The sequence below is a fragment of the Bombyx mandarina genome, chromosome 25 (genome assembly GCF_030267445.1).
Source record: "Bombyx mandarina strain Sakado chromosome 25, ASM3026744v2".
Lineage (NCBI taxonomy): Eukaryota > Metazoa > Arthropoda > Insecta > Lepidoptera > Bombycidae > Bombyx > Bombyx mandarina.
The window spans coordinates 6651382-6901817 of NC_143231.1; the positions used below are offsets into that span (position 1 = coordinate 6651382).

General features: G+C 37.8%; 10 protein-coding genes, 1 long non-coding RNA gene and 1 pseudogene across 12 annotated transcripts; 7 read left to right on the forward strand and 5 right to left on the reverse strand.

Annotated features, from left to right (window-relative positions):
- Positions 1–308: 308 nt before the first annotated feature.
- spn-E (tudor domain containing 9 protein spindle E) lies at positions 309–28333 on the forward strand. Its single transcript, XM_028180904.2, has 27 exons — positions 309–654; positions 929–1123; positions 3374–3595; positions 3916–3991; positions 4123–4415; positions 4716–4933; positions 5034–5212; positions 5790–5953; positions 6150–6317; positions 6588–6750; positions 7309–7436; positions 8440–8646; positions 9475–9585; positions 10782–10900; positions 11383–11446; positions 12219–12310; positions 13069–13192; positions 13833–14048; positions 14720–14935; positions 15656–15781; positions 18126–18286; positions 21836–21955; positions 22450–22572; positions 23552–23699; positions 24405–24526; positions 26217–26441; positions 26891–28333. The coding sequence occupies exons 1-27, from the start codon at positions 442–444 to the stop codon at positions 27027–27029; spliced, it is 4332 nt and encodes a 1443-aa protein (XP_028036705.2). The 5' UTR covers positions 309–441; the 3' UTR covers positions 27030–28333.
- A 2211-nt stretch (positions 28334–30544) lies between these two features.
- On the forward strand, positions 30545–56226 carry pug (pug C-1-tetrahydrofolate synthase, cytoplasmic). Of its 2 annotated transcripts, none has more exons than XM_028180893.2 (15): positions 30545–30710; positions 42227–42425; positions 44766–44902; positions 45453–45687; positions 45959–46070; positions 47117–47342; positions 48480–48653; positions 49251–49416; positions 50294–50597; positions 50773–50990; positions 51573–51783; positions 52557–52705; positions 53197–53300; positions 54946–55231; positions 55718–56226. In XM_028180893.2, exons 1-15 carry the CDS (start codon positions 30673–30675, stop codon positions 55958–55960), a joined length of 2802 nt encoding a protein of 933 aa, XP_028036694.2. In that variant the 5' UTR covers positions 30545–30672; the 3' UTR covers positions 55961–56226. The 2 variants fall into 2 exon arrangements, with proteins under 2 accessions (XP_028036694.2, XP_028036695.2); XM_028180894.2 differs by lacking the exon at positions 30545–30710 and adding an exon at positions 41338–41479.
- A 3446-nt stretch (positions 56227–59672) lies between these two features.
- On the forward strand, positions 59673–71385 carry LOC114247834 (G protein-coupled receptor Mth2). The gene is made up of 8 exons (XM_028180891.2): positions 59673–60068; positions 65746–65925; positions 66001–66116; positions 67126–67204; positions 67285–67442; positions 68274–68412; positions 69622–69711; positions 70310–71385. The coding sequence occupies exons 1-8, from the start codon at positions 59806–59808 to the stop codon at positions 70512–70514; spliced, it is 1230 nt and encodes a 409-aa protein (XP_028036692.2). The 5' UTR covers positions 59673–59805; the 3' UTR covers positions 70515–71385.
- Positions 71386–75765: 4380 nt separating this feature from the next.
- On the reverse strand, positions 75766–151136 carry LOC114247839 (RNA helicase aquarius). The gene is made up of 27 exons (XM_028180899.2): positions 150953–151136; positions 149484–149584; positions 148780–148936; positions 147890–148100; positions 146794–146986; positions 145614–145767; positions 116935–117048; positions 116081–116184; positions 114651–114762; positions 113048–113261; positions 112270–112318; positions 107552–107787; positions 106093–106310; positions 104864–105033; positions 103326–103457; positions 100431–100568; positions 99791–99882; positions 98907–99105; positions 93668–93848; positions 88576–88700; positions 86885–87045; positions 86051–86318; positions 85371–85542; positions 79196–79366; positions 78699–78896; positions 77953–78132; positions 75766–75977 (listed from the first exon to the last, which is right to left on the reverse strand). The coding sequence occupies exons 1-27, from the start codon at positions 151037–151039 to the stop codon at positions 75807–75809; spliced, it is 4308 nt and encodes a 1435-aa protein (XP_028036700.2). The 5' UTR covers positions 151040–151136; the 3' UTR covers positions 75766–75806.
- On the forward strand, positions 120544–137453 carry LOC114247841 (putative G protein-coupled receptor Mth-like 2). Its single transcript, XM_028180903.2, has 9 exons — positions 120544–120767; positions 130642–130865; positions 131217–131402; positions 131707–131822; positions 132629–132707; positions 133533–133696; positions 134517–134661; positions 136421–136513; positions 136685–137453. The coding sequence occupies exons 1-9, from the start codon at positions 120762–120764 to the stop codon at positions 136893–136895; spliced, it is 1224 nt and encodes a 407-aa protein (XP_028036704.2). The 5' UTR covers positions 120544–120761; the 3' UTR covers positions 136896–137453.
- On the forward strand, positions 138417–143966 carry mthl5 (G-protein coupled receptor Mth-like 5). The gene is made up of 8 exons (XM_089738292.1): positions 138417–138854; positions 139141–139276; positions 140316–140496; positions 141164–141467; positions 141555–141633; positions 141715–141914; positions 142188–142323; positions 142749–143966. Exons 1-8 carry the CDS (start codon positions 138671–138673, stop codon positions 143014–143016), a joined length of 1488 nt encoding a protein of 495 aa, XP_089594418.1. The 5' UTR covers positions 138417–138670; the 3' UTR covers positions 143017–143966.
- Positions 151137–152167: 1031 nt separating the features above from the next.
- On the forward strand, positions 152168–166654 carry LOC114247838 (uncharacterized). Its single transcript, XM_028180897.2, has 10 exons — positions 152168–152593; positions 152661–152823; positions 152894–152983; positions 154097–154260; positions 155315–155511; positions 155997–156138; positions 157352–157477; positions 158352–158476; positions 165134–165253; positions 165879–166654. Exons 1-10 carry the CDS (start codon positions 152258–152260, stop codon positions 165961–165963), a joined length of 1548 nt encoding a protein of 515 aa, XP_028036698.2. The 5' UTR covers positions 152168–152257; the 3' UTR covers positions 165964–166654.
- A 1162-nt stretch (positions 166655–167816) lies between these two features.
- tara (SERTA domain-containing protein 2 taranis) lies at positions 167817–196717 on the reverse strand. Its single transcript, XM_028180905.2, has 2 exons — positions 196527–196717; positions 167817–171728 (listed from the first exon to the last, which is right to left on the reverse strand). Exons 1-2 carry the CDS (start codon positions 196548–196550, stop codon positions 170988–170990), a joined length of 765 nt encoding a protein of 254 aa, XP_028036706.1. The 5' UTR covers positions 196551–196717; the 3' UTR covers positions 167817–170987.
- A 15512-nt stretch (positions 196718–212229) lies between these two features.
- Positions 212230–212850, reverse strand: LOC149499851 (uncharacterized). Its single transcript, XM_089738560.1, has one exon. The coding sequence runs from the start codon at positions 212848–212850 to the stop codon at positions 212230–212232; it is 621 nt and encodes a 206-aa protein (XP_089594686.1).
- Positions 212554–215150, reverse strand: LOC149499852 (uncharacterized; annotated as a pseudogene).
- A 653-nt stretch (positions 215151–215803) lies between these two features.
- LOC149499853 (uncharacterized) lies at positions 215804–217946 on the reverse strand. The gene has a single exon (XM_089738730.1). The coding sequence runs from the start codon at positions 216491–216493 to the stop codon at positions 215804–215806; it is 690 nt and encodes a 229-aa protein (XP_089594856.1). The 5' UTR covers positions 216494–217946.
- A 1013-nt stretch (positions 217947–218959) lies between these two features.
- Positions 218960–220201, forward strand: LOC149499854 (uncharacterized). The gene is made up of 2 exons (XR_016325471.1): positions 218960–219384; positions 219473–220201. It is a non-coding gene; the product is annotated as an uncharacterized LOC149499854 (long non-coding RNA).
- Positions 220202–250436: the final 30235 nt, after the last annotated feature.

Sequence of the window (250436 nt, forward strand, 5' to 3'; positions counted from 1 at the left end):
CCTATAATTAAATAATAAATTCATGAACAGAGTAATTGGAGTTTTCATCTAAATTTCGAACCCCACATTCGCCACAGTAAGATTTTCAAACATTATCTTTGATCATTGCATAATTTTTTATATTTGCATGTATCACACACAGAATCAGCCGCTCTAAGGAAAAAAAGTATCTAAACATTTTACTCCAAATTCCCCAGTATTGCTAGCGTCAATTTCTTTTTTCCCTTTTTGCCATCAGATCCTGGTAGACCTATAGTTTTCCAACTATTTTATTTTTTTTCTTTGCAACACCACATCTTCATGTTACGTTTTTTGAAAAGCCAAAGAGTAAAGTGATTGAATGAAAAGCAATACAATACTCAGTAAATATTTTGATTACAACAAAATTAACAAAAGAACGTGAAAATATTACGTATCTAGTAAAGATCTTCCTCAAATAAAATGGATGAATTAAAAGCATTCTTCAATTCCCCATGTCCATCGGGTAATCAAGTTACAAAATTGCGCGGTCCCTTAACAGGTGGTTTTCGTATTCCCAAAGAAGATACAATGAACGATATGAATAGAAAAGAGGCACATCGGCATATGGTGGTGCCTACTGGTACGGATTACGCTCGAGAAGTGAAAGATCGAGAAACAGAACTGTATTTAAAGGTATAAATAAAAATTGAATAAGGTTGCAATTTCTGACCACCGGGAAAAAAGTTCGGCTTTTAATGGTATTTATACTGCATGACCTCGGCAATATCAACGACACAGCTAAACCGGAAATAATCGTGCCTACATATAGAATCTGTTGAACAAAATTAATGGGCTGGCTATTTGCTAGTGTTAAAGTTTAAAGTTACCCAAGAATTTAATTTGTATGAATATTGTTTATCAAATAAGTAAAGGATATCACAGCTAAAAAGTATGTTTTTTTTCACAGAATGAAATTGAGCGGAAACAATATGAAAGCATGTCGGCCGGCTTGGAGTCTTTGGAGCAACTCTCATTAATTGGTGCGTCGGTACAGAACATTGGGGAGCTCAATGATGAAGCAATGACAGAAGTGTATAGTAAATATTCTTTCCAAAAGAAAGAAGATGCTAATAATCTAGCAATCAATTCATATAAACAACAGGTAAATCTGATGAATAACATTGCTTTAAAAACATTTTAGTATTCCAATGTAAATTGTTAAGTGATAAGTTTATCAAGAACTATATCTGAATTATCTGGGGAGTAAGGGGAGATCGGAATGCTACCTTCACCGGCCCTATTGTCAACCCCACCTGCACGCGCCGGATGGCGGCGGCGACCAACAGGTTGCCGTGGTGCTTCCTGCTAGAGAACGAACGGAGCAATGACGACCGAGCAATGGTGGTATAACCATACACACCCGTCAGGACAACCTGTACGGAAGAGGCGTCAGAAACCTTTGGGATCAAATACCCCCTAAAATGCTGGTGCAGAAGGCAACGGGAAACCACTGCACTAATTTCCCACGAGAGTCATGAGCAGGTCGTATCCGACTGATGCATGACCACGACCACTCTGTCAAGAGTGTACGAATAGGAAGAAGAAGAATATCTGAATTTAAAGGTAAGGTTTTAGATTTTAGAACACCAACTTGAAGATGAATGCTTTACTTTTTCTATCAAACAACCTCAACCTGAAAACTGTTTCTGCAGAAAGAGTTAATAAAATTACTTAGTACTTCTTCTTCGTCGCTTTCTTCATTGCTGAAGGTCGTGTGCCTGAAACTCGACCGTTGCCTGTCTCGTGAGCTGTTTCCATCTCGTCCGGTTCTCAGCTGCTTGAATGGCCGTTGCGACTGGCAACCCAGTTAGAGCGGTTACTTGATCACACCAACGGCTAGGTAATCGGCCGCGGGGTCTCTTTTCTTCTACTTTGCCCGTCACAATCACTTTGTCCAAGTTATCTGACTGTCGGTGGGCAATATGTCCGAAGTAGCTGAGGATCCTCTGGTAACAGGTTGTTGAGAGCCTGACTCGGATGCGAAGCTGATCCAGGATAGATTTATTTGTCCTCTTGGCCGTCCACGGAATTCGGAGCATTCGTCTCCAGCACCACATTTCAAATGCGTTTATTTTCTTGCGCTCGGATACTTAGTACATTGACAGTAAAAGCAAAATATTTACTATAACTCTATCTGTACTAATTTTTTTTTTTATTGCTACCGTTTCAATTTGTATTGTATATCTGTTACCCCATTCTTCTAATTGGAGTACATGACTGCTTAGAGGGTAGTTCCTGTGTGTGCGGGCTCAGAATACACCCTACGATAAGTTAATGCTGTTGGCCATCATAGTGTACTGGAAATACTGAGAATCCTACAGACCATTCTCTGGTAAATGCTTGAGTTGCCTTTACCATGTTCATGGGAAGAGATGGGGTAATGTTATTCTAGGTATATTGAGATCATAGTAAATACATCAGGCTTAAAAAGAATGTCAACCACTATATATAAATTCAGACTTAAAACTGATTTTAAACATGAGAAAAGAGTGTCAACCACTGTATATAAATCTTGGTATGGACAATTTCCAGAGTATTTTTTTGCTCATATAGGCAGACGTCCACCTATTGGTAAGTGTTTGCTATTGTTCATGGATATCAGTAAGGTCAGGCAAGCTGCTGTCTACCACTGAGTATTCTCTGTAAACCTTGTTTGAAGAAGGATATGTCATCATTCACTCAGTGTTCATTGTAAAGTCAGATGCTGTACAGTAGATCTCTAGAAACACATTGTGGATGAACCTAGTGGTTGTAGGTAGTATGGATTAACACTACTCTGGTGGTGGGTGGTTGAATGGAAAAAAACGAAATGATGGGATCATCGGAAACAATTCCTTAGAGCACTCCCCATAGAACATACATTACAAACACTGTGAAAACCAAAGTCACTCTGTAGACCCAGATATTAAAAAAAATTTATTTGAACTACTCAATTCAAGTTACTCCACATATGAGAAATACTGTGCTATATAAGGTGTGGATGCTTTGGCTTAAGGACAATATTATAGCTAGTTTGAGGGTAATCATGGACCCTACTGTCCATTCTGTTCATGTTCATATCCTGCAGATGCTGTGCTCTCTTCAAACAGACTTATCTACAAAATTTGGTGTTCTTAAATTATTCAATAGATGTAGAAACACTTTTGGTCCATAAGCATGTGTTTCATTGAACATTTTATAATTTATCTGTTAAAAATGGCTACATCCACAACACAACAAACCTACAAAAGAAAGAACATAACTTCAAAAAACTTATTAAATAGATTTAAGTCTTGCTTAAAACAATACTACCTGGCCTTGTCTAGGTCAAGAATAATGTACTTTTATTATACCGTATGCTGTCATGTTTCAGATATTAGATCGAATTAGAGGCTTCCCAGTTGTCATCATTGAAGGTCCAACAGGTTGCGGAAAAACAACTCAAGTCCCACAATGGTTATTAGATGATTGTTACCATAACCGAAGACCGTGTAAAATTATTGTGACACAGCCAAGGAGGATTGCAGCTATATCTATAACAAGGCGAGTTGCTCAGGAGAGGGGCTGGGATGTTGGAGGATTAGTTGGATATCAGGTGTTTAATTATGTTCTTTAATGTTTTATTTCTACTTGGTTGTTTTTAATAGGATTGTAAATCTTTAAAATAATGTCCCCTAAAACTACAATAATCTAGCTTGACGAAGGTTAATAAGCCATTTATACATAAACATTACAGAGTATTTTTTTGTGTTTTTTCTTCTCTGTGAAGCTGCAGAATAGGTACAGTCATTCATAGATTATAAAATAATGTTTCCTCATATATAGATATATATCCCCAATATCCACTATATGAATATTACATGTGTAAACCATATTTTATAGACATTGCATATTTAATTTTTTATCTAATTTTAGGTCGGCCTAGACAATCGGACATCAACAGACACTCGTATACATTATGTCACCACAGGAGTTCTGCTTCAGAAACTAGGTGATTTGATGGATCTTTATTAATGAATGACAAAGAGTTTCTGAATAGATATTATCTAAAAATATTTAATATATTTAATGTTTTAAAATATTGGTATTAGTTGTGGTAAAAAAAATATTTTTATTTTTTAGTTTCTGCCAAAACAATGAATGAATACACCCATGTTATTCTTGATGAAGTTCACGAAAGAGGACAAGAGATGGATTTTCTACTCTTAGTTGTGAAAAAACTTTTATACACCATGTCCCCAGCTGTAAAAGTTGTCTTGATGTCAGCTACATTTAATAGTAAAGCTTTTGCTGATTATTTCATGATACCCACGCCTCGTGGACTGCAGATGTCAACTTGCATCAAAGTCGAGAAGAGGGAACATATGTTCACTGTCAAAACATTTTATCTGAATCATTTAAATAAGTTTGGTTCGGTAAGTTTCATTTGGTTGAAATGTAATGTAACGAAAATTGATAAATTTACCTTCTTGAATTACAGGAATGTAGAGGCTCAGAAATTGAAAGAAATTAGGATTACTAATAATAGTAATTCTTTCTTCCTGATTTGTAGATAAACTTAATTAAAAGTAAATAATTATGTTAATTATTTCTGTAATAAAATTTTCTTTTTACATAAATGTTACGGCCTATCAGGTTATTGTTTAGTTTTATGGCAAAATGTAGGAAAATATAACAAATACGTATAATATGTGCGTTAATTCCAAATTCTCTAGGTTCTTCAAAACTCAATGCCAAAAAACGGAGAACCCGGAATAAATCCAGAAATGCATCACCTAGTCATCAAACTGTTGAATGCGTTTGAGCAAATTGACAAGCAAGAAGACAATTACAGGGACAGATCAGAAGCTGACTTGCCGTCTGTGTTAATATTTTTGCCTGGTATCAATGAGATTGAAGATTTGTATTCCAGTCTTACTGATCATGATTTAAGGTACATTTTGAAAACTCGCATCAAATAAGCTTTAATGGATAAAAATATATATTACAGTTCTAAAAATTTTATTGATTGATCACAAGATTATTTATTTCAGGACAAAAGTAGCAGATGTGGAATGCGCAAACTATAAATGGTGGGTGCTTCCTCTGCACTCTACCATCACAGCTGATGAACAAGTACGTGTGTTCCAACGCGCGCCGCTCGGGCACCGCAAGATCATTCTTTCCACTAACATCGCCGAGAGTTCCATCACTGTACCCGACATCAAATATGGTTCGTACTCTATTATAAATATGATATGAAACAAAGACTGGTGCCATCAGAAAGGTTCACTCCGTTCAGTTGATCAAGTTGGAATGTATGGTGTGATAATAGTCACTCGGTATCTATAGTAGAACAGTGGGGGTGGTTTTGTTCGTTAATTTTCCTGAATACCCTATTAAACAATTGTTTACAAGGGTTGGACACAGCCTACTGAGTTTCTCGCCGGATCTTCTCAGTAGGTCGCGTTTCCGATCCGGTGGTAGATTCTGCGAAGCACTGCTCTTGATAGGGCCAGTGGTAGCAACGCTCCGATTTGAGCCCCGTGAGCTCACCTACATGTCAAGGCGAAGCTGAAATAGCCGCTCAAGGCTATCAGCATGAGTAAAAAAAGGCTTGAACTTATAACATTCATCTTTAACGCATCTTAGTTAAGTAAACAGCAGTGCTGCGCCGACAGGCATTTAGCTTGCAACTATCGTAAAAATTCTTTAGACATAAAAACCTGTTATCATAATGCGAAACATAAACTAACATTAAACACTCAAAAACGAATATTTCAAATAAATTCTCTCCTGACCTTTTATAGTGGTGGACTTCTGTCTAATGAAAGTATTAGAAGCAGACGCGATCACAAACTTCACATCACTGAAGTTATGTTGGGCCTCGAAGACAAACTGCGAGCAGCGGGCCGGTCGCGCGGGCCGCGTGCGTGACGGACGCGTATATCGCTTAGTCACAGATAAGTTTTACGTAAGTATTTTAATTTAAATTTCGAATTAGGCACAGACGACACAAATGGTTACATTTCAAATTAGCATTCGAATTAACCGCAGACAACTATATAGTTACATTTAAAAAAGAAAAAATATTTATGAATATGTATGAATTTACATATTATTTATTTCACTAGCAATTTTTGTAAATTGAGCTCTTGTTTTGTTAACAGGATAGCCTGAGAGATGAATGTCCTCCTGAGATAGTGCGGTGTCCACTAGAAAGGCTAGCATTACTCGCTAAGATGCTGGATATGGGTCCGCCCAGTGATATCCTGGCGTTGGCCATGGACCCACCTGATATGTCTAACATACATCGAACTGTACTTGTATTAAAAGAAGTAAGTGGTTTAAATATCATGGCCTAAATTTAATGTGTTTGAGTTGGTAGCTTTAAGAAAAATCTTTTACATATTAACATAAACACCCCCTACCATTTTTGTCTATTATCAGAGACGTCATAATGTACATCAGTACGCTCTTATGCGTTTCCAAATTGATGTGTACTTTACAATAAGTATAACAAAATTTAATTTGCTATGTGATAGTATAATTTGTTTCCATAATTTCAATGTTAATACCATAATGCATATAATATTTATGTTCTTTAGATTGGAGCTTTAAAAAAGACTTTAGACAATGAGTGGAGTTCCTCGGATGGTGACCTCACTTATATGGGGCGTATTATGGCAAAATTGCCCATCGATGTACGAGCATCCAAGCTGATAGTGCTCGGCTATGTCTACGGATGTCTGGACGAGTGTGTCATAATGGGTACATAAATTATTATTAAATGCGTATTAAGCTGCGTATATAGGTGCACTTTTCAAAAACGAAAATAGGGTTAGTGATGTTGATTTTTAACACTGAAACTGAAATGTGTCAAGTTATTGCGCTGCATTTAGTTTTAAAATTTATATTTAGTAAGTGGGTAATCGATTAAAATTCGATCCATTGACGGAAAAAAAAGTATACACGATAATGTTGGAATCGAATTTGTTGTGATCTAAACGATTAGATACCCGAAGTACTTGTATCGATTGATATATCGATTAATTAACAAGTATTTCACTACTACAACAGACTCGCAATGCGAATGCAAAATTTACAATTAAAGTGGAACTAGATTATGTTTAAAATCTAATTAAAATATTTATATTCAACATTTACTTATGATGAATATAGGTTCTCTATGCTTATGTCTGGTTATGATCACTGAATGTTTAGAGCGCTATTAAATGGCATTTTGAACCGTCTCTACTCTTTAATACAACTCTGATTCTAATATAAGACCAAGGTATTTAGATAACTGTTTAATGTGTTTTGCAACAGCGGCTGCAATGTCTGTGAAGAACGTGTTCAACAGTCCGTTCCGTGAGCGTCTAAATGCGTACAACTCTAAGTTGACTTGGGCGGACGGTTCAACCAGTGATTGTATTGCTCTACTTAATGTCTATAAGGTTGGTATTCACTAAAATTTATTACATAAACTACTATTTGAAATTTACTTACTACTTGCAGTAACATGTGGTATGGTTGTGGTCTCCGGTCCCCGAAGTGCTATCTCAACTCTCCAGGCGACTGTATTCAGTCAGGTCTGACGCAACTCCGCATATCAATACACTTATAAATATATATCTGTCTAGCAACCCGCCCTCGCTTCGCTTCGGAAACATAAAATTTTATTATTGATAGCTGAGTCCCGCGATTTTACCCGCGGTTATTGTCGTACCGCCGGTGACACCGCAGGGCGAAGATAGTCTAAAAAAAGCCTAAGTTACTCCTTATATCATCAGCTACCTATCAGTGAAAATCTCGTCAAAATCGGTTTAGCCGTTCCAGAGATTAGCCGGAACAGACAACAGACAATAATTGTAAAAAATGTTTTTTGGTGTATGTACTATATAATATATTCATATGCATGTAGTAAAAAGCGGTTATTTCAATATTACATACAGACACTCCAATTTTATTTATATGTATAGATTAGTGTAGTATAGATAGGCAATTGTTGCCTCTATTAAAACAATCAATGACAACTTATTGAAGATTAACTAAAGTCGTCGTGGCCTAAAGGATAAGACATCAGGTGCATTCGTGTTGAGCGATGTACCGGTGTTCGAATCCCAGGCGGGTACCAATTTTTCCAATGAAATACGTGCTTAACAAATGTTCACGATTGACTTCCACGGTAAAGGAATAACATCGTGTAATAAAAATCAAACTCGCAAAATTATAATTTGCGTAATTACTGGTGGTAGGACCTCTTGTGAGTCCGTACGGTTACAACTCATGTCTAAAGGTGGGTGGCGGCATTTACATAGATGTCTATGGGCTCCGGTAACCATTTAACACCAGATGGACCGTGAGTTCGTCTATCCATCTAAGCAATAAAAATAAATTACTTACGTATTTTTAACAAGGGGCAAGTTCAATTTCTTCAGCTATTTTAACGTTACACAGGTGTGGAACCACTTGAGACAGCAGCAGCAGTTCAAGCAGCAAGGCAGTGAGGTGCAGTGGTCGCGCCGGTTCTTCGTGCAGGTCCGAGCGCTGCGGGAGCTCGATGACATGGTCCGCGAGCTGCGGCTGCGGCTATCCCGAGAGGGATTGGAATCGAAGGGAAACGCATCGCCCTGGGCCAGGAACGAACTCCCTCTCGCTTTGAAGGTTTGTCACATTAAATAAATTTATGAAAAAAAACTGTTAATTTATTTAAAAAAAAATATACGTGATTCCAGTACATTGGTGTATCTATACTAATATTATAAAGAGGAAAGATTTGTTTGTTTGTTTCGAATAGTATCTGAAACTACTGAACTTATATGGCTATAATCTTTTTTGAAAAAAATTAAGGATCTTTACTAAAACTCCATTAATGTAACCCAAGGTGTAAAAAAATTACCTAAAATATTCTTTACATGGCGTGCCCTGCGAAAACTATTGATGATAGAATAAAAGAATGTACTACGACTTTGTAGAACACATTATCAATTACAAAAAGTGTCGCGACAGCATATTATTATGCAGCATATTATTATACTAACTATTGCAGTAATACCGCAATAAGTGTTCTTTTAATTAAAAAATAAAACAACGTCAAATATCGTTGAAATGTTGGTTAAGGACCCGAGCGGAGCCGGAGCGGGCCGTTAGTTGTCAATATTCTTATTTGTAAAATAGTACCATATCATTCTAAGCAGCTCCTGAAATGTCTTCAGCAAAATTTGACGACTTGGGTAGGTGTATACCTTTGGAGATGTTGTAACTACCTACCTTTTGTGACTTGTACTTGAGACCTTAGAACTTATATCTCAAGGTGGGTGGCGCATTTACGTTGTAGATGTCTATGGGCTCCAGTAACCACTTAACACCAGGTGGGCTGTGAGCTCGTCCACTCATCTAAGCAATGAAAAAAATGAGCGGCAAACTTCCTGGACGAGCTAGCTCCTGACTTTAAGGTTCACATTCAATAGAATAATGCTATTTTTGAATTAGGTAATAATGGCGGGCGCATTCTACCCACAATACTTCATACAAGTGTCACAAGACGAAGAACGAGAACGTGAAGCTTTGCGGACGCTCAGCGGGTTCGACCCCAGGAACACGGTACGCTAGTTTATCAGCACCTCACCACGTGGTTTTTTTAAGGGATTTTATGACCTGGTAACTAAGACCTTTAGGTCAATTCTTATTTTAATTTATATTCTTAGGTACTTTTGTATGAAAAATGATAATATGGATGCGCTGCTGACTACTCACCGAATCCTGATCATGCAGGAGCCAGTCACCGTCGACGCCCTAGACACATCCTTACGGATCCATCAGATCCAATAACCTTTGCATTAGATGCCTTCAGCTCTAATACTAGGAGCAGGCTTAGGGACCCCAGTAACCGTACTCGTCGAACTCGACAAAGAGGTCGACGTGCAACCTAGCCCATGCATCAGCCCGCTGAGTTTCTCGCCGGACCTTCTCAGCGGGTCGCGATTCCGATCCGGTAGTAGATTCATTCGCGAAGCAATTGCTCTTGAGTTGTTAGGTCTCCTTCGAAGGCGCTCGGGCAGCTGTTAGCAAATCCCACCCCTCCTGGCTGAGCCTTTGCTCGCCCACCTGTCCTGGTGAAACTGGAAAGGCCTTCGGGCCACCAGTAATATCTCAATCATAAAAAAAAAGAAAGATAATATGGAGTGACATGAAATGAAAAGAAGATGATTAATTTGAGACATTAATTAACTGGGATGAAATTAAATGAAATGGGATGAGATGATATGAAATGAGATCAGATGATATGAGATGAACTATAATCTCAGTAAAACGGTGGTCATTTACTGAGATTTTTTCAGTGGGCTTTTGGATGATCCCGAGAAGTTACGTTCAGTGGCTTTGTTTCATTTTCCCACATTTGTACACTTTCACAAATACTAAACAGTTAATAAACCACGGTTATTACACATTTAAACCTGAAGAAACACTAAATAGACAAAATAAAACAAATCACACAACTTCACTCCTCGCGTTCCCGCCAAAAAGTCCTCACCACGTGAATGTTGATAGTGTTGCCGTTGGTAAATTAATTCACAAGCTTGAGTTGAAGTATTATTCGGAAAATTTAAATATCAATTCTTTTCGTTTTAAGTCTAGTCTTAAGAAAAATCGCTTAATGATTATATCATTTATCCAATATATTGGATGTGTCCGAATTTTTTTTTGTATTCATCAATTGGAACAAATTATCGCCACTTACAATGAGATGCTTACGTAACTCTAGCGATGTGAATATTTCAAAACTTTTTTTTTTCTAGGTTTATTTGAGGAACTTTCCGGATCACCAGCCCGGGGAGGTGTATGCGTCTCTCATCAAAAAAGTAGTAAAACAACAAATAGGAGACGAACCCTGCGTCTCATTTGATAAAAACGGGAGGTAACTATAGTAGTAGTAGTATTTTATTGCCTTGTTAGGAGACGACCATATTGCCCGGCCCACCTGACGGTGAATGGTTACCGTCACTCATGGACGTCAGCAATGCCAAGGGCAGAGGCAAGTTGCTGACTACCATTGAAATGAATGTAAATGCACAGTGCTTACAGAAAGATTTGTGAAAAATCATAATCGACATTATCACCCTAAATTGTTTCAGTCAATTAGAGAGAAATTTTCCAGTAGAGGCAAATCAGACTAGATAATAGTGAACGGGAGAGTAGAAAAAATATAAAACTAAATCATAAAATTAGATGATGAAGAATCAACTATATCATACCGCGCACTACACATCAGCACATATCAATTAGTCCCCAATACAGACTGGATTAATTGCCCACCAAGTGTTTCAAATTAAAGATTCCTCCTATCTGGAATTTCATCATGATCCAACCTTAATATGTTACCTATCTATTGTTTTGCAGAAAGGTGTTCCTGACCTTCAATGACGGGAGCTACCTGTCGAGAAGTGAAAAAGAAAATAGTGGCGTAAGTATGACTTTAAAAGAATAAAAATTGACACATCACACACAAATTAGGGGCCATCCATAAAGTACGTCACACGTTAATGGGGAGGGAGGGTATCACCGAAGTATGACATCGTGTGACAAGGGGCATGGGGGGGTCAATACTTTTGTGACGTCACATGTTAAAATTTTAAATACTAAAACGCAAAGTTTGTATGTGAATTAAAAATTTTAAAAATTTACAAACTTGATCTATATTTATTAATAATTTAGCATTCTCGCTATGCGATAATCTCTCATGCAACGTCATTTAACTTCTAGAGCGGCGTTGTAATGCAAGTGAGACACTCAAATTAGGATGTTCCTGACGTTCAAATTCAGAACGAAAATGAAGTGCCTAATTTACCAGTAATAGCTGATATAAAAGAGTGGATCCAAAGTCCATGGACACTCGATAATTAAGTTTTTTATCTTTAATTAATATAATTAATCGTTTATTATTTTCTAACTAGTCGTTTGTTTTTTCGGTTTTATGAAATGTTGGACTTTATGTTGATTTTATTAGATTATTATTTAATAAAAATAAGTAAAAAATGAAAATAGCTGTTTTCTCTCGATTATTTTTAAATACATACATAAATTTAAAAAATGTGTGACGTCACATCAGGAGGGGGGGGTTATAAAAATGTGACAACCTGTGACAAGGAGGGGGGGAGGGGTTCAAAAGTCCTAAAATTCGTGTGACGTACTTTATGGATGGCCCCTTATTAACATTGTTACTTTTTCTTAATCAGGATCCAACGATTCCCGGTCAAGTGGCACTACCTGTTTACAAATGTATCAAAGCTCGGCAGCTTCGGTTGGATATCAGGATACCTTTACTACCGTAAGTGACAACACGAGATTTTCTAAATATCAAGAATAAAATCTTACCATGTCCACATAATTTTTAAATCTACAATAAATAAATAAATGTATATCTTACATTTAACTGATTTAATAAAAGGAGGATGTTCTCAATTTGATTATTTTATTTTTAGTGCCTTAGTTCGCTGATTTAGAAACGGAATTGAAAACATTTTTATCAGTCATATAGACATGCAATCAAAATCAGTTCAGTTTTTTTGTTTTACATCAAAATAATTAGAAAAAATGCCTACCAATAAATTTATGAGACTATGACTTTTTAATATTTTGGTCTGAATTTAATTTCTACTTATATTCATTATTTATTTATTTATTTATTTATTTAAGGATTACCAACAGGGCGTACAGTAAGACATAAAATAACATTGACATGTATAGAGCAATTGATAACTGCAACTCTAATTAGAGGCAATCACAGCATGCATTACATTAATATATCAACAGAGATTTAACAATACTAATAATAATTTAAAAAAAATCAAAAGAAAGACAGCAAGGACAGTAATACCCGAGTACTCAGACCAAGGCTGAGGCTGAGGTTCAACAACAACTTTTTATAATTTTGTTTTATATAATTATTTTATAATAATTTTATAACTTTTACATCTAGAATAATGTCCGATGTATTTCGTTATACCTGAATTGCAATTATAATGCGGGTGAAACCGCGGGGTACTGTTGTGAGTACTACATAAATGTAGCCTTTTATTATTGCAGCCTGGAAAAAGCAAATGCTTTGGCAAGCGCCATGCAGATAAACAACAAAGACATCAGCATGGAGAGAACAGTGCCGCGCCTTCCGGAGATCGATGATACTCATTTCCCACTCAAAATTACCCATGTACGTTCTTAAAGCTTTATAGTAATTGAACATTAATACAAAACAACAGTAAAAACACTGGAAGTAATTTGCAAATTCTTGATAAATTATCGTAGGATTTATGTGTCGATAAACGTTAACTACACATTGTGACATCCCTATCGACAGCAGAGCACAGCTCCCGGGTAGGCAAGACAGTAATCTGCTGATATCGATGCTTGTAATTATATTAAAATAATTAACAAGTTAAGAAAAACAACTTCAACTACAAAATGAGAAAATGATTAATGTCGCTTTGCATTATTTAGTATAACTGAAAAACGAAACTAAAATATTTATCAAAACCGTTTCACCTAGAAAAAAGTTCTGAATTAACCCACAAAAAAAAATACAGCCATGGCCAATTTTATTGGCCAAATCAATGGGCCATATGCCTACGAGAGCAATTAAAAAAAGGTGAAGTCGTCTCTAACAATTCGAGAACTCCCCATGGAATATACTGTACCAGAGAACCGAATTCTCTCCGTAGACCCAATGTAATTAATTCCTCCCGCTCCTATAATTGAATACTCTAGATTTTTTTCATCAGATCAATTGGTAATACATTATGTACATTAGGATATTTTCAATAAATTATAATTTATGTTAAATCACTTTTCAGGAGGTGAACGTTGGGAAGTTTTGGGTGCAATATGACGATGAATCAACCGCAGCCGAACTCCGCCTTATCCAGTACGCGCTGAACCACGGGCCCCTGCTGACGCACACCGGGGACGTGTCCGCGGACGAGATATACGCCGCCCCCTACGCGGACGCCTCGGGGACCGTCATGTGCCGAGTGCGGGTGCTTAAATTGTTGCCCATGGACATGGTCGAGGTGAGACAACGCCACGCCACGTGTTTCGCGGCCGAGAGGTGCAGAACAAATCTTCACTCTCAGCAATGTGTTCATACAATCATAGAGTTGCTTATTTACTGTGTTTGGGATGTTATACTGTTCTGTGATCTCAATCACTTAGAGCGTGCTTTATTGCGTGATTCGACGCGAGACTTCCTCTGTTACACCAGATTGTATAATCAAGAATTCAAGTTCCCAGTACTAAATAATATGCTTAGTGTGCAAGCTTACCCGATCCTGTAGACCAAATGGTAAACAGTCGACGTCGCCCAAAGCACGTCATTACGGATCCTCCCGACGCATTAACGGTGCTTTTAGGCACCACAAGCACCGGTCACCGTCCTCGTCGAACTCGTTTGCGAAGAAGGGCTCGACGATCGAATTAACCCATCGACATAGCCCACTGAGTTTCTCGCCAGATCTTCTCAGTGGGTCGCGTTTCCGATCCGGTGGTACATTCTGAGAAGCACTGCTCTTGCTAGGGTCAGTGTTAGCAACACTCCGGTTTGAGCCCCGTGAGCTCATCTACACACGTTAGAGTGAAGCTGAAATAGCCTCTCAAGGCTATCAGCATAGGTAGGAAAAAAAAAGTGTGCAAGTACCACGTTTTGTCATGTCTGTGTGACCCGTACAATCGTCGGCTGTCGCAGGTGGCGTACATGGACTACGGCGGCACGGGGCGCGTGAGCACGTGCAACCTGCACGCGCTGCCGGCGGGCGCGAGCCGCACGTGCCCGCCGCTGGGCGTGCCGTGCACGCTGGCCGGTGTAGCGCCCGCGCGGCGCCTGCACGACCGGCCCGCCTGGTCGCCGCAGGCCTACAGCTGCTTCCGGGAGCTCATCTCGCGTCCGCGTCTCATAGCCAAGGTGTTACATTGATAAGCACAAATCAATCTACAATAGCGTTCTGTTGCACATTTAACATCACACCTTTAAATTAAAAAAAAATAATCGATCTAATCACTACATAGTATAAAACAAAATCGCTTTCTCTGTCCCTATGTATGCTTAAATCTTTAAAACTACGCAACGGATTTTGATGCGTTTTTTTAATAGATAGTGATTGAAGAGGAAGGTTTGTATGTATAATAACATCCATTAAATAGTGGAGAAATTAATAATAAATTAAAATTTCCGAAGCGAAGGGAGGGCGGGTCGCTAGTAATCGATAAAGAAATAATAAAGTTATTTATTGCAACAGAAATAATAAACATTTTTATTTTATTATTTTATTGCATATATGGGTGGACGAGCTCACAGCCCACCTGGTCTTAAGTGGTTACCTGAGCACATAGACATCTACAACGTAAATTCCGCCACCCACCCTAAGATATGAGTTCTAAGCTCGCAGTATAGTTACAACGGCTGCCCCACCCTTCAACACCAGGTAGGCTGTGAGCTCGTCCACCAATCTACGCAATAAAAAACAAACAGAACTGAAATGAATGAGTGATTAAACTAATTGATAATAAGGACGATTACAGACTTCAATGACGTTATTGACATAAACATAGACAGAATCAATATATCCTCACGATCTCTTGATTTTCTTAAAATGTAACTCATTAAACTAAAATTGTTACTCAGGTTTATTCTGTAGTACACGGCGTCGTAGCTATCGAACTGCTCACAGATGGCGGCCATGTAAGCGTTAATGAAATACTAATTAAAAAAGGATTTGCTGTTCCGTGTGAAGAGAGTTACGAATCTAAGGTGAGTAAATTGATAGTTGAATAACAGTTTTAAAATAAATAAAGCAAGTTTCTATATTAAATGCCACCACGCCAACACTTTCTCAATTATCTAGAAGGGTAAACGAACTCGTGGTCCATATGAAGTAAAGAGATTGATGGAGCCCATTAGTCATCACAACTTTAGTACCTCCAACCGACTTCAGACGTGAGGTTATCTTAACTTTATTTTACGACTGCTGTCGCGCCTTTCAAGCAAGAATGCATGCCTGCTTCGTGACAGAAATACTCAAGATTGTGTTGTCTATTCGTGCTTACTTTTTTTTAGAGATTTTATGACCTGGTAACTATGACCTTATGTCAAGACTTAATTTTAATGAAAACTTTTTTATATGAAGAATGATGTTATGAAATGAAACGAAGTCGATTAATATGAAACATGGCACGAAATGAAAACGAAATGAAATGAAACAAAATGAAATGAGATGACATGATATGGGATGAAATATAATCTCAGTAAAATAGTGGTCATTTACTGAGACTTTTCAGTGGTCTTTTGGAGGATCTCGAGAGGATACGTTCAGATACTAAACAGTTAATAAACCACCGTTATTATTCAAACCCGAAAAAACACTAAATAGACAAAATAAAACAAATCACACAACTTCACTCCTCGCGTTCCCGCCAAAAAGTCTATTCGTGCTTACATTCGCATTACTTACCCAGACTGTAGTTCTTGATAGATGCTAAATAAATTTTGAAGTCGTCGTGGCCTAAAGGATAAGACGTCCGGTGCATGCGTGTTGAGCGATGCACCGGTGTTCGAATCCCGCAGGCGGGTACCAATTTTTCTAAAGAAATACGTACTCAACAAATGTTTACGATTGACTTCCACGGTGAAGGAATAACATCGTGTAATAGAAAGCAAACCCGCAAAATTATAATTTGCGTAATTACTGGTGGTAGGACCTCTTGTGAGTCCGCGCGGGTAGGTACCACCGCCCTGCCTATTTCTGCCGTGAAGCAGTAATGAGTTTCGGTCTGAAGGGTGGGGCAGCCGTTGTAACTATACTGAGATCTTAGAACTTATATCTCAAGGTGGGTGACGCATTTATGTTGTAGATGTCTATGGACTCCAGTAACCACTTAACACCAGGTGGGCTGTGAGTTCGTTCACCCATCTAAGCAATAAAAAAATAATTACATTGATCATTCGCACACCTGTCTGTGAAATGTTGTACTTACTGTGTGCGGGCGAGTTCATGTCCATCGGGGCCAGAGGGTACGCGCGGGGGGCAGCTCACCCCGCCGCATTTTTCTGACGTCGAGTGTTGTCCTTGACGGTTGTGACGCGCGCTTATCGATATCGAAATTTACGCTGACGCTTTTGTGTTATTTAATTGTGAATAAACCATGACTCCGCATCCAACAAGTTCAGGTAGAAATAAAATCTACTGAAAAAATACAGTGATTCCGACTCTGATCTGTCGGTCGTTTTTTCATCTGAGTGATTGGATTGGAATTTAAATAAGATTTTTCTGTATTTTTTTTATTGCCCTTGTAAGCAGACGAGCATACGGCCCACCCGATGGTGAGTGGTTACCGTCGCCCATGGACTTCAGCAATACCAGGGGCAGAGCCAAGTCGCTGCCTACCGGCTTTAGAAATTCAATTTAATTTAAATTAGAAATAAATAAGCTATTACTTATTTTATTTTATTTCATTATTTGCAAAATTACCTTAAGTTACAATAAACCCCGCCGCCGCCGAGCAGGGGGTCGGGACCGGGGTCGTATCCGTGACCTGGCCCCCTAAGAGCTAGGGGTCCCACCCGTTTTGTGCGGGGAGAGACCCAGACGTGGGGTGGCGTGCTTGGCACGCTCACCCGCAATAGGAAGCCGGGTGATGGTAGACCGCGTTCCCCCGACCGCTCTGGGGGAAGGTGTAACGCGGCGCCTTCAAAGCGGGCTCTCGGCCCGCTGAACGAGGGAACCGGTGGTCGTGTCGCTGGCGGCCACCGGTCCGGCGTCCGTGGGACGGTGGGATGGATGTAATGTGCTCTGCGTCAACCCTGTCGCCGGTTGTGAGCGCCGGTTGTGAGCGGCAGGAGTTTTTAGTGGGTTCAACTCCCACATACCCCACCTGCCGCGCGGGTGGGGATCCGGCGATTTTCTCCTGTGGGAAAAAAAAAAAAAAAGTTACAATAAACCAAATTGACAGCTGTTGACTAAATCGGTAGTTATTATCGACATTACCATAATTAGTTAGGTCACAGCACTATCGCATTCCTCATGGATGTACGTGAACTCGCGCGCCTACAGTAGAAACTTTGTGTACTAAAAGACTGTATTGTGTTAATTCGTTAGCTGAACCATGACCTGAGACAGACTGCGAACGAACTGAACCTCGCGCAGAAGCGAGCCTACAACAAGGAGCAGACGGAAGCCGCGTTCTACCAGCTGGGGGACGCAGCGCCGCCTAATTACAGGGAATGTGTTACGGATGTTTGCCTAAAAGGACCCTACAGGTAAGTAATTTTTTTATTTAGAATATTCTATACCCAAGTTAATCGTATTTTAATTCTATATTGTGTCTTGTAACAAAAAAGAATTAGAAAATAAATCAAATCAACTGCATAGTCTTACTCTGTAATATCTAGGAATCTGTAAACTAGGACGTTCCGCACCTCCCCTCGCTTTAAATTTCGATTATGCAATACGCTTGTCCTTGAAAACCTACAATGCTGATAATTACTACACAAAAAAAAAAAAACGATAAACATATCGAAATTTGTTTAACGGACGCACGTGCTCTGGAAAATATTAGCGTTCATCAAAACGATTCCGGGAATCATAGATTAATCGATGTCGCGGATTTCTTCAAGCGCTTAGGGTCCGTTTACACTGATCAGTTCGGAGAGCATCGGTTCGCTTTTTTCTTTTCACACAGACCGGATCGTATATATTTGGAATTGGCCGGAGCGGAGCCGTCTACTATTTCACATAGACCGGCTCGAAGAGATCTGAAAGCCGATCGGCTACGCGAGCGAGAAAGAGCGCGCTATAGGAGCCGGTCGGCTCCTCTTGTCATTTTTAATGACAAAAAAGTGCACATCGTCATTGTCAAACCAAAATCTGCTTTATGCACTTTTTGAGATTTTGACTTTTTGACCTTTTCGTATAGTTCACAGCCCTATCTACCGTATAAAAAAACTGTTATGTGTCTATAGCTTTAATATTTATCTACAGCTTTCGTTTGATGTAATTTTTAAAAATTCACCTTGATATAAAATTTTATACCATAACGTTTTTACTCGTTAATTCAAAATAGAGTTTTTGCACATAGCAGATTTTGGTTTGACAGCGACGACATGCAAAAATAAACTTTACTATAGTAACCGACAAACTTCTTGAGCAAATGACCTTGACTGCGCAGAACCGAATTTTAGATCACTTTGGTGGTGAGGGTGAGGCGCGACGGCAGGGGAAATCGTATTGAGCGCGTTATTGGTAGATCAGTCGAACCTTGCGTCCCGCACCGCGCCCTCGTTCCGCTTGCTCCCAAAAGTACGCTTGCATACAGTGAAAAGTCTATCGTTATTAATCGTTAAGTTATTTGTTATAATTGCTTGTTGACTTTGTTGCCATTGCTATTTGTTGAGTGTTTGTTGATTTTTTATAAAAAATACACTATGCAGTGACAAACTGGTGTAGTATTCAAAAGAAAAGGTAGAAAAATTGTGTACGACGTATAGTGCTTCATTATAAAACAGGGGAAGAATGATATGGAAAAAGTAAAACAAACTTCGGAAGCAACAAAAACATCAGTACTGTGAGGTGCATTATTAACGAAGCTAAAGGCTCTGGCTTGCTCGCCGTTTTTCGGACTCCGGGTAAGAAAAGATCAGGGAAGAAGAAAGTTACCGGAATGGATAGTTTCATTCAATCTGTAATAAAAAGATGTAATCATAATAACTACATAACAAGCAGCGAAACTCCGTACCGTAGAAAGGCTTCGAACAATTTAAAGAAGATATAAATTTTAATGGCTCGGAATGAAGCTTACGACGAATTATGAAAGAGCTAGGCTTCAGATGGAAAATAATCGGAAGCTGCTAATTGAAAAAAGTTACATTCGATTACTACGAATCGAATATCTTCAAAAAATAATTAATTATAGACAAAAAAGAAGACCGAACCGACCGAGTTATAAACTACACCGATGAGCCCTATGTCGACTCATCACGATGATAGCGACTCGGGTGATGAAAACAGTGATGATGATGATGGTCAAGATTATGATAACGAAAAAAAAATTACAAATACCAGCTTCGCTTCAACTGAACCAAGACCTGGCAACAGCTCTAGTTTTGACTTAATAGAAGGAATATCTATTTTACCCCAAGATTAAATTATTACAATTATTAACCTAAATTTTTTGTTGATGTTCTAATAAATATATAAATAAATACATATGTTGATTTTAATAATTTAATTGCATTATGACGCAGAGTAAATAATGTTTTTGCACGTGAGTGTACCATGCGCGAACTTACCCCCACTACGTCAACAAATGCTCAAGAAGTTTGCCGGCTATTAACTAGTCAGGTCATAAGTATTGTCACACAGTAAAAACTTTTCTTTTAGAATGCTGGCCACAAAAAAGTTTATTGAATTCGAATCTCGAATTGTTCATGAAAATAAAAATGTATACTTTTAGAATTTTATTCATTTTTAAATAAGGAGTGGACGCTTAAAGAAGACCATGTTGCAGTTATTGCGTTGCATCGTTGCGGTTACGCGCCAATTCAAATTTTTAACATACTGAAAAATTTGAATATAACCAAAAGATTCGTTTATCGTACCATCAAACGATACAATGAAGACTCTAGTGTAGATGACAGGTCAAGAAGTGGTCGCCCTCGGTCTGTTAGGACTCCAGCAGTGATAAAAGCTGTGAAGGCGCGAATTCAAAGAAATCCCAAACGTAAGCAGAAACTGTTGGCCCTTCAGATGGGGTTAAGCAGAACCACGGTGAAAAGGGTGTTAAATGAAGACTTAGGGCTTCGGGCATATCGAAGAAAAACAGGACATCGTTTGAATGCTCGTCTAATGGACCTGAGACTGAAGAGATGCCGCGCTTTGTTGAAGCGGTACGCGGGAAAAAATATGGGGAAATTCTTTTTTCGGATGAAAAACTTTTTACCGTAGAAGAGAGCTACAACAAACAAAATGATAAGGTGTACGCACACAGTAGTGAAGAAGCGAGCAACCGTATTCCGCGTGTCCAACGAGGTCATTTTCCATCCTCGCTCATGGTATGGTTGGGAGTTTCTTATTGGGGCTTAACAGAGGTATATTTTTGTGAGAAAGGTGTAAAAACGAATGCAGTTGTGTCTCAAAATACAGTCCTGACGAACCTTGTGGAACCTGTTTCTCATACCATGTTCAATAACAGGCACTGGGTATTCCAACAAGATTCGGCGCCAGCTCATAGAGCGAAGAGCACACAAGACTGGCTGGCGCGCGTAAAATCGACTTCATCCGGCACGAAGACTGGCCCTCCTCCAGTCCAGATTTGAATCCGTTAGATTACAAGATATAGCAACACTTGGAGGAAAAGGCGTGCTCAAAGCCACATCCCAATTTGGAGTCACTCCAGACATCCTTGATTAAGGCAGCCGCCGATATTGACATGGACATCGTTCGTGCTGCGATAGACGACTGTCCGCGCAGATTGAAGGCCTGTATTCAAAATCACGGAGGTCATTTTGAATAAACTTTAGTGTCATAAGAATCTATGTTTTGTTAAGTTCAATTTGGTATATGAATGGTTACATAATGAATAAACTTGTTTCAATTATTTTACATTAAACATGTGACAGAATTTATGACCTGACTAGGTATACAATTATTCAAAACTCTGTTTCCAATGTACTAAAAGTCTGCTGTCCTCTCCGAGCCGGTCTGTGTGAACCTCTTAGCTGTTGTCCAAAAAATGAGAAAGTCATATAGTGTTGTCTCTGTCGAATACACTGCGGGCCGTTGCCGAGCGTAACGTGCGTGTGCACTTGCAGCCCGCTGGAGTCGTCGTTGCACAACTTGATGTACTCGAGCCGCGACAAGCCCGTGCAGATCGACAGCAGCTCCGTCAACTCGGTCCTGCTCGACACCGAGCCCCAGATTACGTACGAAAGGTAACTAAACTGTAACTAACTTAACTAAACTGTAACTAACTACTTAACTGTAACTTCATTACACTATATTTTTATTGCTTAGATGGGTGGACAAGCTTAGAGCCCACCTATTTGTTAAGTGGTTACTGGAGCCCATAGACATCTACAACGTAAATGCGCCACCCATCTTGAGATATAAGTTCTAAGGTCTCAGTATAGTTACAACGACTTGATGACGGAAATAGGCAGGGCGGTGGTACCTACCCGTCACAAGAGGTCCTACCACCAGTAATTACGCAAATTATAATTTTACGGGTTTGATTTTTTTTTTATTACACGACGTTATTCCTTCACCGTGGAAGTCAATCGTGAACATATGTTAAGTACGTATTTCATTACAAATATTGGTATCTTCCAGCGGGATTCGAACACCGGTGCATCGCTAGATACGAATTCACTAGACGTCTTATCCTTTAGGACACGACGACTTCACATATTGTAACATCTGTTTTCAGGTTGCTGGTCGCGGCAGAGGTCGGACAGAATGAGAGCTTTAGCAAGTTGACCCTGCGACTGTCGACGTTGATGCCGAACATTCCGGCTCTGCCCGCCATCATCGCGCTGCTGTTCTGTCCCACGTACGTTACACGCTCAAGAAGCTATCGTTTAATTCGATATGTGGAGGTCAAACACGTTCCCATATTATGCTCTCTGCTACATTGTAATAGTGGTTAGATGTTACGTACAAGAGATCCCGGTCTCGTGGAAATAGTAGGCATGTTGAGGTAACTTTTTTTTTTTTTTGTTACTGGCACAAGGTAAATGCGCCACCCACCTTGTGATATAAGTTCTAAGGTCTCAGTATAGTTACAACGGTGACTATTCATTTAACTTGAACTGTGCGCGTGAAATGTGTTAAGAGTAGTAGGCTTTCCACCCTAAAATATTTATACATAATCGAATTTTATTGAATTTTCGGAATGACTTAGACAGATGGCTATCGAACATTGAACAAAACAGGTAACATAGTATACTGTAATAGCTTCTTAATTGATTAATAATTTAGTCAAAGATTTAATAATTAGAGAATATGCATGTGACTAGGACATGTATGGAAATAGTAGTGTAAGTTAGAGGGAGAAGAGGTCGACCGAAAAAGACATGGATGGAGTGTGTGAATGATGATATGAGAGAGAGGAGTGAGTGTTGAGATGACGGCTGATAGAAGAGAATGGAAGAGAAAAATTTGAAGATAAAGTGGAGAAAAAGAAGAAGAATTTAGTCGAAAGATTTAAATACCACATTTCCTCTTTGTAGGACACCCGTATACAAGTGCCGAGCAATAACATTTAGACCGTCGGTTTGCCGAGCTACTTCGCCTGTTCGACGGAAGATCTTTTCTTTGCCATTTACCCCCCCCAGAAATATTTGGTACTTTTTATTCCATTACCATGGTCACGGGTCACGGAAACGATATAAAGTGTAGACCACATGAGTGAAGCCGAACGTTAATAATGAATAAGAAAAATTACAATAGAGCTTAGTAATGTTTGTGGTCGGTTCGGACGATTTGTCGATTAACATATTTCTAAATTATGGAATGCGACCGCGACGCAGGGCGGAGCTCCGGCGGGACAGCGCGGCCACCCGCTACGTGAGCGCGCTGTGCGGGCTGGGGGCCGCGCCCGACGCCGCGCCGCGCTTCCCCGAGCACGACCTGCTCGTCAACATCGACGCCGACCTCGACGTCGAGGACATCGGATGGGTAACTACACGCCCCGGACCTCACTCGCACGACACTCACTCGACATACACTCGCACGACACTCATTCGAAGCTCTCTCGACACAAACTCGACCCCTTCTCGACACTCACGCGAAACACACTCGACTCCCTCTCGACACTAACTCGACACTCTCTCGAAACTCTCTCGCCACTCGCTCGACACAAACACTTGTCTAAACACATAATCGGAACGATTCGGTCAATGAAACGTTCGTTTAGAGTTTAGTTGAACATTGGAACATAATTATTTAATAAAACAAAAAAAAAAAAACACGCTTTTATAGTTAACCAAACTGTGTGCTTAATGCGAGTTTTTAACGTTCTCGATAGCGTAAAAGCTAACTGATATTTGTATGCAGTTAGAACAGCGCCCCCTAGCGGCACGCCTAGGTAAACGTTCCAACTCCATACAAATTGGAGTTAACTTTTACGCTATCGTGAACGTTAAAAAACTCGCACTATGCATACTGGAACACTCGATGTAAGACTACGTAGATTATAATTATTATTAGGTAGACGAGCGTACGGCTCATCCGAGTGTGAGTGGCTACCTTCGCTCATGGACGTCAGCAAGGCCTACCTAAAATAGTAAAAAAATATAAAATAATAATTTAATTTATTAATAAAGTATAGAATTATTTTTATTGTAAAAACTGCGGTTTAATTATATTTTTTTCTTTAAACAGATAAATCACAATCGTTACCTGACGGACTACATGCTGTACTGCGGCGAGGGACAGGACATGCCGACTGCGGACGACGAATTCCGACCTCAGATTCCCGGCATCATTCGAAAGAATCTCATGCAGTACGTATTATCTATATATATAAAAATGAATTGCTGTTCGTTAGTCTCGCTAAAACTCGACAACGGCTGGACCAATTTGGCTAATTTTGGTCTTGAATTATTTGTGGAAGTCCGGAGAAGATTTAAAAGCTAGATAAATATGAAAATGCTCGGAATTAAATAAAAATAACAGTTTTGTTTTTCCTTTGATGTGTCGCATTCCTTTTGTTTGTTTTACGTTTATTTAATACGAAAGTTTAGGTCTTTTATTTATCGATTGAGGCGCTACGAAGTCTGCCGAGTTAGCTAGTACACGATCATATTTCGGCTGGTTAGTGGTGCTATCTACTTTAATACAGGCCTCGATTCCCACTTAGAGACATTTCGTTAACCTATTGACTGCTATGTAGGTCACTGGTACCCTATGTGGCGTGTTGAAGTAATTGAAGACATGAGTGCATGAAGGGGCTATTAAATATATACAATTTTTAAGATTTTTGATTTTTTACATTGAATGAATGTGCTGATTTTTGAATTTTTACATTGAGTGTTATGTGCCTATAAACCATATTAAAACTTAAAACTACGGGTTAAAAGGCTATTTTTAGAAATTGCACGTGATGAAGGAGCTATATACGAATAAAAAGTACAAGTACTTAACAAAAGTTTGTTGCCCGTTTTCTCAAAATTATCAAATTATATCATATCCACTTCATCCACTCATCTTTTCAATTATGTCGATGCTTTGGAAACGGATAAACTCCATGACGGCTTGCATCGATTTGTAATTGTTGCAAGAAGCTACTTAAGCTATCATTAGTATCACAAATGTTTTGTTTCAACTGCTAGTTTGTAAGATTGAAATAAATAAATACACTGAAGTGAGCTACATGAAAGCTTAATTTTCAAATAGTTTGATTATCGATGTCCGGTTCAAAACCAATGTAAATTTTAAGCTCATCTCTAAGGTTTATTGCTCGAACTATCTCACCCATTTCTGTGCCGGAACATTTGCGTGTCCCATGTGAAGGATACAATAACAGCTGTGTAACGATTACTATTAGGTATTCTGGCGTATTATATTGAATCCGTCAACAATTTTTTTTTATTGCTTAGATGAGTGGACGAGCTGACAGTTCACCTGGTGTTAAGTGGTTACTGGAGCCCATAGACATCTACAACGTAAACTCGCCACCCACCTTTAGATATAAATTCTAAGGTCTCAGTATAGTTACAACGGTTCCCCCGCTCTTCAAACCGGAGCGCATTACTGCTTCACGGCATAAATAGGCAGGGTGGTGGTGCGAACTCAAAACGTCTTTTCACCAGTAATTGCGAAAATTATAATTTTGCGGGTTTGATTTTTATTACACAATGTTATTCTTTCACCGTGGTGGTCAATTGTGAACATTTGTCAAGTACGTATTTCATTTGAAAAAAATATATACTTGCCAGCGGGATTCGAACACCGATGCATCACTAGATACGAATGCACCGGACGTCTTATCCTTTAGGCCACGAGGACTTCAAGTTTTAGTTTTTTCGGTAGGCAGCGGCTTGGCTCTGCCCTTGGCATTGCTGAAGTCCATGGGCGACGGTAACCACTCACCATCAGGTGGGCCGTATGCTCGTCTGCCTAGAAAGGCAATAAAAAAAAAAAAGTTGTCGTTTTTATGCGCTGGTGCACTAAAAAGTATGTATGTATTGATAGGTTGATAAAGAAACGTCGCAAGCTCCGCCCGACCGAGGCGGTGCCGACCGCGTGGGAGTGGAAGAGCGTGCCCGAGGACGAGCTCATGGAGATCACCGTGCCCGACATGGTGGAGCGCGCCGTGCTGTACGAGCTGCACGTGCCGCTAGAGCTGCACCCCGTCTCGCGCGACCACCTGCTGGCCCTCAAGCGGGACAACGACCAACTCAAGCTGCTCGTCAGCAGGCTAGTTGCCCTCTATGCTACCATTTCATTACTTTTCATTAGACGCCTTCAGCTCTAATACTAGAAGCAGGCCTAGGGACCCCGGTAACCGTACTCGTTGAACTCGACAAAGAGGTCGACGTGCAACCTAACCCATGCATCAATCAACCCGCTGAGTTTCTCGCCGGATATTTTTAATGGGTCGCGATTCCGATCCGGTAGTAGATTAAAATACCCTTAAATTTTATAATAAGTATCTAAAAATGAAAATTTGTTTTCTATAGATATTTCATTAATGTCCTTGAGAGCACGAGTAGTTGGGCCGAAAATGGCCCATGTACTTTGAGTTTATTTTTAGGCGATCGAGAACGTTAAAAAACTCGCGCTAAGCACACAGATATCCCGCGAATCTGCACACCCATACAAGGTGTTATTGTCTGTACTTATTATACTGTTTGTTTTCCGTTTAGGACTCCGATATCGTCAAGCGCCGAATTGTCGTGTAAGCTGTGCGGCACCGGACCGATGCCGCCTCACGCCATGAGGTTGCATCTCTACTCCAACATTCACAAAGAAAAGGAAGAAGATTTTCAGATGTTCCAAACATAACATTTAAAAAAAACATTTTAATCTTCACACCAAGACCACCGTTTATTTTTAACATAACTGTTTGATAACAAAAATGTGTTAATTGTTGAGAATAAAACCTTGTATAAACATATTGATTTATACAAATTATCTTCGGACGTAAGCGATAAGTATTGTTTGTTAGTCTTTATTTTATTGTTTTGTTTTTTTCTTCAAGTTTCGCGATAAAGTAATAATGTCGACGAACATAAAAATAAATTTGTGTTTTGAAATTTTTGATGAGATTTTCTCTCAGGGCAAATTTTATGCGTTTAGAATTATGATACCTTGAAAGAAGTGAAATTGAAAATATGGCCTATTTGTTCCTAATGATACGATGCTATATATTACTCCTAGATAACGATATCATCAAATTGTCATTAATGTGGAAAACAAAAAAAATAGTTTTCTTTGAAAATAAACCAGATCTGTGGCTTAAGAAAGATGGGCTTTGTAATATGGCATATTTGTTTTGTCTACGTTACTAAAGTAATTTGTGATATTTTTTATTGTGACATTAAAATGTGTCTTTGACACATTCTGTTACGTAACATTTTGTTATTTCCGAAGTTGATCTCGTTTAGTGCTAATAGGGAAGAATACAAACTTTTAGAATGTTTATATTGTTCTTACGCCGAATAACACTGTTCTAATTAAAGACAGTGTAAATATAGGTTTTATTTTTAAAATTTCCGCTAAATTAAAACGTTCTAAGAAATCTCTAGTGATATCACTGTCGTCATTATAATCTATTTTAAAGTTTGAGAATATGTGTACACACTATATGTATATAAAAATAGTTTTAATATAATTTGGTTCGCATTAAAGGAAACTACAATGTTGATATAAACAAAAGAAAATTATACATATTACATTTTGGGGGTATATTTGTAAAATATCTTGTACGAACAAAATAATTAAATTATTTCACTTTGATATTGAATTAGTATCTGTATTGAAGCAATATTTTATACCAGTATTTCAATCATAATATTTCTAGACTTCTGACAGGTTTTCCGTTTTGCCGGGAATTTGATGTCTGCCACAGACTACATCACTGTAGGTATACCTGCAACCCGCCACAAAACGTTTAGCTGAATATTTAAAAAAAGAATCTGTCCATACGGAAATTAGGTGCAGCTTCTAAAAGTTTGTCGTCTACCCAATTGAATCATAAGTTAGATTAACTCGATAAAGAGTTTGTGTAAAGTGTATAAGTATAATTAATTAGTTTATCACATAACTAAGCAGCTGTAATGTTGATGTGAATAAATGATTGACCTATCTTTTTGATTGTTTTGGTTCAAAAGTATTTTCTTTTCAATCCTATTATTGATTGGTGTCTTTTTTAGTAATAGGTGTTTAGTATGAAATTGCCGTTTTATTGTAATAGGTACTTCAAATTGACATAGTCCTTCATGGTTTGAGATTTTTGTGTGATACTTTTTTCAAATGGTACCTATGAGGTTCTTTTTTAAAAAAATGTGCTGCGTTTGGAATGGGGTCTGCTAATGAACGCACCGTGCGATTTTAGTTTAAACGCTTTCGTGATGGAAAGTTTGATTTGAAGAACGAACCACGTGGAAGACCGCCCACACATATGAATAATAATCAATTGAAAGAGATGGTGGAAGCCGATCCGAGCCAAACTGCCCAGGAGTTAGCGGCATGGTTTAACGTTACCTTACCAACAATATTGATGCATTTGCATCAAATCAATAAAATAAAAAAATATGAAAAATGGGTGCCTCATGATTAGACTGATCTGCAGAAAGAAACGCGTGTTGAAACTTGTGTTGCCTTATTGAATCGATACAGAAATGAAGGAATATTGGATCGAATTGTGACATGTGATGAAAAGTGGATTCTGTACGATAAGCGTAAGTGAAAAATTTAATGGCTTACTCTAGGTCAAACGCCGCAACAGTAAAGCTTACCAATAAAAAGGTAATGGTAACTGCTTGGTGGTCTCAGCATGTGTTATTCACTATAGCTTTCTCCGAACTGGTCAAGCAATAACGGCAGATGTTTACTGTGCCGAACTCCGAACAATGATAGCAAAGCAAAACTTGCAGTGAAACAGCCCCGACTCATGAATCGATCTTCACCATTATTGCTCCATGATACCGCGAGATCTCATACAGCACGAGAAGCCGTTTTAACTCTACAGGAACTTCGATTAGAAACCATTCGTCGCCCTTCGTATTCGCCGGACCTTGCTCCAACGGGCTACCATTTTTTCGTGATCTGGACAATTTTCACGTGATAAAAAGTTTTCTTTCCAGGAGGCAGTACAAAATGCTTTTACACAGTTTGTAAAATGCTTTTACACAGTTTGTAGAATCTAGATCACCAGAACTCTATCGCAAAGGCATAAATGACCTTCCTATTAGATGGCAGCAATGTATAGATAATATGTATAAAAAAATAAAAAAAAACAATTTAAAATTTTCAGTAAAAATCGGTAATTATTTTTCATACTTTAACCCCTAATATGTTTGTAGATTGTGTCGTTTCCGTTTGAGTTTAAAAAAAATATCTACGGCGCCAAAGTTAGTATCAATTTAGGAAAAATAAAAACGATTCACATTGAACAGTTCCGAGGTAGGATGCCCTCCTTTTTTTCAATGCGTGGATGGATGAATGTATTCACAGCCAATTCTGTTTATAATAATAACCTCAGCCCATAAACATCTACAACGTTAAAGCCTACCATCCAGCTTGAGACTAGAGCTCTAAGTCTTGGTGTTAAGTACGACTGCCCGCCTTTTCAAACCGAAACGCCCCACGACCAAAAAAACGGGGTTGTGGTACCGTACGGGCGCCCCATCATTATCCATAAGAGTCCTTTTTGCAGGTAAATCGTTAATTTTTATGTTTCATTAACAGGAATTTTAAAAATAATACAAATTTAAAACTGGAGCCGAGTACTTTGATATAAGTCAGTAGTCGTTCTATACTTTAGTACTAGTAATGTAACATAATCTACGCTTATTACGTTACTGTGCATTTTCTATTCTTCAGAAATATTTACATGGATAGGACACAAATTTTCCAGTCTCGTAAATACGAGTGTAGTCAGGTAACAAAAAAAATGTTGAGTGCTTTTATTTAGGAAGTTAATTCCACCTTTTCTTTCATTTTCAGCAAAGACCATCCGTGTTTATAATATTTTTTAGAATTTGTTTATATGATTGCTTATGTACTGCCTGTTATGTAATATTAGTAGGTATTGTCTCTCTCACTCTTTATAGAATACACGACATACCATACATCCAGTAAAATCCACGCTGATAATTTATCTATTTTACCGCTTGGAGATTCAACAAAATTCAAATCATTGTTCGATTCTATGAAAGAAAAATATCTAATTTAAATACAAGATCGGACAATAGACCTCCATGAAACAAAACGTTACCAGCGGAAATTTGTAAAATTAATGTATTAAAATATAAAACCGGTATGTCCATGTTTATTCAAATGTTTAAAACCAGTTTTGTTGGTTTGTCAAACCTAGCTGGACGTATTCGTCTGCAGTGCATTTTAGTGTAAAATAAGTTGCTCACGGAACCGGCGAATTTGTTTTTACTGTTGTATCGTGATAAAGATACTGAGAATCACGATTATGTGGAAGAATTCTGAAGAATTGGAAGCTGTACAAGAGTAAGTGATCTTTTATAATATTATTTTAATTTGTAGAGCATCAAAACGTTTATCATAGTTTGAAGAATTATCCTTTTTCGTCTTATCAGTAGCTATTAATTGAATTCTACTTCGATTTTTATTAAAGATATATCTGTACCTATCTGGTAAGTACCTAATCTCAATTTCATTACGGCACGTTAATGCTGTGTAAACATGCTATGATATAACTATGACAATGTCTGAAGTCTTATCAAACAGAGCGTATGTTGTAAAAATGTACAATTACACAAACGATATTTTGGAATTAGTTTAATTAGTATTTAAGTATGCTAAGTATGTCTTAATGTAATTAGTTTTAAAATTTGAACTACCATTATGTCGGAATTGTTTTTCGTAAGATTAAATATTGATGTATAACACCTAATAATCTTTTTTTACCCTGCAAAAGGCCATGATTTTAAATACGTGCCGGATTGTTCGGAAGTTGTTGCAGGACGAAACATCAGACGAAATTAAAACTGAAAATGAACTCCACTCGGCTTAGGCCCGTGGTTTTTAGTATTTACCGAAATTCATTAAAATTCGAGAATAAAGACTTTGTACATAAAAATAATAATGCTAATTCATGTATTTATCAGATAATAATAATCCATATATTCAGATATACATTTAAGTCAAAATTAAATTACAAATAGATACATATTTAAATGAAAATAAAATAAAGAATAATAATAAACAAGTAGGTCTTCTCAACTAAGATTATTCAACGTGTAGATAAATATCTTCTGTACCCAATATTCTATTGTAATAAACACAATGCACACATGCGGTCTTAGAAACTGAGATAATATGAACGTGAACTGTGTATGCACTGATAAGCTTATTCCATAGGTATCCTCAATATGACTGTCTACATTCACTCAGGCTATTTTTTTTGTCACATCAAGATTTAAAAAAAATGTATTAACCCGGCGTCATGGGGGTTGGGTCAAAATGACCCGAGACGTTTTTGTTAGCTTACAGATTCGTAATTACGCAAGTGACGATGCCGCGCCGTACTTCTCAATAGCTGGAATTTATGACTTCCTCTAAGCATTGTTTACAATTATTAATTTAGTAGTGCTGCGACCGTGCTTGGAACTAACTGTGACCAAAGTTAAAAAAGGGTAAATATGACCCATCCCCGTACTCGGTGTAACAGTTTTGCGCCATTATTTCCAAATATGGCTTTTATGTTTTTTCATTGTTTTAAGTGCTGTTATTTTACAATTTATGTTTGAACTATCGTTTCTTACTATTTTACTATCTTTTTATTGGTATATCGAAAAAAATTGGATCCAGAGGAAGGAGAACGAAAACATAATTTATCAATTCTTGAGGCATATGACTCGGATGGCATGTCCTCTGATCAGGAGTCTGCTGATGTCAAGTCCGTGCCATAACAACAGTATTGATAATTCAACTGGAGAAAAGCAAAAGCCGGAAATCAATACGTATTACAATTCAATAAAATATGGAGTGGATATGGCTGATGAGTTGTACGCTACATAATAATATGACATGTGTCGCAATTCAAAAAACTTTTGAACAAAATTTGAGTTTTCTACGCCTTTTTGAACATGTTTGCTGTCAGTGGACTTACATACATACATAGAATCAATAATGAGTCGAACCAAAAGCGATGTCAATATCTGAAGAAACTAGGCCTTGCCCTTGTGAGTGAGCATCTGAGAGTCCGCCAGAATGTGACACGTTTGCCTCGAGAAATGCGAAAAAAATCGGATTATTTGTTAGCGAAGATTCGGAGGAGCCTCCAGCTAAAAGACCCAATACTCATAAGAGATGTTAGGTATGTCCTGCGAAAAAATACTGCAAAACAACCCATACATGTTATGGTTGCAAACAAAAATTTATTTGACCTGAACATGTCGTACTTTTCTGCAGTGATTGTATTCACAACGATGACTCTGATTAGTTATATGTAAGTTTTATCTAATGATATCGCAGTTAAGTTTATAAAAGTGCTATAAATAATTAAAGACTGTCAATTAGTGCAAATAAATATGAGATTAGGCTAGGGACATTCCGATTTGAGCAACCGACGCGCGTGGACGTGCTCATTGTTTTGTCGGAAGTGACTACCGGTGATAATAGATCATTGTTCGTGGCACATCTGTGGCCCAAGTGTTTCTCGGAATTTGTACCTGCGCCTAATTGCAAGGCATTGCCGCCCGGAAACTGTGCGGTGGTTCTATTCACTCTAATTCTATTCTATTTATTCTATTCACTAAAATTTCTAAAATTCCTAGAATCGCTTCGGCCAATTTAGTGTTACCGACGCAGGGGCCTCGCCGCAAGGCGAGCGCGTGTTTAAGTCCCGGGGCCGCCCCCCCCAGGCGAAAATCACGTAAAGATGGAGGAAAAACTTTTCATCGACTTCATTCGGGAAAAATACCCGTCAATCGCGCCCGAATTCGAAGCCTATAGGGCCTCATTTGGTAACTATTCTCCCCCCGCATCTCTCGCCGCCGTCGCCAAACATGCCTCGCAGGCATGCCTCGCGTGCCCCGCCGCCGGTCCGTGTTCAAGCGCACGTACGCACGCCGCCGCCGTAGCGTCTAACGCCCCCGCCCCCGCTACCCCCGCGCCCGCGTCAATCACGTCAGTTTCGTCCGTCGCGACCTCAATAGCGTCTAGTTCAGGCTCCGATACCGAATCGGAGATGGACTTCGAGTCCGCGACTAGCCCTCAACCCGGAACCTCGGATGGGTTCCAAACTGTAACGCGCGGTAAAAAGCGTACTCGCGTCGTGGAGTCCCGGAGCTCCATGACGAAGCAAACCAAGTCCGCGACCGCCTCCCGACCGCAGGTAGTCGTGACGCCGGAGTCGGACTCCGCCCGCCGCGTAACCCCACCGCCGCGCCCAAAAACCGCGCCCGCGCCTAAAACAGTTGTCCCGCCCCCGCTGATACTCCAGGAGAAGTCAGCGTGGAATCGCGTATCCCAGGCCCTTCAGGCCAACAAAATTAATTATACCCATGCGCGTAACGTCGCGCATGGGATTCAGATTAAGGTCGCAACGCCGGGCGACCATAGGGCCCTCTCTGCTTACCTCCGAAAGGAGAACATAGGTTATCACACCTATGCTCTTCAGGAGGACCGCGAACTCCGCGTAGTGATACGCGGAGTCCCCAAGGAACTCGACATAGACTACGTAAAGGAGGATCTGATCGGTCAGTCCCTCCCAATAATTAGTGTGCACCGGATGCACAGCGGACGCGGCAGACAGCCGTACAATATGATTCTCGTCGCGCTAGAATCAACCCCGGAGGCAAAGAAAAGAATCTCATGTCTCAAAACGATATGCGGCCTCTCCGGGGTCACCATCGAAGCCCCCCATAAACGTGGTACTCCCGGGCAGTGCCACAGGTGCCAGCTCTATGGCCACTCAGCGCGTAATTGCCACGCGCGCCCCCGCTGCGTGAAATGCCTCGGCGATCACGCAACCACAGAATGTTCGCGTGTTAGGGAAACCGCGACGGAACCCCCAAGCTGTGTCCTATGCCTTAAGCAAGGGCACCCGGCAAACTACCGCGGATGTCCTAGGGCTCCGCGTAAACGCCCGAACCACCCAGCCCCCCGAACCGTCGACCCAAAGACTTCGGCGCCTTCAGTGCCGAAACCAGCCTTCGTACCGGCTGCGGTTCCCACCGTCTCGGCGTGGAAAAAACCGCTGCCGTATACGAAGGAGGGAACACAAAACGTACCCCAGCTCCCGCCTGCGACACGTCACGCGCCTCAGCCCCTGCTCGCACCTCGCCCCGCGCCCGCGTACCGCCCCCCGCAACCCTCAGTCGTCAACGACTTCGCGCTCGTGCGCGACTTCGTCACCGCGGTAAACTTTGACCGTCTGCGATCGTTCGCAGATGCTATCCGTAGGTCGGTAACCCCCGAACAGCGGCTCGCGGCCGCTTTCGATCACATGGACGTCTACGAGTCCGTGTCTCGCACGTTATAAAGATTCTTTACCGGTATTCAATGGCGCAAAAAGGTAGAGAAAAACCGTATTCCCTTACGTTAGCATTCTACAATGCTAACGGACTCGCGCGGCAACGCGATCAAATTTTCGAATTCCTCCGCGACAATCTTGTAGATATTTTGTTAGTGCAGGAGACCTGTCTGAAGCCCTCGCGTCGTGACCCGAAAGTCGCGAATTACGTCATGGTTAGGAATGACAGACTCACCGCCTCCAAAGGCGGGACTGCCATTTACTATAGGCGGGCCCTGCACGTTGTCCCTCTCGATACTCCCTCGCTCTTACATATCGAGGCGTCAGTGTGCCGTATCTCGCTGACGGGACACCAGCCGATCGTCATCACATCCGTTTATCTCCCCCCGGACAAGCCCCTCCTGAGCAGTGACATCGAGTCACTGTTCGGCATGGGAGACTCCGTCATCCTGGCAGGCGATTTAAATTGCCACCACACTAGGTGGAACTGCCATCGTACGAACGTTAACGGTAGGCGTCTCGACGCGTTTATAGACGACCTCACTTTTGAAGTAGTCGGTCCCCCAACTCCAACATGTTATCCGTATAACATCGCGCTCCGTCCGAGCACTATAGACCTGGCATTGCTTAGGAACGTAACTCTGCGCTTACGTTCCATCGAAGCACTGTCAGAGCTCGACTCAGACCACCGACCTGTTCTTATGCAGCTCGGTCGCCCTCACAACCCAGTCACTGTTACGAGGACCATGGTGGATTGGAATAAGCTGGGCACGTGCCTAGCCGAAGCCGCTCCGCCAATCCTCCCTTACGGCCCGAATTCGAATCTATCCCCCGAGGACACCGTCGAATCCATAAACATCATTACCGATCACATCTCTTCCGCGATCATTAGATCTTCAAAAGAAGTCGATGTGGAGGACAGCTTTCACCGCATCAGACTATCCTCCGAACTTAGGAATCTCTTAAGAGTTAGGAACGCGGCAATCCGGGCCTACGATCGGCTTCCCACGCATTCAAACCGGATTCGGATGCGTCGTCTACAACGCGAAGTCCACTCCCGCCTAAGCGACGCGCGTAACGATAATTGGCATAGTTATTTAGAACAACTCGCGCCCTCCCACCAAGCATACTGGCGACTAGCTAGGACTCTCAAATCCGAAACTACCGCTACTATGCCTCCCCTCGTACGCCCTTCAGGCCAACCACCGGCATTCGATGACGATGACAAGGCTGAGCTGCTGGCCGATGCACTGCAAGAGCAGTGCACCACCAGCACTCAACACGCGGACCCCGAACACACCGAGTTAGTCGACAGGGAGGTCGAGCGCAGAGCTTCCCTGCCGCCCTCTGACGCGTTACCCCCCATTACCACTGACGAAGTTAGAGACGCGATCCACAATCTCCAACCTAGGAAGGCATCCGGCTCCGACGGCATCCGCAACCGCGCGCTAAAACTCTTGCCAGTCCAACTGATAGCAATGTTGGTTACAATTTTAAATGCCGCTATGACGCACTGCATCTTTCCCGCGGTGTGGAAAGAAGCGGACGTTATCGGTATACATAAGCCGGGCAAACCGACAAACGAAACATCTAGTTACCGTCCGATTAGTCTCCTCTCGACGATAGGAAAAATTTACGAACGGCTCCTTAGGAAACGCCTCTGGGATTTTGTTACCGCGAACAAAATTCTCATAGACGAACAGTTCGGATTCCGCTCTAAACACTCGTGCGTACAACAAGTGCACCGCCTCACGGAGCACATCCTGATAGGACTAAATAGGCGTAAACAAATCCCGACCGGCGCCCTCTTCTTCGACATCGCGAAGGCGTTCGACAAAGTCTGGCACAACGGTTTAATTTACAAACTGTACAACATGGGAGTGCCAGACAGACTCGTGCTCATCATACGAGACTTCTTGTCGAACCGTTCGTTTCGATATCGAGTAGAGGGAACTCGTTCTCGTCCCCGTCAACTGACTGCCGGAGTCCCGCAAGGCTCCGCGCTCTCCCCGTTATTATTTAGTTTGTATATCAATGATATACCCCGGTCTCCGGAGACCCATCTAGCGCTCTTCGCCGATGACACGGCTATCTACTACTCGTGTAGGAAGATGTCGCTGCTTCATCGGCGACTCCAGATCGCAGTAGCCACCATGGGACAGTGGTTCCGGAAGTGGCGAATTGACATCAACCCCACGAAAAGCGCAGCGGTGCTCTTCAAAAGGGGTCGCCCTCCGAACATCACTTCGAGCATCCCACTCCGTAGTAGGCGCGCAAACACCTCCGCCGTTAGTCCCATCACTCTCTTTGGCCAGCCCATACCGTGGGTCTCGAAGGTCAAATATCTAGGCGTCACCCTCGACAGAGGGATGACATTCCGTCCCCATATAAAAACGGTACGCGACCGCGCCGCGTTTATTCTAGGACGACTCTATCCAATGCTTTGTAGTCGAAGCAAACTGTCCCTCCGCAATAAGGTAACTCTCTACAAAACTTGTATACGCCCCGTCATGACGTATGCAAGCGTAGTGTTCGCTCACGCAGCCCGCACCCACTTGAAATCCCTTCAGGTTATTCAATCAAAATTCTGCAGGATAGCCGTCGGAGCGCCATGGTTCCTTAGGAATGTGGATCTCCACGATGACCTGGAGCTCGACTCATTTAGTAAGTATCTACAGTCGGCATCGCTGCGCCATTTTGAGAAGGCGGCACGACATGAGAACCCTCTCATCGTAGCCGCTGGAAATTACATACCCGACCCAGTAGACCGAATGGTAAACCGTCGACGTCGCCCAAAGCACGTCATTACGGATCCTCCTGATCCATTAACGGTGCTCTTAGGCACCACAAGCACCGGTCACCGTCCTCGTCGAACCCGTCGCTTGCGACGAAGGGCTCGACGAGCGAACTAACCCATAGACACAGCCCACTGAGTTTCTCGCCGGATCTTCTCAGTGGGTCGCGTTTCCGATCCGGTGGTAGATTCTGCGAAGCACTGCTCTTGCTAGGGTCAGTGTTAGCAACTCTCCGGTTGAGCCCCGCGAGCTCACCTACAAACGTTAGGGTGAAGCTGAAATAGCCTCTCAAGGCTATCAGCATAGGTAGGATTAAAAAAAAAAAAGGCTAGGGAACGCCAATTTTGTTGATTTTTACGTGTTTATGTTTTGGAAGGTTTAAAGATTTAATTACGATATTCTGCAATACAAATTCTTATTTTATTTACTAAACCATAAGACAATAAAGTCATTACAAAAAAAAAAAAATATTTATTTTAATATTATTGAAATAAGTTAAGTGAAAATATTGGGTAGATATGACCCACCCCCACGTCCGTGTTTTTTTTTTTTTTTTTTTCCACAGGAGAATATCGAGTCATTTCCACCCCTATGACGCCGGGTTAATGAAATATTTACGGTCTCAAGTTGTGGTCTAAAGGATACGACTCCTGAAGGAAAACTTGTAAATTTGCGTAATTGTATATGTATAGTCAATACCGTCTTTACCATAAGGGCACACGGGGCCCGTGCCCAGGGCCCCCATTCTCAGGGGGCCCCGAAAGACCGACAATTTCTCTCACACGTTTATTCTCAAAACATTTTTGTCGGGCATATTACACTTTTTTCACAAATCAGTAATCAGAAGGTATTAACAAGGCATATACTATGACTATAATAGAAGATTTTGCTCAACAGAAATCCCGAAAGAAACCGTTATCGAAATCGTAACCAAAAAACCAGCAGCATTCTAATATCATTAATGACATATTATATCATACTGTATTTGATTACCTATAATAAATGGTCTCAAACTCAGTAATTTTTTTTATTATAATTCGCTTTTTTTACTTTCCAAAAGGGCCTCAAATTCTTGTGTGCCCAAGAGCCCCATCCTAGTTTAAGACGTCCCTGTGTATGGTGTTAGATGTGTATGTCCACACGCGCTGGTACCATCATACTGTCAATTTCTACCGCGTAGTAAATTATACTTAAATACAAATCGGAAAATATAGCGTGTTCTTGTTACGATCCAAATTGATATTGCATAACAAATACAGAGCAAATGTATTGTACGAATGAAGTACGTAAATATATTGGTGTGAGAAAATGCAAAATATGTATCAGATACAGGATTCAGGAATATTTTAATGTGTAACCTAACAAAGCAAGTTCCTGCATACCGCTAGCAATTATATATTTTTTTATTTATTTATTTTATTAGGCTCACAATACACATCACAAGCTAAAGATACATAAAAAACACAAATAAAAAGAAACAAAATCTGGCTTGCAACATAGGTTATGTGCGCACGACAAAACAATACATATAGTGCTGAATTTGTATAACAAATTCTGTTAGAATAATCTAAAAAGTACGACAGTTGACATCAATATTAACTAATTGCATATAATTTCTTATCTCTACTCAATTAACGTATAAAACTAATTGTCTGTTTGTGATAAAAACATTGTGATTTTTAACGATTTTGTGATTTGCGATTCTGGTCATATCCACCATTGTTAGTTTTTCGTCCATATTAATAGGTTATATATACAAAAATTGGTTTCATCTGTTAATGCCGATCCGGATTGTCCAATGCCAAACAGGGATAACGTATTCCTTAATCAGAACTATGAGTTCAATTCAAGTTGGTCCGTGTTATGCTGAATCGAATTTTTTTTTATTGCTTAGATGCTATTGCTTAGAGCTCACAGACCACCCGGTGTTAAGTGGTTACTGGAGTCCATAGAGATCTACAACGTAAATGCAGCACCCACCTTGAGATATAAGTTCTAAGGTCTCAGTATAGTTACAACGGCTGCCCCACCCTTCAAACCGAAACGCATTACTGCTTCACGGCAGAAATAGGCGGGGTGGTGGTACCTAGCCGTGCGGATTCACAAGAGGTCCTACCACCAGTAATTGAAGACGGAATATATGTTATTGATGACAGAGTACTGCAAGGTTATGTATTTTAGTTTTATCCCTTTTGCTTGTTAATAGAGAACAACAACGTGTTTGTTCGTAGCTCGATTAGCTTGCGTTTATTTTGACGTTCCTACGAATAGTCTAGTAGCCGAGGTATTTATCTCTTTTGCGAATGTTTTTAGGAATAAATTTGAACTCCTGTCAGGGCTTAAGAATAGAGAGGCTACGAAATCATTTCAAAATAAACTTTTGGTATAAACGTATAGATCGAAGGTAAAGCGAGAGCGTATATTATCTATTGTTGACGCTAAAACTTCAAACCGAACGGGCAGTAACATCTAATAACTGGAACTACAATCTCATATATGATTGTTAGTATTTTCGGTGCTATTTACCTAAGTGTGTTTTTTGTTTATGTAATGTCTGATAAATGTGTTTATGATATTATATTTATTATATATGGCGTTTTACGCTATGTATGTATATATATGATGTTTCTGTTTATCTGTATATGCGTATAATATTTAATTTTCAATAAAGCGGTTTATTTACCACAGCACTGCTCTACCACATCCTTGGTTGATTGACAGAAAATGTGTTAGCCATTAAGCTCGCCGCTGTAGAATTTGGGTATAAAGCTAAAATAATAGCCTTTGGGGATAAAGTTAAATGAAAATATGAATAAGAAAATATAATATCATTTCTTGCAAGCCCAACGATGAGGATTCAATCATTCCTCAATTGTCCCTAATTGATTGATCAATATGTTCAACGTACAAAACAATTTATTGCAACTATCTAACTCATAAATACGTACGCATTTGTTTACATATTTGCAACTCTAGATTGATAGATTCCTTCCTTCACTGTGCTTAAAGAATTGAAGAGTTGCAGCAGCTACGCTTTGTTGCAATTGTCGCAAAATATGGTACAGGAATGAGTGAACTGTTTGTTGAAAGATCAGGGATGAGCGAACGCGCATAAATTTTCCCGCAAATTTCAATTTACTGTAATTATTGAACTCTATAAATATTTCAATTTAAACAGCGCTTGATTAAAATATGTTCACATTCTATCAATTATTTATTTTTATTTTATCTGAATGATTGAGATGGACACGATTGATGATAAAAAATATATTATACACATTATATAATATAATAATTTATATAATAAATAATAATATATATATAAATTGGAATTTGAATAATTAGAATCGGAATTGGATATATTACATCCGTTTAAATTTCACAAAATCAATGTTTGATAGCGCATGTGTTCAAACTAATAACACTATCTGTGAGACAACAATTCCAGTTCCTTTAATTTATAATCTTCAGTTTGAATATAGGAGAAGGATAGAAGTGAGGTACGGCTTCGTTCAAACGAGAATAAATATGATATTATTTTATCCTAAACAAATCTTCGGTTTGATTACAAGGTTTTTCAGTCATCGATGTCTAAGGTACGAAATAACATGAAATACTCACGAGCTTGTAATAAATAAGTTTCAATTTATATATAATATATGGTACGTTATTTATTTGATATTTTAAGGTAAATTTGAATAATTTGCTTGATTATTATTATATGTACTATTTATTTCCTGTGTAAACACACTTTTAAAGAAGACTACAGTGATTGTGATATTAAAAAAATACGGAATATTAAGATTTTTTTTGTTTAAATTCAATATAACCCGATGATATTTTGTTGGTTATGGGGTTATCATAAGGGTCACTTGCATCTTCGATCCATCTCAGTCCGAGAGAGCAGTCGGGATTGGATCGACCAACGAGACAGTTCTCTGGGCTAAGATGGCACAAATTATATCTGGGATTGAAGTTGCAGGGTAAATATTAAAAACTATGTTCAATTATAAGCGTTTTTTTACTTGTTGTTAAGCACATTTATTTATTTATTTCAACCGTGTGGTAAAGTTAATTGGTTCAAAAAGAGATATTACGAGTATTACAGTGACCTTAGTTTTTCAGTGTGTCAATTTTCTGTTATGAAGGAAATTATTAGCAATCTTTAGCTTATATAACTTAAGCGAACATTACATAGAGGACAAAATCGGAGTTTTACAGCTTAGTGTACCCCGTAAAAAAGGGAGCGGAGAATTAATCAACGACAATAAAAACTCTGAGTATTTGAAGAGTCCAAAGTTTTTTTTTTTTATTTATTTATAAAAATGAAACTATTTTCGTTAATGTTTGGCATAAAATCGAATGAAACAAACTATAGATACGGTCGTGAAATAACATCGTTTTTTAGTTTCCATTTCATTGCGTCAATGGCGCTTTCGCTAAAGAAACAGATTTAGATTTTGATGTGTTTTAAAATTAGAATGTCTTTTTTCTTTTTTCTTTTCGCCTGTTTATTATTTATTAAAATTACAAATTGTCAATGTATCTACTTATTGGACATAGGTACGCACAGGTCCAATGTACCTGTACGTACCGTACTATGTAATATGTAATGTTAAAAAATAATAAACAGGCGTCCGTACTGTTTGCCTGTCCGTCCGTGGCAGACTGCCCATACGTACGTATATAATAAACATAATAAATTAAAAGCACCAAAAATTTACATACAGATCCATAGAAAATGACCTGCGTCAACAAGTGACTAGGCTCCGTTCAAAATGGTCTGGCTTCGAGCCCAGGCTTGCCATCGTGCAGGTGGGCGGGCGCGAGGACTCCAACGTCTACATCAGGATGAAGCTGAAGGCAGCTGAGAAAATTGGTATCGCCGCCGAACATATCCGCTTACCAAGGGACATCACTGAAACAGAGGTATCTTATAGAATACTAGCCGTACTCACCCGCTTCGCTGGGCATTTAAAACTAACATTATTGTTTATTGTCATTATTATTAGGGAGTCCAAGACTCATATAAATATTAGCCTATCCATTAAGTACATGTATTTTCTACATGGATACCAAGTTTCGAGTCAATCGGATGCACGGTTCAGTAGTTATAACGGAACATCCGTAAAAACAGTTGTAGATTTATATATTAGTATAGACTGTGATAAAACTAAATCTAGAATCACAACTACTTTTGCCTAAATAAGAATTGCCCCTAACTCGAAGATTTATAATTATGTTGGATGTTTGCAGCAGTATTAAAAAAATAAAGAAGTAATCCGGGATAACTCACACACTATCACTATCATATACAGTCAAACCTGGGTAAGTGAGAACTGGATAAGTGAGAGTAATAGCCAGGACCCGTCATTTTAAGCTCCCAAAACCTCTATTAGCGAGAAACAGAAACCTCTGTAAGAGAGAGTCGTTTTTCCCTCATGGACCTCCATAAGTGAGACAGCTACCTAACTATACCTCTATAAGCGACAGTCGAGCTTTATTTATTTATATTATTTAGGAGGAACAAATGAAAAAACAAATTACAAATTGAACATCTGCTATTTTATGACTCATTCTTAGCTTTCGTGGAACTTCCTACCATTGTTTTTGTATTGTTTTCTCGTCAATATTGAATATTCTATTTCGTGGAACTAAATAACGTTGTTATTTTATCGTATGCTTTTCGAATGGACACGTGTGCTTGTGTACCGTCCTGTTTGTCGAACTTACTCAGTTTATCGTTAATCAATTGCGAAGGAAAGTTCTGTTCTGCATCATGTCAAAACGGAAAATTAAAGTACTGTCATTAAGTGATAAACTTAAAATAGTTAATGCGTTTGAATCCGGAAAATCGCGAAATGAAGTTCAGAGGGTGCATTAAGGAGAAACTCGGGTTAGTGAGAAACCTCTATAAGGGAGAATAAGATTGTGCTCCCTTGAACTCTCGCTTATCCAGGTTTGACTGTACTGTTAAATAAATGGATATATCGATATTTGACAGCCAGGCAAAAAACTTTGTGCATCATATGAATCTTTGCCCGATGTGGAAATCAAAACCAGCAGTCAGGTTCGCTAACTACTGTGTCTCTTGAAAAATTTTAATGTTTATTGGGTTAATGTTTGAGTTCATCACTAAATACTGTATATATAAAGGAATTTTCACCCGATAGGCTGTACTGAAATAATCTACCTTACACAAATCTAACCTTACATCTACCACCATTGTGGCGTCGCGTCGCCTAGAATTAAATAATTAAAGCAAAACGTAAAACAAAAACAAAAATAACAACAATTTGAAAAAAAACCCAGAAAAACGTAGTAAATAGAAAATAATCAATTAAATATTTGCATTTAACAACCATCGACTGACTAATGTTCTCCTAATACTCTTAGTATTTTTATTTTTATTTTTAGCTATGTGGTATTCCCTGGTTCAAAAATCTAATTTCAGATGGTACGAATATGTGTACTAAAGTGTAATATTTTGGAAGAATTTAATAAAATGGCACAAAAACTGTGTGCGAATACTACAAAGCTGTAAGAAAAAGAATGCATGGACATTTTAATTTATGATATTTTCTTTACTTTTTATTTATTTTTAAGACGAGTCGTAAACATAGTCACTTATTATTTTATCTGTTATATACTAATAATAAAATATATTTTGGGAGCAAATACGTTTGTTTCTAATTCGAATAAGACTTCAAGAAAAAACAATTGAAGCAGCGCGGTTTCAAGTGCTCTACACCCTTGATCTTATGACATTTGATAAGACAGTCTCTCTTGTTTTGTTGTACACTTTCGTACGTAATTAATCTGATGTAACATTACGTAACAAACCATAAATTATTGCATAACAAATGTTGTTTTTTTCTGCGAAAACAATAAGCGTCTACTAATTAATAGAAAGGCCATTTAATGAAATCTTTATGCTAATCTGAAACACGTAAAAATATGTAGAGGATAGCAGCTATTAATATACAACACAAGATATTTGACAGATGCCTGCATTTCGCTAACGATATTTAAAAAAAAAAGATTGCTTAAATACCATATATTAATATTGGAACCGTTCGCTTAACCCGTTCGGTGAAGTTAGTATAACCCCTCGCAGTTACTAGTGATAGCTATGCAAAAATAAATTAAGTCGGTCTAATGTGCAACGTTTCTTTCCCTTATCTTTACCTACTCCCTAAAACCGGCAAGGCGCAGACAGACTTAACGAAGGTCACACGTAATAATGAAACTTAACACGTTTGATTGCAGCTGTTAGCAAAAATCACGAGTCTGAACGAATCTCCTTCGGTTCACGGCATCATTGTTCAAATGCCCCTTGATTCGGACCACGCGATCGACGCTCATCGAGTCACTGATGCTGTTTCGCCTGATAAAGATGTTGACGGGTAAAAAGAGTCTCTCTTTTCAAATCTAATAACTCATTTGCATATTGCTTCTTAAGCCTAAGTGACCACGACGAATCGTATTTCTTCTTAGACCGAAGATTCCCAACGAATTTTGGACAAGAGACTCATTTTCCAAAATGAACTGGTAATTCAGATCATCATAGCCAACACGTCCTTTAGATCCAATAACCTTTGCATTAGACGCCTCCAGCTCTAACGCTACGAGCAATCCTTCATTCATAAAAAAACAACATAGCCAAATTACTTTAATATCCTATGTCTACTCTAACTTAAAAACTGCGGTTTTCGTTTATGATTATGAACTGATATCGACCATTTTGGGAATCCCTGACCTATCAGATACTAAAAATAACAGAACGTGAATTAGGATTCTTTGAAATTTGATTTCGAAGTGTCTATTGATCTGCGATATGTTTTCTTACACTGATATTTTTTGTTAAGGTCAGGTTGAAAGTTATCACTATCTCATAATGTATCCTACAATCAAGGCCACCATACTTCTAAACAACAATCATACTCTCATCTACAGCTTAAACACAATTAACGAGGGTCGAGTAGCAGTAGGTGATCTGTCCGGATTCATTCCTTGCACTCCAGCCGGGTGCGTGGAACTGATTAAGAAGACCGGCGTCACTATAGCTGGCAAAAATGTGGTAGTGCTCGGGCGGAGTCGCATTGTGGGTACTCCGGTGTCAGAGTTGCTGAAATGGGAACACGCTACTGTCACAGTGTGCCATTCAAAGACTAAGAATTTGAGTGAAATTGTGAGTATTATCCAAATAAAATTTACACTTAGATAGGTTTTTTTTAATGCTTAGGTGGATGGGCGATCTCACGGCCCACCTGATGTTAAGTGTTACCGAAGCCCATAGACACCTACGACGTAAATGCCGCCACCTACCTCGAGACATAAGTTTTAAGTTTCAGTTTTATCAGTACAACGGCTGCCCTACCTTTCAAACCGAATCGCATTACTGCTTCACGAAAGGTGAAAGGTTAAAGTGTGAATCTAATGGATATTGTTTTAATATTTAGACTAAGACAGCAGAAATACTGGTGGTGGCGATCGGTAGTCCAGAGATGGTCCGAGGCTCTTGGATCAAGCCTGGAGCCGTCGTTATAGACTGTGGTATCAACGCTATTGAGGGTATGAATTTAGAAGTTCTTCATTCGATATCTTGAATTCTTTTTTTCTTTTTTTGCATTGATGAGTGGATGAGCTCTTAGCCCACTTGGTGTTAAGTGGTTACCGGAGCCCACAAACATTTATAACGTAAATGCCGCCACCCATCTTGAAATATAAGTTCTAAGGTCTCAGTATAGTTACAACGGCTGCCCTACCCTTCAAACCGAAACGCATTACTGCTTCACGGCAGAAATAGGTAGGGTGGTGGTGCCTACCCGTACGGACTCACAGGAGGTCCTACCACCAGTAAAAAATGATAATGATTTCGGGCTGTTGTAGAGCTCACAACACTGATGGAACTGTATAATTTAATTGGTAAATATCACCAAAATCAATTATTGTTTAGGAAAAGCTTTTTTTGGTTTGAATGATTAGGCCTAAGTGGTCACTGGAAACCATAGACATCAAAAACGTAAATGTCACCACTCACCTTGAGAAATGAATTCTAATTTTCAGTCTGTAATGTAGAATATATATAAGATACTGACTGTCTCAAGATCTGGTAATGTTTTTTTATTGCTTAGTGGGTTACGAGCTCACGGAGCATCAGCAACGTAAATGTCGCCACTTACCATGAGAAATGAATTCTAAGTTTCAGTTTTATAGCAAAGATTGTGTTTTTACTGACTAAGAAGGACTACCACTTACCATTTGTTTGTCGGCCTATACGCAAAAAACTGTATATTATCGTTCTCATGATGGTAAAACGACATTAAGATCCTCATATTACAATTCCACACCTGACGTTTCAGGGTATTGATAAAACACACACATCTTCATTGTTTTTGAAAACATTTACAGTTAGTTGGCTTTTGAACGCGTAATCCAACGGATGGAGACATTTTTTATGATAATTATCCGTGTAGCTGAGTTCACGTAAAAATCCGGTATTTCATGTATCATTCTTTTTGCTTAAGCCTCGAAGAATTTGTTTTTACCAGAACAGATTATTGAAATTTTGAGGGAGCTCTAAGTGTCGTTTTTTAAATAGACTGCTTCTGTAATAGATCCTACAAAGAAAAGCGGGCAACGTTTAGTGGGCGACGTGGCTTACCAGGAGGCGCTCAAAGTAGCTTCGGCTGTGACTCCTGTGCCGGGAGGTGTGGGGCCCATGACCGTCGCGATGCTCATGCGGAACACCGTGCAGGCAGCGCGCCGACAGCTCGATCGCTTGCTTGCCCCCTCCTGGCCTCTGAAACCGCTTCGCCTCACCCCGATTACGCCACCACCCAGGTATTCAAAGAACAAAAATAATTGCCTCAGTATAAGCGTACATTTCGTCTTTTCGCATTAAAAGTGTACACTTGTTGGTAGGCAGCGGCTTGACTCTGCCCCTGGCATTGCTAACGTCCATGAGCGACGGTGACCACTTACCATCAGGTGGGTCGTATGCTCGTCTGCCTACAGAGGCAATAAAAAAAAACTTTCCAAAAATATTCGAAATTGAGTTAATATGCGGAATCATTTGGTCTCACCAGTATTTGGCTAATAAATACTGTCAAAAGAGCGTAGCTTAGTTTTAGTTTTTTTTTTTTAGTTTACCTATGTTTTGACTACTATGAACAAAATTAATACATAATTTTATCTTACTTTAAAAGACAGATAGTGTAGCTAGTACAAAATAAAAAATAAATGTTGCAAAGATAATTATTATATAAATATCACATGTTAAACCTTCAAAACACTCTCCTGTGAAATTAGTAAGTTTTGAGATTATACAGTTTTAATGCGAGAAGACGATTTGTCAACAGTTTGTACTTTTCGTCCAAAACAATGGCATGTTTTCGGTGTCATTTGTTGTGTACGAGTCACGGGCAATACCGTCTTTACCATAAGGGCACACGGGGCCCGTGCCCAGGGCCCCCATTCTCAGGGGGGCCCGAAAGACCGACAATTTCTCTCACACGTTTATTCTCAAAACATTTTTGTCGAGCACATTACACTTTTTTCAGAAATCAGTAATCAGAAGGTATTTACAAGAAATATAATATGCCTATAATAGAAGATTTTGCTCAACAGAAATCCCGAAAGAAACCGTTATCGAAATCGTAACCAAAAAACATTAATATCATTAAAGACATATTATATCATTGTCACTGTATTTGATTACCTATAATAAATGGTCATACTCAGTAAAAAAATGTTATTATAATTCGCTTTTTTACTTTCCAAAAGGGCCTCAAATTCTTGTGTGCCCAAGGGCCCCATCCTAGTTTAAGACGTCCCTGGTCACGGGTGACCATCTTTTATCAAAATAATGAGGGGGAAATTGATAAAACAAAGGAAAAACATTGTTATTTCCTATCGCATTGGTCATCATTGTTTGTGGTATAGCTAATTTGAGAATAATAATTAAAAAAAACGTTTCAGTGACATCGTGATAGCTCGTTCTCAGAAGCCTAAAGACATCGGAGAGCTGGCAGCAGAGATCGGTCTGTGTCCGAGCGAGGTGTCTCAATATGGACGTACTAAGGCCAAGATTGCACTGTCCGTTCTCGACAGACTACGCAACCAACGCACAGGGAAATACATCGTAGTTGCTGGGTGAGGAAAGATATACTACTATACGTTTTTATTAAAATTTAAGTCACTACTATTAGTGGCTACAAATAAAAAAATGTAGAATGATGTCTTATTTCCACGCAATTGCACGTTGTGAAAGTAATTTAAAAAAAAACACGTGTGGCATTCGGGGACTGCCGCGGTAGAGCTATTGCATAGCATTTTTTTAACAACTTATGCAATTATAATTAGACAATAATAATTTGATATTAAAACAATAATAAAATAAGACCACACTATATTTATAAACATTAACAAAAGCAAAACAGTAACTGTCCCCTTCACACTGATAAGCTAGACTGCGCAAGAGAGAGATGGGCAGACTTTTCATGATGCGCCATGCAGTGCGACGTCACGCCGCGCGCTTATATACAAACACTACACAAGCGCAACGTGTGAATGTGTTGCACCCGAGCTACATGGTTATCGGAGTGGGGGTGTTAGGTTTTATTTTCGTTACGAAATTTCTTAATTCGCCGCCCTCAAAGCTCGCGATAAAAGTTAGATGTAATAGCTTAAAAGCTCAAAATGTTCGATTAATGAAAATTCGCAAGAACTTATCACTTCCTATGTTTTCAGTATAACTCCGACACCACTTGGTGAAGGCAAAAGCACCACTCTAATAGGTCTGGTGCAAGCGTTGACAGCACATCGCGGGAAGAACGCATTTGCATGCATGCGGCAACCGAGTCAGGGACCGACCTTCGGCGTTAAAGGGGGTGCTGCTGGAGGGGGCTACTCTCAGGTAAACTCTAATACTATCCTTAAGATGCCTATTTTTAATACGCTTTTATTAGCTTCAGACGTATGTATGTTTGTAACGGAATCTTTGAACATGATTTTGACCCCCTTCAAAACGTCGGATTAACTCGAAATTTGGTATACTTGTTGGAGTATTTCCACTTTCGGGTAGCGACATGGTAAGCGGGCGGTCTTCGTAAGTCAATAAAACCAGAAATGAACTCAGAGCGTATATTACGCAGGAGCGCTCCGTCCGACACGGCGACTCGCTCGCTTCTGAGCTCGAGAGTTTTTTTTTTTTTTTTTCCTACCTAAGCTGAGAGCCTTGAGAGGCTATGTCAGCGTAACCCTAACTTTGAGCTCGAGAGATAACAACGGAGCGTTTTTATAGCAAGGTATCGTGGTGGGACGATGTTGTTTACGATTCTTATCTTGCACGTGTTGTTTTCGATGAATGCTTGCACCTGTTGTTTGTCGTCCCATCTTTATTAGTCATGAACTAATGGTTTATAAAAACACGCGCCGACATACTTATAAGGATCGACGACAATGCAATACTAAAAAAAAAAATTGAAAAAAAATGAATAAGTTGAAATTCAACTAAAAATTGAAAAGTAAATAATAGTTTAAAAAAACTAACAAAATACGCTTTTATAGAAAATCCAACTAAAAAATAGAAAATTTGAATTTTTTTCCTCGCTTTTTTTATAATAACATCATTTTGTTCTTACACTAATTTTAATACAAATTTATTAAAAGTTATTTTCTATTTTTTAGTTGGATTTTCTATAAAAGCGTATTTTGTTAGTTTTTTTAAACTATTATTTTTCTTTGTAACACTTTGACCAAACAATAGACTAATGAACTTTCCTATAATTCAGGTAATTCCAATGGAGGAGTTCAACCTGCACATGACTGGCGACATTCATGCCGTAACCGCTGCCAACAATCTTCTTGCTGCACAAATGGACGCGCGCATCTTCCACGAGCTGACACAGAAGGACGGACCTCTGTATGACCGTCTCGTCCCCAAGATCAAGGGCGTCAGGAAGTTCTCCCCTATCCAGCTACGCAGACTGAAGAGATTGGGAATCGATAAAACGGACCCTGACTCTTTAACTGCCGAAGAGAGGGTTCAGTTTGCTCGACTCAATATAGACCCAACAAAGATTATGTGGAACAGAGGTAAAATATTTAGGTTATAAAATGTTCATTATTGTTAATTTGCATTATACACATTAATGCTGAAATTGAATCTTGTGATTAAATAACTGTTTAGAGCACCAGTAAATTGTTTTTTCGGTACATGCATTTTTCCGTTCTTCTGTAAATCGGACAACACTCACGTTTCTTGTTTCAGTTGTAGATCTAAACGACAGATATCTTCGAAAGATTACAATAGGTCAGTCACCTACGGAAAAAGGCTTCACTCGGGAGACTGCATTCGATATTTCCGTCGCTTCGGAGATCATGGCTATTCTGGCGTTAGGTAATGACGTGGACGACATCAAAGAACGTCTCGCCAGCATGGTGGTCGCCCTCGATAAGGACGGCAACGCTGTTACCGCAGACGACTTGGTAAAAACAAAACATTTGTTATAAATATCCTCGATATTTCCTTGAAACTGTTCTTCTTTTCCTAGCGAAACTGGAGGTCTTTGAAATATGCAATATGGTTGATTTTGATTACAATTTTGCGCATTGAACACAACTGAACCAACCTTGAACTGGTTACACAGGTAACAAGGGTCTTTGATCTGATGATAGTATAGTAATACTATAAGCCATTACTTAATTAATTATTAATTAATTAATTATTAATTAATTAATTATTAATTAATTAATTATTAATTAAGTAATAGCTCGGCGAAGCTAAGTAGCACTTGCAAGCAAGATTTAGTGTTATCAATAAAAAATAATGATAAACACAGTTTTTTCAAAATATTAGACCAGAAGAGAAATTATAATCCACATAAACGACCCTATGTTTTATGATGTCGATGATTACGATAGATTTTCGATCACAAAGTGAAACGCATTACTGTTTCACGGTAGAAATAGGCAGGGCGGTGGTACCTACCCGTGTGGACTCACAAGAGGTCCTACCACCAGTAAAAAATGTAGCTAGTTTTGTATGTGATTCGTGAATGCGGGACGCAGGGCATGACGGGAGCGTTGCTGGTGTTGTTACGTGACGCGTTCGAGCCGACGCTGATGCAGAGTCTGGAGGGCACGCCAGTGCTGGTGCACGCGGGACCCTTCGCCAACATCGCGCACGGCTGCTCCTCCATACTCGCCGACAAGATCGCCATGAAGTTGGCCGGTCCTGCTGGATACGTCGCCACTGAAGCTGGTTTTGGATCTGATATTGGTAAATTCGTTTTCTTGTTATACATTCATACAGTTCATATTTTCAAAAGGACTTGTGAAATGTATTATTTCTAATTTAAAGCATTTTTTTAATACCTATCGGCAAATATTATTTAAGATATCGCGTAGCAAGGAAGAGTAGGTGCGTGAAATTGGAGATATGTTATTTCATTCGCACACTCGTAACGTCAAATGATTATACGAATTAAATTACGTTCCTAACTTAGTCAATTCTGAGCGGGCTTAGATAAAATTAGAATATAATTTTAATAATTTAGTTAACATGTTTATTAGACTAACGCGGTGATATCGATGATAAACAACTTTGTAATATTTCAGTCAACATACTTATTACAGTACCGTGGTGATATGATAAATAACTGTGGCGGTTGCAATTAACATAGAACATAAGATATTTGACAGACGCCTGAATCTCGCAATTCTACCGGCACGCTATGATGGCCAATTTGACGTTTGTCCACTACCACTACTTGCAATAAAAACTTTTAGATTTCATTATATTTTTTTCGAGAATACTAGTATTGAAATTTCACAGCACCATAGTAGTATGTCAAAACGGCCATCGATAGTTTAGTGAACTGTAGTGACATTTTCATGATAATCTTGCATATCTTGCACAAAGTTCTGGAGAATAACAATTGAATCGTCGGTCTACCGAACAGTTTCACCCGCTTGGTGGAAAATCTGATAAATATGTTATGTTCTATGATGATGGCTACCACTGCAGAACTGTAACTGACTTTGCGTGTTCAGGAATGGAGAAGTTCTTCGACATAAAGTGTCGCGCAAGCGGCGACCGGCCTCACTGCGCGGTCATCGTTGCGACCGTGCGCGCGCTCAAGATGCACGGCGGCGGCCCGCCCGTCTCACCCGGCCTGCCTCTGCATGACGTCTACCTGCAGGTACCTCCGCTACTGGTAGTAAGGCGTAAGAGATCACAGCCCACCAGGTGGTTACCAAAGGCCATAGACAAAACTACATAAATGTAGGATTGGTAAGAACGGAACGTATGAAAATAGTGTGGAACGGAGCGTTAAGATATGAGTGAGAGAAAACGGAAAGAAAGAGAGAAGAGAATGACAGACAGAATGATAGAAAAAAGGGAGATGGCGAAGACGGTTGAAAAATGAGCAAGACGTAATAAAAGTGTTAATTATTAATTATTATTATAACAGAAGATTTTGGAACAGTGTAATTTTTATTTTATGTGCTGCGATCCCTATTCTACATAAATGTCGCCACTCATCTTGAGTAACGATGTCTAAGTATATCCCTTCAAACCGGAACGCATTACTGCTTCGCAACAAAAGCCACCAGTAATTACGTAAATTAAATTTTGATTACACGATTTTACGTGGAAGTAATTGTAACCATTTGTCGTCGATCCTTGCAGGAGAACCTAGATCTGCTACACAAAGGTTTATGTAACTTGGGCAAACACATCAGTAACGGCAACAAATTTGGTATTCCGGTCGTCGTAGCTGTTAACAAGCACGGGTAAGGCGCCACAAATAGTCGAAATTGATAGTTTAATTCCCTATCTCGAATTCCCGATCTCGCGGTTACCCTTTGATCTACGGAGGGATCTTTGTTCTCTTTGTGTGTTTGTACCGTATTTAATGATATCGATATCCCCTTTATACCATCGCCTAGCCCAGCATAGCGTTTATCCAAAACGCGTTTGGAAAGATCACTTGCCGTGTACCATCTGGCGATTAAACAGACTCTTAAATGAACTCTACCAGCTACTCAGATCAGCTCCTCAGGAGTACGTAAGGTTTATATTGATCTCAGGTCATTTCGTATTAGGTTTCTCGGAATCTCACCTCACTCTTTCTTCCACTGCAGACAGACAGTCTCCAGATTTACCCGCGTTTTCTCCAAGAATGTTGTGATTTCCTAACTAATAATGCCAGTATTATGTTTTTTTTTTATTGCCTTTGTAGGCAGACGGGCATACGGCCCACCTGATGGTGAGTGGTTACCGTCGCCCATGGACTTCAGCAATGCCAGGGGCAAAGCCAAGCCGCTGCCTACCGCTTAATACTCTCCACAAGCCTCGTTTGAAGAAGGAAATGTCATAGCGCTCGGGAAACACCATGGAGGGGAGCTCATTCCATAGCCGGATGGTACGTGGCAAAAAAGATCTCTGGAAACGCACTGTGGATGACCGCAGCGGCTCCAGGTAGTATGGATGAACTCTACTCCGGTGGCGGGCGGTGCGATGGTAAAAACGAAATGCTGGTATCATCTCGAACAATTCCTCAGAGCACTCCCCATGGAACATACGGTATAAAATACAGAGGGAACCGAAGTCCCTCCGCAGACCCAGAGGCTCCAAACGATCCGAGAGAATGGGATTAATTATTAATTAATTAATAAATAAATAATAAAATAAAATTAATTATGTCTTAAATTCATCAAATAACCCTTCGGGTTTCTTTTAATAGTACTATATTTTATAACTGTTTTAATAACCTAGCGGTTTCTGTTTGAAATATACTGAGCTTCTCTGTAAAGCGCACACCGACCATTTTAAAGTAATAACAAAAATTCACTATTATATTGGCTGTGTCTGCTGCCACCATTATTTTGTTTTATTACATATTTTTATTTATTTGGTTTGAGATGTTTCTAATTAAACATAAGATCCTATCTTCATAATTTAAGTAAGTTATTTTTAAGTAAACCTTTCCACTTCAGACTGTCTGATAGAAATCATAATTTCTGATTAGCGTCATATGTAACGATAGTCAAGAAAATTTGTAGAGCAATGTAAAAGAGAGTTTAGAGAACAATTTTCTTTCAATATTCATTATTTAACGTTTTCTTTTGTATTTTTTATTTATTGTTTAGATGAGTGGATGAGCTCACAGTCCACCTGGTGTTAAGTGGTTACTGGAGCCCATAGACATCTATAACGTAAATGCGCCACCCACCTTGAGATATAATTAGTTCTAACGTCTCAAATATAGTTACAACGACTACCCCACCCTTCAAACCGAAACGCATTACTGCTTCACGGCAGAAATAGGCAGGGTGGTGGTACCTACCTGCGCGGACTCACAAGAGGTCCTACCACCAGTAAGCCAGTATTTGATTACAATTAATCCCGGCTAATTGACATATTCCGGTTGTTTAGTAATGATAGCGCCGCGGAATTGAGTTTGGTGCAAGACTTCGCTCTGCACAACGGCGCGTTCAGGGCGGTGGTGTGTAGCCACTTCACCCACGGTGGGGCGGGCGCTATCGAGCTTGCCGACGCCGTCATCGACGCCTGCAACCGACCCACGCATTTCCAGTACCTATACCCCCTGAGCTTCTCCATCCAGGACAAGATTCACACAATCGCCAGTCAGATGTACGGCGCTTCCGAAATCGAATACACTGAAGAGGTTTTAGAAAAAATTAAAATCTTCACCGAAAAGGTAGTCGAGTTAATAAAATGTTACGATATCTATACTAATGTATGAATCTACAGTTTTACAGATGTTCGTTTTTACCAATTGAACCATGCATCCGATTGACTTAAAACTTGGTATTCATGTAGAATGTACATGTACTTAATGAATAGCCTAATATTTATATGAGTGTTGGACTCGCTAATAATAATGACAATAAATAATAATGTAGATTTTAAATCCGCAGCGAAGCGGGCGAGTAAACCTATAAAATAGGCATTTTTATGTGACATTCATCAATAATTCAATCACCAAACAATTACCTTAAAAAAACAAAGTTCAAGGTCAAAACAATCAACAACAGTCTTCATTGACGAATCTCTAAATATGTACAAAATTAATGCAAAAATATTCTTAGCTAGTCGTTTTATTTTTCATCTGTATTTCACGATGTATATACTTACTCAGTTAAACACATAATTCAACTAAATAAACATTTGTAAATATTTTCAGGGATACGACAAATTTCCGATTTGCATGGCCAAGACTTCGAACTCCCTAACCGGTGATCCCTCCATCAAGGGAGCTCCCACTGACTTCACGCTAAAGATCAACGGAATATTCGTATCGGTAGGCGCCGGCTTCGTGGTGCCCATGGTTGGGGAGATCTCGAAGATGCCCGGACTGCCGACGCGACCTAGCATCTACGATATTGACCTCAACACAAAAACAGGGGAAATCGAAGGCCTTTTCTAAGTGTTCACGGAATTCAATAATCTTGAATTTATACCTATTTTCGAATTATTGAATTCGCTACGTATAACTGCACGAATTACGCATAGGTACACCAAAATTAGTCCACGCGAGGCTTAATAGATAATTATTTCAATATTTTACTATACAAAATTAGAGTTATATCTGATTATGGTACAATTTGCCTTTTTTGTCTTAATACGTATTTACTCTGACCGTGAATTCATGTATTTTATTTGATGTATACACAATTATAATGAAGAAACTAATTTGAAAATCTTTTATTTAAAACCTGGTGAGTGCTTGTTTGACAACGCACGCAGTAACCTTAAATCTTGAAATCATACCATAAATATTACCTTGTAATGTATATCATAAATAATAGCTATTACCGAGTTTACGAGTTTATGTTAAAATTATTGTTCTGATATTGTTACTGAAAGATTTTAAGGTTAACCTTTCTTATTTTTTTTTAATATATACGCCTGACCAAAAATACAATATATGGCACAGAATACAACATTGTTCAAGGGGCTTGAAAAATGAAATAAAATTTTTTTTTGGAAAATACGACGATATCTTCTCAAAAAGTAAGCATTGTGGAAGGGTTAATTCCAAAGCCGTGGTGCAAGAGGTGATCAAAGTTTGTGCCTGAAGTGGAGAACTCTCTGGAGCGGGTCTTCAAATGGGGTGAATAGAATTCAGTTCAACCCATTGAAGACACAGGTTTGCGCGTTCACTAAGACCCTAAGAAGAAGGACCTTTTTGCATAGCGTCACAATTTCAAGGAGTATATCTGCAGTTTTCCGCCAGTATAGAGATTCTGGGGATCCATATTTTGAGTGGTGTTCAGTATCGGAGTCATTTGGAAGGTAAAGCCTAATTAGCCAAAGTGGGATTTGGGAGTTGAAAAAAAAAAGCCGGATAGTACGAGACAAGAAACCTTTGTATTTGGAAACGCTACGTACCTACCTGAACACAGCGCATCAAGTCAATATGGATAAATTGTATTCCGGTGTGATTCGAAAAAGGAGATAACGGGTTTCTCTTGAACAATTTCTTGGAGCACTACACATTCCATTATCACATATCTTTATTTTTGGTCCGCATTAAAACGCATATTCGCCAAAATTTATTAATTCTTAGATTATTATTATGATACGATAGCATCGAGTCTTCATCAAATCCTTATGCAACTTCACTCGGAAAAATTGTTCAAAAAAGAGTTTTAAATAAATTACAAGTTGTTGATATATTTATTTTCGACCTTGAACGAAGTACTATATATAATATATAAATATATCAACAACTTGTAATTTATATATATAGTACTTCGTTCAAGGTCCAAAATGCTTAACAGTTTATTAAACTGATTGACGTCATTTCACGTTCCTCAATTCAACAATTGGAATTGTTTTCACAGACGATCAATCGATAACGATTCCAAGTTTTCCTTATATTCCTGCACATAAATAAACTCCCTATTTTACTTTATACAAATATATATTAAATATTTTGTACTTCTTTTTGTATTACATTGGTTTTCAATAAAGCATAGTCTTCGTTATTTTCAGACAGAATTTTGGGGCATTTGAAAACTTTCTAAAGGATTTTGTCCATTTCAATCAATGGCATACAATTAAAAAAAACAGCTTACAGATTAAAATTACATAATGTAAAATTCTTTTTTAGCTATGGCCTACTCACTAAGCCCGTTACAAAGCTTAAAGACATCAAAACGTGCAGACACTCGCCTTAAGTTATTAATTAATCGAAGTCTCAGTTTTAACATAATAGGGTGGGGAAAAAGTTTCTTCGCATTATAGGTAGTTTTCCAATTACAGCACAAGAGCGCATTATGCGGCATAATGCTCAACGTTGAATGTTCCAACTACAGCAACCCTTCGCACAATCGAGCACTCTCAAAAGTACTGCTCTCGCGTGATACTAGCAATCGATACCGACTCAGTGACAGAAAATTGACATGTGTTTTTTCTTTAAGTTGGCATTGATCGAAATTTTGTTTATATTATCGTTAGTAATATTATTTAATGTTGAAAAAAATTGTAAGGCTTTTGTTTCGTCGTAGTTTCTTAGAAATAATCAATGTTAATTAAAACTGTGCTAGCGCACTCTGCTGATGCATTTGAAAACGAATTCACGTTCCACGAGGGCGGCACTGAAAATTTCGGGAATTAACGAAGTGACACAACATTACTATTTAAAAATGTATTTATTGCTTTTCGAAGTATTCTCCGCGAAATTTGACACATTTTTCCATACGATGGAACCAATCATTGAAGCAACCATTCCATTCGGAAGTTGGGGTCTCCAAAATGGCCGTTTTGTAGGCGTCCACAGCGTCTTCAGGTGATGAAAATCTCTGTCCACGCAATTTATTCTTTATTTTAGGGAAAGTATAGAAATCATTAGGGCTTAGGTCGGGGCTGTACGGCGGATGGTCTAATAATTCTATGTTTTTTTGCTCTAAAAACTCTTTTGTTCTGTGCGCGGTGTGAGAACTCGCATTGTCGTGATGGAGGATGATGCGGCGGTTGCAGTTCTCTTTACGGAGTTCAGAAACGACCTGTGGCAAACAAATGATAGCATACCATTGTGCATTAACCGTTCTTTGTCCCTCAAGAGGAATAGTCGTAACATGGCCGGTTTTGGAGACAAACGTGCCCACCATTTTTTTTGCAACACTCCGTGAACGAACAATTTTTGTTGGCTTTAACTCATTTTCGAACACCCAAACTCGTGACTGGTTTTTTGTTTCGGGTTCGTACGCGTATATCCAGGATTCGTCACCTGATACAATGTTGTATACAGCATTTGAGGATCCTGCGTGGAATCTTTCGAGAGTTCTGACGCACCAAGTAACGCGAGCCGCTTTTTGCTCTTCACAGAGCGAATGCGGTATCCATCGGGAAAACAACTTTTTTACACCTAATTGTTCATGCAAGATTATTTGTATTTGACTCATGCCAATATCTAAAGTTGCCTGAATTTCGCGGTATGTCACATGTCGATCTTCCTCTATCAGCTTACGCACAGCATCAACGTTTTCTTGGGTGATTGCAGTTTATGGACCCTTTTGGCAGCCTAGTAAGCTTCAGCATAATTCGCCATTGTGCGTCACTGAGTCGCATTATGCTCTGTAATTGGAAAACTACCATAGTATGTATGAACTTGTAATAAAATCTCTTTGGCTATACTATTTGTATTTGGCTGGTTTTAGCATCATTAAAAGTTTAAATTTTAAAGAATTAGTTAAATGTGTGATTTTTATTTATTTTTCGTACAGTCAAGATGAGTGAATCTAATGAAGAAATTCGATACATTTTAAAATTCGGACCATAATTATTTTGCAGCACAAATACCCAAAATGTTGAGGCAGAAGAAAAAGAAGAAGAAAACTACGGTAATGCGTTTCTTGAATCCAAGAAAAATAATGCTTTTTGTAGGTAACTCTTAGTACAAATTGCTACAAGGTTATAACGTATTTTAGATGGTATCTTTTTTTCGGTAGTTAGGAAGTCCTAGTTCACAAACATTTTCTATTTTTTCATTTTCATTGACTTCGATCCCGCTAAGCAAAAGATGTATCATAAAACCGTTTAATAATAATAACTGTAAACTGGCGCGACGCCTGCTAACAATGAACATAAACTATATATTTTTTTTCTGTAAATATCATCAGTTAAGAATTAAAACCACGCCGCGTCGGTCCGCCACGTACAGGTCTGAAGGCTGTCAGATTCTCAGTATTGCGCAAACGCCGGTTCTTGTAGTGCGCGCGCGTTCGCTCTGACGCTTAGACGAATACAATATAGCACAAACAAAAAATGAATTTAATTCAATTAAAAAGTGTTCTTGGCTATTTATTTTTGCATTTCTTTATGGAAGCAGTGAACAGTAAAAGATGTTGCCCCCCAGACCAATACCTCCTCAAAAACGAAACAGTTTGCTGGGATTCGCAAACGAATGAAACTTCACAGATTAATATGCCTTGTAAAAAATACGTGTTCATAAGAAAGTTTATAGAAAGAGATGGAAAATTGGTGCTTATTAGCTTGGGGAAAGAAATAGGGCCACTGAATGTTAGTTTGTAAGTAGTAGCTTTATTCTATTACATTATCTATACTATTATAATGAATAAAATAACATCAAAATCAGAAAATGGAAAGTACAATAAAAATTTACACAAAATCAGTGATAATGTATTAAATAGGTCTTCAAATCAGGCAATTAACAAAGTAGTAAATTTTAAATAAAAGCTAAAACCTAAAATCATAGTTAAACTCATCTCCAAAATTCGCTTAGGATTTTTTCATGAAAGTAATCTTAATTTTTTGGCGAACAACCCGGCAAATAATGTCCTATTGGTTGAAACTGAAAATATGCTATTCGTTAAATTTGTGTGACACGTAAAAATATTTTTTATTGACCGGGGTCATTTTTACTATTGAGACCGGCAGACCAATGAAGTAGTCATTGGTCTGGGCGGTCGGAGGTTTTATTGGTTCTTTTTTTTTTTTATTGCTTCGATGGGTGGACGAGCTCTCAGCCCACCTGGTGTAAAGTGGTTACTGGAGCCCATAGACATCCACAACGTAAATGCGCCACCCACCTTGAGATATAAGTTCTGAGGTCTCAAGTATAGTTACAACGGCTGCCCCACCCTTCAAACCGAAACGCATTACTGCTTCACGGTAGAAATAGGCAGGGTGGTGGTACCCAACCGCGCGGACTCACAAGAGGTCCTACCACCAGTAAAATATGAATATGAATATGTTCTATCATGACTAGGCCACGATCACGAGTTGACGCATGCGTCCGCACATCACAACGCGCGGCTCGTTGTCACCGCGTCCAGAGATACGACCTTTCGTTGGAAGTTGGAATATATATATATATTTTTTTATTCTTTTTTAGAATCAATGATTAAATGAAACGAATTTGATAATTAGAACAAGTGCTCTGAATAGTGCCAATATGAACAACAATTATGAAAATGTGACTTTTTAAATTCACTATCAAGATAAATAAATGAGTGAATTTTGTTTACGAAACTTCAACAAATAGGCCTTGAACAAATATTAGTTTTGCAGATCATAACATTTTTTTGTAAATTCTAAATATTTGCAGCTAGCCATTCGTTTACGCCATTTTTCAACCAGTTCGGTTTGGTTATAGTCGCTATCGTAAAGTGATATAAACATTGATACATACAAAATGTTTACATTTACAATACTAATTAATCTTGATAGTCGTTTACAAATTTACAGCGATTCGCCGTTGCATAAAAATAAACGACCACTTAAAATTTATTAATTATATTTATAATATGTATTGTTAATAATGTTTTTTTATATTTATTTGTCTTTTCCATAGTTTCTAAAGTTTATTTTTCTAATAAATTAATTCAATGCTAGACAAAACTGAATTTAATCACAACTTTAACCGAATTTTCGTAAGAAAACCACCTCGAGTTTCTATTACATTAAGATATTAAGCGCTAATGTTTTACTATACTTTACGTATATCTATATATTAATAGGTGAAGCAAAAACTTTGTACCCCTTTTTACGAAAATTGCGCGGACGGAGGAGTATGAAATTTCCCACACTTATAGAGAATATAGAGAAGAAGTGCACAATGCCAATATATTTTTTAAATAATGCATAAAAGATACATTAAATCAATAAAGAAAACATTACACACACTACATACCATGTATTTGACGCACACACGCATACATACTATTTATTGTCAAACTTTTGTTCTTTACGTCTGTTGTCAAATTGAGAATAGATTAAACATACTGAAATTAAATTACATTTATATCCGTTATCTGGTACCTGTAACACAAGTTCTTTACGAACTTATCACGGGACCAGTTAACGTGGCGTGATTGTTTAAAAAAAAAAAAAACTGAAATTAAATATTGTTAATATTTTTTATAGTGTAGTCTTGGCGAAATTTTTGATTATAGAAGTATAAAATACAATCATAATAGTGTACAAACTTACAATTCCAATTAATTATAGTCGAATTTCGACTACTGGGGGACCACTAGTACGTAATATTACGTAAATACGTATGTATTACTTCTGTTATGTTTCATAATTCTAGTGCATACTTTAACCGAAACGATTGTAGTTAAAAACATTTTTTTTAACACTTCTTTAGATATCGTGTAAACTTCAAAGTATGGCATCAATATTTGTAGCCCTAAAACTGTTTTATGTTAAACGTTTAATGTCGTTAATACGATTTATGTATATGAAAAACTAGTCTGGCCATAAATACTGATAGATAAAAACTTTTTTTTTTTCAACCTTTTAATTATTTTGAATATGGAACATGTATATTATTTTAAAAACTTCTTTCGATTTTACTCCATTTCACATATTCTTTATCATATACTCATTCTTTATCTTGTCCATTGTTGTCACTCCACACATCCATCTCAATATTCGCATCTCTGCCGCATGCACTCCTCTTTCGTGGTTTACTTTCGTCGCCCAACATTCAGATCCATACAGCACGACAGGCTTAATTAGCTCAAGCTAAAGAGGCATTCTACGATTGCATGCTGTAGCAGAGACCAACGAGAACAATGTCGTCGGCGAACAGCATACACCTAGGCGCCTACTCCTGTATGTCCGATGTTAGGGCATCCATTATTAGGATGAACAGGTATGGGCTTAAAAGTGATCCCTGGTGTAAGCCTACCGTCACCCTGAACTCGTCGGTATCGCCATCTGCGAAGCGTACGTACGTACTAGCTAGAGCTAGTATTCTCGGTAGACCGTACGTAGCTCGAATAAGCTATTAAAGCCAGAATTCGTCGAAACTCCATTAAGAAACAAATATCATATCGCGAAATGAAGATTCATGTTAGGACTCTGTCGCATATTATAAAACAAGACCTGAAGCTCGGTGCTTATCGTCGATTTACAGGACATACCTAAAATCAATCTTTACAATTAAAGAGAGTGGATAAATCAAAACGCCTTCTGTCGCAATACGCAGATGAAAGGCACAGAAATATCCTCTTTATCGACGAAAAAATGTTCACGTTTGAAGAACACTACAATAAGCAAAACGATAAAGTGTACGCTCACAGGTCTAAAGAAGCTGCTCAAGTGGTCGGAAAGATACGACGTGGTCATCATCCTGCGTCAGTGATGGTTTGGTGGGGCGTGTCTTATCAAGGAGTCACAAAACTACATTTTTGTGAAAAAGGAGTGAAAACTTCAGACAAAGTATATCAAGATACAGTCTTGGATCATTGATGCCTCTCAGTAATACAGTTTTTTAAAATATACCGTGGACTTCGCAGCAGGACTTTGCACCTGGTCACAAGGCACGAACTACCCAAGCCTAGCTTCCGACGCTCCGGACTTTATAAGAGCTGAAGACTGGCTCTCCTCTAGCCCAGACCTCAACGCTTTAGACTTCAAATTATGGTCAGTTTTAGAGGACATGACCTGCTCTAAAGGACATAGGGACATTTAGTCTCTTAAAAACTCTTTGAAACAAGCAGTGGCGAAATTTCGCTTGGAAACAGTGCGTAAATCTATAGATTCGTGGCCAAACAGATTAAAGGCCTATATAAAAGCCAAAGGTGGCCATTATGAATAAAATATTTTAATTTTTATTTTTTGTTGTTGATAAATATGTAGGAATAATTTTTAATAATATTATTACATTACTTCATTAAAAAAAATGCATTCTCATTTGTAACAGAACTTATGGCTGGACTAGGTATTTCCCGCTATGATTATGAAACGTTTGATAACTACCTAGTCTTGCCATAAATACTGAGACAAAGGAAAAAAAATCTATTGCAAATAACATTTATTACTTTTACAGTGTGTTAGTTTAATACATAAATATAAAACAATTTAAAGTATAAAAAGCTTATTCGAAGTGGTCTCCATTGGCTGTAATACAGTCCTTTAAACGTTGAGGCCAGTTATCAATAGAAGCACGCACTCTTTCCATGGGAAAATTTTTCACTGCCAATCGTACGGATTGTTTTAGGGACTCCAAATTATCATGGCGTTTAGAGCAAGCTGTACTCTCTAAAACTGACCATAAATCATAATCCAGCGGATTAAGATCGGGACTAGACGACGGCCAGTCTTCAGCTCTGATGAAGTCCGAAACGTTCGTTTCCAACCAAGACTGCGTAGACCGAGTTTTATGACCTGGCGCCGAGTCTTACTGGGAGGACCATTCTTGATTATTGAACATGGTGTTGTTAAGGGGCTTCACTACCTTCTCAAGAATGGTATCTTGATACACTTGTGCCGATGTTTTGATACATTTTTCTCAAAAGTATGGCTCAGTCACTCCTTCATAGCTAATACCCTACCAAACCATCACTGAAGTCGGATAGTGCCCACGTTGCACTCTGTCGACTAATTGGGAAGCTTCCTTAGAGCTTTGAGCATAAATACGATCATTTTGTTTGTAAAAATGTTCTCATCCGTAAACAAAATTTTTCTATGACCTCCCTTTGCGTACCGCTTCAGTAGTTGTTTCGATTTTTTTATTAATAACTTCTTATACTAGAAAGTATAAATGCGGACTTAATGCCATAGGCATTCTCTAACAGTCTACCTTAGGGGAGTGCAGAGGGGAGTGCAGATATATAACATACATAATATTTATAGATACAAATACTCGTACTTAAATAAATACATATACATAAATTTTACTACCCTATTCTCTTTTAAATTATCAGTGAAGAAATGACCAGTACGTCTCTTATAGACTGCAAGTCCTAAGTCAATTTTTTAAAATACGCGACATGGTTCTAGGTGCTATCTTCATCTCCCGAGATAAAATCTTTTGCTTTCGGACAGTTTCTGCGAATTCTTTCCCTTACTGCTTTGACCACCTTTTTCGTACGAACACTACGTGGACGGCCAGATCTTTTTCTGTCACAAACAGAGGAGGTCTCATTGCACCTATTAATAGCCCGGTACACAAACCTTTTACTAATACCAAGCGTATGGAGAGTTTTAAAAATTGCATGTGGCTCCATACCTACTTTGTGTAATGCAATCACAGCGATTCGGTTCTCTTTATCACCCCACTCCATTTTAATATCGCAAAATATTGTACAATGTATTGGCACCAAAATGAGAAAACTCAATGAGCAATCATATAAAAATGACAGATTCCAAATTCAAATGTAATATTTTGTTTATTTTTAATTGTATCAGTATTTATGGCCAGACTAAGTATATTATATCGTAGATTAAAGCTATTTCGTGCTTAAGATCCCCGTCGCTTGCGACGTAGGGCTCGATGAGTAGATTGACCCTCAGATACAGCCCACTGAGTTTCTCGCCGGATCTTCTCAGTGGGTCGCGTTTCCGATCCGGTGGTAGATTCTGTGAAGCACGGTTTTTGCTAGGGTTCGTGTTAGCAACGTCGTCAGGTTTGAGCCCCGTGAGCTCACCTACTAGTTAAGGTTTCAAGGCTTTCAGCTTAAGTAGGAAAAAAATGGGAGTCCACACGGGTAGGTACCACCACTCTGCCTATTTCCGCCGTGAAGCAGTAATGCGTTTCGTTTCGAAGGGTGGGGTAGCCGTTGTAGCTATACTGAGATCTTAGAACTTATATCTCGAGGTGGGTGGCGCATTTACGTTGTAGATGTCTATGGGCTCCAGTAACCACTTAACACCAGGTGGACTGTGAGCTCGTCCATCCATCTAAACAAAGAAAAAAAAAATCTTAAGATACAGCGACTATTTTTGTTTCAGTTGTATTAACGACGTGGCAATTGGCGAAAGACGTCTCAACTTGTCAATAATCCAAAACGTTGCCGTCACATGTGCAACCGAAACAGATCCGAAAGAAGCTGTTTTTGGATATTGTATGATTGTGTCCGTTATTTTTCTGGTAATAACGGTTGTCATATACAGTAGTTTTTCGAACTTGCGGTCAGTTGAGGTCTTAAGTATATTTTAGGAATCGATCACATTCAGAGTATTATATATTTGTTCATTATTTTACAGGGATCTTTTTGGTAAAAGCATCATAAGTTATTGTGGTAGCATGGCAATAGCTTTAGCCTTACTGGCAATAATAAAGCTAATGTCATATTCGGATATGAGTTGGTGTGCTGTTCGAGGTGAGTTGGGAGAACAAGAATGCAGTTTTCGAATAATAATAATAATAAAAGTGAGCCTCAATAGATTATTGTGTTTAACTTATTGTGGTTATTGGGAATTGCATTGTCGCTGTGGTGTTGTGTGATTCTAGTTTAAAGGTTACGACTACCGCTATCCTAATGTAATTATTGAGATTTCAACCTCATAACTCAAGATTTTTTATAGAAGCAGTAATGCGTTTCGGTTTGAAGGGTGGGGCAGCCGTTGTAACTATACTTGAGACCTTAGAACTTATATCTCAAGGTGGGTGGCGCATTTACGTCGTAGATGTCTATGGGCTCCAGTAACCACTTGACACCAGGTGGGCTGTGAGCTCGTCCAGCCATCTAGCAATAAAAAAAAAGGTAATCGGCGAAATTTATGGATGCGGTGTTTTTGAGCTCTGTAGCATCAGGATTGTAAACTTGTCCGCCCAACTGTGCCATTATAAAAGACTTAGACCTTAAAGTGGGCATCAGTGATCACTGTGAGAGCCATGAGTTTGTTCCCGCATTTATACAATACTAGCGGACCCGGCGAACTTTGTTCCGCTACACGGTTTGTTTCAAACACATCAACCAGTCAACTTCAAAATTCTACTATAATTAACACAATTAACCATAGAATATATTACGTTTAGCTGTCAGTTGCGTTTTGTTATAGTTACCACGTTTTATGTCAAGTCCCACGGGAATGTGATAATAAGTATCCTATGTCCTTCTCCTGGATCTAAGCTACCTCCTCACCAATTTTCAGCCAAATCAGTTCAGTCGTTCTTGAGTTATAAATAGTATAACTAACACGACTTTCTTTTATATATATAGATTAATATTAATTAAAAGGGTTCTCTAACTGATTTTAAAGTACTATTTGAAATTTAAAGTTTGGATGTATTTGTTCTCATCGCTTCGACCCTAAATTCATTTAGCTTAGAGTTAGAATGTAATGCGTTTATGTATAATATATAAATCTAACGTGATTGCTTTTCAGGATTTCTTGCGTACTTCTTTCTGATAAGTAGCTTTTTCTGGTCAAATGCTATTTCAATACAAATTCTTCTCTGTTCTAGGTAAGTTTAAATATATAAGGTTCAAATAAAAAAAAATCGATTTGTGTTATTTTTTTAATTCAACTCCCTAATTTTTACAGAGCACCGGCACTATTTAGTGCCAAAAGTAGCTTCTTATGGTATTCCTTATATGCTTGGGGGTGTCCTGCTGTTCTCACAATATGCATGGCAATTGTAAATTTTCATCCTGGGGACCATGCTAAGCCGGGACTCGGTTTAAATCACTGTTGGTTTGCAAGTAAGACCCATTGTAATATTTTTAAATGCATTACGATAAATAGTTTCAAGAAAGAACGCGCGAATAGCGTACGAATAGTGACTTTCACGTAATGTATTCATAGTATTGCAATAATGAAGTATATCTTTCAACCTAAGCCGTATTCGATATAATTTTTGGGTACTTACGTATTAACGCCACCGCGGCAAAAATTCGGTTAAACTTTCCTTTATGGTCCGTCGATTTTGGGTCGGGGTGGGGGGAGGAAGGGGGGTAAGGGTTTACTCCCTGCACCATTCCGCCCCTGCGGAATCCCATGGTTATGAAGATATCCACAGTTAATTTTTTTTAATTAAAATTGCATTATTTAGTCAAGGGAGCTCCGCCTCGCACTGTTTCCGTGCTCAGTCACAGCGGGCGAGGACTGCTCTCCCTCCGCGCCTCCGGTTTTTTATATACACTCTAGGTGTAGGGCAGACAAGACCAGGTGGAAAGTGGGGTGCTCTGATTCGCTTTTCCATATTTTTCAAGTTGTCCACACTTGCTAACCATTAAATTTTTGCCGCGGTGGCGTTAATACGTAAGTACCAATTTTTGTTTTTAAATATATATATATATTTTATACGCAGGAAAACTTTGCTTAATTATTTTCAATGAGTATGTGGTATTTATAGCTAAACTCATAGTAGCGATTAGAGATTATTCTGTTATTCTTATAGGGTTATGCTTCTAACGACCGATCGTGTCAAAAACAATGTCTCGAGAATTGAACTCTTTACAGCTTTGTAATACCTCGTAATAGGTATATAATAATATAATAGCTTTGTTTTTAGATTTCCTACGTTGTTTCAGGTGAATCGCAAAGATGGTATTACATGTATAGCGTTATGTCGGTGCTAATAATTTTAAATATGTGCATTTATGTATATTGCGCAACACTTGTATGTCGGAAGCCGTTTTCGTCGGCGCATATCAAAGAAATGCGTTACAAGTAAGTTGTTACTGTTTTAAGGCTCACCTATTATTCACTTCATACTGTTTCTGGCGAGAACATTAGAATATATACTATTATATAGCGGTTTGTTAACACGATTCGCACATATAATGGGCTCCCGCTATTTCGACGTTGTTGCAAGGTCATTACCTAACATACACGTGTTACTATCAAATAAAAGTGTTGACAATGTGGATCGCCGCGAACGAACCGTGTTTAAAATGTTCTGATAAACATTTTCGTTTCATAAATATGTTAATGAAAATTATATAATAAATATTCATTAACTATGTAATTTTTTACAAGTAGTATTATGAAGCATTAGCTGTGTAGTGTGGGCCTACAATGGTACCACTATCCGTACGCGTGAATGTTGTAAAGACGACTAAAAAATCATCTGGAGAATGGGCAGTGTTTTTTAAGTATTTAAGCTGCAACCGTCAATCGACTTTTAATAGTGGCCAGGCATTTTCTAGGCTCTCATGAATGAGTACCACTATAATCCCTCCCGCTGAGCATTCACGTGTTCTGTTTTGACACGTGGTATGGTAATCATGAAATTGAGCCTTGTTGAGCCGAAATTCAGCGTGAATTTCTAGCCACGTGTACCTATACCTATTCACTGAATAACAGGCGGGAACGTTAAAACTACAAAGATTTTTTATTCTTTACTAGCTGACCCGGCAGACTTCGTAGTGCCTCAATCGATAAATAAAAGACAAAAGGAATCCGTCTGATGGGGGACACATCAAAGGACAAACAAAATTGTTATTTTTATTTAATTCCGAGAATTTTCATATATAAATACCTTTTAAACTTTCTCTGGACTTCCACAAATAATTTAAGACCAAGATTAGCCAAATCGGTCCAGTCGTTCTCGAGTTTTAGCGAGACTAACGAACAGCAATTCATTTTTATATTTAAAGATTACCAATGTTGAAATTAATCAAACGTAAAATTATGAGTTTGTCAGTTTTGGTGGGCATCAATCAAATTTTATTGTCTGTACTAGAAAAGAGCTTTCATTTATGTTTCTTGCAAATTATTCTCGGTAGTGAAGCTGTATTCCAAATCGATAGCAAATTAACAATCATTTAAAAGCGTACTTGAATAAAAAACACTATTTTAATTCAACGAAAAAATTGCCCCCACCAGAGACAGTCCGGTGTTTTCTTTTTTTTATTGTTAACAAATCTTTTTTATTAGATTGTGGCTGATGATACGTCTTTTAGTGCTGATGGGATTGTTTTGGATCTTCGAAATGATCAGTACATTCACTGAAGCACATATTGTGTGGTAAGTTTTACTAATAAAGTTATTGGAAGAAAAAGTTAAAGTTTAATTGATAGGCATCATCATGTTTTTAATACGCTTTTATTAGCTTCAGACGTATGTATGTTAGTATGTTAGTTAATATGTAACGGAATCTTTGAACATGATTTTGACCTCGTTCAAAACGTCGGATTAATTAGAAATTTGGTATACTTATTAAGGATTGATGACAATTCAATATTTAAAAAAAATAAAAAAACTTCAAATTCAACTAATAAATTAAAAATAAATAATAGTTTAAAAAACATTAATAAAATACGTGCATAGTATCAGTAGTTATAAATATTTTATGAACAGATATGAGAAGAAGGGTTATTTTGATAATATTCTGAAAAGCGCCCCACGCTTTTTTACAATAAAATCATTTTTACTTACACTATTTTTAATTCTAATTTTTTTTTTTTTTTTCCTTTTTTTCAGTTGAATTTTCTATAAAAGCGTATTTTCTTAGTTTTTTTTAAACTTATGAAGTATTTATTTTAGCACAAAATTCATAAACGAGTTGCTTTTAAAGTAAATTCGAATAATTTTTGATCATCACTATTTGTATTTTCCGTCACAGGACTATATTGGACGTCTTCAACACTTTACAAGGCTTCCTAATGTTTGTGGTACTTGTGGTTCTGCGTCCGCGCGTTATCAAAACCATCCACCAGCGCGGCCTCTTCTTTTGTATGTCCGGAATGGTTGAAAAATGTTTGGCCGTGGTCGATGATGCAGAGGACGAATGTATCGTGCACACGGAGGTCGCTATGACCGATAAATAGTCGGCCATAGGCTAGATGCAGTATACCACCGGCATAGAACTAAGTTATTGAATAGTATTTATGTGTAATGTACGAGATTAAGGATGATGAGCCTTTAGCGGCAGCTGTAACATCCGGTTTTCGGATGCTATTAATACTTCTGTGGGTGACGTCATCTCATATTGACTCGTTGACTCACGACAGTGTCTAGACTGCACTCACATCCAAGTAGACAGTAACTGGTCGTTTAATAATGTTATCAATAGCGTTTCTTGTTATAAAGATTTATAATAAGAGATAAAAATATATTTTTATAAGGATCCCTAGTAAAAAGCGCTGGGTCTCGTTGGATGCAGGTGGCAATGGACCGGTCGCACTGGAAATCTATTGGAGAGGCCTATGTTCAGCAGTGGACATCGATAAGCTGAAATGATGATGATGATGATGAAGGATCCCTAACCATAATTTCGCTATGTGGTAATTGATGTGGTAATGATTTGATCCGACAATCAGCCAAATTTTTGAGTGCTATTAATTCTACATTACTTATGTTATTACGGTAATGATAATTAAATTATTTCGTATCGTGTATGTCCGTATCTACGAGTGTAGACCATAATAAATGTAAGCATAATAAAATCATAATAATAATATGTATTATATAAAGGATCAAAATAAAAAAGTCAAACTACTAGTCTATAGTAATTATGTATTTGATTGTTAAAAAATTGCGTATTGGGTCATGATTGCATTGGGTAAAGAGAACTTCTCTAAAATATGAGAGGGCAGTAATGCATTTTGATTATTTATCTATAAACTTAAGAACAAATAGCGTATTATATTAAGTAGCTTCTCTAGATAATGTTATACAACATTTTAATAAAAAAGAAAACGGATTTCAAATAAAATCAGACTATCACCAATGTAGTCGATGTGAATATATGCATTATTATGGATAACTTAAAACTACTAATTAAATCTTGATGAAAAGGGACTACAGAAGCATTAGCTTTCAAATAATAATAAAAAAACACAAAAATCGGTCAACGTAGAAAGAAGTTCTGAGGGAACAGACTTATAAATAGAGCCGAATTAATACGTAACCTCCTCCTTTTTTGAAATCCTTTAAAAAAGGATTTGACCGTTAACAAGATTCCGTGATATAATTAGTTATACAAGTAATCTTTACAACATTATTTGTTAATACATAAACAGCTTGGCTAACTTATTTGGAATATGTAATAGCTTTTTATTATTCATTATAACAATTTAGTTTTTAAGGCAAGAATATGTGACAAAAAACTTATTTTGAATTAGGAGTATATTGTAATTTAATGTCTGATAAAAGAAAAGAAAAAAAAACACACATAAAAAATAAAATATTTTTGTTTTAATTTTACCAAACCACAATATATAGTAAACCACATAGATAAAGACTTTTTTGATAATATGTTAGTGATACAGTTTCAACATGTGATATTGATAAATTATTCATATTAAATCGCGTTGGCTTCATGGATGACCCCCGTATAAATAGGATTTACATCAAGTTTTATAAAGGCTTCGTCAAACAGAACGCGTACTTAGCGCTGTGTTATAACGTCGTGCTCTTTTCATGTAACAAATTGACTATATAGATAAGCCTAACTTTCCCTGCCGCAACGTAACATTCGCCAAATCATAGTGCCTTTCGATAGCAGTGCGAAAATTTTAAAGTATTAAGATGTCGAGTGGTTCAGATGTGGCATTATATAAGCATGGGTATTTTCTAACTAATTTATAAATATTTCGGGCATTACAGTATCTTTATACACACTCGGACGCTAAAATATATATTTTTTTAAATTACTACGCCTGACGTCAAAACGTCCTAACGTTGCGTACTGCTAGCGCTGGTGCTCTGTTTGACCGTACATTACCATAGTAGTACAAACGTCGTGGCGTAAAGGATAAGACGTCCGGTGCGTTCGTATCTAGCGATGCACCGGTGTTCGAATCCCGCAGGCGGGTACCAATTTTTCTAATGAAATACGTACTTAACAAGTGATCAGGATTGACTTCCACGGTGAAAGAATAACATCGTGTAATAAAAATTAAACCCGCAAAATTATAATTTGCGCAATTACTGGTGGTAGGACCTCTTGTGAGTCCGCACGGGTAGGTACCACCGCCCTGCCTATTTCTGCCGTGAAGCAGTAATGTGTTTCAGTTTGAAGGGTGGGGCAGCCGTTGTAACTATACTGAGACCTTACAACTTATATCTCAAGGTGGATGGCGCAATTTACCTCATAGATGTCTATGGGCTCCAGTAACCACTTAACACTAGGTGGTCTGTGACCTCGTCCACCCACCTAACCAATAAAAAAAAAAGTGCGCGTTCTGTTTGACGAAGCTTTAAGTTAACCCGTTGCCGTCGTATATTTTCTATCAGCAACTACTCTCATTACTTCACTACTTTATTCGACCATGTCAGTTTACGCCGAATTTAACGACCGAGAATGATCCCTAAATAACCCATTCGCGAAGTATTACATAGTCCGGTCAATTTAGACATTCGAAGTTACATAAAGTCCCAACAAGCTGAATTTCTGTGAAATTGTTCAAAACATAATTATAAACAATGTCTAGAAGTTCCCCATCATTCCCCTGTAAGGAAAATTTTTTATTCAAGGTCAAAGGTCAAAAAAATGATTTTCAGCAAAACGGTAAGTTTTATCATAAAAGTACCTCAGACAAAAATTTTAGATCATAAAATTATCTATAAAAAATGTATCAATACTTTTTTCTTACGAGCCACCGTTTCTGAGATATAATGATTCAAAAAGTTATAAAAGTTGTTATCGTCATAATATGCACACGTTTCCACGACACCTATGAGGTAGTGTACTTAGCGCGTTTTTTTAACGTGGTTTCCCCAGTAGGCCTACTCCACGGGTCAGTTGTGATCCTGTTTAATGTAAAACTATTGCATAATAACGGAAATTTTCAAAGATTGGGAAAGATAAAAGCGATGTAAATTAAAAAAAAGTGTTGAAGTTTATTCGTCTTATTCGTAAGTTTCAAATTCTTGTTCTTCTTCTTGATCTTCTTCTTGTTCTTCTTCTCCTGCTTCTTCTTCATCTTCATTTTGGATGCAAGTAAATTGCGTCAATAGCGATGTATCGCATGATACTTCGTCGGAGTCAAACGAATCCTTCATTGTTTGTGATTCAATATTAGAGCACGACCGGCCTTGACAATTTGTGCATGCCAAAGAACAAGACAGTCCGACTTTTTTTCCAACCACATTTAGCAGTGCATCCCTTTTTGCGGTTGCAAAAAATAGTGTTCCGCAGTTTTTCCGGCGCAGGTGGAAGTAAAGTTTGAACTGGCTCTAATATATTGTTGACCAACTTCCAACCCCAGTCTGTAGGGTCTAGCTGATAACCAAGCCACACTTGAACTTGGTAATATACTCGAAAAAGATGTTGGTGAGCAGCAACTGAGATTGGAGGAAGACAAGCTAATTGAACTTGTTTTTTATTTTTAGTATTTTTAACGAAACATGCATATCGATGCTTATCTAAACAGGTAGTTTTTTTAGGAGCTTATTATATATAGCTATTATATATATTATATAAAATATAACAACTCTAGATATACGTGGCGTACTCATGCATATTATGACGATAACAACTTTTATAACTTTTTGAATCGCTATATCTCAGAAACGGTGGCTCGTAAGAAAAAAAGTATTGATACATTTTTTATAGATAATTTTATGGCCTACAATTTTTGTCTGAGGTACTTTTATGATAAAATTTACCGTTTTGCTGAAAATCGCAAAAAAATATTGTTTTTTACCTTTGACCTTGTAAAAAAAATGTTCCTTACAGGGGAATGATGGGGAACTTCTAGACATTGTTTATAATTATATTTTGAACAATTTCACTGAAATTCAGCTTGTTGGGACTTTATGTAACTTCACTCTCATTTTTTGGTCTAAATTGACCGGACTAACAGCGCTTTGTTATTTCAACGGAAATGAATTTCGACCAGTACGAAAATCACGTCCAAAATTGATACGACCGCAAAGGGTTTATACGTACCACGTGTTCACGAAGGATTTCCGCAATGAAGGAATAACATCGTGTATAATAAATTTAAAATCGCGTTTAATTTTCGAAATAGCTACTGTATAATAGGGCCCAATCTCTCGGTCGGTATTAGTATTGTTACCCAAAGGGTGCCATTTATATAACGTCATCATCAAATCTTGGTGCTTTATCACAACTAATTTCAGATTAACACAGTGTCGGCATCCATGCCAATCAGTAGAGCCAAATATAGATGATACATAATTGACATTTATTCAAAGAGCCATTTTTTAACATATATTTTTATAGTCAAAGTAAAAAATTGCTTACTCTTTTCGTACAAGGCAAGATGATACGTAATATTCCGTATTTGGACTAAAGATTTCGCGAGGAAGCAAAGAGCTGCATGAGGATCGCAAGCCGCGGGTTGCCGACCACTGAATTAACGTATTATTTTTAAGACTATATTCTTGTAGATTTCGTATGTAAATCACTCAATAATTAAACATGTACAATACACAATAGAAACTATTGTAATTTTTATTATTGTAACAAATAAAAATGACTTCATTAATTAATTTTATTTTTTCATTCCTTAACCACAATGTCTTAACCTTGTAGTTGTAACACAATAGTTTTCGATATCAAATGAGACAAAGATCAAGACCTTAATGGTCACATTAGTAATTAGACTATTATTTAGCAGCATTCATTACATTTTTTATTGTCGTTTCGATCGATCGGCTATGTGGTTCGAACACAAACAAAAGTAGTTGACGTCATTCATAGTTATCTATAAATTTTTATGATATATAAAACGTTTTCTACGGTTTTCACGAGCCGTAGAGGTCATTGAAACTACTGTTACGGTTTAACTTTTAAACTTTTTTAAACTGGGACTAAATCACGCGCAGTCATCCGGTCCGAAATTAGGATTCCCTGTGTTTTGGGCACTAAAGACTGACATACATACTTATTATACGTTTACGTAATTTTCTATTCATTTTAGACGCGAGGTATTGTCGGCATTTATATTTCAGCGGAACAAAAAATTCTTGGAAACGTTTTTCTATATTATGTCTTGAAGACGCTCAAAAGAGTTATAATAACTATAATACATTCACTACTAAGCCTCAGCGTGTTTGAAAAGAAATACGATGCGAGTCAATTAATGGATTGCAAAATAAAAATACATGTTTAAGGTAATTGAATGATTTATTTAATGGAATCAATGAGGTTATGAGTTCGCGGCGTTCGGTTCATCGACTTCGTTGAGTATGTCGGTGGGGGTGAAGGCGTCCGGCTCGTCGTCGCTGTCGGGCGCGGCGCCGGGGTGCGCGGGAACGTGCCCCCCCGCGCCCCTCGCCCGCGCCGCCTCCCGCCCGCCTGGCGCCCGCCAGCCACTCTCCTGCAATACGTCACTCACTTTACAGACGAGTTTCAAAGTATCTCTAAAGGTAGACAATAGGGTTTCGCATCGATGCTTTTAAGCATAATTCTATCACCGATATATCAGTTATATTATATCAGGCCGTCAGCGCAAAAGTGGCCTAAGCTTACCATAGCTAGTATGGAGGCAATTAAGTTTGAATTTTCATGAATTTGAATTTGAGTAGGCAAAAAACAATACACGCAAAAAGAATGTTTACAAAACTATCTGTTATCTATGGGTGAAACTATGGATAGGCCGGTTTTGCATCAAAATTTATTATATTTTAAATAAATTCCAATATACGTCATATAAGCTTGAATATAAAAAATTGTGGGTTAGGCCACTTTTGCGCTGATGGCCTCATACACTAGTGTATTTTTTTAGGCTATTTATTAACATTGACATTGATCACGCGTTTCCCACACATCAATGCGCGGGATGATATCAACGGTGAGACAACATTTAAAATTGAGATCGTAAGCGCCAACAACGGCGACCTGTCATTTTATAACCTATGACTCATGCACAAAAAACGTATGTAACCATAAAATTATTTAAAAAATAATCAGATGCGAGTGATCACATCGTCAAATTTAACGGGCGAAGCACGCGATTATATTTAACACAAGGTCTCGCTTAATTTATTGTTCCTAATAAATTTGTTATGTATTCATTTTTAATAGGGTCACCACGTCTGTGACTCGATCTACTGTTTCTGCTAAAGTAATGAAATTAAAATTCGACTCATCCACGCTAGCTAGGAGCGATACGTGACTGACATATTATTTTGAATATTTATAACGGGTTTCGTATAGAAAAAATATAGTGTCTGCTTACTTGAGTGCTTCAATGGTAACAATATACATTTTATTGTGAAAATAAATGAAACCGTACTGTTATATTTTTATTGTACTAGATACACTAGTTTGTGGTCACCCTACTGAAAATTTTTTTCTTCCTATTCACTGTAGCGATGTAGCCTAAGGAGTTCTTCCAATGAACTCACGAGCTCATATTGAGGGAACTTACTAATACTAGCCCTAACAAGAGCAGCGCTTCGCAGAATCTACCACCGGATCGGAATCGCGACCCACTGAGAAGAGTTCATCGAGAACGGCAACAAATTGATTGTGGAGGTCTATAGACATTGAAAGGAGACGCCGCCAGCCTCTTTGAGACATGAGGTCAATTCTGTTGCATAACGACTGTCTCACGCTTCAAACTGGAACGCAGGACTGTATTGCAGATAATTTTAATCAGTTTAATGATCTATATATTAATACGTGAACTTTGTACCCCTTTTTACGAAAATTGCGCTGAGGGTGGAGTATGAAATCTCCCACACTTATAAAGAATATAGAGAAGGAGTACAGAATGCTATTTTTTTTTAAATCTTCCCCACTTATAGGGAATATAGAGAAGAAGCGCAGAATGCTAATTAAAAAAAAATATAATAAATAAATAAATAAAACATTACACATATTACCATGTATTAGACATACACACACGCATATATACTCTTTTGTCTATTGTTAAAGTCTTTGGTCAAATTGAGAATAGATTAATATTGTTTGTTTTTAATAATATTTGTCTATAGTGTTAGCAACATCGTCAGGTTTGAGCCCCGTGAGCTCACCTACTTGTTGAAATAGCCTCTCAAGACTATCAGCTTAGGTAGGGAAAAAAACAAAAAGAAAAAGAAAATATGTAAATAGTTTTTTTTTAGTTTCTGTTTTGGATGAATATGAATATGTTCTATCATGACTAGGCCACGATCACAAGTTGACGCATGCGTGCGCACATCACAACGCGCGGCTCGTTGTCACCGCGTCCAGAGATACGACCTTCCGACTCTGGGACTTCCGTGAGCCTATTCACTCTGTTTCCGTGTTCCACCAGCTTAGGAAAAAAAAAATAAAAAAAAATGGCGTTCCATATTTAGGTACCGTACCTTTCGAGCGTCGGGTGCGTCGTTGACAATGTGCAGGTACATGTCGTAGACGTAGCGCGCCATGTGCGGCATGTCCCGGACGGACAGCAGCAGCTCCGGCGGCACGGCCACGCCCGCTGCGCGCTGCGCCGGGTACCGCTCGCCCGGGACCAGCTCAAGCTGCAGCGGACGCTCCACGAGCTGCCATACAAACACATTGCCATTTCAAATAGATATAAATGCCCAGTAGTTGGATAACAAGGGATTCGGGGTTCAATAAGGGCTCAACCTTCATATCTGGTCCAGTTGATACGTCTGCCCCAATCCAGTCGGGTCGTCGTGGCTCAAAGGATAAGATGTTCGAATCCCGCAGCCAGGTACCAATTTTTCTAATGAAATACGTACTTAACAAATGTTCACGATTGACTTCCACGGTGAAGGAGTAATATGGTGTAATAAAAATCAACACCCGCAAAATTATAATTTGCGTAATTACTGATGGTAGGACCTCTCGTGAGTCCGCGTGAGTAGGTACCACCACCCTGCCTACCACTGAGTTTCTCGTCGAATCTTCTGAGTGGTCGCGTTTCCGATCCGGTGGTAGATTCTGCGAAGCCCTACTCTTGCTAGGGCCAGTGTTAGCAACACACCTGGTCTGAGCCCCGTGAGCTCACCGTTACGTATAATATTTTAGGTCTGAGGCTGTATAGTCTGTATATCCCTGAGCTTAATTTAGGGGTTGATTAAAAAAAAATGTACATCCGAACCTGATTGAAGGTAGGCTGTAGCTCGTAGCAGTTCCTGAAGAGGTTGGCCCTCGCGAATATGTATAGGCCGAGACGGGCTCTTGAGGCGGCGACGATGAGTCTCCGCAGGTCGCGCACGTGACCCACCGCCTTCGTACGGACCAGCGACACTAGAGCTATGTCGTTCTGCTGACCCTGGTACTTGTCTACCGTCGTCACCTAGCGATTTTAAAACTCGTCACGTAATTATCTTCGTGTTAAACTAAATCATGATCGTATGATAAATTAATTTCTAGTGTGACGAAGAAAAATAGTGTGATAGGCAAATATGAAAATTTTAAACACAAAAAACCCGTCTTCGACAAAATCAAAATCAAATGAAAATATGATTAATAGTCATGACACATGAGAAGCATCAAATAAAAAAATAAAAATATACATTCGAATTGATAACCTCCTCTTTTTTTAAAGTTTATTAATAAGTAAACAACAACATAGAAACAGATCATAAGACTCACCTTGTGAGGTCGACCGATGAGAGGATTATCGGCACACCGCTTATCTATGACGTCCCTGATGAGATGTTTCTGCCCGTTATATGTGGTCAGTATGGAAATGCGCTCTGCCGGCCATCCGATCAGACGCATGTACATGAAAACCGCTACAACGTATTCAGCTTCCGCTAAATTCTGCAAACATGAAGCGCTCCGTAAGGCTCCGTTATCGGATGCGCCGAGGTATCGATGAAGGGAGGATACACAAGCGAATGAGATTCCTTTTTTTGGCTACCTATTCTGGTAACCTCGAGGGGTTGCATTAGATTCATCGAGCGAGTACGAGACTTTTTGGCGGGAACGCGAGGAGTGAAGTTGTGTGATTTGTTTCATTTGTCTATTTAGTGTTTCTTCAGGTTTAAATGTGTAATAACGATGGTTTATTGGCTGTTTAATATCTGTAAAAGTGTATAAATGTGAGAAATTGAAACAAAGCCGCTGGACATAGCTTCTCGGGATCCTCCAAAAAGCTCACTGAAAAAGTCTCAGTAAATAACCTGAAATTCACTGAGATTATATTTCGTCCCATATCATCTAATCTCATCTCATTTCATTTAATTTCATCCCAGCTGATTAATGTCTCTCTCAAATTAATCATCTTCATTTCATCCCACTCCATGTTATCATTTTTCATAAAAATAAGAATATAAATTAAAATAAGACTTTACCTAGATCTTAGTTACCAGGTTATAAAATCCCTTAAAAATCGAGTGAGTTGGCGAGCTTACGGGGCTCAGCCTGGCGAATATGCTAATACTAGCCGTAGCAAGAGTAGTGTTTCGCAGAATATACCACCGGATCGGAAACGCGACCCACTGAGAAGATCCGGCGAGAGACTCAGTGAGCTGTCTGAGGATTTATTTGATCGCCGAACCCTTCATCGCATTCGCATTCGCATATCGCAGAACGATAACCGGTGCTTGAGGTACCTAAAAGTACCGTTAGTGGATTGTGAGGATTCGAAATGACGTGTTTGGGGTGACGTCGACTGCTTTCCATTCTCTCCGCAGGATCGGGAATGTAGTTACCGGCGGCCACGATGAGAGAGGGTTCTCGTGTCGTGCCGCTTTATCGAAATGTCATACTACCGGTATAAACAGCAGCGCCTCAAAATGGCCTATATACCCTTTCACTCAAATACCTTTTCCCTAGCATCGACTCTTAGCATACCGTATTTCTCTGCATAACATTCTTACGTACCAGTTCCAACTGTTATTGACACTTTTTCGATGATACAATAAAGACTGCTGATATAACAAGAACAAGTTGGATGCATTTGGCCAAGGACAGGGAATGGTGAAAAAGCATGGAGGAGGCTTTTACCCAAGAAGGGGCAACATAACAAAGAAAAAAGAAGAAATAACTAGTTTATAATCTCATATATATAGTTGTACTGTTAAGTGGAAATAAAGCTATAATAATAATTGACACTTCCGTCAAATATCGCAGCAGTATGATGTTCACGGACTCAGGTAATCAAATGACATCAAGAGAGTCGTGATCTCATCTGTTCGTCGATTTAAAAATATGTACATTTTTTAAACGACACAGACAATGATTGCATCGCGCACAAATAAAACAGAATGTACATTAAATTATTCCCTATTTGAAATAGCTTCGCGACAGAATTACGAATAATTTACGAATAGTAATTACGCGAATCTATTAAATGGTTTTGTTAAGTCTTTAATTCGCGACCACCTGCGTGTTCGTTTATGAGACGGGTGCCTTTATAAGAATTAAATTAACACGCGACCATGGATATACGAATGAGCTTTAAACTTTCAATTTCGTTCATATAAAAACGAGTTACACGGTAGTATGGTGTGACGTGAGTATTCTGTGGCTATTTTTATTGTGTACAAAACAACGGAGGCAGCGTTATATTCGGAATAAATAACACGAATTTATTTGAAACGGGAGTTCTTATTAAAGACGCTATTATTTACCGGGTTCTTACCACGACATTTTTTTTTAATTGCTAATATGTTTGAACGAGCTCACGGCCCCCCTGATGTTAAATGGTCACCGGGTCCCAGAGACATCGACACATCGACATCGTAAAACTCACATTGAGACATGAGTTCTAAGGTTTTTAGCCCCATTCTTCAGACCGCAACGCATTACTGCTTCAGGGCAGATATAGGCAGGGTGGTGGTACCTACCCGTGCGGGCTCACAAGACGCCCTACAACCAAACCGGCTTTCGCATTTTACGATTAATTTTATTAACTGATAGAAGTTCCTATAAGCCGTTCGAAGTATTTAATTAATTTTCTTAAAAAAATTTAATTGACTTCCACTTTAGTTGTTAGCCACTTCAATTCTAAAGGTGCGATATTACAAACTAGTTCAGTTGATCGAATGGTAATTGCGTAATGTTTGAATAACCGCAATATGTAGACAAGCAGATAAAAATAATTTGGTGTCAATTATCGTCGTCCTTTTCTCGCGTCATTCATACAGTATAAATAAAGAATTAATGAAACATAACTGTATGAAATGTAAATGTTTCCATTTCAACAATATTGAACTGACTGTTTATTGAACTGTTCTTTAAAAACACAGTTAGCTTATTGTTTTTTTTTACTGTTAACTTATGCTTTACGCCAGACAAAACGTTAGTATGTCTGTCTCAACAGTTTCCTATTCAATTTGAAAGTATATTCCATATTTAGAGGTTACACAAATACATAAATGTTTAGAAGAATTATTTTCAGCCAGACTCGGCCGCGAGTAGGAAGAGTTTAAAGCAATCAATGTTGTTCTGCGTTCAATGTCAAGGAGGTATGCGTTCATTGACCCGTTTGTACAGTACACATACATTTATTACAATATGAGTTCATTGCGTTCTAAGTTTCAATAAAAAAGTCGATTGTATAACACGCATAATTTCTGATATTACGGCAATGTTTTTATATCATCAATTAAAAACTGCCAAAAAAAAGAGCGTTATCTATTTAGAATTAAACTTTTAACCCATAGAGCGGGAACAGTCGATAGATAGACTCTCTATTAAGGCGTAAAAACTGCGGAGCGCCGGAATACCGTCTATTGCGCAGTTTGATTATCTATATATTAATACGTGAAGCAAAAACTTTGTATCCCTTTTTACGAAAATTGAGCGGACGGAGGAGTATGAAATCTTCCACACTTATAAAGAATATAGAGAAGAAGTGCACAATGTTAATATTTTTTTTAAATAATGCATGAAAGATACATTAAATCAATAAAGAAAACATTACACACACTACATATCACGTATTGGACGCACACACGCATGCATACTATTTATTGTCAAACTTTTGTTCTTGACGTCTGTTGTCAAATTGAGAATAGATTAAGGTTTGTCTTTGTTAATATTTTTTATAGTGTAGTCTTGGCGAAATTTGTGATTATAGAAGTATAAATTACAATCATAATAGTGTACAAACCTACAATTCCAATTAATTATAGTCGAATTTCGACTGCTGCGGGACCTCTAGTAATAGGTTATTTAGCAATTATAATTAGGTGTGGACCTGTACGGACGTGCTTTAGTGCCCCATTTGGATAACGTTTTAATAGGTTATTAACATTTATATATAACCATAAAAAAATATTTTGCTGTGAATTTAGCATTGATTTTTGTATTTATTTTTAAGTTAAAATTTTGTATATGGTACTTTGTTTCAAATATTCTATTGTAATTTTTGCAAAATATGTAAAAATAAGCTCAGCATTAAAAAGGTTAAGTTATTGTGACGTAGTTTATAAAATATAATATACTATTTTAGATACGAAAGGTAATTAGACAATTGCGAAATAGCGATATTAATTGAACCCAGAGAATGATCACCGAGCCCCTTTAGTCCGCCACTATACAGAAGACATACCCGACGTCAGTATAGAGGAGATAAGGGCTGCTTTGGAACAGCTTAGAAATAACAGAGCTACAGGGGATGACGGAATCAGTACAGAATTGTTGAAAGCAAGTGGTACACCAGTTCTCAACCAATTATGCACAACGTTCAACACCGTCATCCAAAAAACTACTACACCGGAAGCCTGGAGCAAGGGTACTGTTATTCTTTTCTTTAAGAAGGGAGACCGTGCTCTGCTCAAGAACTACAGGCCTATTTCACTTCTTAGCCATATTTATAAGCTGTTCTCGAGAGTCCTTACAAATCGCTTGGCCTCTAGACTTGACGAGTTCCAACCTCCGGAGCAGGCTGGGTTTCGCAAAGGCTACAGTACGGTAGACCACATCCACACGCTGAGACAGGTTATTCAGAAGACTGAAGAATACAATCGTCCTCTGTGTCTCGCGTTTGTGGACTACGAAAAAGCCTTCGACTCCATCGAAACTTGGGCTGTTCTGGAATCCTTACAGCGATGCCTAGTCGATTATCGGTACGTTGAGGTGTTGAGGAGTTTATATAAAGCCGCCAAAATGACAGTCCAGATCCAAAACCAGCAGACAAACCCGATTGAGCTTCAGAGAGGGGTGCGACAGGGTGATGTTATATCGCCGAAGCTGTTCACTGCTGCTCTCGAGGATGTCTTCAAGACTCTGGACTGGAGTAAACTGGGCATCAATGTCAATGGCGAGTATCTTTCACACCTCCGATTTGCGGACGATATCGTTATAATGGCAGAGTCGCTGGAGGATCTCAGCTGTATGCTAGGTGAGCTCAATGCCGCGTCACGACGTGTTGGCCTGGGAATGAATCTGGACAAAACTAAGGTCATGTTCAACGACCATATCATTCCTGGACCGGTAATAGTCGAATCTGCGGTACTCGAAGTTGTGTCTGAATACACCTATCTAGGCCAAATTATTCAGCTGGGCAGGGCCAACTTTGAGAAGGAAGCTGATAGGCGCATACAGTTGGGCTGGGCTGCGTATGGAAAACTCCGTCACATCTTGAACTCAGCAATCCCGCAATGCTTAAAGACAAAAGTTTTCAACGCTTGTGTGCTGCCGGTCATGACATATGGCGCTGAAACGTGGACATTAACCGTAGGTTTGGTCCGTAAGCTCAAAGTCGCTCAGCGTGCTATGGAAAGGTGTATGCTCGGAGTTTCTTTGATGGATCGAGTCAGAAATGATGAAATTCGTCAAAGAACCAAAGTAACCGACATAGTCCTAAAGGTTAGCAAGCTGAAGTGGCAATGGGCCGGACATATGTGTCGCAGAACCGATGGCCGATGGAGCAGACGTGTTCTGGATTGGAGACCGCGTACCGGTAAACGCAGCGTTGGGCGTCCCCCTGCCCGTTGGACCGATGACTTGCGGCGATATGCTGGGAGAGATTGGATGCGGAAGGCGGAGGATCGTTCATTGTGGCGGACTATGGGAGAGGCCTACATCCAGCAGTGGAGAGATACAGGCTGATGATGATATTAATTGCGACATGTGTTTAACATGAAAGATTGTCAACAAATATTGAGAATGGTTTAGAATTGGTGGCGTCGTGTAGTAAAAAGTGAGGCATTTTTGTATTTATTTTTAAGTTAAAGTTTATTAAAAGTACTTTGTTTCAAATATTCTGTTTTAATTTTTGCAATATGTGAAAATAAGCTCATCACTAAAAGGGTTAAACTTTTGTTTGTGACATTTTTTTTAATGGATTTTATGACCTGGTAACTAAGACCTTTAGGTCATGTCTTATTTTAATTTACTTTCTTATTTTTATCAAAAATGACAATATATAATGAAATAAAATGAATATGATTAATTTGAGACATTATTCAACTGGGATAAAATAAAATGAAATGAGATATGAGATGAAATATAATCTCAGTAAAGTGGTGGTCGTTTACTGAGATTTTTTCAGTGGACTTTTTGGAGGATCTCGAGAAGTTACGTTCAGCGACTTTGTTTCATTTTCCCCCATTTGTGCACTTTGACAGATATTAAATAGTTAATAAGCCACCATTATTACACATTTGAACCTGAAGAAACACTAAATGGACAAAATAAAACAAATCACACAACTTCACTTCTCGCGTTTCCGCCAAAAAGTCCTGTTTGCGAGACGTGTTTAACATTAAGGGTTGTCAAGAAATATCGAGAACGGTTTAGAAGTTAGTAGCGTCGTGTAGTAAAAAGTGAGGTGGTCGGTCGATGCAAAGAACCTCGCTGCCTCCTAGAGTACCTGATAGAAGTAAGGGCTGGGCTCGGTCTCGCCGACGCCGTTGAAGTCGTCCACGTTGACGAGCTGGAAGTCGTGTCGCAGGCCCGCGTTGGCGGCGCGGTACTCCGGGAGCTGCGTCACGTGGCACAGGTCGCCCAGCGCCCGGTAGCGCCAGCGGTACAGGTTGCAGATGCTGCGACGTACGGACAGAAACCCACGTTGTATATATTGAGAATGGCAGAGCTGTGGTCGTTAGAGCAACACCGCAAAATCAAGACCGTAACGCCCCTACAGACATTATTAGGTGGCAGCTTCAAATATATCATAATAAAGTTGAGCTACCTTTCAGGCCTAAACGTATGCGCGTCAGTTTTTTTTATTGCTTAGATGGGTGGACGAGCTCACAGCCCACCTGGTGTTAAGTGGTTACTGGAGCCCATGTACAATGGGCCACCCACCTTGAGATATAAGTTCAAAGGTCTCAGTATAGTTACAACAGCTGCCCCACCCTTCAAACCGCAACGCATTACTGCTTTACGGCAGAAATAGGCAGGATGATGGTACCTACCCGCGCGAACTGACAAGAGGTTCTATCACCCTTTGATATTAACCATCTGAGGTCAAAAAATAGCATTGTTACCAGAGAATCTGAAACTTTGAATGATTGAAATGATTTTGTTTTTATTTTGTTCAATAAATACCTAGGTCTAGCTCGACCTTGTGCGTCCAGTTCCACGTACGGAACACCCAGTCTGACCATTCTGGTGAACAGGCTCTGTTCCATGTTGCAGTACTTCTGGAACGCCATGTTCTTGACGACCGGGGGCAGCTGGTGGTGGTCGCCGATCATGATCCAACGCTTCAACCGGGACCTGCCGTCCTGCGGGTTCTGCAGCAGCAGCGGTATGAACGTCTCGATCTCGAGGATTTGAGCAGACTCTTCCATCAGTATGTTGTCGTATTTGAAACCTAACGCGATAAAATTAAAAGTCACAACAACTGCCGGATGCCACTTCTAATCTATTTGTAAATCTGTGACGCTTCACAGAACTTAACGACTGTCTTCGGACTTTTTCGCGAGAACGCGAGAAGTGAAGTTGTGTGATTTGTTTTATTTTGTCTATTTAGTGTTTCTTCAGGTTTATATGTATAATAACGGTGGTTTATTGACTGTTTAATATCTGTGAAAGAGCAAAAATGTGTGAAAATGAAACAAAGCCACTGGACGTAACTTCTCGGGATCCTTCAAAAAGTCCACTGAAAAAATCTCAGTAAATAACCTGAGATTTACTGAGATTATATTTCATCCCATATCATCTCATCTCATTTCATTTCATTTCACTCCATATTATCATTATTCATAAAAATAAGAATATAAATTAAAATAAGACATGACCTAAAGGTCTTAGTTACCAGGTCATAAAATCCCATAAAAAAAATCGACTGTCTTCAGCGATTTCGTGTGCTGTAAAAGGTCAAAAACAAGGTTATGTTTTCGTCGAAAATTTTATGTTGTATTATATAAATAAACTCACCCATTTGCACTAATTCGGAACGTTTGAGGGCGGCGTGCGTGCACGTCATCGCGATTATTTTCGCTTCTTTGACCAACAAGTACTTGGACCGATCCAGTCCGGACCTCAGTAGTTCGAAGGCTCGGAACTCTTCCAATTCCTCGAATATGTGATCAATATACCTGAATAGATAAAGTGAGTCGACTATTATCAAAGCCGGCAATCTGACTTTTGAACAATTATTGGTAAATCAGAAAAACGAATTATTGACTTTGTATTCCATTGGCATCTTAGATAAATAACAGGTTAACTATTAACCTTTATTTAATGCAGGTTTTGAACCGTATTCTTTGAAGGAGACGATTATATTCAAATCAATCTGTATTGACATATCAATAACATTTTTTTGTCCAAATGCACAGATATGCCACCTTTGATAATAGACGACTCAAGTATATTCGTTTTCGTTGCAAATTAATCGCACGCATCACGATCATCAATTGTTACGTGACATCCGGTCATGAATAATAATAATTGGAAACCACTCACTCACGGTCATCCGTTCCCGATTTAGGATTCCCAGCAAGACGACCAGCACGCTAAATAGCAACTAATTAAAAAAATTTAGAACCCGATCCTTATTGATCAACCGAATATCTCTTAACAGAATACCTACGTGAGTTAAGGGTAAAACTGTTTACGAATGAAACATAAAAACAAACAGCGTACAAGTTTTGTTTATTTAACTTTAAAATTCCACGAGAGAACTTGGAAAATGTACATTTTTAACCTTGTCGACTCATACTTCCAGACTGACGCACGCGTTATGTTCTGATCTACATTAAATTCTCAGAACACAAGTCTCGGGGTAATCAACGTTGTTAGCGGACCGATTGTAATTTACGTTCCACAGTTCATATCTTTGTTTGGCCACTGAGTTTCTCGCCGGATCATCTCAGTGCACGACATGTATGCCAGTCTACGGCATATGTGTACTAATCACCACCTCATTTAAGTCCAACCGTGAACTCGTGCCATGGAAAATAAAGACTTTTTTCCCTCCTACATATGATGAAGGCCTTGAGAGGCTATATCAGCTTTACTCTAGCGTGTTTTTTTTTATTTGCTTAGTTGAGTGGACGGGCTCACAGCCCACCTCGTGTTAAATAGTCACTGGAGCCCATAGACATCTACAGCGTAAATGTCGCCACACACCTTGAGATATGAGTTTTAAGGTCCCATTATAGTTACAACGGCTGCCCCACCCTTCAAACTGAAACGCATTACTGCTTCACGGCAGACATAGGTGGGGTGGTGGTACCTACCCGCGCGGACTCACAAGACGTCCTACCACCAGTGATTACGCAAATTATAATTTTGCGGGTTTGATTTTTATTACACGATGCTATTCCTTCGCCGTGGAAGTAGATCGTGAAAATTTGTCAAGTACGTATTTCATTGGAAAAATTGGTTCCCGCCTGCGGGATTCGAACACCGCTGCATCGCTACATACGAATGCACCGGACGTCTTATCCTTTAGGCCACCACGACTTCAACATACTGCTCAGTTATTCATTTAGCAAGTTTATTTATATCTGTACTCTTTATTGGCTGTATTAGTCACACAATAGTTCCTTCAGAGCTCCATTAACAAAGAGTCAGAAGTCAGCGTCACTGAAATCGTTACGGTCGATGGTTACAATTCAGCGTACCTGTAACAGCTTTTGGCTATTTCCATGTCCTCTTCGTGAGACTTCCTCAGGAACAAGGGTTTCGGGGCATCATCGAAGAATTCGTGGAACGGAAACTCCTTGCTGACTATCTCAATCGAGTTTGTCTGTAATTAAACTCATTTGTAGATTGACGAACATTTTAATATTAAGTAACAAAAGAAACAATTTTAAGTATCTTCGAATTTTGATCTTAATGCACTCTGATTGGTCTTTTATGCATACACGGGTGAATCTATATGAGCCCATGGAAATTACAAAGTGGATGGCACCATCTACATTGAGACATGAGGTCTAAGCCACAATTGTATATTACAACAGCTGTCCCACCCTTCAAAACGAAACGCCTTGTGTGATATCTATGAGCTTCGGTAACCATTTAACACCAGGGGTGCTGTGAGCTCGTCCACCCATCTATGCAATAAAAATAATAATTGAAATTCAATTAAGTTTACTCCATTCAAATAGCTGAAAATTTTTATGATTATGATTTATTTATTTATACTTTAATTGGCTCTCCTGTAAAGTTGCAATATCACTAAACCACAACATATTTTTATGAAGCTGTAAAAATATACCTAGTCAGGTCATAAATTCTGTCACATGTTTAATGTAAAATAATTGAAACAAGTTTATTCATTATGTAACCATTCTTATACCAAAATGAACTTAACAAAACATAGATTCTTATGATACTAAAGTTTATTCAAAATGACCTCCGTGATTTTGAATAAAGGCCTTTAATCTGCGCGGCCAGTCGTCTATCGCAGCACGAACGAGGTCCATGACAATATCGGCGGCTGCCTTAATCAAGGATGTCTTGAGTGACTCCAAATTGGGATGAGGCTTTGAGCACGCCTTTTTCTCCAAGTGTTGCCATATCTTGTAATCTAACGGATTCAAATCTGGACTGGAGGAGGGTCAGTCTTCGTGCCGGATGAAGTCGATTTCACGCGCCGCCAGCCAGTCTTGTGTGCTCTTCGCTCTATGAGCTGGCGCCGAATCTTGTTGGAATGTTGAACATGGTATGAGAAACAGGTTCCACAAGGTTCGTCAGGACTGTATTTTGATACACAACTGCATTCGTTTTTACACCTTTCTCACAAAAATGTACCTCTGTTAAGCCCCAATAAGAAACTCCCAACCATACCATGAGCGAGGATGGAAAATGACCTCGTTGGACACGCGGAATACGGTTGCTCGCTTCTTCACTACTGTGTGCGTACACCTTATCATTTTGTTTGTTGTAGCTCTCTTTCTTCTACGGTAAAAAATTTTTCATCCGAAAAAAGAATTTCCCGATATTTTTTTCCCGCGTACCGCTTCAACAAAGCGCGGCATCTCTTCAGTCTCAGGTCCATTAGACGAGCATTCAAACGATGTCCTGTTTTTCTTCGATATGCCCGAAGCCCTAAGTCTTCATTTAACACCCTTTTCACCGTGGTTCTGCTTAACCCCATCTGAAGGGCCAACAGTTTCTGCTTACGTTTGGGATTTCTTTGAATTCGCGCCTTCACAGCTTTTATCACTGCTGGAGTCCTAACAGACCGAGGGCGACCACTTCTTGAACTGTCATCTACACTAGAGTCTTCATTGTATCGTTTGATGGCACGATAACCGAGGCACGATAACCGAATCTTTTGGTTATATTCAAATTTTTCAGTATGTTAAAAATTTGAATTGGCCCGTAATCGCAACGATGCAACGCAATAACTGCAACACGGTCTTCTTTAAGCGTCCACTCCATATTTAAAAATGAGTAAAATTCTAAAAATATACATCTTCGATCAATAATACTACTAGATTCGCGATTAGCGCTTCAAAAGCGGCCCGAAAAATAAGACCACAAATAAATTTGTGGTCTTATTTCAAATTAGTATGGTCCAATCATAGCCAACACTAAGACGTCAAAACGCTGCAATGCGCGTTCAAAAACTGAGTAAAAAACCACCGTAACACCAAGGTTTTGGAAGGAATATCTTTTTTTGGTAAATTTATATTATTAAGTGTTTTTCATAAAATAATAAACACAATTATATTGTAAATAAAACACAATTTACGAATATTGTAATTGTTTGGCCAATGTTTGCGACAAGGCACCAACTATTGTAACAAACATCACTATTCTTGGACAGGGAATGCATAGAGTAGTTTTGTTATTTTATAATGTTATTTTTGTTTGTAGATTTCCTAGTAGCCCCTTGTCGCTGTGCACAATAGATATATATTGTCGCGAAAGAAAGAGGAGAAGAAATATAGAACTCTTATAAAAATTCTAGAATTGTTCAATGGTGGTGGCAAATCAATGCAAAAAAGTATTAAAAAAACTTTATATGTATGTGTAAATATTTTAAGCGTATATGCTGAAAAGGATTTGTTTTCTGGGGGAAACGAACACAGCCATAAAATAAGCCTAAATTAAACTGATTATAGAAAAATTCATTGATATAAGATTACATTATATTTGTAAAAAGAAACCGCTCATATAAAAATGACTTCTAAAAGACAGCTTCATAACCCATACAAAACAAACCTAAAACAAATATGTATATTCTGCAACTCTATGTCTTTCAATACTTACTGTGTTCTGAGCATTGAAATGTAATACCAAGAACTACATCTAGTTCCACAATACAACAAGCACGAAATTTTAAACAAATATTTTTAACCTTATAAATTAGGCTTTAAGTATCATTTTAGAATAAATATTTTTGTACTGATGACTTTTTATGTTCAAGTGACATTTTAAATTTATTCCATAATATTCTTTTTCTGACGAAAGGACCTAAATACATATATTTTGCAATGGTAATTAAACTTTATGTTTAAGTATTAAGGTTTATAATAAACTGAAGTCGTTAACATTATTAAACTTTTTTCTAAGAAATGAAGATGTTTTCGTGTCTGCAAACGTGGCCACTGGAGCGTCTTATTTTTGTTCCTGATCCGTAATCTAGTACCGGTAAAATGGGGCGATTAGGGATTGAAAGGCGAATCGGGAAAAAACCGGGAAAATCTTTCGACGCTCAATATAAGTTTTATATTCGTTGCAAAATCTGAAATTTTTTTGTAGTTTAATAGTAGAATGTTGAAAGTTCACAAAACAACTCTGAATATGCATGATAATAGCTGCTAACTTATAAAAAATCGCGTTTCAAATTAACTTCCTGTGGTGGTAATTATTTTAGTGCTAGAAACTTTGCTCTCTTTTATTTATTTGATAATAATAGAAGACGACTATGATTTATAAACGTTATTTAGTGTTTGAACCAGCATATATATTAAAGGTAAGTCTCAGTTGTTATTGGTTTTAATGTATTTGATTAAATAAAAATACATGTAAAAATCTATTGTTTTTGGGGATATTGGGGACGTGTTAGGTACAAATAACAACGAAAAAGGGGTCAATTGGGATGAGAATACGTGAAATGGAAACGACCTAAGTATAAATAGATACAGGTTTGTAGGGTTGTCTATGTGGTTATAACAATATTTTTTAAATTTGTTGGTAAAAATCTGGTTTATCGAAGCGAAATTGGGAATAAGTCTTTAGTTGAAATAGATAAGCAATTTAATATAAGTAAGTCGATTTTGCAGAGACATGTAACAAGATCAATGAAATCTCAAGGTGGACAAAAATGTCTAAGTAATACATAATAAAATATTTAATATCTGTTCAGAGTGGGGGTATTCATCTGATTAATCCATGGAATAACCGACACACCTAATCTCTTAACCCAGATAGAAATATCAGCCCCTAAGTACTTACCAAGAACGGAGAAATATAAACCGTTTCTAAGAAAGCCCACTATATATATATAGTATATATATTGTTGTTATTGCACTGTCGATTGCACCTATAATTGAGGTGATGTCTGCCATATACTTTTGTCAGTTTTTCAATTTTTTTTATTGATCATGACTTTTTTGGTGCAACTAAATAAATAAATAAATTAAAACTATATATAAAAATAAAAGTAGTGCCAACCCTAGCAAATTTCTCATTTCGTCCCAATTAACCGCAATTTTCGGGTAAATAGGGATTACACCTATTTTTGCATTTTTTGCTTAAACTGGAATGCTAGTTGCATAATTTTAAATTAGATAACAAAGATGCCCCCAAGACTCAATCATTTTGATCCTGATATAGCATTATATACATCAACAACTACCTTAAAATTGCTCATAAAGTTGGAATTTGTCCCTAATCGCCCCATTTTACGGTACTATTATTGATCGAAGATATACATTTTTATTTTCATGAACAATTCTAAATTCGAATTCAATAAAAAAATTTGCGGCCAGCATTCTAAAAGAAAAGTTTTTATGTGACAATACTTATGACCTGACTAGTTATGTATAAAATTTCATGATATAGTCAATCATCATGTAGTATTGTGGTCTTTTGGTGTGGTTATAATATGCGATATGGCTATGCCAAAACAATCAAACTACAAACTATCATATCGCATGCACTGTAATCTTCGAACCGTCTAGAGCAGTGGTGGGTAAAAATTTTTAATGGCGGGCCACAAAGTTTAAGAAATTCTAGAAGAGGGCCAGAATTATAGAAAAAATGTATTTTGTATTAGAGCTTTTTAATAAACAAAATACCTTTTACTTTTACATAGATAGGTGAAAAGAATGTTTTTTTTTTCAATAAATAAACTAACACCTGCGGCAGACTGCCGAGATAATTATAATGATGGCAAGTTAATTATGAGATAACGAAAACACCCCTCATGAATTGGAGAAGATTTTCAATTAATCAATTCAAAGATTAGCGGTAGGCAGCGGCTTGGCTCTGCCCCTGGCATTGCTGAATTGCTGAAGTCCATGGGCGACGGTAACCACTCACCATCAGGTGGGCCGTATGCTCGTCTGCCTACAAGTGCAATAAAAAAAACGTCAGATTTTATTTTACGCGCCAAAATGCTGACTAGAATATTTAGGATGGATGGACTCTCTCTCGGATTAAATACTTCCGCGGGCCGTACTTTGCCCATCACTGGTCTAGAGGGAGACGGCGGTACGAGAGGACGCATCAGAACGGTTAACACGTGTGTATGCTGACCTGTTGCTGACAGTTCTCGAGAAAGGCTCGCCAGCGCGGCCGCACGTGGTAGACGTGGAAGTGGTGCGCCAGCTCGCACGTGGCGCCGGCGTCCGAGCCCGCGTCCAACGTTCGCTGCAGCCGCGACACCAGCTCGAGCAGCTCCAGACGCTTCGCCAACACATAGTTCACGCGGCCGTATCTGATTTGAAAATTTAAGCCCTCAATGACTGAATTTTTTTTTGGAATGAATTTCCTTATGGAACGATGCGGAGGGGTACCCTAACCGGGAAAAAAAGTCCGTAACGTAAGATTTTTATTAGTAATGCACAGAGTGTACAACTTAACTTTGTAATAACGTATAAAAAATAACATATTTTTTTATTATATATTTTTTATAAATCATTGTGAATAAAATAATGTTGATAGCTTTGTAAAGTAGTTTTTTTATCAATAAAAAAATGATAATAAAAAATGTATACCCGAATAATTATTTTATTTATACCTCGAATAGAACTTAAAATTAATATTTTTATAATAAGGAACTTCGTTCCTATCCGGTGTCCCACGACACCACACATCTTTTTTTTTGCTTAGATGGGTGGACGAGCTCACAGTCCACCTGGTGTTAAGTGGTTACTGGAGCCCATAGACATCTACAACGTAAATGCACCACCCACCTTGAGATATAAGTTCTAAGGTCTCGGTATAGTTACAACAGCTGCCACATCATTCAAACCGAAGCGCATTACTGCTTCACGGCAGAAATAGGCGGGGTGGTGGTACCTACCCGCGCGGACTCACAAGAGGTCCTATCACCAGTAAACGACAACTAACAACTACAAATCGACAACGACAACTAATTAGAATGTCTTCAGCGATAAACTGACCCAGCCCATTGGGTTTCTCGCCGGTTCTTCTCAGCGGGTCGCGATCCCCTTGTAGATTCTGCAAAGCACTGCTCTTGTTAAGGCCAGTATCAGAACATTCTCAGGATGAGCCTGTTAGTTCACCTACCAGACACAGCCTGGCCAGAACAGCTACCAACTCTACCCTTAAGCAGCGAATCGTTAGGAAAGATATACTACAAACACTACCCTTATGCTACCAGAGAATAGTTAGGAAAGAAAGAAAAAAAGGATTTTTCAAAACAAAAACAAACAAAACAATAACTGACGATCGATATGACCACGCACTTTTTAAATTACGTCATTTTTAATTAAAGTTCGACTCAGGCAGGCCGTTGTACTTAAATAGAATATTATTGATGTCAACATCCACATCAATTCTCAAGAACGATTAAGGGAGCAAGTAATTGAATGTATAGTTAGTCTAGCATTATTTACGTTGACATATTTATGTTCAATCAACATCATTGAATTAAATAAGCTAGCCGCGATCCCATTTATTCAACGTAGAGTTGAATTCGGCGTGAATTATTACGATATCATTCGATAATTTCTAAAAATACAGTTATTGGGAAAATTGAGAATTTATAAAAAGTGAATATAATATTAGACATTGTTCCAAAACATTCCATGTTAACGTTATAACACATGTTTGATAACACTAGATTACGTCCGCCTGGGAAGTTTACATTCATCGATAAGCAAACCTATTATTTTTCGTAGAAAAAATTATAAACTTAAATCTTGATAAGCATTTTTAAAGCAGCATCTTAAAATGTTTTAAAGCAAGTCGAGGATCTGCACGATTCTTCGATTAAAATGCGACTGTTGAGCCAAAAAGTGGAACTGACTCTTTCCTCATTGAAACATCCCTATAGCATCTCCTGCTAGCAGTAGGGAGCGACTTGGATGTGTCCCTGGCATTGATGCCCCTAAGCGACGATGACTATTTAACACGTTGACGGCGAGACCATTTTGAGGGATTTTCAGCCAGTGTATGAAGTCTTCTCGATGCAAAAGTAGACTTCTATACGGCGCGTATGATACCTGGTAGGCCTCACTAAGTTCCGTTTTTTAACACGAAAGACATATTTAGGTAAAGTTTGGTATTACAACATTGCTAAATGTCTGTAGCATCTATCAATAAATCAATAGATGACGCTATTTCTTGTTTTATAGCTATAGGAACGATTAAAGACAGTGTTCCACATATGAAACTTGGTGTCTTGTAAGGTTAATACACCCTTGAACATAGAAATGCGGACGTATTCGCCTCCTTCATCGAGAAAAACGCGGCTTTGACTGCCGCACAACGGGACAGTTCATCATGAGGCTCTTTAAACCACATGACGCAGTCAACGTGTTAACAACAACTATACCGAAAGTTAGTCTCGTACGTTTTGGTCTACTCATGGTGATTTAAAATAGAGAGTCCTAAATATGAGACTAATAGAGTACATAGTCTCACTAATGTGATCCCGTTAAAGCTCTCTAGGCACAGTGTCTTAAAAAGGAAAAGTAGTTATGCTAAATACAGTCCGTACGAGGACATGCGATGATGACTACTTAACAACAACTAGACCAAAAGTGGATCTCATACATTTTGGTCTACTCATTGTGATTTAAAATAGAGAGTCTTAAATATGAGACTAAAATAGTACATAGTCTCACTAATGTGATTCCGTTAGAATCCTCTGGGCACAGTGTCTTAAAAAGGAACAGTAATTATGCTAAATACGGTCCGTACGAGGACATTTCCAAACGTGTCTGACCTTCATTAACGCGAGTTGGTGTACGCGAGTAGCCATAGGTGGCTAGAATATTAAGGACATCGTGTTTTTAAATAGACATTTTTTATCATAATAATAATATGATCTCAAGCAATGTTAGTCAGCAAGGTATGTTCGTGAATGTATGCAGTTTGGATGGACGAGTTCACTGCCCACCACTTAACACCAGTTAAGTGCTTACCGGAGCCCATAGACATCTACAACGTAAATACCGCCACCAACCTTGAGACGATTTCTAAGGCTTTAACAGTACAACGGTTGCCCCGCCCTTCAAACCGAAACGCATTACTGCTTCACGGCAGAAATTGGCAGGGTGGTGATATCTACCACAAGACGCCCTACCACCAGTAATTTAGCACGTTTTTCAAAACCAAGGTAACTAAATTTTATATTAGTACCAGCAGTTCCGCGCACTTTCGCCCACCGCGTTGAGGAAACGTGTCAGTATAGTTTCCCGTGGGAATTAGATAGATTTTGCGGAATAAAATGTAGCCTGTCTAATTCTTCCGACCTAATATTATAACTACAAATAAGAACTTGTCAATCCGTTGCTTCGTTTCGACATGAAACAAACAAACACACTTTCACATTTATAATAATAGTTTCCATTATCACTTTACAGATAATAATAACGCTGTATGTCGTAGAATGATCGCACAATTCGAATCATTGTCTAAAAATCCTGGGAGTACTGCAAATACCTTATAATCGGAATTTAAGGCAAGGTTTTCACGATCGTCGATTCCGAAAACCTGTCTTAGATTAGGTGCAATCTTAGCAATTATGTTTGTATCCGATTTGTGTATTTATTCTACGACATATTTACATTTTGTGAATTTTTATAGGTTTGTATGTTAGTTCGTTGTCGTGCGTCAGTTATTCGATAGTTTGGTTTAAGCTTTGAACAAACACTTGATAGAATGTTCATATCATGGTAACCCTAAACGTACGACAGATGGTATGCAACGCGTTTTTAACATATACGTGCTTGTATGTGGCTAAATGCACAAACAGTGCAAGCTAAAAAAGAAAAAAAAAAGAAAAAAAAACATATACGTGTGTGTTCAACATTAGCTATAGATGGATTATAATCAACCGAATCTTTATTACATTTACAGACCGACGATCATACAGATAATTGAAGTTATACTTCTTTAGGCGCGCTATGAAAAATTTATGAGAGTGAAATTTCACGATGCGCGCGCACCGTGACACAAAATTAACAGAAATGAAGTTGCCCAAAAGTGCTCCAATACAATTGAGGTTAACTATCCGTATGTATTATTTGGTAATATAAATGACAAAATTATTATTTAATATAATTCATACTAAATATTATGAAATTATTAACGTTAAATATCAATTATTAATTATTTAATATTTAAAAAATGAAGTAAATTTAATAAAAATAAAGTATAATTTCTTACGCGCGTACATAAGTACACGCACCCTTTTTTCGATTGTGAAAAGGATTTAGGTTATTAGGTAAAGGAAAAGGATTTAGGTATTGAGACTACCTTGCATTTTGATTTAATAATTAAATTAGATTGTAAGTGGTCACCGATGCTCATGATCGAAAACAAACTAATGGGCATATCCAAATCAAAACTTAAAATTGTGTCACAACCCAAGCGTCACATAGGTAGCGGTGATTTATATAATAGAATTTCAAAATGGTTGACTGACGACATTTTCAAAATGAATTTTCATTTATTATATAATACAAATTCTGAGAAATATCGTTCGAACCGCTGGACAAACAAACCGCACTGTGGAAATTCACATAAACATGTAATGCCCCACCACCTACGCAGTTCAGTTTAGGCATAACAAAAGTTTTAATTGACCAAAAGCAAACTCGTCTTCTTCATATCAAGCGTTGAAATCTGCCGACGAGGTCCGTTATAAAGTGGACTAACCAAAACCGCTCTTCCATCCATCCACTCACGACCCATAGACGAAGCATGTCCCCCAGACCCAACGGACGGGGGGTCATTAAAATGTCGTATGTATTCTTCGAATTAATCATAAACGCATCCGAACTAGGATTTAGGGCGTGACTCACGGTGAAGCGTGACTTGTATTCACTGGTTGAACACAAAAACGGAACATCAAATAGATAATATCGATTTGCAAATAAAGTTTTTTGAACACGTACGTTTGCCTTTCGAAGCGATGGACGTACAGGGCGCGACCATATTACAATAAGTCTTTACACGCTACACGAATATTCAACAATTTGTCGGATTGAATCTATCTTAGGATAGACTAGGGCTCGACGAGTAAATTAACCCATAGACGCAGCCCACTGAGTTTCTCGCCGGATCTTCTCAGTGGGTCGCGTTTCCGATCCGGTGGTAGATTCTGCGAAGCACGGCTCTTGCTAGGGTTCGTGTTAGCAACGTCGTCAGGTTTGAGCCCCGTGAGCTCACCTACTAGTTAAGGTTACGCTGAAATAGCCTCTCAAGGCTATCAGGTTAGGTAGGAAAAAAAAAAGTTAGTACTGGCTTACCTCGGAATCGGGTGTGGAACAGGTTAAATATATGCTTAACGTGAACTGACCTGGAGAAGTCTTTGTCTGTCTGAAGAGCTTCCTCGCCGTGACCGAGACGCAGCAGATGCCTTTCGTCCACATCCAGCTCGGCAACCTTCTCGAATAGCTGATTAAGGGCCTGGTTGCTGTGCGTTACGACCAGGGTACGTTGCCACGGGAAGTTGTGGTATATGTTCGAAATGATTTGAACTGCCACGTCCGTTTTACCTGAAATCAAATACTTATGGTAACGCATACCATGACCCTGTAGCGAGAGATCAAACCTCCATCTGCCGCTAAATATTGTTTTTTTTTATTTTATTAGGGTCACACATTACGCATTACAAGCTAAAAAGATACACAAAAAATCACAAAACAACAAGTAAAAATTAAACAAATAATATGCATGTGTGTGTGTGTCAAATACACGATAGTGTGTGTAATGTCTTTTTTTATTAAAAACGAACTATAATATGATAGTTATATTGTTTTTGTAAATTAATAATAATCACTACATAGTATAAAACAAACTCGCTTTCTCTGTCTCTATATCCCTATGTATGCTTAAATCTTTAAAACTATGCAATGGATTTTGATACGGAGTGATTGAAGAGAAAGGTTTATATGTATAATAACATCCATTAAATAGTAGAGAAATCAATAATAAATTACAGTTTCCGAAGCGAAGCGGGGGCGGGTCGCTAGTTAATAATATAATGCGAACACATTGTTTTGGTTGACCCTACGAGCACTAAATTTAGTGTTTAATGAAATGTGTGATAGCAATTCAGGCGAATCTATCAGAGAGTGAATTATTTTATATAAACATTTAAATTAGGCAAGACTTAGAACCCCCCCCCCCCTCAACTTAAGGCTTTGAAAACAAAAAGCAATTTTCAAGAACATTATTTACCAGTTCCAGGAGGACCGACGACCAATGTGAGTCCAGGTTGCATTCCTGAACGTATAGCTTCCACTTGTGTCGGAGTGAACAGTATATTATTCCTGTACAAATAAAGGGATATTATTAGATCGTTTATTTCGGAGCTGTCGAGACTTACGACAGACTACTAAAGCGGGTTGCGTCAACATCTTCATTACTGGCGGTAGGACCTTTATTACTGGCGGTAGGAGCTCTTGTGAGTCCGCATGGGTAGGTACCACCGCCCTGCCTATTTCTGCCGTGAAGTAGTAATGCGTTTCGGTTTGAAAGCTGGGGCAACCGTTGTAACTATACTGAGACCTGAGAACTTGTATCTCAAGGTGGGTGGCGCATTTACGTCGTAGATGTCTATGGGTCCCAGTAACTACCTAAGACCAGGTGGGCTGTGAGATGGTCTACCCATCAAAGCAAAAAAAATATATTATAATCATAAGGTTGGTTTCTCATACTTTATTGTTTCTCTTGTGGCCTTGAGCTCTACTGTAAGTAAACTCTTTAAAAAAAACTTACCATTTCCGTTTTTTTTTTGTAATCCCATAAACGGGCCTTTGTCTTTCTTTTATTGCTTAGATGGCTAAGTAATAAAAAAAAAACAAAATAAAAAACTCACTTCTTTGGTTCGTTGTACAAATACGGTCCCCTCTTCGGTTGTACGTGGGGTTCGACAATGATCGCTTTGCGGGGTTCGTCTTCGTCCATAGCGCTGTCCCCGACCTGCTGCTTCCGTACGACGTTTTCGAAAGTCAACCTAAACGGGTAATTTATACGAATCATTTTAATATGTACAACTTCGCCTTAGGGTCGTCGCTGCACCGGCCCTAACCCTAAAACGCCGCCACTGGCATATTTCCTGTAATTTTCATACATTTTATATGGACTCGCCACACACAGTTGACGCTGGTGACCGCCACAAGCTACATATAAAATGTGTGAAAATTACAAGAAATATTCCGGTGGCGGCGTTTTGTGATTGCGGCTGGTGGCCCGTGTGCGGCGACCCTTAATCGATCATCGTTGATTTCCATGTCCAAACACATATTAAAAGTTAAGACATTTTATTACATAGCCCCCTCTGTAGACTCTGCATGGTAACATATGGAAAAACAGTGCCATCATAATTTCAGACTACCGGATAAAATACATTGATGCTCTAACAACGTTGGCAACACCAACAGGCCTTATCATCGAGATCCTACAGTGACAGATTTTAGAGTTACCCGCACGCAAGATAAACGAAAATTAGTCAAAATGCTGAAAACAATCCATAAAGAATTTCAATAATAATTATATTGAACCTACTTAACCGGTTTAATCATTTAGCGCGTTATTATTATCACTAGTGGTACCCGCGGTCGTCGAAATTCGACTATAATTAATTAAAATTATAAGTTTGTACACTATTATGATTCTATTGTCAAAGACTATTTACTTCTGTAATCACAGATTTCGTCAAGACTACACTTTAGACAAATATTAATAAAGACAACCAATATTTAATCTATTTTCAATTTAACCATAGACTATGAGCAATAAGATTTTTTTTACAGTAAACAAATAATATGCATGCGTGTGTGTGTAATGTTTTTCTTATTGATTTAATGTATTTTTATGCATAATTTAAAAAAGTATTAACATTCTACTGCACTACTTCCCTATATTCTCATATAAGTGTGGGAAATTTCATACTCCGTATGCGCCCGTGCAATTTTCGTAAGAAGGGTTACAAAGCTTTTGCTTCACGTACTAATCTATAGATTATGTAGATATATCGTGTCTACATATTTATGTCTACAACTCTGAAAACTTAATATGCTTTTGTTAATTATTCTTTATTAAATAATTTTAAAGTTATATTTCCATAGACAACCTGAGACATTAAATCTGAATTGTGTAATATGCTTCGTTGCTTCGTGGCAGAATCAGTCCCACACTCATATAAATATTAGCCTATCCATTAGGTACATGTGTTTTCTACATGGATACCAAGTTTCAAGTCAATCGGATGCACGGTTCAGTAGTTATAACGGAACAACCATAAAAACCCCGCCCCTGCCTATTTCTGCTTACTGGTGGTAGGACCTCTTGTGAGTTCGCACGGGTAGGTACCCCTGCCTATTTCTGCCGTGAAGCAGTAATGCGTTTCGCTTTGAAGGGCGGGGCAACCGTTGTAACTATACTTGAGACCTTAGAACTTATATCTCAAGGTGGGTGGCGCATTTACGTTGTGGATGTCTATGGGCTCCAGTAACCACTTAACATCAGGTGGGCTGTGAGCTCGTCCACCAATCTAAGCAATAAAAAAAAACTTTATATATTAGTATAGATATAGATTACTTATTTGTATAGCGATATCGGAAGCATCGTGATTCCAAAAGATCACAACGAGGTATGAAAACGAATCTCTAATGCCCATGTTTATTCTCAGTATTACAATGACGTCACGCCCGAAAAAGCACGTGACGTTGACACATAACGTTCTATTGTTTGCGGTTCAACGAATGCGCGGGACTTGAACAACGACTCGACTTTGGCCATTGCATAGACGAGTGGACGAGCTCCCGACCCGTCTAGTGTTAAATAATCAAGGTCGTCAAGTCGCTAATCGCGCCACTCAAGGGCAAGGAGTGGTATCAAACTCCGGCCGCTATTCACAAAGGGACGCCAAATGATACAGAAAACAACTTGTAACTATACTTGAGACCTTAGAACTTATATCTCAAGGTGGGTGGCGCATTTACGGTGTAGATGTCTATGGGCTCCAGTAACCACTTAACACCAGGTGGGCTGTGAGTTCGTCGACCCATCTAAGCAACAAAATAAACAAAATGGTGTATAATGTTTATTTTTATTCCCTTAGTCGCGTTGCATTTTATTTGCGCACACAAACATTAACATAACAGATTAAAAATAATTTCTACCTAGACACCGTTATTACAATGAGCGGTTTCCTTATTGATAACGAATTTTTCGCGTGTAATTATGAAAAGAACTCATAGAAAAAGTGACTTACAAGGGACACGATTAAGGTTCATTATTCATTTGTGGTTATGTGGACCCACCCGTCTTAAGTCAGAAAATCTGTTTCCTTTTTGTTTTTAAACAAAAAATATATATTGTGGACCGTATTGTAGATATTAACCATTCTCGAAACTACTTGAAGACATACAAACAAAAAAGGCCTCTAAAAGGAGTCCAGGCACGTACTCGCGGACAGAAGAATTATTATACATATATATATATACACATATATTAAGACTAGCTGTACCCGTCCGCTTCGCTGGGCATTTAAAATTAACATTATTATTTCTCACACCCACAAACATTCTCATCATTAACGCCCCCGCAACTGGCCTATCCTTTAAGTATATGTATTTTCTACATGGATACCAAGTTTCAAGTCAATCGGATGCATGGTTGAGTAGTTATAACGGAACATCCGTAAAAACCACTATAGATTTATATATTAGTATAGATATAGATACACATATATAAATTCTGAACTTACTTGAACGGCCTGACGAGTTTCCTCGGGTCGTTGGTCTGCACCTTGATTTCGTACCCCGGGAAGCTGTTCCGCAGATGATCCATGTTCAGGAATGTATCGTTGAAGTCCAGAGTGGCTATCTCGTTCGGCATCCTGTGGGAGTACACGGCGCTCACAAATTTCATACCGATAGATGGGACCAGACCTCTTGTGAGTCCACACGGGTAGATACCACCACCCCGCCATGGGTTTCGGTTTGAAGGGTGGGGCAGCCGTTGTAACTATACCAAGACATTATCAGGTGGGCCGTATGCTCGTCTGCCTACATGGGCAATAAATAAAAAAGATACCAGCATTCTCTTAGTATTATACCAGCGTACTGCAATTTAAAATCAGCATATATGTATACTGGTAAGGCGTATTTGAAAGCCTGCACGGTTAGGTACCAAAATTCAGGTCTTTTCTGCCACAAAGCAGTCATGCGATTGAGTCTTCGACCTCATGTCTCAAGGCGGATGGGGGCATCTTGTGATGCCTATAGGTTGTGAGCACTCATTGAATGCTAATAGATCGTAAGATTTTCTTCTCATCTACATTAATATAATATTAAATTACATACATATTAAACGACGCATATGTACATATATTACCTACACTCAATACACGATAAAAGTAATTGTATCTAATTGACGTACACACGCTTCATCAGATCGCGTGGTTTTCTGGGAATTCAACAAGATAAATTCTGACGCATCATGACGAATTCTATTTTAAGATTGTTACTTTTAGTTTTTAACATACAGTGTGAATGTCAATTTCTTGGACACTGTTAAATCCATTTCACAGTGTCAAAGAAATGTAGGTATCAATGTCTCAATATGAAGACATTTTAAGATAAGTTTATAGATAGTAGATAGGAAAGAGTGGAAAGTTTTCGTTGTAAGGGGAATATATGCAGTAAGAGGATGCTCGTGTGGCCAAAAAGACCTTGGGTATAAAAGTAGACGGTAATATGCTGACGTCATCTAGCCAGTAACGAGTCGGAACTATCTTACAGAGCGTTTAACGAAACAACACTCTCCTCAACGCATAAAGCAATTATTAGCACTCCTTTGGTACAAATAAAACTATTTATAAACCTAACAATTAAAAACTCAATGAAACTGAAAAGCGACACTGAAAAGAGACAAACATACATCTATACGATTTAGCATGCGAGAGAATGAGATAGAAACACTTCGGAAGGTTTCGCTTCTATGGCGCGTGAATTTTACTCGTATTTTTTTTTTCAATCCATCTTCAGTTTGATTCGCAGACTAACGCTTCCCATGACCATGATACTACCAAGATACTAGAGATACGATTCCGATCCGGTAGTAGATTCATTCGCGAAGCAACCGCTCTTGAGTTGTTAGGTCTCCTTCGGAGGCGCTCGGGCAGTTGTTAACAAATCCCACCCCTCCTGGCTGAGCCTTTGCTCGCCCACCTCACCTGATGAAACTGGAAAGGCCTCCGGGCCACCAGTAATCTTTCAATCATATATAAAAAAATATACGAACCTCGTGTAATGAGCTTGACCGGGATCTCCGTAGCCCAAGACTATATCGTGAAGCCAGTCCGGTACAACGCATTCGGTGTTCATCAATTCTCGTATCGTTTCCAATACGGCCTTGAAGTTGTTCTCTTTCGGTTTACGACGCATAACTATGTTGAAAGTCTCGTACACGTCCTGCGATAAACGTTTTAAAATAACGTTATAACCAACGTTAGAAATGCGATAATAAATCGGTGACGCTTTCGCGCCTTAACCAATAAATCGCGCATGTGCATACACCACAGATCATAGATATCATGATTTGTTGTTGATCATGTTTCTGTGATCTGTGGCATACACGTATGTTGTCAGGGATACATAAAAAAGACGCCTTTCATTCAAAAAGAAAGTGCTGTTCCTGATAGATATAGGCAGATGTTACCTAGTAAAAGCTTTCATATTACTTTAAATCAGTTGTTTATTGGAATTTAAACGGTTACCAGTAACCAAACACATCACACTTTGAATAATGACATCCACGATGAGTGAAGTCTCAATTATAATTGAAGACTTGAGTGGATGAAGGGGTGAAGTACCATTTTTAAGAATTTTGAGTTTTTACTTTGAATGAAGGCGTTATGTGCCTATAAACCATATTAGACTTTAAAACTCTAGGTTTAAAGGCTACTTTTAGAAATTGCATGCGATGAAGGAGTTAATTACGAAGAGAAAGTACAAGTAACAAAAGTATGTTGCCCGTTTTTTCAAAATTAGCAAATTGTATCATATCCCCTTCATCCACTCATGTCTTCAATTCACGGCGGCTTTGTGGCGGAAATAGACTAGACGGTGTTACCACGCGACAATACGCCCCAACACCAGGTCAAAGCCACGTGGGCTCACCTATTCGTTCGTTGAATCTAGTATGGCCCCTCGGGGTCACTAGAATAGAAAATAATAATAAAAACCCCCCCAACATTATAGTGCATTTTTTACTGATTTGATTTTATTACGTCGCGTTATTTCATTTTGTATTCATTAGCGAACGTGTATTAAGTGCGTATTTCGTTAGAAAAATTACTACCTACGTGCGGGATTTGAACACCGGTATTATCGCATCGCTCGATACGAGTATACTAGGCGCCTTATCTTTTAGTCCACGACTTGCGATCATCAGTCTCTTCTAGAAGGTCCCTACAATTGGGCCCTAGTAGATGCGAACAGGGGTTTGATACAAAACCTAAAATTAGTTACCTCATTCCCTTTACTAGCTCTGTCCAAGTCAAGCCTGTACTGGTTAGGATCGAGTAAGAGCCTGAAGGTCCTGGAATCTCCCTCTAACTCTGGCCGCGGTTCCGGCCCGTCCTCAATGACTCTGCCGGATGCGTCCAGCATACCTTCAACTTCGCAACCCCTCACGTACACTATTCCCGCCTGATCCACCATACTCTTTCTGTAGTCATACTTTGTACCTATAAGAATTTTCAAATCTGAAGCTAAATGTGTATATTTAATTTAATTTATTGAGCATCGTGTCCGCTGAAACTCGACGAACCGTTGAGAGAACTATCTTTAAGATATCAACGACTGCTGTAATTTCGAATCAATCGGACGAATAATACGCAAACAGAAGAAAACGTGTTTTATTCTTTCTTCTTCTTCCTTTGCTTATCCTACTTTAAGTGTGGTCGGGTTTCCTGATTCGTCTACGCTGGGAATTTCTATCCTGTGTTGTCATGCTGTCAAGTCGGACCTCATTCAGAGGTCGGGATATATTGTTCCGCAATGTCCCCTTGCTCTCTTCTGCTGCCTTTTTCAGGCAGGTCCATTGCTTGGTGAACGGCATGGTCATTATGTGTACGTATCACTTATCCTTAACTACTAAGACGAATCTCTGAGAGTTTTTGAGCAATTGGAGCAACAATTTCCTCGTATGTGCTTCATGTTTTATTTCACATGTATTACTCAGTGAGATAATTTTAATTTTATTTCTTACAACGAATCGGATCGATTCTACGAATGTCGATGGTCGGGACGTAAAAATAGAAGCGCACTTGAATTTCAAAAACAGATGCCCCGAATTTATTATGGGAAAGACCTTGATTCCGTTCTAAGTCGGTGAGCCCCGACACCACATCATAGAAGTAGGGGAAACCCAAACGTCGGGGCGCCGTGATAGTCGTCTAAATATTTCGGAGAGCATTTCTTGGCACGAACAGACAACATAAATTCAATTATATCACAACAGCATAAAAAATAAATTTAAAAGTAACGTAAACAGTCTATCAGAACACGATATTTTCTCAAAATCATCTATACTATAATATTATAAAGCTGAAGAGTTTGTTTGTTTGAACGCGCTAATCTCAGGAGCTACTGGTCCGATTTGAAATATTATTTCAGTGTTAGATAGCTCATTTATTGAGGAAGGCTATAGTATAACGTCACGGTAAGACAAGTGGAGCACCAATAAAGAATGTTTCAAAATAGGGGTTTAAATAGCTCCTTAACATTCTATAATTCAAAAATATTTTCACTTTCTACGTAAATGAATCGCGGGTAAAATTTAGCGTTATGCCAAAGTAACTATTCCACGAGGACGGAGTCGCGGGCAAAAGCTAGTATACGATAAAATCTTGACGAAAATGAACGAAATAAATTGCAGACGAATTTGTTGTAGTCGCAAACTTAATGATTCTTAAAGTTACCTTACCTATGCCTTGTGTAGGTCTGACGGTTACCAGGAAGCAAACGTCATGCTTCCTGAGGTTTTCCCATTCGTGTTTTATCTCGTTTCTGAGGCTCAACGTGACGGTGACATCGGCTCGGACCCTCGACGGGGCCTTCTCGCCGATGTTCGGTTTGGCCACTTCGACAACTGCGAAACTCTTTATAGGATGCGCCATCCGCGCCCAGCCCCCGAAATAAACGCTTCCGTCTTCTGAATTCCTGGTAGAATAAGGGAAACATTTTGAGCTTTTACGCTTATATAAATCAGGAGACTCCTCTCAACATCCTAGCCACATTCTACCCGTGATCGGGGCCCCTTCAACGGCGCTAAAATTTCGATTAGGTATTCATTAAAATTAAGAACCCGCTTAATAATAAATAGTACATACAAAGCATGAGGGATTTCGGTTTTATGAAAACAATCGATCTATTTTGTTTCGTTATTGTTGTTCGTTTTAGTCAAACTGCCATACTGTGTTTCGCACCTTTATGATAAGATCCTGGTAATAGTATTGTTTTTTCGTAAGTGACCACGATCCTAACACCTGCTCACGACATTATCGATGAAATTTTACCTTTCATCAAAATATACTAGGTATAGTAAAGTAGGATATCTGTGTTTTTTTTTATTCCTAGATAGGTGGACCTGCTCACGACCCACCTGATGTTAAGTGGTTACCGGAGCCCATAGACATAATATATATAACGTAAATGCCGCCACCCACCTTGAGATATGAGTTCTAAGGTCTCAGTATAGTTACGACGGCTGCCCCACTCTTCAAACTGAAACGCATTACTGCTTTACGGCAGAAATAGACAGGGTGGTGGTAACTACCCGTGCGGACTCACAAGACGTCCTACCACCAGTAATTACGCAAATTATAGTTTTGCGGGATTTATTTGGAATGAAATCTAAGCTTTACATTCTAATAGAGTCTATATCTAAGCATTGTTTCGTATTATGGTGATGTACTTGATTGCAATAATACACAATTATTCTACAACACACGATGTTTAAAACGCAATTACGTATTCCCGTAAAATCTTTAATAATACGATCCATTACCCGACACTGATTACGGTCAGAGTTATAAACGCCTCGGCGTGGTCACGCCCAGATATGAGTAAGCGCTTGGGTACTGTTTATTCGCGGGTTTAATGCAGATTTCGTTCACTTGTATATGAGTCTATTTATTTTCGCACGGCACGTGCATGTTACAATGTTTCTATTGTGTGTGCGCCAAAATAACTGTGATACTATTTCTGTTTTTTTTATAGCAGTCCATGGGAATATAGCATGAAAGCCGCTACTGACTTTGAAACTAGGAGTGGGTAATATCGGTTTTGCCGCGTATCGAATCGTATCTATATATCGAGGATCAATATCGGATATTGAATCTATATATTTTCTGAATCTATATATTGATGGATGCTAGTAGATTTTCTCGATTCATGATATTTGAGATTTGAAACGATACGCTGATATAATATCATAGTAGATATAGATTTAAGTCAACGTTATACGGTTGGTTTTCTGATATCAATTTATAATATGATCTTAAAGTAATAAAAAGAACATGAAAATAAAAATATCAAAAAAACTTTCCTTCATGCTTTTACCAGGCTTAGGACTGGCTACATTATTTTCAGTTTTTAGTATTTTGTATCTTAATTTAAAATTACAAAATATACCAAAAGAGTGTAGATTTCAAAAATTTAATACAAACACAAGAAATAAACTCAATTATTTGGATTCAACTAAAAATAGAAAAATGTGTACTTTAAAAATCAAACACAAAAAACTTTTAAGTATTTATAAACACTTGTCCAAAAATTCTAGTTCAAGGTCAAAGCGCGTGAAATTAAATTCAACGATGCAAATAGGCTATACTGCATTCAAGTTAGGGTCGAAAGTTGAAACTTCTTTTCTTAATTGTATCCTGCTGATACGCTAAGAATAATCTACAGACATGGACTTAAATATAAGGTTTACAATTGTGTGGATAATACCTGTTTCTGTTTCATTCATCACATGATATCCCTATCGTGCGCTCACTCACTCTGGCCGATTCGATACGAACCAAACGAATATTGCTGATATTAACGAATCGGTACGATATGCCGATGCGCATCACATCGAGCAATATCGTGTATCGGCTGATATCGAAATATAGATTTCGATTCACGAATCGGTACGATATGGCGATGCGCATCACATCGAGCAATATCGTGTATCGGCTGATATCGAAATATAGATTTCGATTCACGAATCGGTACGATATGGCGATGCGCATCACATCGAGCAATATCGTGTATCGGCTGATATCGAAATATAGATTTCGATTCACGAATCGGTACGATATGGCGATGCGCATCACATCGAGCAATATCGTGTATCGGCTGATATCGATATATAGATTTCGTGCGGGGCGATATCGGATTCAACGATATTGCTGCGATATATAGATATTGAATTTATATACGATTTATATCACCCACTCCTATTTGAAACATAGCTTCAAGAATCAGTTGTATAGTATCGGCTGCCTCATCTTACAAGCCGGAATGCTTGACGGCAGAAATTGACCGGTGGGTGTTGGCAACTCCAACATTTTAGTATGGAAAATAAAATTATATGACTGGCAACATTGTTGATGTCAGTCTCTTCCTTTTTTTATTTTTCACCGCAAGCGGACGTGTTTATCATATTAATAAAATATCAAGTGTATAAACAAAGCACAAGTTTTCTTTATCATCAGCAACTGGTTCATACAGCCCGCAACAAAACAGTGGATGGTGTTAACTTATCTTTGTTTACGATACACTCTAGCATTGCGTAATTACGCAAATTAGAACATTTTGCGGGTTAGATTTTTATTGACACGCTGTTATTCCTTCATCGTGGCAGTCATTCGTGAGCATGCGTTAACTCTTTGACTGCTATGTTTTTTTTTTTTTTTTTTATTGCTTAGATGGGTAGACGAGCTCACAGCCCACCTGGTGTTAAGTGGTTACTGGAGCCCATAGACATCCACAACGTAAATGCGCCACCCACCTTGAGATATAAGTTCTAAGGTCTCAGTATAGTTACAACGGCTGCCCCACCCTTCAAACCGAAACGCATTACTGCTTCACGGCAGAAATAGGCAGGGCGGTGGTACCTATCCGCGCGGACTCACAAGAGGTCCTACCACCAGTAATTACGCAAATTATAATTTTGCGGGTTTCATTTTTATTACACGATGGTATTCCTTCACCGTGGAAGTCAATCGTGAACATTTGTTGAGTACGTATTTCATTAGAAAAATTGGTACCTGCCTGGGTTTCGAACACCGGTGCATCGCTCAACACGAATGCACCGGACGTCTTATCCGTTAGGCCACGACGACTTGCATGTAGATCACCCGTGCCCTACGCGGCGCACTGAAGTAATTATGTCGATTACTGAAATATCTAGTGGATTCTGGGAGAGACAAATCCGAAGATAGCGCGAATGAACCTATTTCTAAACGATCTAAAAGACTAAAACGTCCGTTGACAAACAAAATAAGGCAAAGTTAGGCAGTGCAGGCGCTCTACAAACATAAATTGATATAATTAATTCAGTGCATCATGTGAGGCATCGATGACCTACACGGCAGTAAAAAGGGTTACTTCTATTCTTCTATATCGTTCCCTCACTACTGAGGATCGCGACCACATGCGATGTACTTCCAATGCACCCGATCATGGGTGGCATGGACTGCATGGTACAGACTACCACCGAGTGCTTCTCTTGCTAGATCTGACCATCTGGCTGGTGTTCTGCCCACGGCGCGCTTGCCTTCTATTCGACCCGTAATTATGAGCTTCTCTAATTCATGTCTGGGAGACCGCATAATGTGTCCGAAGAAGCTCATAACACGTTCCCGGCAAAAAGGGTTAAGGATGTATTTAATTTGAAAAAAAAATATCGGTATCTGCCTGTGGGATTCGAGCACCGGCATAGTCACATCGATCGACACGAGTACACCGGACGTCTTATTCGTTAGGCCACGAAGATTTCGAACATTTAGTTTCAGTAATTTTAAAGAATATTTCTTGACATTATAGTTCGAACATCTACATCATCAATCAAATGTATTACAAGCTCTCTAATGCGACCATTTCTACAACTTTATTACTAGCCACTTTCTTTACTGGTGGTAGGACATCTTGTGAGTCCGCACGGGTAGGTACTAACACCCCGCCTATTTCTGCCGTGAAGCAGTAATGCGTTTCGGTTTGAAGGGTGGGGCAGCCGTTGTAACTTTTCTGAGACCATAGAACTTACATCTCAAAGTGGGAGGCGCATTTACGTTAAAGATATCTATGAGCTCCAGTAACCATTTAATACCAGGTGGTCTGTGAGCTCGTTCACCCATCTAAGCAATAAAATAAAAAGGCCAACAGAATCATAAGGTTGGATTCTCCTAGTTTATTGTTTCTCTTGTGCCTTCGAGCTCGACTGTAAGCTCTTTAAAAAAAACTTATCATTTCCGTCCTATAAACAGACCTTTGTTTTTCACGTTAACATATTCTCAGAATGGAAGTCGTTAGTTAGCAAGAAATGGGTGACAATGAGTGTGAGTGTGAAAAATTTTTTACCAGCTCTTTGTGTGTCTAGATATAGACACACAAAGAGCTGGTAAAAAATACATAGGTAAGTAAAGTCATACGTACCACGGCGCCAATCTGTATACGGCGTCTTCAATGTCTTGTCTTATCTCGTCTGCAAACAAACAAACAAAAATATCACAGTGGCCTGGATCGTTAAAATAATAAAGATGTAGTAGGGTAGTGAACTTGATCGAGACGACGAAGTTCTTATTTTGAGAATATACACGTGTATATGTAAAAAAATACACGTGTATTTATAAACATAACAATAAATGTGTTATTATGAACATTTAGAGCACAAAGATAATTTTTTTTTTGAGTCATATGTTTTTATAAACGACTTTAAGATATATTAAGCACATCGCAATAAGTGTTTCCTCAGAAGGAAGAGTACTAGAGCATTAGGATTTGAATCCTAGAAAATGAACAACAGATTCGCATAATTCGAATTGAGTGCAAAATTCAATAAAATATTAAGGAGGTTTTTTTTTTCGAGTATTATAATAATATGTACAGTGGGTTGCAAAAGTGGATGTATATAACATTAAAACAATCGTATGAATTTCTTAATTAGTTACTAGAAATGATTTCATTAAAATGTATATTTTTGTAGAAATGCAGCAAATAATGTTCTATTACTGAATGTGTCGAATTCGTAAGCATGTTTGTAAAATGATTACCTGTAACACTTTTTTAAAGCAAATTTAATGTAATTGTAATATTATTTCTTATCGTAAAATTATTTTAAAATGAATTTGAAAAAGTATTCGATTTTGTTTAGATAAAAATCATCAATTAATAATGAACATGTTATTATAATGGGATTAGATATAATACTTACATGTGCTCTCCAAGCGGAACAAATTGAAGTTTCGTAACAGATAGTCGTGTAATGTTAAAAATTGTAGATTCAGCTTAGGCAGGGCTAGGCAATTCTCTCCGCTGTATATCTCTGTGGGCACTACATTCTCGTCCCAGATAATCTCTTCTGTAGGATACAGGGGCATCAAGTTCAATTCTTCCAATTGTGAAATTCGCCTCTCGTGACGCGAGATCTGATTGTGAAATTGTATGACGTAAGAATTTTTTGAAATTTAGAGCTGGTTGAATGTGGTAAAGGCGGATATGGAGGAGCATAACCTCACCCGGAAGGATGCCGAAGTCCGGACAAAGTAGAGGAGTTTAAATAGGAAAGCGGACCTTGGAACTAGACCGGGAAAAGGCCAGGCTTTACTGGTGGTAGAACCTCTAGTGAGTCCGCACGGATGGGTACCACCGTCCTTCCTATTTCTGCCGTAAAGCAGTAATGAGTTTCGGTTTGAAGGGTGGGGCAGCCGTTGTAACTATACTTGAGACCTTCGAACTTCTATAACAAGGTGGGTGGCGCATTTACATTGTAGATGTCTATGGGCTCCAGTAACCACTTAACACCAGGTGGGCTGTAAGCTCGTCCACTCATCTAAGCAATTAATTTTTTTTTATTAAACTGGGAAGAAATCACGCGCGCTCAATCCGGTCCCAAATTAGAATTCCCTGTGTTAATGATGTGTGACTAACAGTCAACTCTGTCTCTGAGCTTATGGGAGCTTCCCGGTGAGCTCGAAGAGTTCGCAAGAGTTCGACAAGCGAACTAAGCCATAGACGCAGCTCACTGAGTCTCGCCAGATCTACTCAATGGGCCGCAATTCCGACCCAGTGGTAGATTCAGCGAAGCACTGCTCTCGCTAGGGCTGATGTTAGCAAGTCAAGTTAAGCCCGGTGAGCTCATCTACCAGTACACGTGTAGTTAGAATAGTCCCTTATGCTACCAACGGTAGGGCAGGAATAAAAAGGTGGGGAAAATGCTGTGCGATGGCAAAGTGGGCTCGAGTTTGATAAACATGTTTGTGGTCAAATATTTGGATTATCAACATACCAAAAAAATAATACCCTCCAGGAAAAATTATACTAACGACAATAGGGCGTTATCTATAGGGTTTTATTAATAAAGGTATTATTAAAGGCCGCTTATCAATAGTTAATGAAGTTATTCTCCATAAAAAAAACGGTTGAATTGTTAGTGTTGCAATTATTCTCGGTTTTTCCTACTGTCGTGCTCCATAGGTTAAGGTCATTGTTCATTGGACTTTCGGCTTAATGAACTCATTGTTCTCATGGAAACTTATGGATTTTTTAAAATCGTTTAAGATTAACTTATTATAATAACAAAAATATTAACCTTTATGTATCCATTGAGCCCTTCTGACACTAAGATAACAATAGTATTCATCAATAGTTGCGTGGGTCTCCTACAAGACGGACCGACGACCTACTGTGGTTCGCGGAGATCCGCTGGTCGCAAGCAGGGCAGGACCGATCTTTGTGGTGAGGCTTGGGGTGGCCAGGGGGCGGCTATGTCCAGCAGTGGACGCCTGTGGGCTGATAGTAGTAGTAGTAGTACTCACCAATAGCTCTCTGAGGAAGTCTTTGTCGAGTCGATGCCAAGGCGTCTCGTCTTCTTTTCCTTCAGGAGGAACCAGGTTCAGGTACGTGGCGATTGCTCTTAAAGCTTTGTCACTACGAGTTTAGAGAATAAAAATAATGTTTTTTTGGACTAATTATTACTAGAGCTCTTCATCACTCCGGAATTAATCTCTTCGAATGATTACGTCGAGACGATAATAAGCAATGCGTCCCACAATTTTTGAAGTGAAACTTCTTAAGACGCGTTGAGAGTAAAATTTAACTCGCGACAGATTATTTGTTAGGAAGAGCAAGAGTGAGAAAATAGACAGAGCATCACGCGAACCACTCGACCGTGGAGAGAGGAAGAGGACAAAGCGTGCTAGGTCGTTTCTCTTATACACAACATTTCCTGTTACAAGAGAAATTTTATTTAAGGATGAAAAATGAAGAAAACCACAATATTACACACCTCAAAAGAAGTTTAACTTCTTTCGTGTGCAACAAGTTGCACGCGCACCATTTTTGTTTATTTTAAATACCTACCCGCTAAAAGTCAACCACGGTACCTATTCCGCGTAAAGTTTAATAAATAAAATATGTAGTCTTTTTATGCGGATAATACCAAAGACATTCATGATAAAAGAAAAGATAAAGGAAAGGCGATGATCGAAAATTACACAATAAAAAAATCAATTACGGGTCAATGCATCAATATCTTTTCACTTTTGATGACGTCACACCCGTCGATTAATATATTAATTGACAGATATTGACAGACAGATTTGTGGTCGTCGTGGCCTAACGGATAAGACGTCCGGTGCATTCGTGTTGAAGCGATGCACCGGTGTTCGAATCCTGCAGGCGGGTACCAATTTTTCTAATGAAATACGTACTCAACAAATGTTCACGATTGACTTCCACGGTGAAGGAATAACATCGTGTAATAAAAATGAAACCCGCAAAATTATAATTTGCGTAATTACTGGTGGTAGGACCTCTTGTGAGTCCGCACGGGTAGGTACCACCGCCCCGCCTATTTCTGCCGTGAAGCAGTAATGCGTTTCGGTTTGAAGGGTGGGGCAGCCGTTGTGACTATACTGAGACCTTAGAACTATATCTCAAGGTGTGTGGCGCATTTACGTTGGAAATGTCTATGGGCTCCAGTAACCACTTAACATCAGGTGGGCTGTGAGCTCGTCCACAAAGCTAAGCAATAAAATAAAAAAAAATTATAATAATACGAACTCGTATGTCCACAACTGTGGGCGGGAGATTCCTTAAATTTTAAAATTATTATGTCAACGTGGATACAATATATTCCGACAATGCATCAGCTGCATCTTTGACTTTGTCCATTAGATTGTATGATGCTATTTTTAGTAATTAATCTTGTGTCAAATGCTCACTCATTAATTCGTTAAGGGATTACCTCAAATTCTTGAAGTGCTTCTGCAACGTTTCTCTGGTGTCGACACTCGCGACATTCGCGAGGGAAAATAAACGAAGATCAGGAAACTTGGAAAATGCGGCTTTCTATGTACAAATTGTTTACAATATTATTATCATTATTGACTTAGTTGAGCTCACGTCAATATTTTATTAAAAAGCGTATCGCGGAGGTCAGAGATTACAACTACATATATCGACTAGTGAAAGACTACTTGGTTTAAACGACATTTCGCTTAATATTTAGCGACCTTTATCTTTGTAATTAAAGGTCCGTTTTATTTGGTATTAGCATCAATAACTCGATGTTTTTAATTAAACTTTATAACGAACTAAAGCTATCAGTCACTATAGTTTAATGATGTGTGAACAACCAACAATAAATGTATATTCACTAAAAGATAAGTAATTGAGGTAAACACAATTAAAACACTTTTCTTTATCTATTTTGAAGTAGTCGTGGGCTAAAAGATGAGAAGTCCGGTGCATTCGTATCTAGCGATGCACCGGTGTTCGAATCCCGCTGGTAGGATCCCGCAGGATATGGAGATTTTAAATCCAAGTTTTAGCTGATTTGTTTTACGGCTGCTCCATCCATAAAGCAGCGATGTACTTAAATAGAAAACCAAATTAAGTTTTAATTTCATTTTTTCTTATCCTGTTGATACCGTTCAGGATATTAGAGCGAAATTAAAGAATTATTGTAATGCAAAAATTAATTGAAATATTAAAATGTCAGTAATGATGTTCGAATTTCGATCATTAGGGGGATACTACCTTTTAAAAACTTAGAAGCTGCTGAAATACTTGAAACTATAGTCAAAATTAAACGATTACCTGTAGTGAGGTGATTTTTGAGTAGTGCTGTAATGTCATGTCACGGTCGGTCATAGGATCTCCGGTCTGATCGCTAATCTCAAATCTTGCGTAAAACTTCAGCATTTGTAGCAGCTGTGGAAAGAAAATTAATTAAAATTCACCACATCTAAAAATATTCCTTTAATTGGAATGTGTATTTTTTTAAAATAGGATTTTTTAAATTTTATACGAAAAATCTATGATATCGGTTTCTGGAGAATTTTTCAAAGGCATTGAAGCTTGTTACTGTTGGTAAGGTTTATTGTAAGCTCGCAGGGATAGGTACCATCATCCTGCCTATATCTACCGCGAAGCAGTGATGAATTCCAGGCACAGTAAAATCACACACAGCACACAAATCAGAATTCGACGAAGTCTCGAGGTGGATGGCTGCATTCACGTTATGACAATATCTACGATTTACGGTGACCATATAACGTCTTTAAAGGAATTGCTAAACGCGATGAGTCAGATAATTCTCAGATCATAATATATTTGATCAGTGTGCTTACTGCGAGTTATTTAACGTTATCGATAGCGTGAAAGTTAACTCAAACTTGTATGCAGTTGAAACAACGCCCCTAGGAGCAAACGTAGGCAAACGTTCTAACCCCATACTTACTAAGCACACTGGTTTTTTTTTTTTGAATATATGAAAAGTACTTATACACGTTCTGTTCTGAAATTAGTTCGTAATAAACATCATTAAGTTGAAAAGTATTTTCCATTTACTAAGCCATGAATATTTGTTTCGTCGACAACTAGATTCTTAAAATTGTACTGTAAACTATTGCGAAAAACTTAATTTTTTTCAATGATTTTGTTTTGAGACTAATAACGCCATCTGTTGATGTTCTGGCGAAAATATAGTAGAATTTGAATGTGTTCTGCGTATGCTTAAAGCGCGCTACGTCGGAATTTACAAATAGTACTACGTATTTGCAAAAGGTGGCGTTGTCTCACTAATTTATACATGGGGCTGATGGCGATTTCTCTCGCATTGAAATTAATATTTACACGTGTTAAACGACAGAAATATTTGATTGATAACCTTCTAAACGGCAACAGAAAAAGAAAAAACCGTTATTAATTATTAAAGTCCGGATCTTTTCCTTTCAAAGATTGGCGACCGTGCCCGAATTACTTTTCAGTTTTATCTTTGTATAACCGTTGAAGGTAGATTTGTCGATCGCCCCCCAGCTAGACATTAGGGGGCTCAGCTAAGCCATTCGCTATCACAAGTCTTAACATTATTAGTAGATAATAATTTATTACCATAAAAACAAAGCGTTAAGCAATCTAATTCTAATTCAATATTCCTTGATTATGACACTAGAGTAAATATCATTCATGACTATTTTTCTTAAATTAAAATTGATTAAAACAAGGGAAATTATAGTAAATTATATTTTTAGTATAATTTTATAGGTACAGTAATAGTGTATTCGGTGTAGTTTTAGATGTAACAGAGGAACTATTCTTAGTTTTTTATAGTATTTTATAGGTATTTTCTGTCAGAATTTTTGTGTTCAACAAAACATATGTTCAAATATATTTTAATGCTTCAGATTCCTAAATGTCCGCACTAGGGCTACTCAGATGTCGGATTACGGACACCTAATTCTAGTGTCAAGACAATATTCACAATACAAAATTAAAAGCGAAGGTAAACTTTTGTATTTTTTATCGTCGCTATTTATCTAATGAATCAATGAACTCAAAAAATCTACGCATCTTAAAGGAACTAAATTTCTTTAGAAGTTTGTGTTAGATTTTTTCTGGTTAAGACACACTTCTGTTGTAAAATTATTGCATGGGTGGGGGATTAACGTGCTCACGGCCCGCTTGGCGATTGGTTGTAGCTGGAGGCTGTAAACATCACAATTTGAATACCACCACCGTAATGTGGGCTGTACCATGTTGCAAATGAAAAATCAGAATTACCCGTGCGCGCTCACAATAAACTCACAATACAGTATGTTAGTTTTGCTAATGGACTTCGATAACTATTCAACAAAGAGACAACTCATTCAGCTCAGTAAACAAAACTTCCGAATTACACCTGCATGAGTAAAACAGCACACATACATAAATAAATTATAAGTGTTCCATTATGTGCAGCTTGGAGGAAATCCATTCGTCCGATATTGTTTGTTATTCTCACAAAAAAAAAGGTAATTTATGAAGAGACCAATAATTAATTTTCGTTCGAAAATTTTGCTGCATCGGTCAATAGGAATGACGAGCACTTAGGGATGATAAGGCAACGGTAAAATGTTAGTGTTGTCAAATATAATTAATCGATTTTCCTCGTTTTTTGTATTAATCGTGTTCGATTTTATCGATTATCCATGTAATGTTACAGTGGGCACTACAGCAGTAATAAAGTATTTTGAGTTCAAATGAAATTGCGGCTATAAAAGTCTATTAAATATGAAAGTGCTCTAAATTTCGACTTTGTGTAGCGTTTAATTTCAAACAATATAATAAACGGTTTTCTTTTGTTTCAATATCAAAATTCACAATAATCCAAGTGTAATAGCAATAATAATACTGCTTTTTTCCTTGGAATTCTTAGTACAAATTTGATGCACCTACATGTCATCGTTATATTATTATTTTTATATATATTTTTGCATATTGGTGACAAGAGTTTATGGCTAACCTGACTTAAAGCGATTACCGGAGCCCCTAATCATCTAAACGGGAACGCATAACTGCGTCACAGTATATGGTAGCAGGAGTCATTCGAGTGGGCTTATAGTCTAGTCTAAGTCATGGTGGCCTAAAGGATAAGATGTCCGGTGCATTCATGTTGAGCGATGCACCGGTGTTCGAATCCTGCAGGCGGGTACTAATTTTTCTAATTAAATATGTACTTAGCAAATGTTTACTATTGACTTCCACGGTGCAAAAATAACTTCGTGTAATAAAAATCAAACCCACAAAATTATAATTTGCCTAATTACTGGTGGTAGGACCTCTTGTGAGTCCGTACGGGTAGGTACCACCACCCTGCATACTTCTGCCGTGATGCAGTAATGCGTTTCGGTTTGAGTATGAAGGGTGGGGCAGCCGTTGAAACTATACTGAGACCTTAAAACTTTTAGGGTGGGTGGCTCATTTACGTAGTAGATGTCTTTGGGCTCCACTAACCACTTAACACCAGGTAGGCTGTGAGTTCGTCGACCCATCTAAGCAATAAATAAATAAAGTACTCCTTCAATACAATCTCCTACAATAATCATGAGAAAATACTTGCTATAATACTTAAATGTTGACGGTTCGCGGGAGCCGCTTACAAAATTTAGGTGTACTTATTTTTTGGAAATCAAACTACAAAAAGGGAACTCCAAAAACTGTTTTTCACTTCTTGATGATTACTAGTATTATTTGTTCTGGTGACACACACAATTCGTGATGCGAAAGGCAAGTAACATTTACCCACTAAAACAAAACTACCATACCTATTGTTCTGCGAATCGGCATAAAAACTTAAGTTTTAATAGTGACTCGATCATTTGTTTTGTTCAAAACGATGAGTACCTATATTCGTCAACGCGCATGCAACTCGCGACCCGATCGAACGAAAATCGATTCGATATTACTGTATCTCGTATCGATGACAATTATTACTACAGTGTCGTCGGCAATACCAGCAATACTCGGTAGATAGTTAAAGACACTCACTCCGACACGCTCGTTCAAGTCATAAGCTCATAGTCGTATTGTTCTGTTGAACTCAACCAAGTGCATGTTGCAGCATATCGCCCGACTTTGATTATCGCTCGCATTCAAACAAAAACATGAAGGTATGTTCTTTTAAGCTTATGTTCAAAATTTCTTTTATTTGTGTACCATTTAAACAAAGATATACAATAAAAATTACGGGGGAAGGTAGATATCACTGTTTTTCTATGGTTAAGTCAGAGCTGTTGAGAAAATTAACGATACTTTAAAACAATCGCTACGTTTATAATAAAGCTACTGTAAAATAAACTTGGTTTTAGTAGTTCATTAAAATATGATTTACAATCCTTATTTTTTTACTTTTTATTTGTGGGTAAATTTAATATTAATGAAATTTATTGTTGTTTCGTATCCTTTTTATATGAAGCAAACATTTCTATAGGTTGAGAAAATATTTAAAATACATTATTATGATCATAAAATTGAATTAGGCACAATATCGAATGAGGGTTTCTTACTTTTTTGATGTCAAAGAATGACAACTTCATTACTTTTTATTATTTTTTTATTGCATAGGCGAGTGAACGTGCTCACGACCCGCTTGATGCTAAATGGTTATACCGCAGCCCGTAGTCATTACAACGTGAATACCGGCAGCCACTTTGAGACTTGAGGTCTATGCCTCAATTGTTTAGTAATTACGTATCTTACATATCTTTCTCACCATTCAGTTTTTTTTTTAAATATAACTACTGGTAGTGGGTGCATTATGCGCATGCATGGATAGGTACCGCCATTCCTTATCGAACTCATCGAGAAAGGGTTCGACGAGCGAACTAATCCATAGACACAGACCACTGAGTTTCTCGCCGGATCTTCTCAGTGGGTCGCGATTCCGACCCGGTGGTAGATTCTGCGAAGCACGGCTCTTGCTACGGCTAGTGTTAGCAAATTCTCTCAGGTTGAGCCCGTGAGCTCACCTACCCGTCCGGGCGTGGCTGAAATAGCCTCTTAGGATACCAGCGAATAGGGAGGGAAAAAGAAGTGCCACCATCGTATCTCTTTCTGCGGCTAAGTGCATTTTGCATTTCGGTTGGAAGTGCGGAATAGCCATTATTCAATACAATTGAAACACCACTTATTATCAAAAGAGGATCGTGACGTATTTTCGGCATGTTTCGGCGGCATATTAATATTTTGTTGCTCGGTTACATCAGTGTGCTTAATGTGAGTTTTTTAACATTCTCGATAGCGTAAAAGTTAAGTCAAATTTGTATGGAGTTGGAACGTTTTTTTTTGTCTAGATGAGTAGACGAGCTCACAGCCCACCTGGTGTTAAGTAGTTACTGGAGCCCATAGACATCTACGACGTAAATGCGCCACCCACCTTGAGACATACGTTTTTAGACCTCAGTATAGTTAAAACGGCTACCCCACCCTTCAAACCGAAACGCATTACTGCTTCACGGCAGAAATAGGCTTGGTGGTGGTACCTACGCGTGCGGACTCACAAGAGGTCCTACCACTAGTAATTACGAAAATTATAATTTTGCGGGTTTGATTTTTCTTACACGATGTTATTCCTTCACCGTGGAAGTCAATCGTGAACACTTGTTAAGTACGTATTTCATTAGAAAAATTAGTACCCGCCTGCGGGGTTCGAACACCGTTGCATCGCTCGATACGAATGCACCGGACGTCTTATCCTTTAGGCCACGACGACTTCACGTTTGCCTACGTTTGCCTCTAGGGGCGCTGTTCCAACTACATACAAATTTAAGGCAACTTTTATATTATCGAAAACATTAAAAAACTCGCGTTAAGCACACAGATAACGTTGGACGTCCACCTTCATACATGATGTCTTTTATGAAATTATTAATTGCTATTGTAGGTAGATAGGCATACGTCTTGGTGGTGAGCGGTGATCGTCGGTGGTGATTAGTCAAGCCGCTGTCTAAAATATTTTATTAGGGGTTAAAGTATGAAATTGACGACATATCGTCTAAAAAGTTGAAATTGTTTTTTTTTAATATTTAACATATTTATTTAATCAAAATATCTACCATTTTATTATCTATAAATTGCTGCCATGCATCTAATATGAAGATCATTTATGTCTTTGCTATAGAAATCTAGTGATCTAGATTCTATACAAGCTGTGTGAAAGCATTTTGTACTGCCCTCCGGGGAAGAAAACTTTTTATCACGTAGAAAATTGTCCAAATCACGAAAAAATGGCAGTCCGTTGGGAAAATGGTTTTTCGGGCTGTATGAGGTCTCGCGTTATCATGGAGCAACAACGGTAAAGATCGATTCATGAGTCGGGGCTGTTTCACTGCAAGTTTTGCTATCATTGTTCGGAGTTCGGCACAGTAGACATCTGCCTTTATTGCTTAACCAGTTCGGAGAAAGCTATAGTGAATAACACCACGCTGAGACCACCAAATAGTTACCATTACCTTTTTATTGGTAAGCTTTGCTGTTGCGGCGTTTGACCTAAAATCTTTTATTGCCTTTGTAGGCAGACGAGCATACGACCCACCTGATGGTAAGTGGTCACCGTCGCTCATGGACGTCAGTAATGTCAGGGGCAGAGCCAAGCCGCTTATTTTTCGCTTACAGTTATCGTAAAGAACCCACTTTTCATCACATGTCACAATTCGATCCAATATTCCTTCATTTCTGTATCGATTCAATAAGGCAACACAAGTTTCAACACTCGTTTCTTTCTGCAGATCAGTCAAATCATGAGGCACCCATTTTTCATATTTTTTTATTTTATTGATTTTACGCAAATGCGTCAATATTGTTGGTAAGGTAACGTTAAACCATGCTGCTAATTCTTGGGTGGTTTGGCTCGGATCGGCGTCCACATTATTCACATGTGTGGGCGGTCTTCAACGTGGTTCGTTCTTCAAATCAAACTTTCCATCACGAAAGCATTTAAACCAAAATCGCACGGTGCGTTCATTAGCAGTCCCCTCACTCCCTTTTTTTTTTTTATGATTGAAGGATTACTGGTGGCCCGGAGGCCTTTCCAGTTTCACCAGGACAGGTGGGCGAGCAAAGGCTCAGCCAGGAGGGCTCACTCCCTTCTCCAAACGCAACATTGATATTACAAGCTGTTTCTGCAGCGTTTGTTCCGCGTAGCAACTAGTATTCAAAAATCACTCAAATTTTCGAAGTACCCATCTTTCTTGTTTAAGCTGATTAAAAAAAACAACTAAAAGTCGATAATCGAATGTTGCACGTTTTTTCAAAGAAGAACCTCATAGGTACCAATTGAAAAAAGTTTCCCTCAAAAATCTCAAACCATAAAGTTTCTATGTCAATTCGAAGTACCTATTACAATAAAACGGCAATTTCATACTTTAATCCCTATTATTATCTATAGGTATGTAAAGAAAAACCTTCATAGTCTAAAACTCTTTAGCTTTCTAAAAAGGATTTTTCTCATATGTCATTCAGTGAAGTTTAACATTCAGTAAAAAGAAAGTTCAGTTTGTTTAAAAATATAAATTTTATTAGATTAAGGGCTTTAAATATTGTTTTCTCACTATACATAAATATAACAAAACGCAATTCGAAGTACCTACTACAATAAAACGGTAATTTCATACTTTAACCCCTATTATAATAAGAGCCGTGCTATGGTGCAGACTAAAATACCTACCTACCGGCCAAAATTACTCTTAGGTCTGTCGCACGTCTTAGGACTACAGTAAATGTAACACACATCAAGTTTGTTTATTACACTTAGCTCCATAAAAAACGAATCACGATTCAATTTAAATTCTAATTGTAAACAACTACTTTTTCTTTATAATACGACCGATGCTCTCGACTTATCTGCTGTTTACAGTTTAACTACGCTAAATACTAATTACATTGTTATCATTATCATTATCGTTTTACATGTAGACGCCACGATCTGTTTATCTAATTTAATAGCAGTTTAATTAGTTAATAATTAAATATTTTTTCTATTTTGTTGACGATAATAACTATTAGACAAGAAGAGGATGCCCCTAAATATATCAAAATATTATAATATATTATTCATTTGTAAAACACATTCCATTGATAAATTATTTATCGCATCTCTCTTCCGGTGGACTTTTGTTCTATAAAGCTATTAATATTTTATTCACTGGCCGCTTAATTTCCTCTCAAAGGATTTAAAAATTTGAAAATTCCTAAAGTATCAAGGCTAAATGTTAAAAAAATCGTACCAATTTAAGAACTCATCCTTCTTTTTCTGTGAAGTCTGTTAAAGTTAAGTCTTTATGATTATTTTCATTTATTGATTACATGTAGGAATTGCCATCATCTTATTTCGAATTTTATTAAATGGCACTACTTCTAAATTTCAACAATCAGGTGCGCAGATTCCAGTGGAAATATTATAGCTATCGATTCCTGAGCGTGGTATAAGTTATTAGGATACCTTTAGCGATTTTCGGTTAGGAAACCCCAAATAAATATATATTCTTTGTATGAAATAATAAAAAAAGCTTCTATGATGTAGGTACCTATTTCGAAATATTTTAAAGCTTATCGCGTTTTTTTTATTGTTATATTATAACAATAACAGTTGCTAGCTGTGAACGTTGAGAATATTTAATTACCGACTTAATTGTATTAATTGTCCGACTCGCGAAAACTGAACGCGAAAAAAGAAAATACTAGATTATTATACTCTTCGCGTTTTTCGGACGCGTCTCATCGAGTGTTATGATGATCTACGAAAATCAAAATTTCCATCACAAAAGCGTTTCAACAAACCAAAATCGCACGGTGCGTTCATTAGCAGTCCCCTCTCCAACCGCAACATTGATATCGCGAGCTGTTTCTGCAGCGTTAGTGCCGCGTCCTGAGTTACTCGCCGGATCTTCTCACTGGGTCGCGTTTCCGATCCGGTGGTAGATTCTACGAAGCACTTCTCTTGCTAGGGTCAGTGTTAGCAACACTCCGGAACTCGTATTCAAAAATCACTCGAATTTTCGAAGTATCCATCTTTCTTGTTTAAGCTAAATGAAAAATAAAAAAAACTGAAAGTCTATAATCGATTGTTGCACTTTTTTTAAAAGAAGAACCTCATAGGTACCAATTGAAAAAAGGTTTCACTCAAAAATCATTCGTTGAAACATTAAAATGCCTCTTTAGTAACGAGTTCATTATATCGAATATCATTAACAGAGGAAACAGACACCTCGTTTGTCTATTGATTAGATCTGAGTAATTGCACACGGTAAAATTTGATCGGTAGCAGGACGCATTTTAAGATACTAGTCTGCCTATTTCTATTGCGAAACAATCGGTCCTTAAACCATTCACACTTAGATCTCACGACTCAAGTTCATGGTATTGACGTTAGGTTGTCTTTGGACCCTGGCAATCATTTGAAAGCAAGGTGTGCTCTGAGCTCAGTTATCCATCTAGTGCTGTAAAATAAAGTATATTATGTTCTTATTTCAACATCTGTATCAGGTATATCTGTTAAAAATATTAGAAATCTCTAAAATTTTATATATTACGACACTCCACCGGCATTTTTATTGTTATAGTTTATTTATTTCAAAATGTCTTTTTTTTTATTGCTTAGATGTGTGGACGAGCTCACAGCCCACCTGGTGTTAAGTGGTTACTGGAGCCCATAGACATCTACAACGTAAATGCGCCACACACCTTGAGATATAGTTCTAAGGTCTCAGTATAGTCACAACGGCTGCCCCACCCTTCAAACCGAAACGCATTACTGCTTCACGGCAGAAATAGGCGGGGCGGTGGTACCTACCCGTGCGGACTCACAAGAGGTCCTACCACCAGTAATTACGCAAATTATAATTTTGCGGGTTTGATTTTTATTGCACGATGGTATTCCTTCACCGTGGAAGTCAATCGTGAACATTTGTTGAGTACGTATTTCATTAGAAAAATTGGTACCCGCCAGCGAGATTCGAACACCAGTGCATCGCTCGATACGAATGCACCGGACGTCTTATCCTTTAGGCCACGACGACTTAGTGTTAGTTTTAGTTAGTTTGCACCTGCTCTCCCTATTACCAAAACATAGCTATGCTTATTATTTATTAGTTTAAGCTCGACCATAACTGAAAGCTCAGACAAGCTCTCTTTTGTTTCGTATTGAATATTTTTGTAGCTGTATTTGCTTACAAATATTTTTTAATGCATTTCAACTCGTCAATTTTTATTAAAAAACATAAAAACAAAATCAATCAGAAGACCATAGAAAAAAACACATACTATATATTGATAATCATTAGGGTAGTTTAATGTCGTTTCCGCTTCGATAACGGTCTTCCTACACCGTTTAAAAATATAACAATACACATCACACATATAGGTTTCGGATATTTTTCAAATACATCGGTTTGTTTGAGAATTCACAGAATCGTCTCGGCCGATGAATAAACAAACACAAATAAGAGATATTAACGAACGTTCAACGTGTAATTGATAACCTTTATTGTTGACCCAACGAGTGCCGGTCTTCCTTTCTCGTAAATAAATTAAAGTTTTCGGTTTAGGGTTCGTCTCATGCAAGTGTGCTTACTGCGAGTTTTTTAACGTTCTCGATAGCGTAAAAGTTAACTCAACTTTGTATGCAGTTGAAACAGCGCCCCTAGCGGCAAACGTATGACGATCCCATTCCATACAAACATGAGCTAACTTTTACGCTATCGAGAACGTTAAAAAACTAGCACTAAGCACAAAGGGCTGCGTAATCGTAATCTGGAATAACTTGCACTCGGTCACCCGACATAATGTGGCTATTAGACTTCGCATAGGGTTTTTAAGTAGGCATTTACTAATCTTCGAGATTTTTACGCCAAATATCTATAAATGAAATATGAAAAAAAAAACGTTATATTTTCATCGTAATTTGTAAATCTAAATTTTGGTATAGAGTTTATATAATAATAAACTGCAAATCATAGAACAAAAAATGGATGAAATAAAATATACCAAAATAAAAAACGGCTAAACCGAATGGGATTTTACATATACTATAGGATTATAGCACGTTACAACGAATATACTACTGGAGATAGCGGGATACCCAAGGAGGGTTGATGTTAGGCCGGTGGCCGGTAGTACAACTCATGCCAAGCTCCTAGGTACCATGATAAGAGGACATAATGCGCCATCACACATTACTGGTGGTAGGACCTCTGGTGAGTCCGCACGGGTAGGTACCACCGCCCCGCCTATTTCTGCCGTGAAGCAGTAATGCGTTTCGGTTTGAAGGGTGGGGTAGCTGTTGTAACTATACTGATACCTTAGAACTTATATCTCAAGATGGGTGGCGCATTTACGTTGTAGATGTCTATGAGCTCCAGTAACCAGTTAATACCAGGTGGGCTGTGAGCTCGTTCACCCATCTAAGCAATAAATAAATAAAAATCTCCACATAATTTAGTATAAGGACAAGAAGAAGGTCTATAAATAAATACATTTCAAAAGGCCAGTTTATAAATTAACGGTAGACAGCGGCTTAGCTCTGCCCCTGGCATTGCTGACGTCTGTCGGCTACAATAAGCACTCATCATCAGGTGGCCCGTGCCCTCGCCTGCCCACAAAGGCAGATGCCCAAAAGAGATGTTGAAACAACTCGCTTGCTATCGTCGTAAGTTCACAGTATGACAAACTTTTTCTGTAATGTGAATGACCACTGCACAACTCAATCGGACAGATCGTGTCGTAGGTTATCGACCATACTAACATCCATTTTTAAAGTACGTAATGAAAAATATTGTGACGCTCAAGATCTGCATGTGTGTGTGTAATTTCTACATTATTATTTTTTAAATAGATTACATCGAAATTCTACTGGATTCATATTATTATTACACGCTTTATTTTTTTAGTATTCTTTATCTTCTGCGTTTTAAAAAATTAAGCCGGAAGTTGCCGATTATAATTATAATAATTAAATTAACCGAGTAGATAACGCACATGTTATTATTACGCGTTTCCGGAAGCCAATAAATAGTCAGACACCACCACCGGAATGTACACTTTATGAGATGTTCAGTCAATTGATTTAGTACTCGATTGCCATATCCCTAGAACTGAAGGGCATTACCTAGTCTCTAATCACAGGAACCTCAACCAGTTATATAATACACGATTTTTCAGTAGGTATTCCTTAGGCTTACTTAGACTTAGGCTTAGGTAGAAGCGAAAGTTATATATACATTTATGTGTAAGTCGAGTGAATAAGTAGCTCATATAAAAGTCTTAATTGTATTAAAACTGAAAGTTTGTCTATTTGTTTGTCCTCGAAACGAAGCAGCATTTCGACATGAATTTTTTGAAGCGATAATTCTGGAGAATGATGTCGGCTACATTTTATCCCGAGAACATCTCATTCCTACTGAAAACTACTGACTTTTCCTTGGCCACACGGGCGAAGCCGCGAGTAACTGCTAGTTACCTAATAAATTTGAGAAGAGTTTACCGCTGCTGCTTGGAAGTATCAACAACAATAGTTCGAGAAATCGGAAAACCAGAAAGATCACTATGACGTCCATATAAAAGCATAGTTTTATATTGAAAAGATTAGCACGTCCTGATTTGCGTAATTAGGTATCAAACAAACAACAACCCATTTATGTACGTTACAGATACCGCGGAGCATTAATTCTTGTTTATGAAGTGTGATACCAGACTGACCTACGTTGCAAATGTTTAATCAAATTACCCTCCTTGCATAACATTAGTGATCGTTGATTGACGATTGGCCTACATCTTCGATCACATTAATATCATTCAATCTAGATGACACGAAACCTTGACATTTTGCATAAGAAATCTTTATCTGTATACTTAGTGCGAGTTTTTTAACGTTCTCGATAGCGTAAAAGTTAACTAAAATTAGTATGGAATTGGAACGTTTGCCTACGTTTACCGCTAGGGGCGCTGTTCCAACTGCATACAAAATTGAGTTAACTTTTACGCTATCGAAAACGTTAAAAGACTCGTACTAAGCACACTGGATGGGTAAATGCTACGAACCACAAACCAGGTATTAAGAAGTAAGGTGATTATCGAAGCGGTATGGAGATCTTAACGCGAATACGTCCAGCCATCTGGAGGTATGAGATTGAAATCTCAATGGTATTGTTTCTAGGATGTTTTACCAATCAAATACAAAAAATAATCTTACGTATTTTATCCTCATTACATTATATTCCGATCTTTCTAATACTTTACAGTTTTCGTGGGCACGAACGAATTAGGTTTTCATAGATATTCGCATATTGTACTAACTACCGTAATTTCTCCATAAAAAATATTCTTTTACGTTTCATTTCACACAGAATCAACTGTTTGTTGACTTGAACACGGAATCTATATAATAGCTATATAATAGGGGTGAAAGACTATTTGGTTTAAGCGACATTTCGCTTAATACGCGACATTTATCTTTGAAATTAAAGCTCCGCTTTATTTGGTATTATAATTAACAATTCGATGTTTTTAATAGAACTTCAATTAAGTGTACTAAATTCAAATAGCTGAAGAAGTTTTTTTGTTATTATTATTTTTCCAAATATGTATTAAACTGTAAATGGCTTTCCTGGAAAATTGCAAAAATGTCGCTTAAGCCAAATAAATAGTCTTTCACCCCTTGATATGCATTTTTTTAATACACGTTGCTCTTCTTTCGTGATGGCAATCATTCGTAAATACGTGTTAACCATTATAAATACTAGTAATGTGTTGATCGGGAATTTTCTAACGATCTATAGCAATTTCCTAACGATCTATAGGTTTTCCCGTATGGGCATAGTTTGCGTCTGGGCGTAGCTCCCCTCCGGGCGTAGCTGGAATAGCCTCTTAGGCTACCAGCGAAGAATAAAAAACAAGGTTTCATGGGCCCATCAAATGGTTTTATCCTAAATTGAACTTCAGAGTTAAAGAGAATACTTTTTTCAAATTTATTTATATTTTCTGTTGTTTCAGGAAATTACTTTATTCGTGTTATTGTGTTGTGGAATCGTTGTATTCGGGAAGCAATGCTGTCCCGATGGCGTAATAATTTCACCACGGGGTAAATGCGGCACAGAGCCAATGGTCAGCATGAACTGCAGCAATGGAAGATTGCTATTGAAAGATATAATCTTGAATGGAAATAAGGTGTCTACTCAGGACACTCCAGATTTTGTTTTCGCCGAAGATCCTGATGAGTAAGCCTTTTTTATTATTATTTGTAAACAATAATATTTGAACGCCCCTCATGGTTCGAAAGGTAGGATCCGTTCGTCCGAATACAGACTTGGATGTCATGTCTATAAGAATTAGCGTTGTGCTATATAAGAAGAATAATCTACAACCAAAATTCTAATGTCCCATTTTATGGAAGCTATCTGTTTTTAAAACAATAAAAACAATTTTTATTGTCAATGCACAACTAGAAAACATTCAATCGTTAAGAGAACGCTTTCATATTATCTTTCATATACCATAGTAAGCGGCCTCCATAAAAGCTTTGAAATCTTGTATTTTTCTTTTACGTCTTTTGCTTGTTGTTCTTTTAGGTATTGTCTCGGTGCGATGTACAAAAACGGTACAGACTATAGTTCGGGAATTATCTCCATTGCGCTTGTATGCTTCGAACCATCGCTTAAGGCCAACGACATTGAGACAAGCGGAATACTAACGTTAATATCTGTAGTGTTTTTATTAGCGACTTTCGCTGTGTACACATATTTTCCAAATTTAAGGTTAGTATTTATCCTATTATTTGTACAATAACTACATAACTTGTATTCTTCCAATATGAAATTAGGAAACCTCCTTTTGGAATACCTTATATATATCTGCTATATGTGCTCATACATTATTATTAACATATGCCGTAGGCATCGTGTTTAGTCGGACTCCGTAGACCTCACAAAGTAAATGACTTTAATATCCTTTCACATCTTTGTACCATTATGTGCGAATTATGGTTTGTCAGAGTTGTATACATAACGTTTATAACTGCAATGTATTAAGTAAGTAGATTGATCAAAAAATTATTTTCAGAGACCTCCAAGGCTTATGTTACATGTCTATGAGCATAAGTATGGCGCTTGGATTCTTGTCATTAGGAGTACTGCAACTGAATACAGGGTTTCGTCAAGATTTATGTACATTGACAGGTATAATTAAAAGTTTTTATTAGCTTGACCTACATATATTTAACACGTCTGATTAACTTGAAAATTAGATGATCGCTGACAATACCATAATTTTATTATTTGGCTTAATATCCTGACCCGGATTATCAAGATAAAAAAGGATTATTTTCATTATTAGTTCAACTTGTAACTAAAAACTTTTTTTTAAACTATATTTAAGTTTTTGATCATATCCAATATTGGCGCGCAAACTTTGCAAAATTCGACTGAATGGGTATGGAGCCTAAATATACGATGGGTTAACTACTGTTCATAGACTTTTACACAAAGATTAGCTACATCTGACACCATGGAAACGAATATTATAATTCTTATATTTGGTTTGCGATTTTTAAAGAGAAATCCTGAGCAGGTCTCTAAATTGAATTTAGTTCAATTTTAATGACTTTTACGATATTAAAATAAATATCAATATTAACCCGATTATCCATAACTACTGAAAACTTTAAAGCTTATTCCTGCTTAAACATACATGTGTACATATTTTAATGTAGTAAGAATGGAACGTATGAAAAGAGTGTGAAACGGAACGTTAGGATGTGAATGAGAGAAAACAGTAAGAAAAAGAAAAGAGAATGACAGAAAAGAAAAGGAAGTTGGCGAAGAGGGTTAAAACGTAAAAAAGGTGTTAGATATTTTTTTAATTAAAATAACAGACGATTTTATGCAATGCGCTCCCTATTAATTATTTATATTTCTCTTAATATTTCATTAATATCACATTAATATTTCTTTAATTGTGCATTTAATACGTTAAAATGTTTTAGGATTCGTCGTGTACACTTGGATGATAGCAACATTCTTTTGGATGAACGTGATTTGTATAAACGTATGTCGTTCAGTGCTGTGAGTATAAAACGAAATTTTATGTTTATAACAAACTTTGAGGAATATTGTGGCTCATATAATCATGACGTTTGAACCATAAAATTTCGCATCGATATATAACACACCATTACAATTACAAAAAATACATTAAATAACATAATAATTGAGGTATTTAAAATATTCCGAATGGGTTAGTTATGATTTATATTTATCCTGTGTCAATTATGGGCACTCCAGTTTTAGGATCATGTACAAATGAAGTGGGTATGTTTACTATACGGGTGGGTCAATTTGTCATAGAAACTGAATCAATATTAGCATTTGAACAAGAGATGTATTTTTGGGTAATATTTTATGGACATTACTTCTTTGGTATATATTTTCCGTATCGACACAACTTTTTTTAAATAATTAAAAGTCTGTTAAACGGTGTTCGAATCCCGCAGATGGGTACAAATTTTTCTAATATAATACGTACCTACTCGGCAGATGCTCTCGATTGACTTGCACGATGAAGGAATAACATCGTATAATAAAAATCAAACCCGCAAAATTAAAATTGCGTAATTACAGGTGGTAGGACCTGTTGTGAGTCCGCACGGGTAGGTACCACCACTCTGCCTATTTTTGCCGTTAAGCAATAGTGCCTTTCGGTTTGAAGGGCGAAGCACCCGTTGTAATTATACTCAGTCCTTAGAACTCATATCTCATATGCAATAAAAAAAAACTGGGGTTCGCGCTACAAATCAATTAGAGATCTACTTTAAGGTTCGTATTCACGAATATTATACGCGTGGGGCTCCCACGTGCAGATGTTAATAATTATTCTTGTCTACATTTTAGCAACGCTTCTCGCTTGGCAAAATCGGATAGAAAGCAATTTCTGTGGTACAGTTGTTACGCGTGGGGCGGTACTTTAGCACTACTCTTTGTGGCCATCATTACGACCTTCGTCGACGGAGACCACTGGAAACCAGGTTTTGGTGAATCGAGTTGTTGGTTCAACGGTCAGTACGGGATACTTTTGTATACTTAATTATTTATTAAGAAAATTTATATAAACCAGTCACTTATTTATAGATAATTTGTAATTCTATACGTTATTATATCTATGGTATCTGCAAATGTCATTTTTTTTTTGAGAATGTTATCGAATATTAACGGTGGAGCGTATTCAGCGGCCGCACAATCTGGTAACACCGTTCTGACCATTTCAGCTAGGGTTGCCACCCGTACTTTATAATTAAGTATTGTACGTTATTTCAAGTAATTGTACTCTATACTTCATGTAAACAATAAAGTATACACGAAAATACTTTATTTGGCATGATTTGGTTTCTTTGGGATTTTGAAATGTTTAGTCATATCTATTGTTTCGTTAAGCGAAATACATCGATTGCCCAATCGATGTCGCCACTCGCCAACGCCACATCACCTAAGCACTCGTTTTTTTAAAAAATATTTCTGACCGCAACTTAATCTCAAATGTCAACAAAGTCACTGTCATGAATTGTCATAATGTCTCGTTTAATTTGTTCAATGATAATAAAAAATGCATTTAAAGATAATAATAATAAATAAATTGTACTTTATTTTGATACTATGTACTTTTTTTCCTACCTATAATAACCAATGTACTTTATCTGCAAAAAAAAGGTGGCAACCTTAATTTCAGCCCGCAAAACAATCACGGAAGTAATCACGATTTGTACTCAAACACGATTTTTTTTTTTTTATTGACCTTGTAGGCAAACGAGCATATGGCCCACCTGATGATGAGTGTACATTAACGTCGCTTCTTTCACTGACAATTGTTTTTTTTTTCAGGTCGCACCGAAACATGGATCTTTTTCTACGGACCGATTGCGTGTTTGATAGCTTTGAATATTGGCCTATTCTTGCTGTCATTTGTTCATTTGTGGCTGCAGACTATCAAATACGAAGTCAATAAACTGAACAACTTGAAGTATAAGTAAGTTTTTTTTCATAATTCAGCGCCATGATAGACCACGGGTAGACTGAATACTTAGGGTGTTAGGAATAGACAAATCTATCTCTCTCTTTCTAACCAGTTTTTGGGTGGAACTCAATAACTCGCCCAGACGATATAACCTTGCGGCGAGCCCATGGTTAAATTATAGTGGTTATAATAATCCATCAAAAGCTATGTATACTATATATAATATACTACCTATACGTTAATCTAATTTACTTGTTTTGGTGGCAAATCGATTTTATATAGTTTAACTCAAATTACCATTATCCAATTATTTGTCTAGATTACACTAAAAATATCCCTAATTTTCTCGTATTCACTTTATATTATCATTATTTAATAGTATTGAAAGAAACGATTAAGAAATAAGGGTTTCTCATAGATTTATTACTCTCTTCTTCATCGTTCCCTCGCATTAAAACTGTATAATCTCAGAACTTACTAATTTTACAGGAGAGTGTTTTAAATGTTTAACATGTAATGCTTTTAATATTAATTATATTTGCAACATTTTATTTTTTATTTTTTGCCAGTTACATTATCTGTCTTTTAAATTAAGATAAAATTATGTATTAATTTTGTTAATAGTAGTTAAAAGTTTAGTTTTTTTTTACCTATGAAATAAAAAATAAAAAAAAACTAAAGTACGCTCTTTTGACAGTATTCATGAGAAAAATACTGGTGATACCAAATGTTTACGCATATTAACTAAATTTCGAATATTTTTGATAATTGTACACTTTTAATGCGAAAAGGCGACGTGACTTTCCTCCATAGTGTTCGGTTATGGGTGGCATGGACCGCATGGTATAGACTACTACCAACCGCTTTCTTAACCAGATCTGACAATCTGGCTAGTGTTCTGCACACGGCGCGCTTGTCTTCTATACGACCCAAAATATGAGCTTGTGTAATTCATCTCTGGGAGACCGCATGATATGACCGAAGAAGCTCATAAACACACTCTTGGCAGATGACAGAGAGGCTTTTTGGAAGTTTACCTCTATTAAGATGGACTCGTTAGGTCTCATTTAACTCTCTCTCTCTCTAACGACTAAAATACATTACTAACAAATCAGAGCATACATGTTTAATATAGGTACGTTATTGTGCTATTTATCTAAAAATACTGAAAATATATGTATTGCAAATTAATTAGTAATATTAACGTGCATGCAATAATGGGCGGGCTTATCGCTTATCACTGTTCGACACCAGAGTTGATGTCGATGTTTAAATGCATTTATTTATATCTTACACGTACTTTTCCCGAGCGCGCGGCAATAATTAATTTGCGACAACTCAGATTATTTAAACATTAATTGGACTTATTAATGCTAGCATAATAAATAATAATTAGTAAATATTTCATTCATACCTCGTTACCATTCCAATTTATTAACACATTAATTATAATGTACATTATAAAATTACTAGTATCCCTTGGCGGTATACACCTTAAGTCCTTTCCAGAATGTTCTTTTTCCTAAGATCGACCTTTTTAGTGTAGTATTGTATCTGCTAGGAAGGCAAAGTCAAGTAAGCCTCAAACTATTACTACTACTACTACTATTACACGCCTATTTCACGCCTAGAAAATGACTTGCAATAAACAAGTTCGGACTCGGGTGGAGGGGTGGGGTAGTCTCTCCTAATTAACAGCGACTTGTATTTAACTCCATGCTGCAACAAACTGGATGGACCGAATGTTGATAATTTCATTTTTAAATTTCAGATTTCTGCTATCACTGAAACTCTTCTTGGTCATGGGGATATCCTGGATATTCGAAATCGCCAGTTTCGCTCACGGAAAGTCGCATATTATCTGGTTCGTAAAAATCAATAATTATAATCTTCGAAAATTTTACTATTCCTTTGATTTTATTTATATCTCTATTATATACTCTACTAAATACGACAAGGCAGCTTAAAATCTTCTACAATATACAATTATTATTATTATAATTAACGATTATCGTTTTTTTTTCTTTTTTTTCAGGAAAATCATGGATATTTTCAACTGTCTCCAAGGCGTTATTATATTCTTATTGCTCGTAGTGCTGAGAAAGAAAGTAATCCAAAATCTAGCGAATGAAAACTGTTGTGTTTTCATAACACGCCGGCTCTCGGATAAACTTAGCCCACATGATGATTCCGATGATCAACAGAACATATTGGGTGATGAAACCGTCGAAGTCCGATTAAATTAATTAGTTACAAACAAATAATAATCAAATTCGTAATCATTGTCTATACATAAAAGGATATGTGATCTGTAAAAATGGAAACGATAACTCATTTAAATAATATTTTTTTTTTTTTAGATTATAAATACTTTGTTAATAAAAAGTAATCTCTAATGGATGTAATCTCTAATCACGGATATTTTTTATGTATTTTATTGTATAGGCAATTTTATGCATATTATTATATCTTTATGATAATAATTCTCAATAAGATTTTAATTTTTAAGTCTAAAATTTGTTTATCTTTGGAAACTTCTTGCTTCTGCTCCTAAACAAACAAAAAACAAAATTTATATTCACTATACACACAAGTTTAATTTTGATTTTTGTTTGTTAGTAATCATAATTTGTTACTAAATTATGCAATGTAGATATTTAAAAGTGTCCTTAATTTTAAAATACGTGACTTGTTTGCGTAATAGTGCCATTGTGTTAAATTACTTGGATAATATAATATTTTTTCCTACAATATCCTGTTTTGTATGGTTATTAATAATATTAAAATAATAAACAATAATAAAATTAAGTTTTATTAACAATTTATAAAACTCCACATGTTTTCTTTTTACTGCATAGACTTTCTGGTGAATTTTTTTTTTTATATGGTTAGTTATTTTTATTTTCGGTGTAGCTGGTTATGACCAGTCATTAACATCGTTAACAATACGATAGCACAAGCGGACCCACTTCGATAAAGCGGCACGACACGAGAACCCTCTCATCGTGGCCGCCGGTAACTACATTCCCGATTCTGCGGACAGAATGGAAAACAGTCGACGTCGCCCAAAACACGTCATCTCGGATCCTCCCGATCCACTAACGGTGCTTTTAGGTACTTCAAGCACCGGTCACCGTTCTCGTCGAACCCGTCGCTTGCGACGAAGGGCTCGACGAGTAAATTAACTCTCAGACACAGCCCACTGAGTTTCTCGCCGGATCTTCTCAGTGGGTCGCGTTTCCGATCCGGTGGTAGATTCTGCGAAGCACGGCTCTTGCTAGGGTTCGTGTTAGCAACGTCATCAGGTTTGAGCCCCGTGAGCTTACCTACAAATGTTAGGGTTACGCTGAAATAGCCCCCAAGGCTATCAACTTAGGTAGGAAAAAAAAAAAAAAAACAAGCGGAAATAAAATAAACTAATAAGTCACCCTTTATATAACAAATTACGGTAATTGTAGGATAATATGATTTTTTACAGTAGGTATTATCCATGCGCTTTGGCAGTTCAATGTACAATTAGTTTATTAATTTATATTTTATCTTCGACAAATTGAACCACGTATTAGGATTACTGACCGAGAACAAACATTTTCATGGATTCCGAAAATTCAAGAAATTCATTTAAATTTTAATCAAGATTTTTTGCCTCCGACTACTGTAATATTTACAACAATTCGTTTTCCGCCTCGCTTTGCTCATACCTACTCTTAATCATAGACCTTAATGCCTACAACGGACAATATGTCAAATTATGACAATTTTCAAACGTCATTCGTCATTTTGTCAAAGGAAGCACTGATACAACATGTTTGGTTTGTTTAATTTGTTTGTAGTTAATGATTTATTGAAAGAAATGCGATTTACTCTGAAGCTAGAAAGACAACATTGACAGAAACATATAGATGCATCACTAGTCAAATATACCAAGCTCGAGCAAGCATTTCAACGCGACAACAAATTATTGTTCCGGTCACTAACAAAGATCGATAACTGAATCTCAGTGCTACGAAACGCCGACACGATGTATCTCTTGATTGTTTTTACGCTTTTAGTTTTATCACCAAAGACTATGCATGCTAAAGTAGCTGATTCAGATTTAAACGAAATATCCGAACGACAATACGCTGTTAGAATAAACAAATGCTGTGAGCACAACGAGATCATGGTCGACTTGGTCTGTAGATTGGCCGTAAACTATAATCAAAGTAAGTACTTCGTTCACAGATAAATAAACCAATTCCAAGAAGGTTTGATGAATGTCAGAAGAGAATGATAAAAAATTGTTTATAAGAAATGCACTGTGGGTTTAGTAAAGATTGCTAGGTGGTAGTCAATATCTCTTACCACCATTTAAATATAGTACTAGCCTTAACTTAATTGCTATGTTTTTTCTGTTTTCTGGTGTCTAGGCCTAAGATAAATTTTGATGTACCAGCAAAATAGTAACTATCAAAATCTTAATAAAGACAACCTTCAAACATAAAATTTAAGGTATATGGGAGCCACATTTCAAAACCGAAGATGGACAAGATGGAAAGGTGAAATATTACAATTACACATATGGATTACCAGACTGTGAGGCTACACAGTGGAGGCCAATTTTAGATTTTGGAGATTCCGAGGATAAGTATGCATATACTAATCTATCATTTATTTCTAAAAACCCTTCTGGATCTTATGTATTTAAAAGTAATTTTAGAGACAAGTAAAGACAGCCTTATTTACATAAAAATGGTGAAATGTTTTTCTATTGCTTTCTTAAATCAGTTCAGCCCTTCGTATGTATTACTACCTGCTCATGTATAAATATAAAGGACATGGGCCATTTTCGGCCCAGCTACTCGGAAACGAATGAAATATCTATAGAAGAAAACATTTAATTTTTACATACTTATTATAAAATTTAAGGGTATTTTAATGGTGGGATAATTAAAATCATAAGTAAAAAGAAATTAGCATGACCAAGCTACATTGATAATATTGAAGGAGTTGCCATAGGTAAAATATACTTTTATTTTAAACAATTCACATTAAATCTTCTTAAAAAAGACATTATATTGCAAAAAACTAGCAAAATATATTAACATATTTAATTAATGGATTTTAAAACGAATATAAAACATTATATCTAAACAAAAATCTATTTTTATACTTTTAAATCCGTAAAATAAATAATTATTGATCAATGTAATGATCATGAAGTAAAAAAAAACTATGCTTGTCTAATGTTTATTGACGTTTTTACATTTGATGAGTCGTTTTCGCACTCGTGCGCATTGTGGATATTATTGTGTTTTCTTGTGATATACCTTGCTTATTATATTTTGTTGTGCATAAAATTAAGTCTTGGCGTTCATTGAATTAGGTCTATGTTATAAAGTATAGTAATATAAATAATATTTAAGCTAATGATGATTTTAAATTGTAAGTGTATTGACAGCAAATCATATGATATAGGTAAGCTAAAAATCTTACCTTATTTTTTAAATATCTCTGTATCCCCATGAAAAATATTGATTTTAATTTGTTGATAATAAAAGGGATATATAGTCTGTTTTTTAAACTTAATTTCATTACTGTCCTTGAACTTCGTTTAGTGGGCCGTGCAATGTATGGAGAGTGGCCCATGCCCTTTGGTATACCCTTTCAACCTTTGCATATTTCAGATTGAACTTATTAACCGATGGTCGATTACGTCATCTGATATATCACAAGCATACCGCTGATAGCATGAAAGAGGACATTCAATATAGTGGAACATTCAGTTTGCATGGTAATATACCTATTCCTGTGGAAAATGAACCATCTTCATACATTCATATGCAAAACAAATACTGCATGGACAAGGTAAACAGATTATTTGTTATTGTTAGTTGGTGAATGAACATAAGGATAAAAGCTTTGGCAGTAGTGCCATAAGCATTAAATACAAGTCTCCCAACTTGCATAAAATTAATAAATTCTATCAAATGATTTGAAAGTTGTCTATAATCAATTTTAAGGCATACATTATCTTGTAGATTTTTTTTTTAATAATTGGTATCGTGATATGCATAACACTGCTTAATTATTATAATTATTTTGTTTTATTTAAACGTTTTAGGAGATAAAATACCAGACTTATAATTTTAGTAGATACACTAGTAAACACACTAATGCATTGTGTCTTTGACCTGTAAAATTTAAAATTGAAAACTTCAAAGTTTTTAATAAATGTTGTAATAAAATCAAATATGAGAATACAAAATATTAATTGTATGTTAGAGATTGGCAACATTTAACAATGTTCTTCTAACTCGTTTGCCCATATTAATGGTTAAATGGTTTGAAAAATGATATATAAAATATATAGAATTCAAAAACCAACTACCACTATATTTTTATATATTTTTTTATTATAAAAGGTAATAGAATAGTAATAATAAAGCATGAATGAAGCAAATATCACATTTTCACCATGTGTTGTAGTATTGTTTCTATTATGATGTTAATTCTAATCTCAACTTTTTTTTAGATATTAATGAACAAGGAAAACACTACCGTACTTGGGCTTTATGCACATGTATGCATACCTGATGTAAAAGCAAATTGGAAATATTTCAGTTTTCTTATGAAAAGAGTTATGAATCCAGCATTTCATGCCATTGCTATTATCATATATCTTATTGTGGCGATCATATACTTTGTTTTGCCGACTCTGAGAGACCTGTCTGGGAATATGATAACAACTATAAATCTGTGTCTGATTATCAGCCAAGCTGCTGGTTTGGTTAGGATATTTACAGAATTTAGCAACCATATCAGTTTCATGATCACAGGTGAATACATTTTTTTTAAATATTATTTAGAACAATCTTCAGAACCGGAAGTTAACCTTTGTTTGTAAATATATTTTTTAATTGCAGATATTGTTTTATACATAAGCCTACTTGCTGCATTCTTCTGGTTGAATAGCTTCGGTTTCTACATATGGAAAACATTCAAGTATGAAGTATTGTTATTGCATATCCTTCTACATATTGTAAAAAGTGTGAAGAAATATTACTTCTTATTATATTATTTCAGATCAAGAAATGTATTTCTACGCGTAACCGACGTGCGCAAATATTGCTACTATTCAAGTGTTGTCTGGTTGTGTGTGGCAGTAATGACCGCAATGGCAATGTGCGCACATTTCCTCCTTGATATAGGAACGAACACTGATCGAAAAACTATGCAGTCCTCATCATCAATATATGTTGATGATGCGGAACAGGAAACCATAGGTATTGTATTTGTATTTTGCTATTTAAATTAGGCTTTATTTCCAAAAAGCCATGATTTAGTCGAATGGTTACTAATACACAAATTCATTTACATGAATGTATCGTATAAAGTACTCAAGAGAATATAACCGACATCTAAAGAAACCCAAATGCTCTAGCTTTAAACGTTCTACCACAGTGCTTTGACAATAAATAGATTTGACAATATAAAAAAATTACTAAAAGCCAAAAGTCTTTACTGTATTTATTATCAGTAGTTTCACTGTATTTCAGGATTACTCGGGATTGCTATATTTTTTACACCGGTGGCATTCACAATACTGTTTAATATGTTCTTCTATATTACAACATTGAAGATAATTAAAAGAATCAACATTTATGGAAGAATCCACTACAAGCTCAAGGGATGGTATGAAGTTTATTATTTTATTTAAGGACAAATTTACTTTTTAGTTATTTAACATTGACACAAAGACATAGTTTGGGTATGTATGAAAGATACATAATGAATTGTTTCACTCTATGGTAAGTTTGTAATGTTGTCACCTACCGAACACCCTTTCTGTATTTTGATATCGAATCAAAAAGAGTCAGATATATTTTTTACTTTTATTAAAATTAGTTAAAATTAAAATGTAATGAATATTGTAAACTTTAATAAACGCATATTTACGCACGCATTTACAGTTTTCTTTTTTCAAATTTTACTTTAGGGCCAAGTAGTCCAGTCTAAATGAAATAATTATAAATCAATAGACAATTTATAATTATTTCATTTACACGCAGCTGTCATATAAGAGATTTAAATAATAAAAATATTGTGTTTTGTTTCAGCTTCACCCTGTTCTTGCAGTTATTCGTTATTATGACAACGGCTTGGCTATTCCTCCTGTTGTCGTGGCTCAACTTCGACGAACTACTGTACGCGCACATTTTCGTGAATCTCCTTCAAGCTATATTAATATTTTACGTTTGCATATTACGACAACCGCACGTGACGTTCTTGTTGCGCAAGAGCTGCTGTTACGCGGAACCCGTACCGACGGGAGAATGGGGCGACGAGATGACTCATATGAACGGCGGAAATTACGATAACTACTAACTCTGACGTGTTCTCGAATAATTATCGAACGATATTAATGACGAAACACAAACGTGATACGAGTGTATGTTGAATTATAGGATTTCTGTGATTTACTAGACAACACACATAGTGGAGCACGTTTATAGAATAGATAAGAATAATTTTAAATATTATATTGTAGTGATAATGAGAAGTGCCTTTCGTGTAACTGAAATCAGATTTAACTATTTTATGTTACATTCAATTTGAAACTCGAAATTTTGATCTCTTACAAGTTTAATGCTCACAAAAGATACTTAATTTTTCTCTTTTAATAAAAAATTCCTATTATATTTCATTAAGCTTCCTCGTTCGTGTAATTAATATTATATAATTCTACTTATTTGTAGCAAAATTAGAAAAAACCGCACAAAATATTCCACTTTTTAACGGTATGTAATTTCGTTAATATTAAATTTAAATATTGCGCTAGCCACAGTTTAATAATAGTATAAACAAAAAAATGTCTATCTAGCTCACGCCGTGCATCCAGTGGTTTCTATTTATATTAATATTAAGTAGGAATTAATAGAAATAATGCAGAATATTTTCATTTTTGGAAAAAACGATGGATGAGTTTAAAAGATTTAATTCAAAATATTAAAAGTATTCGTCCCCGAAATAAGGCTAACATTCCAAAAATTAATAGAACTTAGGAGTCGAGACTTTATAATGGTATTAAATATAAGACTGTAATCATATCATATAAGACACTATTATTAAAAACCAGTGCCTTTATATCCGTCCTCTCGATAATCGGCAGCTAGACCGGGGGTTCGTGAATTTACAAATAAATGCTCTCTTCATTAACGTTTTATTTTTGAGACTTTCTTTTTATTATTCTGACATGTTTATATCAGTCATTTAATTATATTACTTTTTTTTTAACTCTATCGATAAATATATCGAATAAAGATTATAATTACACACATATTGTTTTTATTTACACTTCAGAAGGCATTCACTTTCACAGTAAAACAAATTACCTTTTATACCTAGTCTTGCCATAAATACTGAGATAAAGGTAAAAACAAAAATTTCTATTGCAAATAACATTTATTACTTTTACAGTGTGTTAGTTTAATACATAAATATAAAACAATTTAAAGTATAAAAAGCTTATTCGAACTGGTCTCCATTGGCTGCAATACAGTTCTTTAAACGTTGAGGCCAGTTATCAATAGAAGTACGCACTCTTTCCATGGAAAAAATTTTCACTGCCAATCGCACGGATTGTTTTAGGGACTCCAAATTATCATGGCGTTTAGAGCAAGCCGTACTCTCTAAAACTGACCATAAATCATAATCCAGCGGATTAAGATCGGGACTAGACGACGGCCAGTCTTCAGCTCTGATGAAGTTCGAAACGTTCGTTTCCAACCAAGACTGCGTAGACCGAGCTTTATGAACTGGCGCCGAGTCTTGCTGGAAGGACCATTCTTGATTATTGAACATGGTGTTGTTAAGGGGCTTCACTACCTTCTCAAGAATGGTATCTTGATACACTTGTGCCGATGTTTTGATACCTTTTTCACAAAAGTATGGCTCAGTCACTCCTTCATAGCTAATACCCCACCAAACCAAGTCGGATAGTGCCCACATTGCACTCTGTCGACTAATTGGGACGCTTCCTTAGGGCTTTGAGCATAAATACGGTCATTTTGTTTGTTAAAATATTGCTCAATTGTAAAAATATTCTCATCCGTAAAAAAAACCGTTTTCAAAATCTTTGCGTACCGCTTCAGTAGTTGTTTCGATTTTACCACCCTATTCTCTTTTAAATTATTAGTTAAGAAATGACCAGTACGTCTCTTATAGGCTGCAAGTCCTAAGTCATATTTTAAAATACGCGACATGGTTCTAGGTGCTATCTTCATCTCCCGAGATAAAATCTTTTGCTTTCGGACAGGATTTCTTCGAATTCTTTCCCTTACTGCTTTGACCACCTTTTTCGTACGAACACTACGTGGACGGCCAGATCTTTTTCTGTCACAAACAGAGGAGGTCTCATTGCACCTATTAATAGCCCGGTACACAAACATTTTACTAATACCAAGCATATGGAGAGTTTTAAAAATTGCATTTGACTCCATACCTACTTTGTGTAATGCAATCACAGCGATTCGGTTCTCTTTATCACCCCACTCCATTTTAATATCGCAAAATATTGTACAATGTATTGGCGCCAAAATGAGAAAACTCAATGAGCAATCATATAAAAATGACAGATTCCAAATTCAAATGTAATATTTTGTTTATTTTTAATTGTAACAGTATTTATGGCCAGACTAAGTATATACCTTTTGAATATGCAATTTCGAAAAGGGCACATCTCTGAAAATGTAAAATGTTCAGGAAAAAAACTGATTAATTCTAAAGCAGTGTAAATTTTAAAATATTAACTTTTGAGATATATTTTAGTGTTAATTACCAATTGAACATTACTGGAATTATTATAAAATGGGTGTAGGTAAGCCTCAAAACTACATGTATAATATGAAAAAACGTATTTGACAAAATGTGCGACATGTGCCCTTTTCGAAATTGGATATTCAATTAAATATTGCATTACTTACTTGTGTAAAGAGTTGCCCCTCCGGTCTCTGGGCGAGTGCTGACATCTGACAGCGCACCACGAGATGACAGTCGTCCATCACCGTGTTGAAGAAACGGCGCGTCGGCAGTAAAGCCTCCAGGTCTATCATCAATTCCAGGAAACGTTCGCAGTACCTGTTGTACCGAATACGTAGTCATTATATTGTTGATCAATGAGACTGGGTCATAACTCCTCTGAGATTAACGCAATTTGTATAAAAAAACGTATTTTCGTTTATTAATAAGTCCTGCCACAGATTAGACCATACGGTTCCCTATGAGATTGTAACGGATACCTTGGCATTATTAATGTCGCTGGAGAAGTAAAACAATAAAATTGTCTTAGAACAAAGGGTCAAAGATAGTGTGAGTTATGCTGAAAGCAGAAGCTTTTGCAGTCGTTGTGACCTAAAGGATAAGAGTTCGGTGCATTTCGTGTTGAGCGATGCACCGGTGTTCGAATCTCACCATTTTTTGTAATGAAATATGCACTTAACAAATGTTCACGATTCACTTCCACGGTAAATGAATAACATCGTGTAATAAAAATCAAACCCGCAAAATTATAATTTGCGTAATTACTGGTGGTAAGACCTCTTATGAGTTCGCACGGGTAGGTACCCTGCCGTGAAGCAGTAATGCGTTTCGCTTTGAAGGGCGGAGCAACCGTTGTAACTATACTGAGACCTTAAAACTCATATCTCAAGGTGGGTGGCAGCATTTACGTTGTAGACGTCTACTGGCTTCAGTAACCACTTAACACCAGGTGGGCTGTGAGCTCGTCCACCCGTCTATGCAATAAAAACAAAAAACATCTAAATAAAAACTTTGTAATTTGTTTTGAGTTATTTTAAAAAGGACCCTGCGTTTCTAGCCGTTTCGTCGAGTTCTAAGCTGCATACGGAATCAGTGTTAAAATCATAATTTTATTTCTTGTAAAGACCTACTTTAAAAAAAAGCGGAGTTTGATATCTAGCGCCATTCTCATCTATCCATCGAATACACTGTACTTTTTCTACCTTCAAGAATATAGGCGAGCACTCATGAACATATTTTTTGTCCATTCGTAAATTCCTTTCAGATATTAATAGTACATCTCTCTGTCTCAATCGTCTGCCTCATAATATCGTAGCTTATCAATAATATATGTACTCCATTTACCTCACAACATACGAATCAATTTCCCCGTTTTCGGGTATTTTCTCTAGAATTCCCATAAACTTGATCATCAGTCTTTGCAAATATCTTCGTTCCCAGTTCAATTTTTCCAATAGCTCTGGCTTGTCCTTTTTCTGTATGGCTCTCCAATATTTACGCCACTTTGGTACCGCTTTGAATTCCTGATTTCTTCTGCCTGCGATAAAATAATAATAAAGAATCAAGAAGTAGCTGAATTAGTTAAAGCATCTACTACAAAAAATAAAGTATAGACACAAGTGAAATGTGGTCACACATCCACTGCCACTTCCTTAATATTAAAGAAATAAAGTAGTAACTTTCAATTAATATTAAAATACAATTATTATTTTGCACACAATTGGTTGGTATTATTATGAGATATATTTAGTTAACAAGCTAGTTAGGTGAAGAAATTTTATTTTTATTGGCTGAAGATCTCTCTACGAGCATTCGTTACAGCTGCAAGTAAAATTATTTTAAACTTAATTCATCAGCACAGCTGGACATATCGAGGGGTGAAAAGATATTTGGTTTAAGCGACAATTATCTTTGTAATTAAGGGTCAGTTTTATTTGGTATTAACATTTCTTTTTTTTGTTATTGATTAGATGGGTGGACGAGCTCACAGCCCACCTGATGTTAAGTGGTTACTGGAGCCCATAGACATCTACAGCGTAAATGTGCCATCCACCTTGAGATATAAGTTCTAAGGTCTCAAGTATAGTTACAACGGCTGCCCCACCCTTCAAACCGAAACGCATTACTGCTTCACGGCAGAAATAGACAGGGTGGTGGTACCTACCCGTGCGGACTCACAAGAGGTCCTACCACCAGTAATTACGCAAATTATAATTTTGCGGGTTTGATTTTTATTACACGATGTTATTCCTTCACCGTGGAAGTCAATCGTGAACATTTGTTAAGTACGTATTTCATTAGAAAAATTGGTACCCGCCTACGGGATTCGAACACCGGTACATCGCTCAACACGAATGCGCTGGACGTCTTATCCTTTAGGCCACGACGACTTCAAACATGCCCATGTAATCAATATTGAATGAATGTCAAGGGAACTTACCTTCTTGTAAACTAATCCACATACTAAGGGACACAAGCCTCTTGACTTGATCCCTGCAGAGCTCTACTTCCATGCTGCCGAAGCAATGATTCAAGAATAGCAGCAGTGCAGTCTGCTCCCTCATGTTACGACTAGTGTCGTCTTCTGCAATACTGGCACGGAGGACTTGTTCAAAGAAGGCCGGAAAGTGCTCCGGTTGCTTTAAAAATGCCTAAAAGAATTAAATAGAAGTATAATTCAAAATTAACCCATTTGTAAACCCGAATTTTAAACAATAAAAAAATTATTTAAAGTTTAATTTATTGTTCAAAATATATCACAGGTTATGTATGATTACCAGAAATTTAAAGAAAATTTTATGGTGTTAATGAAGAATACAAATAATAAGTTATCTACAGGTTTTAATAGTTTCAGTGTTTGTTATGTCGGAATCTTAATTTAACAATCAGAATGGAGACACATGCTTGGTCTACTGTACTAGGTATAAAGTATTTTGCAAAAGATTATCATAAGTTCAAAATTTTTAAAACACAATTGTAGATGCTCTTATATAGGAATCTGCCATCCTTGGTTCGAAACTGATGTTTTTTATTGCCTCGGAGGACGAGACGACGAAGACGTCGTACCACCACTAATTACGCAATTACAATTTTGCGAGTTTGGTTTTTATTATACGATGTTATTGCTTCACTGTGGGAGTCGATTGAAAACATTTGCTAAGTATGTATTTCATTAAAAAAATTTGTACCTGCCTGCGGGGTTCAAACACGGTTGCAATGCACCGAGCCTTATTCTTTAAACCACAACGACCTTAACTGATAACTCTGAGGTACTGGTACATTCACAATCAATTAATTCACTACAATCAACTAAATACAATTAAGTCATACCTGCCAAGCGGGAACTCGCTCACGGAACTTCTCATTTATCATCACTATTATAGACATCATGTGCGAGTGAGATGCCTTGCCAGCTTCATAGTATGGCCACAGATAGTTCTCGAGGTATTGTGAGAACTCTAACATCATGATGCGTCGAACTGAGAAACTGAAAATGTATACATGGAGACATTTTTTTCATATTCATTTCAGTTATAGTGGTTACTGTAACTTATATACATTAAAAATTGTGCATCCCTCGGTAAGACCGATTATCCCTTACTACAACTACCTAAGTTGTCAACAACAACAAACAGAAACATCAATTTTTCCAAGTACTTATACAATATTATGATCATTTTTTAAAAGAAGTGATTCAAAAATCTTAAACCTATCTTAAAGCAAGTCATAACACATAACAATAAAATTCTAACTTTAAAAAGTTTTTTAATTAAGTTAATAAATTCAGAGGAAAAAAGCATTTTTTTCTATCACACTCAAGAAAAACATTTGATTTAATCAAAACCTTAACAAAATGTGTTAAGGCAGTAAATCATTTATAACTGGCATTTAATATTAAAAAAAAATATAGGTCATTGCACCCACTCTATTAGGTCAATCACCTTTTGTACTCATTTGTTTGAATCAGTTAGGCCAAGACTTGCTTTAAGGTGTTGTGATTTTTTGGCAAAACTATTAATTTCATTTTTATTCACCTTGAACCCTGGATTTCTGCATGGTATATTGACTCCACAATAGAAGCATCATAAGGTAAGTGAGATTCCTTGGTTTGCGGTGACCAGTACTGATTTGCTAGCTGAAAAATTCAACCATGGTGATTATTGATAAAATTCAATGAGGGCTGTTGCATAGATTTTAAGGTTGTGTAGTCCAGTAGGCTCATAAGTGCATGAATATATAAAATGATGACAAACAAAACATTACACATATTTTCTATTTTACATTTACACAATGCTGACAATATACAATTTTATTACAATCTTTATTTATTATAGACTGAACCAAAAACTAACAACAGAATATGAATACTGAAGAAGTTTTGAAAAATCTCATGTCTTATTTATTAATATTCATTTTTATAAATGACAACTTATGGATTGTACACGAAATGCCTATAGTGGAAAAACTGTTACTTAAAATCTGAGTCAAGTTTCCCACTAATGTTTTGGTAGAAAGTCTGTATTGTTGCTTTTCAAATTGCAAATTTATACATTTTTACATTTACACATTTTTTATTTGTCATTAAGATACATACACAGGTAATATTATTAGAAGAAATATAAAAATTAAAGATAGATTTTTATATTATATATTATTATAAGTTCTTATTATCTAAGGGCAGAGAAATGAGCCTCTGTATCAGATTCTTAATTCTTCAAATTTGAAATTAAAAGTGTGAATGTTGCATCAAGGCTTGAGGTGATAATCATAAGCAGAAAGCTTGCTTGTTGCTTCAACTTGTGTTCATCAGTTTGTTTATAATTCTTCTTTTTAGTTAACATTATTACTCTATGTTACTTTTGTATCACAGTTTTTTTTTTTTTTGTAGATAAGGGATCATGCTAGGAAACTACTTTTGGGGGTAACTAAAGTCCATAGACATGTCACAATATTAATATCCATCTTAAGACAAGTCAGCCTCAATGACATCAGATTAATGCTGTCCTTCCTACACATCAAAGTTCTAACTACTTAGCAAGCCAGAAAAAATTAGCTTTGCACTTGCCAGAAAACAAATGGGGATGTAATAACGCAAAATTTTAGGTTATTTATTAACTACGTTTTCGGATTAAAGCTCATTTACGGTATATTGCAAATATGTGAAACTGAGTGTTTTGTTTACAATTTGTGTTTAGTTTGCAGAATGTATTGGCAAATTTTTATTTAAAAATAAGACTATTAATTTCGGTTCTTTATTAGGAAAACCAATGTTTACCGGCAATTTTAACTAAAATTAGATATTTGAGATTTATTTTGAAACACTTTTTGAGGTTACTTAGTAGAGATGATTTGTAATCTATTAAAATTTTATGAACATTATTAAGTGTAAGTAATATGATTCGAAAGTATCATTTGCTTCAGCATTTAGTTATAAGTAATTGAGATTAAATGTAATTTACTTTAACTTAACAATGTTTTGAAATTGTAACATAACCTAATTTACCTGTGTTATTCTATCCGCGTTAATCTGTGATAGTGTCGGTAATGGTATTTTAAGTTTATCCGTAGGCTGTGGGGTTTCAGTCTTCATCTTGTAGCTATTTAAAAGCAATTATTATTGTGCCAAATGTCATCAAAACAAGTACTATTGTTTTTGGCAATAGGGCATTTGTTGTGACATTAATAGTGATACCAGACAGATGAAATGGACAAATTCAGATAATTAAAACGAAATTTTGTGATTTAAGTACTAGCTAACTATTGCTTTATTGCTTATTGTGATTAAAAGTCTTTACCCTTATTCTTTAATTAATTAAAATACCCATTAAATTTGAAATGTGTAACTTCTGAAGAAATTACCCACTGTTTGAACATGGAATTTTTATAGTTCTGACATATCTGGAAACATAATTCTTTGAGATTCATTTAAGTTTAATATAGGTTTTAACGCAATTAAATGCAAGGAAAATTGAAAAAATATCTTTTCTCTATAATTAAATATTAAAGAATAATTAACATTGATCAATTGGATTGGTCCATTTTTTTAAATATTAATCAATCAATATTACGTATTTTATATTTTATTTCACATTTTTGTTTGTAATGAAAGACACTGAAAGAAATAATATTTAAGCAGACTTGGAGCAGGCGTAAAAATATTATTCCTTTGCATTATTGTACTCTACATCGTGACATGATCAAAAAAATCCATTTGAGTAGTAGTAGTTTTATTTTTCCAAATGGAAAGGCAAAGGTATCACACCATACAGCCTAATCTTGTATATATATATATATATATATATATATATATATATTTTAAATGAAATATGATATTATGAAATGAAATGAAGCTGATTAATATGAAACATGGCATGGCATGGCATGAAATGAAATGAATTGAAATGGGGTGAGATGATATGATATGGGATATTTTTATGAAAAATGATAATATAGAGTGAAATGAAATGAAGAATTTGAGACATTAATCAACTGGGATAAAAATAGATGAAATGAGATGAGATGATATGGGATGAAATATAAAATGGTGGTCGTTTACTGAGATTTTTTCAGTGGACTTTTTGGAGGATCCCGAGAAGTTACATCCAACGGCTTTGTTTCATTTTCCCACATTTGTGCACTTTCACAGATACTAAACAGTTAATAAACCACCGTTATTACACATTTAAATCTGAAGAAACACTAAATAGACAAAATAAAACAAATAGCACAACTTCACACCTCGCGTTCCCGCCAAAAAGTCAATTCCATTTGAATAAACTTTTTAATTCAATATTGTTGCAGATTAAATATGATGTTCGATCCACCGGACTATCCCTATAAAGAACTAGCTGAAGTTTATGAGACCCAGAGTCTCTTATTTAGTGGCAATAACGAGACTAAAACTTTAGAAGCGCCATCTATCGATACCACAGATAATCAACTAACTTTAGAATCGAATGTTAGCGGGCAATACTTTAACGTTGAAAGTATTTTGGTCCGAGAATCAGAAAATTTAATGGAACAAGCTACAGAATGTTATGTTGTCCAAGATGATAATTTATTTAATTTCGAATCAACTTTACTTGACGAAAACACTGTTAACCAATTTCTTTTACCAGCTAAAGGTTCTGCAGAAGCAAATAGAGTAAGACAAAAATATTTAAAAAGTAATATCTGAGTTAAATTTTATTATTATACGGCTGATTTTTTAGGATGAACAGAATGGACCTGATGTACTGGCTTTACACTCATGTGTGATTTGTCATGAAATTTTTACAACTGAAAGTGACTTGCTTGATCACACTATTTTGTTGCATGCTTCTTCACAGACTGATAGTGGTATTCTTGAACATCCTATTGAAGCTACGAAAAAAGGTGATATTACCTTAACATTAGTCTAAGGCTATCTTTAGATATAGTTTATGAGCCTATAATTACATTCCAGGTACAAACGACTTTGATTTTGAAGCTGAGTGGCTTGTTTGCCGAATCTGTGAACGTGTTTTATCAACAATCTTAGAAAAGGAGCCAAACGGTGAGAAACCACTGAAAGAATCGATAAACTCTATGTCCATCATTTAAAAAAGCAAATAGTTTGTTATATTTAATAAAACGAATGTTTAGATAACTTACTATCCTTTACTACTTCGTCTACCACGTTTTCTTCTTCGTCTATGATAATATTACATTATATTTTCAAAATATTTGAAATCTATAGCTCTAGTGAAACAAAATTTGATGTTGACACTAAAATGACTTTTATACATATTGGCTTAGTGAGCTACTTATAAATGCTTGTAAAAATAGAATTGTTTTGTAATTACGATTTTTTCTTTATCGATTTAACATCAAAATGTATCTTTTAAATCGTAACGCTTTTCAATCCGCTAGGTCAGGGTTAGCATGATTAACGTTAAAAATAATATAGATAATATATAGATAATATAAATAATATAGACGTAAAACATATTTAATAGAAAATAAACCATAACAGAATCTAGCTCCCTACACTAATAATATTGTGCTAAATACGCACATACATTATTTAAAATACAATATGAATTTTAAACGATGATTATGTTATTTTAACTATTTGTTATTTTTTATTTAGTATATGCTATTTTATTATTTTATAAATTTCTTCAAATCGTAATTTTTTTTAATGAAAAGATATATATATAATCTAAATATTATTTTTTCGAGAAAGAATGCAGTCTAAGCTACTATCCGTCTCACAAACTACGTTCGTAAAAAATATTTAATTATACCTCGAATAGAACTTAAAATTAATATTTTTATAATAAGAAACTTCGTTCCGGTTCGTGGGATCCGGTGTCCCACGACACTACACATCTTTTTTTATTGCTTAGATGGATAGACGAGCTCACAGCCCACCTGGTGTTAAGTAGTCACTGGAGCCCACAGACATCTACAACGTAAATGCGCCACCCACCTTGAGATATAAGTTCTAAGGTCTCAAGTATAGTTACAACGGCTGCCCCGTCCTTCAATCCGAAACGCATTACTGCTTCACGGCAGAAATAGGCAGGGTGGTGGTACCTACCCGCGCGGACTCACAAGAGCTCCTACCACCATTTTAATTACAATTTTAACTTCACAAAACATTCCCTGCAAATATTTATTTCAGAACAATTATGTTGTCTTGATTATGATGGTGTAAGTAAGGTTGCATCACGAAAATTGACCACGATGTACGTCTGTGACGTTTGTAATGGCCTCTTTGCTGACTGCGATGCTCTAGATAAACACCGCCAAAACTGCTACATTGAAGAATTAACAAAACAACAAAACGTAAGACAATATTTTGTACAAAACATGGTGCAACAAGGTACACCACTTGTCTTTTGTATTAATTCTCGCATTCCTCATGTCTGAGGGTCGTGAACGTCTTCTTCAAAAACGATAGAAATAATAAAAAGTTCCTGTAGCCTAGATTTAATAAATTAACATCACCGTGTTTATTTATATTGTTCGTATTTCATATTTATTAAGTCTCTGTAATAAATATATCGGTTTTATTGAGTTTCTTTGAAATTCATTTGTCTTTGTAAGCAACGCGCGAATTGTCTATCATTTCTATCAATGAACAACCGCTGTAATATGAAAAACAACTTTCGATGAAAATAATCTAAAAGGAAAATTTCAAACGCTTTATACTCGTACCTCGAACTTAGATCGTGAAAGATGCGAAAAAAAAGATTATAATAAATTTTGACACATTCGATTCGACCCAGGTGACACGGGGGCCGTCACCCGAAACATGTTTTGTTGGATCTCCCGGATCCAATCTGGATGCTATTAGGCTCTTTCGTCATCCTCATCGTACTCGTCGATCATTACGAAGATCTCGATGAGCGAACTAGCCCATTTTTTTAATTTTTTTTTATTGTTTAGATTGGCGGACGAGCTCACAGCCCACCTGGTGTTAAGTGGTTACTGGAGCCCATAGACATCTACAACGTAAATGGGCGCATTTGAGTGGATGGACCCATCTTGAGATCCAAGTTCTAAGGTCTCAGTATAGTTACAACGGCTGCCCCGCCCTTCAAACCGAAACGCATTACTGCTTCTCGGCAGAAATAGGCAGGGTGGTGGTACCCACCCGTGCGGACTCACAAGAGGTCCTACCACCACACAACCCGCTGAGTTTCTCACCGGATCTTCTCATGGGTTGCGATTCCGACCTGGTGGTAGATTCTGCGAAGCACTGCTCTTGCTAGGGCTAGTGTTAGCAAATTCTCTCAGGTTGAATTCTTGAGAAGTGTAGCTGGAAGAGCCCCTTAGTCTAACAGCGAATAGGTAGGGAAAAACATTGTGAATTACGGGTGTCTACGCTTATTTACAGTTCTCTGTAAGTCCCGAAGCGACTTTTTCTTGCGACATTTGCGACAAACAATATTACACTAACGAAGACCTTAAAATTCATTCGTTGGACTGTCGCAAGAACTTTCCTCCAAGAACCAGAAAACAGAACTATACGAGCGCTAGCAATACCAAGATGTGGAACTGCGGTTCATGTAATCAACTCTTTACAACTGCTAGGTACCATAAAACAACCGAATCCTTGTAGCGAATAAAAGTTTGAGCCGTGAATTATTCATTGGTAGCCTACAATGTACCCACTGCAGAATCGGTAGATATATTAATAACTAGATTGTACTTAGTGGAACTATGAACTTTGAATAGATTTCGCTAGATGTCGCTAGTTGTAAGACGCAATGAGTAGTTAAAACAAAATTTTGTTGTATCTTTTGAAACATAAAATCCGTATTCGTTTTCGGAAATTGTTCCTAAATGGTTTATGTGTAGATTATTTTTGTCTATTTTGTGTTTTCTTGATTTTAAGATTCTTATTTTTACACCAGTGTCTAGCTAACGAGAGAATACGGCCGCGACTAATAAATAGACTGTTGGGTGTATTGTAAAATCGTCGGGTATTACTCCTGCCTATTTCTGCTGAGAAGTAGTCCTGCGTTCCGGTAAAAAGGTGAACCCAGGTTTTGTTTTCAAATAATAGTATTTTTCAGAGAGCTTTACCGCCACAAGCGTGGTGAAGATCGCCCCGAAGGAGCACCCCTGCTGGCTTATGTTTGTGATGAATGCGACAAGGTGCTGGGAAGTATGTGCGCGCTTCACACTCACAAGAAGATGCACAAAGTTTCTAAGCCTGTAAATATTAAAAAAAACCTAACTATTCCTTCTAATTGAATATGCAATTTCGAAAAGGGCACATGTCGCATATTTTGTCAAATACGTTTTTTCATATACATGTAGTTTTGAGGCTTACCACACCCATTTTAAAGTAATTCCAGTAATTTTCAATTGCTAATTAACACTAAAATATATCTCAAAATTTAATATTTTAAATTTTACACTGCTTTAGAAAATAATCAGTTTTTTTCATTTCCTGAACATTTTACATTTTCAGAGATGTGCCCCTTTCGAAATTGCATATTCAATTCTAACGGAAGCTTGTATTGGTGTTATTTTTAGGCACAAAAGATCCTCAAGATCTTGGTGTCGGGTAATTATTTGTACAGCTTCTAAAATCTAAGTTACAGTTCTGGTCATTGACATGATAATGTTTAGCCATCTTTATTTTTTACTTACTAAATGTTTTTGCACCACACAATTAAAATAAAATACGTGCCAATTCCACAATTCCGAGTGACGCGAGCTATCTTCACTTAAATTGCAGGTTTAATTCAAGTGTAAATTTACAAAAACGTCACACTTAGCAAATGCACGCTTAGGTATGTGAAATTATCTCAATTTCCCTTTCGGTTTTAGAAGCCCTGATCTTGAACGATGTATGCACAATTATTATTTAGACTATTATTTAAAATCAACATTTAGGACTTAAACTTAAGTTAAATTATTTTGGTTGACGCTTAATTTAAAAATTTAAAGCACCTAGTGTTCGTTTATGATCGAAATTCGACCACATACACTGATATCCCAAGATTTCGATTCTTTGTGAATTACCTACTACATTTTCGGTATTATATTGAAAACATAAGGACTAATAATACCAGAAATTTTACTGATAACACTAAAGCTATAATTACTTAGAAAAGATACTTAATAAAAATAATTAATCGTTCGAAAAACAAATGGCCTCTACCCAGACAATCTATGGGCTCCAGTAACCACTTAACACCAGGTGGGCTGTGAGCTCGTCCACCCAACTAAGCAATAAAAAAAAAATAGTGAAGGAATACCATAATAAATTATAAATGCGTTTTCTATGAGCAACCACTTAAAACATCAGAGGTCCCGTAACTCGTGACCATCTGTTGTGAAAAACGCTTACGCGGCTAAACTTACCAAATGAATAAAATCACCTTGCACATAATTATTAGGTTATATCGTTCTTGTTTAGGGCTACCCCTGTCGCGTTTGCGGTCGTCGCTTCAATCAGTCCGGTCATCTCGCCATACACATGAGGATGCACACTGGGGAAAGACCCTACCCCTGCGATCTTTGCCCGAAAGCTTTCAAAGTAAAGGTAAGTCTGAACTACCCTACCGCTATGTAAATTGTACCGTTACCTCACTGGTACCTCAACCAGTTTTTTGTGGCTCACTAATAGAATTTGATCACCGAGATCAGGTCCACATGCCTAATCGTTTATCACCAATCTCTAAGATGCTACTGGAATTAATCAAATGCCTATTCCATTCAGATTGTCTATTAAATTTTAAGCTCACGTTAACATGACGTCTTTACACCTTACTCTTGACAGAGCGGAACATTGCAGTGATCCCTTTTGCTGTAGATAGCACTGCGTAAATATTCTTAAACATTGCACTCCCAATCAATCATCAATCCCCCCTGTCCTGGTGCAACTGGAAAGGCCTCAGAGTCACCAGTAATCCTTAAAACATAAAAAAAACTCTCAATCAGATCTGTCCACCGCAATGGTACATTTGCTTTCTAGCCGTCAAATCCAATGCTTTTCAATTATCAATTCTAATAAACATAGACATGAACAGTTCCTACAAATATTCCTCGGCCATCGTTCTCGTCGAACCCGTCGCTTGCGACGAAGGGCTCGACGATTAAATTGACCCTCAGACACAGCCCACTGAGTTTCTCGCCGTATCTTCTCAGTGGGTCGCGTTCCCGATCCGGTTGTAGATTCTGCGAAGCACGGCTCTTGCTAGGGTTCGTGTTAGCAACGTCGTCAGGTTTCAGCCCCGTGAGCTCACCTACCAGTTAAGGTTGCGCTGAAATAGCCTCTCAAGGCTCTCAGCTTAAAAAAAAAACAAATATTCCCCTTAGTTTCATTATAGAGGCAAAAAGTTAAATGAGTGCACGACCCGAATAGTTCCCAGTGTGTTTTCGTTGTTATAACGTATGCGGAATGGTGTCGGTGGCAGGTGGAGCGCGACGATCACCGTCGGACGCACACCGGGGAGCGTCCCTTCGCGTGCGCCGCCTGCCACAAGACGTTCACCGCCGCGGCACGGTTGCGTGAACACGCACGCATCCACACCGATCAAAGGTCTTCAATGTATTCCTTTGTAGCAATACGATCCCTAAACACATCATTACAGATCCTCCAGATCCATTAACGGTGATATTAGATACCTCAAGCACCGGTCACCACTCGAGTAAATTAACCCATGGACCCAGCCCACTGAGCTTCTCACTGGATCTTCTCAGTGGGTCGCGTTTCCGATCTGGTGGTAGATTCTGCGAAACACTGCTTTTGCTAGGGCCAGCGTTAGCAACATTCCCGGTTTGAGCCTCGTAAGCTCATTTACTAGCTCGGTGAATCTAGAATAACCCCTCGAGGTTACTAGAATACCTAGAAAGCAACAAAGGCTCATGCCTTAAAAGACTACTAGAGGTCCCGCAGTAGTCGAAATTCGACTATAATTAATTGGATTGTATTTTATACCTTTATAATCACAAATTTCGCCAAGACTACACTATAAAAAATATTTACAAAGACAAACAATATTTAATCTATTCTCAATTTGACAACAGACGTCAAGAACAAAAGTTTGACAGTAAATAGTATGCATGCATGTGTGCGTCAAATACATAGTGTGTAGTGTGTGTAATGTTTTCTTTATTGATTTAATTTATCTTTTATGCATTATTTAAAAAAAATATTAGCATTGTGCACTTCTTCTCTATATTCCCTTTAAGTGTGGAAAATTTCATACTCCTCCGTCCGCGCAATTTTCGTAAAAAGGGATACAAAGTTTTTGCTTCAGGTATTAATATATAGATATCATACATTATTGTATAAAATGACTTAATAGTAACATTTTAGATGAATGTGGTAATTGGCGGTTTTATGAAGCGGTATGAATGTGGACGCATGTCTTGAACCTTTGAACTCTCCCCTGCCATGTATGCGTGATACCGCTGTAGCTTAAGTACAATTATAGCTCTATAAGGATTTTCGTTGGAAACCAAACATTTTTGAAACTATTGCAGTTTAATTAGCTGTTAAGTTTTAGTTTCATTTTTGGGTATACCCAAACTGTTTACCCAACCAACCAACATTACGTACTCAACCTTTTATAAAAGGTATTCGAATTGCGGGCCACAGCCAACAGTTCTAAGACAGATCCTCTCATCTTAATAGCAGAAGCAGTGTACGATAACATTCTGCGAGTATCTTAGTATTAAGCTCTGGTTAGAATACCCTTCAGATATATAAGGAGACATGTACATATATGTACGCTGTGCGAACTGTTAAGATTCGTTTTCATTTCTTAAGCGGGTGAATGAGCCATCACGGCTCATCTGGTGTAATGGGATTACCGAAGCTCATAAATATCAACAAAGTAAACGCCGTCATCCAATTTGGGACATGAGTTTGAAGTCTCAGTTATATAGTAGTTACTAATCCACCCTTCAAACCTTATGCTTGGCCTCAAAAACAGGTAAAAATGGACTATCTACCTACCAGTGTTCACGAAAAATAGAAGTTATTGCTGTATGTGTTTTATTTTTTATTACATGATATTATTCCTTCATAGCGGAAATCATCCTTAAATAAAAGTTAGTCTGAATAGGCTACCAACGAATAGGTAGAGAAAAATAAAAAAGAACAAAATATAAGTACGTATTTCATTAGAAAAAATGGTATCTGGTTGCGGGATTCGAACATCAACTGCTGCAACATGCTTGATGCGAATGAACCGGATGTCTTCTTATCCTTTAGGCCACGACGACTTCGCCGGCCTATGTTTTGCAGGATTTAAAATGTCGCTTAATTTTGATAATCATTTTAAGACGATTTTATGCTATAATAACAAGTTTTAAGTTTTTAAGTAGAATCCACGAAATATATGGCAAAATAGGAAAAAATTAAAACAATTTGAAATAGAGTTTACGTATTTTAAATAGTGTCGCGAAATTCCCGGGTTATTCGAGAGATAGTAGCTTGAACACTACCTGTCGTTTTTATTTTTTCTTGTTTATCTTTTTTTATCTAAATAAAGCAAAGGCAACACTCGCGTCACATGAGAACGTTGACCCCGCGTCTCACCTGTTTTTCAATCGTTTTACATTGCATGCAGTTTAAAAACCATTGCTATTGTTTTCTAAACGACTCTATTGGGGTCTAATCCTTAAGGGTGGAAGCGATGGGGAGGTCTTGAAATGCGCAAACAATTAAAAACTATTTTTTATATGACACTTATTGCAAAATTCTAAACAAAACTATATTCATGAGGCAATTACACCCGACTGACTTTCTCGCCGGATCTTCTCAGTGGGTCGCGTTTCCGATCCGCTGGTAGATTCTGCGAAGCACTGCTCTTGCTAGGGCCAGTGTTAGCAACACTCCGGTTTGAGCCCCATGAACTCACCTACACGTTAGGGTGAACCTTATTTTTTTTTATTGCTTAGATGTGTGGACGAGCTCACAGACCACCTGGTGTTAAGTGGTAACTGGAGCCCATAGACATCTACAACGTAAATGCGCCACACACCTTGAGATACAGTTCTAAGGTCTCAGTATAGTTACAACGGCTGCCCCACCCTTCAAACCGAAACGCATTACTGCTTCACGGCAGAAATAGGCGGGGCGGTGGTACCTACCCGTGCGGACTCACAAGAGGTCTTATCACCAGCTGAAATAACCTCTCACGGCTACCAGCATAGGTAGAAATAAAAAAAAGCGCGATTTCGGTTCGGTGGTAGGTTTAGTGAGGCACTGCTCTTGCTAGGGCCGGTGCTGGCAAACTTTCTCAAATTGAGCCCATCAGCTCACCTACTAGTCTGTGAGTAGCTAGAATATCCATTAGAGTACCAGAACGATAAGGTAGAGGGAAAAAATGGTGGTGTAACGATTTCCTGGAATATTCTTATTAGTGTTTAGTGAGAGAATTAAATCTACCGAGAAATGTACACATACACATGGATTGACGAACATCCCTAGCAAAAATGCCGTGTCTAACTAGGAATTCAGTCCAAAATCCATCGCAGTCAGTCTTCTTGGCTAGACAGCTAAGGCATAAAACTGTAAAAAGTACCTACATCTCTAATACACTAACGTCATACATAAAATATTACTGTTGTCAAAATAATGAAAACTGCAGGACCCAGTGACGATCGGACTCCGTGTTTACGCGTGTGTTGCCCACTCAATAACGTGAAATGATTCCCAAACGTGACATTAATTGTGTTTGTAGTTGCGTTGATAATTTGATACCACCAATTAATTGACCAATCCGTCTGTACGTGGATTGCGTGTTGTTATAAACTTATAAACAAATCAATTACATAATGTAACAATGTAGCTTAATTTAGCAGATGAACAAGACGTTTAAAAATCAACGTCATTTAAACCAATAGCATTGTTAATACCACACGCTACATTTGTTCCTGATTCCAGTCGTGTTCAATTTAAGATATTGGTCCTTAAAATGGTTGTCTATACTATAATAATATTATAAAGAGGAAAGATTTGTTTGTTTGTTTGTTTCGAATAGGCTCCGAAACTACTGGACCGATTTGAAAAATTATTTTTCCATTAGAAGCCGACATTGTCCCTGATGAACATAGGCTACTTTTTTTTTTTTTTTTTGGTTTCATGTGTGTTTTAATGTTTCCGAAGCGAAGCGAGGGCGGGTCGCTAGTTCTTTATATTTTAAGTCCAATCATCGTTATTGTCATTGAGTCAAAATAAATACATAAATTTTTGGGTGTAGCGATGAATCTAAGTCCTCACGGCCCAGACATTCAGACGATGTGAATGCGATTAGGTGTACTTAATTCATGACATGTGATTGAAGCCTCATTTTTGTTTGTTTTTTTAGTTATTTAATCGTATTTATCTATAGCTAGATTGTCTCTATAACTTACTGAATTTCCTATAAGCAATTAAACACAAAATGTTAACCGTGTTTCAGACTATACACTGGTTGACCTCTGTATAATTTGAGGCTCCACACAGTACAGTTCATGAACCGGTTACGTGGATACGAATCGATTAATTTCGACGCGGGTCTTACAACGACTTCGAGTCGAAAAGTATTTCAAATAAACAAACTAAGATTTTGGAGTCCACTACTACATTTCTAGCCCTTTCAGAAGCTTCTTATTCTTCTGTTTTCACTGCACTAGGTAGGTTTTGCATAGCATCCTTAATATATTTGTTTTAAAGTTCAAATCGGCCTGCTTGACTTCCGCGAGATCCAGAAATACAGTATAACTCTTAAGTCGTGTATGAATGTTGCAGAAAATGTACCAGAAGCTAAAGAATAGAATACCCATGTAGTTTGATATTTATAGAATTTTATTGAAGAAATCCGACAAAACAGTAATCGCGCTAATGATAAATGCAATAAATCTTGCAAATACAATATATGTTGAAAGGCTCTGATCAACCGTTGTCAGTCTACTGAGAAACACCATCTCCATGGAAGATCTTCCTTTTGTAGTGTGAACCCGACCGATTTTGTCAAGCCTACAAATTCATAGCCGTGACGTGTTAACTTCCAAGTTTCCAAGGTTATTCTCATCTAAGGTATTTGCGCTTACCGAACTATTTGAAGGAGTATAAGGTTCAATCGCATACAATGGCAGCCAACTAGAAATTATGTACCATCCACGTATTATTGTTGGTAAGGCGATATTTGGTAACATTGATCTGGTTGCTTTTTCCGCCAAGCCATAATAAACGGTTATCGCATTTTATGAGCCTCTTGCGTTAAAATATATGAGAAGAAGAAATAACTAATATTATGAGATGAAAAGGCAAAGAGAGGGAGCAGATAATGTTGTTCATAAGATATATTTCGAACAGTTTTGCGTTCCCGCCATTTCCATTTGAGGTTGTTGTTCTGGATATAAAGTATGAAGGGTCTAAACAGCCACTTGCGACTATCACCGGTATACAATAGTAAAGAATCAATACATACAAAAAACTTTTTACCATTTTTGAGCATCATTAATCATATGCCGATACTTCAGAAGATACAGATAGAAAATCGAACTTCTACAACTACATTCACATCATCTATATTGTAAAAACTGAGGCTTTAGAACTGTGTCTCAAGGTGGGTGGCGGCATTTATGTTGTTGTAGGTGTCTATTGAGTCAGGTCTTAACAGCAGGTGGGCCGTGAGCTCGTCCACCCATCGAAGCGATAAAAATGTTCCTTTGTAGTTTTCGGTCTCAGTAGCTCGTCAGCATCACAATGTCTGCGTACTACCCAGGACTCCCTTAAAAGAAGTAGTAGTACATTAAAGCCTTCTTATTACTAAGTTATTAAAGCAGTTGCGTGCTGGTAGTGCGGCAAATGTTGAGCCTGTATGTGTGTTAGTGACACATGCGTTTTGGGGTGAGAATTACCCAACAAGTATTTTTAACTATTTTTAAACTACGAAGACGGGCTTCGAAGCAGCGAATATAGAAGTAGCCAACTAGCACGCCTATTTCTAACTTTTTTTTTCCTACCTAAGCTAATAAGCCTTGAGAGGCTATTTCAGCGTAGCCTTAACTAGTAGGTGAGCTCACGGGGCTCAAACCTGACTTCTATCGTAAAGCGGTTATACCGTCCACTTTGAAGGCCGTTGCAGCCGTCATAAATATACGGATTGCACATTGCAAGGCTACGATAACTTCACACATCTACGAGCTCCATTGCTCATCCACCAATAGGAAAAACTCTAAGAGCAAAGTTCTAAAGTTGAGACTTCATATGTATGTATATAATATGCATATTATGTCTAGTGATCGAATGATGTCACCTCCCGGCTAGGTTATTGACACGGTACGTGTCACGGCTAGCATAGTTCTTCGAGAAAATATACATTTTACACAACTTTATACCGTATTATCTTGCGTATTTAATTTTTATATTCCACTCTGATGTGTCTTGTGTACATTTTAAACATGAGCTTAGCGAAATGAATGTTCTTCTTTCGTGTTATGCTGTTCTGATTGATTTTGTTTTCTCCAGATAGATGAGCTCTCACCCAATCGCGAGTTAAGTTGGTATTGAAGTCCATAGACAATCTCTACGTGAACGCGGCCACCCTATAGAAGTGGAAGTCTCAGTTGGATAGCTGCTAGACAATACTAACTTCACGTCCTTACGAATCCATCAGATCCAATAACTCTTGCATTAGACTCCTTACGCTCTAACGCTAGGAGTAGAGCGCCCGGTAACCGTACTCGTCGAACTCGGCAATGAGTTCGACGTGCAACCTAACCTAAGCATCAGCCCGTTGAGTTTCTCGCCGGATCTTCTCAGCGGGTCGCGATTCCGATCCGGTAGTAGATTCATTCGCGAAGCAGCTACTCTTAAGTTCTTAGGTCTCTCTTGGAGGCGTTCGGGTAGCTGTTAGCAAATCCCGCCCCTTCTGGCTGAGCCCTTGCTCGCCTAGCTGTCCTTGTGAAACTAGAAAAGCCTCCGGGCCACCAGTAAACCCTCGAACATAAAAAAAACCGATACTAACAGCCATCCACGTCTTCAAACCACAATGCATGTCTGATTCGCTGCACAAACAGGCTGTATCGAGCCGTTATACGTCTTTGCACTTTGTTAAAACTACCTCTATCCTTAAAGTCGTTCATTCATGTTAAGTATGCAGTTCCTTAGAAATTGGTATCTCTGGTATTTGACGAGTATACCGAACGGCTTGTCCTTATGTCCATGACGTCGTGTCTCATCAAACATCTTTGTTAGGCCGTACCGTTGCGACATATGCGGAGCAGCGTTCAGAAGACCTTATGCAAGAACTGTGCACACTCTGATACATACGGGGGAAAAGCCACATGAATGCGATGTCTGCGGAACCGCTTTCAGGTAAAATTTGTCTTTTTTTCCCCTAACTATTCGGTAGTGGTCTCGAAGGATTATTCCAGATTCACATCGTAGGCGAGCTCACGAGGATCAGCGTTGAAGAGATTGCTAACACTAGCTGTAACAAGAGCGACCTACTGAGAAGATCCAGGCAGAAAATCAGTCTATTGTGTAAGGGAGTTTCGTCATAACGCACCGTCAAAACTACATGTTCATATTCTTGATACTTTTAAAACCAGTCCATTTGAGTTTTCATAGAAGAATGTACTTAAATAAATTAAAAATCTTTGTTAATTCCCTGTCATCTTATATACAGCGCAAAAATGTATACTCATTTAAATTTCAATAGGAAAATACGAAACAGCTTAGTACCATATTTTCTGCTGATTGTGATTCGACTTACTTTTTTTTTTCGTTGCCTTAATTTTTTTTGTTTTTGTAGACAGTTCGTTCTATGTGCAAAAAAAAAAACTATAACATGTAATAAAAAGATTCAAAGTCTTGAGATATCGATGATAATGGTCGAATTTCGATAATCGTTTTCAATCAAACTCGTATCGTACATTTTGATGTAAAAGTAATTTTGAAAATAGTTTTGTACAGCAAGTCTTATTTTACCGCAACACAGAAGGTCGGGAGACATGTGGAAGCACAAGAGAACGCTTCACGGAATCCGAACGAACTGTACAGATACAAAACGAGATGTTGAATAGGCGCCGCTTTTGAAAATACCCCGACCCAGGTAGAGACTGCGCACAGGTACGAAGCCCTCCATCCATTGCCGCACGTTCGGTCGTGTCGCGAGGAAAAAATGGCAAAAACCTACTACGTAAAGGTACCCACCCGTTCCAGGAATCAAAACGGGAATAAAGATAGAATAAAACCGATGCAAAATGTATGACTAAGACCAGCATGTATACCCATCGTTTTAGGAGCGTTCTGAAGAAATCCTCGCAGAACACGATAAGTGCAGCGTAATACTTACTGAAAATTTTGAACTAATTAACAAGTGGTAGAACCTCTTGTGAGTCCGCAGGGGTAAGTACCACTGCCCTGCCTATTTCTGCCGTGAAGCAGTAATGCGTTTCGGTTTGAAGGGTGGGGCAGCCACTGTAACAACTCACATCTTAAGGTGGGTGACGCATTTACGTTATAGATGTCTATGGGCTCCAGTAACCACTTAATACCGGTGGGCTGTGAGCTCGTCCACCCGTCTAAGCAATAAATAAAAAAAATACTGTGTCTATGTAAGTTTGAGGGAAGCGATTTCCTTACATTGTTATAAAATAAATTTATTATAAACAATTTTGATGGACGTGGTGTTTTTTTATATATATATTTCTAAGGCTAAAACCACTGTCGTATTAATTTTTGTGAACTAAATGGAAAGTGGACGTTATTTTAACGTTAGGCAGCGGCTTGGCTCTGCCCCTGGCATTGCTGAAGTCCATGGGCGACGGTAACCACTCACCATCAGGTGGGCCGTATGCTCGTCTGCCTACAAGGGCAATAAAAAAAAAATAAAAAAAAAAAAATAAAAAAAAAAAAAAATTTTGTTGTTAATTTTTCCGTATTCAAATATAATTTCAGTAAATATAATGTAACTTCTCGTGGATCTAGAATTCAAGACTCGGTCAATAGTTAAACAGAAAGAGCTTAAGTTTATTTTTATTGCTTTAGACAGTCGAACGAGCTCACGGGTCATCTCATGTTAAGCTAGGCGTATTTTATAAGTCCGGGTAATTTCTTATTTGAAGGGCGGGACAGCCGTTCTATTAATACAATTAAGAACTAATGTTTTAAGGTAAATGGCGACACTCACATTCAACACCAGTTATTGAAGAGTTTAATAAAATTTTAGAGGTATTATATAATAATAAAAAGCGGTTACGAAACTTGTGGTGTAATTTATTTTTAATTTTTCGGTGGATATCGAGAGGGGATACGCTGTGTCTTTCCCACAAGTTGACTTTTGGTGCAAGCTTTGTATGGCCCATACGCGTCATTAAGTCATCATTAATTTTAAATAGTTTGCTCCTTGTCTATTATAAGGAACTAAAAAGCTTTCTTCTCAGTTCTGTTTGCATACGTTGATCCGTTTAGTTTTTTACCGGAAATTAAAAATACTTTAATTTAAATGCCTAAAGGTTGTGCAGTTAAGGTTTTTAATTAAAAAAATCTATTTAATACAAAAGCATTGGAACGATAATAAACTGTGCTCTGCACAGCGCTTGTTTTGTTATATAAAGAGGTAGGACGATGGTACCAACCCGTGTGGGCACAAGTCGATGTAGTCGTAATCTATATATATAAAAATGAATTGCTGTTCGTTAGTCTCGCTAAAACTCGAGAACGGCTGGACCGATTTGGCTAACTTTGGTCTTGAATTATTTGTGGAAGTCCAGGGAAGGTTTAAAAGGTGAGAAAATATAAAAAAGCTCGGAATTATATAAAAACAAACAATTTTGTTTTTCCTTTGATGTGTCCCCTTGATTTGTCTTTTATTTATCGATTGAGGCACTACGAAGTCTGCCGGGTCAGCTAGTATTAAATAAAAGTCTTTAAATTTCTTCAACAGTAAATATTTATTATAAAAATTGCTCTTATAGCCACATTTCTGTTTCTATAATATATATATATATATAATATTTTATGTTCATTCTTTGTGCCATTGTTTTACAAAATTATTCCTGTTCTTGTTATTTTCGACACAACGGCTTAAAATTATATTACAATTACATTATCGTACATTAGACAATAACAGAAACGATTTCGAACGTATCCCTCAACGGAAACATATTAACAATTCGATGTGCTTTATGAGCTCGCCCAAAATCCATTTCAAAATCATCTAACGAGAGTATTCTTTGACAATATATATATTCACATTAATTTTAATTATAAACTCCTGTCATTTTTGGTAACCAATGGCAATGAGAGACCTTAATGAGGACACGTTTATTCGAAGATCCGAGTTACGTATGGGAGTGAGCGGTCGCGAAAATTTCTTTGAAAGTCGCGCGACTTCGAATCATTAGACGGAATTAGACGAAAAATTCGAACTCTTAACAAATGACTGGTTGAGTTTACTATGCGACCGCGCCTCGCAGCGTGGTCTTCGCGATTTGAACGAGATCATAACTTTTGTTTTAAGGACCGCGCACGTTGCAACGGGTGCAACGATCCAATAAGACTCGTAACTTTTTAGTGAATTCAAATTTGAGAACAGTGGACGAAGTGTGTGCAAGCCTTTAATAGTATTTCAATAAAGATACAAACAAGTGCTCAACGATCGATTTTTTACAAAAATTTACAACAATAAGATTATTAGAAAAAAGGTTGACTTATTAATCTCGACAAGTCCTATTCCGGCAAATGAATATAATTTCGGGGGGTCAGGCGAGTGTAACGACGAAAATGACAGGATAAGTATTTTGTACATTATATTTGCAAGCACACGGGACGAAATGCATTTTTGTCGTATTGTATTCGAAAAATAAAAAAAATTATAATATTAACAAAATAGAAAAACTTTTTACAAATTATTTTAAAGTTTCGAACCGACTCAATCTCTCAGGTCGAATATTAAATACGACAAAAACGCAAAATAAACATTTTTCGGTACAAACTTTTAGTAGAAATTCGTGACAGAGAACAGTCGCCGAAAAGTCCCTAACTTACTTAAGTAAATCTTCACAACCAACCGTGCGGACACCTTTAACAAAACAGTATGCTAAAAGAAATAAAACGTATTGAGCCGATACACTTGATCAGTGCATCGCGAGTTTAGAACCCAAAATTAATAGCTAAACCTCGATGTATTTCTATTAGTCTGTACTGGCGATTAAATTTTGTGACATCTTAATCATTCAAATGCAACTTTTAAAATGTGTACTTGTTGAGTGTATTGGACAGAATAGAGGTCACCTTATACAAGACGAAGTGCGGGTCGGCTTCGGGGCCCAACGGAACAGAGCTGCCGCCCGACATACCACATCGATATCGATAAAATTATTAATTTACATAATATATTTACAAACGGCCGCGATCACCCGGCCATAATGCCCATCTCCATACAATATACTATGTACACTTAATTTAAGAACATAGAATTTTCTCTCATTAGCTACCGAATCACAATTCAAATATTTAAGTAATTGACGACTGTGGACAAACATGCGCCTGAGCACTAATGAATATCATTGATATTTGTACTTTGTTCTATTGTAATGTCGAGCTAGGGTATGTTTGGTCCATGCGGTCCCGCTTCCTCGCGGAGAGCGGCCCGCAGCTTCCGATATACAATCGAACAACTAATACGTTATCAGTCGAATTAAATTTATTAAATTATTTCATGAGTCCAGGACCTCAGGTCCGCGTGGTGCTCGATTCATTCATAGTTTCTGTGTCCGAGAATCAGTTAATACGAATCACAGAACCAGAACACGTTCTGATATTTTTTTATATATTTTTAAATTGGTATCTTTAAAATTTTCTATCCACAGCAGAAACAACAGATTTTCAGTCCATTAACAAAATTATATTGTCGACATATCATGAATCGGAGAAATAATGCTATTGTATTATTATCGTTCTAAAAATAAAATAATCGGATGCCCTTCAATAAATGTTTCGTAAAAAACTTGCAAATAAATTATCGTTTTGTATATTTGTTTTATTAATTATTAGGAACTGTTTATTTAGTTTTCTATAAATAAATAGCTTCGTGAGAATGTATCGTTTGACTGAACGGCGTAAGCTTCAATAAAAAAGTGCTTCTTAGTCTACGAGCTTAAAATGTAATAAACAGTTCATTGAAAGGCAACCGGATCACAATTTAAGATTTCAATTCCGACAGTAGTAGGAGGGTTTTAAGTACGATTCGCCACGAATTAGTCGTGATTTTTTTTTAAATTCCAAATTTCACATGCTCATACTTTCATAGTAGCGGTTGTAAGGCTTCTTTAATTGACGTACAGTACATGCCGCCATAGACGAACAGCTGATTATGAAAGTACATCACAAGTTAAGTACCAAGGAACTAACTGGCTTACATTTGTTCGTCGTTTTAAATCTACACAGTTGGAGCAGCGGCAGCGCGCAACATTGAGCCGCTTTTGTCAAACGTTCGGTACATTGTCCACACATTTACTTTAGTATTTTTGTCTTTTATTTGAAATCTTATTCGTCGAAGTGTCCTCATCATTGGCAATATTAAAATGAGCTGAGCTGTGGGCAGTTTCACCGATGAGTCCACCCCGACGATTTAAGTTTCTGTCTCAACATAATCGGATTAAAATTAATTATTTTAAAGTTAACATCGTTGTTCAATGAAAATCCCAAGACAGAAATAATTTCAAACTATCACGTTTTTGTTTCAACGAAATAATAAATATACTATTCACCTAATTAATTACATAATAATTTCAACAAAATTTTAAACACCCGAGTCTCATCAAACGATAATAACGTCATCGGTTAAGTCACTAGTTTTCAGTTCGGAATCACTTAAACGAAATAAAACTATCAAAAATAACTCGGCTCGCTTTCAAGTCCAGCGTCACGTCCGAAGCTAGCACCTTCCCTTTTGCAATTACATAATACTAACTAGTGCGTGCGTGCGTGCGTCGCGTCGGCTCGGCGCCTGCAGCACAGGGCCGGCCGCTCCGCCGCCCTCAGCTCGGCGTATCACAGGCGCTCAGGGGGGCGCGGGCCACTCCTGCCCGCGCGACAACCACTAACTCGTCGGCACCAGTAGCCGCACAAAGCTGTCCTCGCTCCAGCCCCAGTCGTCGGGCCACGCGTCTTCGGGCGGGTCCAGCGCCGACCGCGACGACAAGCTCAGCACCGAGCCCCAGTCGATCGTGCGCTGCTCCTCGTCGCCGTAGCCCGAGTCTCGGTCGGGGGCGGCTGGCGCGGGAAACGGGGTGGCTCGTCCGGCGGCCGGGTCTCGCGCGCTCAGCAGCTCGCACCGACTCACGTTGCCTCCGGCGCACCCGACCGGTTCGAACGGTGCTTCTTCCACACTCTCCCTCTCCATCTCCCTTTCGATGCCTCGCAGGGTATTGCACACTAGCACGGATCGTCTCAAAGAAGGGTCCGCGGTTTGGCGTAATCTGGCCAACTTCAAAGCACACAAGTTCATCATTTTGAAACGTCTCTCGCGGTAGCAGCGTCGAGAAGCACAGCGACCGGCCGCGCGACCGTCGCAGCAGGCGCGAGCGGCAGCACCGCCCAACTCCAAGTAAGACTTGCCGTTCTCGGCACGGATGGTGTCGTGCGCTCCGCACCAGCCGCCGCACCAGCGCCTGCGACATGCGCGCCTCTCCTCCTCCTCGGTTCGCCAGCAGTCTCCGCCGCCAGCGCCGGCGGCCACGGCCTCGAGTCGCGCTATGGAGTCCTCCCAGCGCGCGACTTTGCCGCCGCCCTCGCACGGGGAGCCGGCACGCCTTTTGGCGCCGCAACCGCCGCCCGAGCCCTGCAATTGGATAAATACAACATTTTAACTTCAAGTTTTTAAAAGTAATTCTCAATTAATGGAACAAAATTAATGTCCAATAAGATTATAAAACGCCACATCTAAATGGTAGTATTCACCATTTACTGTTGTATACAGAATGGAACTTTGAATCATAATACAAATTAAAAATGGATAGAGTCATTGTGCATTACTTGATATACTGCATACTCGACAATTCAATCCAAATTACAAACAATCAAAATTATTTTCGTACTTCGTGGAATAACCCCGTACCATATCAAATTTTCCTTTAGTAATATTATAAGTTTGTTTTATGAATCGTAAATAGTTCGACATTATTTATTGGGTCTATAGAAATAATGTAAATCAATAACTTTTAACGTAGGCAAATTTGAAAGTAATATAAATAAATAATAAACACTAATATGAAATACTAACAAGGACAAAAAAGGAAATGTTGAGATTAAAAAAAATAGTCTTATTCCTCTACAAATTTTCCTATACACATTACCAGTTTCCGAAAGCACGCGACTGCTGTAAACAGTGCTTGTTTATGTACAATCACTTTAGGCAAACACTACTAAAGTCTCAGTTTCGTGAAATAAAACTACTAAAGATTCCGGTCCTTTAAGCTTACAATTCAACCTGTTCTGATTAGATCGCTAGTAATATAAAAATGACAATGACTTATGATGAATGATCGATTTGTTTTGAACTTTAATCATTATTGTTTTCTTATAATTTAGACTAAAGAAGTTTATATTCAGTCTATAAAAAAATAAGCGAAAATAAAATAGTTAAGCTTTTTCTATTAACAAATCCAACGTAAAGAAAATTTGAAATTTAAAAAAATACTCATGGTCTCGCTCAGAGTTTATCAGTTGGTCTAGTGGCTAGTCGCGCTGACTACTGTACTAGAGCTAGGTTCGATTTACGATCGGAATCAGTATATCAGTATTCATAAAACAAGAGAATACTATATTTTTTTTCGTAATAAAATAAAATAAATACATTAAAGAAACGTTATATTAATGTTTGTCTATCAAATGTTTTTTAGAAACCCGTAGACAAATTGCGAAAAAAAAAAACCGATATATTTGCACTATTAAATTATGGAAGATTGCTGTAAATCGTGGTTACGAAAGTGTATTGAAATTAAGAAATTATAAGTGTTTACGATATATTTTGAACTTTAATTGTGTGAGTTAATATCGATTGAAAAAAAATTCACACTGTGTTTTCTGGCACGCACTTGTTCGATTCATTATTAAAGAATGGGACAACAACTATGAACGGTTTTTTTTTTCACTAAATAACAGTTTTAGATTTCAATACGTTCTATTCGTCAATCAATCGTTACGTGAAGGATGAAAAATATAAAAACTTGTCAGATTTTGCATAGTTAAAGTTCATATGGAGAAAGAGAAGAGTGCAGAAACTTATGAATCTATACTAATATTATAAAGCTGAAGAGTTTATTTGTTTGAACGCGCTAATCTCAGGAACTACTGGTCCGATTGGAAAAATTCTTTTAGTGTTGGATAACCCATTTATTGAGGAAGACTATAGGCTATATAACATCACGGTAAGACCAATACAAGTGGAGCACCAATAAAATTTTGCGTTATGCCAAAGTAACTATTTCACGCGGACGGAGTCGCGGGCAAAAGCTAATTATGTAATAAGTAAGTTTGCTTACTGTAAAAATTAAAATATCGTTTTACAACTACCAACCAGTACCGATGATTTTCAAAGGATCAAGATCAATCAGTCGATGCATTTGGATTAATTGCGTCCATGCGAATATAGTTATTAAATTAACAGTCAAAAGGCTGAAAACGGTGTGTCGGCAAACAGCAGGTTCGGGTGTGGTATGTTCGGTCGAAGCCGGTACAGCGCTTTCGAAGTACCGTAATTCGCTGGTACTTTCGTCATCTATACCAAATATTTTCTACATTCTCGTTCTAAGTCTCTACTACCTAGTCTGTATATCGATACTAACTGTAGCTCTTTATTTGTTGTTCTAAGTCTCTACTACCTAGTCTGTATATCGATACTAACTGTAACTCTTTATTTGTCTTTAATTGATAACAGTGTAATACTAAATTACTACTCTATCATTTCTTTGCATTCAAAAAAATGCATCGCACTGCTGATGCTGGCATATGGGCGCCGAAATGAGGTACCTGGTAGGGTGAGACCCAAGTCGGATCTCTATTATGTTCTTTCCGACCCTTCTCAGTTTTTTTTTGGGGTACAAAGCTCTCCCGGAGCGCAACCCCTATGTTCAGGACCCAACTCAGGTATACGTTCGTGATTCCTAATGCAGTTAAGAGATTTCACCGCTACCTATGAATTCTTTGAACAAAACAGCGCAAAAAGCTTTAAGCGTTTTGTATGACCAAAATTTTAGGCATTATACAACAAATTACGTTTACTATCAATTACAAAACCATTTGAATTTATTGAGTGATTAATAAGTTTTATTTACAAAAATACTTAGTACAATTGACAATGTGTGATTGTTTTAAAGGTAACCTATTAATTGATTGGCCTCGAAAGATCTTGCACCTAAATTATACTAGATTAAGTTTCCCATAGATTAAGAGTAGATAGATTAAGCAAACTAAAAGTAGAAACACGATTTTTGGAATGTACCTAATTGCACATTGTTCTGGACAGCAGACAAGTCGTCCGGCAATGCAAGCCCTTACAATAAAATAGTAAAGTCGACGTCCAGCAGGCGGCAGATGCCTCCGCACCTGCGCTGCAATTAACCGGCACATGCGTCTTCGAAGAACTCTATGTATGTACTTAAGAGTTGACGATTACATGTGCTATTATGTACGCTTTATAAAACACCGATTATACTATAACCATAAAATGCATAATCTGTTTTTTAGCTAACGTCAAAGTCTATAGTCTCTTTATAAGCCTAACGAACCTAACTAAATTTCTTAAGCAACTCCAAGTACCAGGTCAGTCTTTATAACTACACAGTAAAATTATTGTATAGCGTGACGGTCACTTGACAGCGAGCTCCGTGGCGTTGCGTTGACTCAGCGACTACTCATCGTAACGCTGCAAATAATCGTTTTGCGTCACCCTTTATCACTCTATGGAAAACGTGTCGCTCCATTGTGTGCTTATTCCAGCATATTTAGTTGATTAGAGCTAGAAAACTATCAAGAATACCAGTCTCTGTATAATGCAGAACTAGATAATTCGAAGAGTCGTGCAGATATCACGCGGTGCCGTTGGCTCTAATAGTCTGTATGTAGCGGTGTCGTCGCCAGCGCTGGCGCTCATGAAAATAAATTTAGTAAATGACGTTGGCGCCCGACGTTGCCGCTCCGCGCCTTTGGAACGCGGCTTCGCGACGTTGCCGCTCCGTACGCTCTTTCTAATCTTGTCGTAAAGTTCTTTTTCTGATGCGCAGCGCGTCGCTCGTTCTCTCCGCTAGAAACTTGGAAACGTCTGACGTTTATTTTATCACAAGTCTCGAATGTGCGGCATTTTGAAAACGTTTGTACTCGAACGGGAAAATGTTTGTGCTTATTGTTCATTTCAAATAACATTTATAATGAAACTCAGTATACGTATCGAGTATGATGAGACTCACAAATGTCGAAGAATCTAATGTAGCGGTGTAATAATGGCCCCTCTCGCTCGAGATGGTAGGAAAAGTTCGGTCGGCGAGGCGAGTCGAACGGAGACTTTCTATGGCATTGTGAAGAACGAACGGGTGGCACGGCAACGATATTGCCTCACAGTAAAATACGGCACAGGCGAATCGAGCGACGAGGGTCGCCGGGGAGAGGCGCGGGCGGGGAGGGCGTCGCGCCAGTGTGCGAGCACGTTGTGCACGTGCATACACGCACACACGCGCATCCTATAATAATATCGCGTAGCGGCCGCTTCTATCTAGCGCTACAGCTACCTACGCTCCACACAGAACAACGTTATAAAATAACTAACAAACCGTAGGGTAATAATACTCTGGATAAATTATAATTTTTTACTAACGTTAAAGGGAAAATTAACAAAAAACCTAGTAAGTATTTTGATGTAGTATTTCGTATCTCAATATTTTCAAAATTGGTAGACATTTTATTGTTACCAAAATTACATGCACACCTGCATACATCAAATGGATTTTTTTTGTTGGTAGGATAGTTAAATCTTATATATCTGAATTAGCGAAATAATTGCTCACGGATAATTTTCACGGTTATGTTTATTAAAAATAAACATTTCATTATGGAGTGGAGCAATAAATAGGTCACACGAACGTACAAAGTAACATTTTTGTGAAAGAATAAGCGCGTGTACGTCATCTGTGTGACGTCTTTTTACTTTGTTGAGTTACCTACAAGCATATAACTTTAAATTTAACTTAATTGGTATTATTTACGTAATCCAGTATATGGCGGGATTAAAAATAATAGTCATGGCGTAATCGAGAAATAGTTACGCACTGTCTTTTTCTTAGATAATTTACTTAAGACAGTTTCATAAATGATCGAAATAATGAAAAAACTGTGTGAGATGTGATCAGATAAAGTGCATGTATGTATAAAACAAGGTACTGTGCTAGATTAGTCTTCTCAACAAGGCAAATTTTATCTTCTATAATTTAGGCTAGATCAGAAGCGAAAATTTAAACTGCTTACAAACCATGACTGGAAATCAAATGAGTTAAGCTTAAACGCAAAAAGGCAGTAGGTAATTCGAAAGAAAAAACAATCAAAGCTCATTTTTCAATTGACTTCGGTTATTTTACTAATGAAAACTAAGTTTATTAGTTAAAAAATTCTAAAGGCAGAAGCAGAAGTTGACAAACAGCGGGCGTATAGTTTATTCGCGAAGCGAGCAAAGCGACGAAAGCAACCGTAGCAAGTCTGCAGGGTCACCACTCGTCTACATTATTTTAAACTAGCTGACCCGGCAGACTTCGTAGTACCTCAATCGATAAATAAAAGACCTAAACTTTTGTATAAAATAAACTTAAAACAAACAAAAGGAATCCGTCCGACGGGGGACACAGCAAAGGGAAAACAAAATTGTTATTTTTATTGAATTCCGAGCATTTTCATATTTGTCTACCTTTTAAACCTTCTCTGGGCTTCCACACATAATTCAAGACCAAAGTTAGCCAAATGGGTCCAGCCGTTCTCGAGTTTTAGCGAGACTAACGAACAGCAATTCATTTTTATATACATTTTAAATGGTGTCTATGAGCTCCGATAACCAATTAACACCAGGTGGGCCGTGAGTTCAACCGTCTACGCAATAAGTAAGAAATTGTCAGTCCTAATACCATTTATATTTTTATTAAAATATGTTTGCTAATAATTAGAAGAGTGCGTATTTTAATTGTTATATCAATATTTGCATGACTGTTCTATTCTATTAACAAACTTAATAAGTATAAAATTCTCTATACTCTTCAACAAACACCTTAAGCTTTTAGTTCTTTCTCACTCATCAATCTGATACTCCTCTTGTGGGTTAGCTGAAAAAGGTTTATAGAAAAATATTTACCTACCTAGGAAGATACAAAAAAATTATATTATTGTATACTATTATATTTATTGCGTAAATAAAATTGCCTGCACCCTATAGTTCTATTTTACGAAGAATGCACTCTTTAAGTATTTTGCTAAGAATGGTAGGAAAAAATCATCTTTGAAGCTTTGCTAGGAAAAGGCGGCATAAGTTCAAAACAGCTTAATCATAATTAGTAAGTGATGAAATGTAATAATATTGATGATATGAGACGCCTAATTTAAATGTGATCTTAGGTTTTTTTATTCCTACAAATTAGTACAAAGCTGGGTTTTTTTTTATTGCTTATATGAGTGTACGAGCTCACAGCCCACCTGTTGTTAAGTGGTTACTGGAGCCTATAGATATCTACGACGTAAATACGTCACCCACCTTGAGATATAAGTTCTAAGATCTCAGTATAGTTACAACGGCTGCCCCACCCTTCAAACCGAAACGCATTACTGCTTCACGGCAGAAATAGGCAGGGTGGTGGTACCTACCCGTGCGGACTCACAAGAGGTCCTACCACCAGTTGTTGTTGGATGTACTTGTTAATCAAAGACGAAATAATTTAGTTACAAAAATATGAGTGTAATAGCAGCCCTGATCGGCGCACATTTCCGTGAGCGGCGCGGCGAGTGGCGAGCGGCGAGGCCGTTGGCGCATGTGTGAGTGTGTGTATCTACATACAGTACGTCTGTGTGTGCACAACCAGTCCCACATCCTGTTTGGTGGCCCGTCGCTTGCGCACCTCACCGGGCTTCTCTACCGCGAGCTTTTTATTCGACGCCTTTGCCACTTTAAAATTTCATTTTAATCTCGTTTTTTCACTTTGATATCGTCTGATGTATTATTTTGAGATTTGTTTTTATCTCGTTTATTCATAGGAAATTTATTTGTACGCCGATACCAACTCGTATATATGTAAAATTACGGTATAATTGTGTAACATTATAGTTTCAAGAGAATTTATTTTTGTCATAAATTACCATCATACGCAGTAGTAGCATCAATATTCTACGTACATACGTACATACGTACTTAATTTATATTTTAGTTATTTTTGAAGAAATGTTATCTGTTTCTTAGGACCGTTATAAAAAATAACAAACGAATGGTAAAAGACATGATAACTCGACAGAGAAGAAATACATAAATAACCACTCTAGTGTTATAGTAAACTTACTTATGAATGGGCATTGTTAGACCGTAATCTATGCGTGCGTTATGCAAGTGTCAATAGCGTGAAGAATTCCGAGATGCGGACGAAAAAAAATAAACCGTTGAAAGGCAAACAAAAGGAATCCCTCAGGAATGCGATCCGGCACATAAAAAACGGAGGGAATTCCCGAAAGGTATTGTTTACAGAGTGCGCGGGGAGTGCAAGATGTGGCGCTATGTGTTTATTGCAGTGCGCAGTGGTGCGCGGCTCAATGCAATGAAAGGGAAAATTTTGTAGTTTTTGCCGAGAGAGATGACGCACGCTTCCCCGAACGCCGAGATCGGAATGTCGGACCAGCGCCGCGTGGCTAGCCATGTTATTTTTTCTTAGATCCGGATTTTTGGCACTAATGGTCAGACGGGCTCGTGGCTCAGGTGTTGGTAAAATGCAGCCGGTCCTCTAAGCCGGACTGTCACTTGGATATCAAATAAAAAAACTCGCATAGGTTTGACACTAAAAGTAGAATAGATTTTGCTTGAGATTCCTGTCGCTTCCAATATAATTGTCTGGTATTTATTATATCAGTTGCAGATATTTTTAACACAGGTGAAATGTTTTAGCGAGTAATATATTTTGAACTTTTGTTAGATACCTATGCTCAATTTGATTGTTGATTTACTCTAATAAACATTTGAGTGTGAATTCCTGCTCCAATTAAACCGCATGAGAATTGTTGTCATTTTTAAAAGGAGCTTATGTGGAAAATCTCAGTATTCTAAGTCATAATCACTTACATGAACATTAATAGTCAGTCACTGAGTGAATCAAAACTTTAATACGTTTTGATGATTCCGGAAGTAATCTCAGACTAGCGAATTTAAAATTTAAACACCCTTGAAAATCAACAGATTTTCTACATCAAAAATCACATTTTTTTTGGCTTCGTCTTGTATTTTCAACACTACAATTGCAGCAATTCGTATTCTAAAGCGCATTTTAATGGCATGTTGAAAAATTACTTGCACAAAATCGTTCTTGATTCTGCATTATTATAAATAACATTTTAATCCGGGATAGTCGGCATGGATTTACGGTACATAGCCGTCGCATGGCAGAGATTGACCTTAAGTGAACAGGGTGAAGATACGCGACGTATTTGTGAAAATAAATCAGAGAAAGCGGGCGTACGCGGGCAGATAATGACGTCACCGGCACGTATCTCGGAGAATCCCCGGAAGTGAGCGAATAAAATAAAAATGTCACGTAGCGATCAGCTGTTGGGCGGCGTGAGCGTGACGGCCGGGACCGCGCCGCACCGATACGCATAACGACGCCGCAATAAACTTATTTTTATGTTTTTCGCTCACAATGGCCGCGCGAAGGTCGAGCTATCTAAATGGGTCAATACACTCGGCGTAGTACGAGCGTCGAACACGTGCTCCCGCGTTTGTAAATAGCGAGATATCGGCCGATTGTTGCAGTGATTAATGGGGGCGCGTAATGACTCGCCGCCGCCGCCCGCGCCGCTCACTAATGTGCCCATTCATCGCTTCGACACTATTATTATTTGTCGGTCGGAGATGGTTTTGTTCGCATTCCGACAATCGATACGACGACATTAGGGCGAGCCGCGGTCAATGTCAAGGCTGCACTTGCTATGCGCCCGCCCGTTCCGCGCCGACCATACTAAATGCTAATTGCCTACCACTACCGACCCCGTGAAGGTAATTAACAAAAGAGAATTGTTCTCAGTTTCGTTCATTATATTGTCAGCTGTTACCACACCTTCTTTTGTGCTTTATTATGCACTTACACCACAACCATACCAAATCGGTCCAATTGACAGTTTTGCATCGCATATTATTGAACATTGGACACAAGATGACAATCTTAAGCGGGCAGTCTTATTTCCGAGGATCTTAAGCTCGCTAAGTTCATTTTTGTGACGTTTACAAAGACATTTGTTAAATTTCTGGAAGGTGAAGGTGCATGAGTGCGGAGGCTCGTCTGAAATGTATGCGGGCGTCATCGAGAGGCGGCGTTAAGGGCGAGGTCACGGTTATCAATGGAGGCATCTCCATACGAGCACGTGGTGGCCGGCCACGACATCTCGCGCCCATTCACTATGAAGACGCCCCCCCGCGACGCCGCGCCCCCTTCGCCTCACCCCCGCACCCTCACGATGCATTCATGCAACAAGTTAGGCTCTGTCTTGTAAGGAGTTCCGGAAAAAAGTGCATCATGTAAACTACAGCTTAACTTTTCGTATCTCAATCCGAGCCGCTACTTTTTAAGCACGGAATGAAATATGTCAACGTAACCTAATATAGAAACTCGGATCACTTTTTCAACGCTTAAAGTTACGGGTATCTCTATATCGACACCAAAATGCACAAGGCCTTTTCTAATATTATACAAAGCTCCGCATAAAACAAAACACAAACATATTTCCCAGTTTTGTGATGCCCAATTAAATATGGATGTGATTGAAAAACGCGTGTCCAGTAACGAGCGTGTACATAATTGGGGGGCGGTGGTGGGGCAGCCCAGAGTGACCCAGTTGCCGTTGCCGGGCGACCCGGGGCCGCAGCCCGGGCCACCCCCTACCTCCGCACTAAATAACCTGCCCGAAACCGACACCTTACTAAAGGTCATTCAACCATCTATAGTCACTAGCAATCACGCTTATCACTGAAAAATTGGAAGAGTGCAGTTACTATAAAAAAAAGTTAAATCTAATATCGACGAAACATACTTAAGTAAAATGGAAAGATACAAAAGACATAACGGCGGTCATTGCTTCAAGAATTATATCTGAACATACCTACATAATGTTTTTGTGTTACACTTTGAGAAGACTATTTCCAACTTTCCAAAAACGAATTTAAGTAATTGTTAACTAGTTAAGTTTTTCAGAAAAGAAAAACGTACCGATGTGCAGTTTATACGCAAACAAACGATATTCTATTTTTATTCAACATGTAACTTTTTTGTTGTTGTAATAGAAATCTGCGAACGAATAAACTTAATTGTTGTAAGCCGCGATCGCGGAGCTCCACCCTGAAAGTTCGGTAGGGTGAGGTAGCACCGTCTACGGTTGTATTTCTTCGAACTTGTGCTAAATTTCACTTTCTCCGAAGACGCTGTGCGTAGACTTAGAGCCACCCACTGCACCCCAGCCCTCCTGTAAACTTCGCGAAATAGTTTCAGACAGCGCCTACTTCAAACTAAGTTTCTATTCAGTCGCAACTCTGCAGTCGTATCTGATACACATAAATGTTTTGAATTTAAAACGTTTGTATGTTCTGCGAGAGATTCGTTTGCTCTGTACATTATCTCCACGATGTCTAAGCAAACTAATACAGAAAAAAACATTTGCTAAAAAAAAAGTAAAGTCCTTCCACTCGCAAAAACTCAGTTGCCTCCTCGCCCTCTGAAGTTATAAAATACTGAAAACAGGCGGAGCGAACCGAGCACGGGGCTCGTGACCTTATCCCCTCGTCTTAGAGTCGAGAGCGCCTCGTGTAGGAGAAGCACACTACACCGATTCGACTGAAAGACGAACACACAGCCGTGCAAGCTTTAGCGAAATGAAAGCCGACTCGCTCTTAATTCACCAGCACATAGACAGTACGTACACGGACGTCGATAGAGCCTCCCCAAACCGCCCTGCGCCCAAACACCACCCGGCATAAATAAGGGAGGCGAACTCGGGTTAACGAGAGAGTGAGCGCCTCCCTCGTGGCATTGCTACAAGGGAGAATTAAGGGGGTTGTGGCGAAGGACGAATTAAGGAGATGAGAGAGCACACGCTCTCTAGACGCGCCACCTTGCGTCGGTTAGGGAATTAGCAAAGATACCGACAGGGATCACTTCTACACGGTACCTAGAATATTTTCTAAAACATATTTTTGATGTGGTTAATTTTAAGATTTTCCAAAAAGAACACTTTTCCTAAAACGGTATTTTGCAGCATTTCAGGTGTTTTTCTTATTTTTTATTTCACATAAGTGGAGATTATAACCTGTTTAATTTAATAATAGTTTTCAAAAATGAATACCCGTCATTGGCACTGATAATGTTAAGATAACCAAATTGGAGAACTAATACATTTTATGAGGTCACTGCTGCGTTTTCCTAGCATGTGAGCGCCGTCACATAAATTACCAGCTATATCTCTCTAGAGTTAGAGTTTGTTTTCGGTGAAATTGGTGCGGCTCCTTTGTCTTGCTGCTCCCGGAGTCACGAAATTGGTTCTTACCGCCTCCCAAATAAGGCTGAATTTAGTTAGAGTAAATGTAATGATCTGGGAGGGTGGGTATAAATTTTATGTGGAGGCAGACGGGGCGACGTCGCACGAGGGCGCCGCTGAGTCACGGCGGCGGCGGCGTCGTCAGCGGGTTCAACTCGCGGCGGGGAGGGTATCACATATTGTAAGTATCTACCGCTCACATGTCACAAAGTTTTCTCTTCATCCCCGCGAAACTTTGTTAACGTCAGCCGAGCACGTGGCCGTGGTGATATTATAAGTAATTGCGCGGGAGTTGCGTCCAAATGAAAACTGGTCCGATAAGTTTGTTTTTACTCGTTCAAATGACGGTATCCTTTATTCAGTTTAATACAATATTACTATACCAAATTTAAATTTGTACTGTAACAACTGTCAACACAGTATCTACCTCATTTAAAAAGAAAATAGTTGAGAAAATACAAAAAAAAAAAAAGCCCGCTGAGTTTGTTTCGCCGGTTCTTCTCAGGACTGTGGGTTTTTTTGGAACCGGTGGTAGAGTTAACATTTTCTTTTACATTTTGACATTCAACAAGTGTGTTTTTGATGACATCCAAGTTGAAATAAATGATTTTGAATTGAATTTGAATTCATAATTTACCAGAATTTGAAAGACTGGTGGTAGGACCTCTTGTGAGTCCGCACGGGTAGTTACCACCACCCCGCCTATTTCTGCCGTGAAGCTGTAATGCGTTTCGGTTTGAAGGCTGGGGCAGCTGTTGTAACTATACTGAGACCTTAGAACTTATATCTCAAGATGGGTGGAGTATTTACGTTGTAGATGTCTATGGGCTTCAGTAACCACTTAACAGGTGGGCTGTGAGCTTGTCCACCCAACTAAGCAAAAAAAAATTTGAAAGATAAGTTAGCATTGAGTTATGGCTTTCTCTGTATGCGACTTAATTTTTTTTCTTTTTCAAGCACAGAACTGTCGTGTTCAACAATTACGATTAATATTTTGGCATCAGAAGTAGTCGCATATAATAATTGTGGACGATATCAGAGAGCGCGCGCAATCATTACATCGCGCCGTCACCTTGAAGGCTGATAACGCTGGTAAATCGCGATAACAACCGATAGGAACCATTGCACACTTGCTACACATATTCAAGGAGTAATTATTATATTAGGACTACGTTTTAACAATCATTTGTAATTATCAATAACTTCGATACACTATCACTACATTAAACAGGGTACTTCTGAATATTTCGTTCAACAATAAATGATCGATGTTGCTTCGTAACTTATGAACGTTCAATTGAAAATATGATCGACATCTTCCTTTAGTTTTATTTAGAAAAAGAAACATTTTCGAGAGAACATCGTGCCTAAATACGTCATGAGTGAGTTCACGAGTTCTAAACAAAGAAGCGAATGTGAACAGCAAACACTAGAATTAGAATCTTTCCCACTAACTGATGCACCTAAAAGAAAAAAAGTCGCTGCAGACTCCAGTCCAACGTCATTTGCTCCAAAGTTAGCTTTTCAGTATGAAACAAGCATATTATGTACAAGAGTCAGAGGGGATTGTGGGGAGCGGCGGGCGGCGAGGGCTTATATAAAGACCCCTCCCCATTACGGTATGGAAACTCAGAGGTTATAAAGCGCGGGAATGAGTTTTCTCTCGAAAACTTTATGCGAATGCTCTCGCTGAGTTAGAACGACGCTGGTCTCGTTCATGAGACGAGTTTAGTTTCTTAAAGTATATTAAAAATAATCTAGGCATTAAATGATTTGTGAGCGTTATATTAAGAATAAATAGAACGATAATTAAAATGAATGAAAAGACAAAGGGAGACAAACCATAGATGTTGTCCGAAGTAGACATCCCAGTCATTATATTCAACAGATTTTCTTTGTTTATTGAAAATTGTTACATTTAGATTTAAGTTGTCATTTTTAAAATCCTATTTTAATAACTTTAGATTTTTTCTGTACAGCAAATGAATGTCAGTTGAATACTCTGCGTGTACAAAAGTCAGGGGTGACCCTTTTGTAACATAGTCGAAGGGCTTGCTGCGAAGGGAGCGGACAAAGAAAAACCATAGGGGCTTTCCAGCCATGAGCCCCGGTTCCGTTAGCTCATTGCCGACTGACAGATTAGGGTCTCTCTACTCTTTACAACTACGAATCAACTTTTGTATCAACTTCTAACTTTTATTTTGAATCTGCATCCATTTTCGCATTAGTGGTCAATAAATCGACGTCTAAGGTCAAGCCGGTCTGAGATGGCAGCGTGGTCTGCTGGTAATGAACGTGGTGGTGAGGGTCGGTAGCTGGTGCTTTGCCAGTACTGCTTTGCATAAGTAATGACCGGCGCCGCCCCCGCTCCGCGCCTGTAGGCCTATCGATTGAGGCGGCGCGGGGCGGGCCGCATCGCCGTAATTGTCACACTGAGCGAGCTGAATTTCGCTATGCCCTCGCGTTATCGTCCTTACTACCCACGCATAAAATCCATTCTTCGCTGGCAACAAACTCTGATTGAATACCAAATGCTATAGTCCACTCTAAGTTTGGAGGCGGCTCGTAATAGAGCCTTCGAAGAGTCTATGACATAGCTTAATTAGACAGCCGCTCGACGGCTACGAATGGATTTTACTTGTTCGATATTTCGAAGCGAATTAAAGCGCGAATTATTCGCCGCTGATAAAAATACGAACAGCGCATACACTCCACGGAGTCGAGCCTTCGTATTGACGTGGTGTGTTTGAACGAAATATTAGCATTTATAGTTTGTGCAAACGAATTTGGCACGGAGTCTTCTAGACGTGGTATTAGATGGATACGGTTTTAGCCATCTTGTCTATTAGTTAGCGAGAATGGTTTCTCCGATGATGCAGAGTCGAGCACGCCGGTTATATGCACGCGCGACGCGAGTCTCATGCGACGAAGCGTGCAACGTCGCATCGCTTTAGCTCTTCGTAGTTCTCGACCAACGTTTTTTTAGCGCACAAACAACGACGAAAGTGTAGAGAAAGTGGCGCATTGACGTCACACACACACACGCGCAGCACACGCATATGCCGTCGACGTGAGAGCGCTGCTACTCCACGCAGAAATACCTTCGTCGTTGCCAAACGCCGTTGCAACACAGCGGCTGGTCTGAGAAATACACACAGCCGTACCGGAGCGATACGTATTGCCCTCTGCCGCCACGTTCTCTTACTCAACATGCACTTCGAAAGAAAAAAACAAGCGCATATTTTTATTCCAAGTAAACTTAGAGAAACGTGATTTTACAAATTAATTTTATGTTTGTAGGTTTGTTTATATGTATTGTAGCCGTTCTTTTGCTGATTTTCCTATTAATAAAAACATTTACTATTTTTGTTGACATTTGAGAGAACGCTTCTGATATAGGGCATTCGCGAAGCAGATGCCTTTGTTAGGTCTACTCCGCAGGCGCTGGAGCAGTTACCAATCCCCTCATATCTATGCTCTCGATTTATTTCTGGTGATGCTCGACAGTCTTCCAGTCACCAGAAATTCCTCTACCCGAAATCGATATACCACAATCAAGAATACCGAGATATAATTCACACGTTTAGGACTAGTTACAGCGAGGATAATCCGGGATTATTTATACGGAATTGTTAATAAAAGATAATAATTATATCAAAGTACCCTCCATAGAAGTACAAAGATATAAGAACGGACCCTTCTTTATTTTTAATAACAACAGGTGTATACACGATACATCTTTGGTCACGAGAGAATTATTTTTTTGTGATAAACGATAAGACAGGTTACGATGACATTAAGTTTAAGACGAGAGTCGGAAGTGTATTACGATACTCACAAACACGATTCATTCATAATCTGATCACGGCGATAAATGTAGTAGTTTATAGAGGGTTTAGTTTAGCGGTTAGTCGGGTGAGTGGCTCATGCCGCCCGCGGCGAACGATTAATTAAATCGAGTGCAAGATGAAAAGGAAAACGGCCTACTCACCGATCAGCTGATTTGTGATTGATGTGCGCGCAGCTTCTTCGAGGACCGGTTTAGGACAGTTATCATAAAAAAAATCTCGTCTCGTTTACGAACGATCATATCACGTTTAAAACGATATCTCGATTTGTGTGCTTCAAGTAATTACTTCGTTTGTAAACTTTAATTTGTGAACATTTTTTTTTATTGCCCTTGTAGATGGACGAGCATACGGCCCACCTGATGGTGAGTGGTTACCGTCGCCCATTGACTTCAGCAATGCCAGGGGCAGAGCCAAGCCGCTGCCTACCGAAATTACCTACCGCAATTTAATATTATGCATATACACATTTATAGTTATCGAGTTTTAAATGAAAATCATTGTCGCTTTTTCGCAGCCAAAATAAAAACCCTTAAGTGGTGACGTCACGAGTTCAAGCCCACAGGGGGACTAAAGGAGATTAGGACGGGGGTTGGGCTGTATGCGGGGGTGGACCCCTCAATGTTTCGCCCTTAACACAAGAACTCGAAAGACTATTTTTTTTACTTTATCAACATATATTATATTATTATGATAAAAAAACTTTTATATCAATTAAACGTGTTACTGAAGTACTTTATTTTCATTGTTATAAGTGAGTCGTCTATTATCAAAGGTGGCAATCTGTGCATTTGGACAAGAAAATGTTATTGATATGTCAATACAGATTGATTTGAATATAATCGTCTTCTTCAAAGAATACGCTTCAAAAACTGTCTAATCTAAGTAACTGTGTAATTCTAAACATCTAAGATGCCGTTCAGAAGAGTTTTGTGACTGCCAATGGAATATAATGTCAATAATTCGTTTTTCTGATTTACCAATAATTGTCCAAAAGTCACATTGCCGGCTTTGATAATAGTCGACTCAAGTTACATTGTTAGAACAGAAGTTACTGAACAACTAATTTTAACTAGAAAACTGATCGATTGTGTATCTTTTGTGATCTAGAAAAAAATAAGAACTGTTTTCTTATACTCGGACAAAAGAAATTTTCCACTATGATTTGAATAGTGTAGCGTGCTTCCAGGAATATTGAACAATACAACGATTCTTACAGTATATAAGTTTATATTACATTCGTCATCGAGTCTTGTTCGAGAAACTCGTGGTAGCGAACTCGACGGAGAATCGTATGGGATGAGACGGTGGCAGCCCACTCGTCTCCCCACGAGAAAATATGTATGTCGAAACCCATACTCTCGCAACCACATTACTGTAATTATCCAATTATACACACAAAAAAAAATTTTAACCGTTTTTCATTAGAATAGGAAGATCTGAGGTTAATGCCACCAAAATAAAATTGTAACGAAACGGTAATTACACAAACGCCTTAGTACTTTGTAAGTCATTATTTCAAATTATTTTCAATGATAAATGTTAGTAAATTTCAAACTGAGGATCGGTTTATGCTAGAGTTGATGGTGGTAGCCCTCCCTTTGTGGCTGCCTACATCGCAGAGGAACGAATAAGAATGAATTTTTAATGAACCACCCGCCGGTTGCTGCCGTTCTCTGCCTTCCGAACGCACTTAGAAGATTAGTCCCGAGAGCGTTACACTCTCCGACGATTCCCTATTTCGCTAATATTCTACTTATCTTAATAAATAAACACTCAACAAATATATTTCGATAATTCCAGTTGAGAATAGTTAAGTTACTTTTACAGCACAATGATTATTAAATTATATTCCGATCACACAAAATATGTATTTATATAGACTTATTATCAATATTACGAGATCGATTCAAACTCAATACAGTTTGTTATGCAAGGACGAGCCATTCATACAAATTCTAAAACACAGGTGGCACCCAAACAAACGATCCATAAAGCAATAAAGAGATAAGGCGATGACCCCGCAAAACAATAACAATGTAAGTAGAGTTTTATAGTGTAAACAAAAAAGTGTAATAAATGTATTACGTAGGCGCGACGTCAGCGAGGGAACGGGGCGGACGTCACGGGTGCGACGTCACGACCGGAACTCCGTGTAGATGTATATTTACTGTGGCTGTGCAGTGCACGCGGGACGGGTTCAATGTCGGCCGCGACTATCTATCGGCCATCAATCACCGACACTCCCGCACCCGAGCACAGACTAGACGCATCAGTCTCAGCGCTTTGCACATTCCGACGCTCATTCGAATCCATCCAATCGAATCACTTATCGATACCAAACAAAAAAACTGCGCTTTTTGTGTACGATCTTCGGAACTCGGCACGTGATCGGTCTGTGTGTAGCAATTCTAGTAATCTACCTGTCGTAATTCATAGATATGAATCAAATCGATTGTTACGCTCGATTAGGGGTCGGATTTCATTCATAAAACGAAATATAATATTAGTGAAGCGGTTCGTTTGTACGTGAAGGCGAGCGGTGAGCGAGTGCGCGGATGCAACGGGCCGCGTCCGGGAGCAAGGCCGGCGCTGTTTACAAACTTCCGTCACGACTTACGAGCACTTGTCACTCAGGCCGGCGTTCCTCGGCCGAGACACACACGTGTCTACGCAAATAATACAGAGCCCTCGCCGTTGACATTGTCCCACTTAGACCCGACGGGGCACTCGCTGAGTTTACACTTGAGATACTATCGCCGTTACGTTCATTGTTACGGACGTTTAAGATTTTGCATAGAACTGAGTACCTACGTAGATTGTTGCCTTCAATTTGTATACTATGCACCCCAGTGTAAGCGGTGCCCTAAACGAGAGGGGCCGAGGGGTGAATGCAACGGGGAGGCAGGGCCCTCTTCGGCCGTCGTCACCCCCGGCTGCACAGTAGGCGCGTAGTAGCTGCAATAACGGAGCAGTGAAAGTGTCGCGGGACGTTTCAACCGTCAATGGGTGAAGATATACACACCCTTCACCCCTGCGTCTTGTACCTACTCAAACTTCGCCTAATAGCGATCTTCGTTGTGACGTAACGCGTTCACACGTGTTTACAAATAAACAAGATGGATATGATTCAATCGGAGAACTACGGCACTGGAATGTAATTTGCAATATGAATGTCAGTTAATAACCGAAACACTCTCACATGACAGACTACGCCAGAGCATGTTACACGTACGTAAGCGACGACAAGCAAAGGTAAAACGTAAATGAGCGGAACAAGTATGTCGTCATTATCTCGAGTCATGAATGAATCGGAACGTAAATTGAAATGTATCGCGTGCCATAATCCGCGCGCATTAATCTCACTCAAATGCCGATCGTTGCGTAACTCGGAACACAACAAACGGCTCAAGTTCATTGATCCACTTAATGACCGAGCTAAATGTGTCGTTGTTGTTGAATGTCAAAACATTGTTACGTAATTATCGGCGCGTTTACACGTTATGTTGCGCCGGCGTCGCCGCCTCTAGCTGGCCACTTCCGACTCGGAACCGTCATCCCGCCATGCGTCAAACTTATGATTATAGAATTACGTTTAAAACGCGCCGATATCGTTGACCGGTCGCCGTATAATAATAACATTCATTCATTCATAAGTGATTAATGGCTTTAACCTACGAAATAGATTTGTAGCGCTATTTAATAAAGCTATTATCATAATTAGAAACACGATTTTACGCTACTTTGCCGCGCGTAGTAATTTTTTGTTTGTAAACATTGAATTTTACAAAACCAAAATCTCGCAATCTATGCTGTGACAGCTATTAAATTGTGTACGGGACTTATTCGAATATATTTAAATCATATTTTGTTTAGACGCCTTTCATATAAAGAGCGCCTTATCACAGCGCTATCGGAAGATACGGTCCGACAAATCAGGTAGTAGAAAATATCTCCACGTTCAATTGTTTTATCGTAGTAGTGGATCATACAAGCTCTGCCGGAACTGTGAACTTGACCGTCAGTAAACCGATTGCAATAAACTATTCTCTTATACAATGAAGTGAATTTACATAAATTATTGGCGGAGTCGTCTCCGGTTTTGGCGGGCGCGTCCGTGTTCAGAAATGCAGCATTGTTTTTAGTATAGCTTGTATGAAAATGCGAGAGAGTTCAACAACACAGATATTGTTTTATAGCAACACGTAATTGGGTCGGACAAGATTCGGAACACTCGAATATATTTGGATCAGAATCGGGAGACACTTTGCGAATGCCAAACATTTTATTATTGTCGTCGTGTTCTCGTTTCTGAATTCGTATCGTGTTTTGATTGTGAAAGGTCTAAATTATTTCAGTATTTCCCGCTAATTTGAGTATTTTTTGTATACAGTGTTTTTTTTTTATAGCTTAGATGGGTGGACGAGCTCATAGCCCATCTGATGTTAAATGGTTACTGGAGCCCATGGACATCTACAATGTAAATGCGCCACCCACCTTGAGATATAAGTTCTAAGATCTCAGTATAGTTACAACGGCTGCCCCACCTTTCAAACCGAAACGCATCACTGCTTCACGGCAGAAATAAGCAGGGCGGTGGTACCTACCCGCGCGGACTCACAAGCGGTCCTACCACCAGTAAACCACCAGTATTATTTACATTGTTCAATTTAAATCACATCGGTGTGCTATTATAATATGAATTTTCCAATATCAGACATGGAAATACGATAATGTAATCCGATACGTACATAGGTACATTGCTTCGACAATAGCTAAAAGAATTTACGCACAACGCGCATAGCCTTACAAATATTAAATATGACACTTGTAAATATATAATCGGACAGTTATTTTTTATTTTTTTATTGCTTAGATGGGTGGACGAGCTGACAGCCCACCTGGAGTTAAGTGGTTACTGGAGCGCATAGACATCTACAACTTAAACACGCCACCCATCTTGAGGTATAAGTTCTAAAGCCTATAGTTAACATATGACTTTATCATTTGTACAGAGTATCCGTTGCACCTGATATTCGTCCGCATCCATTTTTTTTCTAAACAGGTGTTGTGACAAGGCACGACATTCACGAGACGTGTCGATGGCCTATATTATTATAATGTCTCTCAAGTTCACCGAGTCACACAATGAACATATAATTGGTCGTTAGCGTATGTCAAAACACGCCGCCGCACTTCATAATGCTTTACATAATTAGGCTCGTTTGCATAAGTGATTATTATGCGTGTCTTCACCGATATGCGGCGCTATGGCTAATTCATTCATTTGTTTACGAGTGTACTATTGCTTTTACTCCACGTGGTCGATTGTTTACGTCGCGAGCGCGAATTTAACGGCAAACATGTAATAAAAAATGTTATTATTACGTGATGTGATTATTGGTTGCGGCGCGCGAGACATCGCGCCTAGCCGTTTCCGATTGGACCGACGGCAACATCTCGCGTTTCTCGAAGTGTGTTTTTGTAGTTTTATTAATAACAAAACACGACCGTAGCAATGCGATTACAATCCGTCACTAGAAACTAGCAAGCGAATCCCCCGTAAAACGGAAAATAAACAAAGTCGACCTTGTTTCATACATAAATTGCCTCATCATTATGATTCGAACATTATTTTTGTATAACGCGAACTTTTTTTTTTATGTTAAGACAGCCAAGTATTAGTTTATTCATTACAGAGGTTAATAGCACCGTTACTATGTTGTTTCAAAGTAATTTACTTTTACTATTTATTCAATGATAATGGCATGAATTGTATACAAGCATCGTAGCATGTGTTTCCTGCACTTCTCACAATGATCACGCTAATCTTGAAACTACTGTTCTATATGGTATACCTAATAATTGATTTCCTAAATACGGACTGTTAGCGCTGTTGATTATACACGTAACTCTTACAATGGCAAAGTAAACTTAAAGCTTAAAGCTGAGTAAAAATACATACTTTCAACAAGGCCATAAACCTTAAAACTTCTCTGTTCATTAAATAGTATGTAAAGTAAAATTAATTCTCAATAACTTATCGTTAACTTGACTTTAAATGTAAGTTAAGCTATTTATACACAATCTAAATTCTATAATTAAAGTTGGCTCAATCAAATTTCATTTTAAGGACATAAAAAAAATATTTTTGCGTAGGTACTACCAATATGATTTTTATTTCAGATTATACGTTGACGGGTTGTTACTATTACTTAAACTCATTTCGATAATAAAGACAATGTGCGTCTCACACACAGTGTGCTTTTGCAATTGTACTTAATCAAGGAGTACAAAGGTTTAAAATCCTGTAACCGTAAATCTACTTATGTCATTTTAATACGTATTTAAAAACGTGTTAAGACGTAACATCGAGTGTGTTCTAAAAAGAAAACAGCTTAAAACATCGCAAAACTTAAAACTACGGTAAGTTGAAGAGAATCTGTTTTCGTTGTGTATATTTGAAGTGCGATAGTTTGCGAATAGTTCCTTGGGGGTGCACGTGACTGCAACAAGTTCCGCTGCACCCTGTTCCACCCCCACCCGCGGGGATAGGCCTACGGTTTACAAACATCCTCACTTTGCATACAAACTTTGAACACGTGGTTTCGGGTGAGGCTTCGTGATAGCGACGAAGCTTTTAAAGTTTGTCTCATTTTTATTTTCAGCTGTTCCGAAGTCGGCCGTTTCCGGATGTTCAAGAAAAATTGCTGTAGATGGATAGACTAATTCACGGTCTATTTAGTGTTAAGTGATTATCAATTTATTAGATACGTAGATAGATCAGCTGTTTCGAAGGCGGCTGTTTTTGGATGTTCAAGAAAAATTGCTGTAGATGGATAGACTAATTCACGGTCTATTTAAGTGTTAAGTGAATATCAATTTATTAGATACATAGATAGATCAGCTGTTTCGAAGGCGGCTGTTTTTGGATGTTCAAGAAAAATTGCTGTAGATAGATAGACTAATTCACGGTCTATTTAGTGTTAAGTGATTATCAATTTATTAGATACGTAGATAGATCAGCTGTTTCGAAGGCGGCTGTTTTTGGATGTTCAAGAAAAATTGCTGTAGATGGATAGACTAATTCACGGTCTATTTAAGTGTTAAGTGATTATCAATTTATTCGATACATAGATAGATCAGCTGTTTCGAAGGCGGCTGTTTTTGGATGTTCAAGAAAAAATGCTGTAGATGGATAGACTAATTCATGGTCTATTTAAGTGATTACCAATTTATTAGATACATTAGGTAGGTAAGGCGGGAAGTCGTTGGATGCGGAAGGCGGAGGACCGCATTATGTGGAAGGCATTGGGGAAGGCCTATGTCCAGCAGTGGGCAGATAAAAGCTGATTATGATGATGATGATGATGATTAGGTAGATATGTAGATGTCGAGTGAAACTCCCACTCTGGGACATTAAGTCGAAGACTGAACCCAATCATTAGTACTGGTTGTTAGTACCGATCATCTCCCTATTCTGAATTCTCTCCCTAATACTAGTTGGGTAAGTTCTATATGAATACTGTACCAAGATTTTGGGATGTCAATACAGGAATAATCTCATTTCTCGATAGACACACCGATAAGTGTTGAGGCGCTGACGTAAAAATTGGGTACTTTTATAGAATATATAATATATTACTAAATGTTTTGATAAAATCTAAATATGTATAATTCTTCTTCTGACCGTGTGTATGTTAGTGAACTCCTTCTAAAGGCTGGGTCGTATTTGATTGTTCTTTTTTGTGTGAATTTGAAAATAATTTATATTCAGTATTGAATAATGTAATAACGTTTTTTTTTTAATTCATCAAAACGAACTAAATCATTACAATAACTTATTCAAAGAACTGAAATTTTCGAATTTAAGACCTTATGTTAAGTGGTTATAAATTTATAAGTGTGGTTAATGAAACTTTGTATTTTATGAAGACTTTCCCGGATTTTATAATAGTATCCTTGATTTTTTTCTCTTATCGTGCCTTGATATTATTATATTGTTTTTAAAGTACCTAATCAAAACACTTTGTTTCCCCTTTTAGATATATCGATAATTAATTGAAAACTCTTATCTTTCTTTATATACGCTTAGATTTTTTGGCGTAGGCCGGGTGATGAGCGTACGACTCAACTGTTGTTAAGCGGTTACGCTGGGACATGACTTCGAAGCCAAATCGGAATCGGATCGGAATCAAAATATACTAACTTAACGGGAACGCATGAACGCATGGTAGATTCGTGCTAGAAACAGAAAGGATGATGATAGCTTTAGGGTTGTCAACATGTATTAATACCCGTACTAAAATTAGGGTTGAGCTAGTAGGGAATTAAGTAGAATGCTATCCTTCCTAGCCTTATCCTTATCCTAACCCTATCCCTATCCTTCGTAATACTTACGACTACGACTGGACTCACTTCTAGATCTTCTAGTCGAAATTTCTCGTTATCGATAGAAATACAATGTCCGATTGGTTTAGTAGATAAAAATATTGTTTTTGTATATTGCCGTTATAATGACAATACTCAATGTATACTGCATTCTATCAAAAGAGTACTTTTCCTAGTTTTAGCATAATTTGATTGGCGAAACATCAAGTGTAGTGTGGAATTTGTCGAGCTAGGTATATTTTCAACAGTTGCGTGACGAAGCGATAAGCGTTCTCCGTGGATCCGTGTTAACATTAGCGATTCCATGCAAGGAATAAACTAAATCTCGATAAGTTGTTCGAAGGAGGCGCAGGGGGCTGGTGCTGGGCGGGGCGCCCTAGCCGTCGCCATGGCAACGCGCCCTAACGCTTTACACGCGCTGCCTACCGGACCGCGTATTAAAACGAACAGTGATCTAACTCCTACTCAGGTTCCACTAACGATATCAGAAACAATGTTCTTAGAACAAAGATGACGTTGGAAAAGACTAAACTTACATCAACATATTTTATTAAAAATCTAAACTTTAAATGTATCATAAAAGTCTTAAAAGGTCTGAAAATGGGTGGTTTTGTTTTAAATAGTCCGTAATAACGTAAGGAATATAGAAAGTATGTAATGTGCGTTCGCGTTGTGTGTGGATGGCGAGCCAACTCTGCTATAATTAATGTAGAGTCGGTCGAGTCGAGCGAGCGCCAGCCTCGCAACGCAACGTTCACAAAAAACCCGCCTCGACACAAAAACACCCGCCGCCAGAGAGCGAGACGGCTGCACGCGCCAGAGCGAGACGGGCATAACGTACTTATTTCTCTGACGAGTCTCGCTTGCCTCGAGCCTCGAACGTCGTGCAGTTATCGAGATTCCGAATACCGCGCTTTGATTTAAAACTCCGTCGAATGCGCCCTTCTATCTATCACATGGCATTTGACAGGTCGCCGGAAACGAGCCCAACTGTCAGATTCAAAAAAGGCGCGCTCACATTTTCCGAATATTTTTTGAGGAAAATATACAAAATATTCCCGATTTATAATTAAATATGCGAACGGTAACACGTTTACGAATTTTGCACGTTGCCTAAATCTAACGATACGGAAGAAACGAATATACTCGTTGTTTCTGTACGATTTGTTTTGTTGTCTACTACTTATTTAAAGGCACGTCTAACAAAGAAATAAGAATATCGGTATCACCAGTGATACACGAAGAAATAAAGTCAAATGACAAACACATTATATGAAGTTTACTTTTTTGATTTAATCAAGAAGGTCTAACTGAACCTAAATATTTATTGAATCTACCTTCCATTCAATATATAAAATTGTCATTGTTTCAATCTTAAGTCGATAACATTAAACTTAATTTTTTCTTTTGAAAATGCACTCAAAAGCCAGTTCTAATTTTGGCGGGCTAAATATTACTTACATAAGTAGAAATCAAATTTATTAAAAAGTTAATATAAAGAAGAGAATATTTTTATTAACAAAGTTTGAATTTATTATATAATTTGAAAATAGTTACAGAACGTTTAAGACTGATATAAATGTAGCACTAACCTGAAAATCACTCCACATTTTCATGAGGATACACCATAGTTCCGACACGAAAACATCACTCGTTCACGATCACAACTGTCAATTTGTCACAGCACGGCGTCACTAACACAAGCGTACAGAGTGGAAGCCGAGCGCTGACTGAGGCGAGCGGCGCTCCACGCTCCAAGCGACCGGCCGCCGCGGACACAACGTTCGGCCTCGGCTCGACTTCGTTTCCACTCGGCACACATCGGCGCCCACCTGCGACCCGCGCCAACACCAACGATCCTGGCTCCTTCTACCATCACCACACAATGCCCCACTGGAAATACCTCTGAAATCTGGAAATTCCTATGATATCAGCTCTCAATGTTATCTCACTTTCGAATTCGAAGCTGACTGAAGTAGAATTTTATTCGTTTGTAACTTAACTATACTGAGACCTTAGAACTTATATCTCAAGGTGGGTGGCGCTATTACGTTGTAGATGTCTATGGGCTCCAGTAACCACTTAACAACAGATGAGCTGTGAGCTCGTCCACCCAACTAACCAATAAAAAAATAATTCTGAAGCTATACAAAAATTAATTCTTAATACTTCAGAGTTCTTTTGGAAGGTACTCTTCACATATTATGTGCTAAAAGAAGGAATGGTAAATAGACTTATTAGAAACGAGATGATTAATATCAGGTGAGCACTTGCGATAACTCCAGCGATTCGTGAAAAGTTAACGCACACAGAGCTCATGTATCAGTCGTCTGATAACAGAAAGTGACAAATAAAAAGCTTTTTGAACAAAGTTTTGAGTGCGGCGCTACGATCCGTGTAGCAGGAAGTTCGTAGCTCTAAAACTTCGTAGCGCTCCGTAGCGTGAAAGTTTTGATTTCAACGATTTGCGTTGCGACGAAGAGAGGGCGATGAGGCCGCACTAGCTCTGCGGCTCTGCGACCCTGCGCTCGGTACAAGCCAACCGATGTCGCTATCGTCACGTACGACGACACTGTAATGTACGCAATACATGGCTCAGTAATTGAGTATCGGTGCGTTGTACAACAATACAAACGCTTCCGTGTAAATGTTTTAGATTCTACAAAATTTCAATAGTTATCTGTTCGTTTGTCTTTCACGAGAGTGCGCCACTCGACTGTCGGCTGCCTACGCCCTTATCTCGTTTGGCTAGGTTTTACAAGTCCGTTCTCGGCTAATGTTACTATTAACTTTTGTATTTCATTTCGTGTGCAGTACCGGTTGCGATGCGTGGCGGCGCTTGTAACGCGGCAATGGATCGTCGGCCGATCGATATTACTGCTAAGAACTAACGGTTGACGCAGTGGAAATTCTTTCGGCGGTAATTTTAAAACAGTCCATACTTTTTTAAATAGAAACGGTGAATATAGTTTAGAATAAACTAAAATTCGGTTATATATACATTTCAATCATTCGAATGAACTCTGCTAAAATCAGTGCCGTTCTTACTGTACATGATAGAATTATGCTGGTCAGCATGAGCAAGCGTTTTCGCTGCGTCACGTCGAGACTGACTGCGTCGGGGATTGTTCCGTGAGGTATTAAAAGTGTTTTTGTGCGTTAATGCATTTTACATTAAAGTTATTGCACTGTTCTTCATTTTCAGCCATTCATAAATACTAGTGGTCCCGCAGTAGTCGAAATTCGACTTTAATCAATTGAAATTCTATGTTTAAACATTATTATGGTTCTATTATCAAATACTATTAAAATGTCAAATACTTATATAATATAATCACAGATTTCGCAAAAACTACACTATACTAATAAAGACAAATAATATTCATCTATTCTCAATTTGACCACAGACTTTAAACACTAACAAAAGTTTGACAATTGACAATAAAAAAATTATATGTATGTGTTGTGTCAAATACATGGTAAGTAGTGTGTGTAATGTTTTCTTTATTGATTTAATGTATCTTTTATGTATTATTTTAAAAAAATATTAGCATTGTGCAAATCCTCCGTCCGCGCAGTTTTCTTAAAAACGGAAAAAAATTTTTTGCTTCACGTATAAAATATATAGATTACAAAAATTTTAAGATCTCAAGAAAAATCGATAAAATCTATTTGTTATATTTCATTGAAGTAAAAAATGTCAATTTGGTGAGTGTTAATGAGATTAAGTTTTTACTGGTGGTAGGACGTCGTAGGGTAGGTACCACCACCCTACCTATTTCTGCCCTGAATCAGTAATGCGTTTCGGTTTGAAGGGCGGGGCAGCCGTTGTACTGTTAAAAGTCAGACCTTAGAACTCATGTCTCAAGGTGGGTGGCGGCATTTACTTTGTAGAAGTCTATGGGCTCCAGTAACCACTTAACACCAGGTGGGCCGTGAGCTCGTTCAGTCACCTAAGCAATAATAACTATCCATAGACAATATTGTTTTTTAAAGTTTTAAAGTACAAAGTTGGCGCTCGAGTCATTTTAATGTGTATATTTTATGAATTAAGATTAATTTTAATAATCTATACTAATATTATAAAGAGGAAAGATTTGTTTGTTTGTTTGTTTCGAATAGGCTCCGAAATTACTGGACCGATTTGAAAAATTCTTTTTCCATTAGAAGCCGACATTGTCCCTGATGAACAAAGGCTACTTTTTTAAAAAAAAAAATTATTTTATTTTTTTGGTTTCATGTGTGTTTTAATGTTTCCGAAGCGAAGCGAGGGCGGGTCGCTAGTACATTAATAACAATAAAATATCAATTCTATTAGTATCCTATTTTCCTGGAATTAAAATTTTAAAATTCGTTACGTATTAAATATTTAGAAGAATCATTTGATTATTATCTGACTTTGTGATTACATTTGTTATCAACCAGTGCGACCTTAAGCTGTAAAGCAGCCCTTTCATGATTTATTGGGCTCTTCGAAATATAAAAAAAATTGTATACCTGAGCTCAATTAAAAAAAAAAAAAGAAACGTTCTAAATACAACGAGCTAAGTAGAAAACCTGATAAGTTTCAATATGTTTAAAAAACGCAAGGTGTACGAAGCAACGCGCATGCGCCAACCTGCACATAAACACGGTTCGTGTTATGCTTTTAATTCAAGCCACAGTATTATAAATGATATTACACAGACCTTTTATTGGATTTATAATTTACAGTCAATTAATTTATTTTTTGATTGCCATAAATGAACCTACGACCCACCTGATTTTAAGTAGTTACGGGAGGTTAAAATCTCAATTGTAATGTTTATTGACTTTCAAATCGAAATGCGTGACAACTTCGCGCGACTAAACTGTGCGGAATGGTAGTATTTGCCGGTACTGGTTCGAAATACGCGTTAATTTTTTTTTTTTTTTTTTAACCTACACGTATAGAACCTATATAGTCTTGTTTCAGTGGTAACTCAATTTGAGACAAGAAATTCGAAATTGTATTTAAGTTGTCCTACTCTTTGAATTCATAATAATATGAATATATCTTTGCATTCAGTGTCCATGGAGTTGGAACGTTTGCCTACATTTGCCGCTAGGGGCGTTGTTCCAACTCCATACAAATCTGAGTTAACTTTTACTCAATCGAGAATGTTAAAGAACTCACACTAAGCACACTGCAATGAGCTCTTAACAGCTGCAAACTAACGCGTCAAGGTGGGCATAGGCGACTTCACTATCGATGCCGTGTCTCAACCATAACGAGTCACGTGTTGTGAACAAATGCATTTAGTTATAGCCGTTTTTCTTTTTATCTCACAATCGCTGTATGGAAAAAAACGTTTCAGTGCATTAGACCAGACGATACCTAGCTGCGATTTTCTTTGATAAGCGAATTCAATCATACGTTTGGCGATTAAAATATTTTTTAGAGTCTGGTTTAGTTTGTGAAATAATCGCTTTTGTTTGCATAGCTTTTTGGTTTTTTTTTGACTGTAATATCTATATATTAAATACGTGAAGCAAACATTTTGTACCCCTTTTTATGAAAATTGCGCAGAGGGAGTAGTATGAAATTTCTCACACTTATAGAAAATATAGAGAAGGAGGACGACTGCTAATATAAATAAAATATTACACACACTACCATGTATTTGACACAACACATACATATAAATATACTCTTTGTTTATTATCAATTGTCAAACTTTTTTGGTGTTTAAAGTCTGTGGTCAAATTGAGAATAGATTGATATTCTTTGTCTTTAATATTATTTATCTTTAGTGTAGTTTTGGCGAAATCTTTAATTATATTAGAGAAGTATAATAGTGTTTGACAATAGAACGATAATAATGTTTATACATAAAATTTCAACTAAGTATAAACGAATTTCGACTACTGCGGGACCACTAGTTCAGATAGTTTACTACAAGATTGCAAGAAATAGGGTCTCATTAGCAACTGACGCAAATCTTTCGTTCAGAGGAAAAAACATTTTTTTTGAATCGCCCTTGGCAAGGCCAAAGGCAGACGATCATACCACCCACCTGATGAGTGATTACCGTCGCCCATGGACTTCAGCAACGCCAGAGGCAGAGCCAAGCCGCTGCCTGCCAAGATCAATATATAGAGATATCTTTTAAAATTTTACTCGATCAATTTATCGAGATTTATTATACGACAGGTATCATATTCGATGCTCTTGCGCATGTGTTGATGCATCGAATACCGGTAAACTGTATGCCATTGATGATAATGCAATTTCTACAGAAGCTGACCACGTACGTGGTGTCATTTTACTGAACAACTTAAAGAGGACAGAGCTCACTGACGAATGTTGTTTTTATTTATATTAAATAATCTTATTTCAAGAGTACTACATTCGATATGTAAGATTATAATTAGAACTAATATTACATTTTAATCTTTAGTTTTTTATGGTAATTTATAGTATTTAAGACGTCTCGATTATCGAAATCAAAATATGAAGCGTAGTTTTAATATTAAAATAGACAATAAATCTTTTTTTTAAATGAGTACTGTAATTTGAAATCAGTACATTTTTCTCTACCTAGTTGTTGGTAGTTTAAGCCGATATTCCAACAACGCACGGACTGATAGGTGAGCTCACGGGCTCAACCTGAGTGAATTGCTAACACTGACCCCAGCGAGAGCAGTGCTTCGCTGAATCCACCACCGGATCGGAATCACGACCCACTGAGAAGATTCGGCGAGAAACTCAGTGGGCTGTGTTTATGGGCTAATTCGCACGTCGAACTCTTCGTCGTGATCGACAAGATCAACGAGGACGCAGACCAATGCTTGAAGAGCCTAAAAGCACCAACAATACAATAAATATTTTATTACACAGCTAAGTTTGTTCAGTCTCAAAGTCTCCCTTAAAAACTAAACTATAAAGTTTAAAACCGCTCACACCAAGTAAATCGGGATGCTTTTTGTTTTTCAATACATAACATGTACCTACTTTCATGAAATAAAAACTTATTTGTACGAACTAAATCGGTGGTAGTTCTGAATTCAAAATGAGTGTTTTATAAGTTAGTAGCTGTTGGATAGTGATATTAACGATCTTCTGTGAATATCTTGATTTAACTAATGGTGATTTATATTTAAAAACTTGAAGAAAATGATTTATTCATTCCTACAATTTCGCATTTGAATGTCTAACCAACACATATTATAGTTTAAGTCACTAGAAATGAGTCGACTATTATCAAAGCCGGCAATGTGACTTTTGGACAATTATTGGTAAATCAGAAAAACGAATTATTGACTTTGTATTCCATTGGCAGTCACAAAACTCTTCTGAACGACATCTTAGATAAATAACAGGTTAAGTATTAACCTTTATTTAATGCAGGTTTTGAACCGTATTCTTTGAAGGAGACGATTATATTCAAATCAATCTGTATTGACATATCAATAACATTTTTTGTCCAAATACACAGATTGCCACCTTTGATAATAGACGATTCAAGTATTCCAATGTGATTTTGTGGTACCACACCCGCGTTCTCATATCTTCATTAAGCGAGTGCAACTCTTGGGCAAGATATTTGAAATCTTGCAAAACGGGCACACCTTCGCGACTGGATGACAAGGCGCCTCTTTCGCGTGTAATAATTACCAATCTTCAAATGGTGTGAAACAAGAATTTTAAAGTATTTCTCTCGAGGGTCGCTTAGTTTCCTTGAGACACTTGAACTTTTAAGTGTAGAAATAAAAAAGGATAAATTATTAACTATTTCAAGGGTTGCTTTCAAAATTAAAATGAGTTAGTGTAAGTTACACATCCAACTTTTTATTTTTAAGAACAGTTTTTTGCTTGTTGAAAAACCCAATATTTTGTGGATTGACTAACAAAGTCGGTTTGTATAGAGCGTATGACTCGGGAAGCTAAAATAGTAGCAGCGCACGTAACTCACAAAATTGTAATAACTTTAAATCCAAGACGCTGTAACTTTTCGTGGTTTGATAGTTCACGAGGCCGCATTGGAAAGCGTACAAAACTCGGTAATCAATGACGGCTCTTTATCGCCGGGCTACGCCTTACATTGAAGACACCGAAACTTTTAATCACCTAAACATAACTTCAATTGACACATAAATCATGTTTTCCGATTAATTTAATATACAATTTAATGGTGGTAAGATCTCTTAAGAGTCCACGCGGATAGGTACCACCACCCACCTATTTCTGCCGTGAAGCAGTAATGCGTTTCGGTTTGAAGGGTGGGGCAGCCGTTTTAACTATACTGAGAACTTAGAACTTATATCTCAAGGTGGGTGGCGCATTTACGTTGTAGGTGTCTATGGGCTCCAGTAACACCAGGTGGGCTGTGAGCTCGTCCACCCAACTAAGCAATAAAAAAATACTGTATCATTATTACCGAGATTAAATGATTCCTTTTACACCGTGTAATGAGGGATTGAACTAAACGATTTACTATAAAATTTTGTGAAGAAAGTCATTAAAATTTCTACCCTGAACCGTTCGACTCATTAACTCTTCGATACTAAGCCTGTGAGTTAACAACCGCTAAAAGCATCAGTAGAAATTATGAAATAACAAACAGGGAAATGAATTAACGCAGTTCGATGCAGATGTTAATAATTCGCCGCGTTATTTCGGTTATATCAGAACATAATGAGGGTTTCGGGAATAAAACACAACCTGCAAATACATGGTAGTTTTCAGAAACGAATACAGTATTTTGTATACACGAATGTGCTTGAAAATTCTAATGTAACAGTTTGTATTTTTTGAGAATAAATATGTTCAGTAGTCATCCTCTTGTGACTGCAACGTTGGTGATAAGTCTTCAGCTATGCATAGATTTGTAAATAAAGTTAGTTAAGCATTAGAACGTGTATGCCGCGCGGCTTTCCTTGTGACAGGAAATGTTTTTTTTTTGTTTAAGGGATTTTATGACCTGGCAACTAAGACCTTTAAGTCATATCTTATATTAATTTATATTCTTAATTTTATGAAAAATGATAATATGGAGTAAAATGAAATGAAGATGATTAATTTGAGACATTAATCAACTGGGATGAAATTAAATGAAATGAGATGAGATTATATTGGATGAAATATAATCTCAGTAAAATAGTGGTCATTTACTGAGATTTTTTCAATGGACTTGTTCGAGCCACGTCGGCTTTTACGTCCAGCAGCTTTGTTTGATTTTCCCACATTTGTGCACTTTCACAGATATTAAACAGTTAATAAACCACCGTTAATACACATTTAAACCTTAAGAAACACTAAAAAGATAAAATAAAACAAATCACACAATTTCATTCCTCGTGTTCCCGCCAAAAAGTCCTTCGACAGGAAATCTCAATATTGTAGAATAGGGATCGCAGCACGTGAAATAAAGGTTCCACTATTCCAAACTCTTCTGTCATAATAATAATAAAAAAATAATTAACACTTTTATTACGCCTTGCTCATATTTCAACCATCTTCGCCATCTTCCTTTTCTCTGTCATTCTGCCAATCATTCTCTTCTCTCTTTCTTACCGTTTTCTGTCACTCACATCTTAACGCTCCGTTCCACACTCATCACTTTTCATATGTTCCGTTCTTATCAATCCCACATTCTGTAGGTATACGATTTGTTGAATTTTTATTTATTTTATTACTTCGATGTATGGGTCGAACTCACGGCCCATCTGATATTAAACCACGGCTGAAACAGATGAAAACTTAAGGTCATGTGAGGTGAGAGGAGAGTTGAAAGTCTTAATTGGAAGTAAGTTTTTTCCTATCGAAGCGACGCTTAAATGTTTTGAAGTTAAAACGGATAGGACCACAATTCCCTGTGATAGTACGCAGTATGTACACGTCCGATAGTGAGTTGCTCTGTTATAGAATGGCCATTAATGACATCACCTACAAGAATCCGACAAAGTTTAACAATATTTTTATTAAATAAAATCTATTTTTAGTATAGTTATGATTAATAAACACGTGATTTACGAAGCGCTTGATTTTTTATTATTTTAAATAAATACTTTTTGCGTGTGCACTCTCTCTCTCATGATTTATTAATTTATGTTTTTATTTATTTATTTTGATAGTGATTGTGGTTTCGTTATAGATAATTTAGAATCAACTAGACATTTAGGAATGGAAATGGAAATTAATTCGTAATCTTTTTAAAAATCGCATGCTTAGAATGAAAATGTTTCAGTACTACATATTTATATTAGCAATAAAGGAAGATTAGCTTCGAATACCAAAACGTCTCCTCCACTTGGGTTATTCAACATTTTTCCTCAATCACGGCCACGAAACACCTGCAAACTCGAGGTACGTTGAGAATTACCTTAAGAGACTCGAAGAATATTATTAATGTTGGTGGCACTAGCAGCAGCATTCCCAAGAACCTAATTTGTTTTGCAACATCTTTTCAGTCCAGGGGCTCAACACGACGAAAAGACCCGGTCATAACAGTAACTAAGCATCGAGAATTCCTCGAGGTGATCATTAACGCAACATCGATTGAGTCGAGGTCAAGGAGGTTTCGAGGTAATGTCTTAAAGTACCAGTGAAAGATCAGCAATATACAAAGGTCTTCGCAGCACTGGTTTTGAAACCAGGCGAGAGCTCGTTATTTTTACTTAACTAGTAATAATCATGGTTGATATCACGGGCAAAAAGTCGGAAGTGCATGATTACGAATGGAACAATTGGAATTGTAATTACTTCTAATGTATTATATAAATAATACAAGCTTTTGCCCGCGACTTCGTCCGCGTGGAATAGTTACTTTGGCATAACGCTAAATTTTATTTTTGAAATATATAATGTTAAGGAAGCTATTTAAACCCCTATTTGAAACATTATTTATTGGTGCTCCACTTGTATTGGTCTTACCGTGATGCTATATAGCCTATAGCCTTCCTCAATAAATGGGCTATCTAACACTGAAAGAATATTTCAAACCGGACCAGTAGTTTCCTGAGCTTAGCGCGTTCAAAAAAACAAACTCTTCCGCTTTATAATATTAGTATAGATAATAGTGAAGCAGAGGGAAGGTTTTCTCAGGTTGAGCCCGTGAGCTGACCCACCCGTCCGAGCGTATTTTAAAAAGCCCCGTTACCAGCGAATAGATACGAAAAAACAGAGGAGAGAAAGAGAGATATAAACCTATATATAAACTATCATAAGGCGAGACTTACACAAAATACCTAAAAAAAAAAAAACCGCATATAAAAGTTGACTAGATTATACCAGTACTAGTAGGAGTATAATCTACTTAAATACGTGGCGGAACCTTTTACCAAACTTCAAGACATCGGGTTAACTTGACACTTGTCAAGGACCAATGGCAATACGATCATGTCATCAATTTTGTCTGATCAAGATCACCAAAATTTATTTTTTATTTTTTTTATTGCTTAGATGGACGGACGAGCTCACAGCCCACCTGGTGTTAAGTGGTTACTGGAGCCCATAGACATCAACAACGTAAATGCGCCACCCACCTCGAGATATAAGTTCTAAGGTCTCAGTATAGTTACAACGGCTACCCCACCCTTCGAACCGAAACGCATTACTGCTTCACGGCGGAAATAGGCGGGGTGGTGGTACCTACCCATGCGGACTCACAAGAGGTCCTACCACCAGTGAAGATTGATAGAAATGATTAATTAAATTTTTTATATGGCAAATTTTTTTTTAATACTTTTTTTTTAATCTTTATGAGCGCTTATATCCGTGAGATCAAGTAACATTTCTGTACACTTAAAACCAATTCTCAATAGGATTTCATGCTGCACTTAAGTAGTAAGTCATCGATGCGTCAAGTTCACAAGTAGCGAGAATTATTCCCATAGACGACGTCCGACCCACAATCGTGTTGATTACTCCATGCTGTCAACGCCCTCTCATATACATATACACAATGAGCATTCAACAAAATAAAAGTCATAGAAAAAACGATTCAGCTAATCAGTGTAATAAAATTGATTACCCACATGTGACGTCACACTTTGAGTTTGGCATATAAAGGGCGTTAAACTATTTGTTGCGCTTGAAAACTCTCAATCATGTTAAACTTCACAATGTTCAGCTTTTCATAATAACGCGTGGACTATATCAAAGTAACAATAATGAAAGAAAGATGGCGGCGCGCAAATAGTTTCAAGAAATTGTCGTTTTTCATACAATCAGAATTGTCACAATCGAGCGAAATTTGCTTTCCTTAATATTACGTAAAAATAATGATTGGATGTAATCTTGAATTTAAAGAAAATCCCTTGCTTTTTAGATTTCGCTCCGCATTACCAAACATGCCCCAGTACATCGAAAGAGGGAAAATAATGTTATTAAATTAATTCAAACGAAACATAAAATATGTTATCTATCAAAAAATGACTACACATTAAGATATCATATCATGGCTGTGTTGTGTCAGCGTAGAATAGCGTACTCTTCCCGTGGGTGTCGTAAAAGGCGCCTAAGGGATTCGTCGGAAAACCGGCAGCAGCATTCTCTGAGTATCATAGCAGTATACTGCATAGCCCAATCAATATTTACTGGTGGTAGGACCAATTATAAATCTGCCTATTTCTGCCGCGAAGCAGTTTGAAGAGCTAAACAGACATAGCGCAATTATGATGACGTCATCATTTTCCCGGTGTGACTTATGTCTTCGGGTAATCACTTAACACCAGTAAATATTTACTGGTGGTAGGACCAATTACAAATCTGCCTATTTCTGCCGCGAAGGAGTTTGAATAGCGAAACAGACATAACACAATTATGATGACGTCATCATATTCACGGTGTGACTTATGTCCTCCGGTACTCACTTAACGCCAGTAGCATCGTGAAGTCGCTCACGCATCTATCTACGCAACGAAATAAATAAATAAATAAATAAATAATAAATATTCACTTTTTAACGGGAAACTGCAGGTCTCCTATTGACATAATTGTCGGCATCCTTGAGCTTTATTCGCTTTGTTAATCATTGCTCGGGACTAAAGTTAGCGCGATGACGTCACGTCGCAGCGACTCAGAACGCACATACATGAGCATCTGTCTCCCGCGTTGCGTTACAACGCGCCATGCTCATGATCTGAGACCCGACAAAACGGCTCCAATCCTAGACAATCGGGGAAGGTCTCTTACCAAACTTTGTTCTATAGTATACATTGAAATTAATTAAATACTCTCTGATTATGCATATAGTGACGAAGCGTAGCGTGCTCGAGTTATTACCCCCGTACAACATTTTGAAGTGCAGAGGAATCATACTCTTTCGCCTGAAGACAAGGATACCAGCTATGTAATGAAAATAAGAAAAAAAAAATTGAAATCACTTTTATACGAACTACGATTTTTAGAACACGAAGTTCTGAAAGAACAAAATCTATTATATATTTAAAAATGGATCATAGTGCTAAATATATTTTTTTTCAATATAAACAATTTTTTATTTGAGTACAAACAAATTAAACAATCTAGGGAGCATTGCTAACGAGTTTTTGAGGCCCCGGGAGCCAGTTGAGACAATTTTTAAACATATCTATTAATGAAGTCCGAGCTTGAATCCGCGAATCCTAGATCTATTATATATATATATATATATAAAACTGGTTCTGTATCGTTGCCCCTGCCGTGGAGGTCCTGATCGGTACTAGCTGAAACACGTAAAAAGCACGTTACTGCTTCCTTCAAAATCAAAACGGCTTTCCAAAATACAAATATCTAAAGTAAAATTGGCTTCAGAACAGAGCACAATCAAGTTAACTTATGAAGGTGTAGCTACGCCTACAAGGATTTTATTTTAGTTCGCAGTCGAAGCAGATTTTTAAAAATAAATCTATAGTAGTTAGTTTCAGGTTATTCCTGAATAATTGGCTCAGATTGAAACGGACTTTAATGTTATTGTTTTGTATGATGATCCTAAAACGATTAGGTTTTCGTAATTTAATTAACTGACCAAAAATTGCTTATAGTTTCTGTAAAACAAACAAAAAAACAAAATGAAAATCGTGGCGCTTCCTTTTGGATATACGACTTTTTTACACGCACGATGCGTGTGTGAACTATTTAAAAAAAAAACAATAACAATCGCTTCAACTAATTCCGACGGATAAATTCATAAAATAGCTGTCATACAAGAGTGCATTTTCGAACTTATTAAAACTACAATATTCAAAACAAAAAAAAAAACATATTTGTAACCAGCCAGTAACCGACTACCAAAAACAATGTAAACTCGTCAGAAATCACTCAAAGAAGACATAATATTAAATATTTAACCATAGCTTAATAACTTTTGGAGGTTTTACTAAGTTATGGGATAGCTTTGAAAGATATGACGAATCTAGGGCCCAAGAAACTGTCGAGAAAAATATACACATAAGTTTTTTTTTCACCTCATGGTTATTTGGTGTGAGTCCATGGCGTGAACACCGTTGTACATCATGAGACTTGATGATCATATCCCAATCGTGATATACCTAGTCACATATAGATATTATAATAGTGCTTACGATGAGTTTGGCATTTATTTACTTATTAAAGCGAAAAAAGTGAAGCCATAAAATAGTTTAGTACAATAAATATGGTCAGATTTTATGTAAATATAATAATTTGTTCATACTTTTTATGTAAGTAAAACTTCTAAGCTTAGAGCATCGACCAATTTACACACAATTCCGAATATTTTTTTCTAATTTATAAGCTAGCTATTAGCAAAGTAGATCTGGCATAAGAATTTGATTCAAATTATTCAACACAATTTTCAAGAACTACAAACATTAAAAGTAGGTAAGCAAAACTTGAAACAAGATAGTATATCCACATATTAAGCATGGAAAACGACAAATTAAAGACGAGATAACAGTCCCATTCTTTCGTGCGCGTACAAAACCTAATTCATTGCTTCATTTGAATAGATGACGTACATCGGTAAGTAGCGAGCCAGCAAGCTACATCGACGTCGGAAATAGCCTCCTACGACGAGGCAAAAGGCGCCGTATTCTTCTTATAACTTTACGTGTTTTTATCCAGTCGAGACGAGCTGTGTACATCTCCAGTCGAGAACGTACCCTTCCGAGTTTGAGAACCCCATCAAATACCAAGAAGCCACAACTTTAGGTGTCTTCTGAATTTTGGCGTGTTATACTTTACGGAATGTTTTCCTACGGCGTTTTATCTCTCTCTGCTTCTCTGCTCTTTGACTTCGACTGACGTAGTTGACCTCAAATTCTTAATATCGTTCTTATAAAGAGAATGCTAAGGAATAAACTTCCGTGACAAGCGTTGAGAGCGGACTGGTTGTCTCGGATGTTTTAGGGCTCATTAAGATACCAGAAATTATGGTTTTCGCAAAGAGGAATATAGAGAATGAAAATCGAGAAAGTGTAATAAAATTCTCGGTTTCGAAATTAAAGTTATTTTTATGGAGACAAGCATTTACCGCTTAGTACCTACTACTATTTTTCGTCTGAACCTAGTATTTATAAAGCTCCTAACGGTGTTATTACTTCAAATAATTCAGCTCCCTTTTTTTTACATTGATATTAATGTGAAATAGAGTTAATTATGTTAGTGCGGAAACATAACTAGAAGCGAGCATTTGGTAATGTTGCGGGTAGTGTCATTCAAGGCTGACGTATATTTCGGCAGTGTATGTGAAATGCGGGCGAGTGAGTGAGGGCGGCGCGGGCGGCGTCGACGCGCGATTGTCAAACCGGCGGCCGCTGACGCAACGCGCGACCTCTTTGTCCGGAGTCCGACGGAATGGCCGCGGAGCCGGCCTCGCCTGCGCCACACCGCTGTCCGCGCTCGAGTAATTACGAATGTCAAATGTTATCGCACGCAACCGTCCGCCGCACCGTCCGCACTCCGCTGCGCCGCTCTTCATAATAATAAAACCTGATATTTAAAACGGAACGTCCTTCTAACGCCGTGTAGTTGCGCCGACGCCAATCTACGATAATAATAAGCTGACTGCCTAGAAAGCTTTACGCTGAACCGCTGCACACTCTTGTATGAATAGACGGTCTCGAATGCGAAGCGCTGTAGCGCTGAGTGCGCGCGCCACGTAGCGCTCACATAAGTACGGCCAGTTCTATGCGCGCCTGTATAGCTATTAAATGTATATAGAATATATAGTAGTAATCGCTCGACGCAGCGGTATTATGTCGGAAATATACCGGCGGCGCCGCGCCTCAAGCCAATTCACCATTTCACGATTTAGTTTGTATGGGAAGTTTAATTTCGATTTTTAAAAGCATTGGTAAGAGTTATCGAATTGGTTCTTTTGGTAAAATATAAAGCATAACTTAAGCCTTCCTTAATACTATATAGAGTGAGTCTAGTGTATCGAATTTTAGAAATAAATACATCAGGCGAGCTTTTTTGTAGGGTTTTTTTTAACTATTTTTAAGACTATTTTGACTTTACTATGCATATCACATATATTTAATTTAATACTTAAGCGTTTTTTGGTTTTATCAAAACTTAATACACAATACCTATAATTTTTTTTTTAACCAGAGAAAACAGTATAGGAAACCTATATACATTAAATACATATGAACAAAAAAATACTTATAAATCACTTCTATATTGGACATAATATAATCACGTATTTTTATAGTACCTTGTTTTGGGTGTCAGACATATAAATTAAACAAGCTAACCTTGTTCACACTCTTCTTTAATCTGCTAATTTTACATTGATGCGTTTGGTTCTTGATTCATTCAAAATTGCTTTGGACTTCTTATACTAATTTTTACACACAACGCTACCGCGATGTAACTTTGTTGGCCTGTGACATCTATTGACGACATTTGTCAACTGTTGGATTTATAACTTAACAATATTTTAATGGTTTGCAATATAAACCTCATATTTAATAATAATTCTTAATATGTACAGGACTCTATATAATCATATAAATAATCATAAACCTTACACTCTATATAATCATATTAATATAAATAATCATAAGCCTTACAGCTCGGCCATCCTACCTAAAGCGAGACCCTTCGCTTTGAGATCAAGAAAAAAAAAAAAACAAAGTATATGTTACAAAAATAATAATAATAAATGCAATTAATTATACACTAGGTTTATATATGACGTGTAACATTTTTTTTTTTAACATTTTTTTTGCTATAAATTCTAAGTACATACACATATCTATCGCTAAATCGTTTCCATGGTTTTAAGTTCTATCAAAATAATAATTAAAATAACAATTTCTTTCTTAAGTAACTAAATGTCCAACATAAACTGAGTAATCAAGTATCTAATCACTGTCATCAACACTATTACTAGATTCATCAGACTCTAATTCTCTACAGAACGACATCCAAGGCTGAATCTTATCAATAGATACAACTGCTTCATACCTTCTACCTTTTTTGCGAGTCATTGGTATATCTTCTACCACGAACCTATCATTGGGAAGAACCTTTAGTATACGATAAGGGCCTTGGTACTTAACAGAGAGCTTTTGAGATTTTCCATCGTGCGGAGCCTGCCTTGCTAAGCGTACTAAATTCCCTTTTTGGTACTGCCTCACTGGTTTCCTATGCTTATTAAAATTGACTGCATCTTTAACTTGTTGCTGTTTTATTTTTTTACTAGCCTGTCGTCTGACTTCCGCCAATTCCTCAATGGGAGTCCTATTTAGGGTGTCATTGATTATCGTACTAAGTATGCCTTCCGTTCTACTAATTATGTTAAATCCAAATAGTAGCTCAGAGGGGCTCTTTTGGGTAGTTTTATGTCGAGCTGTGTTCATACCAACCTGGATATCAGTGATGTGGTTGTTCCACGACTTGTCGTCGCCGCCGTGATTGGCTGTCGATAGAGCATCTAAAATCGTTCTATTAAACCTTTCTACTTTCCCGTTTGCTCGAGGCATTGCAACGGCATTTACAATATGTTTGATCCCGTAAGAGGTCGTAAAATCTTGAAACGCCTTACTCGTACCTTTATCTTTTCGATTGGGTGGAGCTCTCCTTCTCGTTTATCACCTGGAGCTTTGCGGTACGCGCACTCCATGCAGGAGGTAACATACTTCCGGACGAAACGCCGCATTTTTGCGAACCAATAATGGCCTCGGATGCGCTGTAGGGTTCTTTCAAAACCACAATGGCCAACGTCACCGTGGTTCATTTTTAAAATTTGCCAGCGTACACTTTTGGGTACCAGCCATTTTATTTCGTCACCTACCACGTGGTAAACACGGTCATTCTTCAGTCTGTAGTTTTTGTGTATGTCCGCTACCTCCGCCGATGAAGGGTCAGAAAGAATCCTTTGATTTTATTTATCTCGTCATCTGCAGTTTGTACCGTCGCAATCCAGTCCTGTTCGATTTGCTGTATTTGTAAAACATCTAGTGCATGTGTATTACCTGAAGAAGAATTCACTGGGTTTCTGCTTAGGGCATCCCCGTGTGCCATGCTAACACCAGGCCGGTACTCGATTGTACAGTCGTACTTCTGAAGTTGGACCCACCACCTAGCTATGCGAGGTATCAAGTCACGTTAGTTAGAGTGGACCTGAGTGCATTGCAATCGGTCAAGATTTTAAACGGTATTCCCACTAAATAAACCCTAAACCGATTGAGAGATGCAATGACCGCCAAAGTTTCGAGCTCGTACGAATGAAACTTGCGTTCGTCAGCGGTAGTTTTCCTGCTGAAGTAGGAAACTGGTTGCAATGCACCATTACAGTTACGCTGCAGTAAAATACCCGCTAGGCCTTCTTTGCAAGCGTCCGTGTGTAGCTAGGTTTCAGACTTAGGATCGTATAGAGCTAGCACCGGTCACTCCATCAGAGCGCTTTTAGAGCCTGTGAACGCCTGATCCTGTTCGGCCAACTCCAGTTAGCGTCTTTCTACAGTAAATCCATTAACGGTGCAGTTATCGTAACATATCCCTTTATAAAACGTCTGAAGAACCCAGACAGACCCAGAAATTGGCGCAATTCGTGCTGATTGGTAGGTGTTGGGAATTTTGAGACGGCTTCAATTTTTTTTTTTTTTTACTACCTGGGCGGATACCATTAGCACTCACTTCAAACCCTAGAAAGTCTATGACATTCAAAAAGAAATAGCACTTACTTAATTTCAGTGTGAGTCCGCCTTTCTTCAGAAGCTGTAGAACTTCGCCTAGTCTTTGGATGCCTTCCCTAAAGTCCTTGGATGGTATCAGTATGTCATCCATGTAGACAACAGCATATTTAATTTGGGCCTCCTTTAATATTTTATGGATTGTCCTTTGGAACACAGATGGTGCATTAACTAGTCCGAAAGGCATGCGGTTGTATTCATACTGCCCATCAGGTGTTACAAAGGCAGTTTTACTACGGGAAGCCTCAGCGACTGGTGTTTGGTAGTACCCGGAAGCAAGGTCCAATGGCGTAAATAGGGTGTTACCGGATAATAGGTCCAACTGATCCTCGACTCTTGGTAGGGGGTAGTGTTCCTTTTTGGTCTTTCTGCTTAGAGCTCGATAGTCCACACACAATCGTTTCTCACTATTCTTTTTTGTACCAGGACTATAGGACTGGCATATGATGAATATGACTCCCTAGCTATACCATTATCTACCATCTCCTTAACCATGTCTCTTATCAATTATCGCTCAGTATGTGACATACGGTATGGGCGATACACGACTGGTTCCGTGTCGTTAAGGTCGATCACTATCTCAGTGATGTTGGTAAACCCAAGGTCCTTGAGCCCACTTGAGAAGCAATCGCTATACTGAAGTAATAACTTTTGTAGTTCTTCGCGTTGCTGTTTTGTTAGCTCAGGATTGCAACTGATCTCTTCATCCAGTCCCCGGGAAAAAGGTAGTTCTCTTTTCCTTCAGCACCCCTTTACGAGCCATGGACGTAGATGCTACCATTTCCCTGCCCATCAGCATTAACAATTATGGGACGTACAATGTTACCATCTATTTCCGTGTCATCTTCCACTATGAGTCTTATTTTAGTACACGCGAGTCTTTCAAATACGATCTTAGTCGGAGTCTTAGTCATTATAATATCAGGCTTCTCTGTAAAGGAATGTCCAAGTAATGCAGAGTAATTTAGTACATAATCTTCTACTACATATATTTCAATAGTTTCTTTTAACCCTTGAACTTCTACACTCACGGTAGCTACACCTAAAGAGCAAGTCAGGTTTCCTCCTATTCCTCTTAATACCGGCATACCTTCCCTCACATCGATATTCAGGTTCAACTCCTTAGCGGTACTCTGTCTAATTAACGAGCATTGACTCCCTAAATCTACATGACACTTGACCCCTGAGTTGTTAATCTTTATATCCAGTATATATTTATCAATAGCGCGATCATCGACAGTTACATTAGATACTTGGTTTTGTACATTATTTTTATCTAAGGCCTGACTATCGTCTTTATTAATCGGAGTTTCATTTTTAAAACAGTTAATCGCCTAATGACCAATCCTCCCGCAGGTCGTACACTTCACGATAGGTTTTGTACATTTAAACCTAGGGTGACCTATTTCGTTGCAATTGAAGCAACGGATTCCGTTACTACTAGGGCCCGCCCTGCTCGTGCCAGATTGATTTGTTTTTTTTCAGGTTGGCATCGTTAATGGAGTCACGAACTTTGCCTAGCTTCACGGTTCTAAAGTATTTGAGCACTTGCTCAGGTTGCTTAAATTGAGCGGCTTGAGCACCCACTTTAACGGCACGATCTTCAACCCCGTACAGCAAACAGTCTACCACTTCCTTGCCATAAATTTTGCAACGATTTAACAAGTTAATTTTCGCATAATAGTAATGTTCAAACGACTCACCGTATCTAACTGTTTTTGCTAACATTTTATGCAATAACTCAGCATAGTCCTCGCTTTGGGGAAAAGATTCTATAAGTTTTTGTTTCCACCCAGTCCATGTAAAATAATAGGCTAGATAAGCCCTGATACCAAGTTTTAGCGACACCAGAAAGCTTGGGCAAGGAATAGTGGATAATTTCCCTGTCTTCCCATCCATATATGTGAGCACATTCTTCTACTTTCGTCAGCCAAGTAAGGATAGTTTGTTCCTTTGCCATTGGGTCAAATTTGGGGATAACATTTGTGTTGAACGTAAGTTTGGGCTTATCTGAACCTTTTATTTTGTCAAGAATAATCAAGAATTTATCTACTAATACCTTTGTATCTGAACCGTCGTCCTCCTTACCACGCTTAACCTTGCGTGGAAGCTGCAGTGACCCCATATCAGATCCTGAAGAGGAAGACGCATGCCGTCTCCTCTGTCCTGTCCTTGTCCTTGTTTTCCATCTCCTTCTTTCGTATTCGTCCCTGTCGTCAGAGCCGCTTGATTGTTGCCTGCTCGACCGCTGCTTACGCGATCGTCGTTCACTCGATCGCTTTCCACGCAACCGTTCTCTTCGAATCATCGTGTCCTTGTCCATTTTATCCAATGGTACCGATTGCTCTATGCTCGAGCTCCTCCTCCTAATTCTTTCCTGTCGACCTACATCCTCAACCTCGGATGCTCCGTGCTCTATCCTCGAGCTCATCCTCCTAATCCTTCCCTGTTGACCTACACCCTCAGCCTTGGATGCTCCTTGGTCACTGCCATGTGTTAGTCCTTCCCCTCGACTAAGCACATGTGACCTACATCCTCAGCCTCGGATGCTCCTTGGTCATTCCCCATGTGTTAGTCCTTCCCCTCGACTAAGCACATGGACCCTACATCCTAACCTCGGATGCTCCTTGCTCTATCCGCGAGCTCATCCTCCCAATCCTTCCCTGTTGACCTACACCCTCAGCCTTGGATGCTCCTTGGTCACTGCCATGTGTTAGTCCTTCCCCTCGACTAAGCACATGTGACCTACATCCTCAGCCTCGGATGCTCCTTGGTCATTCCCTATGTGTTAGTCCTTCCCCTCGACTAAGCACATGGGCTCCTTTTATCATTAAGCCACTTTCTCTTACTAGCCGAGCACTAGACCCTTCCCCTCGGCTAGTGTCGTCCTCCACGTCACAGTTGATGAGCGTAACTGAAACTCACATTGTGGAGCTTAGAATGATGATAGTTATAAACTGCTTTAACCGGGTTTAATAATTGCAAAAAGTAGAATAGGGTAATTTAAATGGCATAATATCGGGTACGTTCCGAAAAGCTAGAAGAGGACTACTCGTGGAACGGGGAACAGAAAAGAAACTAACTTTATTATGCATGTGCATTCATCGAAAATCATGTATTTCCAAAGACCTGACGCACTCTTACATTTATGTAAACATTTAAATCAATGCAATAACGAGTGTCGTTAGATTCTAATAGAACCTATAAAACTCTCATGTAAATAAAACGGTAGGTGGGTAGAATGAATTTGTTGTTTTAAGTTTAATTACTTATATTAAGTCAAAGCTTTAATCGTCATTGATAGTTAATTCAACCCAACGCACATGTGATCATTACGTGGTCGATTGTTCAGTGCGATTGCACTGATCGGTTACAAGGCAATGATAAAAAAAATGACTCAGTGCAGGTTTGTATTATAAAGAGGAGCAAGACAAAGAAAATTCATATAAATATAAAAAAAAATCACAACCACCAGAATATTTAATAATACTGAATCACATGTAAATAATTAATAATAACTTACGTTTTACCGAGCCGTGGGCGTAGTAAGGGTAGTTTTCTAGAGCCTTACTTATCCCGCTTCTGACCTTTTGGGTGTCAGACATATAAATTAAACAAGCTAACCTTGTTCACACTCTTCTTTAATCTGCTAATTTTACATTGATGCGTTTGGTTCTTGATTCATTCAAAATTGCTTTGGACTTCTTATACTAATTTTTACACACAACGCTACCGCGATGTAACTTTGTTGGCCTGTGACATCTATTGACGACATTTGTCAACTGTTGGATTTATAACTTAACAATATTTTAATGGTTTGCAATATAAACCTCATATTTAATAATAATTCTTAATATGTACAGGACTCCATATAATCATATAAATAATCATAAACCTTACACTCTATATAATCATATTAATATAAATAATCATAAGCCTTACACTTGTAACATTGATTCTTGTGAAAAAGCTATAATATTGGATATAATAATGAGTCAAACATTTATTAATATTATTATTTATTATTATTGTCTTTATTAACAATCTTAATTCATATTAAGGTGCATACTATTAATGTAATTTTCTAAACGTTTGACATCAACAAAGATTGTTTTGTTTTTGCATAGGCCTCCCCCAAATCCTGCCATAAGCCCCGGTCGTGGCATTTCCTCTTCCACGTAGAGGTCTGCAATGGCCTTTATGTCGTCTACCCACACTCGGAAAGGTCGTCTTTTTATTCTTTTCCCCTCTCGGGTTTACCATTCAGTTACTAATTAAGCCAATTTTTCTGTTTTGCCTCTTATTAGATGATGTGCCCATTTCCACTTTATTTTTTTAATTGTGTATGATACGTCCGATATTTTTGTTTTCATCCAGATATCTTTTAATTATGTTTTATCCTTTATTTTACCATTTAACATGCTTCTCTTTCTTCGCTCTACATTTATTTTATGTAGTATATATTTTTCTGACTGTGAATACACAGATGTGGTTTCGACTCACTCGTTGCTAATTGGCTAATGAATCTCATGAATGTATTTTGTTTTAAAGTGGTTTTCGTTATTTTATTAAAATCAGTCCTTTATAACTAAAAGTTATTTACACTATTCACGCGTGACTAAAGTCTGAATCTCTTTGATTATTTCGTTAAAAAATAAATAATGAAAATGAATATTAGATATTATTTTCCTTGCATTTTTAAAATAGCAATAATACTAAAGAATTCGAAATGATGATGCAAGGTTTTCGCGAGTCGGGCACAATCTTCAATTCAGTCATAAGTGCTACAAAAACGTTAAATGTCATAAGAATTTAGTATTAAATTTAGTAGTAAAGATTAAAGTCAATTTGTCATAACAACGAACATCATTGCTTGTAATAATTCTTACATAATAATTTATATTCGTTTTAAATACACACAGTGGTTCATTTCGTTAATTTCCAGGAGTCTAACGATTTTAGTAAAAGTAATGTAAATATGTGTACTATAATATTATTATAATGCTAAGAGAGAGTCGGCCTGTGTCGCGGCGCAGCTCTCTGTCAGCTATAGCGTGGCCTTATAGATGGTTGTTTGCGCTCACAGAGTGCGGTGAACAGCGCTCACCGGCGCCACGTCTGTGTGAGTGTGTCGGTACAGACGCACACAGCGGGCCGGCGCACACAGACGCAGCCCCTGTACGGGTGCGTTCCGAAACCGCTCTCTATTCTATCTATGCGAAGGCGTCGTATAGCGGGCACGCTCGGGGCGAGGAATTTAGAGGCGGGGGTCGTATCGTTAATTGTTATGAAGTTGATTTCGGTCCTGAAATTCCGAAATAGGTATTTTGAAATAACGCCTCTTTTTCGTAAACAAGACTGCGACATTTCGCTTTGCCTACTCACTGCTAACAATCAAATTGTATTTCAGAATTTGAATCGTCGCTTTGGAACTCGCTATCTAAGCTCTAGGTCGCACGTCCGTGAGCATATGTTTTCGTTTACAAGTGTACATCAACGTTCGGCTCAGTATTCACGGTGTTATCACTGACTGATAACAGCACCGTTGACTTCGAATGTCTGCCGTCTGCTTAAGGCTTAGAATCGCGTGATTTTCTGTGTAGAGTCGGTCGTCAAACAAGTCCATGGATAGCGATTCGACTGACCATGCGGGGTTCTCGGGTCACGGCATTGGTTGCTGGTGATTTACTCAATACAAAACGCTTGAGAAAGAAGAATAAGAACTCAAGAATATTGTGGAAAATCATCAATGACACAGTTGTATAAATACAGACGATACTATTGAAAAATAGTTTACTTGTTTAATTATTTCAAAATATTCCATGTTTTGTGTTAATTTTTTTTATTTCAATACTTGGAGCTGTCAGATATACTCTATGCTAGAATTGACTATAGCATTCAGTGAATTTCGAAATTTAAATAAGGAAAAATACATTACTGACTGTCACCGGACTATGGTTCTCGGTAGTGCTACGCGCCGTTCAATGTACTTTGTAACTTTTTAGGCTAACATCTGGCAACAACATGTTGGCCCGAAAAAGGTGTCATTCCCCTTCGTTCGCTTCGACTCCGACTATCATTCAAAGTCGACACTCGACGGCCTCTATGTGCTCGCCCGAACAACAAGTCCTACCATTTATTTCTCACTCGAAATATCATATATGTTTGAGAGTCAATTAATATGAGACTATCAAAAATACGTTATTTCAGTATTTTATGATATTGCAACATTATGAAATACGACTTATATTGAATTAATAGGATTATATCGATTATTTTTTTTGGACTAGAACCATATCCCACGCTGCGTGAAAAGGATCGCTTTCTTGCACAATATAACGAACGGTACAATTAATTATAGTTTTTAGCGATTTATTTACTATAACTAAAAATTTCAAATTTAAAAGATAGTTTGTCTTAGATTTGTAATAAACCTTTGCCATTTCGATCGACATTTTAACGTAAATGTGTTCAAGAAACAGAAAAGATTTTTGAAACCAAACATTCATTTAATTGCGCATCGTACGCGAGTGAATAACCAAACCAGTGGTAAGGGAGATGTAGTGTTTTCATAAAGTTCTTTGCTTACAATCAGATCGAGTTCGCGTCAAGTGTTTCAGCGGTTTTCTGAAAGCAGTGTGGCCAACTGAACGGCAAACGTTAACCCGTACTGAATGGAAATTTTAACGTGCCTTCAATAAAGAGAACGACGTTGTTCTTCAAAACTATAATTGAATTGTTAGATTGTTAGCTTTTTAAACGGCCTGACTAGTTCTACTATTGAGTTGCTAGTGCATTAAAAAGTTTTTTTTTTGTATAATGTATCAATCATAGAAAACTACGCAAATAAATATTCCTTGACAGAGTAAGAGTTGAAATCGATAGATTTAGAAAAAAGATAGCCAATTGACAAAATTCCTTTGTCTTCATAATAATTAGTAATGAGGACAAGTAAACGATTTATATTAAGACAGAAAAATGTAATCACTACACTGTGTTTTTCCATCCAATTTACGAACATTCACAATTCTCTAAAATATGTAACGCAAAAACTAACTATACAGACGCTTTGTGATAATTCGAGATAAAACTCGTTTCTGTTGAATTACGAGTCAGCGCCATCTCTTGGCGTTTTATAGGAACTTACCTTAATTCGATTCACAATTCGTATAAAGTTTTATATAGATACTCGATTTTATTAAAATGAAATCGATATGTTGCATAAAATGACTTTTATTAGCTTAGAATGACATACAATTTCAGATTCACAAATCCTGGGAAACTGAAAAAAAAAAAGAATTGACGTCGAGCAAGCGATACCTATGATTAATAAATAGTTATTACTTTGACGTCAATTGTTACCAGACTAAATAAATTATTTAAGAATAAGTATGTCTGTACATTTCTCAATATTCCTAGTCTCACAAGACAAGTACCTATTATTCAAATTATTTATCTAATATAAGATTTTCTAGAAACATGGCGAAGGTTGTATTGGCAATATTAATGTATAACAGTAGTTCTTTATTGAACTACTGGAAAATGACAAAGAATATTTAGTTGTTAGCTTAATTAATTTAGCTTATATTTTATTCCAGATGGGCAGATGATTTTTTTTTGTCATTATTGGAGACCATTGATATGACAAAGTGATTATGGCCATCCACGTGGACAATTGGAGTAGAAGACAGAATAGTCCTAGTAGCAGAAGAGAAAATACATGTTAAATACCTTGGACATCTCATCCTTAAACGACTTCAGGGTGGTGGAAATTTCGTTGTGACGTCGATTAGTCTTAATAACCTTTTAGGCTGCTAGCTTGTCTACAATGATAGAAGGAACGAACCATAGATGGCGCGCCAATAGCTTTACCAAACTTATACCATATATACACTTGACGATAGTCGCACCGGAGCGTGGCCAGGATTAACTTGTACCAAAAAACAAATTCAATAGTTCAGATTCAACTCCTGGGAAAGGAGCATAGGTATTTTTCGTATAACAATACGTAATTTACGCCGTAACATTATCATTGTGTTTAATTATCACAAAAACGGGCAACGCTCGTTATTTTGCTTTCGTATTATTTTTTTTTTTTTTTTTTTTTTTTTTATTGCTTAGATGGATGGACGAGCTCACAGCCCACCTGGTGTTAAGTGGTTACTGGAGCCCATAGACATCTACAACGTAAATGCGCCACCCACCTATTAAGAGCTGTAATGATTTTAAATGAATCTGTTCTTACATTACTCTTTGTTGACCTGACGATCATACTTAATGATAGTCTGCGCAGTTGCGAAACTGAAGATTACAATCGCCACTCCCTTTGTTATCGGAGCTGAATTTGAATGCGCCTCACCCACCGTGAGGTCGAAGTCTCAATAGTGGCCGTCTCACGCCTCAAACTGGTAATACGCAATTCCCAAAATAGGCAGACTGATAGTAAATACCCAAGAGGGCGTACAATACGTCACACCTTAAATATACAAACAAAAGTAGATGCCATTACTTCCTCATCTTCCAACCGAGATATTAGTATTCTCATCTGTCTTCCAATCAGAAGTTTGCCGAGGTCCACCAAGATCTCCACAAAGCAGCTATCTATCAGACAAGATTACCTTTAAGACGACTGTACAAACACTACAAACCATTTGCGATGGGCGATGTCTTTCAATTCGAAGGGCGTGATTCCGTTACTCTAGAATTGAGATGAGACTTCTGGATTACGGTGGATAACAGAGTGCCTATGGCATTAAGTCCGCCTTTATACTGTCTAGTATATTAAGTTATAAATAAATAACATAATTTATATTAAATACTGTGTACTAAGCACCAGCCAGGATCATCTTTCAACGTACGATGTACTTACTGATCAAACTGTGAAAGCATTCGATTCACTTTGGTGCGAGTGGCAACAGGTCAACATCATCTAATAACTTTTAGATTGTCAAAGTTTATTTCGTTAAAGTAGCTGATATCCGGTTACATATCGTCGAGTAGAAACGAAACCGGGCAAAAGTCTAAACCGGATCAACAACAATTATTTTAAGAAATCTCCCATAAACAAGACAAGAATCATCAGGCCGTCGATCTACCGAGTTCTAGGTATCTGGTTGATTTTCGGTTCATCTTTCCTTTTGTAGAAGTTCCCAACAAATTACGTTCGGTTAAAATCAGGTCCAGTAATTTACGTCTTCGCTTGGTTTCCTTTCGATATCGCCCGATGTCACAGCACTTTACCTTAATCCTTCGTGAACATAAAAACTAAAAAACATTTGAAACCATAGCATTATTAAAAGAAAATGATAAACACGGATATAAACCGTAAAAATAGTTTTAAATAGTGCGTAATGATGTGATTCAACTAAATACGTCGATTATAAAAGATGTATAAAACAGAATGTGTTTTAAAGATTATTATTGTGGATATAGAATATATAAATGAGATTAATTCGTTTTATTAGCTTAAGCCGGAATAGAACAACGATTCGCCGGCAGCTCAGTCGCGGCTTGATAATTGATTTTTTACTGTTGGTAGGACCTCTTGTGAGTCCGCGCGGCTAGGTACCACCATCCCGCCTATTTCTGCCGTGAAGCAGTAATGCGTTTCGGTTTAAAGGGTGGGGCAGCCGTTGTAACTATACTGAGACCTTAGAACTTATATCTCAAGGTGGGTGGCGCATTTACGGTTGTAGATGTCTATGGGTTCCAGTAACCACTTAACACCAGGTGGGCTGTAAGCTCGTCCACCCATCTTAGCAATAAAAAACAATTATTGAAAATATGTTTTAAGAAATCATTGACAGCCATACTGTTCGTGAACACACTACAAAACTTACTTCTTGTGTTCAGTAAAAATAAATAATTATTTATTTCTCAAACTTTATTACCGTTGCATTTCCATCACGAAAAATCTTCTTCAGGGAAATTCATTAATGTCATGAAAAATAAGATGCCACGAATAAACTTACAAATAAATAAGACTATAAATGAACAATATTAACAATCATCTAAAACATGCGAGAGAAGAAACAGGAATTGCAAAGCTATCATAGAGACGACGTACCCAATACACACAGGGGATAGTTAAGACTAGCTTTTGCCCGCGTCTCCGTCCGCGTGGAATAGCTACTTTGGCATAACGCAAAATTTTACCTCTCACTTCACTAACGTAGAAAATGAAAATATCTTTGAATTATAGAATGTTATGGAGCTATTTAAACCCCTATTTTGAAACATTTTTTATTGCTGCTCCACTTGTATAGGTCTTACCGTGATGTTATATAGCCTATAGCCTTCCTCAATAAATGGGTTGTCTAACACTGAAAGATTTTTTCACATCGGACCAGTAGTTCCTGAGATTAGCGCGTTCAAACAAACAAACTGGTCAGCTTTATAATATTAGTATAGATTAGATCATATAGAGAAGTAACTAGAAGTAAGTCCATTGAAAATATCTAGCTCTGTCGGAAACCGGTCGAAGAATATTAACGAAGGAGCAATTAGTGAACGACGCGCGATATCGTATCGCTACGGACCGCCACAATGTTAGCGGCGCCGGTTCTTTTAGAACCAACACTGGTATTACGTTTGTTACGCTCGATATTTTTTCACAATTAAATACAGAATGCGTCTTCATAACATTGTGCTGAACAACAACATAACCTATATCTATATCATTCGTTCGGAAACAAATGCTTCTGAATCAAGCAAGTTTGCTTTAAGCCAAGTTTGAAGAAATATCTCTGACGGAATCAAAAAAAAAAAAAAAAAAAAAAAAAAAAAAAAAAAAAAAAAAAAAAAAAAAAAAACGAGAACTCAACAAGTACAATATTGATGAGCTCAATCGAAAGGAGCAAGTTTTATTTAAGCCTAAGTTTTAAGAAATACCTCTGATGGAACTCAGCAAGTACAAAATTGATGAGCTCAATCGAAAGAAGCAAGTTTCATTTAAGCTAAGTTTTAAGAAATACCTCTGATGGAACTCAGCAAGTACAAAATTGATGAGCTCATTCGAAAGGAGCAAGTTTATTTAAGCCAAGTTTGAAGAAATACCTCTGACGGAACTCAACAAGTACAAAATTGATGAGCTCAATCGAAAGGAGCAAGTTTTATTTAACCCATGTTTCAAGAAATTCCTCTGATGGAGCTCAACAAGTACAAAATTGATGCGATCAATCGAAAGAAGCAAGTTTGATTTAAGCCAAGTTTGAAGAAATACCTCTGATGGAACTCAGCAAGTACAAAATTGATGAGCTCATTCGAAAGGAGCAAGTTTTATTTAAGCCAAGTTTGAAGAAATACCTCTGATGGAACTCAGCAAGTACAAAATTGATGAGCTCATTCGAAAGGAGCAAGTTTATTTAAGCCAAGTTTGAAGAAATACCTCTGATGGAACTCAGCAAGTACAAAATTGATGAGCTCATTCGAAAGGAGCAAGTTTTATTTAAGCCAAGTTTGAAGAAATACCTCTGATGGAACTCAGCAAGTACAAAATTGATGAGCTCATCGAAAGGAGCAAGTTTATTTAAGCAAGTTTAAGAAATACCTCTGATGGAACTCAGCAAGTACAAAATTGATGAGCTCATTCGAAAGGAGCAAGTTTCATTTAAGCCAAGTTTGAAGAAATACCTCTGATGGAACTCAGCAAGTACAAAATTGATGAGCTCATTCGAAAGGAGCAAGTTTTATTTAAGCCAAGTTTGAAGAAATACCTCTGATGGAACTCAGCAAGTACAAAATTGATGAGCTCATTCGAAAGGAGCAAGTTTATTTAAGCCAAGTTTGAAGAAATACCTCTGATGGAACTCAGCAAGTACAAAATTGATGAGCTCATTCGAAAGGAGCAAGTTTATTTAAGCCAAGTTTGAAGAAATACCTCTGATGGAACTCAGCAAGTACAAAATTGATGAGCTCATTCGAAAGGAGCAAGTTTTATTTAAGCCAAGTTTGAAGAAATACCTCTGACGGAACTCAACAAGTACAAAATTGATGAGCTCAATCGAAAGGAGCAAGTTTTATTTAACCCATGTTTCAAGAAATTCCTCTGATGGAGCTCAACAAGTACAAAATTGATGCGATCAATCGAAAGAAGCAAGTTTGATTTAAGCCAAGTTTGAAGAAATACCTCTAATGGAACTCAGCAAGTACAAAATTGATGAGCTCATTCGAAAGGAGCAAGTTTTATTTAAGCCAAGTTTGAAGAAATACCTCTGATGGAACTCAGCAAGTACAAAATTGATGAGCTCATTCGAAAGGAGCAAGTTTTATTTAAGCCAAGTTTGAAGAAATACCTCTGATGGAACTCAGCAAGTACAAAATTGATGAGCTCATTCGAAAGGAGCAAGTTTTATTTAAGCCAAGTTTGAAGAAATACCTCTGATGGAACTCAGCAAGTACAAAATTGATGAGCTCATTCGAAAGGAGCAAGTTTCATTTAAGCCAAGTTTGAAGAAATACCTCTGACGGAACTCAACAAGTACAAAATTGATGAGCTCAATCGAAAGGAGCAAGTTTTATTTAACCCATGTTTCAAGAAATTCCTCTGATGGAGCTCAACAAGTACAAAATTGATGCGATCAATCGAAAGAAGCAAGTTTGATTTAAGCAAGTTTGAAGAAATACCTCTAATGGAACTCAGCAAGTACAAAATTGATGAGCTCATTCGAAAGGAGCAAGTTTTATTTAAGCCAAGTTTGAAGAAATACCTCTGATGGAACTCAGCAAGTACAAAATTGATGAGCTCATTCGAAAGGAGCAAGTTTTATTTAAGCCAAGTTTGAAGAAATACCTCTGATGGAACTCAGCAAGTACAAAATTGATGAGCTCATTCGAAAGGAGCAAGTTTTATTTAAGCCAAGTTTGAAGAAATACCTCTGATGGAACTCAGCAAGTACAAAATTGATGAGCTCATTCGAAAGGAGCAAGTTTCATTTAAGCCAAGTTTGAAGAAATACCTCTGACGGAACTCAACAAGTACAAAATTGATGAGCTCAATCGAAAGGAGCAAGTTTTATTTAACCCATGTTTCAAGAAATTCCTCTGATGGAGCTCAACAAGTACAAAATTGATGCGATCAATCGAAAGAAGCAAGTTTGATTTAAGCCAAGTTTGAAGAAATACCTCTAATGGAACTCAGCAAGTACAAAATTGATGAGCTCATTCGAAAGGAGCAAGTTTTATTTAAGCCAAGTTTGAAGAAATACCTCTGATGGAACTCAGCAAGTACAAAATTGATGAGCTCATTCGAAAGGAGCAAGTTTTATTTAAGCCAAGTTTGAAGAAATACCTCTGATGGAACTCAGCAAGTACAAAATTGATGAGCTCATTCGAAAGGAGCAAGTTTTATTTAAGCCAAGTTTGAAGAAATACCTCTGATGGAACTCAGCAAGTACAAAATTGATGAGCTCATTCGAAAGGAGCAAGTTTCATTTAAGCCAAGTTTGAAGAAATACCTCTGATGGAACTCAGCAAGTACAAAATTGATGAGCTCATTCGAAAGGAGCAAGTTTTATTTAAGCCAAGTTTGAAGAAATACCTCTGATGGAACTCAGCAAGTACAAAATTGATGAGCTCATTCGAAAGGAGCAAGTTTCATTTAAGCCAAGTTTGAAGAAATACCTCTGATGGAACTCAGCAAGTACAAAATTGATGAGCTCATTCGAAAGGAGCAAGTTTTATTTAAGCCAAGTTTGAAGAAATACCTCTGATGGAACTCAGCAAGTACAAAATTGATGAGCTCATTCGAAAGGAGCAAGTTTCATTTAAGCCAAGTTTGAAGAAATACCTCTGATGGAACTCAGCAAGTACAAAATTGATGAGCTCATTCGAAAGGAGCAAGTTTTATTTAAGCCAAGTTTGAAGAAATACCTCTGATGGAACTCAGCAAGTACAAAATTGATGAGCTCATTCGAAAGGAGCAAGTTTCATTTAAGCCAAGTTTGAAGAAATACCTCTGACGGAACTCAACAAGTACAAAATTGATGCGATCAATCGAAAGAAGCAAGTTTGATTTAAGCCAAGTTTGAAGAAATACCTCTAATGGAACTCAGCAAGTACAAAATTGATGAGCTCATTCGAAAGGAGCAAGTTTTATTTAAGCCAAGTTTGAAGAAATACCTCTGATGGAACTCAGCAAGTACAAAATTGATGAGCTCATTCGAAAGGAGCAAGTTTTATTTAAGCCAAGTTTGAAGAAATACCTCTGATGGAACTCAGCAAGTACAAAATTGATGAGCTCATTCGAAAGGAGCAAGTTTCATTTAAGCCAAGTTTGAAGAAATACCTCTGATGGAACTCAGCAAGTACAAAATTGATGAGCTCATTCGAAAGGAGCAAGTTTTATTTAAGCCAAGTTTGAAGAAATACCTCTGATGGAACTCAGCAAGTACAAAATTGATGAGCTCATTCGAAAGGAGCAAGTTTCATTTAAGCCAAGTTTGAAGAAATACCTCTGACGGAACTCAACAAGTACAAAATTGATGAGCTCAATCGAAAGGAGCAAGTTTTATTTAACCCATGTTTCAAGAAATTCCTCTGATGGAGCTCAACAAGTACAAAATTGATGCGATCAATCGAAAGAAGCAAGTTTGATTTAAGCCAAGTTTGAAGAAATACCTCTAATGGAACTCAGCAAGTACAAAATTGATGAGCTCATTCGAAAGGAGCAAGTTTTATTTAAGCCAAGTTTGAAGAAATACCTCTGATGGAACTCAGCAAGTACAAAATTGATGAGCTCATTCGAAAGGAGCAAGTTTCATTTAAGCCAAGTTTGAAGAAATACCTCTGATGGAACTCAGCAAGTACAAAATTGATGAGCTCATTCGAAAGGAGCAAGTTTCATTTAAGCCAAGTTTGAAGAAATACCTCTGACGGAACTCAACAAGTACAAAATTGATGAGCTCAATCGAAAGGAGCAAGTTTTATTTAACCCATGTTTCAAGAAATTCCTCTGATGGAGCTCAACAAGTACAAAATTGATGCGATCAATCGAAAGAAGCAAGTTTGATTTAAGCCAAGTTTGAAGAAATACCTCTAATGGAACTCAGCAAGTACAAAATTGATGAGCTCATTCGAAAGGAGCAAGTTTTATTTAAGCCAAGTTTGAAGAAATACCTCTGATGGAACTCAGCAAGTACAAAATTGATGAGCTCATTCGAAAGGAGCAAGTTTTATTTAAGCCAAGTTTGAAGAAATACCTCTGATGGAACTCAGCAAGTACAAAATTGATGAGCTCATTCGAAAGGAGCAAGTTTCATTTAAGCCAAGTTTGAAGAAATACCTCTGATGGAACTCAGCAAGTACAAAATTGATGAGCTCATTCGAAAGGAGCAAGTTTTATTTAAGCCAAGTTTGAAGAAATACCTCTGACGGAACTCAACAAGTACAAAATTGATGAGCTCAATCGAAAGGAGCAAGTTTTATTTAACCCATGTTTCAAGAAATTCCTCTGATGGAGCTCAACAAGTACAAAATTGATGCGATCAATCGAAAGGAGATGTTAGAAAAGACTTCTGAGAAGGTACCAGTCATCAAGTTATTTTCAAGTCCAACTAGTGCGAGACGGTTGAATACGCAGATATTCAAAGTTTAACATTTCATGGGCAAATCGATCATGCGCCAAGTACAAAACAACTCTCTATGCTTTGAAAATGACTTGAACGATAGAGGAACAATATACTTATTTATTTACTTATTACAACTAATTCTAGACTCTTCTTCTTCAAATGAAATTAAATAGTTTTGTCAGTTAATTCTAAACACCCTCTAATATATACACAATAACAATTGTAGGTACTCAAAATTACTTAAGTGTCTTCCGTGGTAGTTATTTTAATTTATTGAAAATATTCAATTTCGAAAATTTGAGCAATAAATCATTTTTGCGACTTTAAAATATGCAAATATCTATTGACCTATTTATATTTTCATAAATGTTCATGTAAATAAAGTTTACGTCGTTTATAAGAGCGATCTAATAATACTCAAACACATCACACACGCTAATTTGCATTCGATTTTTTTTTAGAAGGCCCACAGTTTACTAATGCAGACTTCATGTTTATTCATTAAACATTCAAAAAGCTTATAACTTATAATCCCGTTTATGAGATTGCTTAGAAAAACCAGCACCCAGTTTTTTCCCCGTGATTTCTTATATCCTAATTATTGTATTGGTTCACTACAATAGATGGAATGGGACATGCTGAAGACACAGCAAACCTATAAACGCTCTACTCTAGCACTCACTTCTAAGTTCATCAGATTTTGAAATAAAAACGTATTTTAGTTACGAACGGTCTAAAATATGCTTTATCACAGGTATTTTTAAAATTAAAAATCGATTATGCCCTGTAACGTATCATTAGTATCTGTAAAAATTACAGAGAGAAGAGTTATTTGTGAGTCGTTTTCAAAATGGCCGACGGAACAAGTTATTGAATACTAGTTTTTGTTTACTAGCAAATTGTTGTGATTACACAGATACTTATTGTAGTGGCCAGGTTGGCTAGAAGCAGGGTTCTCAAAACGTCTTGATCATAATTTATGGGCTAGTGTTATTGATTTTAAGATGTTTAAATCACAGTCTGTTTGTCTGTCCGTATGCCACAGCCGCTTTTTTCTTTGAAAGAACAACTATATTGATTAAATTTGGAAGGTTTCGTGTTGCATTACGTTGTAATGAAATTATAAAAAATAAGTATCGGGTTGAAAGTGTCGTACATTTTAAGTTAGGAAAAAAATAATTTTGAAAACGTGTGGGATATCTAGGTGAAAATCGAGAAGGCTTATTCTATGTTGCTTTTGAAGACAAAAAACGCGTTGGCATGGCATCACAGTTGAGCCGCCAAAAACTTTGTTTTTTAATAACATGTCCAAACATTAGAGGAGTCAAAAACTCAGTCAACGCAATTTTTATAATTTTTTTAATTGCTTAGATGGGTGGACGATCTCACAGCCCACCTGGTGTTAAGTGGTTACTGGAGCCCATAGACTTTTTTTTTTCGGCCCGGGTGCCGAGCCTCCTGCTAGTTCCTTGCGCCTAGGAGACGCGTGGGGTATGTGGGACTCAACGATCTGCAAGGTGTTGGAAGCAGACCGCGGACCCAAGGAATTTCAGGGCCCATCCACTAAACGACTCCCCTGCACTCTTACGCCCGACGTCCGATCTCCGTTCGAGGTCAAAACCCGGTCAGAGTAGGGGGGTTCCCGCGGTCAACACTACAACCAGACACGCGGCGCCACCCCGAGGACGCCCGACCGACGGGTCGTCGAGGCGATAGTCGACGACCAACGTCGTCGGTCTCCGCGGTACGACGGCCCTACCAGGCCGCCCAGGCGATGCCGCTGGTGTTCCGGAATACCCCGTTGGGCCAGAACCAGCCTGCCGGGTCGGAACGCGATATACCGCCGACCGGGTTGCTCTTCCACAGTAGTAGAGCCCATACACATCTTTAACGTAAATGCGCCACCCACCTTGAGGTATAAGTTCTAAGGTCTCAGTATAGTTACAACGGCTGCCCCACCCTTCAAACCGAAACGCATTACTGCTTCACGGCAGAAATAGGCAGGGTGGTGGTACCTACCCGTGCGGAGTGGTACCTACGCCTTGGGTTGCTTAACAGACACAGAAATGAAGGTTTTTTAAACCGCATTATTAATTGCGATGATAGCTAGATTATTTTTGATAATCATAAGTAGGTATCATGTTAGTTAGACCCTGGTTCAGTATCCAGGCAAAAAATACCCCATAGGATAACTTAAAAAGTCGTGGTGACTGTTTGGTGGTCTAATGCCGGTGTAATTCATCACAGCTTCTTACCAAATGACACCGGCATTACGTATCGTATCTGTACTGTAAGCACTGGACACAATTCTGGTGGAGCTCGTAAATCTCAGGCCAATCTTGGTTAAATGTTAAATGTTACTGGTGGTAGGACCTCTTGTGAGTCTGCGCGGGTAGGTACCACCACCCTGCATATTTCTGCCGTGAAGCAGTAATGCGTTTCGGTTTGAAGGATGGGACAGCCGTTGTAACTATACTGAGACCTTAGAACTCATATCTCAAGGTGGGTGGCGGCACTTATGTTGTAGATGTCTATAGGCTCCGGTAACCACTTAATAGCAGGTCGGCTGTGAGCTCGTCCACCCATCTAAGCAATAAAAAAAAACGTCTCCACTGTTCCTACACGACAACGCTCGACCTCTTAAGGCACAACAGACGATCTCTAAGCTAAAAGAGTTAGGGTTGGAATATTTGCGTCGTACTCACCAGACCTTACTCTGACAGACTTCTGCTTTTTCCAAAGTTTAAACAACTTCTTGACACAGAAAAATTCAATGCCCGAGAGCCAGTACAGAATGTCATTGAAGAGTTTGTTGGCTCCCTTAAACATGACTTCTTCAAGAGGGGCATTGAAAATGTACCTACCACAGCGTTGGCAGAGACTTATCGTTGGGTGCATATATTGATTAATAGAAATAAAAAAGTGAAAAAAAACAGTAACTTTCTATATAATAATATGTACTAAACAGCGATTTCGTAGGTAAAAGACCTAATATAAATATTAAAGTTTGGATTAAGTATGGACTAGTATGGATTAGACCAATGATCATCAACATAAATAACATATCGTAATTCAAGGACTGCTGAAGTGGTTTGCAATATGTCACCAATAAACATTCTATTGGAATGTGTCATAAGGTGATCTCATTACGAGCTAAGGCAGACCGTGAAGCAGAGCCACGTGCGATCTGTTTTCGTAAGCAACCGAAGGTTTTTTTTTCAATTTCTTTTACAGCTCACGGCCTCTCTGGTGTTAAATAGTAATCGGAGCCCGTAGACATCAACAACTTTTTTTTTCTACCTATGCTGATAGCCTATCGTATAGGTGAGCTCACGAGGCTTAAACCGGAGTGTTACTAACACTGGCCCTAACAAGAGCAGTGCTTCGCAGAATCTACCACCAGATCGGAAACGCGACCCATTGAAAAGATCCGGCGAGAAACTCAGTGGGCTGTCTCTATGGGTTAATTAGCTCGTCGAGCCCTTCGTCGCAAGCGACGGGTTCGACGAGGACAGTGAACGGTGCTTGTGGTACCTAAAAGCACCGTTAATGGATCGGGAGGATCCGTAATGACGTGTTTTGGGTGACGTCGACTGTTTACCATTCGGTCTATAGGTTAGGGTATGGACAAAAGCACAAATACCACTACCCATACTACATCGGCTGCTCAATCTTCGAAACAGAGAAAGTGGCGGTACCTAAAATAATTATTTTAAATAAAATAATTGTTCGAATGTCCAGAAAATAATTAGGTTCTAAAATAAGTAGCGTCGCTTTGCAGACACATCGCGTCGGGCGAGGCGCCGCGCGCCTTGCGGGCAGGTCGGCTCAGTCACGGACGAGTACTTCGCTCACGTCTGTTCACACCGAACGATTACAATCGTAACTACAACCGTTTTACAATATTTTAATAATCGTTAAATGTAATTTCAAGTTCTGTATTTTCATTAATTTCTTAGTTTTATAACTACTTATCGAACAAATGGAGGTTTTGGTTGATTTTCGACCTAAAATTATGTTGCTTTTTATTATTAGCATCAACTAAGACATTCAAATCAATCGAGTTCAATGGCGCGTATTGGAAGAAGCCAGCAATAGAAAAATATAATTCAAGATGTCCTAGAGCCCTGCTTATATACCAAAGAATAAGCTGATAAATAGTAACAGTATTGAAGAAAAGCAATTCATGATTCTAACAAGAATGTTTGCTAGACGATTTATCGTGTCGTGTCACGTGTACAAATAGACGATTTTTCTGTTACACAGCATTGCTTCGAAAGTTCGGTCTGTTCAGACCGTTGCGAGTCAAGTGAGGCAAGACTCCGTGCTGTAATCGTCGTGCTCTACGACCTTCGGCGCACAAACCAAAATGAATCTTATTAACATTACGACCTTAGAATGATTTTGCTTTTCACTAAACGAATTTAGACGATTTTAGACAGTCCGGCCTCAAATGAGCAACACGGCCGTCGTTGTGTCTCAGCTTTAATACACCGTTAAAATATTTAGCTTTTTTTATTTATTGCTTAGATGAGTGGACGAGCTCACAGCCCACCTGGTGTTAAGTGGTTACTGGAGCCCATAGACATGTACAACGTAAATGCCGCCATCCACCTTGAGATTTAAGTTCTTCGATTTTTATCGTGACTTTTCCTCGTCGACTTGAAAATCTTATACAAAGAAAGTTCCGAAATTGCTTCAGGTTAAATACCTAAACATTATTAGAGTCGGATGCCGCTTATCTGACTGTACCGTTTTATATACGAAACTTGTTCGTATGGCCGACGCGGCGACGGTTTGAAGATCGAGTTTACTTCGCGATCATATTGCGTAATATGGCGTTCTAGGTCCGCGAGCATGGTCCAGTAAACTACACATAAGATCATCAAACAACAAACAAAACAACTGAAAAAAATAAATAAAATATTCCTAATAATTATTGTTGACTAGTTGACCCGGCAGATTTGGTAGTGCCTCAATCGATAAATAAAAGTACAAAATTTTTGTATAAAATTAACTTAAAACGAACAAAAGGGAATCCGTCCGACGGGGGACACATCAAAGGAAAAACAAAATTGTTCTTTTTATTTATAATCCGAATCATTTTCATATTTATCTACCTTTTAAACCTTCTCTGGACGTCCACAAATAATTCAAGACCAAAATTAGCCAAATCGGTCCAGCCGTTCTCGAGTTTTAGCGAGACTAACGAACAGCAATTCATTTTTATATGTATAGATTGTTTATCCGCACGGGTAGGTAAGTACCACGACGCTGCCGTTCAAAAATTGACCTTACAACTTCATGTTCCAAGGTGGGTCGCGTCATTATTTAAAGCAGGACGTACAGAATACTTGAGAACGAATAGGCTAGTCTGAAGGTAGGCGTTTACTATAAACCATTGACATTGACGAGACTGCCATTACCAATTATTGCTTGAGGTGTGAGGTCATAGTTAATGTCTATCCTATGATGATAGAAACACGAGGGAGCAATCACGTAGCTCTCAAGCATACCATAAATTCAATGGAGGAAAACAAAACCTTCAATCATACAGTCGAAAATATAGTAAATATTTGTAAAATGAAAAAAATAAAATTACGAACAAGGAGGCACAGAGGGAAACAATGAATGCTTAATTCAGTTGTCTTCAAAATAATTATTTCTGTGCACACACACATATAAGTTAAAAACTTTGCGAAGCGTAAAAAAGTCTTTCAATCATAAAAAAAGGTAATTTAGATAGCGTTAAGCCTTTCAAAAATGTCGGAACTGTATAACGAAATGTCTTAAGTCGACGCAATTAAGACTTAGAAACGTCATAATAATCCCAAAACCGCGTTAGATTTTCGCAAAAGACATCAACGAGCACAAGACTGGCTACGGCGCTACGGTATTGAGGTCGGGATCCACTCTCAAACATTGAAACTAACTCCGTCCATAGCTTACACTAAGTCTAAGCCGAACTCCGCCTACGCTAACGCGGCTAAAATCTCGCGCCCATCAAAACGAACGCAGTCTACAGCGTCGTTTAACTCAAATAATCTTATGATAATGTTCCATGAACATGTCGCGTGAAAAGAAAATCTGAAAACATCGCAGCGTACCGAGTTCGCGTGAAGCAGCGCCGGCTCGCTAGGTGGCAGCACATAGCTCGCTATCCGCTCCGTACATTATGTACAGCGTTTATGTATGTCGTTATATAAGTGAACAGAAAGCTACGTTCGGTCGACGACGCGGACGGTCGGGAGCGGGCGGGGGGGGCGGGCGGCAGGTCGCGCACACTTGTACACCTCCCACTCACACACTCGCCGCGCGACGCGTCCGTGTGTATCGAGCGGGCGAACGCGCCAACCGACCGACTCGACGTATTCTTATTATTATGAAAGGAGAAACGGTTTTTGTAGGGCAAGAACTAAATTTGTAGTATTACGGGCGCTGATAATAAAGATTGTAACGCATTTCAGTCGGTTGAAGTTTCGTGTGTCGCTCATAGATGTCGCACTTCCTATTGCACTCTATTGAAGGGAATTTTGAAGTTTTTCCGCGTTCGTATGCGCGTTACGTGATCGTAATGTCACAATGAAGTTTTAATGAGTGAACGAAACGTCATAGCCATTGTTCTTTACTTCTAGCAACGTTGCTTTATTTTATATCGTGGAGTCTTAGTAATAACTGATTCGATTGACTTCGATATCAAGTCATTTAACGAAAGGTAAAACCTAACTCTCATATTACTAAAAGACGTTTATGAATTTTCTAAAACAGTATAGCTGAGGTCCAAGAACGACGGTTACCGCTCACCGTCACAAGGGTTTTATGACCATCTGCCACCGTCAGCAAAAAAACTATATAAACACGCTTAAACCATAAAAATACTAAAACTGTACTGTTTTGGGACTGTATGTTGTCTTCTTTCACTTGCATTTCGCGTCTCAAGGTGAGTGGCGAAGCTTAATTTGTAGCATCTGTGGGTTCTAATAATCACTTACCAGTGACCCGTGAGCTTGCATAATTATCCACAACAGCGAGCATTTTTTGATATCAAGGAATAAAAAGAGCATTATGTGCAATTCACACGCTGTAAAAGTGTAACCTTCATGAGCATTCCATCTCATTCTCTCCAAGGCTAGATCTTAGAGATGTAAATGTTTGTCTATTTTTAATACCGCTTTTTGAGTGCTAAATAGTAGTCCATTTAAAAATATATAGACAATATTTTATAAAGTCGTTTAAAAAATCGAAACGTGTGACTTTTAATACAAAACTAAATGTAATCTATATTTTGACTTGTCAAAAGCGGATATAAACTTCATACTTTAAAGTCGATACCGAAATTTCCCTTTCTTTTTTTAACAAAGAACGGTTGCTCTCTTTGCGTAAAAGGTGGCGTTGCGGTTGCGAGCTCGGTCGTGAGTGGGCGTGTTTATGACAGAAATAGGATAATTCCCGCCAAAACTCGACGCGGGAAAAAAGGTTAACTTTCACACGACTGAGCGAGTCGAAACTACAACACGACACCGACGCGGCGACGCTCGCATGATACGGTTTTCGATTGTTTTTTGAGGCGTTCATATGAAAGAGCGTGTGAACGTAATTATTTATTTATTTCTTCTATATTTATCAATGTTTTGGGGCACTGCACCCAGCAAAAGCAAGGTCAAGCACTCGTAGCCCCGTTATACATTTATTTTGTTAGTACAAAGTTATTGTTATTACTAATTTAATACTACATTTATATATATTTTTTTAATTGTGACGTCCACGAGAGATATGGCTTAGCGCCACACGGACGGCTCCGCCATAATGCTGTTTACTAAGACATAGACACAGTTCAGTGCACGCAGAATTCAACCAACAGGGAGAACCGTATGGTATTTTTCAAAATTGCACCTAGGTATGTACGCCACTTCGTTACGTTTGACGTTATTTAGGACTGAAATGAATGAGTGGCTAATGCATTTAATATCGCAGAACATTTTTTTTTCTTACCAGTGCTAATAGCCTTGAGAGGCTATTTCAGCTTCTCCTTGACGTGTAGGTGAGCTCACGGGGCTCAAATCGGGGATGTTGCTAACACTGGCCCTAGCAAGAGAAGTGCTTCGCAGAATCTACCACCAGATCGAAAACGCGACCCACTGATAAAATCCGGCGAGAAATTCAGTGGGCTAACAAAACCATAGAATATACATACGACACCAAGTAAGTGCGACACAAAGCAAGAGTGACATTAAAAATCGTTCGAATTTTTTAGGTTAACGGTAATTCTCCTACCGAGCGAGTGAAATTGCTCAGTAGACCGACGGTCCAAATGTTGTTCTTCGGAGCTTGTATATACGCAAGCTTATCTTGATAATATCGTTAGCGTGATTCAGGCATCAGTCAAATATCTTGTATTATATACTAGCTACCCGATTCAGAATTAATAGAGTATATCTGAAAAATAGTGAATCGAATAGTGAATAGGCGCAGATAGCTTAAGTTTATTCAATTGTACAGATTGATTAGTGTTGGAAGATATTTTGAGCTCACAGGATAGGTACCAGTATTCTGTCTATTGTCAGTTCCAATCAGAAGAGATAGCTGTGGTACACAATAAATGGGGCGACAATCTCAGTGCCTACCTGGTGTAAAAATGTTCACCACCCCCACAGACCCCCTATAGACATTAAAAAGTACGAGTATATGTCATCATACCTTGAGACATGAGGTTGTAGTATCAATTGTATTGCCTAACGGCAATTCTATTTCACACGACGTACGGACGGAATCCAATAACCACCTAAAATCAAGTAGACCGCGAACTCTTTTGCTCTAATCAATTCTAATATCTATATATTAATACGTGAAGCAAAAACTTTGTACACCTTTTTACGAAAATTGCGCGGACGGAGGAATATGAAATTATACACACTTATAGATAATATAGAGAAGGGGTGCAGAATACTATTTTTTTAAAAATTATGCATAATAAATACCTTAAATCAATTAAAAAAACATTACGCACACTACCATGTATTTAACACAACACATACATATAAATATACTCTTTGTTTATTGTTAAATGTCAAACTTTTGTTATTGTCTGTGGTCATAGTGTGTGGTCAAATTGAGAATAGACTAATGTGAGTATTGTTTGTCTTTAATATTATTTATCTATAGTGTGCTTTTGGCAAAATCGGTTATAGATTAGATTTTATTACAGAAGTATAATAGTATTTGACAATAGAAATATAATAATGTTTATACTTATAATTTCAATTAATTATTGTCGAATTTCGACTACTGCGGGACCACTAGTATTTATAAAGCTTTGTTTTTGGCTTAAGTATCTATGGTGATGTTAGCAGCACAGGTGCTCGAGCAACGCATGCGCGTTGTAACTAATGTCACGCGTCACACTAAAATAAACGTATTTTAAATGGTAAACCAGTCGAAAAAAATTTGATCCCGTTGCAAAAACAAGATTTAAAAAAAACACACACACATTTCGTATTGAGTTTTTTTTAATTTACCGTCGTCGGTTAAACAGGACGAGAACGTAGTGAGCGGACGAACGGACGTTCTTGCTAAAAATTCTTACAAAAACAAACTATCGTGATCACATAACGTCTATGCCTGGTTCACAAATGAGATCTATTGGCTTTTTCTCGTATTGAACAATGAAGGATTGCTTTTTTTATAATGGTTGGACGAGCTCACGGCCCACCTGATGTTAAGTCGTTACCGGAGCCCATAGGTATCTACAAAGTAAAAGTCGCCACCTACCTTGAGATATAAGTTCTAACCTCTTAGTTTTTACAGTACAACGGCTGCCCCGCCCTTCAAACCGAAACGCACTACTGCTTCACGGCAGAAATAGGCAAGGTGATGGTACCTTACCCGTGCGAACTCAAGAGACGTCCTACCACCTATTATAACGCAAATTATAATTTTGCGGGTTTGATTTTTATTACACGATTTTAATCCTTCACCGTGAAAGTCAATCATGAACATTTGTTAAATACGTACTTCATTAGAAAAATTGGTACCCGTTTGCGGGATTCGAACACAGATGCATCGCCCTATACAATGCACCGGACGTCTTATCCCTTAGGCCACGAGGATGGCTCTATAGCAAAGAAAGCACATTAAATAAATCTACATTGAGCCATCGACTGCTATGAACTATAAATGTATTTTTTCCTACCTAAGACTTGAGAAGGCTATTTCAGCGTAACCTTAACTAGTCACGGGGCTCAAACCGGAGTGATGCTAACATTGACCCTACCAAGAGCAGTGCTTCGCAGAATCTACCACCGGATCGGAAACGCGACCCACTGAGAAGGTTCGGCGAGAAACTCAGTGGGCTGTGTCTGTGGCTTAATTCACTCGTCGAGCCCTTCGTCGCAAGCGAAGGGTTCGACAAGGACGGTGACCGGTGCTTGTGGTACCTAAAAGCACCGTTAATGGATCGGGAGGATCTGTAATGACGTTTTTTCGGCGACGTCAACAATAAATATATGGTATATTGGGTGTTGAAAGAAAAAAATATATAAATTGGGATAAGTCATTGAAATCGAAACTTTCAGCACGTGGGCTAACCTTACCATCTGCGTTAGTGAAAGATTTTCCGCCGCAACCAGTGATTTGCCTGAATCGTTTTTAGAAATATTGAACTCAACAAAATTAAGGTTCAACAAAATATAACGCTCTCTCTTGTTCCGGCGACCTTTGTCCACATCGCTAGCTAATTAAAATTAGATTCATCGTTAAGAGCTTATAATAAAAATATGTTGTAATAAAACAAACAGCGTACCATTATTATCCGGTAATCCGTAATTATCCGGTTGAAATAGTGATGTTATATATATATGTATATTTACATTTTTATTAAGGTTTGAAAATGGTACTACTGTCTCACTAGTAACGAAAAGATATTGCTAATTAAACAACGTATTCTAGAGGTAGTGGCACATTTTTACCAACATTGTTGTCCTTAAGTGGGTTGTCAAGGACTTTTGTGTGCTGCAAATGTTGAGGCGATTAATTAAGTCGACCGAAAATTATCCCTTCGATTTTATTTGTAATAAGTATTGAAGGATCTGCTTTGTAGGTAAATCAACAGCTTTCAAACGTCCACTACTGGGCATAGGCCTCCTCCAAGGTTCGCCACAATGGTCGGTCATGTGCTGCTTTCATCCAACAGATTCTCGCGACCGCAAGATCGTCGATCTACGTTGAGTAGGAAAATGCAATGAACGAATCTATTAATTTTGGATTTTAACAAGTAACCACGTTCGTTTCATTAACACTATTAAAACAGTTTTAAAATAAAATCTCATTCTATCGTATGTAAATAATGCTTGCAAAAAAAAGGTTTTGAGCTAAGCGCAAAATTATTTTTTATTAAATAAAATAATTTACAAAATATAAATCACAGTTACAGTTTAAAACCTGTAAAGCCTGCTCGATCTTACACAAACAACGGAGGTGGGATGCAACTCTGGTAGTAGTAATAAGAATTTTTTTAAATGGTTTTAATCGTCACCATCATCATAATTAGCCTACGTGTATTGCTGGACTCCTTCTATAACACACCATTGAGCCCGGTCTTCGACTCTCCACATTCATTTCTTGTGGGCAACCTTTCGAAGATCATCGCACCACCACCTAGCCGGGAGCGTCTCATGCTACGTTTTTTTTTATTTATTGCTTAGATAGGTGGACGAGCTCACGGCCCACCTGGTGTTAATTAGAGACATTTACAACGTAAATGCCGCCACCCACCTTTAAACAGGAGTTGTAAGGTCTCAATTTAAACAGTACAACAGCTGCTCTGTTCTTCAAACTGAAACGCATTACTGCTTCACGGCAGAAATGAGCAGGGTGGTGCGGACTCAGAAGACGTCCTACCACCAGTAAATGTGTACCGATGCACGGTTTTTAATCGCAAACACAATATTTGAAATGAACGCATTTTTGAAAAATTACGAAACAAAAAGAAATATATACTCAATTAAGATAAACAAAATCAAGACTTAATTTTAATTTTTATTGAGAATTGAACTTTTATATAGCTATATTGTCTTTGTTCGCTATCAGTGGAGTTGATATCAAACACGTGTGCGACTGACGCTCCCGCAATTATTCCTGGAAAGCAACAAGGAAAATCAATAACACGGCGGATAAAACCATCTTCATAATGTTTAAAATTTATAAGCGAAATGCTGGGATTTATCAATTGTAATGAAATACGTACGTACGAACTCTAATGAAATACGTACCTACTCAACAATTGTTCACGATTGACTTCCACGGTGAAGGAATAACATCGTGTAATAAAAAATCAAACCCTCAAAATTATAATTTGTGTAATTACTGGCGGTAGGACCTCTTGTGAGTCCGCACGGATAGGTACCACCACCCTGCCTATTTCTGTCGTAACGCGTTTCGGTTTGAAGGGTGGGGCAGCCGTTGTATCTATACTTGAGACCTTAGAACTCCTGTCACGTCCTTACGGATCCATCAGATCCAATAAGCTTTGCATAAGACGCCTTCAGCTCTAACACTAGGAGCAGGCTTAGCGACCCCGGTAACCGTACTCGTCGAACTCGACAAATATTTCGACGTGAAACCTAACCCATAGATCAGCTCGGTGGGTTTCGGCCGTTGCCGGATCTTCTCAGCAGGTCACGATTCCTATCCGGTAGTAGATTCATTCGCGAAGCAGCTGCTCTTGAGTTGTTAGGTCTCCTTCGGAGGCGCTCGGGCAGCTGTTAGCAAATCCCACCCCTCCTGGCTGAGCCTTTGCTCGCCCATCTGTCCTGGTGAAACTAGAAAAGCCTCAGGGCCACCAGTAAACTCTCAATCATAAAAAAACCTTAGAACTTATATCACAAGGTGGGTGCCGCATTTACGTTGTAGATGTATATGGGCTCCAGTAACCACTTTACACCAGGTGGGCTGTGAGCTCGAACACCCATAAAAACAATAAAAAATAATAATCAAATAATTCATTTGCGAATATGAGTACAGTTCATTTAATCACACCTCGTCTATAGGTTTTGCATTGCAATGTAAATAACACAATGAAAAGTTGCGCTTGGAGTTTACGTTCTTAAGCATTTCTCAGTTGTCTTTATCATTTTACAAAGAATTTGCAAAATTAGAATTGCTAACGATAAGTAGCTTAGATTGGTAAAATTAGTAGCTTAAATTAGTAAATATGTAGTTAGATTAGTAACAATATGTCCAGTTCGTGTTACAAAATATGAAATAAAAATATATAATAAATGTTGATTATTATTTATTACTCAATGTACAATTGAGTAGTATAACAATGCGCTTTCTGGTAACGTGTTGTTTTTTTAACATCTGCTTTGTCTCATATGTTAATGTTCCTGAAAACGACATGAGCACGACAATAATTGGTTTTCACTTCTGTTAGTATTTTTACCAACGTTAGTGACCAGTTTTGAATCATAATTTCTTCTTCACTGTCTTCTAGAATATCACCTACCGGTCACACGTGACCGTCACACGTGTTCTTGACTAGAAATTAGGTCGTTTCAGAGCTATTTGTGACTACTACGTTTGAATGTTGAAAATGATTCGAGCCATGCAGAATTTAAATTTAAAACAATTTCATCTGTTTCATTTCAATTCCAAATATTTAAAACAATTTATATTTGCAAATGCCAATGAAGGAACTAAAATTAATTTTAGGGTTTTCATTTTATTATTTATGAACCTTCGAATGTTTTAGAGTTATTGTTATTTGACTATGCGTGCTGAGATCTATGTGAGTTTTAATTATGTCTAGGGCTGGCGAATATTGGTAGAATAGTACTGACGAAGTAGTAATTTGTCTTTTTACCACGACTTTTTGCCCTTTTTTTGTAACGCTAGGGAATGATTTGCCACCATTTTCCCTGAAGCACGGACACTCGGATATTAATCTGTTATAGGACAACACAACGGGGATTGGCCAACTTTTAGGCAATAACCTCGAAGTCTCTCATGCATTGGAATAATGGTTCTCCAGTCCTTCAGACTGGAACGCGTGCTTGCTTCGTGGCCGAAATAGGCAGAGCATTGTGTACATTCAAATTCAAATTCGGCTGTATTTTGTTTGTCCTGCTATTATATCCACTGAATGCGAAAGAAATAACAGTGGAAAAAAAATAATAATCGTTATTAGTAAACAGTAAAAAAAAATATATGAGCTACCATTTTGACACGTTTGTCAAAATGGTAAATAAAGTTATACGGAAATATATATAAACAGTTTTAACGCACCCTGTTTAATATGATTTGTTTCGGGAAAAAAGCTTTAGAAGTATATTTAGGTAGTTTTCCAATTACAGAGCATAATGCGACTCAGTGACGCACAATGCCGAATTATGCTTAAGCTTAATTGGAACGTGAATTACTTTTGAAATGCATCAGCAGAGTGCGCTAAGTTAGCACAGTTTTAATTAACATTGATTATTTCTAATAAACTACGACGAAACGAAAGCCTTACAATTTTTTTCAACACTAAATAATATTACTAACGATAATATAAACAAGATTTCGATCAATGCCAACTTAAAGAAAAAACACTTGTCAATTTTCTGTCACTGAGTCGGTATCGATTGCTAGTATCACGCGAGAGCAGTACTTTTGAGAGTGCTCGATTGTGCGAAGCGTTGCTGTAGTTGGAACATTCAACGTTGAGCATTATGCCGCATAATGCGCTCTTGTGCTGTAATTGGAAAACTACCATAATTATACAAAATTAATGTCAAATAGGATATTATCGTTTCGTTACTTACAAAGTGACAAAGTATACATATATGATGTGACACGAAACTAGCACGAAAATAAGTCTGAAACGAACAAAAAATAACGTAACCTGGGACGCCCCCTGGCTAGGTGGTGCGATGACCTCCGAACGGTGGCCGGCAAGAAGTGGATGAGGAGAGCCGTAGACTGGGCTTAGCGGTGTGGATTGGGAGAGGTCTATGTCCAGCAGTGGACGACTGTGGGCTGTTGATGATGATGATGAACAAAAAATTAAAATTATAATAAAATATTACGAAAATAACAATAATTTGTGCCGTACAAAGGATCAGTTCGATTCGTTGACATATAAGATAAGTTAGCTGTTAGTTTTTCCAATGAAATAATCCTTTAAATGCGATAAGCCAAGGCGTGCTCTTTCGTTTTTCTCCCCGCTATAAAGAACCAGCGCTTATTCTCAGGGATGCGACATTAATATAGTAATTCGACATTCGCGATTGTAATCAATTTACAAATAAAATAAAAAACTAAATAGTAACTGCATTTTTAACATGGAAAATAAATAACTAAATTAATAATAAATAAAAAACCCGTATAGATTAGGCATGACTCGTTTATATGTATCTTCATTTGGCCAATAAATAAATGATTAACTAATTTATGACAACTAATCTTCACCCGACGATCGAAATTCGACCATAATCATTGACACTTCAAGATTGAGATTCGTTTCATGAATTACCTGTTCTCCTTTGTTTTGGTTTTGACATTTTGGAAAATATTAAAATATTAATATTAATATAACATTTATACATAAAATATTATTATAACACTGTCTTGTCAATGGCTACTAAAAAAGGCTTTCTGACATGCGAAGCACGAAGTTGTATGAATTGTTTTGTTAATGTAATACTTTTTCAGGGTTATACATGTAATAATAGAAGCTACTAGCGATTAGCATCATCTGTAAAGTGTGCAATTGTGAAAAATGAAACAAGCTCGTTGGACCCGATTTCTCGGGTTCTTCCAAAAAGCCCAATGAAGTTTCTATAAACACCCACCATTTAGGTAGCTGCGACGTTATTTCATTTAGTCACACCTCTTCCCGTTTCTTTCTATTATTTTTTTAAGGCCATGGATTACAATTACAAAGAAAGGAACTTCATTTCAGTCCGCCCTTTTTTTTGGGTCAAGAGGAAATCGCCGTACTTCAGGTATGTCGGAGTCGAAGTGACTAAAAGCTCCTGTCGCTCAACAACCCACGTCCGAGCCTCGCATGATACAGAACTCATGAAAAGGCAAAGGGGGGAAAGTGAAGCGTTTAGTGCGGAGCACTTCTCTCCCATCACCCTGCCCCTCGGGTCGCTGGACCGGCGGTCGTCAGCGCCACGACCACCAGCCCTCTCAGTCGGCAGGCTATCCGGAGCCCGCCTAGATGGAGTCGGTTAGAATGGGTTAAATTGATGCCTCGCTGTCGGATTCGATCACTGGCACAGTCGCATCGCTTTAAACTACAACACCGATCATCTTATCCTTTAGGCCACGACGACAATGTACGCTTAAACCATTACAATGTAGTAATAAGTAATACAAAAATACAAAACACAGAAACAACAGCATAATAAATTAAAGTATGCTATGTAACACCTGGAACGTTTGAATTTAATTAATTTATTTATTCGAAGCTCTCATAATCGGTACCGCGTTCTTTTTAATTTATTTTGCGAACCGTCCACCTGCCCCGAAGGAGTATTTAGCGCGCAAAAGGATTGCAAATGCATTTGAAAACATAGAAAAATCTTATTGGACCACTGAATGATGAAACACTACTGAAATTAAATAATGCCTCTTTGTTTATGAAGATCCGAAGCTGATTCATGGAACTGGCTGACTTTTTTTCTAAAATAAAATAACTGAATGTAGTCCGAAGGAAAAATGATAGGTTGATAAAATTATATACACATATATTTGTGTTATGTGTTTTTGGCAAGAAAAATAAGTTACGCAAAGTTATGTATTTTTACTATTTTTTTTAGGATTGTCATTTTCAAATTTTAGCATTCAATTATTAAATGATTTAATCTAGAAGCCGAGCACACTAAAGGATATATTTTCAATACATTCAGATCCGACTTTATGGTTCTGATGCCTGCTCAGTACTCCTAATTTTTTTAATGCTCTTGTAGGCAGACGCACGGTAGGCCGTCTGATGGTGAATTGGTGATTACCTTAGCTCGTGGACGTCAACAACGCCAAGGATAAAGCCAAGCAGCTGCCTAAAACTTTTTCACGTTTTTCTGTCAAAGTATTCATGGGTTCCTGCTTACTATAGCAGTTGAACCGATACCTTAGAAACTTCGATCTTTCTCCCACCTTAAAAAAGGCCAGTAACTTTTTTTTATGCAGGCAGACGAGCATACGGCCCATCTGATGGTAAGCGGTTACCGTCGCTCAATGTCAACCAGCGCTTTCTACTTAACAACGGATGGACCAACAACACGAGTGACCATGCAGTTTTCTAGAAAGTGTCGGTCACTTATTTCTCTTTAATATTTAATGAATTTTACGACGTTCAACATTTTTAGATAACGGTAAATTTAAAGGATTTTGAGTGTAATATAATTAGATAACAAAACGCCATGTTTCTGTCGTTTATTGTATATTTTTCCGTAACACGAAATACAATGCTTGATGAGTATTGCATATTTGAAAAGAGATGCCTCTGTACAGCGTAATGTTTTACGAACAAATCGATTGTGTAGCGAATGAACGGTTCGACGTAGATTTTTAATTAGTTGCTTATCTATTTACTACGCACGGCGAATTTAGAAGGACAGTGAAAATTTTTATATTCAAGAGTTCGGCTTAAATATTTATTCTTAGATCTTAAAGCAAAACATTCGCGATCGGAATCTTATGATAATAACAATCATTACATAGTATAAAATAAAGTCGCTTTCTCTGTCCCTATGTATGCTTAAATCTTTAAAACTACGCAACGGATTTTGATGCGGTTTTTTTTAATAGATAGAGTGATTGAAGAGGAAAGTTTATATGTATAATAACATCCATTAAATAGTGGAGAAATCAATGATAAATTAGTTTCCGAAGCGAAGCTAGGGCGGGTAACGGTATAAAAGCAAAACTATCTCTGTTGTTTTGTCATTTTTAAACGGAAAAACAAATTGACATGGGCGATTGTTTATTTCGAAAAATTAGATATTTAATTGCTTTAGAGCTACAAATATATCGTCACTGCAAATTGCCAACAACGAGAACACACCGCGCTTTTTTTTTGGTCAGGAGGAAATCGCCAGACTCCCACCCTCCACTGGGGATGGCGAGCGGGGTATGTCGGAGTCGACCCGACTAAAACCTCCTGTCGCTCAAAAACCCACGTCCGAGCCTCGCATGAGACAGAACTCATGAAAAGGCAAAGGGGGGAAAGTGAAGTGTTTAGCGCGGAGCACATCTCTCCCATCACCCTCCCCCTCGGGACGCCGGACCGGCGCCGCAGCGGTGGTCTGCGCCACGACCACCAGCCCTCTCGCGCTATATGATTTGAATTTTACTGTCAATTTCTGCTTTGTGGCTACGTGGATGATGGGAGATACGTCTCAAAGAAAGTCTCAATCCTGCGACTTTTTACTGCAAGTAATAACTTAGTGGATTAACACAGCTACGAGCATGGGTTTTAGTTTTATTTATTTATTATATTCATTTGGTGAACAAGAACAGACTCGATCTGCTTTACATTGATTAACAGAGCACATAGACATACAACATGAATGCTTCCACCCACCTTGAGGCATGAGGTCGAAGTCTCATGTATATTGCATAGTATTCGTTTCACCCTTCAAACTAAAGCACATAATTGCTTCACGAGAGATATAATTAGGAAGGCGGTATCGACCCGCGCGAACTTACAATGCCACAAGTAAATAAAAGCTGACAATTGCAGCAACACTGCTTATATATAAATATATAATACACAGAAGACCGCTGTTACCCGTTCTCCAGTGAATATTTTAATTGCCTTTCCATTAATAAATAAACAAGATGTAGATCCGATAGTCGTTTCCTGATATTTTATGTAACAAACAGTTCTTTATTACAAGTAATTATTAAAAATATTAAAATCAAAGATTTTTACATGTAAAATACCCTTAAATTTTTCAATTATCTCGGTGAGTTTTCTTGAAAATTTCATTCACACATAATAATAATAATAATAAAAATTTATTCCAAATATAAATTAGGTACAAAAAAAAGATAACAAAAATAACGAGGCTTGGAAACCAATGCCTAACAGTAACGAAACAATCGGTACTGCGGCGCTGATCTTCCGCCGGCACCCGCGGAGTGACGCGCACACCAGCATCAGACCGACCAATCGTTATGCACTTGAGTATGAGTTCAGGAAATTATTATTTTCTTTTTATAATTGGAACACGCTAAGAAAACTAGATTTAAACAAACAAAAGTACACAACAATGTAAAATATATAAAAAAACCTTACATACTTATCTTGTCTTGACAATTTAGATGCAATGAAAAATATATCAGCACAGAACGGCCCTTCTGTATTGATATTCTGTGGTAAATGACGTGGTAAATAATTTAAATGTTTATGTATTTTATTATTATGAACGTATTATTGAAAATAATTTAATTTGTACATATGTCTTGGCGTATACAAGCATATTAATGTATAATTTCCCATATCTCTCACTAATATGTCTATATAACTATATATCACTATATCTATATAACTATTTCATTTTCGTTCTCATTTCTTTGAGATGATAAAAGTCATGATTATTCGGAAAGGCTTACTCGAATAAATTAAAAAAAAACACGTCTGGCACTCGGGGACTGCCGCGGTAAAGCTATTGCATAGTATTTTTTATCAACTTATGCAATTATAATTAGACAATAATAATTTAATATTAAAACAATAATAAAATAAAACCACGCTGTATTTATAAACCTTAACAAAAGCAAAGCATTAACTGTCTCCTTCACATATATTCATAGCTTAAAAACAATACCTAATTTTATTAAGAACAACCTTAATTTTCGATATTAACAAATTGGATTCTTAAAAAAAAAGCAGAAAGAGTTTTGTTGAAAAATGTTAAAACCAAGCTAAATGCGATCACGATAAATGAGACGACACTAACTAAAAAGCTTATTTCGTAGATAGAATCGAACGCCATTCCAGTGCTAGTTTATCCATGGATTAATACAATTTCCCGGGCATGCTCGGCGAACGTTGAAAACAACGTTATTAAAATTAGCAGAGCTCATTTCGCGTTCGTGCGTCAATGACAAAATCTGAAACAGGAATGGGGAGTTTAACAAACGGGCGTTTTGCAATAAACAAAAATGCGTCGTAATGAAATATTTGTTTGGGCATTTTGATAATTTCTCTTATTATAATCTATACTAATATATAAATCTACAGTGGTTTTTACGGATGTTCCGTTATAACTACTGAACCATGCATCCGATTGACTTGAAACTTGGTATCCATGTAGAAAATACATGTACTTAATGGATAGGCTAATATTTATATGAGTGTTGAACTCCCTAATAATAATGATAGTAAATAATAATGTCAGTTTTAAATGTGCAGCGAAGCGGGCAAGTACAGCTAATCACTACATAGTATAAAATAAAGTCGCTTTCTCTATCCCTATATCCCTATGTATGCTTAAATCTTTAAAACTACGCAACGGATTTTGATACGGTTTTTTTAATAGGTAGAGTGATTGAAGAGGAAGGTTTATATGTATAATAACGTCCATTAGATAGTGGAGAAATCAATAATAAATTACAGTTTCCGAAGCGAAGCGAGGGCGGGTTGCTAGTTTCGTATATAATTAAGCCAATGCGCTTGAGGATGGACATGCATGTAAAGAATACGCGTACCGAATTAATCTAATTCGGTTAATTCAATTTATAGATTGTATAAATTAGAATTAATTATTGTCACCATAAATGACACGATATTTGATCTAAGCACAGTAAGAACGAACG

What these genes read in the sequence shown, in the direction of transcription:
- LOC149499851 (XM_089738560.1), bottom strand. Translation starts at nt 212,850, where the DNA reads ATGCCTCGAGCAAACGGGAAAGTAGAAAGGTTTAATAGAACGATTTTA.
- mthl5 (XM_089738292.1), top strand. Translation starts at nt 138,671, where the DNA reads ATGTATCTCTTGATTGTTTTTACGCTTTTAGTTTTATCACCAAAGACT. An exon ending in TATCAGTTTCATGATCACAG is followed by an intron (nt 141,468 to 141,554) that starts GTGAATACATTT and finishes TTTTAATTGCAG; the next exon opens with ATATTGTTTTATACATAAGC. An exon ending in TACATATGGAAAACATTCAA is followed by an intron (nt 141,634 to 141,714) that starts GTATGAAGTATT and finishes ATATTATTTCAG; the next exon opens with ATCAAGAAATGTATTTCTAC.
- LOC114247841 (XM_028180903.2), top strand. An exon ending in CTGAACAACTTGAAGTATAA is followed by an intron (nt 134,662 to 136,420) that starts GTAAGTTTTTTT and finishes TTTAAATTTCAG; the next exon opens with ATTTCTGCTATCACTGAAAC. An exon ending in GGAAAGTCGCATATTATCTG is followed by an intron (nt 136,514 to 136,684) that starts GTTCGTAAAAAT and finishes CTTTTTTTTCAG; the next exon opens with GAAAATCATGGATATTTTCA.
- pug (XM_028180893.2), top strand. Translation starts at nt 30,673, where the DNA reads ATGTGGAAGAATTCTGAAGAATTGGAAGCTGTACAAGA. An exon ending in GAATTGGAAGCTGTACAAGA is followed by an intron (nt 30,711 to 42,226) that starts GTAAGTGATCTT and finishes ATTTACATACAG; the next exon opens with ATCCATAGAAAATGACCTGC. An exon ending in TGGTATCAACGCTATTGAGG is followed by an intron (nt 46,071 to 47,116) that starts GTATGAATTTAG and finishes CTTCTGTAATAG; the next exon opens with ATCCTACAAAGAAAAGCGGG.
- LOC114247838 (XM_028180897.2), top strand. Translation starts at nt 152,258, where the DNA reads ATGATGTTCGATCCACCGGACTATCCCTATAAAGAACTAGCTGAAGTT. An exon ending in TATTGAAGCTACGAAAAAAG is followed by an intron (nt 152,824 to 152,893) that starts GTGATATTACCT and finishes ATTACATTCCAG; the next exon opens with GTACAAACGACTTTGATTTT. An exon ending in GTCTGCGGAACCGCTTTCAG is followed by an intron (nt 165,254 to 165,878) that starts GTAAAATTTGTC and finishes ACCGCAACACAG; the next exon opens with AAGGTCGGGAGACATGTGGA.
- LOC114247834 (XM_028180891.2), top strand. Translation starts at nt 59,806, where the DNA reads ATGAATTTAATTCAATTAAAAAGTGTTCTTGGCTATTTATTTTTGCAT. An exon ending in ATCAAAGAAATGCGTTACAA is followed by an intron (nt 68,413 to 69,621) that starts GTAAGTTGTTAC and finishes CTTTTTTATTAG; the next exon opens with ATTGTGGCTGATGATACGTC. An exon ending in ACTGAAGCACATATTGTGTG is followed by an intron (nt 69,712 to 70,309) that starts GTAAGTTTTACT and finishes TTTCCGTCACAG; the next exon opens with GACTATATTGGACGTCTTCA.
- LOC149499853 (XM_089738730.1), bottom strand. Translation starts at nt 216,493, where the DNA reads ATGAGCTCGAGGATAGAGCACGGAGCATCCGAGGTTGAGGATGTAGGT.
- tara (XM_028180905.2), bottom strand. Translation starts at nt 196,550, where the DNA reads ATGAAAATGTGGAGTGATTTTCAG. An exon ending in AAATGTGGAGTGATTTTCAG is followed by an intron (nt 171,729 to 196,526) that starts GTTAGTGCTACA and finishes ATCCAATTGCAG; the next exon opens with GGCTCGGGCGGCGGTTGCGG.
- spn-E (XM_028180904.2), top strand. Translation starts at nt 442, where the DNA reads ATGGATGAATTAAAAGCATTCTTCAATTCCCCATGTCCATCGGGTAAT. An exon ending in GAGGATTAGTTGGATATCAG is followed by an intron (nt 3,596 to 3,915) that starts GTGTTTAATTAT and finishes ATCTAATTTTAG; the next exon opens with GTCGGCCTAGACAATCGGAC. An exon ending in ACGTCGAGGACATCGGATGG is followed by an intron (nt 23,700 to 24,404) that starts GTAACTACACGC and finishes TTCTTTAAACAG; the next exon opens with ATAAATCACAATCGTTACCT.
- LOC114247839 (XM_028180899.2), bottom strand. Translation starts at nt 151,039, where the DNA reads ATGAAGACTGAAACCCCACAGCCTACGGATAAACTTAAAATACCATTA. An exon ending in TCGAGAACTGTCAGCAACAG is followed by an intron (nt 88,701 to 93,667) that starts GTCAGCATACAC and finishes GTTTAATTACAG; the next exon opens with ACAAACTCGATTGAGATAGT. An exon ending in ATAGCCAAAAGCTGTTACAG is followed by an intron (nt 87,046 to 88,575) that starts GTACGCTGAATT and finishes TTATCTATTCAG; the next exon opens with GTATATTGATCACATATTCG.